This window comes from Desmodus rotundus, chromosome 13 (genome assembly GCF_022682495.2).
Source record: "Desmodus rotundus isolate HL8 chromosome 13, HLdesRot8A.1, whole genome shotgun sequence".
NCBI classification, from domain to species: domain Eukaryota; kingdom Metazoa; phylum Chordata; class Mammalia; order Chiroptera; family Phyllostomidae; genus Desmodus; species Desmodus rotundus.
The window spans coordinates 18,211,957-18,500,314 of NC_071399.1; the positions used below are offsets into that span (position 1 = coordinate 18,211,957).

At 39.4% G+C, this 288,358-nt stretch overlaps 2 protein-coding genes across 17 annotated transcripts; both read left to right on the forward strand.

Moving 5' to 3' along the window:
* The first annotated feature begins 35,400 nt into the window (after positions 1-35,400).
* NRG1 (neuregulin 1) lies at positions 35,401-230,022 on the forward strand. Of its 16 annotated transcripts, none has more exons than XM_053916489.2 (13): positions 35,436-35,999; positions 77,974-78,151; positions 86,953-87,074; positions 95,694-95,744; positions 98,032-98,082; positions 197,002-197,131; positions 208,877-208,944; positions 221,312-221,414; positions 222,956-223,082; positions 225,385-225,515; positions 226,309-226,515; positions 228,694-228,835; positions 229,216-230,022. In XM_053916489.2, the coding sequence occupies exons 1-12, from the start codon at positions 35,900-35,902 to the stop codon at positions 228,812-228,814; spliced, it is 1,389 nt and encodes a 462-aa protein (XP_053772464.1). In that variant the 5' UTR covers positions 35,436-35,899; the 3' UTR covers positions 228,815-228,835; positions 229,216-230,022. The 16 variants fall into 16 exon arrangements, with proteins under 16 accessions (XP_024418382.3, XP_053772464.1, XP_045053050.2 ...); XM_045197115.2 differs by lacking the exons at positions 208,877-208,944; positions 228,694-228,835 and adding exons at positions 209,543-209,601; positions 216,720-216,743; XM_071220187.1 differs by lacking the exon at positions 208,877-208,944 and adding an exon at positions 209,543-209,601.
* LOC128779836 (uncharacterized) lies at positions 126,980-127,168 on the forward strand. The gene has a single exon (XM_071220189.1). It carries the CDS (start codon positions 126,980-126,982, stop codon positions 127,166-127,168), a length of 189 nt encoding a protein of 62 aa, XP_071076290.1.
* Positions 230,023-288,358: the final 58,336 nt, after the last annotated feature.

The following is a 288,358-nucleotide window of genomic DNA, read 5'->3' on the forward strand; positions in this document are numbered from 1 at the left end:
GTTTGTAGCTGCGAGGTAAGAGGTCTGCCAGGGAGAGAAGAACACAGATTAGAATGAGAACTGAATAAGCTGAAAGAACAAATCTAAGCTTGTTTCTCCATAAAACAGTCTCCCGGTGCTAGAAACAGGTCAGTTTTGTCAAATCATCATGTCTCACTGCAGGAGGCAGTGCTGTAGACAGGAGTGGGGTACTGCCTGGCATTCTATGGTGTGAGCAATTGGGCATTAATACGGTTATTTCTCTAGGAACAAAAGGAAAATAAACTTTAGTGTTGGAGCAGATTATGAACCCAGTTTCTGGATGCAGAGGGCAGTCAAGAAGATTTCTAGGTGTTGGACTCGCAGTGTCTTTAGATGGTGGTGTGAGGATGGTAAAGGCAGTCTCACCTCCAGGGCTGTGTCCTGCATCTCAGAGGACCAGGTGTTGGTAAAAGCTTCTTCAGTGTCCCAGCTGTTGTGGTGATAAATCCCTTGACGTTATCAAGTCAGTCAGCTTCATCTTGCAGGACTTCAGGAAAGAGCAGTTTTAGTTCTTAGTGATGCCAAGTCAGGAGGGTGGGAAAAAAAAATTGGAAACATTAATTACAAGGTGGCAGGATCCAAAGTTTACAAAGGAGAGAAAAAATACTTTAATGACAATGAACACACCCACAAAGGTGGGTATGGCTTTTCATTGGAAAACAAAATTTCCCTCTACCATCACCCTCATTTTGATCAAAAATAATTACAGTAAGGCAATTTTTGTTTGGAAAATAAGTCTAATCTTATTAAAATTGGCCTGATTATTTACCTAAGTACAGCAAGAATACTATTTGACCACATAGGCCTTTTTTAAATTTGCTTTGCTAGAACTTTTGATGAGGAGTCTCAGATTGGACTTTTTAAAAGGTGTCTTAAGGGTAGGAAACCAAGCCAAGAAGTCACCATCAGACTTTGTTTTCAGTACCTATAGATTTGGGTGAATTCTCTCTCCTCAAATTCCCCCAAATACCTAAGTGCCTTGTGCCTCCAAGAAGGGATCTTCCCTATCTACCCATAGGCTGAGAACCCTATCACTGAGCCAGTCTTCCCAAGAGGGCTTTGTAAGCATCGGTTCTATGGAGTCAACCTTAGATCCTTAAAAACCTCTTGTCCTATCTGATTTCTATGCACACCATTGTCAAATATGACATTTCCATCAAAGCCTTGGTAGTATAGCCAATGTTTCCGATTGTATCCTGTTACAAGGAGAACAGGTTCTTATTGAACTTATGTGAATAACTACATTACTATAAAAATAAGGATACTCAATAAGTGCTTTTTAAGTTTTTAGGGATCACCTAGGGAGAAAAGATAAATGTTTCATCTTTGTTTACAAAGGTATAATTAGCTAAACTGTTGTGTTATAAGTAGACAAAAAAAGATTCTTATGTCTGTAAAATAAAACATTAAAGACTCAGAGTGGTTTCAAACAAAAAGGCTATACAATTTGTAATCACTTTTTTAAACAGTTCATTCAGTCCCATGCAATTAATTCTTGTTCTGTCTGCTCTTGGGTTGGTGCTTTTTATGAACTCCTTGGCTTCTCCATTAGCTCTAGAAATTCCGACTCAGCCCAGTGGTATAGTCCTGAAGTTATTTAAGTGATGTCATTGGAAGCATGTGCTCCAGTGGCCATCATATTCCTTTCCACCAGTTTCTAAAGCAGTCATTTGTCGAAGATGATTGCAGAAGCTTTCGGGAAAGCATCGGGGTAAAACAGGAACTGTGAGTGACAAAAGACTTAAAATGGTTGTGGTTAAACATGTGATGAGAGGTCATAGTAATGCAGTTGACAAAGAAACTGGGTTGTTTCTGTGGCATACATACATTTTTAGTTGATCATTGGAATTATTACTGATAACATTGTTCAGAAATACTATGGACAGTAAGAACATTGACAAATTAGTAGTGGTTATATACCGTATCTGAAACAATACCATTTTCCCCCATACAAATAGAACTAGGGAAGATTAAGTTTTATTGTTGACACTATTACAGATGTCCCCATTTCCCCTCCTTTGCACACCTCTGCCCCACTCAAATATCACCTGTTTGACAATAGTTCCCATGCAATTTAACATATCAAATAAACCTAACTAGCTTAACATCGTCTTTTTACAAACTGAGAGAACAAATCCTTTGAGATTTTCCAGGTACCCTCTAGGAAATACCAAGGTCACTTCAAAGTCAAGAAGACTTTTTTAGAATTTTATTTCAGGAAGTTATTTAAAATGTCAAAACATTTGAACATTTTATTAAATTGGATCACACATCACTATTAAATAATGCCTAGTTATCTATGAACAAATTGAAAATAAAAGATTTAAAGATAATATAAAAGATAATAGTATAGTAAAAAAAATCTTAACTTTTTAATATTGAGAAGACTTGGTCTTCTTAAATAATCAAAAAAATGATAAATACTACATGAAGCACACCGAATTTTTGTTTTCTAGGCAGATTACTCAAGAGGTAAAGAAAACTTTTCACAATCTTTCATGAAGAATAGACCAACAATACAAAACAACTTTGTCCTTTTAACAGAGAAGGAAGACCAAACTCTACTTTTGTAGTTTTACAGGGGTGCTTTCTTCGAGTGCAAGGAATGTGGACATGAGAATACATGGATGTATTCTTTCAATAGTATTTTGGGTTTCTTTAGATATATACCCAGAAGTAGAATTGCTGGGTCATAAGGTACTTTTATTTCTAACTTTTGGGGGAACTTCCACATTGTTTTCCATAGTGGCTGTACCAGTCTGTACTCCCACCAACAGTGCACTAGGGTTCCCTTTTCTCCACATCCTCACCAACACCAACTTGGATTTATATACAAGTTGTTCGTTGATATATTGATGAGAGCCATTCTGGTAGCACCACTTCATAATTTCTAAAGGCATATATTTCCTCATAGTACAATTTTTCAGTGTGGCAAAATAATATATTTACCAACATACCCAAATACCTTTATTCTCTCTATAAAAATTAAAAGCTAAAGGTCAATAAACTTAAACTTGTGCTTAGTAATTAATGTTTCAGTATTTTTTCTGATTTAATAATAATCTAGATATTCAGTGAATATTTATTATTTAACTTGACTTAGTATAACTTCAAGGTTTTGAGTTACCAAAAACATTTAGGAAACTATTTTAAAATTGACATACTATAAAACACACTGTTGAAATAAAATTTGTCATACCAATGGCTCAATTACCCTAAAATCAAATATATAAGTTTTATAATCTTCAATATCTACTGGTCATAATATTAGCTTATTTGACTAGTAAACCCGAGTAGAATAAAATATATATGTGTATTATATTTAATTTTGACAACCTTGAAGACGTATTTGTTTTATTATATCAATACAATTAAACTAGTTTTACTTACCAAAGATTATCCCAGATCAAATGAACTTGAAAAGCCTTTGGGTTAGTTCCTATATTTCTGAGAGTTTTAGGCATACTTAAAAGTGTTTGGGTTTTTTTCAAAGTCAATTTAGAATAGAGCTCCTTTATTAATTTGGCAATACTGTCCAGAGGTAAAAAAAAATCACACCTATATATCATGCATACATATATAAACATATAAGCAGATACAAGTAAAGACTTAATGGTTTTTATTTTAAGATTTTAGCCATAGTCAGGTATAAATGTAGAATCACAAAATTTGCTAATTTATATACAAGTTGGTTTCCATTTTTGCCTTTCTTTTTATCCTAATTATATTTCTGGTCAATGAAGCAAGTCAGAGTTACCGGCTCAGTGTGAAGGCTGAAAGTTTTCTACCACTATATATGGGGGAGACTTTTAAGATGTTTTTCCTGACATATAATCTTACAGAGGCTGGGGCTTGGATGCTTTAGTCTAGTGAGAAGTTAAGGCAAGGTGCTGTTGGGGCTGAGAGCCAAAGTGATTTCCGTGAAGGTTTCCATTTCCAGGAAATGTCTCTCATGTCCTTGAGAATATAGCTGTGGATGTAGATTTACATCTAAAGAGGAACAGAAAGGATACAAGTGTTCAAGAAGCGCTTCTAAGAAGTTTCAGGGAATATTTACCTATTTTCAGGTTTGTTTGTTTCTGAAATAAGCAGTAAATTCTCCTGACAGTGTTAAGCTTTCCCAAGGAGGAATTTTGATAAAGGAGGAGTCATGGTTTCTGGTGGGTGCCGATCTTAATTTTAGTCTAAGCCCGATTTCTGCTAATTGAGTTTGAAAAGGAACTTTTTTAGACTAGTCATAATAGTGGTTGTTTTTTCTTCTTTCTATCTGATCCCCTTATAGGTACCAATAGAACATTTAGGGTGAGAGTGCTCTAAAAATTCTTTTAAATGTAAAACCTTTTCCAAATCCAAGGATTATCATTTGGCCACTGATGATTTAGGGTCTCCAAAGGCATACCTGCTCCAAAGGGTGACTCAAAACTGAGAAGTCTTTTTATGGCTTAACAATGGACACAAGACATGTCCCCAAAGAGGGTGTAGGAGATGCAGCCCCTGTGATCCGAAGTTACTCCTAAACATAACGATGAGAGACAAAGACACCTGTTGCCACCAGGGGAAAAACTGTATTTGTAAAAGCTCATGTCTCCAATGTCCCTCAAAAGTGAGACGTCAGGAACTGTGGACTTGCTCATCTCTGACACTGGACAGTTCATACTGGGACGGGACTTTCCCAGTCCTAACAAGGCAAGAAGGAAAGAGACGACTTGAGCCCCTTATGAGCTAAGATCCTTTATTTAGACAAAATCCCCTGAGAGCTGAACCAGGCAAATGAAAGCGTTGCATGTACACCTTGTGCCTCCAGGTGCAGGCGCAGCACCTGCACGGAAAACCAGAGAGAGAATGTTCTCATTGGATGTAAGCCCAGCTCTAGGACACAAAATCAGACAGAAGGAGAACTTTTTTTTTAAATTGGTAATCTATAGCAAAGTTTGTCCAAATGGATGCTGGTCCAGTAAGAACTGTGAACACACTGGTCTGTTCTGCGAGCTCACACAACAGGCATATAGAACCTATGCCAGTGTTCTGTACCATGATTCTTGTCCTTAGAACAATCAACACAAAGACAGAGACGAAGGGAAAACCATGGCTCTCTCCGAGGGAATATCCTCTGATCGACAACTAAAGCATGCAAACCCCAAGTCCTAAGAGTGGCAATAACCAAAGTACTCATTCTTACCTATGTTTCCTCCTGCCGGTCTGTGTTTGGAAAGAAAGAGAAAGGAGAGGCTGTGATTACTCTCACTCCCCTGTCTCTGAGCAAACATCTGGGAGGCTGACTTCGTAAGAATTCTTTCCTTTGCTGGCTCGGTCAGAGGTCGAGGGATCTCAGCTATAGGCTTCTGAGCAAGCAGGGAGTCTCCACCCATCCCATCTTTATCTCACAACTATGGGGAAATGAAGGTTTTCCTCTATGCTCTTTGGCCTCTGGATTAGATTAACAAAAGACAGGTTAACAGTAGAACCAAACAACAGGCTCATATTGTTCCCTGAAGCATTAAGGGCCACCACACCCTAAGGGCCACGCAGGCTCTGTGAGGCCTCTCAGAACTCCTTGGTGAGGGGCGACTCCAGGACCAAAGGCTAGCCTGGCTCTCCTCAGCTCTGCTTTTGTCTCATCCTTCAGTATGCTTGGGGAAATAAATCTCCGGGGAGAGAATTCTAAAAAAAAAAAGGAGGTTAATTTTCTCACAGGCCCCAAAGATTAAGGATTTAAAATTAACTTTGAGAAAATGAGGGTATTTTTTTAAAAAAATATTTGAATTATGGACTGAGATTTTTACCTACTAGACCAGATAAAATGGGAACCGTTCCAATTCACAGAGCAAGCAGACATACATGTTCAAACAATTACGGAAAACACACAACAGATTTTTATCAGCAAATACATCAGTAAGCAAACTTTTGTGACCCTGCCATCCTTGTTTCTTATCAGTACACACAAATATGCACACGCATGCACGCACACACGCACGGATGCATGTAATTCTTTGGATTATAGCGACTCCTAGAAACATGTATATTCTGCGTGGGTAAAAGCTGCTTATTGCCCTGAGGTTCCACAGAAAATGTCTTCTTTCCTTAATATTACGAAATATTTTTTCTCATACTGTCACTGATCATCACAGACACTGATCAGTTTCATAACCCTGATTATGCACAGGTGTTCCATACTTACAGTAAAAGAAGCAACAGTATTTAGATTATTTGAAGCATCTTAGATTAGTAGCCTGTGAAGTCTCGGTCAATTATTATGTGTAATAGTTTATTTTAGGTAATTCTTCATAGTGCTTGGTTTGCTGAACCTGCTCATATGTATTTATATATAAGATGCCTGTTTAAATCACTTCAGTAGTTCCTTTTTATTTGTGTTCCCCAACGTGTTTAAGCAAGTGATATCTTCCCATATAAGGGGCAGAAGAATTTGGGGCTGTGAGACAGGCTGACAAAGAGGAAATATATCCTGTCTGAGCAAGCAAGAAAAAGGGAAAGGAGAGTAGCGACTCTTGCAACAGTCAGATCTTCAGAACAAAAAAGTAACCATCATTTCTCCAATAGTAGTTGATTCGTCACTTTAAACAAAAAGCCTAGAAATGTAGTTATTATGGAAGTGTCTCCCTGGGGCTCAGCCTCTATCTATCAAATGGGGTAATGGGTCACTGGAATCCATTAGGTGATCTATAGACTCCCTTCCAGTTCTAACATCCTCTGAATCTCTAGGTCTGGTTTGTGGATACACAGGTCCAGCCAGAAGGATCATTGAATACAAAAAAGCTTCTATCATTTTTCAGGCTAAAAGCAAACCACTTTTTCATACGTATCAATGAAAATCTGGGTCAGAAAACACAACTTTGTGATGAGGAAATAGTCTAGTTGATCAGCAAAAAGTGGTGTTCCAAATTACATTATATATTCACAGGGACTAGAGAACTATCGCATAGAGAAATAGCATAGACAACTATGCTATTTTACTACTTCAAGTCAATATTTCCACGTAGAAATGAGACCCTCTGAATGGGAAGGGAGGGGCAAATCTCTAACAGTGTGTTGCTGTCCTGATTAGGAAAACTAATTGAAAAGTTCTCTAATGAATCCATAACCTATGGACATTTTCCAGCTGCGTACTATAGCTCTCGGGGATTGGCAAGGCTGAATCAGAATATTTCTCTGCCAAGACTTGTCTGCAAATTCTTAACCTTTTTTTGTTTGCCAAGAACAAAGAAAAATTGTTGTAAACTTAGCTGCTGTTGTAACATATGAACAGTCCTTTCTGAAAATGCAAATTAGACAAACAAGAATCATTACATCATTTGCAGTGTGCACTTCCATTTGGTTTCAGCTATTGTATGTATATATTGCTTTCATGCCTTCCTTGATATATTTTATAGTGCGTCACCACTTTCAAAGCACTTGAACATCTGAATATCATTTGATCTTTTCGGAGATCCAATGTTTCTAATAGAGTTCATGTTTAAAAACATTTGATGCTAAAATCTATGTGGTGCATGCATCGTACAACAATTGTTTTGATTGTCATTGTATGGAAAATGTTTATTATATCCCCAAATGTAGGTTACACATATTTGGCAATGTAAGCCACTGTCAATTTTTATTGCCACACAAACTGGATTTAAAATCCTATCAGGTGAATCTGGGCATTTTTTTTAAGTCTAAAAGCATCATTTACCAGATGGTTGTTCAAGCCAGTATGTGGGAAATAACCCAGTATTTTCCATCACGTGGATTACTCTTGAAGCTTTGATTTGATACACTGAAAAGTTCATTGTTAACATATAGGGGACTAATAAACCCATTGTTTCACATAAAACTGAATGTTAATGGCTCAGGTTGTATTATTGTTTTATGAGGTAAGAGCGATCAGTTATCATTAGAGATTTATCTAGAAGAGCAATACATGATTTTCCTGAGTAACTACTGCACTCCAAATGATGGGCAGTGCAGTCTCTAGATGACTGAAAAGAGACTTCAGGGGAAGGAGGAGAAGATATCGAAGATCCGTAGTAATAGGAATGTATTTGAGTAATTCTATAAGTAACAGTGGGTAATGTTAGGTCAGAATAAGATCGCAAAATCTGGCCGAAACCTGAATTCTTCCCCTAAGTTGCCTGCCTCCCCCATTTGAGGCGAGGCATGGTCTGTGCAGTCACCCAGAGCAGCAAGGCGGCTGGAGTCTCATGTAAATCCATTGTTCTCCAGCCACATTGCCTTCTCTTTTCCTTGAATGCACCAAACCCCTTGCAGGTTTCTCTGCCTGCAGGAATTTCCCCCCATACTCTTTACTTAGTAAGGTACTACCTGTCTTTAAGGTCTCCATTTAAGTTCATTTCCTTGAAAAACTCTTCCTTTGTAGTAAAGACTAAGTTTATTTCTCTTGCTAAACACTTTTATGGCATCCAGGATATAACTTCCAAATGTGGGGTGAGGCTGGAAGAGGGAGCGTTTGATTTAGATGCCACAATTGCAAGAAAGGGGGACTAAGTGTAAGAAGCATCATCAAAAGAAAAAGAGGAATATGTTTATATTTTTCTCAAAGGCCTTTATTTTATTTTAATTTTTTGGTCAAAATTGTGTTGGCTGGTTTTGTGCTCCTAATGTGTGTATATTAACATACCTAGTCCTGTGAATTGTACAAGATTAAAGCTATGGCCTTTGTAGAGCTGGAAATTTATTTGGGGAGATAACTACAGAAAGATGTTCTATCTAGACACATATCGGTATAATATAATGAAATGTCAGATCATATGACGTACATAGGTGTGGCCCACAGGCTCACTGGAGAGCTAAGGTAGCATTTCTTTAACTTGTCCTACTGTTCCCACAGTATTCGTTTGGGTTAATACATTAAACTTACAAAAGTGTTCATAAGGTGAACATAAGCTAAAGCAGACATATTAACACACTGCCATGTAAACTCAAGTTAGTTTACATGTTCTCTAGCAAAGATCAAATCCAGGACAGAGAAATAAAAGAAGAAAACAGGAAATCCCTGGAAATGGGACTCAGGGCCCGGGAATAGTGTATAGTAGAAAGGGCCTTGATGGTAAGACACAGGGCAAGACGGAAAGGGAATAGAAGGAGGCAGCCAGCGCAACATTCAAATACATATTTTCATATTTTACAACTTTGTCTTGGGTCAGTGCTAGGTGACAGATTTTCAGATTTTTTTTTTCAGACCTATTCTTCCCATCCTCTTCATGCTCATTATTTTGATCATTTCATCCTTCCTCACTATTCAAAGACCACACAGAGGCAGAGTGAAATGACCGTAATGCCACCCGTTGCCAGGATGCTAGACACCTCCACCCTGAAACCTGAGCCCCAGAGACCTGGAGCACCATGCCCCTAAATGTCCAGTGCCTGGACGAGCTAGAGGAGGAAATTCTGTTCTTAAGTCCATAAAGAATCTCACAACATCTAGCCCCAATTGTGTAGTGACAAATTGATCTGTGGAAAACTTAGGAGTGTGACTAGGATGTAGGTTCAGAATTTCCCATTCGTGCCATGTAAACTCCCACGGAAATGTAATTTGCACAAAGAGTGACAACGTTTGAAGCTGTGAGGTAGGAGACTAGAGAAGTCCCCTACTGAGCTGCACAAGAAAGAAGGCATTTCATAACCATCAAACTGTGCTAAAGACTGAGATGCTGGTGGCTGTTACTGTAAAGGTGCAGAGAGAAAAAAATCTGTATGCATAAAGTTTCCTTGGCAAGCCAGTGGGGGCAGCCAAAGGAGGTGGGGGGCAGGGGAAAGTGCCTTTTAGAACACAGCATCTTATTTGGTGTGTAAGAAAATTTTTGCACAATAAGGAAATTTTTAAAAAAACAGAAGAAAAGTAGATTCTAAAAATATGGTTGACTTCACTGAGAGTTTAGTTATTTTCAAGAGTACTAACTAGTAGACTACTGAATGCAATGTTCCTTATTAAGTAAGTCATAAATAAGCTTCTCATATGAGCTGTTTTAATAGTATGGCATTGTAGCTGGTGAATAGCATCATAAAATTATTATATAATAGCAATGCATTGTTTTCCCTTGATGAGATTCTTTTAGACTTTGACATTTTTTTCCCCAGATATGAGACAGACCTACACTTAAAGACACTTGAATGTTGCCAGATAATGTGGCTGTTATTTTAGAGTTAATTTAGGTTTGAGAATTACTAAGCTCCTTGAGATAATTGCGGCACATGGAATCTTGTAAAGGAAAGCAGGAGCTGATTGTTTTAAGAACTTGGTGTAGCTTTGTAATTAGGGCTAGTTTGCTTAAAAGACGCTTTTACCTAAAAACTCACTTTTAAAATGTACACATCCGATGGATAGCACTTGCCACAAATGAGAAGTTGATATTCCATTAAGTTAAATACATCACTTATAAATGACTTTTTTTTGAAGAGGGAATCATTACCTTGTAGAAGCAAATGGCTTCATATAATATCTATGAAAATCATCATAACAGACTTCATGTGAGATTTGAAACATTTTCAGACTTGGATAGAGGTTTACACAAACCAGATTTCCGCTGGGGGATCCTAAGATAATTTTACAATAATGCCACACACATGTTGAGTTATTTTATTTACTAAATTTTAAATTAAAATATTTGATCTGATGATATAAAGGACACCTAGAATATTCTGTCAGATACCACAGGAGACTTCCCAGGTTGAATGAAAAACAAACCAAGCAGAATAGTTCCTCTCAAAGAGATGTGAAATCTGTGATAGATAAGCTTGAATTGTTTGTGATCTTATTTGCTCAGAGTCACTTTGTTAGAAGTTCCTCCAAATCTATATTTTTCTCTTTATGCTACGAAGATTTCTAGTTTGTTGAAGATATGTAAGCAAAATACAAACAGGGTAGATTATCACCTATATTTCTCACAGTTTCATAAGAATTCCGTTCCTCTCGTTCATTGTTTTTGTGCATACCTGTACACCACACGAGCACACAACCGTTCAATCATCAGCAGTTCTAGTCTAAAGAGTAAAAACAGAAGTGACGTAACAGGGTCCATAATAGAGGGAGCGGAGCCCTCTTTACCACCAGTGCTGTTGTGAACTTGGACAACTTAGCTCCAGTTCTGCACCTGTAAAATGGGGAGGGTTGTTGTGAAATTAAAAAGGATTAATATACAAGTAAAGCTCTGAGCACAGTGCTAACAATATAGTAAGGAGCAACAAATAGCATTTATTCTTATTACTCGTCTTACATAATATTAAGGCATATGGAAATACAGTGAAAATATTATTATAGGGTACACCTATATGACAATAAATGCATATGGACATAGGATATCTTTTTGAGTTATTTGTTTTGTGTATATAACCCTAATTTTTTCAAAATAGGAAAATCCAAATTATTGATTTTGGATATATTTTGGATTGATTGTAGATAGATTTATTGCACTCTATTTTTTTTACTGCTAATTTCCTGATATTTAATTTTGTAAGTGCAGAAGTTACAATATTGAAATTGGAAATACTTATTCATGGTCATGGAACAAGCCCTTGATGGAACAACACTAGAATGAATGAATATTTCAATCAACAAATATTTCTGTATTGTCCCCATGGAAAACAATTAAGGCAGACAGTAAATTAAGCATCTACCTAAGAAAATAAATTGGGAAAATAAAAACCAAAGATAGGAAAGATATACTAATATTCATTTTCATGAGAGTAATAATCAAATCTTATTGTTTAAAAAATTTTAATATTATAAAGTAATGGCCCCAAAATCAAGTATTAAAAAGAAAGATGAAAAAAAGAACGATGATAGATTCAACGATTTAAATTGAGTGGGAACATTTTAGGAGGAAGATCGTTTTGGCTGGTCTTAAAGAAAAAGGAAAATAAGTGGATTCCAGTATAGTTTCTAAAGAAGGTATGGACTGGCTCCTTTAACCCCTCTCGATTAAAACTGATACTGGATGTGCCTAACTAATTAGGAAAAATTCTCCTATTTTCCTCCTAATTTTACTTGCTTTTCTGTGTAAATATAGAGAGCTGTTAATAAATACAGGACAGTTGGAAAGAGATTTCTTGAAATAAGTACCAGATGAGTGTAGTGTTTGCTTGAATTATGTTCAGAAGATCCACTTTTTAGTGACAGATCTGGAGGTTCATCTCCCTCGTGAATATTTCCCATGCCACACGAGCTTACTCCGTTTCGGAGAAAGAATCAGTCCCTTGTGAGTCTGTGAGGTCACCCCGATGCAGCAGAAGTGTGTCCTGCTTTGCCAGACCTCAGCCCCTCATACAGACCACCAGAGAGCCATGCTATTTTGCCCAGTGCCCTCCACTTACAACCCTTCTTTAATGCCCTTTCATTTATTTATTTAAAAAGAACATCTCCTGGGTCCCCATCATGGGCTAAGCTCTGTGCTGTGAGTCTCCACATACTCTGCTCCTTTAATCATGATGTTAATTGGTCTCTTTGTAACTCCCCACAGCCCTGTTTCCTCAAGTCTCCAACGTTTTGCTCCTATGTTACTCACTTTCAGCAAATGACTCCATCTCATTCTCCACTGAAAAGGCTGAGGGTGCCTCACCTTCCCTCGTCTTGTCCTCACTGCCTTGGATTTTCTCTGCTGAATTAGTGATCCTCGTTTATGCTCCTGTGTCATGAGGAAACGGTAGCATTCTCTTCCTACCCTGCTCTCCACCCTGTCACTGCTGCCTTCTGTCGGGACCTTGATTCAACTTGTATCTCTTCTGCATCCTCGATTTCTCCGTTTCTTGTTCCCTTACCTTCCATTGGACTCACACATCCTTAGGGTTTCCTAATTCTTAAAAGCAAACAAACAAACTCCGAGTCCTTTCCCCAAACCTAATATGTCCTTGAATTGCCACCCAACTTGTGTGTGTTTGTTGTTAAACTTCTCAGAGAAGTACCCTCTATCAGAATTTTCAACGCACACATTGAAAATTTGAGGATCTTCAGTTGTGAGACTCTTCAGAAAGTCCCTTTTGCAACTACCCATCTGCTTGATGCTAGATTTTCCACATAGTCTGCAACCGAAACAACATTTTCCAACAGATTGAATGCAGAAGCAGATAGAGAGGGTCTGGCTGTCTTCTATTAAGCCAGACATTAGAAGAGATTTACAAAAATGTAAACCAGTGCTCTCTTCTCACGAAAATCATTTTTGTTTGGGAAAATAGAGCTATTTGTCATAAAACTGTGTTATTTATGTTAACATATCATGGACTTAGTATTGTTATTTTAAAATGAATTAGTAAATTTAAAAATGTCGTACTTGCTTAGGTTTAATTTCTAGTAGGCAAAATAGTGGTAAAGATGGCCCACAAAATCAAGAGCTGCCTGGGCTTCCTGAGTAGTTTTAACAATAAAAAGGAAATTTGAGATTAAAAGGGTTGAGAAGAGTTAGGTCTACATTCGTGATTCCTTTTCCTCTGATTGTAGAATTGGCCCCATCAACGCCCTACATCAGATTTCGCAAAGATTTCTGTGTTAAATACCTTTCCCTGGGCTTTTTATTCTCCCTGGTTTCTCAGTAATGGTTAGCAGTGTTTAATTCCCTTTGCTTCATAATTTTTTTCCTTCGGCAACAGCAAACAACTCCCTACCTTCCTGATCACCCTCTTTCTCTTTCTTCATTCCTATTCCCTGACAGGAACATTTTTCTTCTCAGTTGTTTCTACATGCTTATCCTTAAAGATATTTTTTTTCCTATCTCTCTTCCTAACTTTTTTCTAGGTCTGGAAATCTTTCTCAGGGTGTCAAACAAAATGCATGGCCATTGCCAGCTGAATATTCTGTCCCCGTGTCAATGGGTTCACAGCTAAATTTAATACCTTTCCCTCCAATAGTTGTTCCGATTAACTTCATGACTACTTCTATTGTAGAAGCTCCATTCTCTTAGCCAATGTTAAAACTCCCGAGTAGTTTTTTTTTTTTTTTAACTTTTCCCACCACACCACGTGCATGTGTCCTATTTTTCTTCTGTGTTTCTCTCATCCATTCCCTGACAATGACTGCTTAGAAGCTTATCGTCACAAATGCAGGCTATTCCAATAGTCACTTACTCACTGTCTTCCTCTTCCACCCCCATAGACTTTGACTTCCCCAAATTACCCTACATTGCCCATCAGATTTACCATTGAAGTCATTGGTTCTCATCTTTTATTTTTAACCATGAAAAGCTTTTTCCACCGCAGAAATTTAACCCTAACATTTAGCTAGCTGGGCTGTGCAGGTGGATTTACCACTGAAAACTTGAGTAAAGAAATGTTTCAAGCTTCTTCTAGGCTCTTGTTGTCTCTATACAAAGAAAGAGAATCATGGAGATGGGCAGGGGAGAGACTCTTTTCCTGCCTGCCTTTTCCTCCCCCCAGGCTTTTACCATCGGCCAGTCAGTTTTTCTAGACAGGAGTACTTTTAGCTTAAGCATGGGTAGTGTTTGTGTGTGTGTGAGAGAGAGAGAGAGGGAGATTGCCAGCTTTCTAAGAACTGAGAAGAGATAGGAAGATAGAAGTCACATAGAAGTCATTATCATTCAAATTAGATTTCACTTAATTTTCCTATTTTCAGTCTGAGAACACACATTTACACTCACTCATCTTGCCTCAAAATCTCTGTGCTTTAAATTCTTCGGAGAATAAGACTCCTGTCCCCTGAAGGGAAGGTTTAGTCATCTGCTTTTGATGTGTTGGAGTGGATCCTTGTATCTGTGTCTTACTCATGCTTTCATGCATTCAATCCTCGTTTTCAGCTCCGCCTCCTCTTTCTCTGTAGCTTTCTGTGCACCTGGTGCTTCCAAATCTTGAGCTTTCTAAAGTTCTTTAACCAGAATCAACATTCTACTTGTCAGTCTCCTTATTTGTAGGAACATAGGTTTCAGCTTTTACAAGTTTACTAAGTTAGTTATTACAAATCCTCACCTCCCCATCTCAAAAAATTTGAATATATCTTATCTACTGTTTATTATTTGTTGGGGGGTTCTTATCTTTTGGGTTACTACCCATTTTTTCCTTTCTTAACCTCATTTTAGTGGTATTTTCAAGAGATGTAATAGTTATCTATTACTGTTACACATTACCACAGGTTCAGCAGATTAAAACAACATGTATTAATTATCTCAGAATTACTGGGGGTCAGGAATGTGGGCGTGGCTTGGTGGAGGCTGGCCTTCAGGGCCTCCCATAAGGCTCTCGCCAGGGCGGGGGTCTCATATGAAGGCTCCAAGGAAGAAGCACCCACGTCCATGCCCGTGTAGTAATTGGAAGCTTCAGTTCCTTATGAGCTGTTGGACTGAGAACCTCTGTTCCTTAGTGACTGTTGGCCAGAAGTCACTCTCAGTCCTTTGCCACATGGTCCTTTCCATATGGCAGCATGTTTCTTCAAAGCCAGCAATGGAGAGAGTCAGCTAGGGAGATGGAAGTGACTATTTTATGTAACCTAATCACAGAAGTGACATCACTTTTGCCACATCATATTGGTTAGAAGCAAAACACTCAAGGGCAATACAAAAGTGTAAATACAAGGAGGTAGATTTGGGGCTGTCTTTGAGTCTTAAAGTCTGCCTGGAACAGAGTTGTAATAATCATGTGTTCAACTGGAAATCCCCATTCTCTCTCACTTCCCTCAAACTTACACCCCCTTCAGGCCAAGAAAACTGCTCTTATCAAGGTCAACAGTGACTTCCATCTTGCAAAATCCAATGAACTATCCCAGGACTTCATTATACTTTAATAATCAGCAGCAATTGATTTACTCTTTCTTAAAACATTTGCTTCCTTTGGATTGTGGGTATCTCTCCTCCTATTTTTTCCCCTCCCTTGCCTCTGTGTCTCAGATTCATTTGCTGTTGTGTCTTCTTTTCTTCCTGAGCTCTACATGTTGGAGAGCTGATGGGCTCCATTTTAGCCCTCTACTCTTTCATAATCACATATTTTACTTAGTCTTATAATTTTAAATTCCATCCATGTATCTCAAAATTATATCACTAGCTTCAACCTTTCTCCTGAGCTCCAGAGAGAAGCCAGTTGGCATCTGCACTCAGACTCATAGACATCTCAAACTTAACAACTTCATGCAAAATCCTTGAGTTCCTCATCTCCCCCTGCCACCCACCGCCACTCTGCCCCAAATGCTTCCCATTTCCATAAATGGGAACTAGTTGTTATCCATTTATTGCTCAGGTGAAAATCTAACAGTTTTTCTTTACTTCTTTTCTTTACACTATGCATGCAATTCTCACTCAGAATATACTGCCAACTCTGCCGTTAGAATATATTCATAATATAATCCCATTTGCTCAGTTCTGTTATCATTCAGTCTTGGTCACCACTGTCTCTCCAGTGGGTCATTGTAATTCACTTTTAACTAGTCTTCCTACTTTACCCTTTCTTTCTACAATCTATTCTCCATATAGTAGAGTAGTCTTTAAAAAAAAATCCAATCATGTCACTCTCCTTCATAAAACGCTCTGATAACTTCACACACACACTTCTTTGATTCAAACTTCTTACCACGGCCTTCAAGATCCATAAGATCTGACTCTGCTTTTCTCTCTTTTCTGTCTTCTTCTACGCTCATCCCTTTGCTCATGCTGCTCTAGCCTCATTGGCACATATCCTCTTTCAAAGCAAGCTTGTTCCTGCCTCAAGACATTTAGATCTTCTGTACTTTCGACTTGTGTTGCTTAGCCTTCCAGTCTCAGTATGACACCCCTTCAGGGAAGCCTTCCTGACCATTCTGTGTAAAATGGCCAACCCTCCGTTATTCGACATTCTCATTGTTTTATTTTTCACTTATGACCACTTGGAAGTATTGTCAATGGTTGTACTTTTCGTTTAGTTTTTATTGCCTGAGTAAAAGCTTTATGAGTGTAATGCTTTGTTTCATTTATCAATGTGTCTCTGTAATCCAGAACAAAGCACGGTACACAGTAGGCATGCAGTTAAATGCTGAGTATGTAAACAAATCATTAGAGAGGATTGACTTATGAGATCAGCTTTCTCAAGCAACCTTGAAGGCAGGGCAGAAATCCAGTGTATTCTATAGTGTGACTGTATGTATGTATGTATGTATATTTGTATATATGTATGATAGAAGTTGATTTTTTTCTGTTTTTATTGTTGTTCAAGTATAGTTGTCTCCATTAAAAGTTGACTTTAAAATATATATGTGTATGTATAATATATGTGTCGGGAGGACAAGCATATGTGTGTATATGTATATGTACAATATAGAAGCTGGTTTTTATTAAAAACCAGAATTAGAAACTCTACTCATGGTTGTCATGTAGTTTGTCTTTTCTGTCCTTGCTCCTTTTTTCAGAGTAATTCTCCCTCCCCCTGCCAGTGAATAGATGATCGAGGAGCTGTAACAATCTCATAGCTCCAATTCACCACACGACTGGTCCCTGTATAGTATTCACTGAAATCTTTATTGTGGAGAATTGAGTGGCTCACTCCAATCCTGGCCTCAATTTATAATTTGAATAAAAACATGGAGGCAAACTAGTCCACTAAATAATTGACTGATGCTCGTGTGACAGCTGTAGCTTTATAGCACAGTCCTGAGCATATATCTCCAGACACCATTTTCAGGGATAAATTACGATGTTTAATTTTAGACTGAAAATGACTTTGATAATCACGTAGTTGGATTTAAGTATGTTTTTAGGTCTCTACATTAAAATGGATTTACATTCCCGTTCCTCTTTTCTCTTTCCCCATAGTTCCATCCTTATTCTTCATATGAAGTTTTATGGTAACCAGGTCCGCCAATAGTTCTTTTCTAAAGTCGTTTGAGTACAAGTTAAGCATTTTATCCTAGTGAGTAATGTTTTTCATATCCCCCCCAAACTATCCATTAGTAGCAACTGGGTTTTAGGGGCTTAAAAGCTGTGTTTGAGAGATGCTGTCTGTGATTTAGTGGAAATGAGAAAACCAGTAAAGTACTTACCATGAAATTCTATTAAAAATTCTGAAAAGCAAATCTAGGAAAAGGGAGAAAAAAGAAAGAAACAAATGGAGAATGCCCTATAATCTACTGAAAGATTAAGAGGGATAAAACCCCAGTCACTTATAAGTGCTTCCAAGGAAACCACTCCTTTCTGCCCATTTATATGTTTCTACTATTTTTTCCTAAAAAGGAATTAAATATTAATTACTTTTAGAGGAGAGATTGCTCTGGTAATATAGTCAAGAAAAGCAAAGTTCTTTACTATTTTATTGGCAAAGATTTTCAGCCAAAGTTACAAAGGAGGAATCTATAAAAGGGAAACGATGCAAGTTGAATGAAAAATACATTTTCAAAGGTTACTGGGGCAGTATAAAATGATACTGTGTTCTCAAATACCTACAAACTTCTGAAACATTCTAATGGTTTTAATACAATTTAGGGTGTTGTATAGAGACAGTCTTAGGTAATGTTTTAAGGTATACAACTTTTAAACTGTCATAATAAAGTAAAAAAATAATACTGACTTCATAGAATTATTGTGAAGGTCAAATGATAGAATGACACTTAGCTAAATGCCTGGCATACAAGTTGATGTTAACTAAGCCAAAAACAAAGAAAATTCCCAAAAGAAAAATATAACTGCAGTGATAATAAATTATAGACCAATATAAACAAGTTTGAGAGTGAACAAAGGTGCTACTAGTAATTATACCTGGACCATAGGTATACACCAGAATGGTCCAGGGCATTCTAGAATGTGTGGTTTCTCTATCAATAATCAATTATCATAGCAAGCAATAAACATTCTCTTTTTTGGAGATCACATATGCCCAAGAAAGCAGAGCCTTGATTCAATAGTGTACCGGTAACTCACCCAAATATTCAAGTTATATTTATTAGGATTATAGTATAGGAGGTCTGTCCAGAAAGGTATCCAACCAAGTAATGTGAAAATTAGAGACATTTATTGAAGAAGATACAAGATACACGAAACATCGAACATAAGACAATGACGCCTCAGTCCCCTTTGAAGTAGGCACCTTGGGACCTCACACAGTTCTCCCAATTGCCATCAGCTGCCCTATCATATTTTCCTGAATCTCACCAACAATCTGAAATCTCTTCCCTTTCAAAGGTGATTTTAGTTTTGGGAAAAGCCAGAAGTCGCAGGGCACCAAATCTGGGCTGTAGTGGGGCTGAGGCACCTGGGTGATTTGATGTTTCTCCAAAAATCTCTGCAGGAGATGTAATGAATGAGCAGGCATATTGTTGTGATGAAGCTTCCACTCACCAGTTGCCCATAGCTGTGGCCTTCTGAATCATCTGAATAGTGTCCGCAGAGAAACTTTCAAGCTGAATGCAAAAGTTGATGCAGATTCGTTGCTCTACTCACTCAGTCATTTTGAATGTGACATCCAAAGAGTACACATGCTCACTCAATGGCATCTACCACCCCTACTGACAAGGACAGTGTAATTGTCATTGTTCACGCATGTACATTCCAGTCCACTCTTCTTGGCTGCCAGGTTATATCGATGCAAACTGTTCTCGTTACAGTAAAAATGGCTGTACTTTTTCTGGACAAGCCTTGAGTCGGAGCTTATGTTTACCAAAGTAAAGATAACCAAAGATTCTTCACATTTGTCTACAAACGAACTTGGCTTATATCTACTTTTCTTTTAAATCAGAAATTTTCCCAAATTTTTACTCTTGCTTTATTGAAGCTAATATGAGTTTCACCTTTTTTAAGTTTGTTTTTTCCTTCAAAAATATCCTTGCAGTTAATGGGCTGTTCTTTCAAAGTGACTATGACTTCTTATCAGAAATTAAAATGATGCTTAACGAGAACAAAAGAGGTTTTCATTGCAAATGCAATCAAAACAACTTGGAGAAATAGGGTTTTTCTAATTAAAGTGAAAACAGCTATGTTTATCAAACTCCTAATGGTATTAGAATTTCTCTTATAGAAACATTTGTTTTAAGATATATTGTTTCTAAATTATAATTGACATTGTAGATAATGCTATTTTTATTACAACTTCTTTCAATCAGTTATTTCTTTACAGAACCCTTATAACTCACTTGGTCATTATTAATAGAAATTTTATGGAGAATTATTTTAAAGACTTATGTGTGGAAGGTTTTCCCCCAAATTTCATTTCATAATTCAATATGATTTTTCATAATTATGCTAATTTTTTAAATGTCTCAAGAAGGAAATAATTTCGATATAAATTTAATTTTTTTACTAAAAGGCAAAAATTGTAGGTAATTTCCATAGTCTAGAAAAAATATTTCTGTAAGTTACTAGTTTTTTTTCCATTTCATTTGTATGTTTTGGCATAAGATACATATACCTAATGTCTTGGTTTACTACATGTTGACATGAGTAGATGATGTTTTTCTAAAGCCTTAAAAAACAGTTAAAAGACTGCTTCCACTTCCACACTTAATACTTTTCTTGATCTTCCATAGTTTCAGTCCATAATACTGGGAGAAATAACAAATGTTTTCTTGCATATTTATAAATGCATATATACAAACAGAAGAAATATGCAATTTCCTATGGTAATAGCATTTGAAGATGTCATTACCACTGGCAACAACAACAGAACATATTACCACTCTTAAGAGCTTGACCTTGAATGTATAATACTAGACTCTTCAGTTTGGAAACAGCATGCAAACATGTAATATATGAAACTCTAGAAATTTACTTGGTTATAAAAGTGATCTGAATTAGTTATGTAGCTATAAGGGACCTCTGTATCTTAATTTTAGGCTAGGTCTGCATTGTGAACTGGTTAAACATTTTGACTAGATTAATTGATTTTAGTCAGTTTAACTTGAATAATTAAGTGAACTGTGTTATTTTCCTCCCCTGGAATAATCATAGAATATTTTAGAATCATCTAAAAGCTGATACAATCTCTTTTAAATTAATAATGTTGTATTACTATTAAAATTTTATGTAATTCTACCCTAAAATAACTGTTTTAAAAATCATTATGTTTAGCAATTTTAAAGAGAAAATATTAGGATGTGTCAAAATTGAACACTGGTAATTAACTAAATTTCTTAGAAAATAAACACATTTATTATCAAATATTTTCAACAAACCTAACACGGGAAAAGCACCCTATTCAGTACTATGAAAGATATATAATTCCAATAACACAGAATCCACCTTCAAATAACTTAGCACCTACTTATGTATAAATAAATACGCATTCATCACCAGGAAGGTGGAGCTTTGATCAGTGACACAGGAGCAGTGTAATGAGGCATGGTCCCTATTTTCCAGGATATGCAGTGTAGGGAAGAAAGATTAGGCCAAAGAGTAATATTAAAAATATTATTTTTTTTTACTCTGGACCATTTTAAAGAAATGTATACAAATAAATCTTAATTTTCGGCAGTGCTAGTCATGGCGTTAATGAGCAAACACATGGGATACTCCTGACCACAGAAAGAGGAAATTGTCTTTACCAGCATGTGCCCTTTACCCAGAAGCTCTTGGAGGAGCTTTGTAAGCCTGTGTGCTCAAAGCTCAGTGAGGCAGGGGGGTGGGGGCATGGAAGGTGGTCAGTCATTCAGGGTTGCCCACGTGACCACCAAGACTTGAAAAGTTAAAAAAATAGTCACCCACTTAGTTGAATGTCAATGTAGCAAATCCTGTTAAATGTGTCTGCATTTTACTATATTCCTCAAAATATATTTATAGTCTCCTTCAAACAGAAGTGATTTCGGTGTGTTTTATCAAAAACAGAAAATTACTAAAGAAAAATTAGTTACTGGCCTTGGAAGGGATTCCTGCCAGTGTAGAGCTCTGAAAATTACTGATTTCACCATAATTTCACAAAACAGGGCCAATGTGATTGAAGACGTATAAATATAATTAAAAATTAGCTCCATCAACACAGCATGCTGGCGCTAAAACATTTAGGATGATGGTTCATGAGGGCATTTATGAACAATCTGAGGCTCTGTCTACAGAAACATCAATGTCTGATTGTACAAACAATTTCATCCACATACTTGTACAGACCAGTGTGGACAGTTCAGACCTCATGTTCCGATATTTCCTTCAGAACCGGTGCTCAGTTTGTCCAATCAGGCTCACTATATTCTTTTATTATCCATTTTACTTTGCTTATGTAGATAGTCTCTAGGCTGAGTTAAAGCATATTATATTGCTGAACATTCTGAGATTGTTCTAGGATTCAAAAATTAGATTATTTTGGTTTCTTGGAATCAATTAATGCATATCACCACTTCCTTTGAAAAAATATATATTTGAGCCGATGTGACTCTAGGTGTTTCGTGTTTTAATGAGTTTGGGGAAAAGAAATAAATTCATCTGGTCACAGAAAGAACTTTTCTAAACAGCACAGCTATAATTTCATTCCAGTTGATTCTGTGGACTCGAAATATTTTACTCTGCTTTTCTGTTTCCTAAAGAAGTTTCCATTTGGGTTATTTGTACAAATCAGCAAATAAATACTTAGGTAGTAGAGCAAAACAACACAAACACATCTTTTATCCATGTCAAAATTTTTGCTGCCTCAGGGACCATGGACCTTCCTTTGGAACATGTACACGGTTCCCGAAGGAATCCTTGGACTGATACACGGGGGGGGGGGGGGGGGGGGGGCGGAAGGTAGGTTTACAGTTGTTTGCATGGAGAATAATACAATAATTAATACATGATAATATAAGAATAAACTCTGTTTCATGTATTTACAACTATAAACCTACTTTTGCCCCACCCTGTATTTTTTAGTTAAATTGTTATTATTTATTTTAAAAGTTCTTTATGTCTACCATGAATGCACATCAGGGTGGCTATAGCATTCATCCCCATGGTGGGTACTTTATCTTACTGGTTATTTGGGCAGGAAACAGTATACCCAAATACCTCTGTGAAAAATGAAAACAAACTTCTACCCTCCAAAAATAGAAAAAAGTCACAACTGTTCAGGTTCCCCTTGGAACTGTGGGCAAGGCTCATAAACCACCTTGCAGCCCATTTGATGCTGTGAGTCTGGGGCTCAGAGAAAGGGCTGGAGACAGGTGGAAACAGGAAGAGGTGAACTTTGAGATGATTCTGGAAGGAAGAGTAGAAGTTGACGAGGTAGAAAAGGGAAGAGTATTCTAGTATTGGGGAAAAACAGAGTCAAAGGCATAGAAGTAAGAAAAAGATATACTTAGTGTGATCAGAGGACACTGCACAGAAGAAGATGGAAAAGAGGTTGGATAGAAGAGCTAGAATTTCTGAGTTGGATTTGATCTTCTACTGTCTGTGAAATTTTCCTAATTACCTCCCCAAGGGCCTTGTTTTATCCTTTCAAAACAGTGAATTTTATAATCTAATGATGTAAGATATAAAGAGGATGTTTAGAGCCTGAAAAGTGCCTTGGAGGCTTCTTGTCCTTTATCTTTTTCATTTTACAGATGAGAAAAGTAAAAGCTGGAAAGTTCAATGACTCCCCTTGTCCACAGAGCTAGGAAATGGCAGAGCTGGGAGTCACTGCAGGTCCCAAAATTTCTATTTATCATTTCCATTCCACCTGTCTGAAGCACTGTATATATTAAAATTCTTTGTAAATGCATTAGTTTACCACTGCTGTGTAACAAGTTATCCCAATTTTAGCATCCCAAAATAACATTTATTTATTAGCTCCCAGTTCTGTCAGTAGAAGTCTGGGCCTGGGCCTAATGGGGTCCTCTGCTTAAGGTCTTACAAGACTGGAATCAAATGGTTGAACGGGCGGTGTTCTAATGCAAAGTGCAGGTCTTCTTCCAGGCTTGTTCAGGTCTTTGGCAGGATTCAGTTCCTTGTGGTTGTAGGACAGATGTCCCCTGTTCTCTTGCCAGAGGATGCCCTTTGTCCTTAGGCATGTAACCCTCTCACTACACGACAGCTGCTTCTTCAAAGCAAACAGGATGATTTTTCACTTTAGGAAAAACCCAGGCCCTTTAAAAGGACTCCCCTCTTTTGGTCCAGATTTACCCAATATAATCTCCCCCTGAATTATCATAAAGTCAACTGATTGACAGCATAATCACAGAAGTGGCATTCCATTATATACATGGGTCCCACCTGTACTCAGGTGGAAGGGATCATAGTCATGTACCAGAAACAGAAGTCTTATCATTAGAATTAGAATTCTGTTTACCAAATTGGTAATTTTCTAGCCATTCAAGTACTAGTTTTCTTTTTTACCTCCTTTTCCCTCTGCTGCTTCCCCATCAGGGCAGTTTACTCACCTGTACTACAGAAAACCCGGAAAGGGATGAAGAGAGGAGGTGAATTAGGAGCAGTGTGGTGAAAGCTTCAACTCCATGGAAAACGTGATGTTTATGGTTTTATTTATTCTTTATATCCACAAGTGTCAATGGCCTGGAATAATGCAGTATTACCTATTCAGGAATTACTGAATATATTAAAATTTTCCTATTTTTTTTGGCATAAAGCTCCCCTTAGTAAAGTTGGCTTGAAATTAGAGATTTTGGGGAAACCTAGGCTGGGTTAGTTAGGAGCAGCAACGGCTAGAAGTCTGGGGACGGTGGCAATCAAAAGAGGTGCCATTTTTCCTAGTGTGCACTGTGAGCTGGACAGTTCACTCACATGGGCTCATTTCATCCTCACAACAGCGATGTTACCGTAGGTATTATAATCTTTACTTTACTTTTTAATCCTCATCCTTACCTGATGACATGCTCATTGATTTTAGAAAGAGGGTCAGGGAGGAAGAGAGAAGAAAACAACAATGTGAGAAAGAAACATCAACCTGTTGCCTCTCCAATGTGCCCGGCACCCCATGTGCCCTGATCTCCCCCCATACCCCCCCCACCAGCTCCCCACACTCCCCAATCAGGGACTTAACCTGCAACCTAGGCATGTGCCCTGACTGGGAATCGAATCCGAAATGTTTGGTTTATGAGTTGATGCTGTACCCAACTGAGCCACACCCACAGGGGCAAGGACAGCCTCTGTTTATCGAGCTTCCATCCAGACCCAAGGCAGACACTGGCCCTCGAAGAGTCTCAGGACAGAGTGATTGGGGAATGGCAGATGGGGCTGCAGAGTGACAGCACCCTCGGAGAGGAAGGCCATTTTAAGTCATTAAAAAATATCAACTATGTAAAGGAACTCAATTTCTCCCTTCCAGAGTTACAATTAAATATTTCAGAAGTCAATGTGAAAGCTATACATAATAAAGTCATTTCTCTTTCATAGAGAAATTTACAAATAAGGGATTAGTTGAATTTTCAATTACCTCATTATGATGATGAATGAGTAAAAGTGTTGATATTATTTTTTTAACATGGGGAAATAAGACACAGAGTAGGTAAACAAGGGCTAAAGCAGATTTACATACATAAAAATGTAGTGACAGAAATCAAGGAGCTTTGTTCTTGAATCCTGCTCACTGTAACTTTGGTTGAACAAATCAATTAAGATACAGCTCACACAGCTGCAGAGCTTGGAAAAGTTGCAGTTACTTCATGGAAGTCCAGTTTGCGTTGGAGTAAAAAGTTAAATTTGGAGAGATTTCAAAACCCTTCAACGGCTGCTCAATCACTGTGAAGCTGAATTAACTGTAAATTGTGAATTCTTTGAATACATTTACAGTCTCTTTGTTTGAATATACATAAGCTGAGTCTGTACTTTAAAGTGATCTAGGGATGATTCCGGAGGCAACATCCCTGCTTAGCAGAGAGACAAACGCTAAAAGAAATAATGAAAATAATGTAGGTGCTCAAAGGAAGACACATACAAGGAAGGCGCATGTGCAGCAGCAGCTGGTTCTGTTGAAGAGCATCTGGAAAAACAGAAGAGGTGAATTTTGAGATGAGTCTGGAAGGAAGAGTAGAAGTTGACAAGGTAGAAACAGGGAAGGGTATTCTAGGAATGGGGGGAACACAGAGTCAAAGGCACAGAAGTAAGAAAAGATATACTTTAAGCGTGACCAGAACTCACTGACCGCGCAGGAGAAGATAGAAAAGAGGTTGAATATTTCTGCAGCACTTAGATTGGGGAAGACCTGGCTACCCTCTAAAGAGAAGTTTCAACTTTATAGCAACAGGAATCCGCTAGAGATATTAAGCCAAGAAAGAGAAGATAATAGCTATATTACTTAAGGTGAACTCTGGTAGCAGGAAGGAGGATGGCTAGGTGTGAGGAGTGAAGTGAAGTGGTGAGAAAGGACTTACAAAAGGCCAAAGAATGACAGAGGACCCAGACTGGGGACAAGCGAAGGAGGTGGGAGGTGAGTTTAAAAGCTGCTTCAGAAAGAAGGAGCTTATACCCTTTGTGACAGCATGGATGGAACTGGAGAGCATTATGCTAAGTGAAATAAGCCAGGTGGTGAGGGACAAGTACCATATGATCTCACCTTTAACTGGAACAGAATCAACAGAAGAAAAAAGCAAACAAAATATAACCAGAGACATTGAAGTTAAGAACAATGTAACAATAGCCAGAGGAGAGTGGGGAGCAGATACTGGGGAGAAGGGTTTTCAGGAACTACTATAAAGGACACATGGACAAAACCAAGGGGGAGAGTGGAAGCAGGGGAGGGAGGTGGGTTTGGCTGGGGTGGGGTAGAGGGGTGGGGAGAAAATGCAGACAACTGTAATTGAACAACAATAAAATAATTTAAAAATTGAAAAATAAAATAAAATAAAATAAAAGCTGCTTCAGAGGGGAATGTGCCGGAATTGAGGGCACCAAATGTCTGGCATCAGGGAGGAGAGGAAGGTGTGTGGAGAAAAATAAGGGATGATGCCTACTCTCTGATCGTGAGCTACGGTATTTATTATGTATGTATGTATGTATGTATGTATGCATGCATGCATGTATGCATGTATGTATGTGTGTATTTTGCAGGGAAGGAAAGATGGAAATTAATAAACTATCTTTTGAACATGTTCCATTTGAAGTAGTTGGAAACAGAGGCTTATAGTTCAGAAAACTATTATACACACACATTGGTGAGTTATCAACATTTGAGGTAGTGGCAGTGAATGACATTTTTATAGGATTATCATGTAGTTAAGAAGAAAACAGTGTGAAATATTGGGCCATGAGATGGCATTGAAGAAACAGGTAGGAGAAAACGAATTAGGAGAAACAGAGAAAATTCTGCCACTGAGTTGATACTATGAGTTCCAGGGGAAGGTTTCAGGACAATGGGTGTGTCAGTGTGCTCTGGGCGCAAGGGACAAACAGCACACACTTCATCTCACAACTGGGGAGGCATGGGTGAGTTCTGAGAGGTTTCGTTAGGTTTGTGGTGAGTAGGGGAGGGAGAGGGACTCCTTGAGCTGATGAACAAAAAGAACTGAGAGTGTTTGTTTGTAAAAGGAAAGGGGGGTCAAAAGAAAGGTTTCTGTTATGGTTTCTTTGTCGGAAAGGGGAAAGATAATGTTCATGGAGAAAACTGGGTAATTGGGGTGACCTGCCGTTAGGGATTGGCAGGGCAGATACAGAAGTAGGAGGGAAAGAATTGGTAATAGTTCAATGAAAGTGATTGTAGGTAAGAGGGAGAAAAGCAAATTTTAAGAGAAAAAATGAGCTGAGAACGTTTGTATAAAGTTCTGTACACTCCCCTTCTGAGACAGAACGATACAGCTTCAGTATCCAAAGTAAACACATACTGATACAAATCCTAGCACATTGCTAGCTCTCAGGGGTTTACTTATTATCCTGAGAGTAGAAGTGATAGTGGATTTCTACCTCATTCTGTTACACTCGCTCGTGCAAAGAACAACAACAGAAAAAGAGACCCTGCAATTCCAAAGCAAGATAAATGACACCTAAGTAAAAACGACTTTCTTTTTCTACTTACAAAATCAGGGCTGGTTTTAGTCTCAAAGACAGGAGTCTCAACAGGAGTAACAGACTTTTTGGTCCCTGACTATGTCTGCTTTACGGTATCCCACAGATTGCAGTCCATTCAAGGACCGAACAGCGATCACTCACAAATGCTAACCCAGGTGTCCTTTAGGCATTCAGGTAGCTATCGGGGTCCAGGATCACCCCTCAGAACTTCTCTAGGCCCCAAAGAATCCTACAGGAATGGGACCCTAGACAAGACCAGAGCTCCCTGCACCGTTTGAATTAGGTGGTTTCCACATTGCACCCATGGGAAAGAGTGGGAACAAATCCAATCTGTATGATTAAGCAGAAAGGACAACATTTTCCATAAGAATGTAATAGTCTGCATGGTTGCTCACCAGTTATTTTTTGGACGCTCATTTGGTTTCTGTCAAGTTAGCTAATTGTTCTGCTAAATTATCTTTAAAAGATGACTTGCCTTCTTGAGTTGTTAATACATGTGAAATTCTTTTCCCAAATGAACAAGAACTGAAAGATATATATATATTTAATGTACACATACACAAAATTCCCAAACATATATATAGGGTGTTGAAATTTGGTCTGTTGTGAAGGAACTTAAATTCTAGGCCCAGGTCCAGGGGCGGAGATGGTTGTAACATTCCACTGAGAACTTCACTCTTGGCTCTCAACTTAAAACTAAAAATCCCTCTTCAAGTCAGATATATGAAGTATTAGGCTCTAACATGAGGAGGAACTGAATAAAAGAGGGGTGTATTCGTAAAGATTCAGTAAGGAAGTTCAAAGGAATGGTGTGGGAAGGAAGAAAAAAGAATAATTGTGGTGTTCTTACATGCCTGGGCCAGGTACAGAATGTCATGGGTTAGTGTTTCATTCCATCCAGCCTAGTTATCTCGATGACATTATGAAGTAATTTCCTATATAGTATAATCTGGAAATGCTTTCTACCAGGTGTCTCTTATGAGACACACAAAAGAAAAGAGTTAATATGTTAAATTACCCTTACTGTTCAAATATTTGAAGTACTAATTCATCACTCATGATGTTAAATTTGTATTTTAACATTGTTATAAATTTAAGAGATGTGAATCTTTTCACGATAATGAATAAAGTGCCTCTTGAAAGGGAAGATGTTAACCTTGGAGCAGATCTTGTGGGATGATGCTTAACAGTCAAGGAAGCATCATCTGAAACTCTTGGCTGTATATTAGACGTTCATGGAATCCAAACCCCAACTACGTACGGAGAAATCCCTTTGTCTTTGCTGTACGGATAGGGATGATGGGAAGGGCTCAAAATGCTAGAGGAATTAAAGCTGAACTCAAAGCGTGTTTGAAGGTGGTTACTAGGTGCAGTTTGCTGAAATGACTGCCGTGGACCTACCACTAGTCTGTAAAGAGATAAATAATTGTATGGGGAGAGGAACCTTATATTGTGCCCACGCTGGAAAGGGGTTTTGAACAGCGGTATGTTTGCAAGTTTCCTGTCCTTACAATTTTGTTAGAACATCCATGAAAAACCCAGCTGTTTTATGGATCTTTTTGCCACGTCACAGGAACCCAAGAGAAGAAATGGGGCCAAAAAATGTAATCTACAGGCGCAACTTGCAGAGGCAATTTAGGAAAAAAGTAATTATCCTTCTTGACATTTTACCATTTCATGAAAGTTATCACCTCACCTCTTGAAGTTTTGAAAGATTATCCTGATTAGTCAAGGTTTTTTTCAATTATGCTTCTCCTTAGAAAGGCCATTTCCACAGAAGTTAGTCCAAGGTGTTGCCCCCCGTATCATAATCATTCTCACTTTAAAAATGTGACCAAACAAACATAAGCACACACACATATATGTGTATGTAGTCTTACAGACCTCTGAAAGGAATTCTATTCATCCTCCTTTATTCACCAATTAACAAAATGCATGTGACTGGCTATCATGGGACAGGCACGGTGCTAGAGATACAGCAAAGAACATGAAATAGTCACAGTCTCGGCCCTCAAAGAGATTACTGCCCAGCAGGGACAGCTCATTGTACAAAACACATAATTATACCATAACAAAACAGGAAAAAGATGTTAGGAAGAAGATGCGAAAGTGTGATGGGAGATTAAAACAGTTCTCAAAGGTAATAGAAAGCTTTTCTGAGTAGCTCAAATCTAGTTGCAGCTTGAGAAGTCAGTGGAATTAGGCAAGTACAGTTATGCAAAGCATAGCTATGGAAAGACTCAGAGGAAACAGCAAGCACAGGGCCCTGAGGCGGGAAAGCACAGCGAGCTTCAGAGGCACATTGCAAAGAGGCCTCCGAGAAGGAAGCACAGAGAGCGAGGGGCGAAGCATGGTGAGAGAGGCTGCAGTTAGACACAGCCTGACCCTTCAAGAGCACTGGATGATGGTTCCGGGAAGCAAAGGGGAACGGGTTAGATTTATACTTCAAAAGGCTCCCCTCACTGCTGTGCGGGGCAAAATAATTGGAGAGAGCAAGAATCCAGGTAGAAGCCTTCACTATGGTCAAAGCAAAGAAAGGGTAAACCATTTGGATTTGGGTGGCAGTGATTAGGGGTAAAAAGAGACTGACATCAAATGACAGGACTTGGAGATGGATTGGATATAGAAACGGTGTCAAAGATTATGCTCAGAATAGGTAATAAGTGATTGATTGATAGACAATGGTAGTATTAGAACCAGGCTTTTCATATTTATCCTATTTCATTTAAATTCACTCTATGTAAAACTATTTAGTGCTTTCTGGACGCAGAGTGTGGTGCTGGGAATGCTAATGGCTACTAGCAGTGTGAAAGAGGTGGATAACAGGATAATTGCGGCCTTTTGGAGGCTCATATTCAAATGCAATGTTTCCATTTCCAATAGAGGAAAGAGAAACAGTAATTATATGCCCACACACATATATGTCCACTCACATACAAATAAGTATAGTTGTACACACACATGCATGTCTGTATATGTGTATGTATATTATACATGTGTATTTAAATTTGAGGTATTTGCATCAAATGCACATCTCAAATTAAGTGCATGTTGCAAGAAGGTTGAGGAAGACAAAAATAAATAATTACTGTGAAGGTGAAGGAGTGAAATCGAAAAGTTGGATGAGACTATTTTCTTCTTTAAGTAAATTAAAATGTTTCAAAAACTATTAAGTCTAATATTTTCACCTTATTACAGAAGATATTTATGATACTGACTCTATTTATCAAATAGAGTTAATAAAAAGAAATTAGGCACTAGCCTTCAGCTATATAATCTTATTTAATCTATGTTGAATAATCTTGAGATTACAATCTTATTAGTAATAATAATGATAAATAATAATCGGTATATAGTAATTTTTAGAAATCACACAAGCAGAAAAACAAACAGATTTCATTTTAGTGTTGTTCGCGCATTGCCTTTTTTTAGTATTTATCTTTGGATTCTAACGTCACAATTTTGTTCTCAAACTGACTCACTATTCACAGCAGACAGAATATGGTTAATTAGTAATTCTGTTAAATATTTGCCGAATGTAATGGAAGATACCATTTCCAGTTTTGCCAGGGCCTATCACTGGCCAGAAGCTCTTTGTTGAACGAATTCAACTTGCATGTTCTAAGAGTCTAAACATACAGGATAATTGTTAATCTGAATTCTGAAGGCTCCTTTCATCTCACTTTCCTCGCATGATAGTCTTTGCTTGTTTCAGTTTTGTGAGTATTTCTTCTGATTGCTTGTTAATGTCTCCTATTTATAGTGATAGTATTATCTAATCTCTCAGATAGTACAGAATTGCCCTTGACCATTACTACAATCCTACAGATGGTGGAATGTCTTTGGAACCACTAGAGGTGAATTTACCGTGAAGCTAATGAAGCTTACTCTTCAGGCCCTCTTACATCCAATGGTCCCTTTCATGTTCTTGGACTTAAATTTGCAGTTTAATTTTGTATTCTTTTCCTTTAAAACCATCTCCCAATTTTTATGTACTTCAGGCCCTAGAAAACTTATCTGGCCTTGCTTTTCCTTTGTATCATAATAATTCACTTGTTTTTATACCTTTCTCACAAAACAGCTTCATGAGAATAGGGATGATTTTTGTTTCTCTGCCATCTAGCATTTATTTCAGTACATGCTTGGTAAATGAAGGAATAAGCCATATGCACATTCGATGCTCGTTTGGGAGTGGCTCTGGTGTGTGAGACTGTCTCTTGCATTCATGCATCTTTATGAATGCCAACTTTGTTGCAAAGTTTTTAAAAATGTGACCTTTATGTAAATTACCTTAAGTTACTTCATTTAAATATCTATTTGCAGAATTGTAGATTAAATTCTCATTTTTGTTAATATGCACAGTAGTTTGCAACAATGAATCTATCTTCAGGTGTTAATGTTCTTTCATTTTGTGTATTTTTTTCTTTTAAAAATTTTCTTGGGGTATTTTCAAATGAGAATTAGTGAGAGAAATGGCCAGCTTTGTAGGTTCTAAGGATGTTTCTAAAAATTAAGCCTTGACAAAAAAAGAATGTTATGGCACATGATTGCATTTATTTTAAGCTGTCATTTAATACAAAATATCCATTTTGCCTTATTTCTCAAGTTAAGTATTTATAAATCTCCACTCTGTTCCTCAGGAGTTGACGTTGCTGACAGCTTGTCATATGTTACCTGAGAGCCAATGTCCCCTCTCTGATACCGGCTCTGAAACTTAAACAATACACAACAAATTGATAAATTATTCCATGAAGACATGTCATCCTTCCTCAATGAGACAAGTGAGGTTAATATTTTTATTTTCAAAAAAGTAAAAATATTTTCCTCCATCTCGTTGTAATCATCTACAAGTTTGTTTTCTTTTTTTAAATTCATTTGCCACTTCCTGACCACAGAGATGAATAATTTAAAGACAATCTCAAATTCTTGATAAATCACAAATATTTAATTATCAACGAAATGGACTTTTGTTTGGTCAATCTTTTAGCTAGTCACAAATAACGTAACAAGCCTCTGAAAAAGTAACATGAGGTAACATAAAAGATAAAGACATAAAAAATGTGCAAGTAGAAATAATTTTTGGACTTCGCCATGAATTCCTGACACAGTCAGTGGCAACTAACAATTAAAACCTGAGTCCAGAATCTGAACAAAGTCCCAGGGAGCAACCTTGTCCTACGACTGCTGTCTCATCATCTTTCCTTAATGTTCTTTCAACATTTACCATGGTGCTTTTTGTCCTCTTCCCCCCCCCCATCTCATCAAAGCAAGGAAAAACAGTTATTGAATGCTTATTTATATCCCCCGTCCTCCCTTTCTATCCAGTCATCCCCAGGCCTGAGCATTTCCATAGCCCTGACGTCACTTAGAGGCTGCCATGTTTTATGGTAAAGGCACTGCATACCGGCAAGCTTTTCGGTCCATCATTCGTGCTTGGTTTGGAAAAACTGTCTACTACTACAGATTGGTACTAATGGAAAACTATCACAACATTGAGGGATCTCCCATTATCCTCACTGCAAAATGACAGCAATGAGGAATTAATAAAATGTTTCGAGAAGTAAAACATCTAGATCCAAAATAAAAGTGATGAATTATACTAGAATTACAGTATTTCCACAGCTAGGGGTTTTACTACTGGCTTCCTGGTTTGTTTGTGTTTTTTGTGTTAAGGTCTGAAGCTTTTTTTAAATTCCAAAATATGTTTTCCTTTATGCCCTTCAATTTTAAAATAATGATATATTTGATGACATGTAGCTATTTTATAGTAAGCCCTCCTACGGTCTCCTATCCTGGAGATAAAGTGCCCTTTTTGAAAGGACTCCCCTTTTCTGAATTTGGCTGTTTCCTGCTTATTGAGAGCGTCCCCTCCTGGGAAAGCAGGGTTATTTCAGCCAGCGCTGGGACTGCGTTTTACATTGGACTCTATGGAATATTATAGTGCTATTTAGACATATTCATAATCTTTTCCTTCATGTTTCTGTTTTTCTGGCCCAGTAAAATTTACATTTATGTTTGTCAAAAGGTTATCAGAAGATATTTGAACATCAAACTGTTTCAAAATAATGATGTCGATACTGCTCACATGTCTTTTAACAATTAAAGCCACCGAACAGAGTTTGTTTCTTATTACCATGCACATTAAATGAGAATAAAATTATTCTTATTTTAGGACAGTTTCAAAATGAATGTTTTGCCTCTCTCCCTTCCTACATTCAAGGAGGCGCCCCAGATTTCATCTTCATTCATATCGTGGCAATTCGAAAATATACCCAGAAGGCAATATGTAGGTAACGGTTCAGTTCCCATTAACCCCACACAATGGAAAATCAGGAGCACGTCACTTTTGAAGTGGAATGTTATTTTCACACATGGATCGTTCACACTCACCTCTTTCTGACCACAACACAAATCAATCACCGTAAGTTCATCTTTGAAGGTAGCCTCAGCTGTGATGTAACTACGGGAATGTTTTCTTGACATGACTCTGGATCATTCTGCGCTCTGGCCTTTTAACTTTTGTCCTTCGCAGCTGGCTGCTAACATTTTGTGAATCTCATTGCTGTTTGGAATTCTCCGCCAGAGGGAGGACAAGGGACGGGGAAGCAGGCTTCGCCCGCAGTTCCGAGGAAAGTTTGAATCCCAGAAAGCTAGCATGAACGAATTAAAAGACCTCTAGCCCTGGCTCTCCACTCTACCTGCTCGTTTTTTCACTCCGCAGAACTGAGCGACGCCCAGCTATTGCAGTAATTTTGTTGATCGCCTTTGACAGTTCATTTGAAACTAAGTTGTAGCGAGAGATAGTTGAGGACAGACACCCCCTTTGAAGAGATCAGGTTATTATCATTTATTTTAGGAAAAGCTGAAGATGAGGTTTAACAGGCACGTTGTTAAGCCCACGGAGACGGAGACACTCACACTCACACATTCAAGAGCAGATCCACGAAGGTGGTGCGATCTGACCACCTTTAAGGTTCACCGAGCCCTTGCTGTGTACGCAGGACTGTCTTACTTGCAAACGCCCTTCCACCCTTTGCCCTACGTGTGTACAACTCACTAAAGTAAGAAAGGAATGAACCGAAACGCTCCTGGGGAAACAGCAAACATCCCTCTCCTTCCCAAGGGTTCCAGAGCTTTAATTTTGAGGGGCAGGTGTCAGAATTCCAAACTTCTGTCTCCAACATTTCTCTGCATTAAAGAGAATGGGCCAACGTTTCGGGGCGCTGCCTGGCTCGGAAAAGCAAAGACGAAGAGTCCCTGGGTCCCCTGCTCAGTCCTTGAATCTCCCTGGGGCCGCTCGTTTCGGTTCCGGTGGCAGCCTCGGCTGCAGAGTTTCCGCGCAGGTTCCAGCGACCCCTGTCGGGGGTTCCCTGCAGCCGCTGGGCGCACCGCCGCCCCCCGCCCGCCAGGCCGGGCTCGGGGAGAGAAAGGGGCTGCGCCCAGGAGCGCACGGCCCAGGCTCCTCCCGGTGGCGTGTCCGCGCCTCGGGGTGGGGGTGTGGTAGGGAAGAGGGAGGGGGCGAGGGAGGGGAGGGTGAGAAGGAGGCGCCAGCCTCTAACCTGCGGGCGGGAGGTGGGTGGTTGTGGGGCAATTGAAAAAGAGCCGGCGAGGAGTTCCCCAAAACTTGTCCAAACTCCGGGCTAGTGCGGAGGACAGGAGCGGAGCGGCAGAAGCTGCCTGGGCGATGGGAGCGCGGGCAGGACAGTGAATTCCTCTCCCTCTTCGGGCTGCAAGCGCGCGGGACAGAGGCCAGGACAGGAGCCGATAGCGGCAGGACCCAGTGAGGCGGGAACCACAGCGGACTTCCCAGGGCGACAAGAACAGCCCCAAGAGCCAGGGCGACCGTCTGACGGAGCGCCCACTAGTCCCAGGTGGCCTAGACCGCACGCCGCGTCGGCACCGCTCCCCAAAGGCAACAGGAGACACCCCCTGCGCAGCACGAGCGCCGCAGCCCGGTCGTTCTCCCCATCGAGGGACAAACTTTTCCCAAATCCGATCCAAGCCCTCGGACCAAACTTGTCGCGCGTCGTCTGCCCCTGTAGCCCTCCGCGTAGAGTGTGCACTTCTCCAGCGAGATGTCCGAGCGCAAGGAAGGCAGAGGCAAGGGAAAGGGCAAGAAGAAGGACCGCGGCTCCGGCAAGAAGCCCGCGCCCGCGCCCGACGTCCAGAGCCCAGGTGAGTGCGCGGCGCTAGGGCTCCGCTGTCCTCCTGCTCGCGTGCGTCGCTTCTCCTTCGCCCGCCCGCGCCCTGCGCTCGGGATGCCCGGCCCTGCTCCCGGGCGTCTGCGGGGTCGGACGGTTCTCGCCCTCCGTGGGGACGCCCTTTACCTGGGAGCCCAGCCTCACCCAGGCGCCCGCACTCCGCGCGCAGTGCACGGGGCCGTAGCCCCGGCCCGCACTCTCCGAGGGTACGGGACGAGCAGAGCTCGAAGGTATGGCTTTTTACGAGCACGTCAGCCGAGCGCCCGGGAGCAGAACGCTGAGTAGTGCGCTGGAGTCCCGAGCCAGGAGGGCTTTGCACGGGTCCCGTCTGCCCTCTAGCGAGAGAAGCGGGAACGGGCCTCCCATCGGTGTGCGGGGCTCGGAAAAACCGGGTGGTCGAGAGAGAGGAGGCGGTTTCAGTGGTTGCGCGTCGGGGTTTTGGGCGGAGAGGCGGGAGGTATAGGGTCGCGGTCTGTGCCTACCTTTCCCCGCCCCCGATTCATTCCTGCGGCATTAGAACTTAATCAGCGGAGAGGGATTCCTAGAGGTCAGCGAAACAGATGAAATCTAGTCCAGTGCCAGGAATCAGGTCTGTTCCAAGTAAGTTCTCAAAACTTTCGGTTTGGCAGTTCTAGTTTTGAGGAAAACTCCTTGATAATACACGGTCCATTTATGTTCCCGAGAGGTGCCCCAAAGCAAAAGTTTATCTGAATTTTTGAACGCAGCTGTTTACTGGTTATGTAATAAAATGAAATGGCCGTTGAGGCTTTCTAGAGACAAGTCTTGTATTTGAGATTCAACACGGACGTGGATGACAGTTTGACCTTCAATGTCCCTGAGAGGAGCTGATGCTTTAGACATTGTCTTGGACAGAGGAGGCATCCCAAATAAACAGTTGTTTATGAGTGATTGAGTGAAAAAGATGCTGCAAAAAAGAGAGGAAGGGGAAGTTATAAGGGCTTTTTTTTTTCTGCCGTAAGTCACTTAGAGCACCCCCAACACTTGTTACGCAGCACTTCTGCAGAATTCATTGAGTAGCACTTGGTAGTACTGTGGCTGAAGAAAATAAGCCGGAGTGTTTGCCGTCCCTCGCAGTAGGAAAACAAATTTCGCCCAGTCTTCTTATTGGCATCACCGATAGCATTTCAGAACCTGGCTTGCTGGCAAAGACTGTAACCAGGTTTTGAGCAAAACAAAAATTGAACAGAGAGTCATTGTTTGGTCACTGACCATTCCTGTGCATGCTTCTAGAATAAGATACTGCTGATCAGATTCACCTTGATTACCTTCATTAGTCTTAATGAGGGTGTGCTGAAATTTTCCTTACTTTAACAAACCCTATGTCTTGGAAATACTATGTAGCATTTCATTGAACAAGGCATGAAATGTGGAGCTGGTGAGCAACCTCTCTAAGTGACTTTCTCTGCTGTCTTTTCAGAAGTCATCATAGTAAATTAAAGAGACCTCAGACCTAACCAAAACTGCTGTCAAGAATTAATGGGAGGGCCTTTGAGGTGTTCTCTGTTCTGCCTGGGAATATTCTGCCTTCAGAAGTTCCTATGATCCTCTGCAGGCAGGCGGTCTGAAGAATTAAGGAGGAGCAATGTTTTAAAGTAACATCCCTTTGAAGGAACGGGTTTGCATTGTGTCAAGGGTCCATAGCTGCATTGCCTTAGCACAGACATTGCAGATAAGCGGCAGGCAGTCCCACGGGGGAGAGACAAATCAGGAGCAAGCAGGCATTCCTGTGCCCCGCAGGTCTCATCTGCTGGGTGGGTAACTGTGGCGTGACTACCTGATGTTCTCTCTGGACACGGGTTCGAGAGCTTCCTTGGTGGCTCTCGTTCTGTTTTCCATTCCTGCAGCTGTGATTCCCTCTAAACCAGAGAGATTGGCATTCTCTCTCACTGACATTCTCTCTACTATCTTACTGAGAAACTCAGAGTGAACTCGTTTCTAGGTTAGTTTTTAGTATATTGTCTCTCTTTTCTATCAGGCAGTAAGTAGTCTTCTACGGGGAGGGAACTTTTACCCCCTCCAGGCACCTTGTGCTTGTGAAGCTGGATAAACCATACGAATAAACCATTTATTCTTCGTTTGATGGGAAAAGAAATCTCTATTTGAAACCAGCTTTATATAAAACCACAGGGCATTAAATAGTATTGCTTTGAAATCAGTGTTTCTCTCCTTCTTGTTATTTTCCTTATAATGGTAAGTACCAGTATCCTTTTCCTCATCTTAGGAGAATGGATAACTGATAACCATAATGGTGTGCAGAGGAAGCCCACATCTCTTTTTCAACCTTTTTTGCACTTTTTATCTCGGGCATCCCCCAAAGAAGGACCTCTAGGTGCCAAAACTATAGTATTGCCACTTGCCAACCCAAATTAGGACTTGGGAGGACCCCCATCTCTTGAGTGGCTCCTGTATGAGGGTTCTTCAATCCCAAATTTCACCCCTTTCTTAAGACAACCACTGAAATTTTTGTGTTAGATGATACACGTGCAACAGCTAGGCCTTCCTTCGGGTGTTATAACGGTACTTCACGTACTGCACGACGGCCGGGGGAGACCCAGTGGTGAGAGAACTCAGCCTCTCGGCCCTGCTGTGTGCTGTGTTACCTGCGGAGACATAAACACATCTGTTGGAGGGAAATTTTCAGGGGGAAAAGGCTTCTTTAACTTTCATGTGCCATGTGTGACTGATATGTGATACATACATGGCTATGTTTCATAGCATCTGCATTTTTGTGCAATTAACTGAATATTAAATTGCACACTATTAGGGCTGCAGATGTTCAACAGGATTATCTATTCCCTAATAGTGGTTCTTAGGGGTCCCAAGCCCTTGGAGTCATTAATTCTCTTCTTTTCTCAAAATGAGCAACCTCAGTATAATTCTGGGCTTTGTAATGGGGATCCGTGTACACAGGGCCCTGTAAGAGCCAGGGCCTCCTAGATGTCAGACCTCCCATATCCCACTCTCTTCTTATTGATTCACTTTACCACACTTTCCCTACTGATGCCTGAATTACAAAACCGTAAGTTTTGTTTTTTTCTCTTTCTGCTATTTGGCTCTTAGTTTCCCTTTTGAATCTGTTTGCTGATACGTTTTTCTTTCATTAAAACACTGCAAAGGATTCTTTTTTATTCTCTTAAACCACCTGCAACAAACTGATTATCAAGCCTAGCCCAGTTCTAGAAGTCCTGGGTCTCCCTTCACTTCTGGCAGAAGAGGCATTTGTGAGCACAAGTGGTGGAAAAATCGAGAAACCTGGTCTCCTGAATGGGTAGAAGCAGGGCCCTGTGCTATCCCGACGACATCACTCACCTGTTTCCTTAACGACGCGGCTCCCCAGGGTGAGGTGCTTGCAAACATTCCTGGGTGTGAAGTGTCCCGCCAGTAACCGGGCAGCGCGTGTTTACAGAACGGGAGGAATGGCCAGTGAGTGATCTGTTTCAACTTGGTGACTTGTAACCACTTACCTCATGTAATTATTCAAAACATGTAGTCGTATTTACAGAATGCAATAGGATTTATTTTGAAGAATTTTTGAAACAGAAAGTGGGAGAAGCTTGAAATGTTCCTCTCATACTTGCAGAATGAGAAAATGACATTGATGGGAGAATGGGAAGGAAAATATACCTATAAAATCAGAAAATACCGAAACAGCCTAAGAACCTGTGTGCCAGGCACTCTGCTGGACACTTTTATAGTTATGGACAAGGGGCCACAAATATCTGTCTAATATCTTAGCCTGTTCTAAGCAGTGTCACAGGTGCTTTATGTGTTTTATCACCTGTTCTTTAGGAAGGAAAATGCCTCCCCATTCGGCATTCAGAGGAGGATGCCTAGAACTTAGCTCTGCAGCCAGATTGCCTGGGTTTGAGTCCTAGTTGTGTTGCCCCTTATCGGGATAGCCATGGGAAAGTCACCTAATCTGTCCATGCCTGAGTCTCCTTATATGCAAAATTGAGGATATTATTATTATTATTATCACAAAGTTATTATGAGACTTGAGCAAGATAATCCATAGAAGCATTCTGAACATTGCCTGTCATGTAGTAAGTGCCCAATAAATCTTAGCTCTGTTTATAAAATTACTTTAGAAACAAATTGTCTGTGTCTTTGCAAAGATATTTGATATAATTTTCAAAATGTACCTTTTATGGTCAAAAATAATCCAAAGCTGGCCTTAGATTAGAGCAAGTATAAATATTAATATCTACTACCTGTAAATATAGAGAAAAGTGGATAACTATGTCAAATACCATAACCGCCTATGTGTATAATGAAAACAGTCCCGAATTCAGTGTAAATATTGAAAGTAGAGTGAGGTGCAACATAATTTTATCCCTGGCAGAAAAATGTTGAGATTTCAAGCTATGAGAAGATTTTGAAACAAGACTCCTTTTCTGGCCACACTGAGGAGCTGATGCTTAAACCTCACTTTGTTACTTAGAATGCATAATCTCTTTTGGGACTAGTACAAATTGCAGCAATTGAAAAGGAAAGTGTGTATTAACATGTTCTTTGTTATCTTTTTATCAAGTGTAACTGTATCTTGCCAGTGAGGTTCATAGAATTGAGTGCAGGTGTTTTTAAATATAAACAAAATAATGAAGATAATAAATCCATATTTCCTCCCATTTTCTTTCCTCCCTCTCCTCACTAGAGAAGTTCTTACGTAGTGTTTAAAGTTCTGGGAGTGTGATTCCTACCAGATCAGTGTTTTATTAGCATTCTGTAAGTAGCGTGTTAAATTTCACTTTTCTAACAGTACTGAGAGTTTATCATGTTCTGTTACGATAGAAGAAAACAAACCAAGTGTCAATATTTTGGGTGAGTGATTTTTATTTGCTCAAAGAAGCAAATAAATGGGCACTAGATTTATTGGAGGGATCGCCTCATGGTTTATACAAATGTCTACCACTATGCTTCACACTGAAACGAATATAAAATAATATTGAATGTCAGCTTTAATTGAAAAAGAAAAAAATGCTCCTATAAAAAAGAAGCAAATAATGAACTTCTAACATTTTAGTTAATCCTAGAGCTCTTGTCTTGACAAGCAGAAAATACAAAAGATTAAATTAGATATTATTAGTTTTTAAAAAAGATTTATCTTAACCAGGGAAAAATGATATCTATTAAATATACTATTAGCTACATTAAATGAAATTCCCTCATAGAAATACTTGATGTTTTGAATTCATCCTCATCCTATGCATGTCTGCACCCATGTGTGTCCTTGAATGAGTTTTAATCAATTAAAAAAAAAGCTGCCAAAATGCCAATAGATGTCAGTGTTTGTTGCTTTAGAATAAGTAAGGTTTAGAAGAAATGAGGCAGCTTAATTTATTGTCAGTTTTAATAAACGTAAAGCTGGCTACTTAAAAAATTTGACAATGATACCTTATATAGCTTTGCTTACTTATATGTTGTTAATGAAAATATTATGTTTCACACCCGAGTCTTTTAAATACTTAAAGATGCCTCTGCAATAAATTCCTCCCAAAATTCAGAATGTAGGCTGAAAATAACACTAATCAGTTGACAGTTCTTTCTTCTTTTTTGTAAATTTAGAAACTATTGTTTGAGAATTTTGTTACACTTTGGATTGAATTTGCATTTAAACTATAAATTAATTATGCAAGTCTCTAATGTCACCTCGATGAAGATTGAACAAGTGCATTTTCAAGTCCCACTCAAGTGAGGTCTGTGGATGCAGCCTGTAGAAGGCCCAAGATGATCAGATTTCTCTTTTCTTGCTTTCCCAGCGTCACCTTTCTCTGGCCTCCAGAGGGTGCTCCAAGAGCATCACATTGCTATTCCCCAAAGAATGACTCCCCTCCCCCCACCGCCATAATCAAATTTATGATTCCAGTGGCACTAATACAGCTGGAGGTGGGCATGGTGACAGTGCACAAGATTTCCTGCCTTCTAGCTTCTGTCCAAACAGAAATGTCTACCTGCTTGCTCCTTTTTTCTATTCTTCAATTACTTTGGCATTCTGGGCAACCTTTGGGCAGGAAGAGGGTGCGGATTTCTTGAGTTAGCTTCAGCAGGAGTTTGTTTTCCAGCTTGACCAAATAGCCCAAATTCATGAAGAATTCTGAATCAGAACATTCTGAAACGTCATCCCCATGACGATGATTCAGGCGTGAACTCGCAAGGGGATATCTGTGAGATTAATTTTATCCATCACCTTTTCCCCAGAGAACCCAGCATCTTAGAAGCACCTTTCGGTTGCCTCCTACTCCTTTTGGATGCGTTCAGGCAGCACCCACAGAGAGATGGAGTCACATTTAAGGTTCACTATGGCATTGCCAGGTTATACGGGAAAGCATGAAACTTGAACAAAGGATCTTTACTGACACATTAGTTTTCAGGTCTTCACACTCCATCCGCAACCCCTGGCTAACACATTTAAATGGGAGTTACACATTTCTGAAAGTGGGTTTGAATGACCGATTCTGTCGGATCGTGGGCTAAGATGTGACACTGTCGCGTCGTCCCTGTTACTTGCTCGTGATTCGTTCCCCCATGCACTTGTCGTCTTCGTCGTGAATTACGCCCATTCTATCACTCCCTTGCTCTTTTCAGAGTGCAATGTGGTTCACATTGTTTTGGTCCGAGAAAGGTATTATTGATGGGAGGTAGGTAGCCTTTGCTCCGCCACAGTGTCCCAAACCCTTCATTTCACAGCTTCAGGGCGCAGGCAGCTGACTCCTCTGGGCAGCTGCTGAGTGTCAGTTTCAGTGATGTGAGAGTCAGGGAATGTTTTATTAGGTTGAACCATATGGAATTGTCAAATTTTTAGGTCATACATGACTGAATAGTGTCAGTGTCATAGAGTTTAATCTGATATTTGAACTCTTTATGCTTTATGTGTTATTTTAAATAATATGGTCATGGCAACTTTGAAAAAGTTCTTATAAGCTTTGGTAATTAAATGAGGTTAAAGTAATATATAAAAGGAATGGGAGCTAGGAAATCATTGAGCTGGTGGTATTTTCTCCAATAAATAGGTCAGGTCATATGATATCCATACAAAATGAATTCAGCATAAGGTTAGAGAGCCAGGGGAAGGAGCATTTTCCCTTGGAGAGAAAAGTTGTACATTTATACCACAACCTGTTCTTTTCTTTTTATTGGACATGTTAGCAAGCTGTCATCGAGCTTTATCTTACCCACCGTATTTCTACAGAGATTACAGAGATTTGAGTAGGAAGTATTGGTGATTGGTGAGTAATCCTAGCTTTACTTTATGGGATAGTATTTAGAAAGTTTTTTCTTAGTTTCACGATACTATATCAACTCAGTTTCTCTAGTAGTTTCAGTACGTGTGAATTTCATTGTCAAGTGAAATTGCATCTCAGTTTGAATGGTCCAAGTTACTTTATAAATAAGGTTAAATATAGGTAAAGCCAGTTTTTTAAAGTGTATATAGGTTTGTGGCTGTGATTGTAACTCATCTGTTTCTTGTACATAATCTCACAATTGTAGGGACAAATGGTATTTTTCAAGAAGCTATCACAGTATTCTTAGATGTTCCATAATGAATCTAAAACAAATCTTTAAAAGGAAATGTCTAAATTCCAATTTGGAATGATTTTTTTTAGAACAAAACATTTATAAATACAGCGACATGTTTTGAATGCTGAATGTTTTATATTTAAATACTCCAAAATTGAAAGTTGAAATTTCTACATATTTATGGTTTTTTTTCAAAAAAATATTATTCAACCTTATGCAAGGCAAAATTTGAATTTTAATGGTGCATAGAAAACTTTCTCTATTAAAGTCCTAAAGTTTTACAGCTTAGAGTTTTGGATCTTAACTGTTTAGGATGCCATTTATTAGGAATTTTCATTTATATATAATAATAAGAAATCACATGTGAGCTCATATTTGCGCATCTTGTGCCTACAGTGTAAACAATTTGAATTGTTAGTATATGAAAAAAATTAACAGGTTAGTACAGGAAAAAATATTTTTTGGTGGACCTTCCCTTTGTCTTCTGTCCTTCCCCCTGCCCCAACCTTGGAAAGTTTACTTTCTTCTTGTGAGTTTATACTATTTTAAGGGTTAGAGATGTTTAAATGAAAGGGTTGTTTTGTGTTTGTTTTATATATTCATATAATATGTGAGTATATAGTAGGAGGATGTTTTTGAAAGGCGACCGCAGTCACATCCATTGGTGACCTCAGTTAAGGTTGGTCTGAGACTGTAGTCAGCAGTTCAGTGACACCCAATGGACCTGTGAAATCATCGTTCTGACGATTCTAAGTTAGAATAATGTTTATTCTAAAGAGCATATTTTTACTTCTCTCCAAACCCACTGGAGTGAAGGAAGTACAAAGTGTGAGTGACATTTCGAATCCACATCTCCCTACTTTACAGGGGGCAGGATGAAACAGGATTCTCCAGAAAGGCCGCACTTGGGCTCCAAGCTCTCCTGAGTGTGGTCCAACACAACCCCTTTGCCCAGTCTTCTCCACCAGCAGTAGTCTGACTTCGGCAGCATTCTAGAATGGAACAGCGCTTTACCTTAAAAATAAAAGTTCCTTTTCTAAAGTCACTAAAAAAGAAAACTCAGCTGTGTTCTCTCTGAACTAGCAGGCCAAATCAGACTTCTTGCATTTGAATATCGTGCAGTTCTGCACCTAACAGCACGACGAGTTGACTTTGGGCAGCACCACCGTGAGGTTGTGGGGACGCCCGAAAGGCAGCGTCCAGCTTAGCGAGACTGCGGTGTTTGTTAGTTCCCAGGCAGGGAGGTGTGGGCTTCCGTAGATCACAGCGGAGGTTGGGAGGCCAGGCTCTGGCTCTGCTCTCAGAGGGGAGCCCTGGCCGCACCACCCCCCACCTCTGGTGGCGACTAAAACTTTTCAAGCCTCAGTTGCCACATGTATACATTGTGGAAAATAATGGTATGTCATTTACGTGGTTGTTATGAGGATTAGTATTTTCTGTCGTGCCCAGGAGAGAGTTAGAAATAAATGACCAAATTTATTGGGTTTGAATATCAATAATAAATTAGCATTTTTCAGTGTTCGTTCATCTAATGGTATGTTCTTGCTGCATCTATGTCAGTGACATCTGAATTTTAGTCTTTCAGAAGATAACTTGATAAATATTGTGCCTCTTTCATGAGGTCCTATACACAGAGGTTCTTTGTACATAATTATCATGTTGTTGAGAATACATACCAAATATTTATGTGGAGTAGATTCTGTAGCTTTGAGTCATTGGTGAGATGTGTACGCCAAATATGTAACACATTCATAAAGAGATCAGCTGGACATTTTAAATCTGAGGTTTAGCTTGAACTTTGACCTAAAGATACACGAATTGTTGGAGACTGGAGAAACACTTGTGATGATGTGTTAACAGGTTGGCACAATAACGGGTTATGCGCACTTTTATTTTAAATAACACTTACACATACATCCGTGCCCTTAATCATTTAAAATATATGCCAATTAGTTCTTTAGATATAACTTTCCCATTCCTTATCTCCGTGTCTTAATAGTCAAGGGTATATGGCACATAATGCCTAGTAGAGAACTTTGCATATGGATATTTATAGAGTACATGAGTGAGAATCATTTTTCGATATATATTTATTGACTATTTTGTTTCCTGAGCTACAAACTGTAGTTTATGAATTGATTTAGTTGGAGCGTGCTTTGATTGTGGTGGGAGACATAGTAATTTTATTACCTGATGATTTTTCATTTATATATTAAGGAGATACTATTTCGTGCATATGTATCAAATCCGCTTGTATATTCTTTTTGTATGTTCTCTCTTCTCTGCCAGCAGAGTGACAGTATAAGCACACTATTTGACTATTTAAAATTTTAGTATTCCTTACATTCTGTACTTAAATTGTTTTCAAATAAATAATAAAGGGGAGATTTCCTTGAAGCCCACAAAATGATAGATTTTTGTAAACATTTGCAATAGCAGTGATATTGACAATAATTGGCATCTATTTCTGAGAAAAAAAATTAAAGGCCTCTGTATTGCCCAGAGGAATTAGTTCAAATACAGAAAGTAGATTGTAATTATAATTTGTTTTAGTGAGGTTACCTTGCTATATATTTGGAATCTTCCCTGGGGTGGGGGGTGCTGGGGAGGAAACGGGCCATGCAGTATCCATTTTGGGAAAGAGTTATACATACAGGAATTACAGAAATCAGCTGGTGGGTTTGTTGACAGAAAACCAATTGTTTGAATACTGAGTTGATTAGAAATAGAAATACATATTTTTCCATATATTAAATTGCATAGAAATGGGGACTTATGTCTTAAGGGTTGTTTTTTGTTTTTTATTTTTCTCATGTTGATTATATTCTGTGTTCCCAGTTGCCCTTAACCTCACAGGAAAGAAAATGTCAATGGAAATACTTACTTTACATATTTGATATTTGGAAAGCAACATTAGAGTTTTAAATAACATTTAAAACTCTTATGTACATTATTTACATCCCCTGAAACAGGACTGTGTGATACACGTCAGAAAGGCAGGTAAGACAGGCCATTTATCATGTATTCCCGGGAGTTAACAGAAACTAAAGGGACAGAATAGAGAGTATAGATCCCAAGACTTCTGCAGATTCATTGTCCTCTCAGATCAAATCTACATGAGACTCCTTCTACCAAGCAGTGCCTCTCCATTGGACCACGCACAGGGAGAAACTGTCACCACTTACAATATGCTACGGATTCCAGCATAGATATTCACAAAACGTAAGGAGCTCCGTGAAAGCCCCTCATCTGAATTTGGTGACTGGTCACACTCTCCAAGGTCAGGGCATGTTTTGGTGCTTCCCTGGCCCTTCCACTAAAGGGGGCTTATTTCATTCTCCCTCTTGAGATCGTGATGAGAAGGCAGGACACAGCCAGCTCCCTGCTTTGCAGAACCAGTATGGAACTAAACTCTGGGCAGCCAGAAGCGTGGCGGCAACTGTCTTCTGGGACATGCACCAAGTCGTACCCCTTTGGGAAAATGTCACAGCTCCTACACCTCGGACACCACAGGATTCCGAGAGGCAGCTGTAAAAGATGAGTGGACATTTTGTCACTTTAGATACATGGTTTTATAAAGTTAATGTGATCTTAACACTGATGCCCTTCTGGGATTCGTTTCTGTGAAACTCCTCGGCAGCTGGATGGTATAGCCCCTAAGTGATGCTAAGTGATCTCGCTGCTGTCCGAGAGCGAGATAAGTCACAACTGCACCCAGAGAACAATTTATTCATCCCTGAGTGGTCTTACAAGTCTCACATTAACTCACAGAGAGAAATGACCCTTCAGAAGATCCACAGCGTTTTGCTAGTATTAGTATGTCACCTCACTAGAAAAAATAAAAAATGGTCCCTACTTGGGACTTTTAAGAACCTAGTTTTTGATTATGAATATAGCAGTGCTTTATTGAAAACTCCCCTGACAAATTAAGCAAATAATGGACATCTTTGGAATTGTCATGTTTTATGGTACATTTGTAACTAAAAGCCTCTTCTTTAAGTGATGACTGATGGATTCATGGAAGAAGTTACCCTATATCTGGCCACTCAAGGAAATAAGAAACGGGAAATGATATACATGTGTAGGATTCTAAGTACCCAACTTACACATTGCCTGACTATGTTATTTCACACCTTTACACTGTAAGTCCCACAAGGTCTTGGTCTGTCTTGTGCATGATCGTATCGGGTGGGCCAGCACAGGGCTAGAGGCATAGTTGCTGCTCTTAAGAACTTGCTTCAGGATTGAATGAATGAGGGAGTATGGTAATTTCCTCAGAACAATAAGTTGTGGGGGTTTATGGGTGACAGTTTAGTTATATTACTATCAGTTACTATTTAGTTATTATATTACTATCATAATTGCAATATGCATGCAAATCACCACTACCAGTGATTCATGGATTTGTTCCTAAATTGAATTCATTATTTTTCTGGTTTAAATGTGCCCAGTTTATCTTACAGTTCTCAGTAAGTAATAATCTGCTTCATTATTCAGGCTAATGAGTAGGAATTAGGGGGTTGCTTAATCTGCAATTCTTGCTAACCGTAAAATGTTTTTGTTGCATTTTCTCTTAAGTACATAGAGGCAGTTAAGAAACTAATCATGCTGATGCTGTTTACGGAGCCTGGAACATAATGTTTACCATGTTAAGATTTTATTACATAAATACATAGCAGGTCCTGGCCAGGTAGGTCAGTTGGATGGAGAACCATCCCTGTATGCCAAGGTTACAGGTTTGATTCCTGGTCAGGGCACATACAAGAGTCAACCAAGAAATGCATAAGTAAGTGGAACAACACATCGACATTTCTCTCTCTTTCTCTCTTCTTCCTGCTCTCTAAAATCAACAGATAAAAATTTAAAATCAATTAATAAATAAATAGTAACTATTCCTGATAAGTAATGAAAATAATCTTAATATTAGTTCTGCCTACAAAGTTCACTCTTAACTATAACGACATTAGTCTTGGGGAAAATGATAAAATGTTAGAACTGAAAAGGTCATCTGCGAGGCCCTGTGCTCAAAGCACATCTCTTTAGATGCAGAAAACCGCAAGGTCCAACCGGAGCGTCAGTCCCAGCACGAGGGCCCCGGCACCCGGGCTTCCGGGCAGGGATTGTAACCGCTGTGAAGCTACAGAGTTCCCGTGTAAGACTGCCGCTGCAGGCGAATGCGGCGCTCACAGTGCTTCGGGGTCACGTATTTCTGTTCCATCAAGTCGTAGCTTGGCGTACGTCAGTGATTTGATTTTAATAATTTTGAGGGTTGCAGCACATTTAAATCAGCCAAACCTTTATATTTATTTGTTTGCTTGTTGCGGTATCTGTACCAAAGTGGGTTCAATGAATATTGACTGACAAGATGACCATTCATGTAAGTAGTTCTAATGTCATAATGTGGAAGAGGAGGGTAGTGTGTGTGTGTGTGTGTGTGTGTGTGTGTGTGTGAGAGAGAGAGAGAGAGAGAGAGAGAGAGGAATTGAGAAAAAGAATTCATGTATGGTACGGTCTGAGCTGTCTCTGACATGTTATTAGCACCAACACCTTAATGTAAGAGGCACTAACAAGAAGAAGAATCTCCGTGGGCTCTCTGGATGTGCTTTGTAGAAATACAACGTGCTTGCAAAAGGGTTGTGAACACCTGTGGCTTGACAGCTCCTCTGAGACCACCAAGTCACTCCTTGCATCTGTGAGCCACTGAGCAGTCACTGAGCACAGTGACATTTTATCACTAACAACCTGAATTATCTTTGACCCAGAGACCTAGGGGTCAAAGGCCTCTCGTCCGTTATTACATTTCTAGAATGGTAGTTCAATTTGCATTAGGAGATTTATATATATTTAGTTAGTTTTTTGGAGGGGAAGGGAGGGAAGTAGGAGAAATTAGAGACATAGTTATTTCCCCCACCCCCTTATAGGATTGTTATTTAGTTCAGACCTTGGTTTGTAGGCTTTAGCTAGCATACTAGAAAAAAAGGAAGCCTCAAGACTGTACACATTGCGGTTTTTGTCTGGGCCTCATGTGCGGTATAGTGCAGGTCACGTGGAGACTTTGCACCAGAGCTTCACAGAAGAATGACGCTACAGGAAGGAGCTTGGCCTTAAATAAAATGCGGATCCTTTGAAGGTGGTAGAAACTCATAAGATTTGCTGATTCATATTTAACTGCCCCGATTCATGAGAGCTTAAACAGTGACCAGAACAGGACCGAAGAGTTCATCTGGAGCCCATCCAAGGAGGACAACAGACGACCACTGATTCCCAGCCAGTCACAGATCAGAAGGCTCTTCAGGGTTGGAACCAGGCAGCACTCCTGGGCCAGAGTTGGGAGGGCTGCACAGTGAAAATCCAACGTGTGTATTTGTGTGTGTGTCTGTGTCTGAGCCTGTGAAAGTGTAGGACAAGCAGTCGCCTGCTGGCAGGAAGAGAGGAGGCAGGAGCCAAGATGAAGGACCACTGGTGTGCTCGTGTGGCAAGGGCGCTGACCAGTCCAGACAGAGGGGAGCACCATATTCCTACGGTTACGGCCATCATTTAGGCCATCTGGGCTTCATTTCCTTGTCCAGTAATTAAGAAGACTGATTTCGATGAGGTATGACATTTTCAGATGTGAAATAAAACTATGACTAAAAGTCTGCATCTTATTGGTCAGTGGTCTCCACAAGGCCCTCCTGCAAAATTTGTGCGATGCCTTCAAAGTATGTTTTCACTCAGAGGCTTTTGGCGTGAATGCCTTTTCAGAAATCCTAAGGTAGTTGAAAAATAGTAGTCATGGAAGGTTCAGGCAAATAACGAATTGGTTTTCTGTAGGAAACAGTTATCTTCTAAAGAGTAGTTTTTGATGGGTGAACTAATCATGTGACTACTTTATCTTGGCCAACACCTAGAAGATTTGTTTAGGAATATGAGTTATTTAGTGAACATGTAGGACATGATGATAAATATATTTCTAAATCACTAGTAGGAAAGTGTTTTATGCGAAATTCCCAGTAGAAGTGGGATGCTGCCTGTGAGTTGTGAGCTCTCAGATACCCTGAATTTTGATGTTTCTTAAAAGCATATGACACAGTTAGGGCCATGGGGTTTCGCCTCTACTGAGGACCAGAAGTGTGTGGAACAGTAAAACAGACACCAGACTGTGCCTTTGAGAAATTCTTACCATACATGCTTTAAAAAATTAAAATCGTATCATTTCTTCTCAGTGGTATATGTTCTCTAGATTTAATTTTGGTCCTTCTCTATTCTTAATTTCCCTATAACATAGTTCCATTTTTTAAAAAATGCAAGCTCTGTTTATTTTCAAGAGGCTATCTCCTACACTAAAATTCTCAGCAAGTTTTTTTAACCTTGTGGAGCATCTTAATGGAAAGATCATAATATTAATTTATGATAGCGTATTTTTTTTCTCTCTAGTAACTCGGAGTTTTCATCAAGCCGTTCATTGAAAGGATACCTCTTAAACTTTCCATTACTAAGATCCCCAAATTTATTTATTCTCCTGTTGATAAAGCCAGTATTTTATTAGGAATGCAGCAGGCGGCTTTTTAGGTGGAGTGGATTGAGCGGCTGTGATTGTCCTGAGCGTGTATGATAAATTACTTGGATTGCTTTCTTTAACATCAGAATCACTGAGACACCCACATGGAAACATAAAACCCTTTTTTGCATTTCACAACTGTGATTAAAGATTTATTGATAAAGCTATAATGATAAGCTATCTTTGGTACAAACCAAAGATCTGAGAAATGTATGAAAGGAAAACTTTATTTCTCAAAAACTTAACCTGAAAGGGGAAAAAAAAAAGAGCAAGCATCAGGTGCTTCATCAGTGGCCTAGAGATGTATTTAAGTGTATCATCTAGAGGCCCATTTATTACCAGGAAAGAATCAATTCCACTTATTCTCCTCTTTCTCTGTGGCACAGCTCCAGGAAGGTATTTTAATTGATTGGTGGGACGATTTTAACTCAGACAAAACTTATAAGCCAAGCACCATTATTTCTAGTACAGTGGCTTTATCACGTTATTGGGTAATAACACTAAAAGCTGCCAAATGTTTCAGAATTATTCTCAGAAATTTACATCCTCTTTGTTCCCATTACCATGAGAAAGAGTTCAGAGAAAGGGCTTAATCAGCATGGCAATTATAGTATTAGATAAAATATACGGTTGGGTCTAAACCCAAGATGCAGCTCCTTGCCAGCATGCTTGGACCAGTCCAGAGCTGTTGAGAAGTTCGTTGTCATTCTGATACTCTTTTGAAGGTAATCTGCCTTTCTTCTCTGATGCTTTTAAGATTTTGTCTTTTGTTTTCTTTCTTTCTTTATATTAATCCTACAAAGGATTCATTGCGCTTCTTGAACCTATACATTTGGTTTATTCTGGGAAATTCTCACCCATATCTCTTGTATCGCATTTCCTCTGTCCCATTCTCTGTCCTCTTTCTGGGACTTTAACTAGAGGTATGTTGGACCTTCTCGCTCTCATCGCCAGTTCTCTTTGCCTCCCTTTCAGAGTTCCCTCATTTGTGTCACTCTCCTGCTACACGTTTTCTGATCTGCCTTCCACTTCACTCATTGTCTCTTCCGCTGTGCACAGTCTGCTGCTAAGACCACCCATTAACTTCTTTCAGGTCATTCTTGGGGTTTTTTTTCATTTATAGAAGGTCTATTTGGTCTCTTTCCAAATCTTCTTGGTTGCCTTTTATACTTTCCTGGTCCCTAGAGATATCTTTAACTTCGTTATTCATTTCTTTAGCAGAGTACGCATACTTCTTTTGTAATTTGTGTATGATGATTTTAGTATGTGCTGGTTCTGCTGACTCAGTGCCTGGTGTCTCTTTATCCTTGGTTGTCGCTGACTCTCTGCTGGTTCTTGCTCAGGAAAAATAATCTGTGATATTTTTCAAGGCATAGGATAAAAGTGCACACCTGCTTACCAAGGAGGCTAGTGTTTGATCCTGCTGGCTAGTTTGGACCCTACCAAGTTCATGGCCTGAAGTTCAGAGGCCTATAACATTTCTTACCTGGGCTTCAAGAGCCTGTTTTTAGCCTCAATCTTTCCCTTCGTGCTTCACTCAGCATCAAGACATTGTCCCTAGTTTTCTGGGGTTGGAAGAGTGTTGGTTTTGTTTTGGTTATCTGTGGGTGTAGCTTTTGGGGGTGTTCTCTATAAGTATAGCCCTTTGGAGTCCCAGCTTAATGTGGAAAGGATTTGGTATAAGAGCCCCCACTTCAGGCAGCCCTGGGTCGGGACTTCTGCTTCCTCCCCCAAGATGTGCAGATGCCTTCAAGAAAATGTGGTCATGCTGTTCAGGTATTCGCTTATATTTCTGGGTTCAAGTTTCCCGTTTTGCCAAATCCTTTCAAACAACAAAGGTGATGTTTATTTAACTCAGCATTTTTAGTTGTTTGCAGGAGAAGGTTATTGTGAAAAAGTTACCCTCCAATACTGGATGAGAACGTCATTAATTAATGAGAAACAAAAATTTATGGCAATGCTACTAATACCTCAGAAGAGATTTATTGACCTGAAAGTACTCAAGTTAGGGATTTCAGAAGGTAACATTTTGATGGCTAATTGACTGGTTTTATGGACCTTCAGGGTCTAAGCAAGCTTATATCTGGTCAATTTTGAGGACATCTCTAAGAAATACCTCAAGTAGAGGCAGGGGTGGACTCTAAATTCTTTACCAAAGGACCCAGGGGTCAATCCTGAAAATCTCAATGAAATGAGAAAATATGGCTCAAGGTGTAAATCTCACTGAATGTAACTACTGTGGTTACTACCAAGTTTATAAGAGACAAGACAGACTTTGCTAATCAATGACTTAGATTTTTAAAAAATTCTTCCAGTTATAGTCCAATGCTTAGTGTTCAGGAGAAAAACAGTGAAAGGCTGGGTGGTGACTTGACCAAGGTCCCACAGCAGGGCCAGCCTGGTAGTCCGTCCCCGGCTGCCGCTGGCTGTCTGCTTGGGTGGGACTGGAGTGTCACTTCTTGCCTTACCTGGGACTTAAAAGCATCTCATGTCCTCACTTGTATTTGACAAACTGTTGTGTTTTTTGCTGTAGGTCTCTGAAGTGTCTACTATTTCGCTCCAGCGGGGACTGCTTCAGGCCGTCACCAATGAAGCGCCCTGTAAAGTTCTTGAGCCACTTGTGTTGCGTAGACAAATAGTCAACAGGAAGAAACACAGGCGTCTTTGCTTTTGAGTTTCAATGGAAGAAATCGTTGCTCCAACTTGAATTGGCCACATGTGCTCTCGAGTTCTGGGCAGAGAAGTAGCCGTGACGTTTGGGAAGAGGGAACGGGGGGTGGAGAACAGCAGCTGCGGGATGTGAGGGAGTGACTGGACTCTGGTAATCATGTTTGGCAGGTCAAGGGTGAGATTTAGCCTGACAAGATTTGGCCTATACCCTGGGCTCGCAAAGCAGTGTTAAAATCAACTCCAGGTGTTTCCGTTATTCCTAATGCCTAAGTATTATTAAAGCAAAAAATAATGTGCTTTAGGCTCTGAAGGGGAGGGAATAGCTTGCTAACTGCTCGGGAATCACTTAATATTTGTAATAGAGCCCGTTCTCTCTTGACAGTTGCTCCTGCGTGTCCAGAATACACCATAAATCTCCAAGTGCTTGTTCAATAGTAACATTTCCTCCAAGTGAGCTGTTATCGCTTTTGTCTTCAAGACAGTGCTGTCTCCGTGAACCTCTCTGAGCCTTTTCTGCTTTGGGCTGCGGAATTTGGACATTGCATCGACATAGCCACAAGTTCCTACGTTAAATTTGAAATGAAGAAATTTTAAATCATTGGGCTTTTTTAAAAAAAAAATATCAAGTATTACCAAATGATGGATGATAGAAATATGCTTTAGAAATATTCCCCAGTACTAAATGATAGAAGTCAGAGCACCATGAGACATTTTCTAAGAGGTGCTTCTGATGGTCAGCATGATGGTTTGGAACTTTGTAAGTCAGAGTCGAAAAAGATGAAGGGTAATTGGTAGTGGCATTTAATACAAGGTTTTCCTTATGCCTTCTGCTTATTTTATCTTAATCTAGTGCTGTAGAATTTGCTCGGGTTATTTCTTCTTCTCCTCCCCTTTCTCCTCCCACTTCTGCTCCCCCTCTTTCTCCTTCTGTTCCTCCTCCTCCTTCTCCTCCTCCTCCTCACCCTTCTCCTTCCCCTCTTCCTCTTTTTCTTCCTCCTCCTCCTTCTTACCTTCAGTGCTTGTCAGTGTTGATAGAAGTTCAATCTAGGTATGAATTTGGATGTGTGTAGGAGGAAGCCATTCTTAACCCATATTGTAGCTAAGAAACATTCTTTCCCTTAGTATTGGAGGATAGGTTATGGCTTTCTTTGACATAGAACTTGCATTTCAGAGGACCCCAAAATGTCCCTGACTGTGCCATCTGTGTCTGTCCCCTCCTGTCCTCCTTCACCTCCTTTCACCTTACCCATACCAAGCACAAAATCAAGGGGTACTCCCTTTGTGATCATCTCAGGAGAATGTCATTCTGGGGCAGCCTGCAGTCTTTTAGAGAATTTTTTCTGGAAATAAGTTTCTCTCTGGGCAAAAGCATGGCTACAAGTTAAAGTGAAATTGGACTACATCACGATGGCAGACAGTATTACAGAGCAATACTTAATTAAAACTGTGCCTCACATAGAGTTAGAGCTTGGTAAATATCAAACATAAAACAGGTTGGCAAATCGAATAGGCTAAATGAGTAAATTTAGATGTTAAGAGAAGTGAGTGCCAACTCTGCGGCAGGTCCCACTCCTGACGGTGGTCCTCTGCACAGTACCTCAGTGACGCCTCCCAAGGAAGACCGCTGTCCTCTACCCGCACCACCTCTCCCTAGCTCTCGCTTTGCTCATTAAAAATTGGCTAATTGCCTCCCGCATTTCCCTGTACCCAGCTCCCTTCCTTTTCGTTCTCAATGCTGCTGAGGGAGTTACTACAAATGCAAATAGGACAATGACAGCTCTTTCCATGAAAAGCATTCCTAACTCCCTTCACCTACAGGTTGGGTTGTACATGCCTGAAGGTGGTATGATGCCAGGGTCCCTCAAACCGTGACTTGACCCCGGGCATTGTCAGGCTTTTTCTCTCTCACTCTCTCCAACTGCACACCTGTGCTTCAGCAAGAGCCCACTGTACCCTGAACAGCTATTTGGGCTCATAGTTTTGTGCCTGTGATCACGGGTTGCCGTCCCGTGGTTTGTCCCTCTCTCGCTCCCTAACTGTCCAGTTCTTACTTGTCCCTCCTCTACAGAGCTGTTCTAGCCTTTTGCACAATTACTTCTTCTCCATGTCTCCATGGTGCCATCTCTTCTCTACCTCTATTGCAATGTGGGGTTTTTTTTTGATTCTTATACATTTTTAAGAATCTTGTAAAAAATGTTTCACCCCTCTTCTGACAAGGAGATCTTTCTATCCTAACACAGTATTGGCATGCAGAGGCTCCCCATAAATGTTGAAAGAAGGAAAGTATTTAAGTGGTGGTCACTTTGTGGAACTCACAGCCTCTTCCCTAGAAGTTAACCTCGACAATTAATTATTCATGCAGTCCACTGTATTGCCATTGAATACTTTTCATATTCCAGTAATATATTCAAGGGTATACCCACATAAAGGTCATCTGAAAAGCCCCTCTCATTCTTTCTTCAAAATACAAGCATTCTCCTGGTAAGAAAATATATGTGAAATAGAATTTTGGGTTTGGCTGTTTGTGTCCAAGGTTTGGTTAAAGAAATAGCCTTCATGTCTTTAGGCATCAACTCCAATCCTCTGTTCTGTTGTTTTAGGAAATGAAGAGTAGCTGCCATTCTTCTGTTAGTAGTTACACATATCTTTAGTGCTGGTGATTTTTCACAGGTTGTCATCAGTTCTATGTTACCTGTGTTATTCCTATTCCTCTGAGTGTGTCAAGCACAGTGTGGCCTCAGGACCTACACACCTTGGCACCTTGTTGGCAACACAGGTCCTGGGGACTCTCCCCAGACCCCCTGAGTTGGAAACTCTAGGATAAGGCCTAGCAGTCTGTGTTTTATCAAGCCGTTCGGGTGATTCTGATGCTCACAAAAGTTTGAGGGTCGTGCTCGTGAAGGACCCTGTTCAATGTGAACGTCCGCATGTCTGAATAAGTCAAAAGTGTTGACTTGTTTTTTAAAAGTAATATCCATGTCTGAGAGACTTCCATGACTGTATAGTTGCAGCAGACGGGTGCAAACAAATTGTCGTACACAGGCAACATCTTGTTAGTAGAGGGAGTTTAAAAAGAAAGCAAAAGATGATAAATATGCACATGAGTAATCCATGCAAGAGCCATGTGACACAGAAATGGGGCTGAGAATCCTTAACAAGAAAAACAGCCTTTCACTGTACCCTGTGGAAGTAGTACAGTCACATGTAAAGACCACGATGGGCGAAGACGTGCCTTGAGCGTGTGCACGCACATGTGCATGTGGGTTTGTTTTTCACGGCTCGCTTACTTGAGCAATACTCCGTAGTTAAAGGAATAGCATGTGCATCCAGATCAAGATTGCCTCAGGAGAAAACAAGAACCTCATTATGTATTTATTTCTATTTTGCCCTTTAAAAAAATTTTACGGAGGACTCATCATGTTTGATAGCTGTCAGAAGATTCATATGAGAACTGTTACCCTTCCTTTTCTTATTTGCTGTTTTTCTATGCTTTGATATTTCAGTTCTCAGGTTCATTTTCTTATCACTTTCATAATTCATCGGGAAGACAAACTTGTGTTGAATCACTGATTTATTACAGGATGTTTGTGCATTCATTTATTCAGCAAATAATTATTAAGCATCAAATATATTTATATTGTGCTAGGTACTGGAAATAAACAATGAGTATAATCAACATGATTCTTACCCTTGAGAAGTAATTAATTTATATAATGATGTGGAATACTTTTGAACAGAACTCTTAGTTATATACATAAACTTTAAGAAGACTAGGTCTTACCTTTAGATATTTTATGTTACCCACTACTTGAACTTCATTCAGCTCATATGAAAACAACTTAAATGGGAATTTCTAAATAAGTACTTTGCTCCCCTCCATTATTAAGCTTTTTAAGGTGAATAAATCTCAACCAGAGTTTTTTTTTAATATCATATCATTGCTAATTAAATTTCTCAGCTAACTTAAGAAAGCCTTGGGTGTCAACACTTGTTTTGAAAGAAACCTTTCTTTAAGAGAAAATATCACAAATATAACTGAAGCATCGATGATTTGGTTCTTTCAGTAATCAATGATAAGGTGCTTATGCTAATATGAATTATTATTATAGGGTATTGGAAAAGTACAGGAGTGTAGGTGATTGATATCAACATTAACTGAGCTCATCAGATTCGGAAAGTTAGTCTTTGAACCAAATCGCTAGGAAGTACTTTTGTATTGCTTATCACATCTGAGAAAAGAGTATGGTTTGTAAGGGAGGGTGTGGGCAGTACATGTACAGATGTCTGGTTGGCTCTGCCTTGTTAGGTCTGGGAAAACCGGTGCTGGGAAAGTTGGGTCAAAAGGATTGAAGGTAGGAGTGAACTTGTCATAGCCTTTGTATATATATTTATAGGCAATAAACTAAAACAATAAAGCCGGTGTTCCTATTTAAAGATACAACAATGACATCGGCATGTGTAACTAGCGATAATGGATGCTGGGCTCTTGTTATTAATGTCTGTTTAGCATTCTTAACTCATTAGAAATATTTTAGGATCTTGGCTCCTTTGCATTTTCAAATGCCTATACATTTATATTTTGCTCTGTTGTAAATAATGTGCAGTCGAAGGGATTTCAGCGCCATCCCCGTCACTTAAAATGATCTGGCCCTATGTTCAAGTAGCCAATACATCGGGATTTGACATCACGGCGGAGCAGGTGTTGACTTTCAGGTTTTATCGCTGATGTTTTGGCTACGTTGTCTTCCTTCTTGGGTCCTGTCTCAGTGTCTCCTACCTGCTCAGTTGAGCATTCATACACAAGTCTTAGATTCCTTTGCCTTCACACAAACCAGCATGGTTCCATAAAAGGAATAGAGAGAAAGGAATTCCATGGTAATACAGCTCACAGTTAGTAAATAATTCCATATAAGCAATAACTATATAAGTATATTTTTGAAACTATCAATATACACTTGACCCTGAAAAAGAATACTGAGCTGGAATTCATTCTCTGAACCATCTGATTCCAAAACCCATGTAATTTTTATATACAGTTCATTGCTATCCCTTCTTTCTTTTTTCTTTTCTATCTTTTCTATATTCTTACGTTGTCTGCATTTAAAAATTTGTCCCTTCTGACTGCTTACATACAGTATTTCATCCCAATCCCCTTTTATAATTCTCATTTCCCTGTTCAAAAGAAACAATTGCAACACATTTTAGAAATACTTACAACATGTAACACACTTCCCGAGTCTTTGTAAAATCTTTTTTCCTCAACTTCCCACTTTTTGGTTTTGAAGTCACTTTTGTGTGATGATCCCCTTTATAAAAACTGAGCATAATTTTGTAAACAATATAAGTGATTTTAGAACTTTCCATGAACAAACTGGACAAAATGCCATCTACGCAGTGTCGGCAAGGTACAGAATGAAGTCTCTAAGATGCAGTTTAAAGAGTCTCCTGATATTGTTACCATCCAGATTTGATTCATCAAGACAAAGACTCATATTTTTGTAAAATAATAATCCATCATCACAGTTAAATCCTGGAATAGTTCCTGCTGAACTTTAATATGTTATTCTAACTTGCGTTTACATCTCACCGCTGTTATCTTAACTACAGGTGAAAACCATTGACTGCCATTAGGGGCATAATGCCCTAACCTCTCCAATTTAAACAGGATAGGTTTACAAATTACTCGAGTCATATCAGAATCTTCCTCTTGGGTAGATACCGTTCAGATCCCAGTGGGTGACACATTTCAGCAGGACGCCTCTCACTGTATATTCCACAGGCCTCGTTTCCTCTCTCCGATCGCTCTACTCACCCAGGGTTTCCTAGCAGTCAGGATTTGGGTGAATCAGCCTTTCTCTTTCTCTAGGTAGCAGGCCATCATCAAATAAAATTATATACACCACGTAAATATGTATCAAATGAAGTGTTAATTCACACATTCGTACATATTTATTTTCTTGCTTTGAGGTTGATCCCCCCCATCCCTTTCTAATCCATACATCCCACCCGTACTCGCGAGCAATTTTTTGTCCAAAGTAGATAAGACCAGCATTCACCATGAGTGTTATCATAGCCCTCCCTGCTGATGCGGATGAGGAGCTAGTTCCTTTCACATTCGCGGATACTATTTTGGACATTTCACTCTGTATGCTCTGTAAAGAGCCAACTTTGCAGTTCAGCATGAAAGCAGCCACAGACCATTTATGAACAAATGAATGTGACTGGGCTCCAGTAAAACTGTGTTTATAAAAACAGATGCTGGGCGGGGTTTGGCCTGAGGGCCATATTTTGCCTATGTCTGCCATATACTATCCCTTGAGGAGTTATCATCTCAATATTTTGCCGCATAACATACGTCCTTGCTGTTGGCTCTAGCAGCCCTTACTCTGATTTTCTTCACCAGGCGTTGATTATGGTCTCCAGCCAGGTCTGTCGTTTTCCTAGGATTCTGGCTTCTCGTAGCATTTTTGTTGGGCCTGCAAAGGCCTTTGATGAATTTACTGAATATGGTTTGAAGAGATCTCAAATTTAGTAGTCGAATAGATCCCCGAGTATTCTTTATTTTAGGCGGTTTTATGCTACATGTCTACCGTCCCTCTCTCCCACATTTGTATGCAGAACTGCTGAACCTTTGATTCTGTTCAGAATGCCAAGTTGTTATAAGAGAACCAGTTATGCCTCAACCTTAAAGGCATTGGAGTTCTCTGCAATGAGGAAAAATCAGATAGCTCAGGAACCGAAGTGAACCTACAAATCCAAAGCCGAATATAGAATAAAGCTAAATAGCAAATTATAAATCCTTTTTCTTACTCCTCATTTAGGAGCACTTTTTCTGCCAAGTTCAGCCTCTAATTCTCATCCAGGTGCCACCGTTGGTCTTGGTCTTACTGTCTGTGCTGGTTGGATCTGCCTCTCTGGCATGGATATCCGTGGTGGGCATTGCCGTCCTTCGTGAGGACGGGCCTTTTCTGGTTACTTCTCCCTTCCCTAGGATGCATGTTTTAGTTCAGTTGGTGTTTAATTGCCCTTGTGGTTGGCCCACTTCTTCTTTTTTCGTTTCCTACTTTTGCGATTGCTTTAAAGTTGACTAATTTCTAGTTCATTGGCTCTGCTCATTGCTTAATTTCTACTTCAGAATTTCCCTTCCAGGAATGGTTGGGGATGGGGGTGGGGAATGCTATGAGTAGAGGAGAAAAGAAAATTTTTAGTTTACTCAACTGAGTGGATGCTTGTGTCACTTTTTTTTGAGACCAAGAATAGTAACAAAGATCTAGATCTGAAAGGAGAGATCTAGGCTGCAGACACTAAAATTCACGTAGGTGGTAATGCTCGTGTTCGCCTAGGCAAGAAGTAGAAAGTGAGAAGACTTAGTGGTAGCACTCTGGCAAAGACTGAGTGGCTGGGCTAAGGAAGGGCTGGGACGTTCTAATGAAGGTTAAACTAGGGTCTGAGAGTGAGAACCTCTTACACTGTTGATAGGCCTTCGCTGCCCTTTCTAGATGGTCATTCAAATCCTAGGACAGGCATGTACTCATCTGAGAGAAAGCACACATGTAAAGTTGTTTGTTTCTTTCTTTTACACGGTTTTAAACATTAGGGAAAAGTATTTTTAAGCAATCTCCCTATGAACTATCCAAAATGTGTTCCTGTTTAACAAAATATACTTTAAATCAGTTTTTTTTTAATATTATGGAATTACTGTTCCCTTACCTAGAGAATAGTCTACCTGTTGTAACACAGAAAGATGCCTTCGGGTGTCTAGTTCAGAAGACATGTATTTGAATATTTGTTTGTCTTTCTCTCCTTTCTTTCCTCTTTCATTAAAAAATTGTTTACAAACTCTGCCCCGACTCTTCGTTAACCATTCTTTGGGATACGAAGTGTTAGAACTCGAGTCTTGGAGGGAGCTAAGCAGATGATACGCCTTATAGCACATAAGGATGTAAAAATTCTCATAAATTACATGTCTCTGTCTACTAAGATTCTGAATTTCTCCAGAAGAGAAATTAAGTCTTCTTGCTGTTAATTTACCTCAGACAATAAAGTTGATACATTCAAAAAATTATCTTTACTGGAAAGACTTATGTGCTCAGTAACTCTTTTGTAAACGGTGAGCCACTTTCGGAGAGAACTGCCCCTCCACCCCCACAGCGTTATATTTCTAAAAACCTTGTGCCTAAGACCGTCTGTATTAGAGTCATCTGGGATGCTTTTTGAAAGAGCCCCCTATTAGGCTTTTCTACAACTCTAGTGAATCAGAGTCTTTGGACAGGGTCTATGAATATTACATATTCTTTTTGGTAAACATGCGCAGGTGACTTACACGTACACAAGGTTTGATAACCTCTGGCCCACAAGGGGAGGGGGTTTGCAGGACCACTGGCAGATCCCTGTCCTATTTACATATATTTCTGGTGTAAGTCTATGTTTGCATTCCTGGAAAAAAATTAATTTTGCAAAACCACACACTAAAAATAATGGGTCTTCTGGGAGAAATAGGGTTAGGTAAAGAGAACTCGAAACTTAGGAGACTATAACTGGAGCACCAGCAAGAATAGTAATGATCTTGATAAGAAACTGTAGCACAGCCTTGACCAGAATGGCTCACTTGGTTGGGTGTTCTTCCGCAAAGCGAAAGGCTGCCGGTTCGATTCCTGATCAGGGCACATGCCTGGGATACGGGTTTGGTCCCCAGTTGGGGTGTGTATGAGAGGCAACCTGTGGATGTTTGTCTTCCTCTCTTTCTCCCTCCCTTACCCTTCCTCTAAAAATAAATAAATGAAATCTTAAAAAAAATAAGGAAAAAAAAACCATAATGCAGTTACAGCTCCAATAATATTTGTTCTTAACAAGTTGACTCTTTATACCCTTAAAGCTTGAGACAGGTATCTATTTTACAGGCCGGGGTCTCTGAGGGCATTCTCTTCCAGCTTAACTTTGTTGCCAGTTTTTTAGAAGACTGATACAATTCTTCATTATAGTACTTCTTACAAAAATAGGGAAATATCCTTGCAGCTTTTTCAGCTACACCACAGCTTCTCCAGACAGCTTAGCACAGTGAAAATGTAAGTATTCTCGAAGTCACTAACTCAGCCGTGACTCGGAATGCCCATCTGTAGGATGTCAGCTTGTTTTTTCTATAAGATCTTCAGGTATTGCTAATGCTATCTCTGTATCAGAAGAAAGTTTGTTCCTTAGTGATTTAAATCATTAGTGGGCTGATATCACACCCTTCCTTAGGACCTTATTACATTAACACCTGCTGTGGCTGACACTATAGAAATTTTGCTGCTGCTTTTTTTTTTTTTTTTGGTCACTATCACGGTAAAATTCTTAAAGTTCGAGTTCTCACAGGAACGTTCTAATGGTTAAATCAAAGAGGCCACTGCATTGCAGATGGATTTTCTCCAGAGAGCGGTGACTCTGCAGTTGTTTACAGTGGCCTCAGGACCTGTCTCTTCGGCTTGATCTAAGCTTGGCTTTTAAGTGTCGTATTTCTATGCCTTTTAACTTATTTCAGATGATTTTTCCCCCCCTCTTACAGATAAATCCTTGTTCAACAGATTCACGGCACGCTTTTGGTCCTATTTCACAATGAATGTTCCCTTGTGTTATGTAAGATATTTGAGGTATACCAAAGTTATGCAAGAAATAGTTTTCTGCTTTTAAAATTAAATCTATTGGGGTGACATTGGTTAATAACAGTATGCAGGTTTCAAGTGTACAGGTCCATAACACATGATCTGTGTACCGCATCGTGTGCCCTCCACCCAGTCTAGTCTCCCCCCTTCCCGTCTGGACACCACTCTGCCGTTGTCTGTGTGTATGGGTGTGTTTAGTTGCTTTTGCAACAACGTGGATGGATCTTAAGAGTACCATGCAAAGCAAAATAAGTCAGATGGAAAAGGACAAGAACCATATGATTTTACTCGTATGTGGGATATAAAAAGAAAAGGAAAAGGAGAAAAGAAATATCTGGTTTTCTTTAGTAACAGAAACGAGGTCACAGCTGTGGGATTCCCAGGTGATGTATTTTTTCAGACATTAACCCAGAAGTGAATGTAACGTTAACCTGTAAGGTCTCCTTTTGAGGATTTTGTTTAAATTTTTATTTGTTAAAATTTCTAAGTGGCTATATTTTCTAAAAATCAAGAAAAAGTGCTGTTACTTAAATAGTAATGTCACTAGAAAAATAATTCACTTTGTTTTGTTACCTTAACTGTCACTTTCAGGAAATTTCTACCAATATTTAGGTTAGGGTTCTTGAAAATTTTGGGAAATTTTGTAAAAGTCCTTTCTCTCTTTCTCTCGTTCTTTTGTATACTATTGCCATTGGGATTCTAGAATTCATAAATTATGTTTAAATATAGAAATTAGGTCAGTGACTCTCTGCTCACAAATTCCTGAAACGCAATGTACAAAAAGGAGAAAAGATCTCTCTGACTCACTTTGGAGCTCGCCAACTCTGGAAGGCGACCCCACCTCTTCAATTTATGAACAGGAAATTGAGGCGAGAGAGACAGAATGGCTGTCTGGGTCAGAGCTGCTTGGGGTCAGTCCTTGGGGTTAAACTTCAGTTTCTAAACTCCTAATGGTTTCCAACCTCTGTTCCTTTGGGGGGGGGGGGCTGTCTATAATTCCTTTGGTTGGAGGGGGTCGCTCTTGGACCCTGAATAGGAGGATATGAAGGGTGAAGTGATATATAGCTTATGGTTCTCCTCCCCTGGTTTATCTATTTTTATACAACAAGGTCCTATAAACCATTTCATGGGATAGAGTTCCACGGTTTTTAATATCAGAAAATCAACACAACTGAACTCTCTTTGGGAATTGTATTAGTTTTCTGTTTCTGCTGTAACTAATTACCACAAACTTAGAGTCTTAAATCAACACACATTTATCATCTTAGATTTCTATAGGTTAGAATTCTAGATGGGTCTCTCCCGGCTAAAATCACAATGTTGGCAGGGCTGGGTTTCCTTCTGGAGGTGCTAGGAGGGAATCCATTTTCTAGGCCTTTCCGGCTTCTGGAGGCTGCCCGTATCCCTTGGCTCTGAGGGGCCCTCTTCCCCGGACTTCAAAGCCAGCGACACTATATCGCTGACCATTCTTTGACTGACCGAACCAAAAAACAGATTGTCTACCTCTAAGGATTCACAGGACTAGATTGGTACACTGGATAATGCAACATAATCCCTACTTGAAGGTCCTTACCTTAATCCCATTTGCAAAGTTTCTTTTGACTTGCGAGCCAACATATTTACAGGTTCTAGAGATTAGGATTTAGACGCCTTTGGGAGTCAGTTGTTATTCTGCCCACCACAAGAACGAACGTGCTCTCTCTGGTCTCAGTTCTAAGTGGGCAGTCACTTTTGAAACTTTATAGTAATTTAAGAAGAAAGCTTTGTAAACTGCTCAAATTTACCAAGCACTTAAGTAATGAAAAAATAAGCATAGCCACCAACATTTATTGCTTGCTGGCAATTTGACACACACTGACTGCTAAGTGCTCTAAATGTAAAATATTTACTCCGTATGCATTCCTGTTAAAATCTAGGCAGGTTTGAGTATAATCTCATTGTACATTTTAGGAAACTGAGGCCTAGAGAATTTTAATAACTGCCCCAAGGTTGCAACACTACTATATGGCAGAATACAACTGGAATTTTAGTCTGTCTGACTCAGGCTTTTAACCAATCCACTTCCCTACTTACATTTAGTCCCAGAGTGGTAAAAGTGTATAACGTAGTATAATGAAGTATTGAGAATATAATTTGTGAAGAGAAACCTAACTAATGGACTGTTGCTTTTAATAAGAAAAATAATATGTTACCATGAGTAAAAGCTTTTAAAATGCCTCTTCAATTGAGCAATATTTAACTGATTAGTATTAGTTGGTTATGTAAAGTTTTGTGATCAACTCTTAGTGTCTTGATTTAAATAGGAAAGAAGGCTGTGTTGCATGACTAATTAGAAAGGATATAGCTACCTCAACAATTTTAATGTTCTTAGATGGTAAAAATAAAGAAGTTATTTCATAAATCATATTATAGTTTAATCAATTAATAGATGATTCCTCTACTCCCTGCTTCACCCCAGGAGGTAAGCTCCAGGAGAGTAGAGGATCGGGTTTTTCTTACTCATGTCTGTACCCTGAGTACTTAAAACAGAGGTATTTATTTAATAGACACAATAATAATGGTAGGAAGAATGGAAATCAAGAAAGAGCTAAGAGAATAAAACTGGTTGTCTATATGAATGAAAAAGGACCTGGAAACTCACTGGACTCCAGATGTTTTTATCAATATAGAATATTTTAGAGTGTTTGCCAAAGAAAAGACCATATAATAAGTTAATTTTATATGAGTAAGAAAGGTAGTGATAACCCTGATAAAGCCAATGTGTGTGTGTGTGTACAGAAATCTTGTGCATTAGAGAGAAACTAGTGGCTCATTTGATCTGGAGTATTTGAATCACAGATTGACTTTATTTCTTTATTCATTCAGCAAATACGATTGAGCTCTATGCTAGTTACTAGGATAAAAGATGAATTAAAAGAAGAAAGCTCCTGACTTACAGGAGCCTTCTGTCTCCTCAGTGAAACAAACACCTTTAAGGATAAAATGCATTGTATTAAATGGAATATTAATGGCATTATGGGAGAACAAGAGGGGTGCTTAGCTTACCATTCAACAAAGGTATAAATTGAGCTGTTCATCTTGAGTATTTTGGGGGTGGGGGGCAATAAGTTAGTTTTATGGAGGAGTTGCAGACAAGGACTGAGTTCCCATATGCCCTTCACCCGGCTCTGCATTTCCTTGGTGTAATGATCGAAACTAGAAATTATCATTGGTGCAGTACTATCACCTACACTACAGACCTTAGTCAGGTTTCACTGTCCTGACTACGCCTTTTAGTGGTGAAACGGCGTCAATTATGACAGTGCTTTGTGAACAGTAGGCTCAGTCCTAGTGGTCTAAAAAATGCCATTGGAGTTGGCCTAGTGCCGGTCACAGAGGGCGAAAGTTGCATTCTCGGACGGCGGCTTTGGTAATCTAACTGTGAGCTCTCTAGAGTTTAGCTTCCTTGAGTAGCCTGTGCAGTTCCATCCTTGAATGTGATTAATTCCTTATGAATCTCCATTGTGTAAAAAAGAAGCTCTTATTGATGATGTGTTCGTTGTGGGCCTTGACGGTGACCTGTTCGGAGAACATGATGTAGTACCTTGACGCTCTCACTGTGTCCTGTGTAATAAAGTAAACCCACCTTGCAGACGACAGGCCAAGGCTCACATAAGACAAAAGATTGAGTTAAACTGGAGTCGGAAACTGGGCCTGCCTGACTCCAAAGTCCATCTCTTCCTCCAATATGCCGCTTCCTGAGGCATTTTCCTGTATGGCCTCCCAGAATAAGCATTTTCCAAATTATTCTTCTTACCATGCAAAACTTCATTTCCTTTTTTTTTTCCCTAAAATGACTTGCTTCATGCTTCAAGGCTTTTCTACACATTGTATTTAGTATTTTATGAATCTAAAATTTTTATGACTTTAAAGACACATCGCTTTACTTTCTTGGCCTTCCTAGTATCAGTCTTTATGATTCTATAATGTTTAGTCTATTCCTCTACACTGGCAGCCCTTCCCTTTGAACATTTTAGGGACCTTTCTCGATAGCTTCCAGCTGCTTTTGTGTGTGTGTGTATGTGTGTGTGTCTTGAGGAATGACCAAAGCTGTATGCAAGTGTTAATTTTGTGATTTTGTGCTCGATTTATATGATCCAATATTTTCTGACTTTTCAGATGCTTTATAGATGGTGGCAGTCAAGTCAGCACCAAATAATAATGATAACTAACTTTTTAAAGATGTAAAATGTTTTCACTTTTATTTTTAAATTGTATTTTCACAACTGTGTAAAATAGGTAAGGCAGGGGCTACCCCCCCCTTTCTTTTACCCACAAGATTATGGAGGTTCTGAGTACTTACGTGACTCCCTACTTCCACTTAGAAACCAGATTTGCTGACTTCTCACTCCTATTGTTACCAGAAACTATCAAAAGCGAGAGGCAGAAATTCAGGATGTTATGTATAGTTTAGTCATTTAAATTCCTGGACTAGAAACTATTAACCAAGAATCTAATTAAACTTCTTTCTGCACAAGAACAAATAAAACAAAGATATCGCTAGGAGCATGCCAGCGTCTCTGTGGAGGAAATGAAAGCTACATGTTGACATGCTAAGTAAACTTCATTTAGCTTTCTTTTGTGTGATGTTTGTGAATCTTTGTGCTGAGAAAATTTTATTGCAATTTAGGAACCGTTGTGTTATCTCAGAATGTGGGAGAAGCAGGCCCACTTTTACTTTAGAAAGATGCTTTAATGAATTTATTTTGATCTAAAATAAGGGAAACAATGAATTCTAAGTCTTACCGTGATTTCTTCTTGTGTTTTATCTGAAACCAGACTGCCTTGGCTCTAATCTTACAGTCTGACTTCCGAGGACTGTACAGAAAAGCACCATAGCCTTGTCGCTCTGGCAGGTCTCCAAACTAGATTGCTTTGTTGTTTTAATAGTTTTTTAAAGTCGAATGTATTGGTTAATGGAATTATATAGGTTTCAGGTGTGCAATTCTATAATCCATCATCTGTGTATTGTATTGTGTGTTCACCACCCTGAGTCAAGTCTCCTTCCATCACCATTTATTCAAACTAGATTCTTTAGATGAGCAATGATGGAGCGTAGTCTGCCCGACCATGAACTATGTGTTTAGTTTGACTCTGGTCATTTTCCGCCTCTTCAATAAGTTCATGACACCGGGAACCTCAACAAGAAACTTGTCTTCCTTGTGTGGTAGTGGTAAAATAAGGATTCCGTTTTAGATTGTCTGTGGGCCTACTTAAAAATGCAAAGGGCGACACAAGCTTTAAAGAGCCTCAGAAAGTCAAACTTGGGCCCTACTTAATAAGAAGGGGTTTAGGGTCGGTTTTTTACAACTGTAGCAGACAGAGCAGAGGGCAATAGAACTGACCAGGTGGGCCCCAGTGAGTCGGTCAGTGCTGGGATGTGCCTTACAGCGTCCTTTGGTTTAATAAGTTATCTGTGAATAAAAAAGAAAAACCAGAAAACTATGGTATAGGAAAGTTGACCTGTCTAAATAACAAAGAAACTGATTTTAGAGGGCTGGGCGGGACACATTTCTTTTATGATTAGCTCTGCTCACATTTTTTGTTCTTCACAGAAGGAATAAGTTTTAAATGGCCCTGTGAAAAATAGATCATGGAGAACCAAGCTTGGTAGGTTATTCAGAGGTTTTATTGATTTATGTGCAATGCTTAAAAGTTTTTATGTAGTTGTTGTTGTTTAAAACGAATTATAGCCATGTGCTAACTCATCTTACCTGGGTATTTTATCCAGTTCAGCACATCTAAGTAAAGTCCTCTCAAATGAAAAAAGAGAATTTTAGTGACTGTCTGTTCATTATATAATTGTCATTCAACTCGAACAAAGAAATAATGGGTGCGAAGACAAATATTAACACACCAAGGCCGTGCTAATGTCTTAGCTTCCCTTAAGCAATAATGCATTGCAAGAGAAAAAAATCCATTGCAGTAAGAAAATGAATAAATATGATATCAAATTTTTAGTGACTATATAACTCCATTTCTCTGGGTAAGTGAGATATTGGAGATGAATATAGCAGGTGTGTATAATAATTTTTTAAAACCTGATTTTTTACAAAAGAAAAGACCAAGTGTATATACACTTTTATGTCAGATGAAATTGCTATATTATTAGTTAGGTCAAAGTGAAATGGATCCATTTTTAATTCCGGGTATGGATGACCTTCACTGAAGGGAGTGAAGTCCGTGAGTCCGTGAACAGGACGCTCCTCTGGCTGGGGCCCACTATGGGAGCGTTAATCAGGCGGGCCTGTGGAACACTCACGTGAAAGCTCGGGTAACCGCTCTGTGATCCGTCCAGCATCTGTTATCTCCCGGACTGTTGCCTTTACATCTTAAAAGAACAACGTTAATCTGTTAAGACCCTCTCATTGCTATATGTCCCCCACGTGGGGCTGTCGCGTTTCAGTGAGCCCAGGAGTGAGGTATGACACGGTTCATCCTTGTGCCATTTTGTAGGTGACAGACCACCTATCGCACAGTTCCAAATATATATATTTTTGTCTAACACTAATTTCAGGTATTCTGTCTTGTTTTCTTTCCCCATAAATCATCGAAGTAGCTCAGGAAATTCAGCAACTTTTATATTTACTTTCTCTTCCAGTCTATCTTTTTGTACTTGGAATATGTGTAGATATGATCTGTTATTGGGTGTAGCCCATGTTTTATCAGGAAAATATATTAACTAGTGATATATCAATATATTAAACCTTATACTTGAACTATAAACACTCCAACACAGCAGAGAACTGAGCTTGCTGCCTCACAGTCAAGAGCGTGAGGGTCCAGAGAATGGCACCCCGCATGCCAGCTGTGTGGCCGTCCTAGGTTGCTTTACCTCTCTGTGTCTGTCTCATCATTTGTAAATTGGGAACGATGATAGCAACCTCTGTCTCCTGGAATTGTTATAAATCTTAAAATAGTTAATGGACATGAAGTTCTCAGAAGAACCCCTGACACAAAACAGATACTCACCAAGTGTCCGCTATTATTATTCTGAAGGAGTTTTCTGTTGAAAGCGCTAAGGAAGAGGACCTCGTTTTAACTTGACCTCCTAGGCCTTGGAAACACTCTTATGGTAGTTATATAATTTTGTCTTTAGCCCTCCGCTTATGAAATACTGGGCAAGGAGCTACAGAACTATGTAGAAGAGGAGGATTGCTAATGTCAACACACATAATATCAATTTTCAGGCTGAAAAATTCTCGTACCTAATAAATCTGCACTTATTTTCCCTTGTAGAATTTCACAGCATTGTAACTTTCTTACAGACATATGTGGAGAGGTGATCTGGTGAATACAGCTTATTATAAGAAATGAAAGATGACCACAGTGACTAAGAAATGGAGTAATCTTTTCTAGATTTTGTAGCCTACTCTTCTCCCCGCTTTCCTCTGCCTTCACCTCACATTGCCCGCAGGCATCCTCCTGGAGAGAAAGGTCCCCGGGGAAGCCCTAGTGTGCAGCTTGTTAGCCTCGAGACGTTGGGCGAGTTCTGGTATCACCTGTAAAGCGGAAATAATATTTATCCTCCTTGCATGAAATACACATAAGAACTGTCACAGGGAAAGTGGAATTTGACACAAACAGTACATTTGTGGATGTGTGTTGACCATAAATGACACGTACACTTGAGGGAACAGACTTGGACCTTGCAGTCTGGGGTCAGTCAGTGAAGACGATCAACTTTGATTTGAAGGCAGAGGAGATACTATTGTGTGTGTGAGCATCTCGCTGAAATGGCAGAAGAGCCTGGCCTCTGTGGGGAAACTGAGGAAAGGTGCACTAAGTCAGATAGGACGGAACGTGATCCCACAGCCTGGGCCTTTGGCTCAGGTGGGGTTCCAGTCGGCGACACTCTGGCAGCTATGACCAGATTAGAGAAACATAGATGAACACGAAGATTTCAAAGTACAGGCAGTACTACTTATTTGACAGTTTTCCAGTTAGAGGTACATTTCGTTAGTGTCCTATGACAGAGTGGATAAGAATTCTAATCCGGTGAAGTGTACAGAAACAAAAAATAATGTCACAGGGCCCTTCTAACTCAAATAGAGAAGTCTTTTGAGAAGGTAGGAGGGGCCTCTGCAATAATTTTTGGACCTGAGTCTCCTCTTGTCTTGGCCATTATCTTGGTACTCCCTCTTATTCTTTCAGCAAACACTTGAGATCCCACTTTGTGCTGGGTTCCTGGGATCCTATATGTCTTCCATCTAATACATTGGATGTACAATACATTTTGGACATTTTGTCCAAAATACATTGGATATTTGAATATAGTGGCACTCAAAATGGACACCCACCACCATCACCACCACCACCACCAGCCTCAGCTTCCAAATAGGGACCCTGACTCACAGCGGCTCCCATCCCTCCTTTTGTTTGGTGGGGATAAGTTCCTTAAATGGCCCTCTTTTTGCACGTGTGCTTTCTCACTGCAGTGTGTTGGGTACGGTATTCACACGTAGAATGTGATTAGTCATTTTCCGTGGCCTTAGAATTAGCATAGTTTTAAGTATAGTTTTGAGCACAGTTGCACTCAGGGTTGATTGCACCTCATACCCTGAAACAGAGCAGTTAAAAGAATCACACTGTTTCAGTCAACTAGTAGCAGTTAACTGTGAGAAGCGAAACTTTGAGCATGTCTAAGTGTAAAACTCCCCACCAGTGGAAACCGATATGTTTGGGGAATCCAAGTTAACACTGGTAAGAAGCCCGTTTTGGCTGTGGAGGCACACACATTGCGCATATTAGAAGTCAAATGCTGAGATATTGCTCCCCATTTTATTGTTTTGTGTTCTGTAATGCCGTGTTCTACGCACGTACTGTGAGTCCCGTCCAGCATACGCGTAAAGGGATTGTTCAGTAGTGCGTGTATACATCCTCGCACTAGCTAGGGAGTTGCACGTGGGTCTGCTGAAATGGTTTTCTGGAGCCTGGCTGTCTTAACCATACTCTGAAGCACATTCTCAGTGTCTTTACTGGTTGGGCTTAGTTTTCTGCCAGTGATATGGAATCAGCTTGAGAATATTTTATAATACCTTACATTTTATAGTGACTTTCAAATGAAGGCACCCACGTGTTTTCTGTCATTCTCCAGATGTGCTTGCTGAATATGCGGGGACAAAGAGCAGGCCCGTTTTTGCTCCTGGGGACCGGTCTGGTGATTCAGCTGGCGCGCGGGGCACTTTGAGCACTATGTCGCCACATGTGGCAACAAACCGTGACCTTGTTGGATGGTACTCAGTGTAACTCAAGATTGCTCAGGGCAGCAGTGGTTTTAAAGCTAGGTGCCACTGGTATCTCTGCCGTTTACACAGCTATACTTACAAATTTCAGTCTGATAAGATAAATTTTCCCTTTTATAGTCACATTTGTGAGTGTAGCTCAGCAGAGAAGACCAGATGGCAAAGCATAAACTTAATCCACGCTGCGTGTGACCATAATCTTCTTCATAAAATAGAGCAGCGGAGGAGAAATGGGATCAGTCAAGGAGTTTTACAGACTTTTCTCAGCAATTTATTTACCTCTAACATGACTATAAAAAAAGGACATCCTTCTGCCTAGAGGACTGATTAATGATGTCCTTGTGGCTTTCATTAACTAACACAATTGTCAATCACCCATTTTCACCACGAGAGCTGCACGTGTGTGATGTCAGGCTTTGGAAAGGCTTTATGCAGGGAAGACTTCACTGGGATCCCAGCTGAAAGCTCACTGCTCTTTGATAATATTTTGCAGGTTTCCTGTTTAATTTGTTCAAAGTGTTGAGGCTCCTCAGATTAGCGGCACAGTCAAACACGAAGAGTAATGATATGAGCTGACTTTGCCTTGTCAGGTCCCGTAAAGAACAGAAGCCGTGACTTATCTAGCGTCGCATGCTATCAGCCTGTCTTGGCAGCGCACACACGCGAAAATTTGTTTCCTGTGCTTAACGGTATAGCATAATATTTGATATAGCCACGCTGCCTATATTTAAAAATAAGTGTACAGAGGGTGATCAAATCAAGAGGATTGCTTAGATGGATGATTCTTTTTACAAAAGTATTTCACTTTTGTGATCAATATTTATTTGCGCATTAACATATTGGAATAAATGAACATATTGCCTTACATTTTTATGTGGTAGGAATGTAAAATATTTTTGTGTTACAGCCAATGATTTTGTTTCTACATTGTGTGACATATCAAATAAGAGAGGTAGAAGTGGAAAAAAGAAACCAGACTTTTAAAGTATACCCAGTATACCTACTTGCATTGAGTCAGAGTCCGAAGAGCGTGTTTGTGATCTTTTAAAAGCCTTTAAGACACTTACAGCCTGCAAAGCGTGTGGCATTCCTCTCAGGGCTTTTGCGTTTCTATTTTAAAAGGCTGCTTTTCTTTGCACTTAACTGTCTGTCTCTGTTGATGCATTTCTGAGGGTGTGAATACGTTCATATTAATGTCAAGCAAGTTTGAAATAGATTTAGGCAAAGACCGCTTATAACTTGCTCCAGCATTCCATTTTTTCAGGGTGTGGAGCTACTGCCTCTCCAGAAATGCACTGAAGCAAAATTGTAAACTGTGGTAGACCAAATGAAGTGAAATCACGCCGGAGATTCTCAGAACACTGAGAGCATTTGAGCCTTAACTTTGCCTTGTGTTTGCCTTCAGCTGATTTTTAATTAACAAACCACTTATTCTTAGACAAGAATTGCAAGGCAAGTAAAAAGTTTTTACAGTTTTAAAATCCAAGTACTCCGTTAAACAAAAATGAGCCCAAGTTTAGGAACTACACTGGCCAAGTAATCTCTAATACCCAGTACTCTCTAATACTGTAGTACTGTAATACCCAGTATTAGAGAGTACTTGGTAGAGTAGTTAGATTTTTTTTCATGGAAGAAATGAGATTATTTCATGTGAGTAAACCATGTAACTGAGAAACACATATACTCTTAAAATATGTTAAATATGTAGTTATCATTTCATAACCTAATGAAAGAAAATGGACTCTTGAAAATTGTCTGGTGGGTAGATGAGAAAAACACTGTATAAACCATGTATGCTCAATATTGGCTTGCATTTTTGTCAAGAATCTGAGAAATGGGGATGGGTATTCTCTCAGGGCGGTTCTGTGAGAAGACAAAGAAAAGTTCATGTTATTGCCAGGCCTCCAGCGTCCTTGAATTTGTTCCCCGCCAGGACTGCGTGAGAGCCTTTGTACGGTACCTCCCTAGAAGGCACCCCTGACAGCGGAACACCCGCGGACTAAGGATACAGTTGGGTTTGTTTCTGCATGTCTGCCATGGGAGACCTTGAGTTAGCTCCTTCGCAGAGCTGTTCTCTGAAAAGCTGGATGTCCTCGTGTGGTAGATGGTTTCCCCTGAAGGACACGGCAGGGACATTATTACAGGTGGACTTCTAGGGATGCAAAGTCAGAGTAGCCGGGAGCTTCTGCATTTTGACAGACTTGAAACTATGTACAAGAGAGAGAAACTTAGGCTTGTCAGTAGAGGTACACCACAACCCCAAACATTAAGAAATGTTTATACATTAGGGTCAGCTTAAAGACTGGATATTTTAGTTAGGAAGGACATTTTACGTAAAGGTATCTGCCTCTTTACATCACAGACCCTGTCTAAGGACAAAGGACGTACCAGTCTTTGCACATGAACCTGAGAGGAAAGGGTGAACGTTGACCTGCCAGATTAGCGATTGCTACCCTCCCACCTAGGAGGACTGGAGCACCAAAGTCATGGCTATGAGGTTGAACCAGGTAAAGGTTTCTGTGCCATGCCACTCACAGATTTTACATGAAGATATTGCATTCTCAAGAGCTACATTTGTAAATCATAACACACATATTTCCAAGAACCTTCTTAATGACTAAAAACGTAAACAAGACTTTAAAAGTACTTAATGTAAGACGGAGCCTTTTATTCAAAGGCAGCAAGACCAGATATAAAAGGCAGGGGGAAAAAAGAGAAACCCAGACTCCTTTTTTTGCTTTCTCTGTGTGTAGTTTCTTGTTTGCTGAATCATTTGGTATTTAGTTGCAGACATCATGACATGGAAATAGTTCAGCAGATACCATAGCCTAAAAACAGAACGCTCTTCTGCGTAACCATAGCGAGTATGGTGATCACACTAGAGGAATGTAATTTTGATACAATAGCTACATTCATTTTTTCCCAATGGTCCCAACACTGCCCATAATTACTTTTGTTTTCCCATGAAGCAAGATCCATTTATTGGTCATGTCTCTTTAATATCCTCGAATCTAGATGAGTTTCACAGTCTCCTTCTGTCATTTAGGACATTGACATTTTGAAAGTCCAGACCAGTTGTTTTGTAGAATACGTGTCCATTTGAATTTGTCCAATTGTTTCCTTGTGACTGAAATCAAGATCCTTAATGAGAAAATAAGAAATAAATGAAGACAGGAGGGTGAGGGTGGGGGATAAGCAAAAGAAAGGAAAAAGAGGTGCAAGTGGCATGAAAATTATTTATTCAAACTAAAGAAACCAGCCTAGTCAATTTTTGTTTAGACTGTATTGATAAGTACATGTATGTATGGAGTAGGCAAAGGAATAAACCTTGAGAGTTTTGCTCTGATGTGCAAAAAAATAATAACAAAAACAACCTCCCCCCCAAATCAAGCTAGTTCTTTTACTCCATGATTAAATAATGAGGACATTTTTTTTCTTAATATATGGAAGCTGGTTTACTTGGTGCCATTTAGTTCCCCCAAATTTATTTCTTTAAAACCCTTCACCAGGCTTAAAAAATTGAAAATGATCTTAAAGAGTTTATAGGAGTGGACAGACACTATTCCAGATGGATGAGAATTTAGTTTGTTTTTAAAAACCTCCCAAACAGAGATTCGTGAACCACATCTTGAAACAAAGACTCCTATGAAATCTGTTCAGGAAGTAAATCTTATTTTCAAGCTGTCAGACAAAACTGTCAGGTATCAAGGGCTGAGAACAGCTGAAATAAGTTTCCTAACTTGCCTGCTTCTCCACCTCATCTCCCAGCCTCCAAATAAGTAAAAGGGGAACATGTCATTGTAGGAACACTGATGAGAAATCACAACATTCAGATGGTTTTTGCTGTAATTTATTGGAACCTCTATATTCTCGTTCCTCACTTTTTAAAAAAATTTTCTTGGTGAGTGAAGAGTTGTAGAAAAACAAGCATACCCTGAGTAGGAACGATCCCCCGTTTCCTGTTCGTGTCTAGCGTAGCTCTGATTGCTGTCCTTGGAGTCTCGGTCGCCTTGCCCAGTGAGTGATTATGCACTACATCAGGGAGCTGCTCTCTCGTTTTTCTGCGTTTTGTTTTTCTGGGACTTGCTGTTGATTCCTGAACTTGAGCCGAAATAGATTTGTAGTTGGCTTTGCTAAGACTCAGTGGACACAGAGTTGCTGAGACCTCCATTTCTGTGATGGTGATTATTAAATGAGATATTATGTGCAGAGGAAAGTCCATTCATTATTCTTTTATTTTTAAACTGTTTTGTTAGGAACAAGTTGGAATGCTGTATAGAATCGTATAGCAAACCACCACGTATACGTGGTGGCTTCCACAGTGGTCAACTTCTTGGGAAATTTGTTTCATTTTTAGGCCTGTTCATTCCTTACCACCATTTTATTTTGAAGCCAATCTCCTATTATTACAGTTTGCCCAGTACTATTTCAGTAGAGAATAGAGACGTTTTCAGGCAGTCTTACTTAAAATAAGAATGGTATATAGGTGTTTGGTGTAAGGTATTCTACAAGTCAATGCACAATTTGAGCACTCCCAGTCTCTGTGGAGAAGATTGAGAAGAGCTCAATCCAGCCAAAATGATCATTTGACGTGAGTGTGGAGGTCATCTGGAATAGTCATACATTGTCTCATGGGACAGCGACTGTAGGTCCAATTAAAGAGTGATGTCACCAAAGAATTACTGTCTTGGGGGAAAGGAGGGTTGTTAAGATTTATGAGTTCTGTTTGTTCTTCCCCTTGATGATAGGATCATCTAACCCTGACTCTCCAGAAAATTGTAACCGTGGAGAAGTCAGTTACTTACCTGTCTCTGAAATTACACTTCTCCACTTAAAAAATGGATGGGATGCCTGTTGTGCAGGACCTGTGTGCAGAACTGCGATGCAGATCAGTTGTGGCCTGGGATGCAAACTTCCCCAGTTACGCATTCTTCTTCAGCACAGGTTTTGGTTCTTTGAAATGACCCACTGTTCAGGACTTTTAATGGTACCAGAGAATGTAAAGACTGAAGAAATAAGTATCTAGAACATTAGTAAAGAATTTTACAATCTAGGCTGTCTTTTTACCCACCCCCCCCCAAGGTATATTTTGTTTTGGCATTTTAATCTTTAAGTTGAGATACATTTTGGCTGGTGTGCCCCCCACCCCATTTCTATCTCTTTCTCAGATGGTAAAATCTTTGGGAATGGTGTCTTGATCAGATTCACCCAAAAGTGATACTTCTCTTCAAAAGATTACCAGGTTATCAGAACGTTTTTTCTTTCTCTTTTCAGCCTTGCCTCTCCGATTGAAAGAGATGAAAAGCCAGGAGTCCGCGGCAGGCTCTAAACTAGTGCTTCGGTGCGAGACCATTTCTGAATATTCCTCTCTCAGATTCAAATGGTTCAAGAATGGGAATGAATTAAACCGAAAGAACAAACCACAGAACATCAAGATACAAAAAAGGCCAGGGTAAGTTATTGCATATAACAGCAGAGGCAAATACTTACAGCTTAATAAATACACACAGATTTATCAAAAACATGCTGTACAATAAATGAAAAGATTTTCATTGTATAGTGACCAGAAATTGTGTCTTATACAGGAAAGATTTTGAAGTTTCTGACTCTTAGAACTTCTAGACGAGGATAGAAAAGGATGGACGTGGAAAAACCGCAGGGTGGGGGTTGATAGAAGGGACGACAAAAGATGGGGTTAATGGTAGCTGCTGTAATAGTAATTGGTTAGAACCCAAAGTTCAATTTCAAAATAAGACAGATGCTGTTTAGAGTACCAAGGCCTCACACAAACAAAATCCCATTTTTATTATTTATTAACAACAAAAGAATCTCCCTCCGTACTTTGATTTCATAGGACAGTAACCAAAAGGTTGTCACACACTCATGAGCAAGAGAAAGCAGGGTGATTATAATGGAAATTTCATTTCATTTTGCCAAAATGTTTAATTGCTATAATAACCATAATTAGGGATTCCCCCCTGGTTTCCATGGTTTTATTAACTATTCTGTTTATACTTGTTACTGATTGTGTAAATAACAAGACATAAGCAGTAACAAGAATGATTTGGAAGTATAATAAAGTGTGGGGGAAAGAATGGGTATCACTCTCTACAGCAGGGTGGTACTTCAGAGATTACAAAAAACAGTACTGTAAAGTGTCATGCTGTTATTATGCATAATATTTTTTATGACATTTCCATAGGCAGTAAGGGCAGTTGAACTGGGGCGTGGTATCCAATCTTGCGACTAAGAAATCAAGGGTTAAAAAGCGTTATGCCTCGCCTTGAATCACACAACTAGTAAGACTAAGCTGAAATACAAATCTGTTTCTTGGATTTCTTAATGCTTCCTTCCCTCTTTGGAAGAGCACGCATGGTGTTTAATAGCATGTGCATGTGGGGAGGGGAAGAGAGAGAATATATTGAAAAAATAGTTATGATATTTATGGAGGAGTTAAAAAATACTTTTAGCTAGATTTTGGTATATCTGGTTTGTTTTTCATCAAATTGACAAGTTAGTAGGAATTAAGTTTTCTTCACAGGCAGCGTAATGTCCCCTTCATTTCTATGTAGCTGTCAGATGATACCGATGATATTTAAGTGCCCGTGAAAGGGTTTATGCCGGAACCGTGGAGACATGGAGGCACCATAGGTTGAAATCTTTACCCCTAGGGCTCATCAGACTGTATAGAGATTACCTAGTTCAGACTTCCACGAAACGTAGGAGTCCCACTGATACTGTGATAAAACACGGTTGGCCTGGGGAGCTTTAGGATTCTTAAGCAGCCCATCAGTTTAACAAATAGTGGTCTTTTAGAAAATGATGAGTTATATTGAGGTAAATTCTACTCTATCATAAGTCAGGATTGAATTAGGGACATGAAATGTCTAGCACATCCTATCAGACAATAAAACTAAGTGCTATGTTAGTTGTAGGCCACTCACATGAAGTGCCGTAGGCGTTGAGAAGCGGGGGAGACCCTGAGAGCTTCAGCAGTAGCTGTGAGAGGGCAGATTTGACTCTGCTGCAGGGAGAGGGTCCCCCTGGAGGGGTGGGTGAGGTGGGTGGGCAGTTGCAGAGAAGAGCAGGAATCACAGTCAGAAGCAGGCCCCGTCCAGAGGCCAGGCTGAGTGGAACAGTGAGTAGATGGGAATTTTACACTTTATCGGACAAGTTGCTTTGTGTCAGACCCTGGGCTAGATGCCGGGGTACACAGAGGTGAACAAGACCTGCTCGTCCTTAAGAGGCTTGGTCTAGAGGGGAGAGAAATGTAAACAGTTCCAGTAGTCAGTTTTAAGTTGCACAATAGTAACAATGGTGAGATGCTGTAGAAAGAGGCTAATACAGAAGAGGGAGGGGCCCCAGCCAGGGACAGTGGTGGCTTCCTAGATATTCTAGAAGGGGAGGGGGAAGGGAGGGAGGAGAGGTTTATCCAGGCTGTAGGAACAGAACAAAGCGTCTGCAGACTGCAAGCATCAGTATGGGGAGGCCCAGAGAGAGATAAATGAGGTTGGGTAGATACTGTGAAAATAAGGAACAAAAAACAAACAAAAAAAAGTGAGCTGCTTAAAATACAGACAGTTTCGAAAGAGTACTCTTCTTTTGCATTAAAGAGGCAATTTGCTACATGGCTTGGATGGCATGTGGAAGTGTCATTAGTATTCAGAAAAGCATGTTCATAGTGGCTCCGTAGGTCCAGACAGCTAAGAGCACTGGCTACATGTTAATAAAATCCCATTATACCAGATAGGCCAACGTTCAGGAACGGCTTCTTTTAAACAATAGCTTTGCTGGAAAGATTTACATGGGAAAGAAAAGACGTTTTATTTAAGATATGTAACTATATATTACTCTCAGAAGAACATTTGACATGTTTGATCGAAAAATAAGACTTCTTGTGTAAAGTGGGCAGCTATTTGATAAGTGATCATCTTATCAGACTTCAGAACTGGGCAATCAGTCATTTCTGAAGTTTTGTCTTTTTAAAAAAATTAGACTTGTCCCTTTTTCTTAAGTTTAAAGGAACAAACTGAATCTAAATTTAATTAACACTTACAAGGTGCTCTATTATCTCAAGGTGTCTTTATATAAGAGGATGAATACTGTTATTGTTATACTCACTTAAAATTAAGATGCTGAGAAGGAAGGGTGTTTCTCCCTGGACATCGCATGTCAATGAGTGGTAGAACTTCGGTGTGAAATTGGACTGACTCCCTGTCCCATGTTCTTCAACAAATACTTGTGATTTTGCTATCTACAATAACGTCACAACACAGGGCTAGGAACGTGTCTAGAGTGGAGCCTTGGATGAAAACATTTTTATTTTTCAGTTTTACCTTCATATATATAATTTTTCATTTCCAAGATGTTTGAAATGTTAATGGTCTACAGTGGTTACTGAACTTGGTTGCTTGACTTACGCTTCATCTTCCTACACTTGACCTTAGCAAAGAGTCCAAGAAGCAGTGAACTTTACCTCTAGATGGTGATCACCCAGCAGAGGGGAATTTTAGTGTGAGGTTTAGGGTTTCTTTGGCATTCTCTTTATTTAAGTAAAACATTGACTGTTTTCCAGTCTTTAGTCTAAGGGTTCTTTTTCACATTTTATAATCTACATTGTTCACAGCAGCCAGAATTTCCTTTCAGCCCCTTAGTGTTATGAAAAGCTTTCAAACCAATGTGCAACTTTTATTATTTTGTAATATAAAGTCTTATCTCCCTTCTGCCCCTGCTCCTACTAATAAACTGCATTCCTACATGCTCTTCCTATGATTCTGAGTTCACATCTGAGTCTTTGTTTGTTTTATTTGGCCAAGCAAAGTGTGGGACCAATTAAAAGAAATGGGAACTGCCCCAGTGGTATGTGTCTGCTTCTTCCTTTGTTCTTGTTTCCTTTGCCTGGTGAATGATTTTGATGAAGAAAACTGGTTAAAGAGCTTAGTGTGTGGAGATTCGTATTTGGGGCTGTTGATTGGCCTCATTTAAATATCTGCTCTCTATTAGCTGCATTGAGAACTGACTTCCCGTTGCCTGTGCATGGCACACACTTTTGGGTGCCCTTAATTTTGTCTCAGCTCTTCGTTTCTGCTCTTACATTTTTAATTTTGTTTAAAATTGGCTCTACTCATTTGATCAAATTTAGCATTTAAAAAATTTATTTCTCCTGTTGTTAATTGTTGCAGGCTTTTTCTCTATAACAGAAAAAGTTAATACATAATCCCTTCTCTTTAGCTTAGCAGCTCCGGGAGGTCATTTTAACTTTATATGTAAGAAAATCTCAAATTCTTTCATATAAAATGGGGATACCAAGTGCCTATTTCATATGGTGCATGCGAGGCATTTCGTGCAGTGCTGGGTTCTATATAGTGTAATAATTACTGGCAGTTCTACAGTATGTGAAGCTGTATTGACATGCACACACATACATGTGCACACACGGAGCTCATACATGATTCTTTAGAGATCAGAACAATAACATGGATTACATAAACTGACCCCTCTATACATTTAAGTTGTCTTGGCATGGAAACTAGAGTGGCAGAATCTAGCAAATAAAAACAATGAGATAGTAAGTATTGGAACCATGAGTCCGTCTTGTTAGTGAGCACTTGTTGAAGGAACATGGTTTGCATTTCCATACAAAAGAAGAAAAAGAAATTAATATTTAGAACTTATTTACAAGTCAGTTTGCATTAATTAGTTTTACATTGTGTTATATTTTTGATCTCCAAGGTAGTGTATGCTTATTGTAAAAAATCTAAACATTGCAGAAGTGTAGAATGTAATTATGATAACAGCTAACATTTATGGGGAGCTTACCATATTTTTGGAGACAACTGTACTTGAACAACAATAAAAAGTAATTTAAAAATGGTAAAAAGACAGAAACTAAAAATAAGGAGCTTACCATATTTTAAGCATTGTTTTAAACACTTTACATAAAGTAACTCTTTTAATACTTTTAGAAAACAAAAATCCACCAAAACATCAAACCCTCCCAGATTCCCAGATAACTCATCAATTAAAGAGCAAAAAGTTAGTTTTATTATTGGAAGGGAATTTCACTAATTTTGTACAAGTTAATATCCTTCCTACAGACTCGATATGGGAACCTGTTGAGAATAAAGCAGAACTGTTGTATCCGTACTTATCAAAGCCCGAAATTGTTGCATTACATGATTTTCAAGAGAGGTTTCTCTATTTCCACGCTCTTGCTACAGTACTTCCCATTCCTTCTCTTAAGACACAAGGCTTGAAGAATCTTGTAGTTACATATACAATGAACATTCGAAGAGGCCCTAATCACGAGCACCTAGATCAGTGATTTTCCCTTGGTTCCCTGGAGAATCTTAAGTTTCCACTGGACGGAAAGAAGGGTTGCCAACCACCTTGGCCCCAACACTTTTCTCTTTAACGCATATTTAAATATGAGGCTCTGATTTAAGCTTTCATTTTAAAATACGATTTTTTTCTCCAAAAGTGGTTGAAACTACTGATCTAATTTAATCTTTCTCTGCATAGAGGGATTCTTGTTAAGAGTATGCCTGACAGGTGGTTATCCAGCCTTCAGTCTTTTGGAAGAAGAAAACCGAACTCTTTCACAAGCTCCCCATTCACTTAAAATATGCCTTCTCTTTTTCCTCTAAGATACAATTCTCCTTCAAGAACTTCCCCAAATAATTTCCTTTTCTAGATGACAGTGATGAAATGCGTTAAAGTAGCCACCCCTTTCTTGTTCGTAACTGCCTGCCAGCGGGACCTTTGTTTCTTTAACAGAATCTTCTCTGTGTCCTATTCAATTCTGACCACCCTCTTTTAAAGTCCTCTAGTTATTGATATTTTTCATCAAATGCCACTTCAAAACATAACTCAATATTCTAGATGAGATCTAGCCTGTGAGCAGTGTATTGAGACTTTTATCCAATTTGATTTATGTTGTTTTTATATTGATTTGACCAAGCAATGCATTTCTTTCTTTTTCAGTTTTATTTTATTACATGTTTAAAATGGAGTAATGTTAAACACACGACTAATTGAAATCCTTTTTTTCCTGTATATATTGTTCTTAAGGCATGTCTCTTTCAACCTGTATTTCTGCTACTAATTTTTGAACCTGAATGTATGTGTTAGGCTTATGGTGATTGAATTGAATCTTGGTCTTGGCCCATTGCTGTTCAGTGGGAGAATCCCCAAGAGTGATCTCGATAGAAAGGATTCCTTACCACGTGTCACGCCTGTCTTAGAAACTCACAGCACATATTTGTATAGAAACAACTACGAGGTACTGTTGTAAAGAAATATATTTAATTTTGTTTAATGCAATGGCTATCTGAGCATAGAAAATTTTTCTTTTTTGTGTGTGTTCTTTCTCTCTTTTTAAAGCATAACACTTATTTACATTACTTGGCATACTATTCCAGAAAACAATGCCCATGTCTATTGGGAGAATTTTGATTTTAAGAACCATCCCTTTAAGATGATGTTCTGTAAGTTTGATTACCATGTTTCTTATGGTTTGACTCAGTTCTGTAGTTAAAATAATAATGGCACAGGGTCAAGAAAGAATCTTTACATTTCATAAAGGACTCTTCCTAGATTTAGATAGATAAGAAAAAAGGAGTATTCTTGGAATTGCAATAATCTTGGGGTGTTGTACATTCTTAGAATGTTGGTTTAATGATCCCATTTCAGAGTTTTGGGGCTTAACCCCAAAATTGCTGTTATCTTATTTTAGGAATTCACTTTTTATTCTGTGTTGAAAACCAGGGTATTCCAATCCTGACATTCTTTGTAATTTATCTGTCAGTTATTGTTAGTGGTTCCATGGTTATAAATGAAAATTCTTTCAGCTAAGTACGCTACTTTGGAAGGGCAAGCTTGTTGTAGTATTTGTTACGTTGTTTCTCATTTTCCTTCGTAGGTGTCGTGAGGGAAACTTGTCATGTATGAACAACGTGTACAAATAGCTGATAATATATTTAAAAAACACTAGATTTGAATACCCCAAACCAGGCTTAAATCTTAACAGAACTTGAGAAGGAGTAAATATCCTAATATTGTTTATTTTGATAATTTTAAGAGCTGTTCCATTTTATTATTAAATCTTAATATCTGCTTGCCAAGGTACTTGCCATCAAAATGATCTATTTTGGCTTATAGGGATATACTTCAGGGAAACTTTTCTGTGAATAACCTCTCTGATTAATATGTGAATATCCCTGTTTAAATGGCCCTTGGGTCTTCCCTTTTTACATAGATAAACTAGGTCCTCGATATATCAGGCCCACTTCTTATCAACTTTGTTCTGTAGACCATTATTTTTGGAAAACATTAACAGATAAACTATGTGAATGACAAGGACTCCATGGTCAAATAAGTTTGAGAGAAACCAAATGAATATATTTCCCTCTTGGAGAGTCCAAATACATTCGCATATTAAAGACTGAGGAATCACGTAGGATTTAAAAAGCGACAACAAAAATAGAAGCCTGACTTTGCTGAACCTGATGTCTTTTAAACTTATTTCAGCAAACTACACTTTTTTGTTTTTGTTTTGTTTTCTGAAGTTTATCTGTTGACATCGTTCTGAGTCACAGCTCTTGGAGTTAGTTTTCAGTCCACATGTTGGCTTGGCCCCTGCTGCCCTTGCTCTGGACCGCCTCCTTCTGTCTCCGCCCTCTTCACGTTGTGCCCTCCTTGCCTACAGCCGAAGGGAGGAACGGTGTGTCTGGCAGAGAGCTTAAGTGGGGACATCCAGATATTTTCTTCGTGTATTCACACATTTTTCTCATAATGTTTGAGGGTGCACCAAGGACAAAGCAGTGATATCGAGATGGCACACTTGGGGCTACCGAGAAGTTTAAATTATGGACTCCCCCTTTAAAGTGTGTGTGCCCCAACTTGAGAGATAGGACGCACAGCAGGCACTATGGGGTCATGAGGGGGGTACGCAAAGCTGTCAGAATTCAGGCCAAGGAGAGAGTGGCTCCGGCTGCATGGTTGTGGGCGTCTTTTGAAGGAATTGACATGCAAGATGGTTTTTCTGTGATCATGTCAGCTAATATCTTGATAGTTAGGGTTGGGGGCCCCCAGTCGAGGCCAGAGCACCGGGATGGAAGATCACAAGGCGTACATGTGGGATGGGGTGTGTGGTTCAGTTTGCCAGAATGGAGGAGAAGAGTAGAAATTAAATCTGGCATAATTGTTCTAATTTAATTATACTATTATATGGCAAATGACCAGAATAGTCACTAAAAAACTAGGCAGGTGTAATTTATGGGAGGTTTGCATATAATTCTGAATTATCTTTGCTTCCTGCCCTCTTTACTTACTGTTGTTTCCTCTCAGGAGCCCAGGCAGTTGGTACCAGGCTTGAGTATACAAGGATGCTTTAAAAGGCTTCATATTGTAACAGTAACCTCATCCTATTAAAAATAGTTACAGAAACAAAAAAATAAAGAGAATAAAAGGTTTTAGTAAACGCTGAGCCCATCCCGGTATTTCTGAGGTTTTAAATCGCACAGACTGCATAAATGATAGGCAATGTGCAACAGAGACCCAGAGACAAATGCAATCGCAATGCTGCCCGTGTTCACAGAGAGTCCTGGGTATTGATTTATTGTGCAGAGTGTTACAGAAGTGTGTGCTATTGTGGCATGAGTATTTATTCCATCGCTAAGAACAGTCTGTGAGGTACTAAGCTCCTAGCAATGAGAGTCTTAAAGAAAAAGACAGATTCCCTTTCTTTTGGAAGTGATAAATCCTTTTCATTCAGAATTAACATAGTTCCTGATATTACTCTACTGAGAAAAGAGGTGCAGAGCATTTTAATCTATTCTGGCCTTAAGTGTCTTGTCCTCACCAGGTTTGTAAGAAAGGATTTTACACTTTTTTTCCTTTCCTAAATGGCAGGTGACATTTAGAAATAGAGAGGAAAGAAAATTTACCAGTGGAGTTGAGAGAAAAATCTGAGGCACGATGGCGGTGGTAAAGGAATGAAAAGAAAAATTAAACTTCTTTTAATTTCCCGATCTGAGTGATACAATGAAGACTATACCCATGGTTTAACTTCGATGCTTTGTGTCTAACTTTTACTCTTGGTAAAATACCTCTCTGTACTGGGAAGCTGTGTTTATTATGGTGCACGTAGTGGGGAGGGGGAGTTTGAGGACTCTGAAACTGCAGAGAAATATATTTTATGATCGTTGTATTTCTGTGAAATACACTTACACCGCTTTGGTTCTGATCTTACAGGAAGTCAGAACTTCGCATTAACAAAGCATCACTGGCTGATTCTGGAGAATATATGTGCCAAGTGATCAGCAAGTTAGGAAACGACAGTGCCTCTGCCAATATCACCATTGTGGATTCAAATGGTAAGAGATGCCCTACTACATCCTATTTCTCAGTCTGTCACAGGAGTAGTCGAGATACGTGGTAAGTCTTGTAATAAACTGCTGTGTTAAGTAGCATCGAGAACAGATAAAGCCATATGCTTTAAGTATTTTGTGTGTTCTCCAGAAAGCGCTACTCCCTGAGCTTATATAGACCTGAAATATGCACAGATTTTTTTTAAAGGATTTGATGAAGCTGTGAATGACTGAGGATAGGCCTGGCCACTCAAAGGAAGGATCCATACCTCCTATTAAATTAGTTGGGGAGGGCATTCAAGTCTTTGGCTCTATCAGCAACAGAATATGTATGTATGTGTGTGCATTTATTACAGAATGCATATGTGTATACAGAATTTATGTATACTTTATATATTTGCCTACATCTATTATAGGTAAACACATGTACACTGTGTGTGAACAATACAGTGTTCACTTAGTCTTGGCAATTCTTATGTGCTTAGATGTATTTCTAGTGCATCTGACTCAAGGTAGTAGAAAGTTAAGCCTAGTAGTTTTTTCTTTTTTTTTCTTTTTAGGCTTATTAATTCTGAAATTAGGGGAGTCTAGGCAAAGCATTTCTTTACTGAGTATAGTCTTGAGCTTCTGCTTCCCAGAGAACAGTGCCTGGGGACATTTGCTCAACAAGTGACTTGGGGGTACCCGTTGCTGCCTACCCTCTGACAACGTCTCTGTGTTATCTGAGGAAAGTGAAAGACCCACTGCTGGTGGCTGTCTGTCTGTGACACCCCAACACTCCATCGTTGGATGGAGTCACCCACAGAGGCTGTCAGTGCGCTGGCAGTGAGTGTCTCAATCTCTTGAAATAATAGCTGCTGCTTTTTCTTTATGAAAATGGCACTTCATTGCCACCTTCACCAGCCCTGCCGTCCATGACAAAATCAGGCCTGTGGAACTGCTTCTAGGTAATAGATAGATGACACAGTGCATCCCCTGCAAAGGCCTGATCTCGTAAGGTGATGATGTAAAAATGCTAGTCCCGCAATGGAAGAGTAAAAATAACTTTCAGGGAGAACTCCAATAGGAGACCGGTATACAGAGTTTGTGCCAGTTGACTTGATAGGATAGATAGAAAGGAGTGAGATAAGAATATGGAAGGAAAGGTTGTCAAAGAACATGTATAAAGGACCCACAGACAAAGCCAAATGGGGCAGGATTGAGGGTGGGAGGTGGGGGAGGGTGGGATGAGGGGAAGTGGTGGTGGGAAAATGGGGACAACGGTCTTTGAACATCAGTAAAAAAAATTTATAAGAAAAAATAATTAAAATATTGGGGAAAAATATGGAAGGGCTGGGAAAATACAGGTTTTAATTCCTACTCTTCTCAAGATTTCCCAACAAACTGCTCTATTGCAGTGTAATCATAGTTCATTGCTTTCATTTTTTAATACCTCCCTCCCCGGAGAGTGAAGGACGACAGTGAAAAGTAGTTTCCATCACCATTTCTAGAAGCTGTGTTTATAGTTTAAAAATGTGAAAGTCATTTAAAATTTATATGAGTAAATATAACATCACTTTGCTTCTTAGTCAGCACAGGTTAAGTAATAGATTTTCGCCACTATTTTTCATCCACGTAGAATTTTATAGGATGCTACTTGAAACACAAATTTATAAATTAATATTAGCAGCTTATTTTTTTCCTATTAAAACACGTTTAGTAGCTTGCTTTCAGTTTGTCCCTGGTTTGCTTGATTCAGTGTGTCTCCTTGTGGTAAATGCTATTGAATTATGACTTTGACACCTGGATTGGATAGTGAAACTATGCATACCGTAAAGTCCCAGGAAAATAAAACTAGAGTAAGTATCATGGTCTCACCGAGTGCTTACAGTGGTAATAATTACTCGATGTTTTCTCTTTTACTGGGTTAAGCAGTGAATTATTTAACACTCTGTGATTTCTGGAAAAAACTCATAGGCTTCCTTTTCCATTACTTTCCAAAAGTTGGAAAATATGGCTTTTTACATCTCTCTTGTAGAAGAAACATCATTTTTGCGTATGCATTCAAGAATTGGTTTCAATATTGTATACTTCTTATTGACCAACTATAGTGTAGAGAAATGAAAGTAGGGAAGTTTTTGATAATAAATAATAAATACCTGACAAGAATAAAGAGAACTTCATGGAACATTGTAAGAAGGCCATTCTTGAACAACCAACTAAAATTGTTCAGGGAGTGGGCTTTTATTGGCCATTTCAAAGCATCTGAGGGAGAACAAAGTATCTCATTTACAAAGGAGGGGGTCTTGTCTTTATTTTCTTCTTAGAACATTAGGATGAGTTCCCCCTTATCCAGCCCTCTCATTGTATTTAAGAAGAAATGGAGACTTAGACTGTGTCTTAAACAGACACATTCAGCATCGGAAGATATTTAGTAGCAAAAGGGGACATGAACCCAGATTCCTTTAATTCCTGGTCCAGCGTAGCTCACTCTATACCTGAGGGTGTGTTTGCCAGTGTTTCAGGTTGATTCTTTGGTTTGTAAAAAGTAAAAACTGAAGGGATGGTGCGAGGCATGAGGAGAAAGAGATTCCATGGGAAGAAGTAGACCTTCGTTGGAACTGGGCCTCACGGAGATTGAACTGAACCCGGGGCACCTCTGAGAATGTAAACACGGGGAGTCTGTGGCTCTTCTCTGTTGCTGCCTTTCATGTGCCTCAGATACTTCTGGACTCCTCTTGCTCTTTCTTGATCTTCTCACCTTGCGTGCTTTCAACGACGCTTCTTCATAATCCCACACTTGGACCTGATATGACCCCACTGGGCCATCTTCTTCTTCATGGCTCTTTTTAAGCCGTTCTGTCAGTTTTAACTCCTTCTCTATGATTGTTTCCTTCGTTCCCAAATCAAATTCCCCTAGAGAGAATCTAATGTGTAGAGCTTACTGTGCCAGTCCACATGGGAAGACCTAGAGAGCTTACAAATCATTTGCCTTCCCATCAGGTGCCCACTGTGGGCCCAGCCCAGGAGAGGGCAGCCAGGAGCTAGGCTGCCTGGAATCACCCGTGTCCTCAGTGGCAGGGGTGGGCAGAGCCGCTCATCAGAGCTCACTCACGGCAGGCGCCGTGACCGTGACCAAGAAGGCCTGTGCTTTGTGTGTGCTGGGAGCCTCTTCTCACTGCCCCACAGGGGCTCGGTCGTAGTGCACCCGGAAGGAAAACATGTAACGTTCTGGTCCTTCACCCTCTTCCACTGCCCCCATGAAGTGGCTATATCCAGATCAAGCTCGATTATCATAGAAGCCAGCGTGCGTCTGAGCGCTGTGGGACTCCGAGGCACTACTTCGTGTTGTCACATCCCTGTCTCCCTGGGAATCTGGGCAAAGGTCGCACGGAAACACTCTCTCAGAGAGAGAAAGAACACTCAACCCTGATGGTAAACTGCCACAGGGCTCAGCCCTGTCTTCCTAACGTGTATTTACTATTGACTTGGGCTGAGAGTGGGATTCTCAAGAATTTCTTTTTCTCTGGGGGTCCTAGAAAAAAAGGCTTAGAGGTATGAAATGTTATCCAAATATTACATAGAACTCCCTTGAGGTTTTAATTTATGTTTCTATAAAATATCGGTAATTTTGTTTATTTTATGTTGTCTTAGGCACTTTGCCATATTTTTCTAGTAAGTACACAACTATGGTTTGAGAATTTCTTTATAGGTAGCCTCGATGAAAAATCCTGGTATGTAGCTGGAGCCAATTACCCTAATTCCATCCTATGCAAAATATTCCTTATGATTTTCTTAAATTCTCACACAGATGCTTTCTTTGAGCCAGTATCTTTAGAATATATTTTTATATAAGATTGTAGGAGGCATGGCAGGGGTCACGAGAAGACATGTAAGGGGGAGTATGTTCTTTTCTTCCCAGAAAAAGTAGAAAAAATGTAGCAAGGTGACCTTGCTGTGTGATACTATGTTTAGTCCCTTTAAGACAGCTCTATAACTATTAGAATAAAATTAGCATATCATAAAAGTCTCCCTTTCAATATTCAGAACTTTCTGCCATGCAACTCATTATTTAAATCTACTTCGATTAGCAACTAGATATATATGAAATGATTTAAGAAAAACTATGAAATTTCCCTGCGATCATTTTATGCTTGAGGGAAACTGACTATATTTCCATTATTTTCAGTCGCTTAGAAAATAATATACACATAGCCAATCAGTTTGTTAAGCCAGTTTTTAGAAATTTATGTTTTCTGATTTTCCAATACCTTTTAATCCCTACCTTATTTGAAAAAAAGGAATTTGTCCTACAGTAGACAGGTTTAAATCTATGCGAACTGCTAACTGCTTCTGGGATTGTGTACACCTAACAAAGTCCAGTTGAGTTTTCATATAAAGAAGGGTCTCTTGCTTATGTTCCAGTTAAAGGTGAGATCATATGGTATTTGTCCCTCACCATCTGGCTTATATCACTTAGCATATAATGCTCTCCAGTTCCATCCATGCTGTTGCAAAGGGTATAAGCTCCTTCTTTCTCTCTTCTGCATAGAATTCCACTGTGTAAAAATACCATAGTTTTTTGATCCACTCATTTGCTGATGGGCCAGAGACATTGAAGTTAAGAACAATCTAACAATAGCCGGGGGGGAGTGGGGAGGGGACAGTGAGGAGAGGAGATTACAGGAACTACTATAAAGGACACATGGACAAAATCAAGGGGGAGGGTGGAAGTAGGGGAGGGAGGGGGGTTCAGCTGGGGTGGGGTGGAGGGATGGGGAGAAAAGGCATACAACTGTAATTGAATAACAATAAAAATTAAAAAAAAAGAGAAGGGTCTCACAAAGGGAGTACTCATTACATGATGGATACCAGGGATTCCTTTTATGAATTCAAGTATGGCAGTTTAAAAGGCCACATACATTATGCTTCCAAAGCTCATACACTATATGTTTATTTCTATTTAGCTTGGTTTGTGTACAGGAAACCGTAATTTAGCAATTAATTCTTATCTAAGAAGCTCCATGAAAACTCCTGGGCACTGGACAAGGGAAGAGAATAATAGACCTAGCTGGTTTTCAAATTAATTAAATACTGCTGCCTTTTAAAAGATGAATGCAGGAGAACATACAACTAGTCAGTCATATCTTCTACTATATTTTCTTTTTTTTTAATCAGGAGAAAAATTATTTGAGTGAGATTTAAGATCCCATAAGAGCAATTGGACTCATAACCATAAAATAGCTGTTTTGGTTGTGATGAGCAGAAAAACATTTTTATGAAATTTGATTAATATATCAATTGGTCCTTTAAAAGACTGTCTCATGTGTGTAACAGGCTTATCCTCATTCTTTCTCCCAGTTGACACTGTTGTTACAAATGCCATGGAATTGGTGCACAGCCTGGAGCTACACAGAGAAGCAGACAAAATCGGGTCAATAATTTGTATGGTAGACTCCACGTATGACCTATTGTGTAGGAATCCCAAGAATGCTAATATGAGTGGAATAGAATTGTCTCTTTTTTAAAGGTTTTATTTATTTTTAGACAGAGGAGAAGGGAGAGAGAGATAGGGAGAGGAACATCAATGTGTGGTTGCCTTTTAACGCACCCCGCACTGGGGACCTGGCCTGGAGTCCAGGCATGTGCCCTGACTGGGAATTGAACCTGCCACCCCTTGGTTCACAGGCTAGTGCTCAGTCCACTGAGTCATGCCAGCCATGGCTAGAGGTGTCTTTTTAATGCATAGTATCTATCCTGTCTCTACACCATCTAAAATTTCCCAGCTGCTTTAAGGTAACCACTCATATGAGCAAGAATTCTGACACTCAAAGATGTCCCTGAAGTCATCTTTACCAGTGAGGATACATAAGTGTGCCCATCTTAAATCTTTAAAAAAGATACTTGATCAAATGTTTTGTATGCACAATGGCCTGAAATTTTAGAATAACAGAGTCATATGATTTGATGTTTAAATGCACACAGAAACATCATATGTATGTTTGTACATAGTATATACACGTGTATTTTTCTAAATAGCTGTATTTATTGTGTTATACTCTTGGTGAAGTCTCAAACAAGTCATGTGCATATAATGATTAGAAAAATTGCTTTCCAGAAGATGTATTTTCAGACACTGCAACTTTTTTTTTGAAACCAGATCCAATTCATTAAAAAAACATTCAAACATTACAAATATACTAATGTTCATTATGTTTACTTGCCTACTCGGCATAAATTGCTCAGCTGTCTGTTGTGTTCAGTTTCTGATGATTTTAAGTCCTCATTATTTTGCACTAATGAAGGGCATGTCCTTTATAAATTAACAAATTTAACTTTCCAAATTGCTACAGGAAAATACGATTCTTAAACATCAAGGAGATTGTGGGACTTAATATTTTCTAAATCTATAATTTCAGATAAAGTTACTTCTAATCACACTTATAACAATAGGTTGTTTTCTAAATCTATGAATTCTACCAAAAATACACATAACAATGCTTTCTAAGAGGTTTTAATGAAAAGATTAACTTTTCATATTATCAAGACTCTTTTAGTATAGAAGGATATAACTTCTGAACTTGGATTTCCACTAAGATAATTCAGAAGGTTTTTATTAGAACTATAATCATTACAGATATTTTTAAAGGTCTCCAAGATAAATATCTAATTATAGGAATGGAGGCTATTTTAAGTTGTCTCTGTACAGATACATCTTTGTAGTAACCTCCTGTTCTGGTATTTTAATGTAACATTTGGTTAAGAGAGGAAACGTTATGGTTAACCTTTCCTCTAACGTGAGATATTTTATGCAGAAGATAAAACAGCTCTGATTTTTTTTTTCTTGGAAGGTCATGGTGACCAACTACTTAGTTTGTCAAAAATAAATGTGAAGAGTCTTGATTCATGCTGGGATTGGGACGCTTGCCCAGGTGTGGTGACCCTGAGCTCACTTCTTCACTGGCTGTCAGTCATTGATGCTCCTGAAGGACAGAATGGGGAGGCATCGTGCCTCCTGTGGCCACTTTGCTTGGGAATGTGGATCTTTTTCTAGGTATTCATAAAGATAGACCAGTGCTGTAAATCTTTCATAAAAATGTTTCTTGTAGATTAAATTTTCCCCAGAGTAGAGCAATTTCATTTTCTACTGCCCAAATCAAGAAAGCGAGTTGTAGCCACTTCAGGAACAGATGTTGCCCTATTACCAGCTCAGAATATCCTCTTTAATCCCTGCTGCTTGAGAAAGTCCAAAGGATATAATACTCCCTCACACACGTGTTTCTTTCACTTTGTCCCATTTTGGGTGGGCGTAAGAACCCAGGTAGGCAACTTTAGTGGCTTGGTAATGGTCGCACACCTTGAATGGTTTGTCCTCCTAATGCGCGATTAGAGAGGACCATCCATACTTAATTTGTATGCGAAAGACACATTTGGTCTTACTTAAGGTCTATTTCTGATCTTCATATATTCGTATTTAACCTGACAGTTACTCGTCAGCCTTCCTGCTGAATCTCACATGCCATTTTTCCTTCCAGTTTCACAAAACCTTTTATCTCTGGAGAAGCCTCTCAGGCTGAAGAAATATTGCCACTTAGATTAATTTTTCTTACCTATTACACTAATCCTGTCATGGAAATCCTAAATGGTCATATCTATGTTTAAAGATGATTATATTGATCATGAACATTTCTAACTCCATGATTAACAGGCTATATAATTGATAGCATAATTGACCTGCTTAGGATTTTAGTAGAATCTGGAAACTTTTATAGTGTATATATAATAAATCATAACAGATTCAACTTCCTGTTTTGTCCTGGTTAGTAAATAGTAAGATACTATTCAGTTAATCAGTCATAACAATAATTATACACACAGTGAATGTTGAATATACCCATCATTGCATATCTACCCCTTGCCATGAAGGCTTTATAAAACAATACCTTGCTGAAAAAATTACATCTTAACAACAGAATGAGTTAGTGGAATCATTTTCTTTCATCACAAAGGTGGTAAGAACGCAAGTCTGAGTTTGAACAAGACTCTCACCATCCCCACGACGCTAGTGTTCACTTCATTTCCCTCTGGTGGGAGATGCCCCCTTATGCCCTCCCCTCAGTAGCTGAAACATCTATCATATGATAAGGTGCCCAATCTTGATTATTATTATTGTCAGTTTTATGTAGAGTGCAATGTCAGAACTTGATGTGTTCCACCAATCCCAAGTAGAAACATTGACTGCTTCTGTTTTGGAACAAAAATGGAATTCTCCAAAGATCAGTAATTTAATAATTCTTTGATTTTTCTCAGCTCTGCTATTGCTGCCTTCCTTTCTCAGGAGGAGCCCTCAACCTCTTTGCCAGATACTGTCCTTCCCTGACCCCAGTGGGGGCAGGGAATTCTTCCTAATTATTCTAGCGCCATTCATCTCATGCTCTTTGCTCAAGAAAGGAGAACTGCGTGTCTGGACGGTCTCTTTTTTTTTTTGCCTTTTCCACTCTCTGTATGGATAGAGCCTGCTTTCATCACTCCCTTGCAATACTTCCTTCCTTTTTACTCAGTTTTAGGTTGAAGGCAGGCTGTGGCACTGGTTCCCGGCCTCCTGATTATACATCATAATATCCTATCACCTTTTCTTTTTTGCAGAGATCACCACTGGCATGCCAGCCTCAACCGAAAGGGCATATGTGTCTTCAGGTAAGGCAAATCAGCTCGACCAATGGTACTAACCAGGATGGCAGACATCGCTGCTGGCTGCTCCTTCTACTAATCAGAACCCCTTCTACATCCAAATTTAAGCCTGCTTGTTTTCTGCCCCAATATTTTCCTCCAGCTCATTCTGCCTTTTTGGATTTTCCTTAATGGAGTCTGACCTTGGGCCGAAAGGCATGCATGAGGAAGAGAAATCCGTGTCTAGGTACAGTTTAGTGACATTAGTGCAGTAAAGGAGACATCGGGTTATCAATTCAGGTTTTATATCTTCATAGGTGCTCTTCTGAGCCTATAACCTCTGCTCTCTCTCATCCATCCTACTTTACTCCTGGACGATGGGTCAGTGTCTGATATCTGACCTTCGGGCATCTAATGATCGGGTGTGGGTCACTAACGTTGAAAAACAAACCACTGACTTCATCGCTGTTGTTTCTTGTTTGTTCCTCACTTGCCTGTAATAATTGCCGAGAGCAACTGTAGTCTGAGCAGGTTCTCAGTACTTACGACTCAAATGTACTAGTGCATGTATCCTCACAGGTCATCCATTTCTCCACTACTTGTGTATGTAATTAATCTGCTCTGATTTTTTTTACTTTTTCTTTTCCTCTGTAATTCTGTAGTAAACAGAACTTTAAAGTATTTAAAACTTTGTATTCAATTGGAAGCAAGGTTTTGCAGACCTAGATACAAAACCAAAACCAACTTCGAAGGTATAATAACTCCCTTTTTTCCTGATAAGATTTTTGCATCTCATTCAGTAATGACAACAGATTCGTGAAACCAGACATTATTTTTCTTCATTATACAAATGAGAAAACGTTTTCTTTATGATACAAATGACCATTAGGAATGTTAAGTCATATAGCTCAGTAGGTTCAGAAAAGCAGATACTTCCTGCTCAGTGCTCTTGCCATTACCTCGTATTTAAAGTTTTGGCTTCATTGAATGAATATATATATATGAATATATATATATTCATATATATTATGGCCTGTACCTTGTTGAACCTACAGGAGGCCATATAATCTGGCACGACACAATCTAACTTTTTTTTTAAATCTTCCCTTCACCAGTTTTAATCTTCCCTTCAAAGCCATTGTTAAAATCATAACAGCTAAATTTTTCTATATCCTAGACAAGTTTTGCCATATTTAGGGCATATTCATGGGTAATTACTTAGGTATAAGTATCTGTGTTGTAGGGTGGGATGATCCTGAGCTCTAAGAGGATCTTTAGAATGAGAGAGAGAGAGAGAGAGAGGTGGGAGGCAGAGGGAGGAAGAAAGAAAGGGAGGGAGAGAAAGAGAGATCAAAAGAAAAGAATTGTTGAGTTATTTGAATTTCTTCACATTTCATTCAGGGATTTTTTTTTTTAGTGTAGGGACTTAATCGTCCAACTCCAGTAGATGTTGTTATAAACCTGAGCTTTTAAATTTATGTGGTGCTTATCTTGGGAATATAGACAGTAACTGTTATTTTCTGACATATTACTTGAATCTTTATAACTCTCTGGATGCTGAATTTCAATCTTTCTTTGATACTAAGCTGTTCTTATTTCTTACTAATAAAGACCCTTAGGTCCCATGCCTTCTTTGCTGCATGAGTTATGTTTTATGCAGGTCTGTACTTACATACAGATAAGGGAGGGGGTTTCCCTCCCTTATCCTTGCGACCTAAGAGAATCCTTCTACTGCACATCCCAGTGATTGTATTATGTGCTTGTTTAGCATGTTTTGTTTGAATCCTAATGTAATTCTTCTAGTGGTTCTTCAGCACCGTGTTTGCTCAGGATGTTTATGCAAAGTTGCCTGAAAACATTCTCGTTCTTTTTCTTTTGTTTTTAATTTTTTCTATGCATGAAAAACTTGACTTTCATTCTCACTCAATATGGGGATTATTTTCTTTGGTCTCACATTTCTTAAGGTCAAGATCACCCACGTCAGAAAAGGAATCATCTATCTCACCAGTAGTGTGGATTTGTTTCAAGTATTTCTAGCAAGTGCATACAGCGTTTGGTGTGGGCTATCTTTGCAGATGGACCTGCTCCCTTTTCTCCTCTTTTAAAAGTCCCTGGATCTGGACTACAGAAATACTCGTTTGTGGTCTTGGAATATTGCATATATTTTCCTTTGACTTTGAAACGCTTCGGCTTTTCAGTTGCACTGTTTTCTAGTCCTCTTCTTCTAGATGGTACCCAAGCCAGGCCACTTCCTAATGGAAGAATCTAAGCGGCATGACTCAATAAAGCATCATTCCACTTTTGTGTTTTATAGAGTCTCCCATTAGAATATCAGTAACAACCGAAGGAGCAAACACCTCTTCATGTAAGTACATTTAAATATTCTCTTTGCTAGTTTTTAACCCAATACAGCATCTGATTCTGAAGGTTGTGTTCACTGCTTCCCTCTGCAGTTCCTGAGGAACCATGTGTGAAGTTGGGATGCAGGATGGTGGGTGCTGTTTGGAGTAGGAAGGGCCCCCTAAGATACATCTGGATATTAAGAGATACCACACACGTGGTAGTTTTAGGATAATGTACTGCCTTTAAATGTTGGAAAATAACTGAATAGCCTCTGAGGCCTAGTTCTGAGTGAGCAATAGAGAACATTGTGTGTGTGTGTGTGTTTTTAAAGTGTGTCTTGATGCCTTCAGCAACAGCCTGAGGCATGATACCCAGCCGTCTGGGGCCTCTCTTCAAAAGCTCCTCAGTTCTCATATAGAGTCTGCTGTGAGGGAGTAAGGAAACTATATATAGATGCCCTTAATTCAAATTTGATAGCAAGTGACTAATTATGAAAATGTTTGAGAGCAAGTCCCTAGGTAAGATCTCAGATTAGTTTTCATCTACTTAATGTTAAACGCGCTTTGTGCTTGTGGAGTTCTACAACTGTTAGACTGATTGGTGCCTTGTGCTACATCAGGGGAACTGAAGGCATTATTAGCGAGGACTAGTAAAAATAGTTTTCATACTTATAAATTGTGAATAGCATAGCATGAAATTTTGATACCCAACAGGGGAATTTATTAGACCTTGAAAAATAAAACATAACTACAGTCTTTCTCTCCCTTATTTTAGCTCTTTATTTAAAGCTCTTTCTCGGTTTGCTCAGCTCTTCAACAAATATATGTTCCCAGTTATTCAGCTCCAACCTGGAGGGTGTTTAAGGAACAGTTTCCTTTGGCTCGTGGCATGGTAGGAAGCCCTTGAAAAAGAGGAAGGTCTGTACTTTTGGCAACCTGAGTTGTTTTGTCAATCTGTTGCAGTAGATCCAGTTTGACCTGGAGTCTTTCTCTTTAGGTTGGTGGTACCAGAATTGTAATGGTAGGATGTAAGCATGCTTTTTTAGTGCATGAAGGATAATGTTGTGGCTATATCTTAGCTAGATAAAGCACCATTCAACTGGACTGATGATAACAATCCAGTAAGGTCAGACAGGAAATGCAGCGCTAGGAAGGACTCAATTGGCTTCCTCTGAATTCTGAGAAAGCTCATCGTTCCAAAATGATAATCCCTCTGGGGAGTTCGGGATATTTGCTATTTAATTCTACTTGTAGAAAGATTAGTATAATTTTATATATTTTAACTAACTAGCATTAAGGAATCATGTTGTACTTTGCTTTATATATTTGAGTGTTTTTTATACAAGAGCAAATATAGGCTTTTCTTTTTGGTGTTTTTTTTTCCGGGAATAATTTCTCTCCTGTATGATTCATTGAATAAAATTATTGAAGCTCTTGTAATTGGAACCCTTCATGCTCTCATAAATGGGGTGATGGATGCTATCCTTAAGCATAGCCGAGTAATTATGGAATGGAAGAAATATTTCTTTTGGTTTTCCAGAGCTTTAGGGATCTGAGACGAATCTCTCCGTTTACATTTCTATTCGTTGCAATACTGTTGAGAGAGAAAATAATTTTGAAATCTGAGGCTGATCTCTAAACCCTCGGCAGAATTAGTCCCTGATATTTTTGGTAAAGGATTAAGACAGAGGAAGAAGGCTTCGTGTACCATTATGTTCAAATAGTTCAGTGTGCCGTTTGGTGCACCACCCTCCGTTTGGGGTGGGCTCTCAGTAGATAGGGTTGAATGGATTCATTAATACAGTTTTTAATATCATGAAAATATGCCCTGTAGTTGGAAAATACAAACCAATAGTGGCGGGATGCCAAGACCAGGCTCGGTGGGAGCGATGAAAGCGTGGTGAGACTCTCATTCACTTAGAGGCAGCGTGCTGCAGAGCGCTGGACTGCAGACGAGCCCTCACGCAAATGCGTCTCGGTTTAGTAAAGGCCGAAGGTGAAACTGGAAGAATCAGCAATAAGCTGGACTTAAAGAGTCAAAACACATCAGAGTCAAAGGCCTTGGAAGAGTTCGCATGGGTCAGAAGTAAGCAGCCCCGAAGAGCAGGGTTTTATTCCCTTAATTTCAGCCCGAAAGGCTTTATTTATGCTGTTACAGTGCAGTCATGTCTGTGTGGGCTACATTCTTCGAACTGTTAACATTGGTGTTTTTTAAAGCAAATCTTGAAAAGCTGCGCTGAAGTAGTGTGGGTTCAGTAAACCTGTTAGGTGTTGCAATGATTCCGGTTACTTTTTGGGTCAGTGTGACAGAGGCGCTGCGCTTTTTGACTTTGCACTTCTTGAGGTTCCAATGTGCACACCCTCGTGGGGAAATGTCCCCCTCCTGCCAGTCCTGTTTTGAGAGGCCGTCCCTGCGGGGTCACCTTTGAGAGGGTTCGGGGGTGGGGATTTAGATCCATGGCCCTGGTCAGTGCCCTGCCTGGGATGCCAGGTCCATCTTCTCTTCTGGCACCCTATTTCTCCCCAAAGCTTTTCCTGCCCTCCAGCCCCCAAAGTTCTTCTCTCCTCCTGTTGGAATAGAAAAAGCAAAGAGAAAAAAAATTGCCCACCTACCCATTCAAACTAATATTGCTAATATTTTAGTATGTTTTCTTCTAATCAGTGTTCTTCATTCTGCCTTTCTACTTACCCATGCTCCCTCTACTGAATATTTCATAAGCATTTTTCCCATGTCACTGAATACTAATTAGACATTTAAAAATATTTTTTAATCTAAAATCTTTAAATAATTTTTTAGTCACTGTAACAATAAAGAAATCATTCTTGACTAGAAGTTTTTAAAGGATTTGTTTTTCATTTTCAAGCACTTTATCATTTCTGTCCCCTTTGTGTTTATTTGTCCTAGGATTTTATATGTATTGGCAGAATATCAAAGTTAATAGTCCTTTCTTTTTTTGAGGTAAATTTTAACTACTTTTTTGAAATAGGGAACTTGCATTCTATATTCACTATTTTTAGAATTTTTCATTACAATTTTTAAAGTTTCTTATAATAATAATATTCTGGTAAAGAAGAACATTCTTTTTCTTCATTTTATTTTATTCTTTTGTAAATGAGGCCATCTGTAATTTAAAATGTATAAATAATTTGCTAAATGAGTGTCCTATTACACATAAGTGACAGGTTTTAGAAGAAGAACTTGACCCTTACAAAACAGTCAGCAGGACTCTCTTGTTCCTGCTTTATGTAAGATCAGCAAAAAAGTAAATGGATTGTTTAGAACAAACCTTAATTACTTCTCCCTGAAGTGCCAGCTGCCGGTGACCCCATTTTGCAGACAATTTTGTCGAATGCTATAAAGAATACGATTGTTATACCAACCACTTTACTGAATTAAGCACCACCCATTCCAATATAATATATGAGGAAAACAAAAAGGAAAAGCCTAACAAATAGAAATAGGAAAAAATAAAGTTTTTACAAAACAATCTTTTTTTACTCCAAATTTTTACTCCAAATGATGCTGCTGAAAGTTCTGTGCCAAGAAATCACTGTCTCTGCAAAATATTATATACTCTCAGCTAAGGCAACATTTCAGAGGAACTTATCCAGGAAGTCCTCTTTGAAATCTCTGAATATTAGTAATAATAATAATGATGATGGCAGACGTTAACTGAAGGCTTCCTGTGTGCCAGGCACTGTGATAGGCTATTTATAGGAATGATGGCTCACGGTTCTCGCAAAACCTCATTCTGTTTCTCAGATGATGAAACTGATGGGTCTCGTCTAAAGTCACACAAGCAGGATTCTGACCTCGTCCATACAATGATGTGTGAGGTTTAGTAGCCTCAAAGGGAAAAAAAAAAACTTTAATATTAACAGAAATGAGATTCCGTGAATAGACTGCAAAATAGTCTTCGATTCAGAGTGGATTGGGAGCGCGTTTGGCAGATGAAGGCAAATGCATGGCCGGGAACCAGCTGAGCCCTGTCATCTTTATGTTACGCATCAGAGCATGCCGGGTGGTAAGGTGAAATGGAAAGAACGCAGACTTTGGAGGGACTCAGGTTCTGAAGTCTCAGTACTGCTACTGTTAATCGTTGTGTCATCTTAAGCAAGTTATTTAACATCCCTGGGACTCAGTTTCTACATATATCTGTATAATCTTGTGCATCTCAAACCCACACTGGGAAGCCTAACATGGGGAAACAAATGTGATTCATTTAGCATGGCTTTACGGTTCGGTGGTCTCCCCTCTATACGGAACAGAGGGAACACCTAGAAGCGTGATGTGGCCCTGAAGAGAGAATGAAAATCAGGGAGTCCTTGTATCTTACTTGAACACTGTAGGGCAATATCCTTATTGTTGGAGGAGGAAAGAAATTAATGATTTTTACTCCAAATGATGCTGCTGAAAGTTCTGTGCCAAGAAATCACTGTCTCTGCAAAATATTATATACTCTCAGCTAAGGCAGCATTTCAGAGGAACTTATCCAGGAAGTCCTCTTTGAAATCTCTGAATGAAATGAACAATTCAATCTTCAATTTGGCACCTAAAGAGCTGGCTGAAGGGGGAAAAATGTCTTTTGTCTGCAGAGACATTTCAGTTATAATGAGACACAGTAATATGTATTGATTAGATTAGATTAGAGAGGTCCATTGGTGTAATTTGGAGCTATGATTCTTAGAGTCCACTCTCAGCTGTAACTGACTTACCTGCTTTAATTGTAGAAAAAACTTCTTGGACCTTTGCTAGATGATTTTCAGCTGGAAAAAGTTGCATTTCAATCTTTATTGGTGGCAAAACATGAATGTGGCCTGTCTCTGCTGGAGAGCTTCTTCTAACTGAATGCAAATTGTATTTCCAGATTTTTATAAACATGGTCTTTTCAAGGGTGTGGTGGCTTAGTCTATTGTGGACAAATAAATTACCATGGATCATATAGTGATAAAAGAATACTTTGAAAAGGAAATTGCCCAACTGGGTATATTTTTGTCTTTCTGATTGCCTAGAGTTATTTACAGAGATTTAGGACAATACAGTGACTTGGAGCAAGAGAAGGCACTTGTACAATATGTCACAGCCATTCATATGCTCTGGCAACTGATTGCCGTCATGTTCAGTTCATTCATTTTGTGAGTGAATATATCTTACTTTTTTTTCTTAGTACTACCTGCAAGTATAAATTAAGTCTTCAGTTCTGCCTTTGCCCTTTCTGAAGTCATTCAGTGCCTCTCATTGCATTCCACTGCTGGACAAGATAACCTCAAAACTTTTGGGGTTTAGTTGAAATTAGCCTTCTACAAAATTATTCTTTTGAACCATACAACTATATGTGTGTGTACTATATATGTATAAATAACCAATATTTGTATCACACTGCATATCTTCTAAGGCATATTTGTATTTATTGAATCATTTATTCACACAATAATTCTGTCACCTAGATTTCATCTCATTTATCAGATGAGAGAGACTTGAGACTCAGAAATTTTGACGTGACCAAATTCAAAAACTAAGTAGGTAGTAGAGTAGAAATTTAAACCTCAATCTTCTGAATTCAAGTCTTATTGTCTTTTAGTACAAAGTCTTATGGGATCTGTACAGCTAGGTCATGGTTAGGCTTTCTTTATAAAAAAAAAAGACATCAAAATGAAGTTTTTATAAAGATTCTAGGAATACAATCACATTTATCCTAGTAATCCCAAAGCCAGCTGTTACTGAAATAGTACACGCTTCACAATATACAAGGTCAATGAAATGGACAGGAGGGTCCTTAGTCAAAGGCAGCACAGTCCCAGGGGTTAGTGCTATTAGAGGGGACAGAAACATTGGTCTAAAACGGCGATTTTCAGCCAGTGTGCTGCACGACTTTTTAAACCACGCAATACCTGACTATTTAGTTAGCGGCACTGTCCTCTTTTCCTGTAGATTGCCAAATTAAAACATGACAACAGCTAACACAACAGCCCTCCTGTGTGAATGAATCAAAAGTGTGCCCATATTATTTGTCAGATCAGCAAAAGATACACTTCTGGTGTGCCACAGAATTTTAGTAACTAGTTTATATATGCTCTGAGATAAAATGGTTAACAGTGACTGGTCTCGAATAATTTTAATTACTTACCCTTTGGCTTTGTTATTTTGAGAATGATGCAGTCTTTTTTTCAAAACACGCTATTTTCAGAGATGGGAATAATCCTAGAGCCATTATTAATGGGAATCTGATCTTCATCAAAGAGGGAAATTTTTCCTCATTGGTAGTTTATGTTTGGGATAGATGCATTGCCTTATTCCAGGCTACCATTTAAATCATTATATAATATTATAAGTACTGGGAATTATTTGTATGATAGCTAAATTTGTTAGAAAACTATACCTGGAGCAATTATTTCTCTGTATTTTATTTTTGGGGACTTTTTTTTTTTTACTGCAATAGTCTCTTTACATTTAAAAGTATCTTCCATTTTTTATATCATCTATGAGTGGGAAGGATATTTTTATGTTTCCCGTTTTAAGAGAAGTATTAAAACTATAGTGTTTTTAATCATATGGACAGAGTAGTGAAGCAGATTATATACAAAATATATTTAATTTTTTTAATGGTGAAGCGGAGATAAGAGAATAGAGACAGAGGAGGATATATATTTGTATATGTAAGGAAAGCATCTAGAAGGGCAAAACTAGCAAGATTTTGATAAATTTTGCTGAACTTTGTGGCTTTCTTAATTCTTTATTTTTTCAAGTTATCCTAGGGATCTGAGAAATAGAAAAATGAGATTAGAGGCCTTTAAATTAAAAGACCCTGAATACTATAAGAAACAGCCCCCCCTAAAATTTTTTTAAATTTATTTTAAAAATAAATAAGATAGAGAAAGGAGTGAGGAACGGCATGATAAAGCAGCAAAAAATCTGAACGGTGATTTAGTTTGCAGGCTTTCAGTTGCAAGTGATAGAAATCAACCCCATGAGTTTAAATGTAAAGCTGTCCCACCTTGATTCAGAGGCTCAAATGATATAATAGGACCATTTCTTAGTTTTATGCTTTTGATTCTCTGCAAATGTTAGCGTCATTCTCGGTGGCTTTTCTCTGCCCGACAGGGAGAGAGCTGCCACCTGGATCTAAGCCTCCATCCCCTCAGCAAATTTGAAGGTGGAACCTGATTGGCTCTGCTTGCATCAAATGCCTACTTCTAAAATAATTACTGTGTCCGGGGCGATTAATGACTCTGATTGGGCCAGGGCAGGGTCAGATATCCAGGCCTGCGTGTGTTTGGGTTAGTGAGGCAGATGGACCGGCCCCCTGGGAACCGCATGCGGTGGGTTTCATTACAGAGAGCAGGGTTCTGTCCTGACAGGAGGGGGAAGTGGTTCCACAGGCAAAACCAACAAGGCCGGTTGCAGCTAACTTTAGAAAAATCAGAACATAGACATCGGTCACAGAGCACTTTAAAAGAAGGTTAAACACAAGTGTTACTGAAAATCAGTTGGGCAGACAATATTAAAGCAGGGTCACCATTTTAAATAATGAGGTAGAAAACTGAAGACAATTGAACAATCATTTTTAAAAGACTCTTTATTAGTACCAGTGAGCTTACAATAATCATTCTTAGGAATGCCTTCTTTTTTAATCCCCAAACTTGTGCTTTTGTGAAGTAGAGTAAAAAAAATAATGAGTTACAGTTTTCAAATTAGAATGCATGGGAAGCATTTTGAAATGTGTAAAATGTTCTTTCAACTTAAAAGTCAAAAAGTACTTGATCCGGGTTTTTTTTAAGGAGATTTTGAAAAACAACTAGTTTCTTTCACCAGAGGAATTGAATGTTGATGAGGGTGTTTATCTTTTCCTTTTCTTTTTTATCTCTTCATAAGAAAAGAAAAAGCATGCTTAGCCCACTTCATTTATTATTGCATAGACAACTCAGCAGGTCTTAAGTGTGAGATGGCACTGGCCCAGGCTTTCTCAGCCTCGTCCAGGGTGCCCCTGAAGCCTGGAGAAGGTAGTGAGTCTTGTAGTTCGTCTGTGGTCATCTCCCCGCTTCCCCGCCCTCCTCTCGTTATAATGCCTCCAGCGTTATTCATTTCTTTAATAAAAGCGCTCTGCATCCACAGTTTAACTAATCATCAAAGATCAGCTGGAATGGCACTTTTCATTTTATCTTTCAGTCTACCAGAGGTCAGCTAAATCTTAATAACTATTATTAAGTTATAACAATTATATGGGCCCATTTGGGTTACAGCCTAAAGCTGTGATCATCTTCATTCAAGTCCATAACTATCTCTCGCACAAGGTCCAGCAGAAGCGATGTCTGCATGAGTGTGGTTGGTAGGGTAATAAAATGCGAGTAATAATTTGTAGTTTTAATTGCAACATTGCACCTAAAATGGCATATGGTGTGCTTGAGTGTCATATTGTTATGTTACAGAATTGCATGCTTATGATTTTGTAAGAAAAGATTTTGTAATAAAAAATTGGGCATTATTTATGCCAGGCCCTGCATGTAGAAGATTTTGTGTTTCGGTTGACTTGTTCATCATCTTTGCTCAGAAATTTCAGAGCCTTTTTTTTCAGTGAATATCAAGATTTTTTTAGAAACCTGACAAGGGGAGAGAGGGACTGAGATTCTCTTTCTAAATATTGCAAGAACTTTTACTTGTAATGGTAAATTTTACCAATCTTTTCATTATTAAAAAGAATTTTGGGCTATTGTCCATTTCAATAGCAGAAAAGTCAAATATAAATAGGGAGAGGCTAGGGAACAAGTAAGGTCAAACAGAAAGTCAGTGGTAAATTTAGGACTGCAGCTGGATGGCCCTGTTTCTGCTACTGATTCTTAATCACTGAGAACTTCCCTCTTTTTTAACAAAATGAATAAATAGTTAATAATCCAGTCCCTACTATGTTCCAGTGTGATGCTAGGAACTGTGATGTGTGTTTCTTGGAGGGGGGAGAATGGTTGGGGAGATATGAATAGAAAATAGGGCTGGAGCTGAAGGAGTTTGCAGTAAAGTAGAAAGGCGAATTGTGGTTAATTGTGCTAATTGTATGTAATGACACATAGTCACAATACAAAGGAGGATATGGGAGGCAGTGTTTAAAATTAAGTGTTTTTTTAAAAAATAATATTACTTAAGATAGAATACATGCATTCATTTTCGTGGTATGTAATTTAAAAGGCAATATTATTGAGGTAATTATTTATTTTTACTGTTGTCTTTTTTTAAGTGGTCACTTACTGCTTCTGTTTCATAGTTAAAGCTCAATGATTTTACCAACAAATCATCTCCCTGAGACTGATCCCATTTAAAAAGATGATAAACTTCTGTAATTTTGCCCTAAATGTAAAATACAACTGAAGATTAAAAGGTATCAAAAATTAATTTACACAAAGTAGAGTTTTGAAAGTTTGAGGAATTTTTAAAGGATTTAGACATTTAACTGGAAACATTTAGAGGAACATACGGTAAATGGAATTGCTGTTTATCACAGACTTACCCTTGATACGCAGGTGGACTTACAAAGGTATATTACATAACTGAGTAGCTATTTTTGATATGGGTACCTGTAAATATACATGGAAAAGTTGCAATTTCTTGTGCAATTTCATTTTCCTTAGGTAAGATTTTTTTTTCTTCCTTTTCTAAAGCCATTCAGTTGACCTGAAAGTGGGGGAGGTGGTGAGTTTGAGATATATTGTCCAGTCATATTGTCCCTGAATGATGCACAGAGTAAACAGTACAGCAAATGAATCATTTACATTTTTTTAAATACCAAAAAGCAAAATTTTTCTTTACAATGATTCTGCTCTTGATTTTCTTGAAATACATTTATTGAGAGCAGCGATTAATTGACAAGAAGTATCCCTGTCATTTGATCAAGTTTTCAACTACAAATTTCCTGTATGGGAAGGAAGATATAGTAAGGGAAAAAAATCTGCAAAATTAAAAACTATTTCCAATGTTACTATTCTGTATAACACCCTACACTTTAACCCAGAGATCTAGGTATTTAATCAACCTGTAAAGATCCATGTCCATCCTAAATAATGTAACTTTGAGCACTGATCATGGTTTTTTATAATTCTTAGTCTGTAAGGCCCTAAGAAGGAAGTTGCTGCATTTTTTCCCCAAAAAACAAGCAAACAAAAAAGCTGCAAAATTGAACATCTTCCATCTCTGATGGAATGTTCTAGGACAAACCTACCTTGATGTGGCCGTAATAGATTTTTTACACATTTTGTGCATTTCCCTTTAGTTGATCCAGATGGATTTTTTTTCTCTGCTCTCCTCATTGCAGCTTCTTAATTTCATGTGCCTAATGCTCCAAAGCAGAAATGCATCTTTGTCCAGATTTTCCTCAAGTTATCTGTACAAAAATAAACCATACACAGAGTCCTTGGGTATGTTTTAGGATAAATAGATTGTGGGGGCAAGAGAATTACCTTGTATGTGCAAATGAGACTGTGTGGGAAAGCAAGATAAGCTTTAGGAAGGAAATAGGTGACTCAGGGGCACATACGGCATTTATTCGAACCTTTAAAAACCTTTTTACAGTGCGGGTAATGGGGACTGAGATTTAAAACTGTTCCGTCTAGTGAAAAGATAAAGAAAAATGAAACATAACATCCACTACATGTATGCACATGGAAACAAGTATTAGAGTAAAACTTTCTGCTTCTTTTTTTAAAGGACTAGAACATTGGCTGCCACCTTTTAAGTAAAAGGGCACTGAGGAGTGATTCTAATAGATGGAAGCTTCTGGCGGAGAGAGTCTTCATGAATAGGGTCAGCAGTAATGGTACTAGGTTTCAAAATGCCATAGTTCCTTCCCTCCTTTTTAAAGCAAAGTGCAGACCCAGGTGTATTTTATTTGAGGATGCACTAAAATTATTTAAAAAAATACTTTTGTCCAGTCAAGGAGTGAAACAAGCTCTTTGTTATTTCATTGTTATATTGAGACGTTAGCTTATCTTCCACTCTCTCGGTGCTCCCGTAGCTCTGCTTCAAATAACAAGCCTGCCATTTATTATGGACACAGGTGTGCACATCAGTCCCCAAACCAGGACATAAGGTCTCGGAAGAAGGAATTTTGCTTTACCTGTGTCTCTATTCCCCTAACATCACTCTACTGGTTTCTAGAAAGTATTTATTCAATAGATATTAACAGTGAGGTGATTTTTAAAATTAGATTATCACCATTTTTTAAAGTTGTACCTGTATCTCCTTGTAGGGAAACCACCTAAACCTTAAATCATGAAAACATATTAAAATATTTTCAAGTTAAAAAATAACCTTGACTGAAATACTTATGAGAGAATTTTTAGCATTTTGAGAAGTATTTCATGTACTATATGCTTCAGTGTTAATTTTTTCTAGCTTTTCTAGCTGCAAGTTTTCTTCATCTTATGATAAATTCTTCTTTAGGTGGTGATTTATAAGACTCTGTTTCACTTTAGATGGGATTATTACACAATATCTGAAAATCTTTCTATTTGCTGGCTGGTCGCTGTTCCTCCTTGTGGTGCTGAAGAGTTGAAGAGTCAGTCACTTGTTTGGGAATAAGGGAATGCCACCATAACATTCATCAGGTTGAGTTCTCTTTTATTATTATTATTAAAATAATAGAGTAAGTTTATTAATAAAGTGAATAATATTTTAATGAGCACCTTCCTGTGTCAGGTACTTTCAAATGAGAATAGATGAAATCGAAGAGAATAGTCCCATTACACAGATGAGGAAACTGAGGGGATCACGCAATTTCAAATGTGTCAGGGTTATATAGTGGGTGTAGGCATAAGCAGGGTTTCATTCCAGCATCTCTAACTCCATGTCCTGGCTTCTTTCCACCCACAGACAGTAGAAGTAGTGGGTGAAAGAAAGACCCTCAGAGGGCTCCTCTTGTGACCTCAGTTAGGCTACTCTCTGTAAAGGGCACATGGTCATTGCAGCTTCTTTTCTAAATGGTCTTTTTCCACCCTGGCCAGGTAGCTCAGGTGGTTATAGCATCATTCTGATATGCCTAGGTTGCTGGTTCAGTCCCTGGTTAGGGCCCCTATGAGAATCAACCAATAAATGCATAAATAAGTAGGACATGAAAGCAATGTTTCTCTCTTTCCCTCTCTCCCTCCTTTCCTCTCTCTTTCTAAAATCAATACATTTTTTAAAAAATGGTCCTTTTCCCTAATGAGATTACTTAGACCAAATCAGTTTTATGAATCAATATTCCTGAGCAAGGTAGAAATATATACACACATTTACTATGATAAAAAGCATTAAAGCTAGAAAGTTTACATATTCATATGGGTAAATTGTCTGCTTGGTACTTGGATAATTTAGAAGGAGCACCACGAACCTCTCCCCCTTCACCTTCCAGGGCACACACACTTGGGATGGAGGGAGAATGCTGAGCATCTTGTGATAGATAAAAGGTGTACACGTTAAATATCTGAAACTCAGGCTATTCAGAGAAAAGAGTAAACATAATTTGTGATAAGTAGCCCCAACTACTTCCTCTGGGTTTTTAATGGTAATTTTGAGATCAATTTTGAGATGGAGAATAAAAACCATAGCTTTTTGTCCACTGTGTGCCAAACTTATCAATAAACCTGATGTTTTTATTTTTTTTACAAAACATAGCTTTTTGTGTAAGTTCCAGATTGATATGGAAGGTTATTTGGTTTTAATAATTTCTACAGCAAGTTTTCTTTTTTGTGTTTGGATTGACTTCTTTTGTCAGTTTTTAGTGTATTTTTCCAGTGAAGATGGCATTTCCCCCCCCCCCTGCTGCTGTTAGCGGTTCAAGCATGCAGCTTTTGTTGCGCTGCCGTGTAAATTCCAAGTGACTGACAGCGAATAAACACAAGATGAAACTTGAATGGCACTATTTCAGAAATCGACTTAAGCCATACAGATATCTGTCCGCAGCAATATATCCATTTTGAACACATGAAGAATAGGAAATTGTGGCTGTGTGTGTGTGTGTGTCTGTGGACATCTTTCTTTTTCTTCGAAATCCAAGGGGAAAACTACCAATTTGTCCTGGATCACCAAAACAGTGATACGGATTTCTAAACAGAGTAAACAATACAAATACATAATTAATTATACCTGAATTTGAAATCTGATAGTTTGCATCATGCCTATTTTATACCTGTTATAATTTTCTCATTTGCATACAGATACTATAGTAACATAAAAAAAAAGAATGCATAGCTGTAATTAAAAAGCCAGTGCTCAGGAAGGATAAGACACAGAGAATTAATTGGGATTACACCTCGTTTTGCATTGATGCGAAGCTTGGTGATCTGAATTGTCTTTAGCAGTGAGCTCAGGACTCCCTCCAACCCCCAAGGCTCCTTAACATTTGTTATTACTTAGCTATTTTATTTGGCAGGCGTCCCTTCCATCTCATCTTCTAATGCACTGGCAAAGCTCCTATTGCCAATAGCTGAGAGTCTACCACTGCTAGGGTAAGCTGCATAGCCGAACTTTCTAGCCTCTGCATCCTTATAAATAATGCATCTGGTTTCCTGTAACTACATGCACCCTCAGACTTTGGTAGACGTGTCTTTGTTAGTCAGGGTAAAAGAGCTGGTAGATGAATGGTTGGGGAAATAGTTGTAGGCAGTTATTATCGCTGATTAGAACCTGACTCCATCATATATGCATTAATCACTGGGTTAATGCTAATGGAATGCTTATGATATTTATAGTAGACATAAACAAGATATATGAAAACAATGTCTTTACTGACTAAACTGTATGCTTAATTCAACATGGAAAATGCTCGTAATGTTAACCTACGACCTTTAGAAACTCTATTGCCCATAATTAGATCTACTTTAGTCTTTGGTTTTTTTACACAGAATTCATTGACTTTTTGGGTGGGTGTACACTTGTCCTTAGAACAATAACAGGATATTGGTTAAAGATAACACCTAATGCCCCAGGTAGATTGATGGCATAACACATTATTAGATTTGAAATAAGAAGGAAATTGCCACATTAGCAAGTGAAAATTGTTTTAGCAGTGTCCTTTAAAATGGCCTTTCAGCCAATGTTAATATAAAATAGGAAAATTCCACCCTGTACACATCCTTTTCTTTCTGAACATGCCATTGTTGGTCAGTCACAGTGACAGTGTGACGGTGTTCGCACTGACATTCTGTTGTAAGGGTAAAAAACTCAAATGGATTTAGATGTTGAATAAGAAAGCAGGTTAATCTAGAGCCTTGTGTACTTTCATCAAATTTAATTGAAAGAAGGAAAAATCTCATTTCTAACGAGGTAAATGGTGTTAATCCTGATCACTTGATTATGGATTTCTTTAATCACTGTCAGTTATCATCTGAACAGCTTATATATTTATGAAGATAAGGCATGTGCCTTTAATTGTAAAGCTATAATTGGTCATCTTTCGCTTTGCCGTGTCAATGATTCTGCAGAACCAAGTAGTTACCAGAACTGCCAAATGGTTAACACTTATTTCTTTGAATCATGTTGAACTCCTTCATTGATTAAACTAGTTTATATTATAAGCAACCGATTTCTAAGTCCAATCATCAGATCTATATCTGATCGTATGGAATATAATTTTTTCTCTTTGAATTTGACTACAATATTTCTTCAACTTAAAAAGTCAGAATTTCTATGAAATTAAAACATTTCCTTAACAATTCAGGAAATTTGGCTAATTTACTTTAAAACTGTGCATTGGCATCACTGATAAATAAGTCTTCAATTCACCTAAAAGGTAATACTGAAATGCATTAGTATTTTACTTGACTCATTTATTTTAATCCTCCCATCAAAAATAATCAAGCCAATAGCTTTTTAAGACAATAAACCCACCACCAAATTACTGTTCTAGCCTGGGCTGTTTTGGTGAGTTTTGTTTTGATGGTTACTGGGGATGGAAATAGGTGGAATTTGTTTTTATACCTCTAATTGTTCAATAGTTTCCAGAGATCTCTTGACTAGGCATGGTCCCTCTGGAACTGAATCTCTGCATTCTTCTCCTCCTGCAGTCAAAACAAAACACTATCAGAAGAAAACCTTTTCATAAGGGGGTCCTGAGTGCAGGAAAATCTCAGAAACTTAGACGTGCATAGATATAAACGGTATTTCCTGACAGGCTCATTTGCTTTAAAATCACTCCACAGTATGTCTACCACACAAATAAAATTCGTTGTAAGACTGTGGACTCTCACTTCTAAAGTACTGATGTTTATGCCAGACCGACATTAGGAAAACTAAGTTCTCCATCAGAATGTGTGACCACGGAAGCAGGGACTCATTATAGTAGCATCTTTCCCTCCTTTTCTCTGCCTCATATAGGGCCTGGACCTTCCTGAATAATTATTCAATGAGCGAATGCGTGAGTGAATGAAGTTACTGAAGGCAACAGGGACAAGATTAAACCAGAATGTACCTGGGCAAATGGAAAAGCCACAAGTTTTAAAAACTATATGGGAAAATCTTATTAATTAGTTAATTAATGCAGAGAGGCATTAATTAACTAATGGCCAAACCTTTTCACTTTACTGTGCATAATTTTTATGTGCTGTAACTGTACAATGTTTTCAAATATTGATTTAACTTATTTACAAAAAAATTGAAGAAGAGCCCTGGCTGGTGCGACTCCATCGGTTGGTGTGGCATCCCATAGCCAAAGGATTGCGGGTTTGATTCCTGTCAGGGCGCATACCTAGGTTGCAGGTTCGATCCCCTGTCGGGGCACATATGATCCCTGGTCCAGGTGCATGTGGGAGGCAACCAGTTGATGTTTCTTTCTCGCATTAATGCTTCTCTCTTTCCCTTCCTCTCTCTCTAAGCGCAATGAAAAAAAAGTCCTCAGGTGAGGAATGAAAATAATTTGGAGAGATTAAATTCTCCCACTCAACTCTGGGTTTGTGGCATGTCTTTTTCCTTCATCTTGTTCATATTGGAAGAAATAGGCAGCAGAAGGGCATCATACTATGTAGTAAATTAAAGCTTTGATCCATGTACTCGCTGTCAACATCAGTTGAATGGGTTGGTTTTTATCGTGGGCAGAGGTAAGCCACGCAGCATGATGAAGTAAACCACGTGGCGCTGCGGACTAAATTCTGGTGTCGCAGGAAGGTGCGCTGATAGGAGAAGTATGTGTTCCCAAGATGGAAATAGTGTTATGTATGTGAACATATGCATTATCATAATTGTAACTGTTCTTGTCCTCTTCCTCCTCTCTTCCCCTACTGGTCTTGCTTGGGTCCAAGTACTGGAGAGCTCAAAAGAAAAATTCTTTCTTTTTTTTTTTTTTACTTTTTATTGATTTTATTGGGATGACATTGTTTAATAAAATTATATAAGTTTCCATAACATATCATCTGTATATTGTGTGTTTGCCCCCCCCCCCAGAAACAAGTCTCCCTTCTATCACCATTTATCACCCCTTACCCTCCTCAACCCTATCTCTTAGGTTACTGAGGACCGTTTTTCTTTTTAAAGACTTCCATTGATGCACTTTCAAAATATAACTTCCAAGAGGAGAAACAAGGATCCTGACAGTGAGGATTATAGAGAAGGAAGGACTGATAGAGATATTCTACTTCCCATATTGTCTGGCTGCTCAGATTTTCACAGTCAGCCCTCTCTTCCACTTTCCAAGGTGACTCAGACCTTGCCACTCTCAAAACTTGAGTCATGCCTTTACTCTCAGCAGATCACCTCACTTGCCGTGTCAGAGAAAAAAAGAGACTATAGGATGGAACTTCTTTTACCTTCCTGCTACCAGATCTATTAATATAAGCCCCAGCACAATGGGGCTTATAGTCACTTAGTAAACATTTTTTGGATGCATGGTGGATGGAGTGCTAGATAAGTTAACACATATCTTCAGTGTTTAGAAATGGTAGCTATTTTATTGTATACAATACAGTGACCTTAAATACGAAATCTACCACTTTTGAGAAGCAGATCATCGTTAGCTTTTCCATTCTTTCCCTGCTAGAATGTGAGATGAAGTTAGTTTAAGTGCTGAGCAGCAAATTTCCAAATCAGTTGCTGTATGTTGGCTGAATTTCAGTAATGTCATTTCATTTGGAATCGGGCAACTTAAGCATTTAGTCCTGATTTTTTGCACAACTTACTTATCACTAAAAATGATCATTTTGTATCTATTCAGCAGACATAGGTTATTTTAAAACCACCTGACCCCAGGGTTACAGCTAGCTCTGAGCCTGAGATGCCTAAAATTGTGTTATCTTCTCATTGTACTTTTGTATCTTTTTAAAAATTATTTAAATTTATTTTTATATTGAATTTATTGGGGTGACATGGTTAATAAATTATATAGATTTCAGGTATATAGTTCTATAGTACATCATCTGCATATTGTGCTCTGTGTTCACCACCCCAAGTCAAGTCTCCTTCCATCACCTTTTATTCCCCCTTTACCCTCTTCTCCCTCCCCCACCCCTTTTCCCTCTGGTAATTACCATACTGTTGTCTGTGTCCATGAGATTTTTTCCTTTGCTTAATCCCTTCACATTTTCACCCAGCCATCAACCCCCTCCCCCTCTGACAGTTGTCAGTCTGTTCTCCATAACTATGAGTCTCTTTCCATTTTGTTAGTTTATTTTGTTCATTAGTTTTAACATATAACGGAAATCACATGGTACTTGTCTTTTTCTGACTGGCTTACTTCACTTAGCATAATAGCTGTCCAGGTCCATCCATGCCGTCACAAAAGAGAAGATTTCCTTTTTTTTAATGGCCAAGTAGTATTCCACAGTGTAAATGTACCACAGCTTTTTTATCCATTCAGATGGGCATTTGGGCTGTTTCCCAATCTTGACTGTTACAAATAATGCTGTAATGAACATAGGGGTGCATATATTCTTTCTGATTAGTGTTTCAGATTTCTTTGGATAAATTCCCAGAAGTGGAATCACTGGGTCATAAGGCAGTTCCATTTTTAATTTTTTGAGGTATCTCCATACTGCTTTCCACAGTGGTTGCATCAGTCTGCATTCCCACCAACAGTGCACAAGGGTTCCCTTTTTTCCACATTCTCTCCAAATTTCAGAGATATTTCTCTGCTACTGTTTTGCATCACCAAATGCTTTGGTACCTTGGAAAACTGCTGAAGTAGTAATATTGATTTCAGTAGATTCTTTGGCTCTAAGGGTGTGAATGCTGAACAATAATTTAACTTTTGATATGCCCATTTAAAACTTTTTCCTTGGAATCTCTTTGTGGGTGAAAGAGAAGAATGAGGGCATCCTTTTGGCTGACTTTGGTATCAGTCAGTGCAGACCACAGTCATAAACATTTGGAAGGTCTAGAAGGAAAGGTTGGGCTGAATTCAGGTCTTTAATCTGGGGTTAAGGGGGCTTAACCTGAAAATGGGGTCTGACCTCTAGTGACAGAGTCATGGCAAAGCCTCAAGGACGAAGTTTTGAGAAACATGTCAGGAGATTTACTTTCATTGGAGAAGCCTGTCTAAAAAGCCTCTTGAACCATCATGAATCCTTTCCTGCTTATGAGAGGTGTGTGGGGCAGCAAGAAGCATATGGTTGAAACCCTCTGCACTGCAGTGATATGTAAAAGAAGTACTTCTCCTGCTAGGTTAAATTGCTCTGCATGCCTCTTGCTGTCAGTGACATGATTTAGTTAAATACAGATGCTTTTAGAGGGGCTTTGTACTGCCTCATAAATATTTAATAGTTTTATGAGATATCTGTATGCATAGCGGGGTGGGAAAAACAGCAGTGGAGAAGCTCAACCTCTACAACATCAGAGCCTTCAGCCTTACAGGGTCCACTGACCAGCTGACCCTTGGAAAAGATATGTTCAGGATGGGAATGTCCTTCACAGTAAAAGAAGTCTATTTTTTCCCACCAGAATGAAGCTTACAGCTTAACCCTTCTGATTTTGCCAGTAGTGTGAACTTTACAATTTCCCTATTCCCATCATTCATAGGTGTTCCAGTTCCTGAATGATTAAAGTAGGGCATTACAAAAAGATCCCTTCTCAATAAATAAATGGTATAGGGGGAGGGTTCAGGGAAAGTTCTTAGGTTTTCTGCAGCAATGAATGGTTTGCCATGTAAAGATACTTCCTTGTCATTAGATAATGGTTCAAATTACGTGAATCTTATATCCTTGATATAATTTTGAAATTCATCTTAAAAGTCAATTTCTTAAAGTAAGAGTGGTAGAAGAAGGTGCGTAGGGAGGGGGGTATGTAGTGGAGGAAGACAAGTAACCAAGTGCAGGTTACTGAATGTGCAGTTGACAGATGATGATGATGATGATGATGATGATTTTTGCATTTGCTGAAGAGTTTTTATGATAAAACTTACTGCAGAAGATTAGATGGGTTCTCTATCCTATATGGTGGCCAGAAATAGCCATGAAAAAATCTTTTCAAAAGGTTTTGCAGCATTTATTATCACAGAATTTTCAAACATGCAGAAAAGTTATGTGAATTTTATAGTCAACAACTTAAGCCCACCTTCTAGATTTTATAGTTGACATTTTGCTCTTTTGCTTTATCAACTATCTATCCATTTATCTATCCATCTACTCCTTTTATGTTTGACACAATTTCAAGTCAGTTGCATACATGAGTGCACTTTACCCCCAAATATCCCAGTATGCATGATATATATGTTTTATCACAATCTTTAAAAATATATACAGGTGATGGATTAAGCCAACAGATAGAATATAGGTTTCTCTGGAGTGAGTCATCGTTTTTGCACCTGGAACTTTCTACTCATCATATTTCAGAGTAGAACTCAGCCATCAACAGCCTTCTTTTTTCTGTTCCTGACAATCTCTCCTTTCCCTGTACCCATCTTCTCATTCTTCAAATTAAAAGAAGACATGACCTTGGCTCACCAGATCTCAGATATTAGCAATTCTGGATGTCTGTGTTTGAACCATTGCAATAATGTAAGGCTGGTCCCTAATTGGAGGTGACTTTCCTGAAGATGAGCTCCCTTCCATCCCCTAGAGCCCCTATTCTGTACCTCCCCATGTGAGCATCAAGCCCATGGTAATGTTTCAATTGTTTAATTTCTGATCTCCAGCCTCTTCAAAGTAAAAGCTGTTGGGCTTTACATCCCACACTCTGTGTGTCCCCTCAGGGTGGTGAAATGCTGTTGAGTAGGTAAGTTCAAATATGAATATTGGTCTCTGAATAACTTCTGGAAAGAGGGCCTGAAAGTTCAGGAGAGCTGTGACCAGATGTAGTCATGGCAACATTGAGTAGAGGAAACTTCCCAGTGACACAGTCTCAGTGAAAGGTGAAAGTGAGGTATTTCTACAGAGATAATCCCTAGTATTAATGACAAAATCCCAATTGTCTACTCTATTGACAGAGAGTAACCAAAGAGCTTAGGGGAGGAGCAACAGACCTGAATTATCGTCGTGACTCTGAAATTCATTTTGCTGTGACTCTAGGCAGATTGTTTTTACCTTCTGGGACCTTTTTTTTTCTTGCATAAATAAATTTTGGCTAAGGACTGTGCTAGCTCCAACATTCAGCCAATGAGAAATTTAAATATAATTATTTTTGAGATTATAATTTATCTTTGTGTTAACCCTAAATCCTTTCACTCCAAATAATTTCTGAACTAGAAAGGAAAGGAAAGACACAGTCATTCTTAAACAAACATGATCAGAAGTTTTGAATTGGAGGTCACATTATAAGATATTTTTATCTTTTGACTTTCAAATTTGTGTTTTTAAAGTAATAAATAGGGTAACAATGTAGAAGTTTCCACCCCTTGGACTGAGAAGCAGCAGAAAAATACGGGGCTGGCATTCTCTGAGCATCATAAGGCTGGTTAGGTGGTTCACTCAGAATGTTAAATCAGTGCTGAAAACTCCACATATATTTATTTATTTCTCCATTTTTTCCTTTGGTGCAACTTTATACTTTTCTTTTGATCAGCCAAAAATAGAATTGTGTAGACTCTAAGGCAAATATATATTGTAAGATATTTCCTCTGGCTGAAATCTTCTCAGATTTACACATTTGGATGCTATTTAAAAGTAGAACACTTTAGATAATTCCTTTTCCCAAGCTTCCCTTATTCTGGGTACATTGGGAGGGTTTGTTTTATACATAGCTCTGTATCATGTTTCAGAGTCCTGAGTAGGTGGTACTCTTTTATAAGTAATTCATAACCATCTTCACATGTCGATCTTCTCATGCTGAACAGTTTCTATCAGAACGGAAAATTTTAAAGTCTAACAAACTTCTAGAGCATTTGTAAAAGTCATGTGCTGTGCTCTCTACTGCGTTTTTGGATCGATTTGGGGACCAGTTTATACTCAGCTGGAAAGCAGCTGAACTATAAACAAATGGCTAGTACCTAAGTATATAAATCAAGTTCAATTATTTTCATTTTAAAAATTTTACAGATTTTGTATTATAAACTAGCATTGATTATCAGAGGCATTTTTCCTATGTTTAATTTCTTTTTCTGCATCAGAGCACAGTGTATATTATTATTTTTTTATTTTTAATTGTTATTGTTATTCAATTACAGTTGTATGCCTTTTCTCCCCCTCCCTCCACCCCACCCCAGCCTAACCCACCTCCCTCCCCCACCTCCACCCTCCCCCTTGATTTTGTCCATGTGTCCTTTATAGTGGTTCCTGTAATCCCCTCTCCTCACTGTCCCCTCACCATTCCTCCCTGGCTATTGTTAGATTGTTCTTAACTTCAATGTCTCTGGTTATATTTTGTTTGCTTTTTTCTTCTGTTGATAAGTGCCCATCAGCAAATGAGTGGGTCCAAAAACTATTGTATATTTACACAATGGAATTCTATGCAGCAGAGAGAAAGAAGGAGCTTATGCCCTTTGCAACAGCATGGATGGAACTAGAGAGCATTGTGCTAAGTGAAATAAGCCAGACGGTGAGGGACAAATACCATATGATCTCACCTTTAACTGGAACACAGTGTATATTATTTTTAAAAATGAGATTATACCTATAATGCACATAAAAGTACAGATCACCCCTTGCATTTTTGTTACATCTGCCCTGAGACTTGTAAAACAAACAAACAGAAATTCTGTCTAAGCTGTGCTGCCCTGTGCTGTGAACTGAACTTAGAGTAGTGAATATTAATGAAACAAAGCAAAGGTATTTGCTCAAAGTAACTAAAACAGCATAGATTTCTCTAGTAAACATTATGAATGACCATCCATTTATATAACATTGGGATAGTCATAATAAAGGTAATTTTCCTTTCGATTTTTCTCCTTTCTGTTATACATACACACATACAATAATTTAACATTACTTGCATTTATTCACACAAGTAAAACTCTGTCTAGAGTGCCCATGTCTTTAAGACATTTTTCCCATCGTTTCCTCATCTCCCTTTAGTAGAGTTTCCATATCGATACATTCATTCAGCAGCACTTACTGAATGACTTTTGTGCCAGTCATGGTCTCGGTCATAGAGGTACAGTGATGAAAGCAGACAAGTTCTTGCCCTTCTGGGACTTGCATCCTGGTGGTGAGTTTATCACACATTTCATAGCAAAGCATACTGTGTAGAAAACTCTGATAATTCGGAAGTACTGCCACTTCATCCTCTTGCTCATATTTCTAGCATATTCTAAATAGACAATGGGTGGAGTTGAACAATGAGAAATAATACTTTAAGTATATAAAATGAGATTGTTATAAACCTTTCTTGCTTTTTCATAAAACTTCTTTTGAATGTAAACCCTCAAGGACATATCAGTTTATTATATCTTTATTTGTGCTTTATAGCTTTTGGGGATGCAGTATTGCATCATCAGCATCAACCACTTCAGAGTTCATAATTAATTAAGAATTGTCAGAGATGTAATGCCACATGACCTACTGGGATTTTGTAGAAGAAAGGGCACCCTACACATTAAAAAAAAAAGTCTCATTATTTTAGGGCAGTCCACTAGTAAAACTAGTCATATAGAACATGTTCTCCTTTTAAAATTAAATGTTGGAGAAGCTGAAGTTATTATGCATGTCCAGCATAATTTTTTATGGAGTTGGAATTCACTTCGCATAAAATTAACTATTTTAATATGAATAATTTATTGGCACGCATCAAAATGTTGTACCATCACTATCTCCATCTAGTTCCAAATCATGGCCAGTGTCGCTGTAAAAGGAAAGTGACTTGTAAAATTAAAAATAAACAGTGTCTGCATGTAACCAATTTGTATCTCTACTTATGGGGAGAGAGGAATGAATAGGTTCCCTCAAAGTAGACTCATTATAACTATCACATTTGATAAAAATATCATCCTATATAAAATTCTCACTCTTTGAGATCACTTACTGAATCTTGAGCTAGAAGGGATCTGAACTCACACAGGACAAAATGTGCCAGTGTAAATTGATCATCTTAGGACAAAATGAGGACTCAGACACACCGTCAATGTCGAACATGTAATGCGGCATCTCACAAAATAATTGTTAAAAGTAAGCCAAATCGTCTTCTCTGGATAAATTTTCACCGGGAAAGAATAAAGTATAGTCAGTCTCGACTGACCCTCCCAGTGGGGAGAAAGCACCTGCCAGGTCAGGTGAAATGAGTTCCATCTCGGGCATTTAGCATCATGAATAATGCAGAAGGGCATCAGAGACTATGTGAATTTGGTTTGTCCTCAGAGAACTTTTCTGTTTGGCTGATGAGATAAAAATTACAGGAAAAACAGTCAAATTTTGGTTTATTTCCAATTTTCCATCCACTGAAAGGATCTGTGGTGCCTACGAGTTAAGAAGCATAGTTGGGATAACCGAGTTTCACTAGAACAAGATAAACTCATGAAAGGCGTATTTGGGAACAATCAGAAAAAAATTGAAGAGGATGTGTCTGAACTGGACATTTAAAGATCCGAAAAAAAACCGAAGCCGATTATAGAACGTATTTTGAATAGATAGATGGTATGAAAAGAAGTCTGCCAGTTTATTAGAAGTGGCATAATCTGTGTAAATCAATCACAGTGAAAAATAAAACCAAGCAAAGTATGGTTTGAAGAGTAGCATAGCTCTAGGTTTGGGACAACTAGATATTCTTGAAAGAACTGTGTTCTTCAGTCTGATACACAAGACATAATTACATAATAACACCAACTGTGGAGATATGCCCCGATAATGGTACAGTTAAGGTGTGCTGCGTCTGTGACTTGGAAGCAAGAAGGGGCTCCACGGAGGAGCTGAGACTTGAGCTGGAGGTTCATTTTCAGATGGGTGGGAAGAAGCTAACATCCATTTGAGTAGTTTGTCCTCTCTCCTAGGAAGCAGCAACTTTTTAAGGTTATCTTTAGGCCCTGAAGGTTTCTTGTGAAATCATGATTTCAAAATTCATTAGAAAATAAATTGTTATAAGTTATACGTAGTCAGCTCCAAAGAGTGTCATCCCCAAATGAAGCCACTGCTGCCATCGTGATATTAGATACCATGAAGTCAATTCTACTATTTAGGAGCAAGGATCAACTTCTTGAAAGATAAAAATTTCTGGAGTGAAATAGCCAAAATACAGGGAGAAAATAAGAAAGAGAAAATAAGTTTAGGTGACACGATCAAAAGCAAAATGGCATCTACTATCCTCTTTCATCTGCTGAAGCTTTGCTAAATATTTCTGAAATTAGAATACATACAATTAATGCAAACCCAAAGAGCCTAGCTTGAATTGAGGTGGCAGAGGAATCTGAGAATTTTTTGTCTGATGATATAATAGAATATTTTCTTCATTGAAGTTGGCTTAGAAGGAAGCTGGAACATTTTGAAAGTGGATCAGAAATAGTATATTTTTGAGAAGTCAAATCCCTGTCTATATTACTGTGTCTCCCCTTGACCTGGATTGTCTTGCTAATATTTACTTCCTTGCCTTCTCGGGTGGATTAATTGTGGCTGCAAATTCTTTGTTTCCACGTCCATCAAGATTTGTTTGTCCCGTCCTTGCATCTCAGATGGCATCCTGACTGCATGACCAGTAGGATGCGGTGGAAGTAAGTTTTGCCACTTCCAGCTCCAGACTTTAGGAGGCTTAGCAGCTGGCACTTCCTCCCTCTCAGAACCCAGCTGTGATGCTGTGAGGAACCCAAGCCACTTAGAGAGGCCACATGTTGGTGCGCCATCCGCCAGTCCCAGCCGGGCTCTCACTGACGTCTGGCATCAGCTGCATCAGTCGTATGTGTGAGCCATCTTCGGTGTTTCAGCCCAATTGCATCTTTAGCTCTTGCAGCCCCAGCTGCCAACAAATGGAGCAGAAGAACCGCTCAGCTGAACCTAGTAAACCTGCAGACCAGTGAGATAATATGCAATGGTTATTTTTAGCTCTCTCAGGGCAGTTTGTTTCATAGCAACAAACAACTACAATAGCTTTAAAAAGAAAATCCTTGAACTGAGACTATGAAAGAGTTCATTCCATTTAAACTATAAATAGTTATTATTTAAATGGCCTGTGTTTAATCCTTATAATGTCTGAAAATCAGTAGGCAAAACTTTAGAAGGCATTTATTTTGGAAACTAGGTGCCTATAAGTTTGTTTACTAATTAAATGAAGGTAATGACTAGGTTCACTGTTCTGTTTTCTGGTTTGCTTACTCTCCCGTGGAAGTGATAGGTAAGCAATACATAATCAGATGCATTCTTTGGACTAAAAAAGGGAAATAGTAGGAGTCAGACCTTCGCACACATCTTAGTCCATAGCTTAATAGCTGCATGTCCATGGCCATGTTACCTAAGCTGCCTGAATCTGTTTCTTTATTTTCAAGGTAATATGTACTATACAGGATTTGTGTAGATAAAAAAATAGTGTATGTTAAGAACCTAGCAGTGTTCCTGGCACAAAGGCGGAGCTAAATAAATGTACTTTTTGTTGTCATGAAGGAGGTGGTAATGTGGTTTTAAAAGGTAGTAAAAATTTGTCTCTTGTTCATTTTTTTAAGGAGACATTGAAATATGGATGTTCCTGGGCTTTAACGGGGTGAAGCCTAAAGAGTTAAAGTGATATATCGTTGCAGTTCTTCCCTCAAATAGGCATGTTTCACTTGAAGGACATTCTGATCCCTAATCCCATATACACGACCCTTCCTCACTTAGTTATTACTACAAAGGATTTGATAAAGGGTTAAAGGCAACCTCTGTCTCCTTGTCTCAAGGATAGAACTTCTGGAGAATTCCTTTCATTCCGTATGTCCTATTCTACTCCCTTTCCTCATTGACGTGCACCTTCCAATTTGGCGGGAAGCAGCTTTATAGGATGCTGGCTCTCTGCAAGCTGACCTTAGCTGCAAGGTACAAGTTCTGCTCTGTCTCCAGGGGGGACACACACATGCCACAGACTGATTTGTGTAGTCAGGAGAAAGAATAGCTGTGTCAGCCCACAGGTCTGTCTCTGTTTTGTCCTTAGCCTTTACATAGCATGCTGTTTTCCTTTATAAGTGTGGGGTGTCGTTGGAGGACAGCTAGTGCCTAGCAATTTGTCTGCTGAATATGTTTGCTCTCAATGATTAAGGTGAGGTGAATAGTTGTTATTGGTGCAATTTAAGGACCATTTTTCCTAACTGCCAATTATTGTTCTTGGTATCTCTCTTCCCTGCCTGACTTGGGCTACCTGAACCCCATTTTAGTCTTTGAGATTTAGATGACTTTGGCTGCCGATGAAATGCCAATGTATTATACTTAAGTGTGATATTGGAGGAGTGAAGTACCATGCATTTAAACTGGGTGATCTCTAAAGGAATTATGAATTACCCTCATTTAGCATAAGCGTTTACTTGCTTATGTCGTTTTGAATATTTACATAAATATTGATAATTAAAATCTTAATACCTCTCAGTTTGAATACTGTTAGTGCTTCAATATGGATTTTCTGTCATATGAAATTTTATGTGCATTGCTAGAATCTTTAAGAAAATTCTCACTACTTTAAAATCAAATAGTTCAATTAATTAATTAGTTAGTTAACTAGTTAAAGCTAGAAATTGGTCACAGAAATTATTTTAAAATACTAGTTGCTGGGATATAAGTGCATATCATGTAGAGGTGAACTTTAGGATAATTAATTTTGCTCATAAGCTGTCGTAGTCATGATAACACTTATTCAGATCGATTCAGGCTTTTGTCGTTGTTAGCTCTAGTACTGCAAACACACTTTAAGATAATATCCTTTTAATTATTTACAATTATGGACTAATTTCATTTCAAAAGAAATTATAATACTCAAATCCCATGTCCATTTAAAGCTTAAAAATAATTCAAAGCAATGAAGATTGCACTATATGAAATAGAGTGTGCTTAAAGCAGATATTCTCAGGACTTGGGCTCTAAGTTTTATTGTTTCTGGGACTCATATGATGGTTATGTAAAACAGATTTAGAGAGAGTTTTTAAGACTCCTCTTGACATAGGTGAGCGGAATGGTTCCTTGGAAACCGTCCAAGTGTGCAGTCACGGTGAAGTGCGGATGGAAGGTGCAGGTGCACGCAGCTCACGCACACACAGCAAACGGGATGTTCAGAGGACCCTGTCTCTCCATGAAGGACAGAGAATTTCTTTTAACGACTGCTATTTTAGAAAGGGGGAAAAAAATCAGCATTGAAACTATCTGTAAGGTAGAACTACCGAAACCTAACCCTAAAAGGCATGCTTTTACAGAAAACTGTTCTTAATTCTTGCAGTGCGGTGATAGTGAGGACATGTGTTACACATTACAGCAGCCAGGGAACTCAAACCTCCGCAGTGTGGAGTCACAGTGAAGGCTAATTTCAAAAGGAAGTGGCAGCCCTCTGTTACTTACCAGTGTTTTTTATTAGCTGGACATTAGTCGAGGGCTGCTGTGGGTGGGACAGGGAAATGGACATTTAAAGGGGACCAGAGTGAGGATATCTGAACCCCTCACTCCCCTGCCCAGCAGCCCGCTGCTCCAGCACACACTCAGCACTTCGCACTGGGCATTACAGAGTCTAACACAATCTGTCTGCAAAGGGCTGAAGGCAGAGCTGTCCATGGTTAGAAAAAATGTCCCGACTGTTGGTTGAGAATCAGGTAATAACAGTCCTCTAGGTGAACAAAACTTATTAGAGGGCTGGGGCAGGAATGCTAGCTCTCAGCAGCAGGCAGGGAGAAATTGCTGTTGCAACGCTTACCTCTCTAGGGAGGAATCAGATATCAGACTTTGCCAAGCCTGAGGTCCAACCCCTGAGGTCCCACCTACATCCCCGCCCCATCCCAGCTTTGTTAGATTGCTAGCATTGATCGCTGGCTTTTCTCTGACCCAACAGTGGGTGAGGGAAAGAGCCAGCAAGACTGAAAGCAAACAAGGTGGGGGTGGAAGGACTGGAGCCGCTTTTGCGGAGAGCAAAAGAAAAAAGAAAGAAAAGGGGTGGGGGCCATGGGGACTCAGCTAAACTGGTGCCTGCCTGTTTCTCTTTGATTTGATGGCCTTTATTCCTTCTAATTGGATAAAATAGGAAGTCACTGGCTGTCCTGTGTTGCCGGGTATACTGATTTTACTCAGAGCGGCCAGCAGCTCTAGACTGTGGAGAGTGGGTGGGGGTTGGGATAGGAGGGAGGAAAAAGAGACCGAGAGAGAGAGAGAGAGAGAGAGAGAGAGAGAGAGAGAGAGAGAGAACGTCTTTGAAAGAGGAAGGGAAAGAAAGAGCAAGAGACTGTGAAGAAAGGGAGAGCCGCAGAGGAAGAAAGTGAATGAGCGCTCAGGAGCACAAAGAGGAGTGGTTGGGGGTGGGGGTGGGGGGAAGGCAGGGCGGGGAGCGGAGTTACCGCCCCTCCTGGCGCACTCTTCCCCTCGGGTCCCTCCGCGAGGATGCTGCGTGCAGAGATGCTCAGAGGGCAGGCACCTGCTGCTCTGTAATGATTCAGCCTCGTTCCGCCGTCGCGTTAACACAACAGGATGCTGTTGCTACTGTCACTGCTGCCCCTCCTGCCGCCGCCGCTGCTGCCGCCGCCGCCGCCAGCGCTGGTCCTGCTTTTGCTCTTACTTCTCCTGCATGACAGTTGTTTTCTCCATCTAAGCAGACAGCAGCTTCAGATGCCCGAGGTGAGAAACATGCCTTTCAGTTTGGGCTACTGGTTTACTTAATCCGCCCACCGACAGCTCGGTTTCTGTTTTGGCCCCTGTCCTCTGGACCAGCCTGGATGGTTTGGAGAAGCATTTAAAAGAACTGCAAAAGTGGCCCCAAAACAGCGGTAAAGAATTACAATATACTTTTATTTGGTAGTTGCTAGAGGCTTTTTCTTTTTCTTCCTTCCTTCTGAACTCCTCTTGCTTTTGATAATGGCCTTGGACTTGGACGACTTATCGATTCCCCCCTGTAAGATGCTGTCTCATTTGGCTGGGGGGGGCTCTGCATGGTAATGGACCGCGAGAGAGGCCAGGCCTTCTGGAGGTGAGCCGATGGAGATCTATTCCCCAGACATGTCTGAGGGAGCTGCTGAGAGGTCCTCCAGCCCCTCCACTCAGCTGAGTGCAGACCCGTCTCTTGATGGGCTTCCAGCAGCAGAAGACATGCCAGAGACCCAGACTGAAGATGGAAGGACCCCCGGACTCGTGGGCCTGGCAGTTCCCTGCTGCGTCTGCCTGGAAGCCGAGCGCCTGAGAGGTTGCCTCAACTCAGAGAAAATCTGCATTGTCCCCATTCTGGCTTGCCTAGTCAGCCTCTGCCTCTGCATTGCCGGCCTCAAGTGGGTATTTGTGGACAAGATATTTGAGTATGACTCTCCTACTCACCTTGACCCTGGGGGGTTAGGCCAGGACCCTGTTATTTCTCTGGATCCAACTGCTGCCTCAGCTGTGTGGGTGTCATCTGAGGCATATACTTCACCTGTCTCTAGGGCTCAGTCTGAAACTGAGGCTCAAGTTACAGTACAAATTGATGACAATACTGTCGTGTCCTCTGAACCTTCAGCAGTACCCACCCCGAAGAATCGCGCTTTCGCTTTTTCTTTCCTGCCACCCACTGCACCGTCCTTCCCTTCACCCACTCGGAACCCTGAGGTGAGAACACCCAAGTCAGCAACTCAGCCACAAACAACAGAAACTAATCTCCAAACTGCTCCTAAACTTTGTAAGTAGAGAGAAAAGAGAGATGATGATGAGTAAAACACAGGGGTGGGCTTGAGGTCCTAAAAGTTGTTCTCCAGAGCAATGTAGCCCTTTTCTCTTCTTCTTGTGTATCAGTTACATGGTTTGGTTAAGCATATCACGTGACTGGGATGCTTGGGGTGGCAATGAAGAGATGAGGAAAAAGCTCTGGCAAACTGCTTGTATGTTTTAATGTTCTGACTGCAACTCCTTTTGGCTAGATTGCTAAACCCGGGCAGGACCCAAAACTTCAGTGTCTTTGAGTCATGCTTGAATTTAAGTTAAATTCAATTTATTTCCAACACTTTTCGAAATTAAAATATCAGATCATCATTATTTTTTATGTTCAGTGTGACTTCCACATAGCAGTGAGTATGATTTTGTCTTTCTTTTCCCCACATAGTCTTCCGGGTACCTCTCTGCACCTTTCAGTTTGCCTCTGCCTCCCAGTAATCCCCATCTGCCTGTGATCTTTCTCCATCTCTTCTCCCTGTGCCCTCAACCACTTCTCCCCACGTGTGCATTTGAAGTGGTTCTTCCTGACACTGCGCCAAGTCTTTAGACACTGGCAGAGCTCGCGTCTCCCCGCGTCAGATGAGCAGTGTCCTGCCCAGGTTGTAGTTTCAGTTACCAGGCACTTATTAGGGGCAGGCTTATTTTATTCAAGTCCCTGTACAATTCTTCATGAAAGGATTTTCCTAGATCAGTCTTGTTTTCTGTAATCAAATGTTTAAGTAGCTTGCTTGGTGTTCATTAAAAAGTACCAGATACATTAGTAAGGTACATTGGGTTTGGGGTTTTTTTTAGGCATGGGTCATTGGCCCGTCGGATTGCAGCAGCTCAGCTTAACAACCTGTGAGGGAAGAGCCCACGTTTTTAAACCAATACAGAACAGTGTGCTGCTGTTTGTACTGCGTCGTTGCAATGCTTTATAATGGAAAGTTGACAAGGATGAAACCATGACTAGTCAGAATATTCTAAGCGTCAGTATAGAAGGGAGGAGCTTATAGCTTTTTTTTTTTTTGAGCTTATAGCTTTTTAAAAGAATGTTTATAATTAACTTTTGTTTCTCTATCTCCTATCACTATCTACCATCGATGAGTTTTTCCTTAGCAGAAAAAATGTGAAAGATCAGAGAAGCTGTTGCTTAGTAATGTATGTAAAATCTCTTAGAGTTAAAGGTGACTTGAGGGTAAAGATCCAGTGATGAAATACTCACTCCTTCTGCTTTCCCTCCAGAGGGTAATGAAGAGTAAAGAATATCTCTTCCAGACATTATGTTCAGGATGAAGCAGAGCCATGTGCTGTAGAAACACAGGAAAACTTGATTTCTGCTTGTGATTCAAGATGGTTTCATACGCACCAGTTTTAGTGGTAAGGATTTCAGAAAAAAAATGAGGCTTGTTTTTCAGGTGTAATTAGGGAAGAAGCTCCCTTCTTCAGACACTGCTCTGGAGCTTTATCAAATCCCTGAAGCATCATTAAAGGTCTGACAGACATCACTGCATTCGCCGCCTCTTCCCACCTGGCAAAGTGACCGGGAAATAATACCCAGATGAAATGACAGGCTATAAAAAGCAAGTACAGATCCTGCAAGGAGAAGCAAAATTTACTGTGAAGACAAGGTTATTTCTTTGTCTTTAGTGTTTTAAACTTGTCTTTACTAAAAATGTGGCTGAATAGGTTTACTTGTCCAGAAAAGAAACAGGACTCTTTGTAAAACCTTGTCAGCTAAATTCTATAATTTTCTCATCTAAGGAAAATAAACAAATAGAGAAACATCCAGCACATTTTCCTGTGCTAGGACCATATCAAAAAGTATAGGTTGATGTTTTGAGGAATTATCTTCTAAGGAAAATTCTTCTACTAAGTGTTTTAATAGATTATACTGTCCATATAGTTTCTTTTAAAAAAATTTTTTTTTCCCAAGCCACGGCATTGATTGTCTAGCATTTGCACTGAGTGGAAAAGATTTACTGCTGCCTAAAAGCATCACAGTGACCAGCGCTGGCCCAATGCAGAGCAGCAGCCTTCGGAAGCGCACTGGAAATAAGCGTGGAAAAGCAGTCTGGGAAATAGTTTTCTCCTGAAAAGTTAAGGCTGGACAGTTGGTTAACACTGTGCAGCCTGTAGCGTGTTCTGTGTGGGGAAACTGTTAATTTTTTTTTGGAATAGTGCCTAAAAATAACAAATTACTAGTATCCAAAATATTGTCTTTTTTCTTTGAAAAGATGAGTAGTCCTTGGAGCTTTGTTTGTAGACACTCGTAAGTGGTTGCTTTTATTGTTTAAAAAGCTTGTAACCATTAACTAAAGGGAAGGAAAAAAGGGATTGGAACTGAATTTTGTCATTTTGTAATCTCTGTCACTTTTTTTCTTTTCAACGAAGGAAGTATTGCTTAGTCACAGAAAGTACTGGAGCTTTTCTTTCATCATGCGTGTTTTTGACGTGAACTAACCACCCTTAAAAGGACATTATCACATCCGAAACATGCTCTTCATTGGCTTCAGGACTTTAGTCTCCCTTTTCTACCTGTCTCAGCATATTCAGCATATTATGCACAGAGCTGTAACCTTCAAGGTCATAGTCTGTTGAGGGCTAATTGATTCTTCTTTATCCTGGAGCCTGAGAGAGTGGAGGAGAGGCAATCCTAGTAATTGTGTCTGCTGTGTTATTTCCCAAACCAATCTACCTATTAGTGTTAGGGTTTGATTCTATAAATCCTAGAACTACTCCCTTTGTCACTGATTTCCTTAAAATTAAACCGTCCTTTGTCTTTGTTATAATAAAAGGCAAAATACAGCATTTTAAATCACCTATAGACATGGTGGCTGTGGCAGATTTTCTAAAGTGGGTATTCTTTCACAGGGTAATGGAATTTCATGTTTTCCTGATATGAATCTATGCATACACATAGATCTTCGGAAATCTAATACAGGGCTGGAATATATATATATATACATATATAATTCTGAAGTTTTTCTCTGTGTGATCAGTGGTTTTTCACTACGGCACTCATTATATCATCATGAGAATAGTTAAGTTTTCATTTTTCAACAAGTCACATAACACTTGAACCATTAATTTGTACAATTATTTTTCTGTTTTTTTTTTAATGTTTCTTATTCTCTATTTGTGTGGAAAGAACAGCTTTGGGAAACTGCAGACTTAGATTCCTATAAAAAGAACTGATTAATGAAATTGTAGCCAGGACGCTGCGGTGCCATCTTGAAGGAAATTTATTTCTGTATGGTACAGCCTGCTTGACAACAGGCTCTTGGGTGCAAGAATGTATTAGTGTTTCCATCGTAGGCCACATTTGTTTGCTTTGTCTTAAATCTTTGTATTGGGTTGCATGGCAAACCATTGTCACTACCATTTGCAAAGCTCAACATGATTCATTTAATTTACCGAAGGATTCCTTCCCTTCCATTTAAAACGGCATTCATTTTTAGCACGATCAAGACTTCTAGATCCTTGTAACTGTATGTGTAGGTATTTCAGAATGGTGTTTTCAAACAACTTCGCTCTACCTGGACCGTACTTATTTAAAGCCTAAGACATTATGAACGGGAAGAAGCTGAACAATCCCCAATTTGAACCAAATTATTTTATGGATTTCCTGATGAGTCGGCCCAGACTCTGAAAGAGTTAGTGAAATTCTTTTACTAAAATTCACAGACTCTGAAAGGTGTGGTGAAATCCAAGAAGCAGAAGACAGAGCAGCTGCCCCGTCTCCTGTCCTCTTTGCCCTGTTCTGAGTTAGAGCTGGAGACCAGCTCTGCTGGCTGAGGGGGCATCTGACCAACAGTTAGGGAAGCGCTGCCAGTGGGACCACTGGTCAGACGTGTACCGTCAAGTTTTCTTTTCACCTCCTTGCTTTGTGTTTATAACATTTTCAACAGCGGTGGTCTTTCTCCCTTTCTCTTTGACCATCTCTACAATGTGTAGCTTGCTTTAGAAAACAGGCTGGGTTTCCTAGGGTGAGCTGTTTTCTGCCATGCAGCTGATGGCTCTGTGGCTCACCTCTTTCCTGCACATCCCTCTTTGATTGGTCTGCCTTGTTCCTTTATGATCCCAGGTCAGTTTTCTCCTTCTTCTCCCCTCCCACCCTCTCAGTTCTAACTTGAATCTTTGTCATTTTTCTAGCTTGGCCATTTTGGCTTTATGCATCATTATTTCATTACATTCTACGATATCAAAGCCTCTTCACCTGTCTTTTCTTTCACATAACTTTACTGCATTTTGAATGATATTTATACATATGGCAAAGATACATGCAAAATAAATGTCTCCAGTCAGTGAATGGTATGCTAGTTAGTTACTGGCACAATAAATTCAAATTGTTGTTCCTCTTCTTTATCTGGCCCTCTTCTTTGTCTTAGTAGGCTTCATGCTAGTTCCTCAGCTGACTCCTTTACGTGTTTGTACAAATCAGCATTTCTGCATTTCCAGAAAATCTTTATGCCCCAAATCATACGTCTTTGTTCTTCCTTGCTTCCCATTTTCCTTTTGACAATACCTCACAATATCAGGAAGAGATAATTTGTAAATTGAGAAACAAAGGCATAAAAAGTTATGACTTGTATAAAGTTAAGCTAGAAGCCCCTAAGAATTAAGAAGATAACTCTTGCCCACTGAATCTATTGGACTTTCTGTTAAACCGTAAACTATGCCACGTCTACTTTTATGCTCGGTTTCCACTTCTATTGTGTTTTTCATATGTCAGTGACTCTCTTCTATTGTCTCCTCTTTTTCGTCATTTAATGAATATGTGTTTATTACCTTTCATGTGCCGCGCCCAGGTCGAGATTGGTTTATAACAGTGAAAACAGTGGAAGTCCTTGCCCTCATGGAGCTTATGTTCTACAGGATTTTAAGAACCTAGTTGCACAACTCACTTTGAGTTATTTCTTTATTTTCCTGAACATATGTTCTCGAATCCAACATTTCTTCTTTCTACCATCATCTCTTTCACATTTTGGCTGCCACCCCATGCCTCCCCTGGTGTCTCCTCTTCTAGTATTGCTGAACACCGAAGACTTGCCAGCGATGTCCCACGTCTTTAAATGACATGCATCCCAACTCTGCTCCCAAGAAGCTGGGTAACTTTGGGTGATTTGTGTTGGACTATATGGCACTACTGAAATGAACCACTGGAGTGGTTGGAAAAGTAATATCTGTCTGGCTCTTTAAGCACACTCTCTTAAGTGGAAAATATATGCATACTTCTATTAGCATGTAAAGATTCTAAGATTACTTTCAGATTCTAGAAAGCCGAGAGCTGTAAATATTTTTGTTTTTATTTTTGCTCATGTTTTCTACTTATTCTTTTGGCTTACAGAACAGGAATATTAAAATATTCCCAAGGAGTTTTAGTTCACTGTCCAGAGAAAGACTCAATTCTGCCATTAAGTTATTTAGTTCTGAAACTGAGTAAATTCACATAACATTCACATGAGAAGTGATTGAGTAGAAATGAAGTTAATCCTCAAAATCTTAATTTTGTTGCAGCCTTTTACTGCAGTGAATTTAATCACTTGTGTGTGTGAGTATTCAAAGGTTATTTCTGAGTAATATAATATTGACATTCTATAATCATGGAGATTTTCTGAGTGACTTTCAAAGGGAGGAAATTCACATCTGGGAAAGTGAAGTGACTTACGCAAGGTCATTACAGCTAGTTAGTGTCAGTTCTGCTACCCAGACCAAAATAATCCCGTCCTTTGCTACAAATTTTTCTTTTCCAGACTGTCTCTAACATTTATATTCATACAGTACAGTAGGCCCCCTTATCTGCCATTTGGCGTTTCATGGTTTCAGTTACTTATGGTCACCTGTGCTCTAAAAATATGAAGTGGAAAATTCCAGAAATAAACAATTCATAAGTTTTAAATTTTGTGCCATTCCGAATAGCATGATCAAGTCCCACCCTGGGACATGAATCATCCCTTTGTCCACTGTATCCACACTGTATACGCTCCCCTCCCGCTAGTCACTTAGTAGCTGATACAGTTATTGGATTGGTCATCAAAGAGAGAGACCATATTCACGTAACTTATGATAGTATATAGTTATAATTGTTCTACTTTATTATTGGTTATTGGTGTTAATCTTTTCCTGTGCCTACTTTGTAAATTAAACTTTATCATAGATATAGATGTACAGAAAAAAGTGAGTGTGTGTGTGTGTGTGTCCCATTCTTCATGGTCTTGAGCAAGTTGTATCATCGCTCTGAATCTGTTTTCTCACTTATATACAAGAATAGTAGTATGCATTTATTGGGGCCGTTTGGGGAAATAAATGAGATATTGAAAAATGCCAAGTCTAGAACTAAAACGTAGCACATATGAAACTAGTACCAGTTTTCTCCCTCATTCTGTAACTCCCTTCTTCACTTTATTCTTCCCTTTCTTTGACCTTGACAAAGCGGTTTGTATCAAAATTTGGAGAGTTAGGTTTGGGAGTCTGGGAAAGCTTATGAAAAACTTAGAAGTAAGGTCAGAATTGAAGAGATACCATGATGAAGTGGAAATTGTACTGGCACCTTGACATCAAATCTCAACGCTACCATGTATAGGTTGTACGATCTTGGGCAAATCGCTTCACCACCTGAGATTTAGTTTTTAACATCCAAATAGATAGGGCTGTTAATACCTAAAACTTTCATGAGATTGTATTAAGAACTAAGTAAGTTACTATAGTGAGAAAAATACTGGATCATAGGGCAAATACTAACCCTCTTTTCCTTCCTTTCTTATGAGGGTTCATATATACCAGTACTCACAAATGCTGACATTGCTAAGAATAAATTTTAGGCAGTCTAAATGGCTGGATTAACATATAATTTCTTAGAATAATGTAGAACTTTACAAATTTCTTAAACCCTAGTGCCATAAAAGAGTTACTTACCCCATAAAAATGGCTAAATACATAGATTATTACTCTGGGTAATGCCCAGAAGTCGTGGTGTAAGGGTCTTTCTTACCGGCAGAATGATAAGGAGATAACCTGCAGGAGAGGAAAAGACAGGTGGTGACTGAAACTGTGTTGGCCAAGGAAGTACATTCTATGGCAAGATTGGGACAATGTAAAGGAATTTATACGGTTCAGATGTAGCCCATGGGAAGAGTTGGGCTGGAAAGATCATTTATCCTTCTTGATATGAATGAAAATTACATTCACCCAACACTTGCCATTGTTTCCAACTGGGATTTCCAGATCCAAAAGATAGGAATTAAGCTCTTTTCAGCATTTCACAGAACCCATGGAAATAGCAATTTACACAGAATAATTTATGTGTGCCAAATTAAACATAGAAGTTATTTTAATTTTGTTAAAAATACTGCATATACCTATGTCATATAAATAATAGCCTAAATAAAAGGGGAAATGATGATTAATTAATAAATTGAGTAAATAAAATTAAAGTGTAGAGGAAAAGGTTGTTTATCAATAAGTTTAAAAACAACTCTCGCCTCATATCTAATTGTTAGAGGCTTATAAAAAGTACAAGAGAAAAAAATTGCTACATAAAGTAGAGAATGATCATACCTTAAATATATACTTTGATATTCAGTACATTGTAACTGAAGATGCAGTTACAATGAACTTAAAGTATTATTAGTTGAGTTATTGGTCACAATTCTACAAAAAGGAGAAAAGCAGTGCTATTCTGAATATAGGCACTTCTAAAGGCCTTGGTATTTTTGTTGGATACCGAATGATTTTCTTGCATAGGGATGTAGTTTGTTAGAGCTTGTCATTTTCAAAAATGTATAGCAATCAGCATAATGTATGTTTTTATTTATTCTTTAACATAGAACTAGAATTTGTGAAAACCTTTGCTCTGAGTATCTTGATTCTTACTAATTCAGGTGTAACGGATTTACTGCAGAGACCGCACTCTGCATCGTCATTGGAGCACGAGGCAGCCACGGCTAAGGGGAAAGTAGTTGATGGCGCTCTAGGGAAGATTTTACCTGGGTAGAGAATTTCCTGACTGTGTAGTGGCAATAAGCTGCTAGACCCAATAAAACTTGATGAACTGTAATGGAAGTCTTCCTAAGGTGAAGCATTTTTTGAAATTTTTCATCAAAAATACGGTATGACAAGGTGAGACTTGATTTACTATAATTTTCAGTGTGATTCACTTGAGTGTTGGAACTGCCTTCCTCAAGGTGCCGTCATCCCAGCTAGAGGGGAAATTTATGAACTCTATTTTTAGCGAAAGGTAGTACAGAATTACATACTCATGTAATCCTCTAATAAAAAGTCTCCTCTATAGCTCATTTTATTTTAAAGACTCATAATTAAAAATTAAACGGAGTATTTGCATATGTATGTGCCTTAGGAAGGAAGAAGGTTGCAACACTGAAGAGAATTAAAAAGGAAACTTAATTTATAGGCCAACAAATGACATTACAACTCTTAGGTCTTAACTTTGGTACCTGCATTGGTGGCAGATACTGATGTAATTTTATCTATCCAGTTTTCCTCCCTTCACCCTCCCTATCTTTCTTACTTGCGATGCCACAGTTACTCTTCTCCATTAGCCTATTTCATACCCACTATTACTTCTCCATTGATGTCACAGCGTGCTCCTCTTCGGTTCTCCCACCCTGGTCTGAAGCCAGTGTCCAGGAGCATCAAAGGTCATGGAGTGGATGGATGGCCCAGACCTGTGGTTTCTCACCAGATGGGTTGGGGGGAGAGTGAGTGAGACCTTAACCGCAGACTTGACCACGATCAGCCTGATGACTTTCAATGTTGCCTCTTCCTTTGCTAAGTAACAGGAAGTATTTGTTTTATAAAGTATGTTTGTGTCATGCGATAAAAGCTCCATAAATAAATGGAATGATCTAAGGACAGTGGAATTGAGCTCTTGTTAGCATTTGTTTGTACTCCCTTGGTGGAGCTTCCTGGGTCATAATTGCTTGCTCTTCTGGGAGCAAAAGGGATCAGTAGCCATTGATTTTTACATGATGCTAAGTATTGCCTACAAAGCAAATCTGAAGAGTGATTAGTGGCAGCGTTCAGTGTTACAACTCTGATCTCTTTTTGCTTTAGTCCTTAACGCAAACTGGATTTTTACAATTGTTTTCCCATCGCACAACTGGAAGACAGGAGGACCAATATCATGTAATCTGTGAAAACTTCAGTTTACATAGAAAACAAAACTGTTATATAAAATAATTACTTTAATCCTTTTATCTTTCTACTTCAGTGGCAACAGGGAGATATTTAAAGTAACCCCTGACCAAGCAGTTCAGTTTCACATGACTGTGATTTTTGCTGATCTGCCCTCTGGAAACTGAAGTACATGTAGCTAATAACCTGTACATCCTCCACCTACTCAGTAAACTATACATAAATACATTGGAATCAATATAGTAAGTCTTGGGCTTCTCAAAATCCTTGGGAAATTAGTTGTTCTAAATGGTTTCTGTGATTTGAAGCCATATCTTAAATTTCTGGAATTTTAATTTGGAGGAATTCAATGTATAGTTCAGCTATTACAAACTTTATTGAGACAGAACTGATTTTCTGCCCTTTAATACATGATTTGCGAAGCCTGCATAATGTAGAGTTATATAGATAGACAGATATATCTCCATATATATATATATGGAATATATATATATATATATATTCCATATATTTTTTTCAGGACTATATATATATATAGTCCTGAAAAATTCACATCATGGTGTATAAGAGACTTTGGGCTACGAGGACTTTTATTTTATGAGAGCGTAGTGATTAAGAGCATACACTTTGGAACTAGAGCAAGTGGATTCAAATCCAGGCTGTCTCTGGCTGTGTGATATTGCAAGTTATATAAACTACCTATGCCCTAATTTTCTTGTCTGTGAAATGGTGGCAGTAACTGCCTCCTCAGCAGGTCACAATGAGGACCAGATGAGCAAATGTATCTAAAGCGCTGGCACATAAGCGCTGTGCAAGCATGAGCTACCATTATTACGCAGTTTTAAAATTAAATTGCCTTTCCTTGAATTCCAAATGGATATGTTACTATTGCTATAACAGGCTTAAAGAAAGGGATGGGATTCCAGTGGACACATTGACAAATTATATGGATATTCAACCATTTTGGTTTGGTTTGTTCGTGTGGTTCATCCCTCTATATGATTTGTACTCCCGTCATATCTGCATTGTTGTCAGGAATTAGGAGAGTTGAGAATTGCAACCATCGGTCCACCTGTCCACCAGAAACAGCGACATGGTGAGGTGGTTTGGGAGAGAATGCCGTCCTCACCTTCACCAGCCTCATGCCGTCTATGGGTATTGCTGTGGACAGTCCTATGCATGCGTGTTTGGGGTCATTGCTGTGACTTTTTACTCTGTCATTAAATGCTGTGCAGGTCCACAAGGAGACAATGAACTTCCCCTAGCTGTTGAAAAACTATTGCGGAAGCTTTGGATTCTGTAATGCCATCGTTTTTTGCAAAGCAAAAATCAGCTTGTTATCCAGATGTAGTGATAATTAATTTAAAGTGATGATTGGTGCTGTCCACGATGAGATAGCAGTGATTTGGAAGTATCTAAATTTTATTAAACAGGATCACAGCACAGCCATCGACATTTTAAAGATTTAGGAGTTCTTATAGATACACTGCTCAAAATATTTTTCTTTACTCCTGAGGAAATCAAGATACAGAAATGTGAAATAATTGGGTCTTATGTATTTTCATAGTTAGTAAGAAACAGAGACTAGTCCAAAAAATGGGGATGCCGCCTCGGTTTGTACTTTTTTCAGTATTCCAACCTACTTTACATAAATGAAATAATTTTTTAGAGCTGGAAGAACTTCATTTTTTTTCTCTTTCTGTATTCTTTATTGAGTGCCTGTTCAGTAGGCTTTGTCTAGGAGAAATCAGGGGAGAAAACTGAACAAAAGAATAATGAGTAAGTAAATCATGCACTGTTTTAGCAGGTGGTAAGTTTTATAAATGAAATAGCCAGTGTAAGATGGTCAAAGTGCTGAGGGGGAGAAGTGTGGTGATTTTAAATAGATTGGCCGGCATAGGCTGCATCAAGAAGGTAACAGTTAGTGAAGACTTGAAAGATGGTACTAAGTTCATTTTAGGGATGAAGAAAACAAGGTGGCATTGAAAGATACATATGACCCTGATGGGTGCAGGTAGTTCAGGTGAAAGGGAAGGCATCACTAGAGCCAAGAGTGAAACAGGCATGTTAGGCACAAAGGGAGTGGCCCAGTTTGATTGGTCTGAAGGAATTTACTGATGACATGCATTTATTAAGCATGCATTGTGTGCTCAATGTATCGGATGTGTTATTCAACCTTTGAACGTGCACATAAAAAACATGAGCTGGATGCTATTATTGTCCCTCACTTAAAACAAATGAATGGAGCAGAAGAAACTGATGGTTCAGACATTAAAATAATAATCAGAATGGTGATGATGTGATGATCATAATCTGAATGGGCAAGAGAATGGGAAGAAACCCACAGGTATAAGAGAGACAATAAAGAAAAAGAATCCACAGAACTAATTGAATGTGGGAAGGGAAGGAAGGAAATGATTTTGCACACATTAGTCATTTAATGGTTGTTAAGTTAATGAATTTCTGCATGACAAGATCATACATTTATTCAATGTGTATTTACTGTGTCCTACTAAGTCTCTGTATACTTCATAATGTAAAAATCAGTAGATTTATGACAGGAAGTGGCTTGTGCTCCAATTTCCAGGAAGCAGTCATTGCTTGTTCTTGATGGTCTTTCTTAATTAAATAAGATTCATTGTTCTTACCCTGGTATTGTGTAAAATTAAAATTGATAGAATACAGAATATAAAGGCATTTTTACTTTACTTTTTATTGACATTATTCATGGTTGATGAATCAAATCCTTTGGTGATGTATATCTTCTTAAATAAGCACAAGTAACTTATGTACTGAGATTTATTTTGATATGGCAATTAAATACAGAACTACATATTGAATTTGTAGTGAGTCCCTTTCAGTACACAGTGTAGGTGTAGTGTATCCAAAGCATCCTACTTCACTTTCTCAAATTCTTTGATGTTTGCGATGTTATGTGTGAATTCTTAGCTTGTAATTGTACAATTATTACCAGAAGCATGTAGAAAATACTGTTTTTACAAAATCATTGTTAACTTTCTTTTTACGGAATATTTACTTATTTATTTAAATTTTTATTGTTATTCAATTACAGTTGTATGACTTTTTTCCCCATCCCTCCACCCCATATTTAAACAAAGCTATATATTTATTAAATTCCTCAAGTTAGTTCATTCAACTGGTTCAAAATATGAACTCTGATATACTGCGGCAGATGTAAGATTTTGGCATATTATTAATAATAACATTCTCAATTCGTAGCTCTTTCATCCATGTGATTTTAGTGATAGATGTGCTATGTTCTAGGGAAAGGAACTTTTCAAGATTAAAGAGGCAGTCAATATGTTGGTACATTTATTCAGCTTTTCAGAGCTGGTAAATGGAAACGGGCATTATAATTCCTACTCACCCTTTTCACAAACAAGCCACTGATACTGGAGGTATATTAAATATAGCATGGTTGCAGGTCTAAGTGATTAATGCTACAAACATTTCCTTATTTTGTTGTTTATGTAAAGCAGTGATTCTTAATACAATTAAACAAATTATTATTTTTAGAATCAGAGTAGAAAGAAGTATAATAAAAATACTTTCAGTGATTAAAACATTGTATAAAAAGAAAAGGCTTGACTAAGAAGTTGAGTATACTATTTTAATGTGATTAGAATATTAAATGCTGTCTATTCAAAGATGCATTCCCATTTGAATTAGAATTTATTCAGTGAAGAAAAAATTCCAGTTTCTGCTCCTTCTCGCCTACTGTCTGATCCTGAGCGTGTATTTATTGAAAGGAAACTTTCTTTGTAAACAGTTGTTTTTACTTTTGCACCAAAATTCCTTAGTGACCAAAGCAGTCGTGTAAAGAAGAAGCTGAATTTCAACATTTTAGCTTAGAAATTAGGATTTATTTCTACTTACTTCCCCTTTATGCACATTGACTATGTGAACTTTTGTGAACCTATGGGTCCTCCTTTCCAGAGAGACTTAAAATACAGGTGAGATCAGAAACCACCTCTTGTCATAAATTTGAATTTAGTCAAATTTGTGAAAAATAGAGTTTCCTAAGGAAACATACCGAGAAATAAATTTCCTTATTATATATTAAAACAGTCCCTCCTTCCAATAGTCCTGTGGATCTACGAAGATGCAGTAAGTGCTTAGCTACAAAGATGCTTTTAACTAAAACAAGAAAGAATGCACTTGTTTCTTCTTCTTTTTTAACCTGTTTGATCACTTCTAAGATTTCCTCTCATCCTTAATCATTGAAGCTAGCTGACTGACTTTGAAGACTGACATGTTAGGCTATGTCAAGCAGGTTATCAGTTCCAAGTGCATTTGCTTCTGAATTTTTTTTACAAAAAGAGTCTCATGACGTGTTCCCACAGATGATGATGATGCTGAAAAGGGAGTAGGGACGTCTGTGCTGCTGCTTAAAAATTCAGGCTCTTGGATGAGGACCACATTCCCCTTCCTCAACTATTTAATCCCTGGGAAGAGTCCCAGCCAGGACTTCCTGTTAAGACTTATTGTGCTTTGTGTTGTCAACAGTGTTTTCTCCATCTGTGCTTGTGTATATAATCCAGTTTATATCTCTGATGGGTCTCAATCAGAAAAATGAGTGTAGGTGATGGACGTGTCAGGGATGTGTTGACCTCCCTGGCCATGTGCCAGCTGGAACTGAACTAGTGGACTGAGTCAGCCCTTGTCAGAGAGACTCCGGGATCACCAGCTTCACCACCCAGCTGTCTCACCTGGCCTATGGGGACTGTTTCTTGCTTTATGCATGCCAGAGACACAGTGAAATCCCAGATCATTATTTGGCATAGTTAATTATACCAAGCATTATTCTCGTATTTTGTTTATTTTTTTAGTTTCCAGAGTAAAACATTAGTTTTCTGTTTAATTTCTGTACTATAACATTCCTGTAGCCCTGGCCAGATGGCTCAGTTGTTTGAAGTGTTGTGCCATACACCGAAAGGTTGTGGGTTCAATCCCTGGTCAGGGCACATACCTAGGTTGTGGGTTTGATGCCCGGTTGGGGTGCCAACAGGAGGCAACCGATGGATGTTTCTCTCTCATGTCAATGTTTTATTTTCTCTCTCTATTCCATGCTCTCTCTCAAAAAAAAAAATCAATAACATATCTCAGGCAAGGATTTAAAAAAAGAAATCCCTGTTGTTTTGAGGAAATAGGAGGTATCTGCTTCTCTGTCGCTAGCAAAAATACAACTTTAGTTGAGAAATAGAAAAAGGAGAAGCCATGTTGTTGTCAATAGCCCGTTATAATCAGTGTGACTCCAACGTCTGCTATCAGCGCTAATGTCCTCTCTCTCCCCTCTCATTTAATAACAGTTTTCTTTGGGTTATGTAGAATAGAGTTCTTTCCTTAATATTCCTTGATAAAGAATATTATTTAAAGATATTTATAAGGAAATAAAGTATGACAGGCTTGCACAGCAGAGCGTACCACTGATGGATACAGAAACTCAAGTGAGATTTTGACAACTGAATCCTTTCTGGGACATTACTCGCTTAAGCTTCAAAATATCCCTGCCATCATACTGCTTAATTTACATTGCTCTAGATGTCCATTATCCATTTCTCATTCATGATGAGGATGAGATTGATAAGGGTACGATGTAAAAAGTATAGGGAGAAAAGGCAGAAAGCAAAAGATAGGATAAGGCATTTATGTAGCACATGAAGTTTTTACTGCTTATCTTGACTTGGACTCATTCGTAACGTCTGAGAGGTGTTAAATCTCTTTGACAAACATCTTTTTGTCTTTCCTCCTTGCTGAAGACCACTTCAACCCTCTCATCCTTTCTCCGGGAAACCCAGAAGGAAATAATGAAAGATTTCTATAGCTTAGTAAATTCCACATTCTATAAATATAGACCACCTTTCATGTGGACCCCAGAAAAAGAAAATAACCAAGAGTGCTGAAAGCTACATTTATTTTGAATTGTTCTGGATGTTTAAGGCCCAGTGGCTGTGTCTAGGAAGAATTAGATCAGATGAGCAAAGTCAGATTGGGGTCTGGCATCCGGACGTAAGCAGCTTTTCTCTGCTGTGGACTGGCGTTTGAGTTAACAGAGAAGTTTCTAATGGATTTCTTTAAAATATTGCAGTTCACCTGAAATTTGGTTAAAAAATATTTAATTACTCTGTAGAAATGAGGTTGGTCTTATTGGGTCAGGGTTTTCAAAATCCATAGTTTTGCCCCATGGCTTGTGCTAAAATAGTGATTTTCCTAGCCAGGTTGAGCCTGAAGCCGACCATTTAGAAATACTGTTGATTGTTTTTGTCATTCTTATATTCATGAGAGAGGGTTGGAAAAGGACACATAATATAGTCCAATGTCTCTTATTCCTATCCCATGGAGTTATATGTAAATATTTACCAAAATGATATCCAGATATATTCAATTTCATAACTTTAAAACATTTAATAGTATGAGTATTTTTGTGTCAAGTTTCAAACACCTGAACTTGTAATGTTGATTAACTATGTTACCCAGTACTCCCGCGAATTTTGAAGGATTTCCCTTTGTAATTAAGCATGTTCCTAGCTCCTTCTTGTCCTCCTTGCTGCACTAATCAAGCCGCAGGACTCCAGCACAAACTTGAACTGCTTCGACCATTTGATCAAGTGCAGGTGTATTAGGGTTTGAGGCCAGAGTATTTTGAGATTGAGATGTGATCCAGTTCGAGGGCCAAGAAGAGAGGAAGGGTTGGAAGCTGTATAGTCATTTCATTCTGGAACAACAGTTTGGAAGGCCAACAAAAGGGCCTTCCAAAACACAATCCAGAATTTCCCCTTAGTCTTCTTTAGCGAGCTCCTCAGGATTCTCCTGCCCCTCTATGTATTCCTCTAAGAAGGGCTGTAAGCACAGTTAGGGATATTTCTGGAATTATTTCATTCATACCCACTACCCCACCTCCACTTCCTCCCACTCCCATCAAAACTTGGCATCTCTGGAGACAGGAAAACATATCCAAGTATTAAAAGTTGTAAATGGTATGTACACAGAAAGGGAAAAATCAATTTCAAAAGGTGGAAATTATTTATGGATAGCTTCTTAAAAACATTGAAGTACTTTGGCATAAATGTCTTCATAGCACACCGAGAGGACTCAGAGCGTTTGCAGAGGGAGTGAACCCTGCCCAAAGCTCTCTCACCCATGAGAGAGTAGAGGCCCAGGGAGGTCTGTGGTTTGCTTACCGTCAGACACCCCTTTGCCAGGAGAGGAGGGCAGCCCAGGCCCAGGCCTTCTGTGTTACTCCTCAGACCTGGGACAGCTATGGGAGACTTGAAAGGACCATAGACATGGAAAGCTTTTGTATTTAATTATCATTCCTTCTCTCATGACCACTGTATGCATTTGGGTTTATTTTTATGCTACTTTAAATTAAAAAAAAACATCAATCTTGAATGGTTTTAGTTAACTTTTTGACTAGAGGTTGTTGGAAGGGAGCTCAATGACAAAGACCAGGGATTATTTTGCTTCCCGGTGCCTCTTCCTTTGTTCATCCTCATCATGTTACAGTGAATTCTGTTTTAGGGCCCCTTCTGCTTTTTAACGGGACTGACCTGTGGGGCCTTATCCAGAAATGCAGAGGCTGATTGGATTAGGGGCTTCTTTGTTCCAGGTATCTTCCATCAGAGAGCCTTTGTAACAAATGAGAGGGTCAGATTAGGAGCTTCCTAGGGATGATTTTTGGTTTATACTACAGGGAAAATCTTGTCTTAATTAATTAAAGCTCAAATGGAGTATATGGAATCTAGTCACCTTCATAATGAGCCCATTGATTTTCATCTTCAAATGCTCTGAAAACGGTAAGCAGCACACACGGATGTGTACACACATTACCCGTTCCTTGATATCTTTTGCTTGTTTCGATTAAATGTCAAAAAAAATCCTAAAAGCAGAGACTTATAGTGGCAAAATTTTATGTATTTCTAAAGAATGAATATGTGAAGATGGACTCCCTGAAATCTTTCTATAAGTTCAAAGAGCTTTTATTCAAATAACAATTTGGTTAGTTGCTTGAGTAGAAAGAAACTGATGTGACATAAACATATTTATGAGATTAGGAAGCTATTATATATACTTGAGGTGAAAAATATATTTTTTCATATATATATATATATATATATATATATATATATATATATATATATATTGATTTCCACATTACTTTTCCAGACTCCCTTTTCACCCCAAACTGTAGTTGACTGAAGTGTCTTGTCATTTTTTTCCCCTGAATTAACTCCTCCTTCACTTGCCTTGTAGCTGGAACCATCCTTTCTAACCCCTACTCCATTATCTAATTTTCATCTACGTCTTTGTTTTCAAGCATATTTTAATATTGATCTCTCATCATTCTGCCGGCCTTTCCCTATTCCTTCATTGCGAGAATATCCTACATGAAAAAACAGGAGACACTCGAACCCCAAATTCTAGTTTTAAAAAGAAATTATCCACATTTATGTTACTGTTTATAACAGCAATACTCTATAGGTAAATCTGAATGACCACCATTTATTAGTTACATAAGTTGTGACATATTATAGAATGGATATTTATGCAGACAAAAAAGTTATTTGTGTATGTCATAGGTATATAATGGATGATTAATGTATTTTTAATTTAAAAAATATGTTTCTTTCACTTACAGTGTCTTTTATCATAAGATCAAAGAATCCTCTTGCAATATTGACCTTCACAGTAGCACTCCTCTGTTATACTCCCTAAAATAATAACCATAACAGTAACAGCTATTACTACAATTTTGATTATTCTGCTCTCTGAGGTTGTCCGCCCAATGAAGCTGGCACACAGGGCTTGTACAATTCCCAAGTACTTCTGATACCCATCTCTCCCCTTCTTCATAGGTTGTGGACAGAAAGAACTCTTTTTCCTTTTTTAACTAGCCAAAAATGATAAAGCAGTTCTTTGTTTTATAAAACAAGACTGTGAAAGTTATTATCTCACTGATCTTAAAAGCAAGGATTCAGTTGTGTTTAAGAATAAGCATTCAGTATGACCACAGTATTTATTCATGTAATTAATTCAAACAACAGACCAAAAACACATCTTGTACATGGTTTAGTGTCAGACAGACCACAACACAGATTATTTTAAAGCAGCCAGATGATCTCAGCAACTACTCAGATGCCTCTTTTCTAAACTATATAAAGTAAAATCTCTTTCAAAGCTAAGTTTTCAATTAAATTAATTATTTTAATAATAGCTGTGACACTATGCAAAGAGAGCGTAGATACAGATTTTATCAGTTTATCAGGTAAGACATCTCTAAGTTCAGTTATAATAGAATCTGGAGCCTTATCATTCATCTATACTTGAAGAGATCAAATGATATTTGTGCGGTGAATGATAGCACATAACAAGTAATTAAACAATGGTTACATCTTACAAATCACTGTCATTACTGTCACACTTCCTGCATTTCCTTTTGGAAGGTTAGAAGAAGGAAATAGCAAGTTGTTATCTTAAATTATGGCTCTCTGACAATGGATTAAAAAAAAAAAAGAACACTCTTTAGTCTGTATTTTCTCCCGTGTGGACCATTTCCACACTGAGACGCGAAGTCAGACATCTGCAGGCAAGAGTCTACTCTCCGCCTACCGCTGCAGCGTGTTTGTGGGCGTCTGCACTGTGAGCGCCCTTCGCGCCGCTCCACGCCGTTTCAGAGGGCCCGGGACTTATGAAGTGTCTGCCTCAAAATTATTTGCCACCGCCCCAGAATGACACTTGAGCTGCATGCTCTTTGTCCACTGTCATAAGGGTACAGATGAAACTTTTTACTTAAAAATGTTAGGTTTTTTATGTGGTTGGAAAATAATGCTGAAACATGCCTTTTAGAGCCTACCAAAAAGTTGTATTACTTGTAACAAAAGGTATTTCTATGGGAACGTCTGTTATTTGCCTCTCCTTCTAAACCTGTACGAGTATCTTTGAAAAACTAAATACAATTTTATGTGTGTGTTTGTCTTATCAATACAGTTTAGTTTTATGTTTTAAATGAGAAATTACTGTTTTGGCATGTAAGGGGTTACCAGTGCTGTCAAATTTTATTTTATGAAACAAACCTGAAATTATTCAAGGTTTAAGACAACTTTTTAAGTTTAAGAAAGTAATGTTTAATACATCTAAGAAAACATAGTTGAAGCTTATCAGTCGTGCTAGAAAGTTCATGAAGCTTCTCACCTGAATCGCTCCTCTCCATGCGCATAGACTTCCTTTCAATTTGTACCCATTTTTAGAGAAATTTTGAGGAAATTGACAGGCAAAGAGTGACAGATAGTAAATGTGTTGTTTTAAAGACTTCAATAAATTGGCAAATCACTGAAAAAAATTTAGGGGCATTTTCATTTAGACCACAGGAAACTTCTGGAAGGAGTTCTATGATGCTCCTTCTAGAGCAGCTGATACCAAAGCAAAGTATTCAGTGTCTGAGAGGCCCAGGCAAGGCAAAGTTCCTGAATGCAGTACTGGATACTGCCTTTCTTATATATGTAACAAATGTAATTTTTAAGTACTGATGATTTTCCTTCTGTTTCTCAGAATTACAGAAATTACAAATGGTATCATTTAGTATAAGCCGTTCTCTGCCCATTCCCCCTGTGAGGAAACTAAGACTCAGAGATGGGAGGGACTTGCCCTGATTCCTCTAAGACATATTTTCATTGAGCCCAAGTCTGCTCCACGATCTAGCGCTGGATCTGCTACACTAAGCTACTCCTCAGTCATTTATGTGGGCCAAACATGGAGAACAGCTGGGTTTTGTATTATATGAGAGGTCACTGCAAAAAAGTAAGCAGCACAGTTTCACCTTAGGGGGGCATTCCATGCTTTGCACTCACAAAAAATGCAATGAAGAGAGAATGGCTTTTTTCGTACCGAATTGGACACTGTTCAACAGCATGGTGTTATTCCTATTACCAGCTATAAACAGAGCAAGACCATATCCACGTATGTTCTGGTGAAAATTACTCTCTGGTGTTCCACTCACCCACCCAAACCAAGCTATGTTTTTTTCTTGAGAATTTTCAATTTTGGTATTTCTTGTTTTGTATATACTAACAAAGAACATTTCGTCCATAGTATATATCTAGTTATTTGCACATTATTTTTTTTAAAGACGAGTGAATGTTAAGACCCCTCACACACTAATTAAGAGAATAACTTGTGTGGACGCTCTCGAACCTTGTTTAGCCGTTGTCAGTCTGATCTTTCATGAGGATTTTTTTTTCCCCTAGGAAATACCAGATTTAAATGAGAGTAGTTTACCTGTCTACAGGTAAAATATCTTGGTTGTATTCAAAAAGTAAAATGCTTAATTCAAATTCGGACTGAGTTTTATTATTTCTGCTTAGCTATAACATATTAATTTAATATTTTATTGAGCAACGACTATATTCCAGAACTATTTTAAGTACTTCAAAAGTGAGAATAGAGAGAATGGTCTGCCTGCTTATGTGGACATGTGGAAGAAAAATACTACAATTAAGGCAATTACAGTGAAGCTTTTAATGAAGGCAAATACATGATACCAACATATGGTAGTTTATTATTTGATTAAAATTAAACAAGTACTCCTTTGTAAAATCCTCAAGTTACTTTTTTATGTTAATATGGACTTTATTGGTCTTACTAGGTGAAAAGAAATGTCTAGTCCGTCTCTACCCGTTTGACCATTAGAATCAGAAATATTTGCATACTTTGCTAATAACTCTTTTCACTAACTTGTTTGGGTAATATACCTGAGACTATGACAATGATACTAATTAATAAATTAATGATAAATATCATAACAGGAGCAATTATTAGAGTAGTCATAATAGATATGTCAATGTTGCGACACAGGCAAGCCCATCTGTCTCGTTCTGGTGGTTTGAATGACTCCCCATCTGGTATTATCTGGTCATACAGCAGCTGGTGACTCTTGCTTTTTCAATGCTTTTTCTGTGGGTAAGCGCAAAGGGAAGACACCTGGAAACTTGCCGTGTCAGTCATCAGGAACCACAACACGGGCGTGTGTTCCCTTGGCCACTTCACTAGGTGGGGTTGTGCAATGTTTTGCTCTCTGCCTGCCCCCTTCTGTGGCAAACTTACTGCCATGTAGCTTGTCTTTTTTTGTAATAATGCTGTAAGTTGATCAATATGAAGAAGTTCGCCAATGTAGAATTTAGTTCCATCTCTCCCATTTACTAACTATGTGGCAGTCTACTTAAATGTTAGCATTTTTTGTCACCTATAAATCGACGTACTTCTTTTAGGAGAGTGAAACGAGGTGGTGTATGTGAATAGGATTGTGTAAACTTTAACAGTGGCTCACATTTAATCAATCTTACTATGGTTTTATCGCGTGCGCCTCTACTGAGTTACGCCGTCTTCTTGGCTTGTGCCCTGGGCCTGCAGAGTGTCTCCTTTCAGTTGGCAGTACAACCATCCCAGCTCCTGTAATACGGTCTCGCCGGGAAGAAGAGCAGCACTGAACATTTAACTTTGTTCCAACTGGTTTGCCCCGCCCCCCGCCCAACTTACCACTGAAGAGAAACAGACTGTAAATACGGGGTTTAGGACTTTGTTGGCGTCAGTCTATCCAAGTAAGGATGGTCAAGTCCGGTACATTCTAGTAATGACACTAATATTGTTTCCGTGACTCTGCTGAAGTTCTGTAAAATACAGGGACTTAGTCTTACTTACACTCTCAGCATCTGCGCAGTGCTCTGCAGGTGACAGATTCTCGGGAAGCACATTTTTAATAGGAGGCTTTTGTGTTAGCCAGAAGAAGGTCAAGGGACACTAAATCATATCTGAAATATATGACAGTCCTTAAATTTGCAGTTTATTGATTATGTCATCTTCTCACAGGTGAATAATTTTGAAACTTACTGGCAAACACTTAGTTGACTCCCAAATATTTTCTAGCTTCTTTTTGTTATATAATTAAATTAGATAATTTGAGGAATATGTATAATCTGGCCATCTCTCTGTAGTGTGAACATTATAGGTGATTATTAAAATAAGTCATGATTCCTTCAGAATCTTAATATAGTCTAAGAATGTTATTCAGTCATTTATATTCTCTGGAATTTCTTCCAGATACTTTAAAAGTACTTCTTCAAGCAGTTTCCACTTGCCTCATAGGCTGTTGAGATTGTGTAACTAAAAGCAGAATTTATCAGCTTCTTCCCCCCACTCACAGCCCCCCACAGTTACTCTTATGAAATAAAAAGTGAAGCACATTTCTCCCCAAAACTCTCTTCCAATGATAAAATATTCCCCTGTGCTGAGTATAGTCACACCTGTCATTAAGAAATACAGACTTCCCTCTCTTCTGCTATGTCACCTCATCTATTCAATTTGCATTCTTTTTACAAAAATCTTCCAAACTCATGACCTTTTCCACATTGGCCACGTTATATTATACACAAATACTACCCTACCTCCTGAAGAGGTAAACCATGAATATTAATTGTTTATTGAGATGAGACTCATAAAAATTCATTTGATACATTTCATTATATTTACATTTTTTTCAAGTCAAGCGAAGCACAAACCCACACTTTCCAGCAGTGCGTCCTGGACGTCTCACTGCAGTCTTGTTCAGCGAATGCTCTCAGTCACCTACCGAAAGGGGCTGCTTCACAGGCAGAGAGCAGGCCATCCCGAGGAAACAGACCCACAGGTCTGAGAGCGCTGTCCCCATATCACCCAGTTTTGTTTGGCCATTGGGTCTATAGCCTCCATTCGGTAGACTTTTTTTCTATTAGCTTGAAATGACTCCTGCAGACTGTCTCACTCTGAGTCCAATTAAAGGTTCTTTAAAGTGCTCGTCCCTAGCATTATATGGTGGTCAACTCTAATGAGTGCTCAGAAATTCTCTCATTATACACAAGGCTTTTGAAATGGGCTTCTGTCTCAATCAATTGCTTAACCTTCTTCAAAGCAATTAACATAAGAACAAAGGACATTAAATTAAACTTCTGGGCTTTGGTGAGATTAATTAATATCACTTCACCAGAAGAGACAAGAAGTAGATAACCATTTTTATTAATTTATTTCAAAGATATGATCACATGCACAGCAAAAAGAGTCATGCAAAGCTAACCTCTGCTGCAAATGGTGAGTTTTAAATGCGTTGCAGGAGATGTTTGCATAATACTAATTGCTCAAAATTGAAATTTTTCAATTCACTGGAGAATTGAGCTGGGTAAAGCTGTTAAATTCAGACAACTGCTTGAGTAGGATGAGAATCAAAAATTATTATTTAAAAAATGGCATAGAAAAGGCAAAAGTAAATATTTACAGTTAGATAATCAGCTATTAGTCCTAGACAAATGATGACTGATTTATATTTTCATGTTTTTTCTTGTAAAGAAAAAGTTGAAATGTCTTCAGCATCATAGTTTTCGGAATTCTGGAGCTATAAATGCCAACAGTTTAAATGCATTGATTAGGTTAGTAGATTCTTAACAATATATAAATACAGGTCTATTTTCTAACAGTTCTAATGTTATAAATAAAATGTAACTTTTCACAGTTGAAAATAGGTTACACCCTCCTTTTTGGCTTAGCATGATAACTTTAGTTGCCTTTCTTGAAAGTATTAAACATTTTGCTCTGAAAAACACTGTCACTTAAATTTTTACCTTAATATGCTGACAAACTGAATGGATTTCTCTCCCTTTCCTGCCACTATAATACAATATATCAAAAATATCACGCTACTATTTTGGGCTTAATTTGACTATTTGGGCATTTGTTACCACAATGATCTAATACTTATCTATTGTTTTTTAAAGTTGACTACTCGAGTCCGTTAAACTGGTCTTAAATCAACACAGAGTGCGTAATGACTGAATCGCCATCCAGTCTACTTCTCGGACCTCACATAGGCACTTCCTTGATTGCAAAATAATAGGTCCCAATGTTCTTGAGTAAAAACACACTCATTTTGATTAGAATGAAGGGAATTTGTGCTAATGAATTTCTAAGTATATCTACTCATATGAGCTAAGTATCCCCACTCCTGAAAGCTATTACTGTACTTCTTTCTCATCTCTTAAAGATTAAGAAAATTTGATTGTTTTCAAAGAAAATGTTATATTATTTTGGACATTGAGGATGTCATTTTGTAAATTAACCTGGGCCATTTTACCTTTTTAACATTTGACTTCAGTTCCATTTAACTATCAATTAGAGGAAAGTAATGAGTTGATTATACTTAACTCTGAATTAAAGTAATGAGTTGAATTGGGTATAGTGTCTAACATAATTACCATATCCTTAGTAGAAAGTTATTGTTAATAGGTCTGAGGGTCGGTTGACTAGAAATTCTCTCCAGTTTCCCGTCTTCAGAATGAATGCACTGTGAGTGGAATGGCAACCTCACCGATTTAAGCCCGATGGCATAGGTCCCCACGATAAAGGTGACAGCAACGGGAGCCATTATTGAATCCCTGGACTGGATCTTTTGGAGATTTGGCCAGAGATAATTTTTTCTGAAATTTTTCTTGATGCCCTCTCCCCAGGCCCAAACTGCTTTTTTCCTCCAGTACCGATGTGCCCTGTACCAAAGTTTATTATGGTATTGGTAAATTTCACTATTTATTTGTCTCCCTCTAATAGACTGTAATCTGATAGAAGCCTTAGATTTACCTTGTACTCACTCCCAAGTACCTAGTGTGTTTAGGGAGCGAATGAATGAATGAATGACCTATATATTTTTCTGTTCTTCAAAATAATACAATGAAATACATGGCATGTATTATCTCTATTTTACTGATGAGGAACTCAAAGATCCAAGATGTTATGTAACAAGAATAAGAACACAAAGTTAATAAATGGTAAAGCCAAAGGTGGAAGATCAGATCTGCCTGGTTGCACAGCCCAGTGTCTTTCCGTTACTCTGTTAAATCACCCTGGCCGATGTTGGTACTTGGAAGGACCCCTCCTCTCAGGGAGGGGAATAGAATCACCATACAAATGAAGACCGTGTTAGTCTGGTCATGGATCCTGATCAGACTTTTCCAATAACCCGCATAATAGATTTTATAGATAAAAGAAGTAACGAAATGTATGAATATAATCAATGCTGGTATGTTTAGACGAAGATACCAGAAGGCATGCTATACTCAGGCAAATAAAGCACAAGTTCTATATCTGTTCTCTTGTGTCACCAGTAAACCTTTGTTTCAGACACAATGAAGAAGCTCTCCCTAAGAAATCTTTAATTAACCCTAACTCTCTTTCTTCTTCTGCCTATTACCTGGGAACCAAGGATAATAAAGTGTGTCAATACCATAAAGCATAGGAAGACAGCATAGGCCTACATAAAGAATTTATTTATACTAGCACCTTTTTTTTTTACAAAGTGATGCACTAATAATTAAGCAAAACAAAAAAGAAGAGTTTCCCAGCTGCTTGAAAAACATTTGTACACAAAGTCTTACAATAATGTGCCCTTGATATATTGTCACCATAGAATGCTGTGGTTTAGGCAAATTCAGGATGTAATTAGGACACTAATCACCTGCAAATAAAATGCATAGGACTTCAGTTTATAGGACATGAAAGCATACAGTGATACATTTACTATGGTTTATGTTGCAGATGTGATAGGACATTAAAGACATCACGAATTATTTGCCAGGAATTAAATGTTTAATATTTCAAATCCTCAGTACAAAATGAAATGGAACATATACCCATGTACACAGAGTAAACACATTCTTTGATTATCTAGACAGTCAGGACCTACTGTGTGCAGGTCCCTGGTGGAATAGAAAAACCACCCCATGGTTCAGAGGTAGAAAGTCTGCAGTCCATTTCTCACATAGCTGGCACACAAGTAATTTCAAGCAACGAACACGTGTGGGATAGAGGGGAAGGTAAGATTTGAATCATAATGAGCGCTTGACCGCAAAGTTCCTGAAATGCTAGGATGAAGAATCGGAACTTAATTGGATAAATATTGGAGACACTGTGATGATGTGTTTAGCAGTGGAGCCTGGAGCAGTTAGCTTTTGAAGATTAACTGACATAGTGTAGAAGAATTACATATTAGACGGTATAAATGTAAATAGTTTCCCCAAAGGAAACATTTAACCTAAAATCTGAGTAGTGTACTTCATTCTACCATGTAGAAGAACTGTATATTTCACTTACTCTCATTCAGTTGGACAGTTTTCTGTCCTTTTTATTTTCTAATAACTCTTCATGTGCTTGCAAATGGTTATTCTCCCCATTTACTATCTCTTTTCATGGAAAAATGCATTGCATTAACATGCACAAGAACTTATTGTCTATCTTTTAAATTATTTATTTGCAAGCATCTATGTTTTTTCCTCCCGAATCATCCTAAGTAGAGAACTGTACCCTAAAGGTAGAATGCAGGACATTCATGTGAACTGAATTCATTAAGCCCCAGCCAGTGACTGGAAGCATTTGATAACGTGCCACGATGAACTTGGGTTCTTCTCTCCTCCCTTTACCCCCTGTAGTGTTGACACAGCAGAGGGAAACTCAGGGTAGGGCGAGGTATGGTCAGCTGGCTCTTCTGAAACGGTCAGTAGTAGGCAGACGCCCATATTTATGAGTGTCCTGCCATTTCTGACCAGTTCACAAATGTGTTCCTTAAAATAGGGAACAGCATGTTAACCGATCATGCCAGTGCAATGAAAATACATGTTACTCCCGTGCCTGGACAGGCCACGCCCTGGTCGCTGTGTTGAGACCAGCAGCAGACACACTGCTCTTACTTTCAGTAACAGCAGCAGCACCTAACTGAAGCCCGCTCACGCGGCACACGTGTGTCTCAGTGGTGGGACCGTCATTTTCTTGTCTCCACTTTCTTTGTCTTTCCAAGAGTAACCTTTTTGGTTGTCAGTCAATTTTCAATTCATTTGATCAGATCACATCCATTCCTTTGTTGAACATTGAATCCTTTGAGTTTGTTATGGCCGTTGCTTGTTTACTTTGTAGCTAGAATCATACGCAGGCGTCCTGACCCCGCTAAATCAAATGAATGAGAGGCTGGGTCATTTATAACAATTAATTGACTTTGTTCTTTTTCTTTCATTTTTTTGTACTTTTCAGTGAGTTATTCTCTACTCTGTAACTAATAGTATCACACTGTGAGTGATTGTTCTCCCCTATATACAAGGATATTTTCAGCCCAAGGGAGTAGACTAGAACATAGTCTAGTGTACTTGAGAAAAGAATTAATTTGTTGTGAAAATATACCGCTTTCGGTATATTGACCCTATTGAGCATTATGCATTTTAGAAACAAAATGTAATCCTGTGCAACTGATATTATTGAGGATTATACTGATCAAATAATCTTGGTCTCAGAAGACATAAGAAATGTAAGTTTTGCACTAAGCACTAGTCAAGAATTGGTTTGTTATAAAAAAATACTACCTGTGGAAATTATTTATTCTGGAACTGAATTATCATATATTGCCTGTTAACACCTATAGGTGGCATTTTTATCGCTGGCAGAGAAATCTAACTCTAGCTTTAGATACTTTGGAAATGCGATCAGTCTATACCCACTGATTAATGAACTGCCAGGCCTTGACTGGATAAATAAATAGCTCCCTGGGAACATCCATACCGTTTTTGCTAGACAAGGGTCACACGGGAAGAGCCACAGAGATTTTTAGCCAAACCTCCGTGTATTTGATGAGAAAACGGCTGCCTGTAGGAGTTAAAAGGCCTCCTCAAAGCCACAGAGCTTGTTAGTGGCAGAACTCACATCAGACTCGGCGCTTCTGTCTCCCAAGCTTCGTGTCGTTTTCATTTCAGATCTCATGGTCTCTAGCACTCCTTGAGTCCTGAGTAGTAAATATTTAATGCAAAACCCTAATCTGAGGAATCAAATTAAAAACTACAAGCAAATGCAGAATATTCGCATTAGTTAGGTAGCAATTTTGTGGTTTAGCAAGTTCAAAAAAATGAATTCAGTGGAACACATGCTAATAGGAACACTACAGAAAAAAATATTAAAAGGGGGGATTGTTTCATTGGCAAAGTTTGGAAATTATTTTCCATTCTTGGAGATTTACAAAGCACTTAAGCATATATAAAAGTGAGAAGTCCTGAATGAAAGTAACCTCCTTTTTAAAGTCCAGTGTTTCTCAGAAGGTTTGCCCGTGGTGTTATTTTTTTTTTTTCTTCTCTCTGAACACTTACTTTTGGAGATAGAGTTTTGATCAAAATATTAAACACTAATGAGTAAACCGAAAGGAGAATTCCAAAGAGAAGTACTGTAAACTTACTTTGGCTTCCGTATTTCTGGTGATGTAATTGCAGCAATACTACCTTGATTGTGTTAAAAAAAAATGACAGTAATTGGATAATTATTTCCCTTCAGAATAAGGTATTGTGTTTTCAGCAAAGTAGAAGTTGTAGTCATATTAAAATTTTGTTTTTCATTATATAGTTTTGTGAAACTTGTGGTTTTCCGATATGATATGACTAAAAAGAGATTTTCTGATATGGAGAAGATGTAGGAAGTTTATTGAAAGTCAATCATGAGTGCTAATAATCTTGTAACCTGTCGTTAGTTGTATGATACCTGCATCTGATGTCTGATGAGACCTTTTACTTCTCAGAAAAGATTGGTTCCTTTCTCGGAGTCACATCTCGTATTCCACAGAGCGATATGGGAGATTGTTTTGCCCCTTGGAGTGTTTCTTCTAATCATGGGGAAGGCAGCAGGTGCTATTTCCCCAGAGTTTACCGTTTTGTTCCCATGTACCAAATATTAGAATAAGAAATAGTTGCGGTAAGGCTTATGGAAATGAAAACATTTGTAAATCTGTAATTCATATAAAATCTATGTAGGAAAACTTCTTGCTCTCCTTTAAGCAAAGCTACTTTGTCATAACTTACTTTAGAATAAAAATATGTGCCTTATCTCAACTGATTTATAGAGCACATATTTTGACAAATATTTAAGGGACTTCATAAACTTTGGAACCAAAAAAAAAAAGCTTAATAGCTATGTCAACTATACTTTTAGTATAATTTACACAACCTTTTATCTTTATGATAATAAATATCACAGCTAGTTTGAGCTGGCAGCTTTAATTTACCTCTGTTGGTTAAAGGTTTCAGCTATTGTCTATACATCAAGAATTCTGACTTTGTTAAAAATTAGCCTTAAATTTTTGGATCAGCTCCATAAAGAAACATGTCTTTGTTAACTGCACACTTAGGAGACAACCTCGCCGTGTCTGCATTTATGACCAGAAGCCCACAGAGTCTATTCCCGAGTTTATTTACCGTGTGTTGTAGTGTGTTTTGTCAGTTGACAGTGTTCAGGGCTTGTGCTGATGTAAATTGTCATAAAGCAAGGAAACGCAGGCTATAGAACTGTCAGGGAGGCTCAGCTCTGCAGAACAGCACAATTTAAGAACAGTGGTTGCAGAAAGGTTGAGTGTCAGTCTTCGGAAATTGACTGTAAATGCAAACGGGCCTCAACTTCACAGTCTGAACAAGAGATGGAAAGTGAAGAACCATGGGCCAAGCTGAATGCACTTTTTAGGCAAAGCGGCTTTCATGAGACAAAAATAGGATCCCATTTGTTCATTCACAATAGATACTCAGACTCCACGTCCTGCCATCCGTGTGGTTTATTGGAGCCTGCCTTGCTCCCAAGAGAAGGGTTGCCTCATTCTAATTTATCTTGATGTTTCCCCTCCTTCCTACGCAGGGAAGTCTCCCAACCCTCCCCACTCTGTAGGATTAGAAGGAAAGACTTACTCTGAGGCCAGTCTCTTCTGTGCCCTTTGTACCTTTATGCTGATGAAATGCTCTTGTAGTTTTATATTTACATTTGGATATTGCTTGTGTCTCCTGATGACTCATCATGCGCTGTAGCCAGGAACCTGGTCTAAATTCCTGTTAAAAAAACATGGACGCTTATAATCTGCTTCTTGAATAAAAATGCTTACCAGTATCCCTAGGTCAGAGGGACAAGAGGAAGAAACCAGGAAGCACATAACATTTTTAAAAAATTTGTTATCATGATTATACTCAGACCTCCGTAACATCACTCACATTTAAAGAATTATTTTACTTAAGAGAATATTCGATGGCTGCAATTTTTGCTTTTAATCTGTCTCATCAAAGTAGGATGGTTTTCTTTTACTGTGTCAAGAGCAATTCCACTGTTAAACAGAATGGTAGGAGAGAGTCAGTGTAGCAGAGGTTTACTTTTTCATTTGTACTGTTGAGTTACTTATATTGATAAGTGGCTTACATTTGAATGGAACTGAGGTGTCCTCATCTTCTGTGTATCTTTTTATCCTTTCTCCATATATTTTTCTGTGAGTAAAAATATCAGTAAGAGCTATTATTTGAGGAAATAAATCTAAAACACCATATTTATAATAAAAATGTCTACAAATATACATAGGGAGAACTTTACTGACTAGTTCTCAGATTTGAACAACTCTAGTCAATGTTTAATATTAATTTTTGACAGCTCTTAACAACTGTCCACTTTGTTGTGAGATACCTAGTAAATTAATGATGGCAGCAGAGAGGCAATTTGGTGGGTGGTATAAAGTTTTCACAGTTTTGACACTACTGACCTTTTCGGGGGCGGGGGGAAGAAAACACATGCATCCCCCAGTTCAAGGTGAATCCAGTTGCTAATTAAATATATTTTTTGGTAAAGTTAATTTTTGAATTTGAGATACCTTAGTCCCCCTACAGCTGTAAGAAGTGACGCCGAGAGAGCCCATGAACCCTTTTCCATGTCCCCCAGTGGTGACATCCTATAGAACCACAGACTGTTTCAGGCAGGCACTGACCTTGATTCAGTCCAGATATGGAAAATTTCCACCACCACAAGGAATGTGGCCATAAAAGAGCAATTTAATAGACTTTGAGGAATTTCCCATCTTTAAATTTTTTACCACTAAATATTCTTCTATCTGGATAAACTAACAACAGGGTTTATAGGAAAAATGATTTGACTAGGGGTCAATAAGCCTGAATTCAGTTCTCAGCTCTGCAACCACTAACTGGTTTAATCACATTTTGGGAGCCACGACCTCATTGCACTTTCTTTTATTCTTCTGTCAGTACTTGCTCTAAATCAGTGACTCTCAACTAGAATGATAGTGAGGCATGTCTCCTTCTCTTATGAAGACTTGTGAGAGTCTTGTGTTGTAGGGTTTTTTCAGTCACAGCCAAACACCTTTTCCTCCATACCTCCGCCTCCGCCTCCGCCTCCACCACGCGCAGATCCTGATTTTTTGCCCTTAGCCTTCTAGGATTTTAACTCCTTCATCCTCTATTGAGAGTTGCTTATGAGAACAGCTAACTGTGCTACTGGTGGACTATCAATATACTAGTTTAACAACTAGTCAGTCTCAAGTATCTGTAAGCTCCTTTTCAACTTTCAGATAATAAGAAAAAAAAGTATCTAAAAACATTAAACTTAGAAATCTTCCTGCTTCCTAATTTCAAGCAGATGACTCATCAGAGTATAGGAAAAAGTGCTCAGTCTATTGGCCGGGTTCAGGGTGGTGTATGAGGCAGGTCTCCTAGGAGGGGTGTTAGAGGAAGGGGGGCTGAGGAAGTGCTCTTTCACGAGGGAATGATTCTGCGGGAACTGAATCACCCAGATCGAGAACCTGAAGAAAATGAGTCACTCCGCAAAAGGATTGACCCTGTTTGTTTTTCATGTTAGAAATAGGTTGTTTTCTCTGTAACTTTGATGTCCTGTCTCCAAAACAGATTTATTGTAAATTCGTTTTCATAAAAAGAAAGACACAGTATGTTTTTATCATTATAATTGTTGCCTTAAATATTTCTTTCCATTGTCTAGTCTAGGTTATTCAACAGCCTTATTTTTATTCTTCTGATTAGTACAACCTCCTTGACTGTGGCAGATTCAAGTTACCAATATCACTCCTTTCTATTGCTTTCCTTAATGAGCTGAAACATGTGGCAGGGGGGGGAAGATTACAAACTACATATCTAATTCCTACTGGAATGTTGAAAAACAAGAAACGAGTCTGAACTGAGAACCAAACAAAGAAGCAGGAAAAAGAAAAGGGAATAAAGTTTTTCTATATCCCATTAGGGGTGATACATGAAAGAAAAATTGAAGAAAGCCAGGAAAAATAATATACTCTCCAAAATGACAGCTAAATGAGATTTTTGGACCCACACCGGACTGAGCCAACTCAGAGAGGTAGAGCAGAGAGTGATGGGGAGAGAAAAGTATTGGTCCATGTGTCAGCCTCCAGGTTTAGAATAACTCAGAAGCTATCCAGATCCCGTACTCAGATACAGGATTATTTGCACACTTGATTGCAATTTAAGAGATATCAAGAGCTAAGGGAGGGAGATGTGAACCTGGATGCCTGATTTCCAGAAAGAGCCTCTAATTCTCTAAGGCGAGTGACACAGCTGTCCTAGGAGATGAATTGCCAGCTCTGCAGTAATGCACCAAGTGAGGTCTCCGTGGGAGAGCCCCAGAGACTATGAGGGCAGACCAGCTCTGTGCTTGAGAGCATCCGTAATGACTCACAGGACGTGGGGGGAAATGTGCTCAATTTATAGGCAGGTTCAGACTGGTACATGAGACAAGTCATTTGGTATTATGGATACACTGATACCACAGGGGACAGAAGGTATAGCCAGTTACCACTGAAGTAAAAAACTGATTTGCATTAACCCAGGGTCTGAATCTGAATGCGAGAGCCTGGGTGGTACCAGCTGCTCCAATCTTTATAATCTTGGTTCTGAATGAGTACCAGGTTCGGGAGACTGGGATTATTGATGCCTCTTATTAAAAAAAATCCTCATTTCTATAAAGATATACCAACCAGATACAACCATCTTCAGCATACCACTCTACATTAATTAAATATCAAAGATAATGTGGATCGCTGGCAGAGAAGAGAAGCTACAAAGACTTGGTAAAATATATTATCATCACCAACATTTCAGTAAAGGGTGAAACAAAATTGTTTTGGTATCATCTGTGTCGAATTTTAGACAAGCTATTTCCGAAGGAAAGGGGTCAGATAAATGATGGATGGACGGATGGATGGATGCTACAGTGGACATGTGCATTGAAAGACGAAATAGGGCACTATCATCTAAGGTCACTTGAATCTCTTCTAAGTAGAAAAAGAACAAAGGACAACCGGAAACCACAGAGGGGATCAGCAAAGCTGAGCGTGAGCCTGAGCTCGCTGTGAGGAGGAAGAGCCATTAAGGAGGTTGTCAGCCTAGACAGATGATCCATTACCAGTGGAAACCAAGAAGCTCAAAACCATTAGCCGAGACTGCAATCCTCTCAGGCAGGCAGGGGCCCGGCTGAGTGCTGGGAGAGGCGATCAGAATCCGTCTAGGAATGGTACTGCTTCTTACATGACCATCCTGAGAACGTCACTAGGACCCAACCACAAACCGGGTTGTGAAAGACGGAGCAATTTGTTAAATTTAAGATGCCCCTACCCGTGGCCAGCCTGCAGCTCAGGGTACTTACCAGGACATACCCACTTTAGCATGCTCCTAAATCCTTTCTACAACAGCGCTAATTGTGCTGGACTTTTATTTCCAAAATGTGTCAAGGAAAGACTTGATGTTTAAAAGAATGCATTATAAGTGTTTAGAGGAGGAAGAGAGGTGGTAATCGTTGCTTTTAGAAATGTTTCCTTTGCATGTTTTATGTCATCACTGTCCCCGACTGTCCATCTATCAGAGACAGTCCTGAAGTGTCGAAGAGCACAGACTGAACACAGCTGCCTTGGTGTATTGTTGCCTCCACCTCCTCATGAGCTAAGCAGCCCTAGACAATTTACTTAACGCTGTGGGGCCTCAGCGTGCTCATCCATAAAATGGGGATTAAAATAGCACTTAAATCAGAGCCATGATGTGTAGATATGATAATATATGCAAAGCACTTTGACAAGGCCTGGCACATAGCGACCATCACCACCCAAAGCATTATTTTCCTGTCTCCATCACTTCCTTCTATCATCCCCGCAGCTACGCATGGGTATGCGTGTGCAGGAGCCTCTATCCACAGGCCTCCGGGCAAGGAGCGATGTCGGATGGGCACATAGCTGCCGAAGAAGAGGAGAAATGGGCTTCCCCAATATCCTGGCTAGTTCTTTCCAAAAAAGAAAAAAAAAAAGGAATTACCTTTGATGGTGTATAGGAAGAAAAACCATGAGAAGCCAGGGCAAGGCATAAAGCTGTAGATATTTTTAATGAAAGAAACAAAGAAAGAATTCTATAACACTTAGAAAATTTACAGCCACTAAGAGCTAAGTTTCCTGGTCCTTCAGTGCCCATTGTAATTGTCTTTCCCACCTGTTCCACTCACCCCACCTGGAATGCTTTTTGCCCCATCACCAGTTACCATTAATTAACAGTATACCCATCTTTCAAAGCATGCAACAAAACACGGCCTTTATTCCCAGCTATAAGGATTTGCTGAAAGCTGCTTTCCATAAAGATCATTTTTGAACATGCCTTACTTTTCTTGTTATATTGTAAACTCTTGTAAGACAAAAATCCTGTTAGTATTAGTACTTATTATTTTTAATATTCACTTGTCTCTCCCTCCCTCACACCCAATTCCGACCCCCCCGTTGTATTATGTGCCCAAAACATATTCATTGAGTTATGATTGAATCCCAAATCTGCATCAGCAAGAAGTTTCACTCCCTGGGAAAACCCTTAGAAAATCTTTTTCCAGGCCCCATAGACCCAGTGCAATAATAGTGACAGCTTTTCAACAATTGCTTAAATACTACATTAAGTTATTAGAATAATTGCCACTTTAGGTGGTCGATAAAAATAAATAAATAGTCTCTTCTCTGCTGGCTCAGTTCAGTTCTCAGTGAATTCTGTTCCTGTTTTTATTGTACTCTTAAAGCCACAGCTTGCTGCTCGTCCATCTATTAGGCATTTGAAATGTTGAATTACTCTGCTTCGTATTTGGTCTTGTATTGTCTAGGCTCTAGGCAGCCTCTTAGGGTCGTCACACCATAATCTTAAACACAACATGTGCTTGTGGCCCAGATGTTTTCCAAGAGGGAGTGCTGCAGCCAAGAAAAGCAAGATAGTATCTGGAATACCCGCAGGGACTGATAGGACTAAAAAAGCAACCATACAGCCAACTGAATAGCTGTCCAAGAAAAAGTGAGCCTATTATTTGTATAGTTGGAGTTTTTGTGATCAAATAGTAGAATTCGAAAAAATTTTTATGATAAGACCTTTTGCTTCACAGAGTCTCATAATATCTGCTTTTCTAGTGCAGACTCGGGCATTTGGCAGTTTGGAGATAAACTGGGATTATAGCAGCAGCAAGGGAAAAAGAGGAAGAGTTCACGGACTGTGTATTGTTTCTCTGTCAATGGGATACGATAAAAAATTACCTTTCTCTCCTCATATTTGCAAGTAACACAAAGAATGAACAAAAATTGCTTCTAGAACTATACTTAGACTGCAGTAACTATGAATAAACTGCTCTTGTGGTCTCTATTTTTGCCTTTTGTATTTTTGCACTGAGCAAAAATACAAAAGTACCTGAAATTGTTTTTTTTCCCCAAAGTAGCTAAAGTATGTATATTTTTTGCAGTAAGAGCTCTTTTTGGCCTCCATTCCAATTAACAAAGAAACACTGTGGCAACATTGCATTTATATTTTCGTTTCGCTATCTTATTAGCTGCTTCACATCTTTTTTTATAACTAGTAATAGAGCTCACGGCCATGAGTGTCAAACCCAAAAGAACTGGAGAAATTCATTTCCATGTCATGACAATGCCTTAGTCAAGTTTTTCCTACCACTTGCCCCTGAAAATGTTTTAGCTTCTGTTCTAATCTTAGTAGCTTGAATTATAACATTGTCTGGCCTGGTATAGAATAGAGGAACCAACAGGAAGCTGATTTTGTTCTCGCTTCTTTCTGAGATGGTAGGTCAGGTGGTCTGTGATGTCCACACCCTTCCTGCGCCTAACTTTGATACACCCTCAACTTCCAGACCCTGGACACAGCATTACGTTGCATGAGTCAGGCTCCAGCATCGCCAGCTATCAATGCTGGTGTAGATCTCGGCTCTCTTCAATTTTTTAAAAACATTGGAAATTTTGTTTATCTCAAATTAAATTCCGTTGTTTTGTTTAAAACAATAAAATAGATTTCCTCTTGTCGCAGTGATTATGGGAGCCCAGGAACCCATAATTCCATTGGCCCCGTGTTCTATTTAACGCCCTGCAGCACCCCCTGAGGCAGCTCTAATGACGCCTCAACTCCTTTCCACAGCACCGTGTGAAAACCTATGCTCATGTCCAGCCAGACGGGACCCACTGCATGGACCCGTTTAACAGGGCTGAACCACGCTGGCCCTGTGTGCAGTGGGGACAGCAGGGAGCCATCGCTGTTTGCCCAGTGCCTCCTACTGCATTACCAGGAGGATCTGCTGTATTACCGCAGGACACTTACCCCAGTCTTTTCGGCCCTGTTTGATTTTCTTTGGGCTCTAAAGCTCCTAGACAGTAATAGCCTGTAAAGACCCAGGGTTCCAAAGGATTAAAATCACCAACATAGACCTCCTGCGGAAGATGAACTCCGTGGGCGTGTAAAGAAAGGCAGGAAGATACATACAAGGACCTTTCTTTTTTTACCTTTTGAATGTCAATAATGGCCTTGAGCAGAATGACTGGATACTTAGCTGGGTGGGTAGCCATCACAAAAGAAAGAATTAGGAATTTAAGGTGACTTTTATTTTATCTCATTCCCAGTAGGACTGTCTCACAATTTATTATATGACGGATATCCTTCTGAAATTTACAGGGTAATCTAGTGAATTTGTTGTTTGCTGTCTCTATCTGTGTGTGTGTGTGTGCTAGCCCTTTATCGAGCATAAATTCCTGTATCCCCACAAAAAAAAAGCAGTCTATAAACTTCATTGTCACGCAGGTTAGGAAAAGGGGAAATGCAGATTCTCTGCATGATTCCACAGAGCCTCGTGCTCCACGCCACTGTCCCCTATCTTGCCTAGGACTTTATTTCCTCAAATTGCACTAGACATGCTGGTAAGAAACACAGACCCTGAAAATAGTCTCTCTGAAAAGAGAATTTCAATTGCAATCACCAATTTTTTTAATATACCAGTAAATAGATAATTTTTGTGACATGGTGCTCAATTCTTAAAAAGTGTTTATGTGCTCTTCTTTGATTATAACCTAGAAAAAAGGAGGCTTTGTAAGTAGTAAGATTATGCATAAGTTAAGTATAGTAATAATAGCAAAGAAGTCGTGGGAATTGTTAGTGTGACTTATTTGCAAATTGGTATTTTTCCCCACTAATTGGGGAGCCAGTTGCATTGTGTTAAGGAGACACTTGAGTGACATCCTTCTTTTAGCTTTTTACATAAATGGTTGGGCTGCTTTCCGTAAAACCGCTTGAAAATTACAAGCAGTTTATATGTATCCAGTTTTCCATGAAGAAAAAAATGATACTGATTTTATAACATCATCATCATCTTCACAGCTAGCAGCAACATACGTTTATGGAGGATCACTGTACACGTAGCACTGTGCTAATCTCAGACAAGCAGGTAAATAAACTTTTGAGATCTACTTCCTATTCTTCCTCCTGTAGTTCCATAACTTAATTAGCCTCCCAAACCCAATTCTAATATGCATAATGACTAAGTATATTCCAAATTCAAGTGTTCTCAGGGCAGGGTAACACACCTATCACATACACACACTATGAGAATTTAGCACAGTTGGCTGCTGGCAACAGACCCAGAGATTTATTCTGCGTAGTTATTTTCTGGCCTGTTGGATGCCAGCCAGGTGCCTAATGGATCATGAGTGAGTCAGTTTCATTCAGACTCTGAGCAAAGTCAATTTGTCCAGCAGCACACGATTTTCTGTCACGCAGGGTCTTTGCCTGGCACCTGCAGCGACAGGCTCAGCCTAACTGTTTCTGCATCTCTAGATTCCAGCTGGACTTTGGCCCCATACGACTGGTCTAGAGGGAATCAAAGTCCCCTCTTAAGAGGAAGAATGGTGAAATGAAAGATCCCTAGAAAAATCAGTCGGACTCCGCACGCCCCCTATATTTAAAAGTGGGCCACAAAGCTAACCATGTATTAAGTTGGCATAATATTTCTGTATGCAGTGAGCAGCAGCATCCGTGTTTTGATTACTCTAGGCCCAACTGCCCCTTCTATTTTAAGTTGCAGAAACATAATGAAAGCGGGTACTCCTAAAAGGGACTGAATGGCATCTGCTAATAAACCTGAGTCCCACCCCAGTGTTGAAAGCCAGTGTGGCTCCTTTTAAGGAAATCGGCCCAGTGTACATGCGACAAGGGACCAAGTCTTGGCAGGAGGGGAGATGAGTGCTCCTATACACTACCCCCCTCCCCCCTCCAAGGTTGCCATACCTGTGATTTCTCTGTCGGGGCCATTGGATCGACATGTCCAAGTCCAGGTAGGTACTTGGAAGTGAGACATACATGTCAGAGATTTAAAATTCAAGCAAATTATCATGGTCCTTGTGGAGGAGAGCCCTATCGCCACATGCTTTTTGCTGGTAGCTGTCTTGATTGGTTGTGAACAACTAAGAAGTCGTTTTTTCTAAAAGAAGATGATGAAGTAAGGGCTGCTGTTTGTATATACACATAATCTTGAAACAGATCACATTATGCAAAAACAGATACATTATGCAGAAAGGTTATTGTTTTAGCCAAAGGCTCCTGGAAAACCTCATTTTTCTTCTCTATAGGTCACTCATGTTTAAGTGAATTCTTTAGTTTTCAAAGAGTTCACATTCTCGAAGGCCCTGGAGTTGGGAATAGAAGGCAGAGGCAGCGTGCTTCCTTTTTAGCCAGCAGTCTCTATTTCAGAAAGCATTACATGCAAGGTGCCAGGCCCACAAAAACTGCAAAATTTTGATTTCCCTTGGAGAAACTGTGGTTTAACATATATATCACTTTTGTTCATTTTATTCTATTTGATACTGTAAAATCAAAATCTTGTGAACCACTGTGGGCTAGGAAGAGATGCTCCCATGGATAAGAAAAGTGTTTGTTTCATTATTCATACATTTTATTTGTTAAAAGGAAGCAAAAGAAACCTTAACGGCATAGACTCTACTTTCTTTTTGGATTCATTTTTGAAAGACTGCGCATAAAGGTGTGTACGTACCTCATGCGTGTCGCTTTCCCTCTCACCTTTTGTTTCTTCCTGCCTAGCCTCGGGAGCAGGTTTTTGGCAAGGGTTCAGCTGTGCTTTCTTAACTGCTATGCGTCCAGCACTTTCTACCAGGAAGAGGCTAGTATGTTCTTTTCACTGAGGTTAGAGAGTCGTAACTTAATCTTCTGTTCTACCTTTCACCCCTAGAATCTGTCTGGTTAAAACTCACATTTTAAATATATATGTCCTAAATTATACCCAACCCTTGCTAGTATCAATTATTGTCATAATTTTAAATCCTAGATTGCAGATGTTCATCCTTAGACTTTGCCAATATTCTCGTATCTTTTTTCCCCTAGATGAGTGTTCCAATTTAAGTATTTTCTTTTCAAGAGTTTTCAATATATAACTGTTCTGACATTTCAGGGGTTGTAGTTTTCCTATTATTTGGTCTCATGAGGTGCTTCACTTTTTAACGGGCTCTTTTCATTGTGTTTTTTCCTTGCTGATCCATCATTCCACTAGATCAGTTTCTTATTTTTCCTTTGAGCACGACTAATAATAATAAAGTCGGAGTTCCGGCCTCATATTCCATATTTTAATTGTATAAAGCAACTATGAAGACCCACACTGACGAGATCCTGAGCCTAAATGAAATTAGGTCATGTCTCAAATCATCCGTGAATCAAGCTAAATGCGTGGGTGTGTGCACATCCAAAACAGAGAGACTGTATTTCCTCTGGCAGCTCCTACACAGTGTCCTTGTGGCAAAATGAAGGGAGCTTTGGAGTGTATCTAGGATTCACGTAACAGAATAGGACCGGACAGCCTAGAAAGAACATGTTATTTGCCTGAAATCCCGCAGAGCTCAGCTTAACTGGACTAGGACCCAGGTCTCCTACTGTGCCCCCAGTCCAGCCGTCTTTCCTTTAAGCCAACTCTGAGCAACCTGCAACTCTGCCTGGCAATCAAGTGCGGATAATACAAAAGGAGAGAGCAGGGGAAGTCTACCAATCAGGCTTGAGATTCTAAAATTGCCAGCAAGATTGTGAACTCAAGGGTTGCTAAGGGTAGGGGATGGAGGGATCGAGCAAAAAGGACAAAGAACCCGTGGGCATGGACAACAGTGTGGAGATTATTGGGGAAGGAGAGTATAAAGGGGTTAAATGGTAATGGAAAAAATACAATAAAAATTTTTTAAATATAGTAACTAAAATGAAAAAAACACTTTGAAATCTGTTAGGAGTTTTAAAAAGAGTTGCTAAACAAAACTGAACAATGTCTGTGTATCATTATCACAGTTTTATGGGGAAGTGCAGAAATTTATAAAAAGCAAATAATGACACCTTCTATACCTAGTAAATGGAGACACTGCAGACTAGCTGGGGAAGAATTAGTTACAGGCAGAATGTTCCCTGTGGGATTCAAAGACAGAATCATGAAAATCACAAATTGTTTAAGACCCAGTTTAAAGCTGGGTGACTAGACATGCACTGTGGGCTTGGGAGGTGGCCCTCGGCAGGGCGTTGTGGGTCTCCGGAGTCATAGAATGCCACGTGATCAGGAGAAGTACCACTCTTTTTCTGGTCATATTACTAAGCACCATCTCCTAAAAATCAGATGCTTAGAAATGCGACTCTCTAGATATCGGAGGAAGCAATGTCCAGATGAGGATATGATCGAACAAGGCAGACAGCCCAGGAGTGAAGCAAAGGAATGTCCACAGTACTTTAAGCCAGTGTCTGGACGGTAAAAATCAGACTGACTAGTCAATGAAAGTGACCACAAAATTAGATGATTTTGACCCAAAAGAATGCATTAGCTTCCTTTCCAACAGTGTTTGCCAGTTTTCCGTTTCTGTGTTTCTCCTCTGCACCCCCAGTCCCAGGTGGAAATTAGGATGGTTTTCCATTTGTTTAGTTTTGAAGAGAGAGCTTTATGTCACTGAACTATAATGTGAAGGAGACTGTTCCCATCAGAACCAAGACTCTCAGGAAGACAGGGAAAAGGAAAAAAAAAACAACTCGTGTCTTAGAAAAGCTTTCCCAAGAGTTGGATCATGTTGGATAATGTCATGATCCTCTTCACTTTCAAAGTTCCTTAATTACCTGAGAGGGGGGGAAAAGATACAAGTGGTGGAAATCTGCATTTCTTTTTTCTTAGTGAAAAAAAGAGCATAGCACTTGTCAGTGGAAAGCCCTCTTGAATTTCTCAAGCTGCGTTTCCTTGACATTTAACTCCTCTGTCAACAGAAACCTCCTGCTGTTCCACATGTTGAAGAACACAAGAGCCTTGAAAATTAACACTGTTCCAGAAAGTTTGATTATATTAAGCAGCCTCAAAACTTCTCCTGCTGTTTTATCCATAGCTGTCTTTAGGTTTTTTCCCACAAGTTTCATTGAGGATGAGAGGTAGTAAAGGCTCATGATTCTTTTCCAAGAACCTTAAAAATGCAAGGTAATCAATCTTTAAAGAATGTTTCAGATGTCTGATGTGTGCACTTGATGTGGGTAAATAGAATCAAAATTCTGTAAACTGTAGGATTGGATGGGTGTGGCCGGCAGTTCCATTCGTGGTACCGACTTTCTCGTCTCATTAAATATGAGAGCTAAGTTGTCCATCAAAGTGGATTGAGATAACTTGGAGCAGAATCACGTCGGCCAAGCCTGAGTCAGCCTCTTCTGTTGAAGAATTAGTGTGGCACACCAGGAGACAGAGCCCTGGGCTAGTCATCTCCCTGAGAGTTGCATGCCTGTAGTTTTTGTCATGGATAATTCAGAGAAACTCTAGATTTAATTATTAAATGTTTCCTTCATGTCCAAAGTAAACCATTCATTTTTGGCTTGAGCAAATCAGAGGATGACCTTGTGCCAAATTCTTATCTCTCTGTTCTGTAGGTAAGAACTTTTAAAAACTTTCTAATTGATTAATGTGATGGTGTTGAACTACCCCCAGGTGTCAGCACGCTTTCCTGGCGCTGATGTCGTCCTCCAGAATAGACGCACACTGTAGTCAACTTTCAACTCATGTCGTTCTAAGAAAGAGAGCTGATTAAATCTAGAGCTGAAACAAGGCCTACATCCAACCTATATATATATGAGCTGGAACTGGTTAATACAGAGCATAGAAGACCAATCAAAAGACATGGCAATCAGTTAGAAAAAAACTGTATTACAAAAATAAATTGCAAATGCAGATATGATTTTCATAAATCAGGGAAGTATGGCTCTGTTGCTTTTTGTAGCGTCTGAATTATGGCTTAGGCTTATTAAGAATTAGAAAAGCACATTTTAGTGCTGTCGATGATACCCCGTATAATATGGAACAATCTGTTAGACATTAATGCGCTGAAAAGATAACAGGAATTTTCAACAAGTAAACACATAGGTAAAGCACATGGAATAAAATTGCTTTTTTATATAGCACTCAAGGAACAGCTGGAAAAGGGAGGAAGCATAAAGGAGTGAAACATCAAGAAATGCACATCAGTGATTCAACTATAGGCAAAGTTCATTACAAGAGAGTTATTAGGGCAGATAGGATCTTTTAGCTCTCAAGTAGCTCTATGGTAATGTGCCCATAATCCAGCTAGTAAGACAAGAGTACAGCATTAAGGTGTTAGAGTAGCAGCCATACCTGCCTCTGATTGCACTGGAGAGAAAGCCCAGATGGTAGAAGGTCTTAGGAAGTAAGGGGCTTATAAAAGAGCCTGAGTATCTGTAACTGAGGATAATGACAAAATAAAGGCCTACGAGGAGGTCAACTAGAGACCTGGGTAAAGAAGCAAAGGCCCCCACTTCAGTTTAATTCAGGATGGCTTTTGTAAGGGCAATGGCTCGCATCCTCTCTGACTTTCTCTACCTAACAAAGGGAATTCAGAGAATTTCTAGCCTGTCTTTTTAGGACCAAATTTACCAAGGAGGTGAGATGATAAAACTACTCTGCATACAGCTTTTCCTCAGGTTTGACTTTTCGTATAATATTAAAATCTTAGGGCTGGGAGTGATGTCCTGAAGGCATTGCGTCTAACCAGGACCTTCAGTTAGGACTCCACCTAGCTAGACCAAGGAAATACGTTACCTACCCTCTCCATTCACAGAGAAGCCATAAAGCTTGCTGGACAAAATTCCTCAATTACTGTTATAAATGCTTCCAGTGATGAAGACCCTAAAGCCAACCCATGGTTATTTTTCCAAGTATATTTAAATGTGTTATCGTAAATCAATGATACCTCTTCTCTGTCCTTCATCGCTGCACATTTGTATTTGGGTTCCCTCTTCACAAGAGTGTGTTTGCCCCATGGTCAGTTAGTGAGAAACTATGTCTGAGTTATTTTGTGTGGATGAAACTGCTGTGCAAGTGTAAGGAACTCTGCCTTTAAGTAAGTAATTATTACAAATGGAACTTGTCTATTTCCTCCCATTCTGCCCTTGACAGTGATTGAGGGGCTCGGTGTGCCCACGGTGGCACAGAAATAGAATCAGTAAATGAGAGCAGTTGTCAGACGCAGACTGATTAGTTAAACAGCTTGCCTGGGTTAGTGATGAATGCAGTTGTAAGGAATGAAATCTGCTTTGCTACGGAAGTCACGAGAGAATAGAGTTATATGGCAGTTGTCCCACTGTGTGAACCACCTTTGAGTGTAGTCAAATGTAGATGTAACTTAATATTGGGACTTGAAAAAAGAATGGAAAGATGACTTCCAATGTGAGAGAACAAGATTTTTTGGTCTCTTTCTTTATTTTTTGCTTTATGCCGTTACATGAATGTGATTAGTGCAGCTTTTGAGATGATACTTTTAGAATTTCTTGCCTTCTGCTATCTTTTCTCTGGAAACATGTTCATATTACTAATGCTCTCATGTCAATATGTATGTTCTTAATTGGTAACACAGGGGTTTGGGTATTGATAGGACCGAGAAATATGTAGGAAAATATTCCAATGCATGTGTCTCCTCTTTTAAGGATTTAATAGGTTAAGGTATTGAGACACAACTTTTTACTGACAACTTTATTGTGATGTAAGTAACATACCATAAGATTCATCCTTCCAAAGTGTGCAATTCATTCTTTTAATGTTTTCCAAAATTGTGCAACCCACATCACTGTTTAATCCCAGAACCTGTTCATCGTCCCCAAAACAAACCTCGTTCCCGTTACATGTCACTTCCCACTTCCTCTTTCTCTCTCCCCCATTCCAGAAGAAAGTGTTCTGATTAGAACTCTACATCTGTGTTCTGTGTTTATAGCTAGCAAAATTTTTATTCATTTAAAACAGTTGTTTCCACATATATAGTATCATATGTAGTTTACTAGACTGTTTTTGTTTCATTTTAATGAATACTTAAATATGTACAACTGATTAAATAACTTTAGCAATATTGTGAATGAAATGCGAGAGCAAAAATGAATGCTTTTCTCTGACTCAAAATTGACATAAACAGAAACTTGAATTATCTAGGTATATGAGATAAATTCTCTTAAAGAAGCAAATTCATTCCTTTAATACACAAATATAAATCGTGTAACCATATAAATAGAACTCAGATGAGAATTATTTTTTAAAAATCTATATCCCTTTTTGTTTATTCAAAAAATACTTCCTTTCACCACAAATACAGTAAATCCTTATTCTGTTCACCCCTCCTAATGGGTACCTTGGGTTTACCCTGCATGTCAGCTAAAATAATTGAGTTAAAGTTTATCTCTATGGACAGAAGAGCTCGATAAGTTATTTGATGAGGTGTAAATGGAATATGGCAATTTATGTAAGTAAATATACTGCCCACGTTTTAAAATAACAGTCACCATTAGTACCGTGAGAGTTATTCTCTGTGTTTAAATCAAAAGGCAAAAATGCCAAAAAGGGTCACTTCTCAGAATTGGTCAGTTTTCACTGTTAAATAAACCAGCGTCTTTCTCTCAAAAGAATGACAGTTCAGTGATAGAGGGGCATAACAACCAAAGGGTCAGCATGTGGGACAGTGGTTTTTAAATATTGATTGCTGTGCCCTGTCCCTGAAATAATTCTGACTTTTGGAATCTCATTAGACGCCTGATTTGTCAACTTACTGAAACCTATTTTGAAATAGGCAAAACTGTCAACTAAAGACAGTGTGCTCAACTCAAAGATGATTGCTTTGCAAAACTTGACAGAAATCATAGATTATTTATCAATTGTCACTTTCGGAATTAGTTATCTATTTTTACCCTGCTTCCTCCCGTGAAGGGTTTAAGGTATTCTAAGTGCCCAGCATGCATTTGCTTGAACAAAAAAAACCGTGAATGGTGCACTTTGGTGGAGGAGGGAGCACCTGAATAGGAACTCTTCAGCTGAATTTGAAAGTCCATAAACTGACAGGTCATACCAGGATCATGGGATTACAAAAATGACATAGCCCTGAGATTTCATCGTAAAATTATGATTTACTTCATCATGAAGTAAGTCAAGTGCTAGGGATTGGATTTTTCTCTGTCCCCAGAAATGAAGCGTGCTTCTAAGGGTAGCTTTTTTCCTAAGACTAACAACTCCTCATCGAGACTTGGCCTGCACACCTCATGTCAATTATGGAAAATATAAGAAAAAGAAAAGGGTATTTCGGAAAAACATGTCCCAAGTGCTGTCTTTAAGGCATTGGCGAGACACTGCCTGCATCTAAAAAATGACTCCACTATGTCACTTCTAGAAAGCGCGTGGCAAAACGTGTGTGCTTCTAAAAAGCACGTGAGGCCAAGTTCAAATGTGCCTAGTGGGCAGAGATGAAATCAAGTGAACCTGCTGAAGCCAACGGCAGCCTGGGTTTTGGGTGTGTGTGTTGATTTTCGAAGGAGAATGGATTCATGGATGTTATGAATGTTAGTAATATTTTCAGTATTATTGTGAATTTTACTTGCAACATTATGAGTCAGCTCTTGGAACTTGAAGAAGAGAGGCTTCAAAGCATGGAGGTGAATTATTTGCTTAGACTATTTTAATATCTTACAGTCCTATTTTTGTCTTTTTATTCTTTCTTTTCTCTAATGGATGGATTTTTCAACAAAAATATAAGCAAGCATAAAAGTACTAAATGTACCTAAAAGTGCAAATTTGTTTGAGTTTGTACTAAAATGAATCAATAATTTTACAGGGTAGCATTTCACTATATTTTTTATTTGTTTACAGAGATATTTTTTATATTTGGAATTCCTAAGTAATGCTGCTTATCTTGGCTAATGGATGGGAGGGGTTCAGAGAAAACACGGGAAGACTAGAGGCATTCCCTACCTCTGTGTCCTTATTGTCTGGCCCTGACACCGTAGAGGACTTTGAGCCAATTAGAACCTGAACACAAACAGTATTGCCCGGGGGAGGCGTGGGGTGGCGGGGACAGGATGCTGCAGTGACCCGTTGGTGTCTTCAGATTTTCTCTTCTCGGTTGTCCTGTAGTGGGGCAAATAATCTCATCAATACTATTCGTTCTGAAACATCCTTTTATCTCTTCAATTTCCCAGTTGATATGAGAAATGCTTTGATGATTTTCATCTCATGATATTATAGAACTGTCCTGTTGATGGTCTTAAAAATACTTGCTTTTTCACAAATATTTTACTTAGGCTATAATGCCATATTTATAACTTTCCTATGTGCAAAGCAATACAAATTATTCTAATTCCTAGGCTTTTCTAGTGAGATCTAAGAGATCAGTTTGGAAGTAAAAAAAAAACAATTATAAGAACAAATACAATTAATCTCCCCACTCCGATAACACAGGTCATAAAAATGTGCTGCTCGTGAAGGTCCATGCAGAGTGCACTCCTTGGTTTCGTGTTCTTCGTTGTGCATCTGATACCAGGCTCAAAAAAAGTGGGAGGAGGCCTGGGACTGAAGAATCAACTTTTCATCAGCCACATATCAGTTGTATATCTTTGAAGCAGCAATATTATTTGGAAGAAGAAAAAGAATTTTCCTACCACGTAAACACATGTAAATGAATCTTATGTAGAAATACTGTGTTTTATTACTTTCCCTTTAACGTCTACATATCTTTCTGCTAAAATAGTTTCTTTGGGGACTTTGGGGATTGATAGGGACTGGTTTAAAAGGCAGTTCTAATTCATTTATTAAGTAATAGTCATTGATAAAATTGTCTTTTTGATAAATTGGTGGGTAATGAAACTATATTTTCTTCTGGTCAGCCTAATCATGGGAAGGAAAATGTAGAAATGAAAATCTGTTATATTCTTACTTATAAACAGTGTATACTTTAAAAAAAATAATAGCAATAAAGCAAGCTGTTTTTAAAATTTGTCATTAATGCAGGAAAATTCGGTCAAGTATTTGAAATAAAACTTTTCACACAAGTTAAAGTTAATGCTCTAGTTTTTAATTTGGGGGCTTTGAAAACAATTAGTGGCTAAATACCTATTGTTTTCACTGAGATAGTGTTACAACACATTCAGTCTGAAAAAGCAGCATGTTCTATAGGGAAATGCAGATGGTCTTCACTCTGGTGTCTCTCTGACTCGTTTGCACATGTAACTCCAGATACCATCAGCAGAAATGGACTGTGCTGAGCAAGCACTCGTAACTAATGGCTCTGTATGACACAGAGCTATGGCCGTCCGGTAACAAGGAAGGATACAGAGGAAATGGTTAATTTAACAAATTGCCAGTCGCCCACCAGCCACTAAGCAGAACAATGATATATGTGAGGTGTGCTAAAAAGAATGTTTTTTTAATGTTTTTATTCCTTCTTCTCCATCTTCCCAATACCGTCTGGGGAGGCAGTAAAAGTGGGGGCAGGAGGACAAGTTAAATAAAAAGTGTGGCAAATTGGTGAATTTTAAACAGTGATTTGTTGAGCCAGATTAAATGAATTTAGAGTTGAATCTTGAAAATGATTTCTTTTTTTCAAGGGTTTATTTGTAATTTAGATGTTTTCATTTGAGGAAAGGTGATTGTATCAGGCTTAAATCTAAAATTTACTAAATTGTGGAAGATGCTTTGCGTTATAACACAATGAAAGACCTTTTGTGTAATAAACTGGAAGGTTAATCTGCATGACATTCGAAGTTAGAAACATATATTATATATATTATGATGTGACAAGAGCAAAGGAAAAACAAACAAAAAAATTAAAAGGCAAGATCTGATTTCCCAAGGCTCAAACCAGTTTGTAATTTGAGAAAAATGCATAGATATTGCCTGCATTTTCTGTACTGTAAATTTGATTATTTCATGCTTTATTTTGCCTCTACTATCATGAAATTAATGGAACTTTTGTATTTTTTCTGGGAAAACATCACTATAATACAGTGTTCTAAAGTCATAGCACAGACAGCTCATATTTATCACCTACAGGCAGGTTTTATTGGTCCTGATGCATTTACTCACTTCCACCCCCATTCATCTGCTGATGGCCAATAAAAGCTATAGGAAGTCTCATCAATGAAATTAGTAATCTGTGGGGACAGAGATGCAGTGAATGCCTGTCATTCTAGATTTGTGATCATGGGTTATGCTTCTTACAGCCATTGAAAGTATTAGCCTCTTCCTATTGTTAAGTATATTTTAAAATTCTGAACCCCCAAATATTTTTACATAGCCAAAATAAATTCTTAAAAATATCTGATAAATTAGAGCTTTTAGGAATAGCAATCAGCATGTGATTTGTGAGCACATATTTTAACTGGCTTCTGCTGTATTTGACAGAAAGTGCTGAAAGAGCAAAATTTTTGCTTTGGACATTTACAGAAGTAGAAAACTTGTGAGGGGCATCGGGTCTTTTTCCACTTTGAGAGGGGTCTCTTCTTGATCTGCCGCTCTTTATTCCGCGCCAATGCGCGCCAGATACAGATTGACGAATTAGAATCAGGTGCTTGAAATTAAGATTAAGACGTAGCATTTTTGTGCTCTGTAAAAATCATGTCAGATCTTGCTTCAATATGAAAATTGTTGCGTTTAGTCCAAACCACCAGCATCACTGATAAATCATTTAATCCTCTCGTTAAAACCATAGAACTTCAAATTCGGAAGAACCCTGGAACCGTTTGAGGCCTAACCCTATCCCTCATTGCCATGGGTCCCACCAACAAAAAACTGTCAACTGGTCTACGCTTTCTTTTGTTAAAAGGAAATGCCCAACCTCCCAAAGCTTACCCATTTTGTCTTTGTTTAGCTGTACAAATTTATTCACATATTCAACTGAAAATTTGTGTTCCTGTAGCTTCCATTAATTCAACCCAGTTTCTCCCCCTTATATGCAGGGTGGGGCAAAAGTAGGCTTACAGTTTTTTTGTGTGGAAAATAAGATAATAGTTAATAAATGATAATACAAGAATAAACTCTGTGTTTTGCATACTCACAACTGTAAACCTCCCTTTGCCCACCCGTGTGGTTAAATGTTTCATATGTCCAGCTCTGATATATTTGAAGACCAGTTCCATTCCTCTAGACTCTCAGGCAGCAAACACCAATTTCACCTACATTCTTTATATGGTAACACCGGAGCTTCTTAACCTAACAGACCTCTGTCCTCTACGTTACATTTCGCCAGTGTTCCCTCTTCTTTTTTCTGAAGTCTGTTTTCTATAATGATGGAGCCAGTGACATTCATGGGAGCCAGGTGAAATGTGGATATGGTGACCAAACTTTTCCCCCTCTTCTTCTGGGCCTCCACTTCAGGGCAGCTGCTAGCCGTATTAGCAGCACATAGCTGGAGAAGTTGCCCCTGCACCCTTCCCCTTGCTTCAGCCAACAGCCCTCGGGAGTTCCTTCTCCTCTGTGCTACTTGTGCTGAAGGCCCAGCAGTTCTACTGCAAATTCAGCCTAACTTGGGGACTCCAAATGTGCTTGTACCGCCACGGTGTGGTGAGACCAATAGACCTGGAATACCGATGAAAGCCTGGCTCTAGAATTGGTGCACTCCCTGGCCCTGGACTGCTTGGAGCCCAAATGCAAGTCTTCCCATTGACAGACAGGAGTTATTGACTCCTGTTATTAGTGCCTTGGACTTGAATCCTGAGACTATCGGAGCACCAAGAAAGAGGCAGCAGAGTGTGAGTGTGTATGTGTGGAGGTTTATTTTGTTAGCTTGAAGTGAGTTTTCATTGGAAAGCCTCCCCCACTGTCTTTGGTTCAATCACAACAGAAATGGAGTAGAAATCCCGGAGGGACAGCAGCAATATAGCAGTGTAATTCTAACCTTTTTGATAAAAACCAGTCTCAGGACGGGATGAAAAAAATAAAGCTTCATGGTGTGTTTTTATGGCTCTCTGTGTGTGTGTGTGTGTGTGTGTGTGTGTGGTGAGGGAGTTGGAATTGTACATCCACTTAGCAAAGGAAACACTTAAGATGTCATATACTGTTAGAGTTAAGTGATAAATTACAAACTCCTATTGTAAAATCAGTTTATTTCTTTTTATTCCAATATTATCTGAATAGTCTAGAAAAATGAAAAGCAATCCATACATGGAAAGCAGTACATTTCAAACTAAAGTGCATTCTGTGTTGGATGCCATGTTCATTCATTACTTGATAAATGATACTTTAATTCAGTTAATTAGAACAATTCATAACCGATTATTAGACACAGCAGAATTGCTTTTCTTTTTCTATAAAATAAACATGAATTGTTATATTTCTACTGACTAGTAGTAGTAATAAAATGTTGCCTAAAATCAGTAATAGTGATGTTCTAGGGTGAAAAAATTGTTCAGAATAAGAGCTAGGTTCTCCTCCTAATCTTCTGTCATACTCTTGAGAAGGACAGGAGGAACAAATGTCACTATGGCACACTTCTTCCTCTAAATTGCTTTCAGAGCAATTCAGAAGGAAAAAACTAGTCAAGAGATTGTTTTAATGAAGTTGAACGTGAAATAAAGGCTTACGTTGACCGTTCAAGCCATTGCACACATTTATGTTTTGTGGCCAACAATATTTAGAATTATATGAATGGATTTCCATACTAAATGTTAACATATTTCAACTTAGAATTTTCTTTTAAAAGTATTTTTTTAAAGATATAAGTGGAACCCTCTGGTTTGAAGCTATGCACGTCAGAACAGCAACCACATGCATAAATAAAAATATGTCTAGAAGGTTCATGGTATTTGTACTTTGTTTCTTTTAGGAGGAATGTGATTTTTATTTTTTATTTTTATTTTTTTGATTTTTATTAAATGAAGTTGTTGCCACAGGTCTCTTTCAGAGAATTGAGTTTCTATCTTAAATAATGCGAGTCCAAGCTTAAAATTAAGAATATCTAAGACTCTTGAGTAGCTAGAGACCCTCTTCCTTTTTGCCCCACCCCCAGTAGTTTCTGAAATTCTAAGTACAAAGGATTTGGTGTTTTTAAGGTATGGGGGCCCCTTTTAAGTAAAATGTTCTTTTATTATCCTAGCTAATCTGTAAACCATAGTGACATTATTTATAATAAACTGCTAAAGGTTAAATCACCCTTATTATACTTACGTAAAAAAACAAACTCCTCCATAAGCTTTCATTTCCTAATTTATGTTGTTTTATCTTATCGTGACCTGCAATAATTTTGCAGATGTTCTTAAATGTTTTTATATTTGTCCCTAATATAGTTAACACAGATTATTAAGAAAGGCCTCTGAAATAAAGCAAGTAAAAGTAATGAACAGAGGGAAATAGCTTTTTCTCTTGTCTCATGGAATCATGATAGTGAGGACTCTGAATTACAGAAGTCAGAGGTCTTTCAGGCTCCGACCTCACATGGAGAGTTTTTAACTGTAAATCCATGGAATAACTATGGATTGGCTTCAGAGAAGGGGGGAGTCCATGAAATCCCAAAATTGTAGGCTAGGGTTTTACTTGCCTGTGTAAACAAAAAGCTATAGCATTGCCCGGATTCCGAAAGAAGTGTATGGCCCTCGAAAGTAGTAAGAAGCACCATTTAAAATTCTTCAGTGGTGTCTTGGAAAGCGCAAAGACTTTGTAATCAGATTTAGAATCTTAACTGAAATTTCTCATCTGTAGGACTCTGGCAGACTCTTTAGTCTCTTTGAAATATTGTTTACTATCTGCTTATCAGAAAGTCAGAGAAATAATACAGAATTTACAGGGTATTGTGGGAACTTTATGAGGTCATGTATACTTTTTCCCTGGTACATTGAGATCACTCCACAATTATTTCCTTCTCTCGCTGTCTTTGCTCAGAGATGCTAGAAATAGCTAAAACCACTAGGTGTTAACAGGAGGCTTTCTTCTTTGTTGCTTATCCCACTTGGGCATACCCAACACTACAGATCCGGTCAGCTCACCACGGCAGCTTCCCCTGTGGCTTTTGTCATGGGAGGCAACCGCGTCAGCTGCATTATGGCCCAGCGTGACACTTGACATTTATATGGTTACTTTTTAATAAAGTAATTTAAATCATGCCTTTTCTTTTTATTATGGGGGAAAAAAAACCTAAAGAATGTTAACTGGTCACTGTGCAGAAGCTTCCCTTTCTGCCCTCAGAGCTTTTCTCAAGGACGTGAAACACTCTTCCTAATTACTTTTTATTGATTTCCTGACATTTCTGCTCAACATTGACTGCTTACTTTTAGGAAACAAAGGATGCTAAACTAAAATGTTAATGGTGCATTTGAAAGTACAAAGTTCAATATTTTAGTCATGTCTCTTACCTGCATTTAAAGAGTTTGAAAAACTGTATAACCATTTTTATGTGCCTCAGTTGTCTTCTCTTACTGCAAAAATAAATGTAAAATTCTAGGATCCTCAGATTTCTTCCATATCTTTAACTTATTTTGAACAAATCAGTGACTTACACTACAATATTTCATACTTTAAGTAAGTGAAGACTTGGTATAGTCAAGTGAATAAAAAATTAGTGAAAATCTACTGAATAGAGCAGTGGATGAAAATTAAGCAATTCAACTCTATATTATAAATCCTCCTAGTTTTTTAGTCATTTGTCACTAGTAAACACTTTATTTATATCTGCCACTCTGTTTATAGCACTAGTATTTTTAGGGATGAATATGTAAGGCAAGTCTGGTTAGGTGATCCCTCCATGTAACTTAACCAAAAGAAAGCAGTGTTACATTAGCTATTTAGAATAGTCCATTTTTGTAAGGGTTGCTCATTTCAATGACCTAGTTGGCAGGATTTAACTTTCAATTAGAGGTGCTACCCCAAGACCCATTTTTAAAACCTTCCTGTGGATAATTTATATGTTATATGAAAATGAGGTTAAAGAAAATTACCAGCCAACAAAATGAGCCTCGTGTCACATGTCACTGGTATAGTCAAGAAACTTTTAATTTTATATAATGTGTGTGTGTTACTGATAAATATACATTTTTCTTTCCTTCCCCCTAACTCTTTGCTGATTGCAATTAGTTTCTAAAGGAACTAGTGGTATTAATATTGCACTGAGGTGGATCAGCGATCTGATGCAAATATTAAATATTGTGCCGGCATCATCATAACTAAAGTTAGCATTTCATTTGGAATAGTCCTTGCTGTCACAACCCCTCAAAGCTGTCTGTACCTCAGTGCATTTCTGTTTGTATATGCATTTATATGCACATGCATAATTTCTCTTACTTTCGCTTTATAAAGAAATGAGGTCATTTTTAAAAATAAAACTTCGAGATTATTGATAAAGGAAAATTAAATTACTTTCCTAAAAATGATTGAAAAAGAAAAATGAGGCTAATTTAAATGGAAGTTAAATAGCTTCCATCACAACCCTGCGGCTTTGGGTGGTCACATCATCAAATTTCTGACAGCTTTCCTAATTTAAACTAAACTGCTCACGATCAGTTGAGTTTTCTCATTCACAGGAAGGCTAACTGAAATGATAACCATTTTGTTCTGAAACAAGACAATAGAACGCTAGATAACTTGGACTCAGCATTTTCCCTGAGTTAAGACAAAAAAAAATAGCATCACTGCAACCAACATCAGCCTCCCGTCTTCTGCTAAGAAAGCAAAATCTAAAAGTAATATGGTAAGAGTCATTCCCTGAAATACAGTTTACAAACATGGGCAAATACTCAGAAAGTGACACTTTCTGGAAAGTGAAAGAATATGGCTTCTCTAATAGCCTGTGGAAATAAATTTAATCTCTCTTCTGTGTTTATTTTTAACTTCAAGATCAGATATGTAGTTCTGAAGTGAGAGAATCACGAGATAGAATGCTTTAGTGGATATATTGTTAGTCTTGCCATCAATCTGCCTTGGAATTCCTCTCCACGTTATTTATTACACTGAGAACAAATGCACGCTATGTTTAACCTCTTTCAACCTCAGTTTCTGCATCTGTGAAAAGGCTACATTGTTACCTATTTCTTAGGCTTGTGGCGAGGACTACAGGGCTAGGATATGTGGCGCGCTGTATTTAGTGGGTTTCAGTCTTCTTGTTCTTTGCTAAGAATCGTATTGCCTTCACCATGTAGGTAACTTTTGAGGTTTCTTCAGCATTTATTTCTCCTCCAAAAAAAGGGATCAGGAAGAGTAGAAGCAAAAGACATACCTTTACAATTTATGATGAGCACTATTAATGCCAGATACCTATTATCCTAGGTGAATATGATTTCAACTTCAAAAGATTACTGGAGGAAATGATAGTTTTTATCACATAAAGAGGAAGGTGCTTAAGAAGAAAATATAGTATGCTGAGAACTGCTCCGTCTTTGCCATCATGAAATGAAGTCTTCTCTCTCTGCTTCTCGTTTCTCTTGTGTTTTCCCCTTGACCCGCCCTGAAGACCACCAGAACGCCGGAACATAGTAGATGGCGTGCTCAGTGGAAATGGCCATTGTGAGAAACTTTCCTCTTATTCTAAAGTATACCTGGGAACTGGATATTTGGAATCAGAACAGGTCTAAGGCATCCTCACTGAAATGATTCCTTCTTCTCTAACTTGGAACATATCAGTGTTTACCTCCTTAAGTCATCCAGTTTAGCTGCGCATGGAGGGCATGCTGTCTTTGTTATTTTCATTAGAAAATGTCAATGTCCCTCATCATTTTAGGGTAGCTCTGGATAAGACTTCAGTGCCTTCCCGCCCCCCCCACTCCACCCCGACCCCAGAGTTCTTGTAATCACTAACGCTCGTGATGGATTCCATCTGTCTCAACCTCTGCTCCTCTGGTTCAGGGATGGAAGGACAGCTGGACCTTTTTCTGACCTCATGCTACGTGTAGCCTTAGAGTTTCTTGTGAAACAGAGCAAAAGTTTTGGTAACTTAGACATGTTTCTTCCCTCCAGAGTTGTATCGTTCATGACTTCTTTCGCAGGGCTGCTAAAATGGTCAGCAGTGTCGTCCTTAGGCTGAAGCGCTAGTCCCACGAGTTAGAGGACACACCTCACTGTCTACTCAGCCATCTCTCTGTCCACCCTCGTAGGGTTCCCCTGCCTCAGCCGTAGACTGTGATTCCAGGAGCACAGATTACACTTCATGAGACCTTTTCAATTTCTGCAACTTCCCTTTTGCCATGTCACTATTTTCGTAGTTCTGCATGAGCAACTCCAACTTCACGTCAGGATTTGAAGCTAGACTTTACCGTAAATCGCAGGTTTTCAACCCAAGGACTATGGTGCATTCAGCAGGAAGTAGCAAACTGAGGGGAAGTAACCACCTTATAGGTGAGCACAGGAAGTCCTTCCAGAGGCTGGAAAACCTGAGTGCTTGTCTAAATGTATTCCCTGAGGGATATTACAGCCTTATTTACATGGCAGAACTGTCATCCCGGACCTTCCTAGCTGAGTTGAACTTCAGAAGCAGGGTTGGATCCCGAGAAGAGCTCCATACTCACAGGGCCAACAGGCTTTCTGGTCTCTCCTTCTCTCCCACACGTCCATCAGCACACACCTTTTTTGTTGTTGCTTACTTCCTCTCTGACATTCTGGGTAAGTTCTTTATATTGTTTAAGGACGTGCAGCCAGCGTTTTCTGTAGATATTACTATGGATTTGCCAATGCCTCATTCTGACTTCAGAAGAAATATTTTGACACTCTGCATTCATTTATAATTTCCATCTGTTCGTCCATGTGTTCTGCTTGTTCACCTTTGGACAACTAAAATGTGCCATTTACAACTAAAATAATTCACAGATGATACGGTCATCACATCTTCAAAGCAAACAAACATAGCAAGCAAAAAATGAAAACAGACAAACAGAATTACCAAGTGTATATTTGGAGGGTTGAATTTGTCAAAGGATAAAATGGAATTTAAAAAATGTAAAGAATAATCATGCATTCTAGTGGTAGTATTGTTATCTAACAAGTGTGCTTATATTCATTCCACTTAAAATTATATTAGATTTTATGATGAGCTAATATCAATTGGTGAGACTAAAACAAGCAAGAAGTCTAGAAAACAAAAATGGTGGTGGGGGCTGGGCTCCTGGGATATCGTGGTCACTTTCCGGCTCTAGGAAAAGAGCTCTGATTACAGAAGTGATGAGACTCCGTTAAGGACACCATAGCCTACATTCCTTATTCACCAATGAACCCTTCAGTTCCTGTCATTTCATTTACAAAAACAAAGAATTTAAAGCAGCCTCTCAGTCAATGGGTGACTGAGCGCAGCTTGATTTTCCAGAGTAAGGAAAGCCACAGTCTCACACACACCCAGGCATGTGCACACGCGTACACACACAGAATGGTCTGGCAGGTGTGGGGTAGGCTCCCCAAGCATGAACCTCAGGCACAATCCAGTGGCCATGATGGATCCATGTAGCCATTTGACAGATTCTGATAAACTTTTAATGGAGAACAAGAAGTGTGAGGGGCAAGGAAGGATTGCTGAATTCTTGCAACACCTGTCTGGTAGTTAAGATCCCTTTTTTATTATCACCATTTAATTCCAGGGTCTTGTGTGGTTTCTCTAGAGCAATGTCTCACTTCCCTGAGTTCTCCAGACTTTGAGAAAAATGCAGGTGTTGGAGGTTTTAGTTTATAACACTGGACATTGAAGTGCAAGGCACAGGGGGCCTCTGCACTGGGAGGGTCTTCCACCTGTGACTAATCGATGTGAGGAGACAGTTATGTCTCCGTGATTGTGTCCAGCACTCCAAAAGTGTGTAATCAAGAGAAATCTCTGACTCTTTCCACAAAAGTGTTCTATATTTCAAAATTCTTCAGAAGTGAGGATTTCTTAAGGGGAAAGCCACAAAGAAACCAGGCCTTTTCAAAGGAGAGGGTCAGAGGTCCGGTTTCTTCTTATTAACAAGAACTCTTACCTAGGAAGACCTTGTTTTCTGCTTAGCAACATAACAAGAATGTGCCTGTCATCTGTGAACTCCCCCTTGGTGGAGTACGGACACTAATTAACTCTGCGTGTGTCTCTCCATCATACTGGTCACTGGATTCCGTAGTTTCTGAACTGGAAAATTCTCACTAGATGTCTAATTTTGTTAGACATGCTATTTGGTCCCGAAACATATTTGACTTCTTGAAAGCTTTTTAATACATGACAAATCTCAATTGAAGACAGTTGTCTCTTACATGGGAAGTTGAGGAGTTAAATTGGCAGAGTGGATGTGGCCTCGGTTTTAGTTCTGTGTGAGTTGAGTTTTAGGTGGCTTTGTAGAGCCATGGGTCCCTTTCAGCTGGTGTGCTGAACAGCCAAGCTTCTGGCTTTAAGTTGTTTTCTTGATTAGTGTTGGGGTTAGAAGCACCTTAGTGATGGATGGAAAGAATGAATATTTGTATTAAACACATACTTTCAGTGTCTACAAGAATGGTTTATGTTTTAAAAGGGGAAGACCTCAGCCATGGTGAATTATTATAGCTCCAGGAGATGGAAGTGTTTTATTAGTCCATCTTCACAGATAGATATATCACCACCAGGAAAGAAACTCATAAATTATAACTAAGATCTCACGGGTGGACCTTCTTAAGAGTCCCTGCTTTGGGCAGTGAGCTTAGATAAGACTCTGGCCTCTACTCATCTTGAATGATGTGATTCAACATGTCCGTTTTCAGTTTTAAGTACAAGCAAGATGATTTCTATTGAGTTCTTCCAACAACCGAGCGAGGTACAGATCGAAAACAGCCAGGCCAGAGGATGAGAGTAAGACACTGAACACATGGCCCCAGTTTTTGTAAAATACCGTGCACTTTGGCAACAGAGTTCAAAGTGTGCACCTGCCTGTTTGCATTGAACAGTGAGTTTTAATGGCAACAGTAGAAACACAGGTGCCTGTTAGGTCGGAACATAGAGGCCCAGAAATTAAAAACAAAAATAACAGCTAAAAACAAAGGCTTAAGGGAAGCTTTATACATAATGTCAAAAAGGCAAATTTATCATTTTGGCCCGGTTCCTATAAAGGACCAGGATTTGCCTGGAATATTACCTCCCCCAATGTCCCCATCTCTAAAAAGTATATGTTCTTTAGAGAAACAAAACCTGTTGTGAACTAAACATTATGAGACCAGCATAGTCCTCTGGGGGCAGGGCAAATGTTTTCTTGAGGTGAAGCATTTAAAATTATGTGTTTTTCTGAAGACCTGTTTTACCCCTGTTCGGTTTGGTCATGTGTAAATGACAGTAACCATACTGAAAAAAGTTAGATTTCCATGTTTCCTTGGTTACTAGCATTTGTGCTGGGAACCCAAGAACTGCAGATACACACTTAGTAACAGGAGGGGTGTTTCGCTCTTCCGATCACAAACCTGGGAACAGGGAACTCCTGGGACTTCTGGGAAAATATGTGGACTGGATTAGCCAAGTGTTGCAGAGTGAGATTCGTATGTTCGAACGTGCTTTTACTACTTCATTCCTCTATGTGCAGCGACCTTTCACCCCCGTGAGGAAAATGTGGTGCTTATGGAAACAGAATCTGGCTATTTATGTTCACAACCCCCCACACACCCAGAATTGCTGCAGTTTGGCTAAATGGTACGTGGCAATGAGCAATCTGGTGTTTCACAGCCACGAAGGTCACATTCTGAAAAGTGTCATTCAGGCTCCTGTGTTAGAGAGCCACTGATCTGGGACCCGGCCCAGACCTGACGCACGTGGAAGGTTGTGCTTTATTGCCTAGTGCCCATTTCTCTACACTTTTATGAAGGCTCCTTTATGAGAAAAACATTGAAAGTTTAATTGTTTGTCTGAAATCCTTTTCTATCATGGAGATGCTCCAAGGACTTTTAGGTGCATTGCCCCCTTGGTCATCGGTGTAACTTAAGCCAACTGTCTCTCCTTAGTGGGTCCCTTTCTAGTGACAGACGCGCTGTAGTCACAAGAGAAAGCCATCCTGTGACTTGGTGGTGACTGAGACACTTTCCCCTCATTAGTCGAGTATTGAATATTGAGAGTGGGCCTCAGTCCTGTTGTCTTCCACGAGTATCTCCTAGATTGTGTGAAGAGTGAGAAGAAAGTGTATGGTAAGCAGTTTGAAGGCCTTAGGAAGAGGTAGGTGCGATGCAAAGTGTGGAAAACAGATGAGCGCCCGCTTGTGGTTCCTGCCTAATTGGAATGTATCTAAACGCAAAGTTGTGTTACTTCTTGAATAGGCTCCTATTCTTTTTCCATCACTAGTGTGCTAATTTAAGCAATCTTCCTCTCCCTCCTAGGCCTTTGTGATAGCTCCTTTACTGCTCTCCTCATCTTCAATTCCTCCCCTTTCAAAGGTTATAGAATAGACCCTTAATTCCATTAATTATGGGCCTACTCAAATGCTTAACTCTTTCCATAGTAAACATTAATTCCAGCATGCATAATACACATTAATTCCAGCCAGGTTATCAAGGGCTTCTCTGATATGGATACGTTATTATTACATAGCTTCATTAACTTTACCTTTCTATTTATAATCCATCTCCCAGTCAGACTGAATTGCTGCCTTTCACTGAATATGACATTCATTTTTCTACCTGCACAGACTCATTGGCTTTTCCTTTAATGGAATGCTTGCTTCTCCCCCAAGCACAGACCCACTTCCCCTTCTTAATATATTACCCTTTTAAGATATTTCCTATTTTGCATATTTATTGTTAGATTCGTACCTGGCCAATCTAACTGATTGATTTTTCCTGTTGCTATTGTGAATATGATCCCTGTATCTCATTGGGTTTTCTTGCTAGTTAATACTGGTATCCAATAATGTCATCCTCTGTAATGATTATTTTATCTTCTCATTTCCTAGAGTTTTACTGGTTTTTTATTCCTGCTTTATTGCATTGGTTAAAGCAGTGTTAAATAATAGCTTTAGGAGTCAACATCCTTGGCTTGTTGACATTAATAGAAATCCCTTCTAGAGTTTCCATGTTAAGTACGATTTAGGTTGTTGGCTAAAATTCAATATATTTACAGATGATATAGAGTGTTATTCTAATTTTACATTAAACAACATGTTTGAAAAGGCTAAATTTGACAGTTTTGCATTTTATTTTAAACATATAAATATATATTTAAACATGTTAATGTATAATACACATTTAAACATGCCTATCAAATATATGAAAGTACAAAGAATAGTACAGGATGGGCCAGAACTAGATTACAGTTGTGAGTGCAACAAACAAAAAGTTAATAAAGCTGTTGTGATGATCACCACCTCCATGTCTTTCCCCATATGAGCAACTGTAAACCCCCTCCTGCCACACCCTGCACAGTGGGGCTCCACATAGCCATCATCCAAGCCAGCAATGGTCCCCCTCGCCTACCTTCCCTCTTACTATTTTGAAGCAAATCCCAGACATCTTATCATTTAACGTATAAATATTTCAGTACATAGCTCGTAAGAATAAGAACTATTTTCAAACACAAGCATGATATATTTGACACCAAGCAAATTAATGATAACCCGTTAGTAATATGAATTATCTAATCAGTGATCATATTTTAGTCTCATATTAAATAGCATACGTTTATAGCTATTTAAATCAGGTTCTAAGTAAGTTTCACAAATTGTTACTGATTTATATGTCTCCTAATTCTCTTTTAAATGTCTATATTTTGGATTTTTCTTTTATTTCACCCTCTTGGTATTTCTCTAGCTCTCTCTCCCTTTGCCTCTTTATGTATAGAGAGAGAGGCAAAGGGAGGTAGATGTATATTTGTAAGTAACTAGGTTATTTGCCCTGGAGAGTTCTTCCTAGTCTGGGATTTGCCAGTTGCATCCCAAGGTGTCTTTTAATATGTTTCTCTGACCTCGTACTTCCTGTAAATTAGTAATTTTGTCTGGATGCTTGATTAAATTCAGGTTTGATTTTAGGGATAAGAATATTTGACAGGCGGTTTTATAGAAATTGATTTTTTAATCTCATCAAGTGTTGATTCAGTACCCATTAAAATGACATACGGCTGTTATTTTTTGCTGTGCCACAATTTTTAAAAGTTTGTTGAATATGAGTTTGCCTTGGAGTTTCTCTATTTCGACCTTTCCTCTCCTTTCATTCTAGACGTATTTTCGTTGATGAATAAAGTAACCTGTGTCATTACCTGTCACATGGTAATTTTAGCAGCTCGCTGAATAACTGAATCTTCGATCAGTCCACTTCGATTTGGTTTGTTGGGTCTCAAAACATTGGACAGATTTGGAAAGTGACAGTTGGACATTTTCTATTTTGACATGACCTTCTGCCAGTCAAACTGATGCTGGTAGAAAATGCAGAGTACAGTAAAGAATGTGTGCCTTCCACTTTTAACCTTGGGAGACCTATAAATATGTCAACTTCAGCCAGTCAGATGGACGGCTCATGTTTGCTTTGAAGGCTAAGTGGATTTCAATCTTTTAGAATAGGTATTGGTGGGAAGAGATTCAAGGGACAGCTTGAAAATTTGTCAACTCCCAGCTGTGGAAATTTTAGATTCATATAAAACTGTCAGTAATTAGTAGAAAATATATGGCAGGACTATATTTCTGGAGTTTTTGCCTTTTAGAGTATTGGCTTTGTCAGGAAGAAAATGTAGCTTTCTTGTAACTTCACCCAGCCAACGACCCACTGTGAGAAGACTCTCCCTGGTCTTCAGAAACGCCGTGACAGCCTCCAAGGCATTCAGGGCACCGAGATGTTGCTGTAAGAAGTAGTAGACTACGATGCTTACCGCGGGTCCTGAGTGAAATACGCTGTCAGAAAACAAAAGAAAACGAATAGCAACTTCTATGTTTGAAAAATCACCTTTCTTGACAGTTTTATTTTTCTAAGGATAATACTGTCTAATGACACCATATCATTTGCTCAACAACTGCTGGGGACTGAGACTCTGCTTTCTGTTCAGCTACAAATGAGATCAGTGTTACAACAAAAATTATAATCTTGTTTTATGAGGAGAAACACCCGAAGGTCACTTTTCATTCTCCTGAAGAAGGGAGAAATAATGTTAGGGTCTGTCCAGAGAGCCTATGGGAGAGAGAGGGACCTACAGGCAATCTTATTAACCTGTTCCAGCCCCAATATACATTTCACAAAACAGAAAACAAGCATTTCCTAATTCTCTTGTGTGATCTTGGGCAGCCTTTCCCTGTGTGCTTTCGTGAAACCTTAGCTAGAGGGATTTTATTAAAGACCACAGAATTATTGTTTTGAGACAGTTTGAATCCTCTTTTTAAATATGGGCTAAACCATAAACTATATTAAAGTTCTTTCTGGTCCACCAATCTGTGTGTGCTTAAATGATTCCAAAACCCAAGTTCATTGTTTAAACCAGTTAATCTTCATGGGCTTTTGGTGTCAGTTTATTCTTCGTACAGACTCCCACCTTGTACATAGCCTACAAACTTCTAAGAACTTCCACCTTAGTTCCATGAAGTGAGATGTCCCAATTCTACTTTGGAAAGTTCTGTCTGGTTCCAGTTATGGTCTCATGATGGCTCAATCGCTGGCTTCCCTTTTTGTGTCGTTAGCAGGGTGCAGTAGAAGAAAGGCAAAGAAATAGTATGCTCCTTTAAATCACAATATTGGCTCTGGGAACCTTCGAGTCAGCATAGGTTTCTTTTATCTCCTCCAGTCGGTTTTTCCTTTTCAAGTACCTATATGCTACTCAGCATAAGATTGAATTACTCCTCAGGAAGAAAAAAAAATGCCAACCTCGAATGACCACGCTTCAGTCATTCTGAGTCTGGCTCTGAACTTCTCCTTGGAAAACCAATGTCATTCCCTTGGCACCTGCAGAAGCATTTCTGCTCAGCTTCTGCTCCAGAACCTCATCTTCAGGAGCCACATAAGCACTTTTTTCCCAGTAGGAGTTCAGAGCTTCTAGTAAGTCACTGCGGAGGAGCTGTATTCTGAGCAAGAATAATTTCAGGTTTCAGATTTCTTTTAACTGGGAGACCAAAGAGCAAGAAAGCATGCAGATTTCTAAATCCATAGCCACTGAAGATATCTCAGGTAAGGCTTAAAAAAAAAAAACCTGTAATGTTGTTGTGATTGGCAGTTTCATATTGGACCATAAAAATTGTTAAAATTTGTATAGTTGAGAAAACTGCGAAGTTATTTAGTTTAATTTTCTTCAAATAGATCATTAAGAGTTGGCCTAAAAACTGCTAGTAAAGACTCCTTTACTCAGGGAAGACCGGATCTAATGATTGCTCCTGGGGTTAAACACCGTACACTCCTGCTAATTCCTGCTAATTGTCAAAGAAGAATAGAGTGGCTTCTTATCAGCAATTTGCATTTGTGTAAGGGCCCTGGTCTGTTGCTGCTGTCTACTCCGCTGATAAGGAAAACACCACTTAAAACAAGCAGGAAAGTAAGCCATCCTTTCCAGCATTTTTTTTTTTTTTTCAGCCTTCCTTGAGCAGAAAAAGCCTGGCATTCTACAGGAAATATTGTGTGATTCCTTGGGAAAATATTTAGCAATAGAACAGAGAACACTTAATTAACTCCTCAAATTTTTATTTCATCTATCTTTAAAGTGTGCAATAGTATATGATTTCCATAGTGTTAAGTAATTCTGTGGAGGTCACAGCCTTTTAAAAAATATTTTAAGAGCTTGTAAACTGTTAAAATGACACACTGTGTTATAAGTAAACTTAATTCATGTAACTGGGAAGTTCGGTCAGAAATATTGAAGAATTGTGTGGGCCTTGAAAGTTGAAACTAATTACACTTTTAGGATGTTAGGTTTTTTCCTTTTAACACACATTGTTCTTCAGTTTATTTTATAGGCAATTTTAGTGGCTATAAATTATTGACAAGCAGATGTGATAAAGTTAAAATAGAGCAGATTATTGATATTTCCTTACTGTCTTACAATCATTCAGTGGTTAACCTTCTAGATTAGACCATCTCTCTTTGTATTTCATAGAATAATAACTTACTAAGAAACAACATTTGAGGCTTGATTATAGACAATTCCAGAGCCTGCACAGAAATGTTTTTGTTTCTCTTTGTTCCATGTTTACACCATTAGTAATAGTAACAGCATTATATATTTGTGTGCAGTGTTGCCACTGAAAAAGTATTTTGTCACACTTCACAACAGCCCTGGGGTAGCTCATTCCTACCGCTGAGATTACTGAGGCGGGTTAGCGGGACAGGACTCACACAAGGAATGCTTGCTAAAATGGCGCCTTGGCCCTGATGCTCCTCCGCCACCTCCAGGGTTCATTTCACTACATTTTATCTATAAAGGTCTCCTTTTAGAGATAATTGTTCACAGTCTTACAATTTTTAACCCCAGTAATTCTAGTTGTTGTCATTATGCCTTGCATAGGCAATTATTAAAGGACTGTTGGAGGGTGGGAGGGAGGGAGGGAGGGAGGAAGGAAAGAAGGAAGGAAAGCAGGCAGGTTAGAAAGGAAGAAGGGGTCCCTACTGTGTGGTGAGGAAGTTTAGGAGTCCAGAAATGGTGATCTTGATCTCCAAAGCATTAGTCCTGACCTAAATTGCCAAGAGAGACCAAGTCAAGAATGAAACACCCGAAGTACATTCTCTGATAACAAGTAACTGCTTTATTTACACTTTCTTCCTTATAACAGAGATGTGAACACGTAAGGAAAGTGTGTTTATATAAGTGGCAAACATAAGAGGAATGAAGTCATATTTTGCAGTGTTCCTAATTACTGTTTATTTAGCTCTTACTAGAAGGTGACAGACTCCCAAATTAGGACAAACTAGTCACAAAGTGGAGGGAGGCAGGCTTTATTAAGTACTGAACGATGAGCGAAATCTACTCCACTTTACTTCCAAGAACAGCCATGAGGGTCATCTTTTATACATTGAGGCACATTCTATCTGCAAAACCTTTAGCTTCAGCTCTGATAAACTCCTCCCAAAGCTCCCAGGAAGAATGGTGCTTCCACAGTTTGGTTTAAGAAGCTGCTTTGTCCGTTTCATGAATTTCTGGCAGAATTACCACACGCACGGCGACTTCACAATACAGGGTGTGTAAGCCAAAGAGAAAAGATATCACTGCAAAACCGATAGGCCTGTTTAGGATTAAGTGTGCATAGTGGTCAGCTAAGGAGAATAAAAGAAGCCTGGCACAGATCTGACAGGTGCGCATTCACCATCTCCATCCAGGTCCTTCTGAAAACTACAGCTGATTTCTGTGTTTGGATGTTGGTTGAGAACAGCTGTACCCAGTTAGTCACCCTTTACACCACCTGGGAGTTTGTTGCTGCTTTACAATTCCGTGATCATTTTTGTTCTCACTGCTGCTAACAGATAAAAGGGCCAAGTACGATAGTCCATGACCATATGAGATCGTTCCCATTTCACTGTCTTAAGAACTATTTTACCATCCAAGAGCCCATTGCTAGTTCCATGTGATGATCTAAGAATTTGTTCAAATGAGTGTCGTAACTTGGAGCTGCAGGATGGCCTTAAAAGGATAATTATTTTAGGGGGAAATATTTTTAAAGGACTAAAGCCCAGGAATTATTTCCGGTATTAACACATTCATTAAGCTTGCTTACGTGATAACACAAGATCAGAAAATCCAAGAAATAGGTATGATGCATCTGTCTCTTGCTTATATTACTGCTAATCCTCATTGTTAGTTTACAATGTATATGGAGTGTCTGCTTTGGGGAGGATGTTGGTTTTATTATTTTAAACAAAAGCCTTGGGATTTGTTCTGAAAGAGCCTGCTGCAGTGTTGGCTGTGCAGTGTGGGGGAGGGGTGACCCTTAGCAACATGTCGGGGATTCAGAGACCACTGGGGTGCACTTGGGGCTCAGAGCTCCTCTGCAGGGACGCAAGTGGTGACAGCACACCACAGGTGGTCCATACTGCCCTGTCACCTGGGACGGCAAGGATACCCTGCCCAATTTGTCATCCCACAGAACCCTGTCAGCAGTTGCAAGCCTTAAGCGTGAAAACTTTAACATTGAAGGCAAACTTCCTCCTAATATTTTTTTAAAAACAATTGCCATAAATGAAAATATTACAGCCAGAACCAAAGTAAACAGTTTTGTGACATATAGAAATGTTGTCTTAAATGTTCAATAATGTTATGTGATATACGGAAATGTCTATAATTTTACAGACCGAGTGTTGCTAATGACACTCCCCTCTTCCTGGTAAAGGTGGTAAAATACAGCCGATAATGGAGGGTAAAGCCACCTCTCTCCGCACTCTCCCTGGTACCTTTTGTTTGGTTTGTAGACCTGTGAAGAATACCTTAAAACGCATCTTGAAAAGGACTTTTTGTTGCAGTAATAATAAAAATGAGCCATTTATTTTCTTAATCTTAATTTTTATTATTTATTGGGGTGACAAATTGGTTGATGAAATTATAGATTTCAGGTGTATAATTCTATAATCCATCATCTCATCTTATATTGCGTGTTCACCACCTCAAGTCAAGTTGAACAATTCCTTAATTATCCACAGTAATAACTCAAATCTTTGAAATCCCCAAATTTCCATGATCAAGCTTTTATTTGATTAATGAATACTGCCCCTATTTGCCCAGTAATAATACCCACTATTATTCACTGACTGCCAGTTTTGTGCCAATTCTTTTGCCCAGATTATTTTTAATCTCTACAAAGCCCCCGTAAGAGTGCTATTTTCCTAAATTGGAAAATTGAGCATCTGGGTGGCTAAGTGACTTGCTCAAGGATGCAAAGCTAGTAGGAGACGGGATCTGAGCCAGATCTCTCTCCAAAATGCAAGTCATTTTGACTGTCCTTTGCTGTTTCTCCTGAAAGCCACACTAAGAACAGTGAAATGGTCCAAAAACATGCCTGATTTGAAGAGGCAAGAAAGGTCTTGAGTGATTCAGAAACTGAATAATTAGATGGTGAGTGTTTCTATCAAGTAGAGTAAAAATCAAGCAGCGATAGAGGAGAAAATGGGCTAAAAGTCAAAACAAAATGTGGATTAGTGAAGGGAATGCAACAGAAAGGCAAAAGAAAATGGGAAAATAATACATGAGAAGTTAAAGAAAATGGGCATCTGAATATCATATGCAAATACAGAATAAAAATAAGGAAGAAAAGGATTAAAAATCATAAGTAATGATCAGGAAACAAGAAAAAATAATTTGTCTAGAGATGGATTTTTTTTCCTGAAAGAGGAGAGTCCTCATTGGCTTGACATACTGGGTTTGTTTTTTGTCCTGATAATGTGAGTGATAAACATTATGTGAACTGAGCTACTTTGGGCCGAGAATGAGCATCACCTGTGATGTTCCCGGTGCCAAGAGCAGAAGTGCTGGTAGTAGATGTCCTTAGAGCCTCAGGACTGAGAGCCTGGGCTTCATTCAGTCGCCACGCCTCCTGGTGCAGGCTTCATTTTCAGATGATTGTGGAGTTGGATAAGTGAGTATCAAGCTTATTACACGAAGGAAGATGTTAGGAACCAAAACTAAGACTAATTTCTACTCTTGATTCACAATGAGTGAATATTGTGATACTCACCCATTTTGTCATTTTTAGCAATATTAGACTGTCTTTCCATTTTCTCAAAAGTGTGATGGCAATTGTATATTTCAAAAATGTTGTTCTGAGTAAAATTTAGAATAGAATGGACATTGTGAAAAGAATGGCTTCTGATCTATATGATAATATATATATATATATATTCAGTTAATATATAATTTTTCATTAGGAACAAATAAGCCTTCCTGTATTTTTTGCTATATATTATGTCTAAAAAATATGGTCAGTATACATATAAAACATATTTTCCAAAATAAGTAATTTTATCAATTAGTTGCCATTAAAAATTGATATCTCAGGTGAGTTGTACTGATGTACCTTTATATCATCGTCTTTGAGCCTTCCTGGAAAATGTATTTTACTTAATGACAATAGATCTTATCTTTTCCTACTTCCTTGGAAGACAAAATACTGCTTATAAAAAATGTTGGGCCTATATTCCTATTATCATAATTCAACTAATTATAATTACCTTTGTATAATTGTATTCTGTTTAATTACACCCAGAAAGTACTTCACTTTGTTGCTGTTGTTCATTAAGCCTGAAAGTTTAGTGGAGGCTGTCATTCCTTCTATGAACTATTCCCCGTAAGAGAATTTAAGATGAAAGGCTGCGTGGAAAGCAGACAGATAGATCTAACCCTTTGCCCTTCTTTATCCTCCATCCAGCTACGTCCACATCTACAACCGGGACGAGTCATCTTGTAAAATGTGCAGAGAAGGAGAAAACTTTCTGTGTGAATGGAGGCGAGTGCTTCATGGTGAAAGACCTTTCAAACCCCTCAAGATACTTGTGCAAGTAAGAACAGAAACCCTCTGTGTGGCTTATGTCCATACCTGCTTCTTCCAGATGATTCCGTGTCTCATGATGTGCTGTTGCTTCTTTTTCCAATTTCGTTGCATCCTGTTGAATAACGCTTTTTATTTGTAGAGTGTTTTTCCATTTGCAAAAAGTTCACACCATTTGTCATCTCTGTTATATTCAGAATTGGGTTTTTTTTTTTTTTTTGCTTTTTACAATTGTTTTCCTTTTTTGTGTGCATATTTATAAAGTTGCTTTCCTTACGGTTTTGATCATTGTTACCTAGAAGAGATGTGCAAATAGCATAGAGGTCTCTATCAATACCTACTGCTCCATCCAATGCGTGGATTAAGCTGTAATATAACACTCCTTTTCACCCCAGTGATCACCCGCAAAACGAATGGGCTGACTAAGAGATAGAGAAGTACAGAAGATTCTTTACAGACACCACGGTTGCACTTGACATTAACTTATTGTTTCATAACTATTTTTAAAAATGAAGTTTAGGTTGATCTCACTAATTATCAAAAAAGCAAACTGCAGGTGTTTGGAAATGGATTTAGTGGGTGTGGCAGCATGGCGTATGGAAGGCAGAACGTCCTTTTCTGCACTGCTGCTGTTTGTAGATATGTTTAGAATGGCGCTCTGCCCTATGACCTGAAGGGGTTGATGCACCATTCATAAGTATCACAGTTACTCTTTCTCAACAGGCAGAATAAAACAATAATATCAGTCCATTAAATAATTGAACCTTGTAGTTACAATTGGTAGGTCTCATTAAGAAGCACGTGTTTACTGTTTCATACATTTTAATCCTACTCTTGATATGTAGGCTAAGTGTGGTACAGGGACTCCTATAATTTGATGGGGTAAAGATATTTAATGTCTCACTGAAATGATTACAAATACACATTTATTTTGCAGTTGACCGAGAGCTGAGTCCCACTCTTCTAAAGTAGCACTGCTTGTCCTACGTGAGGGAAAAAACACGCCCTCCTAAAAATTGTCTTCTGCTTTAGAATATTAGCTTGTGACTCGTATGTTGACAAGGAAGAGCAAGTTTATTAGAGAGCTAATAAAGCAATTAGCAAAATGAAAAAAAGCGCAAGAACTAAGAAGGCCATTTCCATTTTGCATCATGTAAATAGTATATGAATATTTATGTGCCAGTTCCAAAAACAAACAAACAAACCTTAATTGTTTGTGAGTAATAAAGTACATCTTAAAAGACACTTCTAAAAATCATAACACACGAACAAAATGCCATTTTGTAAGGCATGTTTCGCTGCCCCCTGTATTCAGAAGACAGGGTCATCTGCACAGTACTCAGGGACCTCCTGAACAAGTACCTCCCAGAACTGCTTGTGGCCTCAAAAGCTTTTCTTTTAAAAGAGTAGAAGCGATCCCAGGAGAAGACAAGGGTTGGTGGTGGTATAGCTGATTTTGTCAATCAGACAACGTATAAAAGTCAACATAGTCTATTGGAGTGAATAAAAATCTAGGAATCACAAGAGCGCTTCAGTTACTATACGTCTCTTTGATAGAGGTAGGGTAATAGTTATAAGCCACAATAAAATTAATAGGTAAAAGTCTTTAAAAATTTAAAACAAGATAAAAATGAAAGAGTATGTAGAAACAAATTATTTCTTTCAGGTTTGAATTATTTCACATGGCTATCAGTATTTGGTGTTTTAAAATCAATCTTGGAGATTCACTTTTTGACCACCTGTATATTCAAATCTATATACTTAGAGCAAAGAATTAAAATTGGTCACTTTTATTCTCTGCTTCTGATAATTTGTTGCCACTACAACGCAAACATGGCACCCCCAGACTTATCATGGTGAGGCAAGATGAACCAAGTTTTATAGTTTTCTGCAAGGTTTTCTCAGATTTAAATAGAAAACATCAGAAGCTGAGACTTATAATCTGTAAAATATGAGCTTCATTTGTTATTTGAGGAAATCTTGTTACTCTGTCCTAATCTCAGGCATACAGTCCAATTACATTTTAATAAATCTCTTTGAAAAACAATTGAAATGATGGTTCCTTATAAATTCTTCTCCTTTTTAAACAAAGTCCCCATACTATCTATGTCTCATATTTTTACTTCTTTAGAAAAACATCTGAGACCACTATATTTTAATTATAATAATGAAACATGATCATTTTTCATCATCGCCTTTGCAGAGATTTACAAGCTGAGTGAGTACATGTGATCGTTTCCAAATACCTCTGAGGGACCAGCGCAGCTATTTTCCACATATTAGTTTCAGCCATTCGGTGGCCCTCCCACGTCCTACACAAAACACGCAATCACAGAAGTGTTGTTCATTTGTTCCATCTTGGTGGTGTGCCAACAACTGCGATTTTTTTTCCACCCACAGTTTTTCATTAAATTTGAAGCCCAATCCAGAAAAAAACAATACTTGCTATATTTTTAAAAAATCTTATAGTGAAATGCTTGTTATTTCTCTAATAACTACGAAAGCAGCTCACCATGAAGGAGCACTCTGTGTCCCCCACACTCATGGTCTAGTGGGTTCTGTTGGGTTGTAGTTCTCAGCAAATTGGCATCAGAGTCTTACTTTTATGTTTTGTAATTAGAATCTTTCAGAAAAGTGTGAAAGCTTATTATTAGATCTTATTGGGGGAAAATTTGATATTTATGATTTTGATAAGCCCCCCCCCCCCCTTTTTAGACCATGTCTTTATTGATGCATGAAAGCAAGCCAGTACCTTAAGGAAAGAATTGGAATATACTTATAACACCCAAAATATTTCCAACCTTTTTGGTGAACTAAAAGTGTGCTTTAAAAAGTAATTCCTATATTGAAAGCATTTATAGCATTGAAAACCATCAGAACTCAGAACTGAAACAAAGGCACGTCTGAGGATAATGTATTGTTCACTAGACCACTTGAATAGAAGCAGAAACATGAAAATGTTGCCTTGGCTCCTCACAGTCCTGTACTCGAAGCCAGTTCATAGTTTCCATATGGGCCATCTGTCTAGAGCAAAACATTGCTGAAGCATGAGTTACATCATTCAAAATCAGCTTTATCCCTGACGGAAGACATGACTCAGAAACACCACAAGAATGCACGTTTCCAAGTAGTCTCTTTGGTCGCCTAATCCACGTTGTCTTCTTGGGATTTGAAGCTGAAGACTTGACAGCAAATCTCTTTTGTCTCTCCATTTAGCACCGGGCGTCCCCGGTGGATTAACCATAAAGCAGTGAAACACTTCTCTGCGGAGAGGCTTGCCGCTCTCTTGGACGTCCCCCTGGGGACCGTGTGGGAATTTCAGTGGTAGTTCCCATCTTTTATATTTCTCTTCCCTCTCTCGTAATCTAGAATTTATCCCGAGGAACAACACAGCTGTTATTCCAGATTACGTAAAGACGAGAAAAGAAACATTTCATCTTTTACTCCCTGTGTAGTCACGTGGTTGAAAGGAGTAAGTCAGTGGGAACATGACGCTGTCCAAACTCTCCTCCGCTTCCCCTCTTTCCTGTGTACCTGTTCTTCTGGACAGCTTTAGTGGAATAGGTTTATGTGATTTTAAAAATCTAACAGTGATTTTATACCAGACCATATTTATAAAGCCATTGTGTCGTCCCATGGACAGATGTGGCTGCCCCGTGAGGGTACTAGAGTTTGTACCACCAATTTTGGTGAACAGTCGTGAGCCCTTCCATGTCAACTCTCTGGACGGTATCTTAATTCACAACATAGAGTTCCTATGTTCTCCAAATTTCTTCCTAGGAAGTTAGTGAAATTAAATGAATTCATTTCTGCTAAAGTACTTCTAACTCTGGCAAAGAAAGATTTTTTTTTCCTTATAATAAAAAATAAATGGTAGTATTACGTACTCTCTGTAGACATTGGAAAAATACATACACCTGTCTTAACAGACGGTGTTACCATGTTTAATCCCCCAATTCCTCATCTTCCTTAACACCAGCAGCTCTTACTTGGTTTGGTGGGGCCTCCAGCTAGCTTTATAACTTTGCGTTTGACAGGTCCTTTAATAGCTGTCATCATTATATACCTTATATGCAAAAAAACAAAAAAATGATAAATCTTGCGAAGATGGAAGGTGCCTTCAAGCATGAGCTTATGATTTTTATAATTCATATGAAACTGTGTAGTACATATAAGGACCTATATTGTATTACTATTGGAGACAATTATGAAAAATGTATAGCAGTACATTAGGTCACAACAAATATTATAATAAATTAAACTCAATAAATGAAATATTAACTAACATGTGTTTTTAGAACAGCTACATCTTTGCCGGACAATTTTGAAAACACAGAGAAAATGTAATACATGGTATCTGTCCCTGTTTAGGAAAATTAAGTAGCTAAAAGAGTAAATTAATTAGAGTGACTATATTCCAAATGGTGCAACAGCGATTATTATGGTAATGAGAATTTAAAGATGGAAAAGAGGGGAATACATTGTAGAAGACTTTATAAACAGTTGCAGGGCCTTTTTCATATAGCAGACAGGCACTGAGGTGGCAGTGACAGTTTCTGTGAGACACGGTGACATGCATATCTAAACCAGCAGCTCCATTCTGAGAAGTAAACAAACAAAAAACTAAGTTAGACACTGAGCCAGTTTATGAGCTCTGGAGGCCAGGCAGAGGACACTGAACAGTCTGATAGCTAATAGGGAGTCATATTAACTTCTGGAGCAGGAGGGGGATACCAAAAACATAGCAGATATTTAGGGAAGAGAGATTTCTGTACAGGCTAGAGAAATTTGGGGACTAGGTAAGATGGAAAGTCAAAGACACTAGCTAAGGTTAAAGTTTTACAAAATCTTGACATAATATACAAAATATCAATGGTGATGATAATATGTATAATACTTACTAGCAGCTAGATTAACATAATGGAAAGGAGCGTGATGATTCAAGTTCATAGTTGTGTCCTTCAGCCTCATCATCTTGGCTATAGAAAGAGAAATTTGGAATAGATAAAAGAGCTATATGTTGAGTTAGAACTTAGGCTTCATAAGAGCAGACCACTAATTGTACTCCAGCTCCAGCCCTGGAAGAGTCCATTCTGCAGGATGAGTGCGACACTTACCTATCACCCTTCTCTGTTTTTTAAATACTGTAACGTTTAACCAACACAGAAGCATTTGTGAGAGAGAGAGTGGGTGGGACTTGCGGCTTAGGTCAAGATCATCAGCTCTTCAGGGGATCTTGTCTTCTTTCCCTGTGGGAGCCTCATGCAGCTGGAATCCTGATGTGTGCTTCTAGGTACATATTAACCCATTTTGTCTCTCACTCACCAATTGATTGGAGGGAATCCTTTTGTTTTTATAGGAACTGATTTAGGTGCAGTGTTGCCTAAAATCAGGAGCACTGACTAAGTAGTCTTCATAGCTTTGCTTCCTTTGTTTGAAAATCAGCTACAGAGCCATTGAACTTGCTGAGCTCCTTCTGTGAAGCGGGCTCCGTGCTGGCCTCTGCCCCCATGGAGCCTCCGGGCTCTTGTGAGTAATAAATGTATTTCAAGTAATTCATTTAATTATAGTTATAGATGTGCCAAGTGCTTTGAAGGGTATTTAGGGAGGGACCTCAACTAGTCAGAGATACTGAAAAAAGTGTCTGCAGCCCTCACTTTGGGAGGCATACAGTCTATTTAACGATAAAACACAATTTTTAAAAAATTTGTATTGAATGATGTAAGGAATATGTGAATATTTAGGTGTATCATCAAAAACCGTGGCTGGGGGAGTAGGCCAAATTGCCAGTTCTGAACTTACAGGACTTTGTTCGATGAGACAGGAAGGGGCGTTGTCTGCAGGGGAGGCCCAACGGCAGGTCACAGCCAATGCGTCAGTGTCACACTCCATATGGAGATGTATGGGATGTGGACTGACCCCACATCCGGCTGAAGTGCTTGACCCCCACTCACAGATTCATCATGTAGAATAAACAGCGGCATTTCAGGTCAAATTGTGCAAACAGGGCTTTGGGAAGGGCACCGAGGCTGAAACAAGACAGGTTAGTTCCCAAACACCACTGTCCTCATTTTGGGGCGTCTGTGTCTTAGGCACTGAAAACCACCACTGGAGAGCCAGGACAGCTGAGATGTCCTCCCCTCAGTGCTTGCCCGTGAGTCCAGTGTTACCACCGTGTATTTCCCATTGAGAGTTAGTCTCCAGATCGTAATTGAAAAAAAAAAAAAGAAAAGGGATGATACCTATTAGCTGAACAGTGATAGGGAGGGATAGAGCTGGACCTGAAGGAAATGTTATTGGAACATTTTATAGTTAGTATTTTCTTTAATGATGTTGAAGAAGGCATTCCCTGAGGAAATAAATGTCTTTTGCAGATGATGTCACAAAAATCGCTAAAACACAAATTAGAAAAGCATATCCAAACCTCTAGAAATTTCACTTAAGGGTAGATAACAGAATGAGGGTCATCTTGGAAAAATGCAGACTAATAGTAACAGTACCTTTGGGAAAGAATAATCTACAACCCAGATACTCAGCCAGCGAGTAGGTGAGGTCTCGCCAGAATGCTGAACAGGCGAAGCGGAGAGGAAAGGCCGTGTTTGCAATATAATACTGCAGACAGGCCAGAGCTCTGTGAGCTCACGTACACAGCCTGAACATCTAATACTTAAACCCACTGATACTCCTCAATAGCTATTCGTTGGCATTTCTATTATTTGATATTTATAAATATGGACACCAAAGAAATTGTTTCAGACGTTTTACGATATGAAGGTAATGCCAACACTAATATTGAGGTTGAGCAAAAAGACAATAGGGACGCATCTCTTTTAGACAAGATATTTAAAACTGTCCAAATATTTTTTTTGTAGAGTGATGACTAGAGAGAGGAAATATCAGAGGTGAACCTAGTTTCCCTCTCCTGCCTCATCAAGGGAAGAACCTGATGAAAATTAATAAAACTAAAAAATAAAGAAGAGAAAGGATGTCTAAGGATGGCTTATAACTTGACCATATATTTATAAAACCATAAACCATTCATAATGATCCATAAAATTAGCAAACCCTAAATAACCAGAAATTGTTTGGGGGGGGGTCTGCAAATATCTTTGAATATATTTAGGATCCCCACCAAGAATATGGGAAATAATTTATTCAATTAGAACATAAGAAATACACTGAGCACTAAACTGATTTTCAAAATACAGGACTTTATGGTCAGTTACATAGTAAACATACCAGGATATTCACAGTGTATCAGGTTATTATAAAGGACAGTTTTTATTTTACTGATGCTATGTGGAAGTCTTGGTTACTAGAGTATATTGCCTTATTGAATGCCAGGTAAACTGTTTTTTCAGTAACAGGATTTAAATTTGAGATAATAGACTTGCAGTTAAAGAGTTACAGTCTTTTCAAATTTCAAACACAATGGTAAAGGTTTCTATTTAGGGGAGAGAGTCTGTGAAGAGGGTGCTGGGGGTTCCTATAAAAAAGTTATTTAGGAGTCTACAGAAGAGAATCCGTCATAAACAATAAAAATAAGAGCCGCAAGTTCAATACTGACCTGCACTTGGCAAACTGATCGACTATATGAAAGTCTCTTTGATGCAGTTCTTTATTGGCCACTGCAGTCCTATCCTGTCTTAGGCTCAGTTTAACGGATATTTTATGAGAGACCTTTCCGAGTCGGGCACTGTGCTAAACATTAGGATACAAAGTGATCAAAATGTCACTGTCCTCACAAAAAGATAATCACAACACAGGTAGATAAGGGGCGACAAAGAGATTGGGACAGGAAATGGGGAGATGGGGAGGCACAGGTCAGTGTTAGTTGGAAGAAGTACTACCTAAGGATAGAACAAAGGATGTTTATCACATTATTAGCATATACTAAAATTCAAAAATTATTTCCATCTTCTAACCTAATCAGTGGAACAAATGGTATATATATTTTTGAAGCTACAGCGGGGGCTTGATGGTTATTCAGCCAGGTTCTTCTAAGAAATAAAATTTTTGGAATTTGCTCAGACTCATGCCAAAGCATGTTGTTCAAAGTCAGATTAAATTTACCATACTCTTATCTCCAAGCAAAGTGATAGATTGGATGCTTAACGTATAATGCTAATGTAGAAATAAGTCAGAAGCCAGACAGTCTCCCTGTTCTTTTAGAAGGAATTCCATAGAGTTTAATCAGGGCTTGTAGAGCAGATGAGTTTGCACTTGCACCTGCTTTTTCTACACAATCAGTGGAGTCTGCGGTCAGCTTATGCGGAAACTGTCTTCAGTTTCCACTTCCGTCCATTGGACTTGGCAACAGTGCTCGACATCCACAGAAGTTACGTGATGACCGTTGTTGCTGAACTCTTGAATTGCTGCGGGATAGGGTTTACAATTTGTTTTACCTCCATGTTTGTCTTAGAAATTCATTCTATCAAAAATGTCTTTTAGAAGACCTTGAGCCCTCCCTGACTGGTAATGCCTTCAGAAGAAATGAGGTAGGGATTTTTCACACAGTGATTCCATGTGTTAGGATGAACTTCGATTCCCAGAACCTCTGTCGTAAAAGAAACCTTTGATAATCACTTAGTTAAATCCTTTAATCTTTAAAAAAATTATTTATTTTTATTTTTTATTGAATTTACTGGGGTGCTACTGGTTAATAAAATTATATGGGTTTCAGGTGTACAATTCTATAACACATCATCTGTACATGGTACTGTGTGTTCACCACCCCAAGTCAAGTCTCCTTCCATTACCCTCTACCCCCCTTTACCTTCCCCTGCCATCTCCTACCCCTGTTTCCCTCTGGTAGTGACCATACTGTTATCTGTCTATGAGGGTTTTTTTAATCTCTTAATCTTATCATTGAGAAAATCCGAGGCCCAATGAAGCCCAGTGGGCCGCTCACATCCAAGCAAGATACTGCAGTGCCAGGACAGAGGGCCTTAGTCTTCATCTTCCAAGGTCAGGGCCCCTGACACCTTACACTTTAATGTACATACAGATACCTTGGGAAATCTTGTTAAAATGCAGATTCTTATTCACTAGTTCTGGGCCTGGGATTCTGCATTTCTACTAACAAAAACCCAGAAGATGCTGGTGCTCTTGGTCCATGGACCACCCTGGGAAAAATAAGGCTTTACACTAAGAAAATGTATCTGAGTGACGACCAGCATTTGTGGAAGGGTAGCTCTGGTTCAGACATAGCTGAAAATTCCAAAACAAACTGGCATACCTTAAGATCTTGTGTTATTGCACCAAATATTCCTTATCATCTTTTGATGGAAATAAACCAAACCATCATAATGCTAGTTTCCTAAGAAATACCATTTTGGAATTTCATACTAATTAGAAAATTCATTGGATAAGATTTTTCATCCCTTTCGCCTAGTTGTTCTGTGCCCTCTGATCTTAAAACTGTCATTTAAGATGCATAAATGACAACTTTCTTTTTTTTTAAGATTTTATTTATTTTTAGAAAGGGGAAGGGAGAGAGAAAGAGAGGGAGAGAAACATCAGTGTGTGGTTGCCCCACTCATGCCCCCTACTGGGACCTGGCCTGCAACCCAGGCATGTGCCCTGACTGGGAATTGAACTGGCGACCCTTTGGTTTGCAGCCTGGCACTCATTCCACTGGGCAACACCAGCCAAACCAATGACAATTTTCTAATAAAATGCATATTCCTTCTCTTAATTTGTTAATTTCATGATTTTTAAATAATACACTCCTGACCTCAAATGCTTCTCTCTCTCTCCCCCCCACCCATACACAGACACATAAACCCACAGCATTCACGTGTCTTATACCATATTCTTTGTGTGAAAACATGAATTATTGTGTGATCAGTATGAGGATTTTATTTTTTTTTTCAAGGAGGCAAACAGGTAAGATAAAATAATCATTATGGAATATATCTTTAATTCTGAAATTACCTGCCTAATTATAGGGTATGTCTATATGGATTTATAGTCCTGGTTCAGAAATAAATACACAAATAAAGACCCCAAATGCTTCAGAAATTATTGTCAAATAACAAATAAGTTACACAGAAAGCAAGTTTCCATGTATTTTTCTTATGTATCTGTGAAAATGTTCTTATCGAAGCATGTGCAATGTCATCTTTATGAAAAATGACCCAGCCTCGAAGGTCATAGTTCTTATTTCTGTATTTCTCTGGGTAGATCTTCCTCTTTTTACTACAACAAAATTATTCTAACCAAAAATAACCAGTTCATTTATATAAAAGTGTTTTGAAGAGTTCAAAGGCGCTATGTCAATCAATATAAGACGTTTGTTGTTAAGCTCATCGATATTATTGTTAACAATCATTTATACTTTAAGTTGAAACAAGTATGTGTGGGGCTGAAAATTTGCAACTGCCAGTATTTTATCTTCCAGGCCTTTCCTCATGAAACAGGAGAATTATATGTACCAAATCAAGTGATAACATTTTTTTGGCATTGAATTTGGCTTTAAGGGAAAATTTTTTAAATCACCCATAAAAAAGAATAGTTTTACTTACATTTCTTCGAGCCCAAATGATAGTATTTATTCTTATTTACTCTGGAGAAGAAAAGGTTGTACGTAAATCATAAGCTATGTGCGATCAGAACTCTATTATATTAGGCACTTCGCGTGACTCGTATGGTGTAAATCAACTATTACTAATAATTATGGCTCTGGGTGTTGAGCATCTGTAAGTGTATTTGCCTCCTAGAATCTTTCGATGGTCCCACTTACAAGAGTATGATATGTGGGTAAAATGAATCCAATCTGAAACACTTTAGTTACTGGAGAAGCAACACAAAAAGAGCAGTTAGGTGTAAAAGACTTCCATATTTAGGCACAATAGCCCCTTGAAAACAGAAGTATACCAATTGTAGAATTTTGATAGGTGAATATACATTCACGTGAGTGAGTGAAATGTAAATTTTATACAATTTCCAAATACTTTTACCGTAAAAGCAAAATGAAATCAAGTATTATTGTAGAAGTTTTAATGTTTAAGTGTTAAAAGTGTATTTGCCTTTGATTTGGGATAATTGAATGAAGTGAAATCTGTTCTAATAAAAATATGCTTCTTTCTGTCTTTCAACATTAAAAGTAAAACCTGACTTGTAGTATCTTTAAAAAACAGGGAATGTAGTTTTTCTTGTCAGTAATCATTAGGGTGTGAAAGTGCTTCACTTCTAGTGTAGTTTGATGACTTAAGTTATAAAAAATACCTAGGAAATAAGTACAAGATGGAGTGTCTGTAAAAGTAAAAGCTCAGAATCATTTAAATAACAGAAGAGTATGCATGGAACCATGTAAGCTCTTCCCCAAGCCAGTGTTTTTATTAAAATTATTTTTCAACTTCAGTTGACGTGTACTATTACATTAATTTCAGGTGTAAAAACAGTGATTAGACGTTGATCTGCCTTTGAGTGTGATCACCCCATTAACATAGGAAGAGCGGATGATCAGTGGCAGATAAGGAGATGCCCGAGGAAAAATGACTTAGCTGCCCACCCTATTCAACTTTTCAACCTCACTCGGTTAACTGATGGAGACTGAAGCAAACAACCACCACCACACTGTATACCCCACAGTTTTCATGGGACACGGTTTTCTAAATGTTTTCTCTTTTCTTTGTGTTGTTCAGTCACCAGGTCATTTGTAGGAATCTCCGTATTCCATAGGAGGAAAATTGCCAGTCTGAAAGTTCAATGTCTTTAGCATTCTATTGCTTATGACATTTTTACCCTCTAGGTGCCAACCTGGATTCACTGGAGCGAGATGTACTGAGAATGTGCCAATGAAAGTCCAAAACCAAGAAAGTATGTTAAAATAATCTGAAATTTGCTTTCTCTCCAAACTACAGCAACAATCACTACCACTTGGTGTTTTTACAGCTCAGTTGTAACTGATTCCTTTTGTTCTAATTATGGTTTGACCACTCAGGGCACAAACCATTCAGTCTGACCTTGTTCACCTGTCTCTTAAAATGGGCCCTAAAGGCCATAAATTTAAAAGAATGACCCACCAGGATGGCCCGTGATGCCAGCAGCCATGCTGACAGGCCAACCAAAAGCAAAATTTCCTCCCAACATTTTTAACTAAAGTTATCAAATGGAAAACTGAGATGAAGAGAATGTCAGATTTAATTTTAAGTGGCTCCTTCTGAAAGAAAGCAGTCATTTAAAACGCTGGGATCTTTCTGTCATACAAACCCAAGGACTACATTTGGTCCAAATTTTTAACCATCCGGGGGCGATGCCGGAGCCCGAAAGCCATGATGAGTACAAAGACTCAGTTCCTGGGGGTGAACTCACCAAGTTCAGTCAAATGACACTGAAGGAGCTTCTTTCTAGCATATATTCACCTCTTCTCTTTTTCTCTGTTTTTTCTACCATTGTTTTTTGTTTCTTCTCTCAGGTGCCCAAATGAGTTTACTGGTGATCGCTGCCAAAACTACGTAATGGCCAGCTTCTACAGTACGTCCACTCCCTTTCTGTCTCTGCCTGAATAGGAGCATGCTCAGTCGGTGCTGCTTTCTTGTTGCTGCATCTCCCCTCAGATTTCACCTAGAGCTAGATGTGTTTGAGCAGGGCTAACATTGACTGCCTCTGCCTGTCGCATGAGACCATTAACAAAAGCGATTGTATTACTTCCTCTGTTCGTGACTAGTTGGCTCTGAAAATCTAATAGGTGTGTGAGGCTCCCGATGTTTCTGAAATTGATACTGAATAATGTGATACAAAATGATAGTCAATATCAAGCAGTGCAATTATAATAAAGGCATTTAAAAGTCTCACTTTTATTGATAAAATAAAATCATTCCACTGAACAGTCCACCTTCTTTTAAAGTGACAACATCCTGAAAAAGATGTTGATAAGTTGTAACCAATATGCACTTGAAATGATGGTAAGTTCATTTCGGTTTCAGAATGTATTTATTACGAATAAACATAATAAAAAGAGTTCAGACGTTTTTCTTCATTAACCAGCAGTTTGCATTTAGGTATTTAAAAAAAAACCACTGAGTAGGAAAATTAAAAACAAACATTTCACAGCAAATGAGATAGCCTGGCTTCTGTTTGTAATGCTTAGGAAACAAGTGATTCAGAACCAGCTTAAATAATTATTTATTTATGTTAGCACTTCTTTATTGTTAGTTTCAATTATAATTTTAGGAGAAAATAGGCTTTTTAAATTATTTATTTTGAAATTTAACAGTTCACTGCTAGATATATATATTTTTTTTTTTAAATGAAGAGCTGAGAAATTTTGATGGGTTTCTATGGCTTTGTGAAGTTTTGAATATCACTCCCAAACAATCTAATTCATATTGTATGTAATTGCATGGATAACTAAACTGTGTATTTGTCCTTCTATTGTGAATTGGGAGTATAGCTTTTCATTCTGGAGCTTCCAAAGCACTGTATTTAAAATGGATTCCATAAAACTATCCATTTAGATCAAAGGTTGACTTTTTTTTTCCTGCAAGGAATCAGACAGTAAATACTTTTGGGTTTGTAAATGATTTCATCACTATCAACCACTTAACTCTGTCACTGTAGCAAATAATAAAAGCAGCCATAGACAAGGCATAAACTGATGAGCATGGCTGTGTGCTCTCAAAAGCTGATTTACAAGAGCAGGCGGGGGGCTGGATTTGTCCACCGCTGATTTAGACAGTCAGTTGCTCGCCCTCAGTAAATCTACACATAGCCCATTGCAGCGTAAGTTTATGGAACACAAGATACAGTGATAAAAGATGGTCATTTGGGATCCCTAAAAGAAGGGATTTACCCTGAATCATATGCATACAAAGAATACAATTCTGCTCCTCATGTTAATAATCATAGAATAATAAACTCCATGGAAAAATAAATTCCATGTGCATTCGGGGGAAATTAGACTCATAATATTTAATCATTTATTTAGTGAAGTGGTACTTATTATATATTTACATAGACTACATGTCAAAGATTATGTTTTGGCCATTTGACCATTTTCGGTTGGGAAAAAAACTGGTAAATTCATTACTAAATTTTCAAATACAGTCTTCACTTTATTGAAAAATCTTTTAATTTTTTTTTTATTTATTGATTTGAGAGAGACAGAGAAAAAAGGAGGGAGGGACACACACAGAGAGAGAGAGAGAGAGAGAGAGAGAGAGAGAGAGAGAGAAAGGGAAACATTGATTTGTTGTTTCATTTGTTTATTCATTCATTAGTTTCTTCTTATATGTGCCCTGACCAGGAATCAAACCCACAACCTTGGTTTATCAGGACGATGCTCTAACCAACTGAGCTACCTGGCCGGGGCTGTCACATCTTAAAATAATATGAATTTAGCAAGCAGAAGTTTTCTCCGTAGCTATAGATTGATCTTTTTTAAAGTAGATAATACAGAAAGTAAAAATAGAAGGGAAATAATAGAATTTTACTTACTATATTAAAGCCATTCCTTTTAGAAATGTATTTGTATTTAAAAATATAGATTTATCAAATCCCTGACACCATATAAATAAAATGAAATTATATTTTATAATTTAATGAAAATTCTGAATATTCGCATTATACTTAAATTTTTGGTGTTACACAGTTTCGTTGTGCACTGAAGGTGATATGGGGGCACTATGGAGAGAAAAGCATTAAAAATTAAGCTATTTCTAAAAATAATAATGCCATTGGATCTGAGAGTTGTAATCAGAGAAAATATTCTCAACTTCTCTTTTAGACCATGTTTTCATAAGATATTATTTTTAAAAAGCCACACTATGTATATTTTTAATAATTTTTAAATTGATTTTAGACAGAGAGGAAGGGAGGTGTGGGGGAGAAGGCGAGAGAGAAACATTAATTGGTTGCCTCCTGTACACACCCTGACCGGGGATCGAACCTGCAACCTAGGTATGTTCCCAGACCAAAGATCGAACCCGCAACCTTTCAGTTCACAGGATGACACCCCAACTGAGCCGCCAGATCAAGGCTGAGCCATACTGTGTAATTAATCAGAATGGGATTCCTTAAATAAATTCTTTAGTAAGCTTTCAGGGGCACTTCTGGAATACATCCAGGAAAGCAGCATTCATATTTAACCTGATTTAACAAAGATTGATCAGAGGAACACTTATGAAAAAAATCGGTAATGGTGGTGCATAGGTGCTGCCTGCCTCCTTCCCAGAAAAGCAAGAAACTTCCAGTCAGAAACTGCTTTCCAAAGCTGTCCAGCCCAGAGTTAATTTTCTCACCTCCATGTCTTAAATTCTCAATTTTTATTTCTGCAAAGTCCCCCAGAAAAAACAGGAAAATAAATTTTTGCTGTTCTAAGAACTTTATGTTCAAGTAGCAATGAGGGCTGCATAAAGAGTAAAAAACATTCCCACAGTGGTAATGTTTAAAATTTAATTGTTAGTGTTCCTAAAGTTTGAAACACATCCATAAATTTTAAAATAAAAGATATTCCCCAGCTTTAAGAGAAGTATGTTCTAACTTGCAAAACCACATTTGCCGTTGAAAAATATGGTTCTAAAGGAATGTACAATTTTTACAATGCTTATTAGCACATAAATTACATTTTCAGAATTTGATGCAACTTTTTTGACTTTTTTGGTCAGAGTGTCCTATGAGACATTTTATTGACTTAGAAAAACTGATTTAAAGTATGAGAGAAAGGAACAAATGTTTATTTTATGTGTTTCTGGGAGAGAGTCATGGGCCTTGAAATAAAACATTTATAGTACTTTCTAGGACAATATTGCCAAGGCTAGTCAGCTTCAAATTTGACCTATTGAAACAGAATTTCTGCCCTGGCTGGTGTGGCTCAGTGGATTGAGCACCAGCCTACAAACCAGAGGGTCACCATTCCCAGTCAGGGCACATGCCTGGGTTGCGGGCCAGGTCCCTGGTAGGGGGCGCTTGAGAAGCAACCACGTGTTGATGTTTCACTCCCTCTCTTTCTCCCTCCCTTCCCCTCTATCTAAAAATAAATAAATAAAATCTTTAAAAAAAAAAAAGAAACAGAATTTCTACCTGAAAGGATCGTGTTCAATAGTGTGTGGTGTGTGTGTGTGTGTGTGTACAGGTAATCCATACTCAATGGAGACTTCATGAGAGGGGGAACATAAGCACTCACGGCTTCCACAGTTAGAGGGAGCATGGGGCAAGTGTGCGATACAGAGACATCATAGGAAGTAATTATAGAATAATCCAAAGTATAGAATATCTTTAAAAAGTACAATTTTAGAACGCATATTCTCAGAATGAGTAAAGTTAGCAGATATCCTTAAAAGTAGTTTTGAATGATAAGTTGCTACTGCATAAGTTGTTTTGATTTCTAAATGCTTTAAAAATCTGTGGAAGTTATTAATGTGTTTATCAAACATGTGTCTTGCTGACAGTAGAATAAAGGCACACGCTCAGTCTCTGACAAAATCATCACGAACGGCAGCTGAGTGCAGGGAGATTTCACGGTGTGTGTGTGTGCGCGTGCTCTTGGGCACACGGAAACGGGAGTAAGGAGAAAGTCTCCTATTACATTTCCAAGGGCTCAGTGACCACATGGATTGGTATATGTGAAAAACAAGTACCTACATTTGTAAAGGTAAGTTGAAAATTAAAAGTCAGACATTAAATTGGCCCCACTTAGAATGGGCATGGACAGACTCCTTTGGAAATCTCAGAGGTGCCGAAAGTCAGGACTACACACAGTCTTTGAGATGATTTCTATAAGGAGACCCAAGATGTTAAAAGAGTAAAATCCTGAATGCCTTCAAATTTTACCAGAAAACATAATTGCATGTACATATAATTTTGGTAAAAGAAAGTTGTCATCTTTTTTTCTCTAATGGAATTGAAAACTTAAATTAACCTACAGGTTAATCAGTTTTCTTCAAACAATTATAAAATCCTAAAGCAAAGGATTAGTGAGCCAATATTTAATAGTGTCTGCAGACTCTTAGATTTAAATTAATTTTTTATATCGCTTACTGCACAGCAGGAAATCACATGTAGAAAAGGAAACTAAATTGTTTACAGTAACCTTTGTGTTTTTGAATTATTAATTTAATTTGAAAAATGTAGTGGCTAGGCAGAAGTTCAATAGGAAGCGTGTGATGCATAATGAGCTGAAGCCGACATTAGATTAAATAGAATAGATAGAAAGTAATAACCTCTTCATAAAATGGAAAGTGTTTGTGTCTTATACTTTTCTTGACTCACAAAGAAGAAATGTAGCCACCACTAGTAAAAATAAATTAGAGTAGTGTGTGCTCCGGGTCTAGAATGACTGATGCATGTTTCCTCTGCTTGTCTCCTTGTTAGGGCTTATGGCCAGAAGAGATTCCAATTTTAAGTACCAATTTCCCTTTGAATTATTTGAAATTGGAGCTGCCTGATATGAATGACTTCCCATGAAATGAAATCAGAGTTAGGCTCACAGACTTACCTATAAAACTGTAAATGCAGTAATATGTATGCATGGGCATGCTACTAATTTTATTGAAGACCTAACCAAGCTTTCTATGCAACTAATATAGGTCATTAGCAGTGTTCACGTAGGCATGGAATAATGATTCTCTGGAAAGAGTTTCTGTAGATATCTCTTGATTTTAACCCTTAAATTGTTACTGACTGGTAGGAGGAAAAGGCAAGAGATGGAGAGGGTTCTAGAGAGAAAAATGGAGTCACAGCCTCATGCAAATGTATAAGGAAATTTGTTATTTCCTTCGAACATGAATTTTCATACCATGGTGTTCCAAAGTTAATGTGAAGGATACAAATGGAAAAAACAACGCCCATTTGTCAAATCACTGCACAGAGGCAAGAGGAATTTGTTTTCATTTCAGTAAATTGTTTTGCTACAAACATTATGCAGTCAAATTAATCCTACATCATCTGGCTTTTAATTTATGAAAAATTTAGGTTATCTGCCTCATACCCTCAGCCCAAGACAGAGGGGACTCCGTATTATGTATAATGCCTGCCTTTATCATTGTGACTCAATGTTCTATTGGATAAGTATATTTTTTTAATCTGTGAAACCTCATTTCCTTAAGAGGTGGCAAGTTTTTAAAGTCTAAATCCTTGACATATCCCAGGAGCTTCCAGAGTTTTCCTGGCCATGAGATTAGTCAAAAGTAAGCCTCCACGCAGTAACTGACCCAAGGTAAATGTCTAGACGTGTCTATTCTCCAAGCTGTTAAACCCTTCAGCTGTTGGCTGACCTATTTCACGCCTCTTTATTCCACAGGGTTGCCCGTGAGGCATGTGTTAGTATTGTAAGCATTTTGTCAATGAGAAATTAACTTGTCCAAAGTCACAGAACAGGTAAATGCCGGAGGCAGGGCCTGAAACTGGGACAATTCCAGCACCGTTAGCTCCTACTCTTTGCCCTCTGTATGAGGCACTTTGGGCCCAAACTGACAGTTTTATCAGAGAAATGCCCCACTATCACCTGTTTCCGAACTTCAGAGTCACCCTGTCATCCTTTTGGACCTCCCTGGTGTCTCCCAATCAGTAGATTCCCAGTCCTCTGGGTTCATTCTGCCCCTGCCTCCCCACTAACCACACTGGTGAAACTTGACCAGCAGTTTTTATTTCAAGAATGGAAAGTGTTACCACCAGGGTGTTTTTCCTTCTTTGCCCCGTTTTCCCCTTTACTCATTTGAGCCCGTGCAGGTCTCACTGACCCTGCAATCCTGGCGTCCCCAAGGCAGATGGGCCAGGATTGCGGGTTCATGCCTCTCACTCCCCTTCACCCGGGCATCAGCACTCAGCACCAAGGGTGATTGTCTAACTGATTCTCTGTGTCGCAAAGAATACATTAAAATTCACTAAAGATCCCTGAAATTGTATCTCCCCCTACATTTTTATTTTTTTTTATAATTTGAAAAAAACCATTGAACCTTTCCTGTGCCAGGCAGAAATGCCATGAAAAGCTGCAAGCAGGTTCTGATGCCCCAATGCCCTATCTGGCTTCTGGGGCAGAAATGCTTGTAAAATACCACATAAATGGTGGAGAGAGTAGAAGGTTAGGAGAAAGCAGACAGAGTTTAAAACATGACCAAAGCCACAAGAAATAGGAGAGCATAACTAATGAAAAATATAAATCCAGTGTGATAAAATTTTCAAATATTTACCCCCTTGGCTTCTAGTCCTTGCTCTGCCACTGTGTGTCTTTGGGGAAACAAAAATTTCAACTGTCTGGAACTTTGCTTCTGCCTTTTAAAAAAGACGGGAGTGAAATAGTACCAAATGCCTTTTCCAGTTATAAATACGATATTTCTATTCCCAAACTATGTAGGAGCAGGAGCGTAGAGGATAGTTCAGCTGTACAACTTCTCCCTCAGTAAAGTCTTTTAAGGGTTAATAAAGACACAGTGTGCTGGTATTCGCACACCTCTTAAACGAGAAGTTCCCTGTGTGGGCTGTTGGAGGCGTACCTGAGCACTGCTTCGTTAACAAACACCGTTTGTCCTGTTCAGTGTGCACGCGCAGAGAGCTGCAATAGTCATGTGTAATGTGTTTTGGAGTGCAGTGTATTGCTCTTTTCTGAAACTTTTTTCCCTTTCTCTCTTTTTTTTGTCAACTTTCTGCATTGGCAGAGCATCTTGGGATTGAATTTATGGGTATGGACCAATCATCATTCCTTTTAGCCTGCAGAATTTAGAGCCTATGAGCTGAAATCTCTTCCCCTTCCCACTCTTCCCTTTCAGTTCCTAACAAGTTTCCTTTTTCTTTAGAAGGGATCATACAGCTATAACAATGATTTCTCTGCTTTCAATCGATGATTAATTTACCGAAATGGTACTGAATGCAGCAGCGTTTAGAGTCTCAAGCTTCACTTAGAGTTTAAAACCATCTCACCTGCTGCAAATTCACGTATATCCCACGTTCCTTGACCCACTGATTGGATCTGGCCATGCTGTAATTTCAGAGCGGGGGTAAGTTGGAGCGGTACACAAGGCTGCCGGAGGAACCCAACCAGGGGCCTGAACACCAAAGAAGTTTTACATATATCACCTTAAAAAACAGCACATCTTAGGCTGATGGTAGTTTGGCATACACTATAAAAATCATATCTAACATAGCATCGAGAAAGTTCTTACATTGCAACACGATACTACAGGAACAGACGTGAATTGCTCTGATTTTCTGGAGCTCTTTGAACGTGACTCTGGTCAACTTCGTTATCTCATAAGCTAAGAAAGAGAACACAGACAGAGGTAAGCCATGTGCTATTTTAGGGGGAAAGTCTAGTGCTAATGGAATTAAACTTGAGTCACTAAGGTTATCCAGACAAATATCAAACACTGTAAACGTAAAAGATCTCCTTCGAGAATATGAAGTTGGGGCATGATCCTTTTGAAGGTCTTCATTCTAAATAGTTGGTAGAAAAGGCCAGTCTTGGGAGGAGAGGAAGCCACACTACCTTCCCAGAGGCTCCACGGCACAGGCCCCAGGCCTCCTGGATGCTGCATATGGCCCTGGACCGTGGTCGTGGGTCCACAATGTCCTGATGAACGAACGGAATGTCTGCTTCCCATTCAGCTGGTGTCAGTGACTTCGTGCAGGCAGGACATCCTACAGCTGCCATCCTCTTTTGGCTGATACCTCACAGTCGACAGCTAATGCACATTCTGTAATTTGTGGAAAATGAGGCCACTGCAGTCTCTAGCAGTTGCAGGAATAGAAACTCAATTGATTGCCTGTGCCTCCAAAAACCTTCCAAGAGAAAACTTCATCTGATGAAAAACCTCCCACATTTGTATGTGGCCCTTTGAATATCAGAGGACATCTCCCAGGAGTGAGAGGCAGGAGAGGGCTCACGGTGTCACTTGAGTGGCAGGCCATCTACTTCGGGGGAGTCATCTACATCCACCACTTCCCTCGGCATAAAAATTGACCCACTTCTACAAAGGCTTATTGGCCTTTCCTGCAGGGAGGAAAAATATTCCCCCATCACCTCCCCTCTTCTTCCTAACAGCATCTTTGCTACCTTATCCCTTTGGAGTCTGACTATAGAATTATTATCTCCATTCCCCAACAGTGAAGTAAGGTGAAGGATATTTTAGATATGCCACTTTCCCCTGAGTAAAGCCTCGGATTAATAAAGACACAGCCTGTTGATATTCACATGCCTCATGAAGGCGATCCTTCCGGAGGCTCTGCAGTCCCAAGGCTAAGGAAATTCAGACCTTAAAGGTCAATTAAAATTGAGAAAGGCAAGGCCTCTGTCGCTTGGCCTAGCCAGATCATCCTGAAAAACGTGCTTGATCGGAATGCGTCCAGCCAAACCATAAAGCCTCAGCAGCATTTCCACTCACTACGGCACATCTGCCAGCTGGACTGAGGACTTCGTTTTTCAGCACGGCCTCTAATGTACTGTTGCCCTGCTGACCCCATCACACTGAGAAAAAAATAAGGGGGGAAAGGGGGCTAGAAGAGGCCATTGTTTATGTTATTTTTAATCAAATATTTTTCTTTTAACACAATCGATATTGCCGGGGCGGTGGGACACCTGATCTAGTAAAACATTGGAAAATCAAATAGAAACAGATGAGAAACATTTAAGGCATTCAATAAATGCTGATGTGAATACAGAAGCGGAACCCCACATCCGTATTCTCTGGGCCTTTGCTTTCATCGTTTCACTTAGCACTTGTGCTTTACCCCTCGGCCTTTACTGGGCCCTTTTATTTCCATAACTGATCTCACTGGGAAATGGGTGCCTTGCTACACAACACAGGCAGGATGGGTGAGGCATCATATACCAGGTGTTCACAGACCCAGGTCGAACAATTATCATTAATAACAACAAAAAAACTGGTCAATAGAACCCCTGAGAGCACGCACGATGCTTCACCCTTCTTCAGTCCCTGGATAGGTCTTATTTTTGTAGTTTGCAGAAACAATTTCCCAGTTTTTTCCTAAAGATATGATGTTAAAAGGTCAGCGCTACCAAACCCTTATTGTTTTAAAAGAAGAAAAAATAGAGTGAGTGAAAAAAGCCACATAAGGCAGGGTCCTCATTTTCTCAACAATAATACTTTTACATTCCTATTTCTTAATCAACTCTCCATAACCAAAGGCGCCTTGCTCTGTGCCCTGGGTCCCGTGGAGAAGGACCAGCCGGTACATGCTAAGGGCTGATCTGGATGCCAGGTCAAAGAGGAGGCTCCATGGGCACCAGCTCACAGATTAACACCCCATAAAATGTAATTCCCTGTTCTGTTTCTATGGGGGAGGGCAGGCAGCAGACACAAGCCGTTAACACATAAGCATTCACATTCCACTCCTCACTTGACTTCTGCGGCACAAAAACCATGCGATAGCACTCTTACATCTCCTGGTGGTTTCACGGCCGTACACCGCTGCTTTGCTTCCTAATTGTGGCTTCCACGTGCTGGCCAGCCTAGGTTAGGAGTTATGCTGTATGGGGCAACCCTTCCAACTTTGCATCCACCTCTTTTTCCGACCTGAGCATTTCCTCCCTCTGGTTTTCTTTTCTTTCTTTCTTTTTCCTCCCTTAGTATCAGGCATGCTGTGCCAGGGACTTCAGATGACTCCTTCACTTTTAACCTTCTTTTCCCTTGTACCTGACTTCCTCCCTCTCTCAGTCATCCTGTCAGTCTGTCTGTCCCCTTGGTTTGTTTTTCCTTTTCCACTTCCAACCTTTTGGTTTGTTTTTGTCTAATCTCTGCAGCATTCTAGTCTTTTACCCACCGACTTCTGTTCTCCTCCTCCTCCTGTTAATAATCAGTGCTGTATTAATTGGATTTGACAATGTTCCTGACCTGTTAACTGGAATTTGATTACCATGGGCTTGGCTTGTAGGAAATGTTGTGTTTAATGATAAGGTCGACTGTATCATAGAAATTAAAATACACTTTTTCATTCCAAGAAAATTTCCTGTGAACTGCCCCTTGTCGTAGAGAAAAAAGGTGTGGTTACTGAGACTGAGAATGTAAACTGAAAATGTTCGTAAGGCCCCATGTTGATGTCCAGATAAAAGACATTCACTTGTATGATATTCCCAAGTTCTTGACCAGCTTATTAATTAGAAAACCAAGTACAGCTTATGCTGCTTATCATGCACTGGTTGGGTTCTCTTTCTCAGTAAATGAGACTGTCTTCTAATACGTGTAATTACAAAGGTTGGAAGCTCAGCTCCTAGGGAATTGGGTTAAGTCAGCCAATCGTTAATAACCTGACCTACAATATAATCAAATCATCCAGCAAAAAAACTGATTTGCAAATAGGAAGACTTCCATGAATAAGAGACTGGTTGCATTTGGGACACTATAGTACCTTCCGTTCAATGTTCTAAGTATCACACTCCCTTAAGAGTAATCTGCATGAACTAATTTTCCATCTCAGTCAATGCAGGAGAGTATGGTCTATTCCAAGTCACACACTGTTCATGCTAGTAGTTCCTTTATGCAGATAGATGAGGTCTGTAAGTGCAGTTGTTGACATAATAATAATTGTCCTCCAAAGAACAAAGGTTCACCTTGGCCCAGGACTGTGCTACCTGTTGTATTGGGTTTTCTCTGGGACAGCACCTTGCTGCTCCATATCATGTGGCTTACGTTCACATCCTACTGTGAAAGCATAGGGATCCTGACCCAATTTTGTTGCATCCAAGCTCTTAACTACAAGCCAAGCTCATGTTTGCAAATGTCTTTGAGTTTATTTTATTAAGTTAGAAATGGTTCTTTGTAAAGACCACTGGAATATAAAATAGCTGGGAAATCCAAAGAGCCTAGGGGTGGGGAGAGAAAGGACGACAGGAGGGTCCCGGGGTGCCAGTCCCAGCTCCTTGAATGATCTGATTCCTGTTGTCTTTGCAAGAGATTTAAAAAAAATAAAATAAAAACCACAGTTTTAACCAAAGTTATTTTATAATCAGTGTTTATGGTTTGCTAATTTAATCCGTATGTATCTATAGCTTGTAATTAAAGTAATATTATAGCATACTACTTTTTATTGTAAATGGCCTCATCTGGCTTTGATGTTTATGCTCAAAATAGTACAGAGTATGCTGTATTTGAAGTATGTCTATAAAAGTAACGAGTTGTCACGTATTTATTTTCTTGTGACCATGGGCGATGTCATGCAGCATGCAAACTGTTCAGTTGTAAGTCCTGGCAAATGTAAGGCACCTTTGCTGACATCTGCTCTCATCCCTTTCCAGAAGCGGAGGAGCTCTACCAGAAGAGGGTGCTGACCATCACCGGCATCTGCATCGCCCTGCTCGTGGTCGGCATCATGTGTGTGGTGGCCTACTGCAAAACCAAGTAAACCTTCCTCCTCCGTGCCTCCCCCCTGCGCGCACAGGCAGTGCGGCCCGCCAGGACTCTGCAGGAACCTCCGCAGCCCCGTCCTGATAAAAAGGGGGCAGAGGGGCGCCAGGGGGACCTTTCCCCTTATATTTTCTTCTGAATAATCCATTTTAAGCACCTTTCCTAATCACATAATTAGAAAGCACTGCCTATTTGTGTGAAAATGTTCAGCAGACTTCTGATAAGTGACCACAGCCCTGTGACCAGAGAAAAGGTCAGAGAGACAGGCTTGTATGGGGCCCTACAGGCATGTGTGTGTGCTTGTGTGTGTGTGCGCACACACGTGTGTGTGGATGTGGGTGCACGCACCACCTCCTGAGAGGAGAGTGGTAGGTGCCAAACACTACTGAGGGCACGTCCGGTTTACACTGACGTTTAGAAGGTAACACTTGCTGGGGTGTGAAATGGCGGTTTCTGATCGTTACACTGATTATTTTCCCATTCCATCTGAGTTTCCCGCTCAGATGCTCTCAAGTATGAGATGCACCAAAGGAATCTCATGGGAGGAAAATCAAGAAAAACTTGCTTTGAAAGAACAAAAGGGACAACATTAAAACAGATTCGTGTTCACTATCTTTGATCCTTTAAACTGGGTCTGTATTCACAAACATAATTACTTTGTGACATGAATTCCCTCCACTTTCTCTCTGACACATAACCTCCTCCTCTTCAAGTCTAAAACAATATTAGCAGTTTTGTTGCTTCATCACATAAATGCTCTTGCCAACACTAGTCATGGGGATATTATGATGATCTAAATGTTGCATTGAGGAACACGACAATATGCTTTTATACCATAAAATCAAGGGCATGGATGGGGTTTTCTTAATACCCCCAAGAGTCAGTGCCAGGACTGAGTAAGTGATAGAGAGAAGCCTCCATGGAGTCAAGTTTAAGAGTCTTTTCAGATATTTTAATACTTATTACTGAGTCCTACACAAAAGCATGACTACAGTAGGACTGTGTTACAACTGTGCCAAAACCTGCAGGCCGCACCTGCACATACCTTCCTCCATGTGCAGTACTGTACACACACACACCGTACGCATAATGTGCGGGTTCAAAACTAACCGCATTTTCTTAAAAGACAAACAGGCAAAGTTGTAAGTGAAATCAGCTTTCTCAGTTGCACAGCACAAACTATTACCTACACCATCGGTGAGACATAGGATAGGCACAGATGGACAGATTAGGGAAGCTGGGGTTTTAGCCAAATGGCAACTTGATTTCTCTTGTCTTCTTCTCTGTCTTATCTCTCAGCAGTCTGGTTTAATTGCTGTAAGAATCCCATTCGGCTTCTTAAATCTGTTTGCTGAGAACGTCTGGCTCCCCGTCTGCCCTTCACGGGCAGATTCTTAGATAAAATGGCGCATCCCTCTCCCCCTCCCTCGCCACCAGCCCACTGCCTGAGTTAGGTGTTGGTAAAATAAAGAATTGACCGTACTAAGAATGGAAATAATAGAAAAAAAAATCAACGTTCCCTCTTTCATATCCAGGAAGCAGCGGAAAAAGCTGCACGACCGGCTTCGGCAGAGTCTGCGGTCCGAGCGGAACAACATGGTGAACATGGCCAACGGGCCCCACCACCCCAATCCACCCACCGAGAACGTGCAGCTGGTGAACGTATGTTGACTCTGGCCGGTGGAAAAGCGGAGCATCTCTGCTCTGTTCAGGCACCTTGAAGTTTATTTTCCAAAGCTCTTAGGCTCTTAGCCACTGCCATTAATCTCCATGGCTTCCAGGAATCCAAGGTTTTGCCAGGAGAAAATACTGGGAACATTTTTTAAAGTGGATTTGGTTACTGTAAAACCAGCACATTTCCTGCTCTAAAGTGTTCATTAAGGGGCGGGAGTAATAACGTTGGGTTTGTTCTGCGGGGAGGCCATAACTGGAAGAAAGAAAAGAAAAACACAAAGAAAAAATGAGAAAATTAATGTTACAAGACTAAGAAGGAAATGTTTTATTTTTACAATTTGGAAATGAAGGCTACTCCAGGCAATAACTGATTAGTACTGAAAACAGAGCTAAAGGCTCGAGTGGGTTTTATCAGAGGCATTGCACCGTACTTGGTGGTTTGCTGATTGATTTACAAAGGAAGAAATTAGGGCACGGAAAGGTCGAGTGACTTATCAAACTTGCTTCTCAGCAAAACTGGAAGGACATAATGCTCTCTTATTCCCCGCCACTTTCTACATGGCGCCACGCCCTCCAGATGAAATATAGCCTTTAATCATTCAGGTATTTTGTTTAAAATGTACCAAGCACTCAGCTTTTAAATATAACTAAGTCGTAGAATATGGGATTGTCGAAAACCTTTCAATATCATCATCCAAAACTCCTTTTTTTACAGATTAGGGCCAGAGCTAGGCTCAGTTTTCCTGGCTTTTGAAGTTATTGCTCTTTCAATTCCACTATAATTTCTTCCTGTTTTCTTCATTTCCTTCTGGTGTTGGTTTTTTATAAGCAAAGCTTGAAGATGATCTTGCACTACATTTTCTGTCCTATAGAAAAAGGTATATTTTGTCTGGAGCAAATATACCATGGACCCAAGTTCAGAGTTGGAGGTTACTAAACCACCAGTAAGTCACATCAAAGGCCTTCAGGAAGTTGTTAGAGTGGTAGTGTGTTAACACATGTTGCTGCTTTCCGCCCCTGGCCAACGTTCACTCGAATGTTCTGCACAGTTGATGAATACACTCAATGCAGACACACCTGTAGGCTGTCACCAGGAATGTTACAATGTATAGGAAGCTGAATGACTGCCTGGATTCCAATTATGGCTCAAGCAGTGGTACTTCAGGCTTTAATCTTTCTAAATCCTATTTGTTCATTATGGAAACAGGCCTGAAAATAATACCTACTTCAGAAAGTGCTTGTTAGCATTAAATAGAAGAATCTATATAAAGCACTTAACCCAGTGGCATTTAATGAGTGTTGAATAATTGTTAAATATTATTTTCATTAGACTCACTGAGCTTGCATTGCCTTGCAAGGAGCAAGAGTGAAATGGTACACAGACTGGAAATGGCTCATTATGTATGACACTGCCACCTTTTCCTTAAAGCAAGCTAGCTGTTCGTACGGCCCAGAGAGATCCACATGGAATAGCTTTTTCTCTAAGAGAACCAGTTAGAATTTCAAGCACAATTCAATTGAATATTTTTTGGGTTTCCACAAATATATCAGTCTCTTTTAGCACCCATAGCCCATCAGATTATAAAGTGCCCTATTTCATCTAAGAGTATTCCTTTCCATGCCTATCCCCTTATTTAACTCCATTTGGTATAAATATGAATAGCATTTAAAAACAACTTCAGAACGTGCCTCTCTCACTGAGAGAAGGCAGTAATAGCCACCGTGTGATTTGGTGATGGAAGTGAAGTAGAATACATTTGCACTGAACACGGGCCCTCTGTGTAGTCAAGGTACATGACCTTGAGAGCCACCGTAAACCCTTCAGATCTCTCATAGCCTTGTTAGTATTACCACTGACAAGTTAGCAGTTTCAGTGGTATCACTTGGGCAACATGGGCACTAGAAATCATAAGAGAGACGTAGATCCAAAATATAGAGACTTCAAACAATATCTTCTTTTACTTGTACAACCATGACAAAACTGAACACTGAGCAACGATTTGTGTTGAATTCTAGTCATGTTATCAATGGGAAATAAAAGAGAAAAAAACAGGTCTGTTTCTGACAATATACAGTTATAATTATAAGACCTGCATTGAGGGCACCACCAAAGATTATTTATCAACTCCACTTACCGAAGCTAAAGGCCACAGTACAGGATAGGATTTACTGTCTGGGCACTGGAGGAACGAAACTTGTAATGAAGCGTGTGTACTAGATTTGTCGTGCATGGCGATGTTAGTGTTTTGATTTGCACGAATCTTCAAGTTGTGTCTCTTTGTTTATCCAGCAATATGTATCTAAAAATATCATCTCCAGTGAGCAAATCGTTGAGCGGGAAGTGGAGACATCTTTCTCCACCAGTCACTACACCTCGACAGCTCATCACTCCACCACCGTCACCCAGACGCCTAGTCACAGGTACGAGAACAAAAAACTGCATGACATCCCTCCATGTACGGACGTGTGCATATGTCCTTGTGCTATCACAGCCCGAGAAGGGACAGGGACACGTGTGACGGGCAGGGAAGTGCAGTTAAAGGTACGGTTGGGGACCAAAACAGGCTTTAGACATCAACTGGCTCTGCCATTTAATTGCTATTTAAATGTGAGCCTTAATTTTTTCATCATCACACAAGGGGAAATAATACCTCCCTCAAGGATTGGTGTTCCCCATTGTAGAGGTTGCCTTTACTCTTGCCCCACCTCTCCCTGAATTGCGATGCTGGGAGAAGTCTTAGGTGCTGCAGGATACTTAGAAGTTGTCTTTGTACAGTGACTGAATTGCCCTGGGAAATGCACCTGAGAAATGGGTTAAATTCGCAAATGCCCTGGTGACCCGTATGTGAGTGCGAGCTACCAAGGGCAGCACTAGGCTTCCAAGTGCAGCTCATTGCGTAAGTGTTTCCTTAACCTAGGCCACTCAAGAACACCTGATTATAGGAACACTTAGTACATAGTGACATTTGATAAAAAGTGTTGACTGAGTGAACAAATGAAGAACCTATATCCTTACTAAACCAGTCTAGATCAAGATCCTTTCTCCACCAAGTATCTTTGTAACAATTCTATTCTGAGACAAGCAACATCATACTAAACTACTGATGCACTGATAATTTGAAATATTGGTCAGGTCATTCTCTTTCATTTACATTGTTGCTTATAATTGTTTTTTTTTTTAATGAACTCTTTGCCTTTCACATTTCCCCTCTAGCTGGAGCAATGGACACACCGAAAGCATCATTTCAGAAAGCCACTCTGTAATCATGATGTCATCAGTAGAAAACAGTAGGCACAGCAGCCCAACTGGGGGCCCAAGAGGACGTCTTAATGGCATAGGAGGCCCTCGTGAATGTAACAGCTTCCTCAGGCATGCCAGAGAAACCCCTGACTCCTACCGAGACTCTCCTCATAGTGAAAGGTAAAACCGAAGGGCAAAGCTACTGCAGAGGAGAGAGAACCCCAGTAAGAGAATCCCCATGAGCACCTGCGGTCTCACCTAAGGAAATCTACTCTAATGAGAATAAGGGGCAGCAGTTGCCTGTTCTAGGAGTGCTGCTAGTTGATGAAGTCACCTTTTGTTTGACTGAACTCATTTCATCTGAGCTTCTCACGGCGTCCCAGTGGCTAACAGGCAACTGACTCTTAAAGAGCTGGAATGATTTGATGTGGAAGGTGCAGCAAACTTGGAGTTCCTAGCTCTGACCTTAGGCTCAGCCCCACTCGAGATCTGTTTCCTCTGTTGTAACTTTAGAGAGATGGCACCAGTGATTGATAAGGACCCTTCTATAATTCCAATTTGCCAGTTATCCAAACTCCGGTCGAACTGACCTCATGTTTCCATGTGCTAACTCTTCTTACCTTCCAGCCTCAGCTAAGTCAAGTCAAGGGCTATGTCACTGCTGACTGTCATGGGGAACAAGCGCTTGTGTTCCACCATAGAGTATCCCTTTTATGAAATTCCAAGAAGGGATGAATAAATAAATCTTTTATATGCTGCATTGGCAGTCTTCACAGGTGGTTTTTAAAGCAGATATTGCCTCCAATATGGCCCTTTATTCCTGAATGTTTTGACTCTCTTCTGGGGGTGTTGGGTTGGGGTTGGGGGGGCTACGGCAAAGGTAAAACACAGAACACAGGAGAGTAAACTGAAAGAGATGCTTAATGGGAATACTGAGTTCACAGGTTCTCTTTATCCATTTTCACCTAAATTAGGAGAGTGTTCTATCAACCACCATTGCTAGCCTATCAGTGAGCTGTCACCTGTGTGTTTTCAAATCCAGTGGGGTTTGTCTCTTTGTTTACTGTGTCCTCTCAGTCTAATCTTTGACCATTTGTTCAAAGCTTTACGGAGTGTCAAATCCATACTTATTTGGTATTTACATGGGTGGAAATAATTTTAATAGGCCTTTTCTACTCATGGACTGGGAAGTACTTAAAATGAAGGAAGGCCAGTTCTGGGCTTTCAGGTCATATAAAACCTGCTAATCACTTCCTCAAGGGCCTTTCTATGCAATACCCCAAGATGGTATTTCAGAGTGTTATGGAATTGAAGGTTGTTCTGCTCATGTATGAGAAAGTAGGTATTGATCCCAATCTGGTGTAAAATATTTGACTTAGGTTCATATAATTATATTTTTTATGTACAAAGAAAGTCTATCTGTCCTATTTTAGTCTTTTCTGAAACCTGAAAAAGAGGTTAGTGATAAATGTTTCCTTCATCACTACATGTGACACTTATCTTTAAAGGTTGACATTTCCATACTGTAGTAGGCCTCCTTGAATACCCCCGATATTCTCTAGGACTGCAAAATATGCCTGAACCTGGGGATCATGGAGAGAAAAGATAAATCGCTTTTACGTGCTGGTTGAATTTGGGTTAGCGATTCTCAGAGAACTTAATTGAAGTATCCTCGAAGCAAAGAGTCTGAAGACTTGAGCCCCAAGTATTTCAATCTCCAGACACGTTCCCATTTTAGGCACAGCTAGATCTCACATCCATACAACTCTGAACCATGGCTGAGAAGCAGGAAAGTGAATGAGTTCCTGTTAGCTAATGTTCAGATGATGATGTCCTGTGTTATCACAGGTCGTGTCAAATTAGACTCTGAGAATGCCACTGTGAAGAAGAGTCACTTAGTGCTATGCATTGGTAACATTTTTATAAAAAGCTGAGAAATGTGACTCTGAATAAGCCACATCTTCTGTGACAAGTCAGGTCTTCTTATTCTGAGGGGACAGAAAAACATGATATTGTAAAAAAAAATGATGCACTCGATGTCTTGACAAGATTCACTGAGCATTATACATAGTGTGACATAAGGTGACATGGGACATCCAACCTTGAGCAGTCACAAAGACAAGTCAAAGACTAATGCAGCTGGAAGTGCTGGAAGAAAGGTAGGCCAGAGATTGAGCATACTGTGAAGCCAATGTAAGATTCTCTCAGGCTTATCTGTGGATATCTTGGTCACTGGGATGGATAGTTGCAAACTGAATGTTAAGAAGTAGCATTTCTTGGAAAAATTTGAAGCACACAAATGTGTTACACTGTTATCAGGAATAAATCTAAGTTACTATGCTCTCTTTTTTTCATAAGACATAACCTTATAGCTGAGCTAAGGAGAAACAAGGCACACAGACCCAAATGCATGCAGATCCAGCTCTCAGCAACTCATCTTAGATCTTCTTCCATTCCCCATTTGGGCTTCATTCTCTAAGACCCCTTGGCCTTTAGGAAGGTATAGTATTTAAGTAATACTTCTTTCCTTTACAAATCCCTGAGCCTTGGTCCTTATAAACTGACAGGTTTCCAGGACCTAGTGCCCTCTTGTCCTGACTCATGTTTTTATTTAAAACCACGATGAGACTGAACATCCTAAAAGCTTTGATGGGCTAGGCAATGTAGCTGACCTGTGCATGTACTTCCTGTAAGGAGTCTCGTGGCTACATACTTTTAGATTCCAAGGGGGCTGAATGTCCTAGTGTAAAAGTCAAGAAGTATACAACAATTAGAGTCTTTGTTCTCTGAGTATAATTTCGTGAAGTCTGTCCCCTTACCCTCCCTACTCCGTGCCTCTTATTCCACCACACTTATGCGGGGTATTCTGTGCTCACACAGGTATGTGTCAGCCATGACCACCCCGGCTCGTATGTCACCTGTAGATTTCCACACGCCAAGCTCCCCCAAATCGCCCCCTTCGGAAATGTCTCCACCTGTGTCCAGCACGACAGCATCCATGCCCTCCATGGCCATCAGCCCCTTTGTGGAAGAAGAGAGACCTCTGCTTCTGGTGACACCGCCCAGGCTGCGGGAAAAGTGCGACCACCACCCTCAGCAGTTCAACTCCTTCCACCACAACCCCGCGCATGAGAGCAACAGCCTGCCCCCTAGCCCCTTGAGGATAGTGGAGGATGAGGAGTATGAAACGACCCAGGAGTACGAGCCAGCTCAAGAACCTGCTAAGAAACTCACCAACAGCCGGAGGGCCAAAAGAACCAAGCCCAATGGCCATATTGCCAACAGGTTGGAAATGGACAGCAACACAAGCGCTGAGATCAGTAACTCAGAGAGTGAAACAGAAGATGAGAGAGTAGGGGAAGCGACACCTTTCCTGGGCACACAGAACCCCCTGGCAGCCAGTCCTGAGGCAGCCCCTGCCTCCCGCCCGGCCGAGAGCAGGACTAACCCAGCAGGCCGCTTCTCTGCGCAGGGAGATTTGCAGGCCAGGCTGTCTAGTGCGATCGCTAACCAAGACCCTGTTGCTGTATAAAACCCAAATAAACACATAGATTCACCTGTAAAACTTTATTTTATATAATAAAGTATTCCACCTTAAATTAAACAATTTATTTTATTTTAGCAGTTCTGCAAATAGAAAACAGGAAAAAAAAACTTTTATAAATTAAATATATGTATGTAAAAATGTGTTATGTGCCATATGTAGCAATTTTTTACAGTATTTCAAAATGAGAAAGATATCAATGGTGCCTTTATGTTATGTTATGTCGAGAGCAAGTTTTGTACCATTACCGTGATTGCTTTTCCACAGTATTTCCGCAAAACCTCCCATATATTCAGTTTTTGCTGGCTTCTTGTGCATTGCATTATGATGTTGACCGGATGTATGATTTGCAAGACTTGCAACTGTTCCTGTGTTTGCTTCCAGTAGCCCCCCAATCAGTCAGTACGTCTTGTAATGGCACATCCATCCAAATACTCTCTCCTCTTTTGTACGAAATTTTCTTTTGCTTTCAGTATATGAAATGAGTTGTGTCTACTCTGCCAGCCAAAGGTTTGCTTCACTGGGCCCTGAGATAATAGTAGATCCAACAGCATGCTACTATTTACAGCAGGAAACTGCATTAAGTAATGTTAAATATTAGGAAGAAAGTAATATTGTGATTTTTTAAAAAACTATATTATTAATCAGAAGACAGCTTGCTCTCACTCAAAGGAGCTACCATTTACTTGATTTTGATTTATTTTTCTTGACAAGCAAGCCACAGTTGGGGGGGGTAGCAGAGAAATTGTGTTCTGGCTTGCTACCAGGGTAAGTCCAACACCTTACAAGAGGACTCGTAGTCACTTTCTCCCTGGGGGAATGACACAGCAGCTCATCTAGTTGAAGATCAAACCATGGCTGAGAAAGGTGCAATCATTCCTGACTTGTATTTTTCACCGATTTCAGAGCCAGTGATTGGTTGTGTCTTCTTGGTTCAAAACAGACATACTATGGCGCAAAACCCCCAGCTTAAACAGCACACTCAGTAGTTTGTCTGAAATACTTGTAGACTGAAATGTGCCTGCTGTTCGTAGTGGCAACCTGTCATCGTGGGGAAATAGAGTGTCCAGAAGGAGTGACTGTATGGAAGACACAGGTGGAGAGCAGCTGTGTGATGGGGTTGCAATTTCATACAGTTTTGTTGACCACTCCTTTCTCTTCATTCTTTTTCTCTTGGTTTTCAGTGTTGCCTTGATTAGGTCATAACTGTGCATGAACATTCTTGTCAGGAAGGCCAATGTGCATGTGGTTCGTGATTAGTAAGAACCTTCCGCAAGCCGTGCGTCACCGGGAAGCATCAGTGGTGTTGGAAGATGGCACATTTCCTTGCAGAAATGCTCCCTCTTGTGTCCTGACCTCTCGATGTGCAGCCTGTATCTCCCACTTCCCCCCTTTCTTACTTTGTGCTTTACTGTCACAGAACAGGACTAAGATGGGCCCAAACTTTGCAGGTTCTCTTGAGATTGTAAATCCAAGGAAGGCCTATAGGTATTGACGTTTGAAATAACTGCTAATCTAGGAAAATAAGATATTTTTTTTTAAAAATCGGAGGCTCCATTTAATGACCTGCCTGAAATCTGTCAAATTAGGTTGGAGCTTTCCTTAGGTTCCAAGAAGACTCCTAGGAACCATGTGACAAAGTGGGAAACAGGTTAGCAAGGGGATCCAAATACCGGGCATGCAGTTGATGAGAGTAACTTCTTGTTTGAAGGTGAACTGAACCTATTTCTTCACCAGATTTCTATGTTAAAGGTGAAGGGAAGAAATAGTATGCAAGTAGGTCTTAGAAGAAAGATGCAGGCTGAGCATGAGTCCTATTGTTGAGCTCCTACATGTTTCTGCCATGCACAGAGATGACCGTCCGCAGGCTCTTGATGTCACTGTGCGTGTTTGGTCTCCCAAGCTGCCCTTCGTTGTTCACATGCCACTTTCTCCGTGCCCAGCAGTGCCTGAGTCAGCTCGGTCACCTACAGGGTGGGGCCCCTCTCAGGCTGCATAAGTAGCACTGATTTTCCAGGTATGTAGAAACGAGTACACTCATGGCAGGAGCAAGGAGACAGTCAACGTAAGGAAGTTCTACAGATTATGCTAATATTGCCTTTGAAGGGCTCGAGTCAGCCGACTGTTTCAATAAAACACTTCCTATCATGAATTAAAACTAAAATTTCTATTTCAAATTCTACAGGCTTTGGAGTATTCAAATGACTCATTCTGGAGAATTCTGGGAATGAGTAAAATCTGTTGAGATCAATGGCCAACATTTTCATCAGTTTGAAAATAGCTGTAAATTTTCATATTGCAAAAATATGTGAAAATTTAGGATAAGAGGAAATTTCATTTCCAACCTGATTCTGGTCACTCGCAGAGGTGGCATTAGTCGGGACAGCATTACCATCTGTGGAATAAGAGCTTCCCTTGATAAGAAAGGCCAGCTGACTCCTCAGGGTTATCTGCTGCAGCTGCCAACGTTGTGTTCACAGGGGCATCTCTATGATGTTTAATTGCCACGTGGCTCTCAACCAACCCTGTTTATAAACACAGGCAGTGCTATGGCAATTCAAAGGAGTGTGAACTTATGTTCCCAGCCTACGAAAAGCTTTCGTGGGTTTTCGGGCAATGGAAATTGCCCAGAAGTTCAACAGCAACTTTCTTCCCCTGGGTCTGAAATCATATCCCACTGAGGGATATGCAATGGAACATAGTATATGCAAAACTCCTTCTTCTCACTCAAGATTCCTTTTCTGTCCTCCTCTTCCTTTCTGCCCGGTATGACTTTTCTTCAAGAGTACCTGGACAATCTCATGCTTTCTACAAAATAGCACTCGACCTGGGTGAATGTGTTTCAAACACCAACATGCTGTATCTTCTTTGTTTAAGTGTGACCGTCCTGATATAAGTGGAGTTTATCCAGGGTAACTTGCTCAGTAATTATTCTTTCTTTTTTTTTCTTTTTTTTTTTTTGGTCTGGGGTTGAAAGGTGCCTGGTTCACACTGGTGAAAATAAGAAAGGCCTGGTTTTTTCATTCAGTACGGACTGCATCCCACCAGCCACAGAGATTTCTGTCTACAAAGACCCATGAAACACGGCAGAGACACGCAGACAAAAGGAAGTGGCCACACATCACAAGTTCTATTATATATTCTTTTGTAAATACATATTGTACATTACTGGGATGTTTTCCTAAATCATTTACTGTCATTATGAGTTAATGTCAGATTTTTACTCTCTCAACTTACTGTGTAACATTGTAAATAACATAATGTCTTTTATTATTTATATTTAAGCATCTAACATAGAGTTGTTTTCATATAAGTTTAAGATAAATGTCAAAAATATATGTTTTTTTGTTTTCCTTTGCTTTAAAATTATGTATCTTTTTTTTCTTTTTTTAAATAATTTATTGTTCAGGAGAAAGAATGTATATGTAATTGAAACTATTTGAAGAATGCACATTTGAAGGCGTGGGGTACTGATAAACTAAAGAATTTATTATCCAAAATATTAAGCAATAAGTAATTGTGATTTATTTAAAGTTTTGTTCATTTTCCATGAAAGACATACTGCAATAAAAATGCTACTCTGTGGAGACCTGGCAGTGTTGCTCAGCAGACTAATGTTTCAGTCTGTTCGACCAGCACCTTGCCTCTTCCTGCAACAGTTGTGTTAATTAAGGAGTGTGTTCGGTGGACCCCACCATCCTCTTGTCTGTCCGTTGCTTATGCCACACGACCTATTCTTCAATCCTCTTCTGCCTGTTGATTCTGCTTGCCGCTGTAATCCTTGTTGAAGGGGCCACGACCAAGCAATATGATACCCTCCCCCGCTCCCCCCATACGCACAATAACATCAGAGAGGACATTTTAGGGCAAGATTGCCTAAGTCCTGGTTGTTAACATGTTCAGTAGTGATAGCAAGAAGCATCTTCAGGCTAATGGAAATGTCAACATGGCCACCTGCCACAGTCATGAAAAGACAACTTGTCACCATGACCCAAATGGTCGTGGCCACCATACCTGAAGGCAACCGTCAGAACTGGGCCATGCTGAGCTTTCCTAAAGCTTCAGTCAATTTGTTTTCCATCAGGCTCTCAGTTTATCAGTTCACAGTTTTAAGAAGAGATAAGGCTAAATTGGGCTCCTTCCCCTCATTCCATCAAATTAAACTCAATGTCCATCTTACCACTCAGGAAAGGGCCTATGCATGAGAAATTTCCCACATCCTTAGACTTACTCATAGAAATGAGGATATTACTTTTCTTACTGAAATTAGCCTAAACAAAAGCCATATTTTAACAAATAGCTTTTTGCATGGGTGGTACTTTCTATATATTTCAAGCATTTTACTCATTATTCCAAACAGGGTAAGGGCTTCTGAAGTATGTGAAGGAGAGGCCAGTCATGCTTTGGGGTACACAGCGGCCCCCTTTGAAGTCTGTGGGCACCATGAGGCCTCCCATCAACATCATTCATTCCATATATGTTTGTGATTCCTGTGACCTACTAACAGCTCCTCTAGTGTCCTCTCCAAAACAGCCTGGGTCTCTAGGACATTCAAAGAGTGACTTTTGTGCTAGTTTTTACTATTTATATTACTAAATTTTCAAAACTATTCAGAAACCTCATATTTGTGTCAACTGTGATTCATACACACACACACACACAAATTCTGAACACACACTAACCTGAAGCCACCACATTCTTTCACTTATTCAATTCAGAAAATCAAGGATTACACAGACTATTTAAAAGTTAAAGACACATACATTTTCCTATGTCTTCAAGTTTAAGCTGAGGCTTTTTCTGTCTCCCCAATGGAAGACTACAGATAGCTTTCTTAGGAATTCAGGTTAAAATTGGGTACCTAGGATATCTGAGGCAGAAGCATGTGTGGTGGAGGGTGGTAGAGAGAGAGTAAAGATGCACATATATCCAAATTAAATATCTGGATAATTATTACTATTCTCCGTTCATTTCAACCATGTAGACTCTTGAAGGTCAAACCCAGGCCAGCTCTCCAAACTAGCAAACAATCTGTCTTTGCAACCTAGTTGTCTTCCTCATCATCAGATTCCTATGCTCTCTGTCTTGGTGATGACTTACAAAAAGACTTGATGTCAAGGATTGGGGGTGAAGTGAAGCAACCCTGAAATCTAGAGATTTAGGATGCCGGAAGGAGTGGGAATTGTTGATGGTCTCACATGCATCCCTTTGTGCTCTCCCTCGGGCTTGCCCTCTCGGAAATGGGTAGCATAAAATAAATTTATGGAAACTATTACTCCAAAGAGTAATGTGGAAGGAAATACACATGCTTTCAGTTTATGACAGACAGAACCACCCTGCTGCTACAAGCAGCAACAATATTCCTAATCTTTCAGGCTGTTGTTGGACAAAGTAGTTCGGCCCAATCCCGCATGTACCCTTGGGCTCCTGTGGACGTTCTGAGTTTGCAGTCGTTGGCCCTTTCTAGTGAGCTGTTGGTTTTGAACTTCAGCAAGCTCTGAAATATCACCCATCAGGAGAACAGGAAAGGATTTTGTTACCTAGAGGGAAACTATCATGATCTGCCTGATCCTGTTGGAAACAGAGGAGGAGAAGGAGACCAGCCATTCCTAAAGAGGAGGCAAATAGGCTAATGGCTCCACACAGCATCTTTTTCTGACTCTTCCCCATGAAGCTGACTTATCCAGGCAGAACCTGATGGAGGAATCAACACCCCTTCCCAGCCCACAGTGTGCTGAAGAGGTTAGAGAATTATTTGTAGATGTCAACATCTTTAATAACTTATGGATAGGTTTGCTCATATACAGGGAAATAACCTGTTAAATATAGATAACATTTTATAATGCTCTATAGCTTAAAAAAGTCCTTTATCTCTTTTTTATTCTCTTAACCCCATGGAATGTTGATATGATAAATGCTGAGGAAAATTTAGGCTCGGGAGGTAAAAGATATTTGCTGAAGCTACACATCTCTAGTGAGTTGCAGAGAGAATACTGATATCCAGGTTTTCTGACTACAACTCATCCTTCTATTGACCACACTCCTCCCATCTGCTCGCCCAAGCACACACAAGTCTTTCATTTTCGGCCTCTCATTGCATGGACTGTGCAAGTCACAACCAAACCAAGTTTCTGTTTGAAAGACAGTGAGCCCCTCTGGCTTTGGTTTAGAGTTACTCTGAAGTCCGATTTGTTCAGCTTAGTGACTGTATGCACCTTTCTCTAAATGCTGCTTTCTAAGAAAATGAAATGTAGCCATGGGAATGGAGCCACAGTTTCAAGAAGCAGGTCGCATCCTTCAGTGAAAAGCACAGGCTTCACAGTCAGAGCCCTGTCCCCAGCACTTAGCAACTGTGTGGAGTTGGATAATTTCCCTCTCCCAGTTTATCTTCTGATCTCTAACACGGCAATTCAACTGGCTTTCCAAGGCTGTGGTGTGGTGAGAATGGAGTTGCGCACAGATAAGGAAGCCAGAAAATGTCCACCCTCTAGTGATTTTCAAATACCATGTTCCGTATGCTTTTTCCTTGCCAGGTTCTTAAGTTGGGGCACCTAAGTTTTTCACTTCCAAATGAAACACTCTACACTGCACCCATTGATCAAAACTGATCAAATAAACATATTTTATCATTTTTCCAATCTGGTAAGCAAATATTTGCAACAAGAAAATTCCTCTTTAATAACAACTATACGTTGTGCAGCATAATCATTAAATAACATTAAAGTTGTAGGCCAAATAACTTTGTGTATTTTGTAAGTTTGTTTCTTGTGTAACCACACCATTTTACATAAACTCTCTACTTACTAATGTCTTATTCTACTAACGTTTCATTATAATTTCACAGAAATGTATGGAAACGTAACTCTTTGTAGAGTTTTCATAATTATACCTTCAGACTTCATTGCAAATACCTAGTAAAAACGAACAAACAAAAAGATCCTAAATTGATAGGATACCTGTGCACACCGTTTGCCTTAGTTTGCACCAGGATGTTCCTACATATTCCATATTCTTAAAAAACAAAACAAGACGAAACAAAAACTATAATCCAAAGGTCCAGGCAAAGGTCTGCAGAGCAACAAAGCTAGAGGAGTCAGGTCTCAGATTAACTCCTGAATGTAAGAAGCCACGTTGCTTAGGGGCGTTTTTCAGCCACTCCCATGACCTAACCTAACATTGTTAAGGTTCTAACTCATTCTTCATTCTATGCATAAAACAGTGCTCTCATCCTGGGTATGAAGCAATTAATGATTTATAGATTTAAGCGTTTTGGATTTAATCCTTTAAAATGTCATCTTCCAGCAAGGGTGGTGGGCGACTGGCTCTTATGCTATCCATCACCAGGCTTGTGGTATAGACATTGTTAATAGTAAGTGATTCGAATATAATTGTCCATACAGTATCATTCATTTAAATAAAAATGTATTGGATTGACATAAAGTCTTCTTTGCTTTTTAAAAAATGAGGAAGTTTTCTTATTTCCTAAAACATAATCTACATGTAATCTTTATAGTTTTTAATTATGAATTGTCATCATGAGTGAAGCCAACACTTGTCTTCTACTCTGTGACTTTCACTAGGCGATTCCTTCTCCCCTAACCTGAGCCCTTCTCTTGAAGTGAGATGCTTAGAGAGGCTTCCGGGGAGGGTAGTTTGCAGAGCCCTTCTGGTTTTGCACAGGCGAGCCTAACAGGAACTTCCCATCTTCGTTCGGCATTGCTGTGTACTTTAGTAATTAATAAGGTAACAAAACAGATCATTTCCTTTTGGATCCTAGAGTCTCACCATGGAGAACAAACAAGACAGGAAATAATCACGTCCGAGAGTCACTTCTCTGAGCCCCTCAATTCCCAGCAGCCAGGTTCCTGCCAATGACGAGATGATTTTGATTCCGTCCTCATGGAAGAACCTCCCCACAAAGATCTCATCCTCCCTTTAGATTTTTTTTTCAAAGCAAAGACTTCCCGTAGTAACTCCTTAGTTTATAGCCCTTCTTTGATCCCTTTGATTTCAAAGTATCTGAAGTCACAGTGCCATGTAACTTCATACTTCGAACAGAAATTTAGTCAGAAATCATGGGGTTTAGGATTTAAAGGAACTTTATGAAACTGGAAGTTTTCTTTGATTTGTTGTAGTCCCCTTAGAAAATTGGAGGGCAAGCCATGGGCCATTGCATCCTTTCCATTATTTGCTTGACCAAACACTTCTCTTTCATAATGTGGAAAGATGCTAACTACCACACATTCTAAGTTCCCCTGTGTTTGGGGAATTAGATTTCTAGGCAGGAGTGTGAGGGAAGGACCTTGGATCCTTCCTATTAAGCTGTTAATAACAAGCTGTTGAGATTTAGAGCTCCACTTTGGGTCAAAATCATGTCAATTATCAAGCAAATGAGCAAGTAAGAGTAAATATCCCCTCATCTGATTAAGATAGCCACATGCCTGTCACCCATTGACCATGCCATGATCTGAGCAATATTTCAGATTTCTCCTTCCACATCCAATTGGTGGCAATGGTGACTGTACCACTGGCATGTGAAACAAGTCCCTCCCTTCTGTCAGAGCCCCGCTTCTCTCACACCCTTGGTCATCCTTTCTCACGGGGCCCCAACAGCCTCCTAACTGGTCTGCTTCCTTCAGCTCCTCTGGGATACCCTTTCCATTCTGCTAGAAGGTTCTCTCTCACTTGCAAACTTCACTGTGCCGCTCTCCTTGTTATAATCCTCCTCATGAAGCTCAGCTCCTCGGCCTGACCTGGGATGCTCTACACAGAACGGCTTCTGTAAACCCTTGAAGTTTGCCTCCCGTTCTCTCTCTCTCCATTCCACCTTATGAGTTCCTGTTTCCCAAATATGCTACCCCAGTGTTTATCAGCCTTGGTCACCGGCAGGCCACCTTCACACTTATTACCATGTTCATGTACCACCTGTATTATTTTTTGCATATTGTTTTTTAATTGACCTCATTTTTAACTAAAATAAAGTTATTTCAAATAAAACTTTGTTATCATGCTCTGACTGGAAAACTGAAATCATTTGCCACTATAAAAATGAAGCGGTGAAAATTTACATAATAAAGTTGAAGCAATATAATTAAGTTCTAAGAAGATAATGTTGCCCGCTAAAGTATCTGAGCCAAATCCTGCTCTCTGACAAACGGGGGGGGGGGGGCAGCAAGTGTTCGAGGGATGGGAAATACACTAGGGAAACACAGGGAGATTGGTTTGCTCAGCCAGTCAGGATTGAGAGGGGGTGACTTCTGTTTTATTCAATATTACCTAGTGCTATATCTTAAAATCATTTGGGATGCAACATTCAGCCAACCATATACCTTCGACAACCACACATTGCTCCCTTCTCCACTTACCTTCCCTACAAACCTCTTTTACCTTTTTCCTGGGTGAAGAATGTTCTTGTTTGGGAATCCTTCCACGACACACTTCTACCTTTTCTAGATGTTAAGTGTCCCTCCTTTGCTGTCTCCTAGCACACCACGCATTCTTCTACATTGTATTGTTCATGTTGTTCAGACTTTCTGGTTAACTGAAATTCCTCCCAATGCCTTTGGGGGCAGAGACATTGCTCCCTGTGTGTATGTCCAGGGCCCAGCCAAGCACCTGAAACATGACAGATGCTGAATGTCTGGAGGACAAGTCACTGGCAACTAGAGACTTGAGATATTTACACAGATTGACAAGCATGTGAGCAATAGAGGTGATCGTAGGCATTTTTAAAAGCCAAGATCAAGAAAGCAGTAGCCTGTAAGTCATCAAAACAAAATGAGAAGTCTACGAGAGTGGAACGAAGTTTGCAAAGGCATAGTCAAAACCACCAGAGGTCAGAGTCTAGGGGACAGAAGCCCCACACTTTGGACCAGATTTTATAGTGAATACATGACGACCTCATATACCTTTCGCATTTGGTTTTCACCTCTTCTCTATGGCTTAAAATTAACCCTTATGTCTAGTTTCCCTTCTTCCCTCAATGTCTTGGGAAGATCTTAAAAATAGAGCCTTTTAATTAGGTAGTACTCAACTGGGTCAGTTTTCTAAAGAGATTTTCCACATTGACCACTACGTTAAAACCAACCTAAGCCCCTAATCCTTTGAAAAGGTACAAAGAAACCCTTGCACAAAAGAAGCTTTTAAAAAGGGTTTTTTAAATCCTCACCCAAGGACACATGATTTTTAGAGAGAGGGGAAGGAAGAGAGAGAGAGAAGAAGAGAAATGCCAATGTAAGAGCGAAATGTCAGTTAGTTGCCTCTCATATATACCCTGACCAGGGACAGAACCCACAGCTGAGGCCTGTGCCCTGACTGGGACTCACACACATGGCCTTCCAGTTAATGGAATGACACTACAACCCACTGAGAATACTGGCTAGGACAAAAAAGGGGTTTGTGTGTGTGTGTATTGTTTGAGTAAAACATTCAACAACATGCTATATAAATCAGTAGAATATATAACTTATCATTCTAGATAGAATGGTAACTTGCAAGACTGAGTGTTCAATGATATTTCTGGATGATTGTATTTCACAGGTTAGTATAATGTAACTAGTTGCAGCGGAGAGGAAAAGAATCAACTTTTGACCACACAAGATCTCTTTTCCCAATAGTTTACCTAGTCTAGGAGTACAGTTTTCCGTATTATTAAAAAGAGATCTGTCAGATGGTCTATTTAAAAGTAAAGCTTTTGTTGGTGGTGGTTAGCTTGGTGCATCTAAGACTGATTCCAAATTTAGTTACCCAAAGATTAAAAGAATATAACCCTGTAGTTGTGTAAGCTTTACTGGTTAACATACACGTTCAGTAATAGGATGACCTGCTGGTCAATGGAAATTTATGCAAGTTTAAACTTCAGAGGAAAGATCGTTGGATCAGAAACACTTACAGAAACTTTTAAAATTTCAGTGCAACGGAGTATCACTGGCATTGAGCTTACCACAGCTGCAACCCCTGCCGAAAGCCATGCTTGTCAGATTCAGAACTAATCTCCTTTGCTGCCTAGTCTGTGATGTCTGAAGGGGCCAGCACTGTGCACAGCATCAGGTAGCAGATACCACACTGCTCCTGACATCATTGATTCCCCACCCGGTTCACTAGAAGATATTGAACTATGAATATGTCAGGAGCTTGCACATGGTTAAATTTGTAAGGTCAGAATATCCTAGCTCAAAGACAAGGTTACTGGTTTACTTTCCTTTTAAAATCAAGGTCCAAGAGATTCTGAATAAGCCATTTAGATGATAACTCTTCCCTTTGAATTCACATCTTAAATATGTAAAATTCTTGGGCTTGCTCACAATCACCCAGCCAATAACATGAAGACTTAAAAAGAGCACTTGGCAACTCTTTGGCTGCCATTTGGCCATGCCGCCACTCAGACTTAAAGCCCTTAAGAAAATAGGAAGAGTAGCCCTGGCTGGTGTGGCTCAGTGGATTGAGTGCCGGGCTGTGAATCAAAGGATCTCCTGTTTGTTTCCCAGTCAGGCCACATGCCTGGGTTGTGGGCCAGGTCCCTGGTGGGGGGGCGTGTGAGAGGCAGCCACACATTGATGTTTCTCTCCCTCTCTTTCTCCTTCCCTTCCCCTCTCTCTAAAAGTATATAAATAAAATCTTTTTAAAATTTTTGAAAAAGAAAATATGAAAAGTAGAAACCTTTTCCTTTTTCTTGCCCATATTCATATATTCGCATTCCATTTTGAAAGCTGAAAAATATTGTGTAGCTTTCCTTAGACCCTGCCTACATTATGGTAAAAAAGAATAATATGGTATAAGGAACATGAATTCTAAAACCAGTGAGGTCTAGGTTTGAGTCCTTCCTCTTATACTTGGGTGATTTGGGCAACTTAACATCACTGAGCCTTGAATTCATTGTGTGGATTCAGTGAGGCAATTCTTGTGTGTGCAAGCTTGAGCAGGGTGCTTTGCCACATGGTAAGTGCTCAATAAATATTACACCTTTGATGGTGGTAAATTTCTTGTGTAGGAAAGCTAGCCTGTGTGGGAGGGAGAAGGGGATAGCCAGTCCCCAAGCTTAGCAACCTGGCTAGCTTTGGCTTGTTCTGGCCTGCCTGGGGACAACCCCCCTGGGAAAGCTAGTTGAGGATGGGTGTCGTCAGAAAGCTGGGTTCCAGGTTCTGCCACCAAGATGGAGTCCCCTTTTGCTCACCTCGCTACACCAGAACACAGGAAGGCAAACTTACTCAGAACGGAGAGAGCCCAGCAGAGCAGATGTTTCTTTTTCCCAAAGAAGAAAACAATTTCATAAATTCAGAAATGGAAAGGATAGTTTACTCCATCCAATTAGCAGGAGCTAATTTAGATTTCAAGGTCATTGTGTACAGTGTACTCCTCATCACATGCCCAGTGCTTTGGCTCCACTCCCTCTCCGGTTTTATGGCTCAGCATCCCCGCGCACATTGTAAACAATCACAATTTCCATGTTAGGATTTCATCTCCCAGCGATGTGCTAAAGTCCCCATCTTTAGGACGCTTGGCAAACGTTGAAAGGTTTCACAGATTATGAAGGTCATGGCACAGTTTTCTCCTGCTTTATGGCTTAATTTAATTAGATCTCCTGTAATAGCTCAGCAACAGAATTATGCTACAGAGGGGCTCCAATTTGCCCATAGGCAACCTCAAAAGCAGAGCTAATATGAGATGTGCTGGATGACTCATCAGCTGATGGAAAAGCAATGAAACTCTTTTTTGTTGTTGTTTTTCAACGGGATCAGGCAAGGTGCCTAAGAGTGCTTCCCTGGGAACAGACACCTAGACACCTGGTAGCTCGGCACCCACAAGATCATCTAAAAATATGCATACAGTGAAGTAATTAGCAAAACCACTGTCTGACCTTGAAATTACTCTGGACCTTGAAGACCCTGATGAAGGTAGCAAATCCAGCCATCTGGGACTTTGATCAACTATGTCTGCCCCCAAGACAGCAGCCGGCCCTCAGTTAGCAGGAAGCTTCTCTAGGGCATGAGGCCCAAGCAGGCAAGTCAGGGGACCAAAATGGTCTTACTTATTCTGACAGATGCTGAGTTACCTCATACTTTTGCAAGATTTCAGATGTGCACAAATTCTGATATTGATTATCCTTGTTGGGGACGCTTGCTTCACAGATGTTGTTTTTCAAACATGAAGCAAGCCGAGGCCCTGAAGTCACAGGATGTTTTGGCAGCTCTGTTCAGGCTGGATCGAAAGGCATCCCTGTGGGGACAAAGCTTTTCTCCAGTTCCATTTCACTTGCTAGCGTCAGAGAGAGAAGATGGAGAGATAACCGTTGGCTGAGTGCCATGTTATGGAGATTGTTTTTAAGATGAAAATGAGGAAAGCTTTAGATAAATGACAAATGACTTCCCAACTACATGTCTCTACTACATGTGACCAGTCATTCCATTTATGAATAGGGTCGCAAGCTAAGTCACAATGCCAGAGATTGCCTAGGAGACAAGGCTCAGTGATGTGGTCAGTTGGTCGAGCCACACCTGCCTGGCAGGGCTGGAAAGGGAGCCACACTGTTCCCGCTCATAGACTCAGCACTCTGCCTGCCCATTAGATGTTCGAGAATCCATCCCCAGCACTTTCCTGTAGCCCCTTCCAGAATCGACCCTCGCAACAGAGGCATTTGAACCTCATTTGTATATACAAAGCTCATTCTTCTATTGAACAAACACTGACTGAATATCTGTAATATGCATAGTCCCAGGGTACGAGTTGGCAATACAAAGAAGAATAAATACCTCTGACTTGAATATACCTAATTTTTCAGAGAGAGCACATTCTGGTTCTGGAGACTAATACATAAACAATGGCAATGTGACTGCTTGGGAAGGTCCTGATTCTGTCACAAGAGAGGATTTGGAATCTCCCATCATATGTTTGCTGCCAAATCTGCCACATAGGTGCTATGTGAACTCTGGCATATTGCAAGCCTCCTGGAGCCTAGTTTATTTATCTGTAGGAATTGAATACCCTTAAAAGGATATCGTTGGTGTAACTAATATATGTATAATAGCATCCAAATATGCAGCTGGCACAGAGCAGCAGCTCAGCCGTAGCTTTAATGGGAATTCAAGGGTGCCATGATAATGATGTCACAAAGTGCTATGAGAGCACAGAAAAGAGAGCTGCTCTCTGGGCGTTATAATTTAGCGAGGTTTGTGTTGGCCAAAAATCCACTTCGTTTTTTCCATACGATGGCTCTAATAGCACTTAGTTGTCTTTAAAAAATTATTTGAAATAATCATTTCATTTGATTTAAATCATTTGAAATAATTTCATTAGATTGTATTGTAACAGTTGTCATATCAGTGGGCATTTAAAAAAAACTTATCAAAATTGGTGAATTTGGGGGTAGCCATTTTAATATTGAAGATGGAAGAAAATACACATTTTTGATATGTTATAGTTTATTATTTCAAGAAAGGTAAAAGTGCAACTGAAATTCAAAAAAGGATTTTTATAGTGTGTGGAGAAGGTGCTGTGACTGAACTTTTCAAAAGCACTTTGCAAAGTTTTGTGCTGGAGATTTCTTGCTGGACAATGCTTCATGGTTGGGTAGACCAGTTGAAGATGATAGCAATCAAATCGAGACATTGAGAAAAAGCAGCATTCTACTATGTGGGACATAGTTGACATATTCAAAATATCCAAATAACTTTATTTGGATATTCAAAAATATCCAAATAAAGTTATTGGTGAAAATGGAAGACATGTCTTTTATTTTACAGAAAAAAAATGCAAACTTTTTGGCCAACCCAATAGAGGAGTTGTTGCCCACCCAACAGAGAGCTGGGTAAAGACTGCTGCAAATTAGCCACTGTGGAAAACAGTATGGAATTTCCTCAGAAGACTAAAAATGGAACTGCCTTTTGACCCGGTAATTCCACTGCTGGGATTATACCCTAAGGACACTGAAACAGCAATTTAAAAGAACCTATGTACCCCAATGTTTATAGCAGCACAATTTACAATAGCCAAGTACTGGAAGTAACCTAAGTGCCCATCAGTAAATGAATGGATCAAAAAGCTATGGCACATTTACATGATGAAATACTACACAGCAGAGAGAAAGAAGGAGCTCCTACCCTTTGTGACAGCATGGATGGAACTGGAGAGCATTATGCTAAGTGAAGTAAGCCAGGTGGTGAAAGACAAATACCATATGATCGCACCTATTAGTGGAACCTAATAAACAAAACAAGCAAGCAAAATATGGACATTGAAATTAAGAACAAACTGAAAGTAACCAGGGGGGAGGTGGGAGGAGATAATGGGGGGACAAGGGGGAAGGTCTTTCAGGAACATGTATAAAGGACACATGGACAAAACCAAATGCAGGTAGGATCAAGGGTGGGAAGTGGGGATGCCTGAGGTGGGGGAGAGTTGTGGGGGGACGGGGAATGGGAAAATTCTTGAATGACAATTAAAAAACTGTGAAAAAAAGACGCTGCAAATTAAATTTCAGGAGAAAATGCCCAGGGAAGTAAATGAGAAGGATCTTTTCAAGTTCATGTGGAGGATGAAAATGATAGGAGTTAGAGGTGGATTCAAATGGATTCACATATAGCTGGGACTAAATTTTGGAATTGTGCAAGCACTAGGGGCAATTAAGGAGGTGATCAGTTAGTTCAGAAACAGGATTTATAAAATTAATTCTGGAGACCAGGCACTAGGCACTAGGACAGCGGAGAGGAGAGAGGGACGGAGAGAGAGAGAGCATTTAGGACATGAAGGCGATGTTGCAGGTGAGTGATGCGATGCAGACCTAACCTGATTAGTGGCAGGGAAGATGGAGACTAGGAGACGGAGTGGAGTGGACGGGAATTTATGAGGTGGAAGGAAAAAGACTTGATGACCAAACAGACGTGGGGTGGGAGGTGGGAGTGAATCCAAGGATGTCAGTGAGCTTGGGCTTTGGAAAGGTTGCCAGCATCTGTTCTGAGCAGTCTGATGAAGCACTCTTCATACACTAATAGGAGTCCAAGAGGCAGGGCCCGAGACCAGTGCAGCACTCTATTCATCATTGTAGTCATATCCGATTGTAGCTGTGAGCCGTGAGTGCTGTGCTGTGCTAGCATTTGTGGGGATATCCTCACTTAATCTTCCCAATAATATTAGGAGGCGTGTATTATCATTCTCATGCTACAGATGAGAAAACAGAAGCTCAGCTATGTTAAGAAGCATGTGTAAGTTCATACAACCAGCAAATTCTGGAGCTGGTAGTCAACCAGGATTTGCCTCATGCCAAAGCCCCCGCTCTTAACTGCTTCCCTCTATCTGCTCCTCTTACAGAGATACCTACCTCTAGAATTTATACTGGAAAGCCACTTCAGAGTGTCACCCTCCTTAAAATAAGGCAATCTCCACACTAACAGATTATTTTCCTTGGTTTAACATGTAAGAGGAAATTCTAACTAAAGCCAGGCTGTCTTTCCCTTTCAATTTATTTATTAAAGTAGCAACATTTGGCTAAGCCAGGCATGAAACTATCACCCTCCCCATATCTATTTATATTCCTTCATTCATTCATTCACTCATTCACTCATCACTCACTCACTTACCCACCACCTATTGGTAGCAACCTACCAATACTCTTTGTCCTCCAGTCCTGTGTCAATTGTTTAAAAGTGTCTGGGATACTTTTGGAAACATCTCCAGCTGCTATTCTTCATCTTACTACCTTCCATGAAAACAAGAGTTACCCTTTTGACATTCTGACAGCTCACAGAGGATCAAATGCATCTCTCTCATTTCCGGAATTCCTGAAAATGCTGCAGATCATTTTTAACTTAGCACTTGAGGACCTACATTGGGATCTGCCTCAACAGTCTTTCAGAAAACTAAGGTTTTAGTCTCAATTTTAGTTTAGATTCATTTTGTTTGGTTTAGTTCAGTTTAGGTAAAGCTTCCATATCAGGGAGGGCTAGGCTGGCCTACCAGTAGGTCCATATGCCTCAGGTGTGACTGTTTCATTTGGAACATGGTGGTTCACAGAATGAGTGCCACTGGACCGTTCTGGACACCCAGATATTCTTGCCTGCTCTAAAAATGAGACATTCGTGCTTGTTCTGAAGATGAGGAGATCTGATCTCAATGAGAGCATCGTATGGGAAGTAGACTGTGGCTTTCAAAATATAGACACTAGTACAAGTAACAGGGTGAGTCTAATGACTGTGAATGAAAATCCCAGACCTCAAGGTTGAGGATCAGAGAGGCAACTTGATATTCCTCCTCCACAAACAGTACACCTTCTTTCTAGAAGGACTGGATCACCGCCTTCGCTCTGGTTTTCCGATGATCAACTACAGCATGAACCGCATTATATTAGACTTACATTCATGGCTGGCTTCGAATGAGTTTTGAGCTTTTAGGAATTAAGCTGGATTCACCTTTATCCCAAATGCTCAGCACCTTGAACTGAGAAGGTCTTTGAAATTGTTCAGAGTTACTGCTTTAGCATAACTGTAGACAGGAAAATTTTCTTAACAGAAGAAAGTAATTCACTCAAATTCTTCTCTGCACTTGTCTTGCCCAAGATGAATGGCCAAACAAACAAACAAAAATGTTGGTTAGGGGAGGGCAGGAGAATGAATGGTTTTATAAATGAAGAAGGATTCTAATATTATAACGTTCATTTACTGTGTGTAGTTACTTGCCACTGAGTCAGTTCTGACTCTGGGGACCCTATGGTATTCACAATGGCCTGCCTTCACCAGCCCTGCTCAGCGCCTGTAGACTCCTATTCTATTGTTCTTTTATTATGTCTCTAATATATGATAAACGAAACAAAATTCTCAATGGAGAAAAAATAGAATGAAGAATCTGTGGTACCTTCTATTTATGTAATGGGTATCTCAATTTAGCTATAAGAGAGAGTCATGCCTGGGCCTGTCTATTGAATTGAGAGGCGCAGCTGCCAGAAGCTTGTTTGCATATGGATTGAGAGTCCTCTTGGGAGAGTTCTCATTCAGAAGAAAGAAGTTGCCTGGCAACAATAGTTTGACCCATGGAGACAGCATTACCCAACAGAGGAGCAAGGAATCCTGAGTACAGTGTGGTATCTGTCCTCTAGCTCTTCCTCCCGGCTGGATGACATGAATATATGCCTAAGTGCCATGGAGAGTGGGGAGTCTAAATGTACAAAGGTGGAGAAAAATGAACCAATTTTATTAATATCTTTTTAAAACATTGGAGTAAAATTCAGAGCTTCAGGATCTACCTGATTGACTAAAACGTAAATGGAATAGAAGCAATTTCCTCTTTCTTATTTGAAATATGGTTTGGTATGGGGATGCCACCAACACACTCATTACAGTGCACAGCAGAGCAGCAACAGTACCAGGGGAAAATTAGTGTCCAGCGAAGCACTAAGAATCAATGCCGGGAGGACATGGTGATGATACTCGCTGAGATATGTCTGCACCTGAAATGCAGCAGCCGAGGCACAAAGTCGTCTTCCACAGAGGGCTGATGGGAAATTGCTGCATCCAATCTGCTCGTGGTACCAGGGGTAAATGTTGGTGCCGCGAGGGCGCTATCAAAGGATTCTAGAACACCAGTACAAGCACAATTGAAAGAACACTCGCCACTGAACATAACAAGATCATGAATCCCTAGCCCAGGTTGTTAGGGAGCGCACATCCCATGGCTGTACTTAGAAAAATCACTGGTGGTTGGCTTTTCTTTCCTAAATTGAATTTGAATTCAATGTGATGCTCTCTTTAAATAAATCCTTTCACAAACGGAAGAATCCTGAATTCAAATATTTTATATTTTAAATTCTTTCTTAATTTAGTCCCACAGGAATTAAGTTAGGTTATAAGAATGCGAACTGCAGCAAGATGAAACAAAGTAACAATAAGTGAAAAAGGAAAACCTTTACTCCTCCTCTATTTAAATGTTAAGTTGGGGTTTCCACTGTAGCCATAGTGTAGATTCATGGGCATTTTTGTTTCCGTAGCGTCCAAGCCCTTTTGTTTTTCAGGTAGTGTTTACCTCCTCACCCCCGCTCTCCAGAGAGAAAAGCATCAGTGACCTGAATTTAGGGGACAGATGTGCCAACAACGCTCCAATTACTTCTCTAAGTTGTACCAAGAATCATTTCTTATCCTAATTTATGTTTTTTTCTCCCTCCTTTTACCTGATCAAATAACATTGGTTCTGTGGAGCAAACTGAAGTGCATCTCTGATACCCAAGGTGACCAATAAGTGCACAGCATACCCTACAGAACCAACAAATCCCCGCCAGGGCCAGGACAGGCCCTGACGAACGCCCAAAGCAAGTATCGGCACGTGGCTACGATGACTGTAGAAGCTTATCAAGTAAGGAGAAATTAATAATAGTAATAAGTCAGCAAAAGTATTATTTACAGCTGATTTACATTTTATATTTTAAAATATTTTTTCAAAATTTATAATGGGAAACATTTTTTAAACAAGAAAACCATTCTAGTTATGAGGAAGTTCTGGAGAGCTAATGCACAGCATGTTAATTATAGTTAACATAAGTGCATTAAATATTTGAAAGTTGCTGAGAAAATAAACCTTAAATGTTCTCACCACACAAATGGTAACACGTGAGGTGATGGGTGTATTCACTAACCTTATTGTGGTAATCATTTCACAACGTGAGTATCAACTCATCCCGCTGTATACTTTAAGCTTATACAATATTTTATGTCACTTACATTTCAAATAAACCTGAGGGGAAAACAAACCTGACCATCAGATCGCGGCTTCAAAATTTTGCTTAGAAAGTATGCTGACAATACATATGTGACCGTCCTAGAATTTTCCTGTGATACCAACTCAGAAATGGAGGTAGACAAAAGAAAACAATAAGTAGCTCTCAGGTAAAGCTTCGACACATGGAAAATTTAATTGAAGACCTCCACATCCCTTTTCTTCCTCCTCTCCCCAACATGATGCACCCTTCCCGCCTGAGAACTCCTGTTCCTGGTGACTCCACGTCTGTTGCGGCTCTGCGGCTCTGCTCCAGGCAGTTTCAGCTGGCTTCCTTTCAGGGTTGTTGTTGTTTTTTTTTTTTTTTTTCTCTTCTTTTTTTTAAAGAGGAGAGCGTGTTCTATCATAAGATTTTCAGCAGCGAGGCCAGGAATTCCTCACAGCAGCAAGGAATATGTGGGAGTGTGAGCCCCTCAGGTCACACCAACTTCTAGGTGTCTATCTTACTTATCTTTTTTCTATTTTTTCAAATATAGTTTATTGATTGTGCTATTACAGTTGTCCCATTTCCCCCCTTTATTCCCTTCTGCCCTGCACCCCCTCTCCCACCCACATTCCCCCCTTTTTAGCTCATGTCCATGGGTCTTACATATAAATTCTTTGGTTTCTACATTTCTTATACTATTCTTAATCTCTCCCTGTCTATCTTCTACCTACTATTTACGCTACTTATTCCCTGTACCTTTTCCCCCATGCTCCCCTTCTCCCTCCCTGCTGAAAACTCTCCATGTGATCTCCATTTCTGTGATTATGTTCCAGTTCTAGTTGTTCACTTATTTGTTTTTGTTCTTGTTATTTTAGGTTCAGTTGTTGATAGTTGTGAGTTTGTTGTCATTTTACTGTTCATACTTCTGATCTTTTTCTTCGATAAGTCCCTTTAACATTTCATATAATAAGGGCTGGGTGACTATGAACTCCTTTAACTTGACCTTATCTGGGAAGCACTTTATCTACCCTTCCATTCTAAATGATAGCTTTGCTGGATAGAGTAATCTTGGATGTAGATCCTTGCCTTTCATGACTTGGAATACATCTTTCCAGCCCCTTCTTACCTGTAAGGTTTCTTTTGAGAAATCAGTAGATAGTCTAATGGGAACTCCCTTGTAGATAACTCTTTCTTTTCCTCTTGCTGTTTTTAAGAGTTTCTCCTTATCTTTAATTTTGGGCAATGTAATTATAGTGTGTCTTGGTGTGTGCTTCCTTGGGCCCAACCTCTTTGGGACTCTCTGAGCTTCCTGGACTTCCTGGAAGTCTATTTCCTTTGCCAGATTGGGGAAGTTCTCCTTCATTATTTTTTCAAATAAGTCTTCAATTTCTTGGTCTTCTTCTGCTTCTGGCACCCTTATGATTCCGATGTTGGAATGTTTAATGTTGTCCTGGAGGCTCCTAAGCCTCTCCTCATTTTTTTTAATTGTTTCTTCATTCTGTTCTGGTTGAGTGTTTATTTCTTCCTTCTGGTCTACACTATTGATTTGAGTCTCATTTCCTTCCCTTCACTGTTGGTTCCCTGTACATTTTCCTTTATTTCACTTTTCATAGCCTTCACTTTTTCCTCTATTTTGCAACCGTGATTAACCATTTCTGTGAGCATCCTGATTGCCAGTGTTTTGAACTATGCATCTGATAGGTTGTCTATCTCTTCGTCGCTTAGTTGTATTTTTTCTGGAGCTTTGATCTGTTCTTTCATTTGGGCCATTTTTTTCTGTTTTGGTGCACCTGTTACATAGTAAGGGGTGGAGCCTTAGGTGTTCACCAAAGCAGGGCAACCCACTTGGCTGCGTGTTGATGCTATCTGTGGGGGAGTAGTTCAAGAGGGAACAGTGTTGCTTGCTCTGCTCTCTGCCTGTTTTCAGTCACTTCCCCCACTACCCACAAGCAAATTGGGCCCAAATTGGTGCTGATTCCCAGGTGGGTGAGTTTGTGTACATTCTAGGACCCTGTGGATCTCTCCAATGGACTCTCCTGTGAGGCTGGGAGTTTCTCCCACTGCCATAATCCCCACTGGCTTTTTCAGTCAGAGGTTTTGAGGCTTTATTTCTCCACACTGGAACCCTGGGTAGTGAAGTCTGTCTCATTCCCCAGTTGTTCCTCCCAGTTTATCTGCACGTGAATGTGGGACCGCCCTGTCTGCCAGCCACCACCTTGCCCACCCCAGTCCTTCAGCCGCTGCCTTGATGCGAGTCCTCTGCCCAGCTGCCCATCTCTGCCCCTCCTACTGGTCTGGATGAATGTTTCTTGTTTAACTCCTTGGTTATTGGACTTCCATACAGTTCGGTTGTCTGGCAGTTCTGGTTTTTTGTTTTTAAATTTGTTATCTTTCTTTTGGTTTTTCGAGGAGGCACAGTGTGTCTACCTACACTTCCATCTTCCATCTTACTTATCTTTAAAGAAGGTCATGGGAAATGTTAGTCTGATTCAGGTGACTTCATGTTAGCCAAGGAACTCAGCAGCACTGTCACAGGACCCCTTCAGAAGAGACGGCCTCAGGACTCATTTACTGTGACTGACGGTGCAACCAGTGTGCCTCCAGGGTCTTTGCCTGTGTCCATTACATAGTGCCCTGGTGGCTTATGGGAATGCACCCAGGGCCACCTGGATGGCTGATATGACAAATGGAAAGAATGTTCACAGTATGTCCCCTTGCCCCACAGTTACAAGAATCTTCTCATGGGCTTTCCTTCTCTACTGTGACATCAAGAGCATTCTGTTTTGCCTCATTAGTTCTGCAATCTTGACAATACACCTGAGGACTATAGGTGAGGGAAGAACTTGGGTAGCTGGAGAAGCTGGCTGAAGGCAAAGAGCTAATGGACAAAGAAAGAGAACAGGTATAGGAAGAGGAGAGGATGAGAGACAAAAGAGAGCCTTCCAGGTCTAAGTTTGTAAAACAAGGCTTTTTTTGAGTTTGTGAAGAAGAAGTAAGAATTGGTGTCCCAACCACAAGTATGAAAGAAGAAAAGTGAACAAAATGAAAAAAAAGACTTGTAAGATTTGTGTATACATGCATTCTTAACTATAATAGCTTTTTGATATAACACACAATAAAGGTTTTATTTGCTTTTCTATTGTTAGTATCAGAATAATGTTTCTTTGAATGCAATTGAGGTTTTATGGAGTGGTAGCTCAAGTTGATAGGGCCTATTCTTGAAGCTATAATAGGAGTATTTAATAGAGGTAGTTTAAAGTTATAAGTGGTACAGTTTTTAAAAAGATGTCCTGCAATCCAGCATGCTTGTAATGACATAGATCAATCTGAGTCACCAGGTAATGAGAGAAATCTCTAGAGCACGTGGAGAGGATTGGGGTCCCCGTCAGTTAGCTATCTGGTCCTGTAGAAGGAGCTGAGTCAGGGGAGAGAGCACAGGCTGATTCTGAGTGAACCTCCTCTGCCAGCAGAGAACAGAATGCGGGCAGTAGCAGTCTCTGGTTTAGAATGTAGGTGAGACACTCTAGGTTTTTGCCCAAATCCCCTGCCATCTCTTTTTCCAGCTCTGTATGCTCCTGCCCCAGCCTCAGTTGGTAATGGCTAATGTTCTCTACTCACAAACTTCAGATTGTTCTGTGACTTTGCGGGGGGGGGGGGGGTTGGTATTTACAGCTGCCCACTGCATTGGTCCAAAGCCAATGACTGGATGGCATGGAGTACAAGACCCCAGCTTCCTTAAGTCAAGGTGGAACAGCAATCTCCAGGGTCATTTACACTGGAGTTCTCTGTGAGAGCCATTGAGGCTGGGACTTCAAGATCACACCTCACTTGCTTCTTTCTTCCTTATTCTACTTCTCTTGCTTCCTTACTAATTTCTTCTGGGAGCTCCACCTTAGTAAATCACTGCTCCTAAATCTTTGGCTCAGTGTCTCCTTCCGGAACAACACAACTATAACCAAATGATTGATAACTTGGAGGCACTGCAAAGAGGCAGCAGAAGACATTCCCTGCTTATTGTTCCTATTCCTGTACTGGTGTCTCGTGGCCAGAACACATGTGAGTGAGTGAGGCCATCTAGAGGGGTGGCTCTTCAAAGTTTCTGTGGGTGCTCTGCCCAAGAGAAATGCCAAACAATCCCCAATTAGTCTGGCCCTGACACGTAAGCATGGACTTTATCTAACATAGTGATGTCCACTGTTTAAATTTTTGAAAGCAAAAATTATGCATCAGATGATTTGAGGAAACTGGCTTTATTTGAGACTGAGCTAAAATGAGACAATTTATTATATCTTATGGTTACAAAGAAAGACACAATGCCAAAGATTTTAGAAAACTTCAAGAGTTACTCTCTTTTTTTATTTTTATTTTTTTAATTTTTAATTTATTTTATTGCATTTTTTTCATTACATTCATGCCTCTTATCCCCTCTTCCTCCTCCATCCACTCTGCTCCCCCAGCAATCACCACACTGCTGACCATGCCCATGAGTCCTTTTTCTTTTTTGCTCCATCTGTCCACCCCTACGGATAAAGCATGTAATGTGTATACCTCCTGTATCCTGAGAAATTGAAATTAGTATACTTCTCTCCCTGTCCTAGACAATAGTGGTTAGAATAAGGTAATGTGGGGACAAGTCCCCTCTACCCTTTGTAAAACTAATAAAACTTGTGGTTAAAAGGGGTCAAAGGAAAAAATAAAAATAATAAATATGGTGCATTACTGAGCAACACCAGAAAACAGCTAATTATCTTGTACTTTGTAATTTAAACAAAACTTGAAGGAATAGCTATTTAATGATGATCTCTCTTTCTTAGGATACAATCAGATTCAGATTCACAAGCACATTAATTTATTGACTTTTTTTCTGATGACTTCAGGGAAAATGACTAGAAGTATTTGATTGTTAAGGAGGGTCATCCAGAGCAATAGTTTTACCACTAAAACCCTTTGTTGATATAAGTTCACTAACAATATTTTTATTCCTTATTAAAGTAAGACAAATTTGAAAGAATCCTTGTTTATATCCAAATTATCTTAATTGTTTTTTGAAAAGCAAATACAGGTTTCCTTATTGTTCAATCTAGCAAACTTAACCACCTTCCTGCCTGTGGTAATAAATTCATCTTTGACTAGGAATCAATGAAGAGACAATTTCTGCTTGAAAGAATGACTGATTCATCATACACATCGGAAAATATAGGCAGGGAGCTTAAAGATGTTTAGTTTAATTTTGAGACCCTAACTGCATGGCAGGTAATAAATCAAAAAGTGATTCAGTTCTATTAAAATATAATTTCTCTTGTTAAAATATTTTCTTTATGTTGAGCAACTGAAGAATGATACTAAGAAATATTTTAAAGTTGTTAACCTACACATTTGCCAAGAATTTTAATGAAGTGGGAAAATGTTTAAAGTATATTAAGATTTTAATATCTAATATTTAAATACTGAAAAATGCATATGTTACATATTCATATATATTCATATATATATATGAATGATACTTCAGAACAAGCATAATGGGTATCCTTAGTAGAATTATAGGTAATATTTCTTTTCTTTATCATGCCTTTATGTATTTTTCAAATTTTTTACAATGAAAGGCACTCACTTATAATTATAAAAATAAATATTGTTGTGGAAAACACCCCCAGTCCTGTCAGAACATGTCTAGTTTGGTTTGGGCCTTGAGTGGAATTTGGGCAAGACTGTTTCTCCTCCCACTTGGTAATTTTGTGCCTTCTCTGGCGGCCTAAGCTCCATGAGGGCAGAGGCTCACTTGTTCTTCGTGTTCATCACTGCACAAAGCACAGAGATTGGCATACAGCAGGGTGTCGGTGTTACAAGAATGAAAGAATAAATAAGGGTAATGATGAGGAGCAAGGGCAGGCTCCCAAGCTGAAGAAGCAACGTGAACAGATAAATGAGATCGGTGAGGATCGGTGTTGAACTGCAGACCAGCAGGTAACTTCGCGACTGAGATGCAGGGACTCAAGGGGAGCGGTGGGAACCAGGAGGTCTAACACCCAGCGAAACTCTACGGGGGCCAAATGCTGCCCGAGCTTCTGTATCCGCAGCGTCTCGTTCTCTTGAGCACAGCCTGTGAGACTCTTATTATTTTTTCCATTTGTTCATATGAGACTCTGAAGCTCCCTCAGCTTAAGTGAGTTGCTCAGAATTGCTATGTTGTAAGAGGAGTCCAGATCTGAAGCCGGGCTATCCGGACCCCAAGGAGCCTTCTTGATCGCGTGCAACAGAAGTGGCGGCCTTGGAAGCCTGTGTAAGCAGACGGACAATCTCGTAAAGGCAGCAGAATGCCACTGGGCTTTGAGAAGAGAATTGACTTGACCTTCAGGGCATCAAGCTGGAGGAAAACAGCAAATAACTCTTCTCATCCCTGCCTCTCATCTCTCTTAATGTCACCTTTATAATACTTGGAATGCCCACATCCCTCACACCTCTGGGTTAATGTACAGAATAGTGTTGGTAAAATGTCCATAGTTACCAGGGAAGGATGACCCAAAGCATGAATAATTTTTCGGTATGAATTAACAGAGGGCAAACTCCTGAAAGAATCAGGTTTCTATTTTTGAGACCTACTAAGTGCCGGTCACTGTGTAGGCATTCAATATGCACCGTGAACAAGACAGATACCATCCCTGCCTTCTTAGAATTACAGCCTGGGAAACAGAAGTGGTCATCTCTGTTGCATGTGGGAAAAAGTAGTCAAAAAGATTGAAAAAGCGGACAAAGGGAATGTGATGAAGCAGAGTCCAGAGAATGAAGAAAAAGCCACAATCGGAGCCAAAGCATTTAGGATGTATCATGGAGTGGCTCAAGAGGGAGGAGGAACCAGGAGAGGAAAGGTTCGGGTTTTGCAGTGACGTGGCCTCCCATTCCTAAGGCAGCCCGACAACATCACGTTTTCGTTCTACGTACTTGCCATCTTGGAAAGGAATTAATACAGTAAAACTGTAGCATGAATCTTGCTCGTGTGAGAAAAATGAATCATTAACAAGGCAAATGATGCTACATACTAATGATACCATTTCCTGGTCCTGGGCTTTTTACATTAATGCATCCCATGGTGTGGATTGAATGGTGTAAAAATGATTACATGCTTTGGAGATATTTCAGGGTTTGATTGTTTCATGCCATGCACTACTTGTTTAGATTATGAATGAACTAATAAGACTGTGTTGGTTCCTAAGTGTTAGGATTGACAGCCCTCCTCCTTTCTCTGATACCAAGTTAAGGTAGTGACCTCTAATGACAGCAAATGAGGACTCAACCATGGCTATTATTGTGACTGACTCCACACACCTGGTTCCCAAACCTCCCATTCATCTTTGCTAGACAGTGAGGGGTTATGCCTTTAGTCGTATGAATAATTTCTCCTCAAAACATCGTCATTTATTTTGGCTTGTAACACCCAGAATTATGAACTTTAGAGGCAATAAATACTTATTTTAACTTAAACAGTTATTCATATAGTTTTGTGCACATGTTGGATTCTATCCTAACAAAATAATTCTACATATGACAAAATCCAAAATTATGCCCAAAACTAAATTGATAGAATTCTATATGGTGTATAAGAAATTATTAAAATAAGTATAGGCCCTTTCAGATGATGAAATACTGTATAACAATAGCAAGGAACTGTGTTAATGCCAAAGTATTATGTGAAAAACCATGGACACACTGTGTAAATATTACTACAATGATGTAAAATCAATATAGAAAAAAGTCCAGGAAAAAACACCATAAAATAAAAACAGTAGTTTTCTTTGGGTAATGATACTGTTAGTGTTACTTTTTCTTTATTTATTTAAAATGTTATTTTTTAACTTGAAAAAATGCTTTAAAGAAAGTATTTTCTTGATTTAGCCAATAATCAATCACAGGCTTATGTGAAGAAGAATTGCAAAGTCCTCTGAAAGGCCCTTGTTGTTTCTGTGAAGCCTGAACACCTGGTAGAATTCCCGGGGATGACAGCTGCCTACTAATTCTTTCCCAGCCTAGAAAATATCCAAAAACACGGGCCACTCTTTTCCAAGATAAGCAAAAACAAATATTATTTGAAGTGTCAAGGACAGATTGTATCAGTAATAAGCCATTGCAATAGGGAAGATTCCAGCATGAATTGAACTCAATTTTTACTTTTGCAGAGGTAAAGGGAGAATGAAGGAACCGGGAGCAAGGGAGGGAGGGGTTCTGTTGATTCAGGTGAAAAATTACAAAAAGTGGAGAGGGTGGGCTTGCTCTATGTGAAACCCGTCTGGGTGTGCTAACTGTACTTCTTGAAGTTAAGCTCCTGTCCTTCCACGAAGGCAGGGAGACAGAGGCCCTATCTTCAAGTGTTGGCTAGAAGAGTAGGTTCTTTTGTCAGTCTTGAGTTTTCTTGGGCAGGCACTTTAAGTTGGGTAAGGGTCATCTTAGGGACACACCTTTGAGCTGTTAGAAACTGCACTAGTCTTTGTTCAAGTCTTTATAGGCCAAGGTTAAGGCCTAGTTGAGAAGGGGGCTCAGGGAGACCTGTTTAGAGTCGGGTTAAGGAGAAAACTTTGTCTTTCTATAGGACACTAAAAATTCCCACACTGCCCCGATGGGCTGACTATTGATCCTTGATGGCACCTCTAAGTGGGTTCGGGAGGAGGGGAACTGCTTATGTAGACATCCAATCCAAAGTACCCTATTTCCCTAGAGAAACTCTTACATTATATTGAGCATGTGATCCTGATATTCTCAGACAACTGGTTGGTGGAAGAATAAAGCCCCCTTCCCTCGCCAAATTCAGTTCTCTTTCCAAAACATTACACTGAACAATATGAAACTGGCTTTTTTTATAGGTCAAAAATGGGTCAGTATTATTCATTTCATTTGATTCAACCTAATAATCCTGCCCACCTTAGTGAGACTTTAAAATCTCTTGGAAAAGGCTACCTATCAAAAGCAATACAAATCTATATTCTTACTGGTGCCTGAATTCCTTTAAAAGAAAAACTTCTCTTCATAATCAAAGTTCTGATTCAAAGCTCAGATCTGTGGTTTAAAAAGAGAATGTCCCAAGTAAAAGTGAAATATCTGTTTATACTTTCTATATCAATTAATGTAGACACTTTCCTAGATGCCAGGTTTAGATAGGAGAGCATTACTTGCTGATACTGAGCACATTGTTTTTGGAATCGCTATCATTTTTAATCCCCCAATATCATTATGAACTAGATATCATAAGCTTTTCTCTGATTGGTAAACTAAGATAGAGAGATGTTCATTTAATTGTCCAAAGTGACACTGAGGTAGCCAAGATTTAGTCTGAATCCTGATCAGCCTAACGCTCACATCATAATTTTTACATTATACCTTGATGTAGCTCCAAGAATTACTGCACAGGTTTGTCTTATTTCTAATTTAGAGATAAATTTACCCATCTGATTCTTGGAAGCTGGTTGATTCAACATTTGAGAGTAGTAAAAGATACCTTGTTTGAAGGCTTGTCAAATCTCGGGAAGTCAGTCACATTCTAACAAGCAATAAGATTGTCTCTGGTTTTCTTATTTCTTACTTCCAATTTTAGCCTCTCTAACACTAACCTGACTTTCACATTTTAAAACTATAATCAGGAGGAAGAGTCATTTCTGGTATGATGTAGTGAAAGTCGATAAATTCTTTCCCCCCAAAGCAGTATGAAACTGGATAAAACTGTCAAAAACAGCCATTTGAGCACTCCAGAAATTGACTGAAGGCTTGCAAAAAACTGAGAAACATTTTTCATGAAAGTTACTGAACAGCACGAGTCACTGATGTTCTTATCTAGGTGGTTTCCATCTCTCCTTCCCCAGCCCCCAGATCTACGGGCTCAGTAGATAATCCAGCACATGGCAGGCCATAAACACCAGCAATTTTGCTTCCAGTACCAAAGAAGTTTCACTTTATTTGAGTGTCTAAGAGTAGTGTTCTTAGTGGCAAGAGAATGGGAAGAACAAGTCACTCCAACAGCTTGAAATTGTGGATCTGTCTGTGGGAAGTAACAAAATAGTACACTAACTAGTGATGTGCGGGGAATTCCAGAAGGCGAGAGAGCTGTAAGTGGCTTGATACGCTCTGCTCATATTGCAAACTGACCATAGGCTAGGCACACGCACAGCAGAGACCGGGATGGCCCAAGCCTCCGTGCATCCCTGGCAGGTAAGGCCTATGCACACATGCAGAAGAGATGCAAGAACACCTGAGAGGGGTCAGTGGAAAATTAATAACATGGCAAACCTGAAAATGGACTGAACTTTGAGTGCAATCTTCAGTCCACACAGAGACCCATCAGCAGAGAGTGGAAACCTTACTGGCACAAGATTGAAAAACCTCAGACCAGTCTTTTGCTGAGTACCAACCTGTGCAGATCAAGTTGGCAGCCAGACTTAGAAATAAAAATATATACACTGAGCAGACATCAGCAGCTATATAGTGCGGGGGGAGAGAGACTTCACAGATTTAATCTAGGTATTAAACAAACTAACAAATCAACAAAAAATCCCCAGGGAAGGAAATCATAATCCATCACTAACTACTACAATATGTTATCTAAAATGTCCAGTATTCAACATAATATACGCAGCATACAATGAAACAAACAAACAAACGTGTGACCTATATCAAGGAAAATAATGTCAGTCAATAAATACTGTCTCTGAATTTCTCAAGACTTGAAAGCATTTTTTAGAAATATATCCAAACAACAAAAGGAAACCATGTTTAAAGAATTAAAGGAAAGTATAATGACAATGACTCAGAGAGAATCTCAATAAAGTAAAAAAAAGTGGAAATTCTGGACTTGAATGGACATTTCCAATGTCCAACTGGAGCCAATTTAGCCACACCAGTCAGGGCTGACCTTTGATTTTTGACAGCTGATTTCTGGAGGAGAGTGAGGCACTGACAGGCATGAAAAGCAGTGTGGGAACGTTACCATCAAGAGTGGGGCGGTGAGGGAAAGTGCACAGAGGCAGCACGCACAGTGTGCATAGAAGCTGAAAGGAAAAGATGAGAGGTGACAGGTAAAGAAGATACTAGAGGTGGCAACGAGAGGCTGGCAGGTGACGTGCATCATCACATGGAGGAAGTTTCAAAGAAATGGGGAGTGTTTTCCTTCCATAAGACTGTGAAATATCACTGCTGCTTGAAAGGCTGCCTGGGATACATTCCAGGTCATTATCATTATTGTCACCTGCCATGTAAATGGCTGAGGGTCATTAGTGCACGCACATGTTGTCATTTTACGCTCTTGCTGTAGAGAAGAAACATTCATAGGGAAATCCATCTGAAAGGCAAAGAGATGGGAGAAATTCCAAATCATTTCCAGCAATAGTTTCTACCAAGATATTTCCTGAACTACCACAGGCTCCGTATTGCCCAATCTCTGCTTGGATAAAGTATATTTTCATAATAGAGGCAATAAATGTTTATTTTGGAAAGTGTATAAAAATAGCAAAGTAGAAGGGAATAGTTACACATAATCCTACCACTGAGTAGCCATTAACATTTTTATGCTGTTTCTTACTTTTTTATTTATGCACATACCCTGAGTTGTGGAGTTGTGATTATTCTCTACACGGTGTTTCATTGTCCTCTCTTACTCATATGCATTTTCCATGGTACTGTAAATGCTTGGTAAACATCATTTTTCATAGTTGGCTGATGAAAATATTTTTGTTTCCAGTTTTCTGGCTATCAAAAACGATATTCTAATGCACATTTTGTGCATAAATATTTTTTCTACACATTTCAGATTATTTACATAGGATAGATGCCCAGGAGTAGAATTAAAGTGTTAAAGTGGCTTAAAGTGGAGAAATATTCATTTTTAAGACTCCCGATTTGTTTTGGTTTTTTTCCTAAATAGTTGCATGCCCACCAGCAACACAGGTGCCCTTTTCACTTGGCCCTTATGGGCACTGTATATTATTGTTGTAGAAGTTATTTGCTCATTTTGCATTCTCTAATCTAGTTTAAAGATATTAAAGATAAAACAAAAAAACTAAAAATAATAAAATGGTAAAACTTAACCTTCCTTGAGCACTTACTATGGGACTAACTGCTTTATGTGGACTAACTCTTTATTCCTCTCACCTGTCAGGTGGTGTTGTTATGCCGAGTTAACAAATGAGTAAATAGAGGCACCTAGGGGTTAAGTAACTAGCTCAAGTGTACATGGCTGCAATGCATACTTCTTATTTGTTTACTATCCCATCCATCTCTACTCATCCTATTTAAAATCAAGGTATTTGTACTTTCTCTGCTAACTTCAGCCCTTTCCAGCTTTCGTGCATCACTCTGTGCTGCCCTTTCCTCTTTGGTCTGATACAGTGAGCTCCTACTCATGCTTTAGGGTTGAAGCATCACTTCTCTGTGAGGCTTTCTCTGAACCTTTCTCTTCCTTAAGTAATTCCCTCACCTGGGCAGTTCTATAGCCCCGTCGCAGTTAATGTAACTGCTTTGGGTGTACGTATCTTTCCCACTAAAATATGGGTGCAGACAGAGAAAATAGGCCATTCACTATCTGACTTAAGCCCATTCCAAATTTTGTCTAATTTTTTGTGCCTGCCTTCCCCTCTTTTCCTGCTCTTGTGGAGTCCATGGTAAGGCCTGCTTTCTGCCTGGGTTACCTGGATGGATGTGCACCAGCACAGGAATGCTCGTTGCTAGGTGTGGTTCCCTTTGGGTCACAACTGTGTCTCCCCCAGACCTGCCTTGGCTTCATGGACAATGGCCAACACCATTTCTGCTACTGAAAGTACTTGAATTAAAAAATTAAAATGAAAGATTTGTTTCCTGAAAGTTTGGGCCACAAACGTGGGTGTGCATTATACATGGCAAAATATGGTATATGAAATACAGGAGCAATGGAACTATACATTGAAAGATACTTTCATATGCAACCAGATAAGTACTATTCATTTTGAGGGGCAAAGCCTATCTTAAGAGTTTTCTTTTTTAACAAGAAAGATTCAAGTAAATAATCACAACACTTACTATTCCTTTTGAGAAGGTAAATTAAATGAAATGAGGTACCTTTGGATACATTATTCAGGCTGTAACTTTCATATCCTTCTAATGGAATGAAATAGAAAGGAAGTATTGTGTGGGCCAATAGCTAAAATCTAATTATGACACTATAAGATTACATTTTTTTTCCTTCTTCCTTACTTATGTGACAGGTCATTTCCTTACAGAAGTCACTTAAGTGGGCCTGTCACTTAGAAAACCAGGGTTATCCGCCACATTGTTCTTTGAAGTGATTACAAATTGTTGGATAAATTTTGCTGGTAAATTGCAGGTCTAAAAGGTAAAACAACTAATCTATAGTTATTAGGATTTTCCTGCAATTTCAAGTCTAAAAGCATCCTAAGAGGGTATCCATCCATATACATTTATATTAATGTGTATGCATTTATTTGAATGTATATATATACGTAAAAGATACTATATCATCCATATTTCATTCATTCTTGGACTGATTCTCTCCCATGAAATTGTATTAACATATAGTACTTCTAATTATATTACAATTATCTTAAGAACACTAATAAAGTGTCAGGTACAGATAATTTCATTAATTTCAGTCAATGTGCAAAAATAATTAATTTAACATTTATATACTTGAATAACTGAAATAACCCCTTTTTCTATACTCTCCAAAATATTTTATGCTACTCCAATTTTTTCTATCTTATCATTGCTATCAATACTATTCTCTTTTGCTCTTCTGTGATGACCTTTTATTAAAAAATTTTTCCTTCATCTTTAGGGTATTATGTTAATACTTATCTTTCAAGATTCTGGGTTTCACTTCAGTTGAGAGAACATAATTTTCCTGGTTCTTGTCTTGTACTTTACTGATTATTTTTTCTGAATGTTCATATCTTTTACCTTGTATTACAGTTGTGTGTGAGTGCCTGTGTGCGAGCGTGTACATAGTGTGTTTTATCTCTACTCTTAAAGTGTGAGCTCCTAAGAGGAGATTCCATGTTTGCCTTACTTGGTATTCTCCTTGGCATATTTAATATAGACCTCTGCACATATACTTTTCAGTACTTTGCATATATTAGCTATTAAATAAACATGCTAAATGAAGATACAAGTGGTACCTTTTATCTTTTGCCAACAATTTTCCTACTCTCATTTTTACTTTCCCCGACATGCCTGCAGATAGCATGCCTAATTTAAGCACCTTGTGGAGGACGTACTTTTTATAGGGTCTGACCACTCAGACCAAAAGGGTAGCAAACATTAGTCCTCGATGAAAAGTAAGTTGTGATTTTTTTAAGTTAAACTTTGGACCGTGTAAAATCTACACAGGGATATGCAAATAATTACAACTACTTCCCTAAACAATAGATTTACACTTCTCTCTCCAGCCCCAACTACCACTTCGGTTTGGATTTTGCACGTTCTTCCCATAGTTCAATATTTATCAGTGATTTCTTTAGAAAGGCTTAGCCAGGAGAGTGATTTCTCTAGCCATATGATATCTTCCTTGCCTGCACACGTGTCAAGCAGCATGAGCTGGAGGCAGAAATTCAGCAGCAAATATGGCCTTGAATAGAAAAAAATGGACCAGTCCAGAAAAGATGTAAAATCCAATTTCGTACCATGATTGTAGCGTCCACGTGTCCATAGGGGCTGAGCATTTGTGTCATGGGCACTCACTGGTGTGGGCTGTAATGTTAATGCCGAAGAGTATGACTCTCACCCACATTAGTCATGTTTGGACAAGACCTGTCCAAGTTTCCTGCCTGTGAAGCGATGGCAGTGGGAACTGGTTTTAACTCTTCACATGCTGCTCTGTTCTAAGGCTCTGGGAGATTTATCACAATCACTGATTAACGTATAGTTGTAACTAAATTGAGACTCTGATATTCTGATGTTAACTCCAGTATTTAATTGCTAGGAAATATTATTACAACCTTATTCAGCAAGACAGACTATTCTGAGACAGACTTGTAACTTCCCTAACCATGAATCTACCATTTTGTAACTTCATTAATTCCTCCTGCAGAATTTCTCTGCTCAGATTCTTCTAACATTTGTCTCTCAAAAAAACCCAAGTCCAGGTCCCTGGGAATTCTCTATTTTTTTCTTTTCCATTAAGGCAGCACGGGTAGAGAAGGAATTATGGATTACTTTATTGAATCTGTCAAGATTTATGTGCGATTCATCTGTATCATTCTGTCTCTTTGTCTTTTTTGTTGGTAATTCAAACTGATTTCCAATTCTCTGTTGAACTATACGTTATTCAGCTCTCTGTACAAAGTGGAATTTATGTACTTCTATGTACTTGAAGTTTATTCAGTGGATGAGTATGACTTATCTTGTGCTTACAGAACACACGAAGAACATTTAACTACTCACTGGGCTCTTCCAATATTAGGAAAGATCACTTTCCCTGAGCTCCTTTGAAAGAGGAAATACTCTAACACACATCTCATCCTCTGTGGCAGGTTCTATTACTGTTTAGCAAATATTCTCCCCCTCCTCCTGCTGTGAGAGAAGTATGCTGATGACACCGGGCATGGACACGTGACTGCGCTAATGAAACATGGGCCCACGCAGCAGCACGCCTTTCCCCTAGCCACTCACACTCCTGCTCGGCACAAGGAAACACTGAGCCCTGGGCAGTATCCGCTCTCTCGTCCTGGGGCTTCGAGCACGAAGACATTTGGGGCAGTTCTGAGGCTGACTTGTTACCTGGAGAAAGTTAACGTAGCTGACTGCAGACCGGGTCAGCTTGTACGGAAACACCTTTGTGCGTTTGTGAGATACAAATGCTTCAGGTTGTAAGCCTCTGTCTGAGATTTGGAGTTGTTCTTATGAAGCACTGTCATCAGGGACATTGGTTCAGCAGGAATTCAGAATTGTTAAGGGCCAGTGACTTGCGATGTGCTTCCCATTTTTCACATTTCCAAATAAGATTGTTTATTGCTGTCATCCTGGTCTTGTTCCACCTTTGCGTGTGTGTGTGTGTGTGTGTGTATTCAAAAGAGAATACACATAACTTTCCTTAATAGCCCATAGGTGTCTGGATCAAGAGGAGCCATATCAGGACGTGCTGTAGATGCTGGTACAAGATCCTGGACTTTATCAGATCTGACATCTTCTGTGCTGTTCTTCTCAAGAAGGCTATGAGTTTATTCTGAATGCAGAGGGAAGGTGCATCGATAATTGAGACCAAGAGGGTAGACTGTGGTAGATTATATTATTATTCAGCCAGTATTTACTCTCTCCTCCTCCTGCAATTAAGCCCCATCAATGTCAGTTTCGCCATTTGTCCACATGACTTCCTATGGAGAGTGGAATGTGGGAGGAAGGGACAGAGTGCGGGGTGCAAAGGAAGGCTCTAAGAGGCATTGGAAGTTTCTACCAGGCATCACACTCCAGCTGTTGGCATAGTAATAGCACATCTGGGTAGAAGCCACGCCTTCAGCTTTGGTGTTAGGATGAGAAGACACACAAAGCAGATCCATGCCAGCAGAACAGCCATAGCCAACTCACAGAACCGTGAGTGAAGTTTTTAAAAAATATCTGTTGTTGCAATCAACTGGGATTTAGGAGATACTTTTCTATGCAGCACTACTACAGCAAAAGCTGCCTGGCTGAACTTTTGATAAGAGAGAGGATAATGTCTGTGTGTAGTTAGCATTGGAGCCAAACAAATTTCTGTTCAGTCAGCTACATGTAGAAAATATCAAACTCAAAGAATGATTATTCTGGAAAATTTAAGTAACGTAGAAACAAAGAGTCTCGTTCTGAACAAATTCTGCTATCTACCTTGCATGGGGCATGTTTGCCAAAATTCTGATGAAGGTTCACTGGCATATTTTTTGCCTGTACCTGTACGATGGAATACAGTTGGCCTGACTTGTAGGGCAATGGGCCTAGTGAAGGGAGAGGTAACCCACACTTCCAGCATATTTCAGAAAGCAGGTCCAAAGCATTAATAACTTATGGCCTGGTAAGCATAATCCTGTTGGGATAATGCACCAGAACGTTGTATGAACAATGACCAAAACCTTCTTCTCTGGGATGTTTACCTCTTGGCTCAACCTTGTTCCTCCACTCTAATCACCTACACCGCAACACACAAAATCTACCCGATCGCGTGTCTTATTGACATAATTCACTACGAACTAAATATGTACAAAATGCCTCTTGTTTGTCCTAAATTTCATATTGTTGCCTTTGGTACTATTGTTGAACTATACAATCAATGCCTAGAAAAGTTTAAAAGAAGCAAAGCAATGCACAAATTCTAAATATTATAAATTAACATATATATTTACATGCAAACTTATAACTTTTTTGAAAACATATGAAGAATATACAAATTTCAATGATATGGGGTTAAACACAGATTGTTGTTTAACAATCTATGATGGAAATCAGAGATGGAAAATACTGAAAAGAAATTGGGGGGGGTAAAAAGAAACAAACTTGGCTCCTTATCTCACATAAGCAAGGAATCGAGTATCATATTTTTCTGAAATTTGGTGACTATTAAACAGAGGTTCAAGTATGCGCAGTGGGGTACACTGAACTCCCCACCCTATCTTACCCCTGTGCACAAAAGAGGCAATGTGGTGTAGTGGAATAAATACCAGCATTGGACTGAATATTCCTAGTTCTGATCCTAACTGTGGCACTTTCTGTGTGATAGTTGAGAAGTCAAAATCTCTTAGAAGATAATTTCTTTCCTCTATAAAGTCGCCATCGTAACTTGCTGTGAACAATTGCTGGAGAAACTGGAAATAATATATGTAAAATGCCTAGCTCAGTGCCTGGAACATACTATGTGCCCAACAAAAGTGGGACCATTTGTTTGTGATGTTGGCCTCTTGTTAAGGTTTTGATGACTCTTCTCCTCCAAACACAAGATAATATCAGTGTCTTCAATATGCTCTGGAAGATAACTCAGCATCTGTTCAAGTGCTAGGTATTCAGTAAATATGGCATTTAAGACGTACCCCACGATGTAGACTTCCTTTGCAGAACTGTTAACTACTTCTATTGTGCCAGTGGCTACGAGAAAATAAAACGGGCAAGTTTTCCAACAGGAGGGATAGAGCACTCTTCAAAGATCATTATTAGTCTGCCACAATGGTTGGTGTGGCCCATCCTGCTGGGTACAAATCTCATACAGACCCAGTGTCTCAGGAAAAAATAAACAGGTTAGGATGGAAGAGAGGTACATCAGGAAAGCCTCTATTGATACACGCTGTGCCCCTGAGTGCTGATGGGGTGACTGGGGAGTTTGTGGGCAGGCTGAACAGGATAAATGGTAGCAAGTCCATACATACAGGCTTCTCACCTACCTGATTGATAATGAGGTAAGGCGTGTGCCGTGGGAGGAACTAAGGGAGGAGGCCTTGGGCACCTGTGCTCACTCACCTGTGTCTTTTGAGCCTCTGCTTCCTTATTGGTTGTTTTGTATTAAAATGAAGACTATGCCAGGATTTCTCCACTCTACAAAATGTAGTTCAACCACATAGTTACCTGTTAAGAAAAAAACTGTCAAAGTGTCAATAATTTCTAGCCCCCCGCCAAAAAAATACTAATAAGAAGACAAAGAGCAAGGTAGTACCATTAGCTCTTAAGATACTGAAGATAATAAAAAATTATCTTAATAATTCACTCACTCGGAAAGATCATGTTTTAACTGATTGGGCATGGTAGCCATAATATTTTTTTAGACATCTATAAGGAACTCTGAGGACATCTTTCTAAATAGCTTCTTACTAAGAATATTAAAAGATTCAAAACAAACAAAAGAAGGATTCATGAAATCTGAGCTGGAGACTTAATTTTATCACAATTTTGGAGAGTGACACGGCCACCTCAGTCTGGGACAGCATTCAGAAAGCTGGTAGGAGGAGCCTCTCAAAGCCCCGCCCCTCAAGACCCAGCATCCGGAGTCCGCTGTTCACACTGGGGCCCTTGGCAGCACTGATGATCTAGAAGGCAATCAGGAAAAGTGGCTATTCAAAGTTCACAGGTTTGCGAGAGGGAGAAAAATGACTTTTGCTAAAAGCTAAATCTTTTAAAGCCCCGAAGCTATTTCTCTCTTGACCTGAATGTATGCTGCCTGTAAGCGTATTCACACTTTTCCCCTGATTTTTGGTTTTGGTAATAATCTTTACACACACTTAAATTTAACACTTGATGAGCACTTAAATGGCTGAATTGAACAAGAAGTCACTTGAGCAATTTTGGCTCCTTGCCATTCCTTGGGATTTCATCAGTGGCAGAATAACTTGCAGGACAGAAGCCAACCTCTAATTGTTTCATTTAATTAGACCTTTTAGGAAGCTGAGCCAGCTTGAAGACCCTGCTTCTCTGCTTCCCCTCACCTGGATAGGATGGCTTGTGTTGGCTCCGATTTCTCTAGAACTTCTGTACTTTTGGACGATGGAATTAGTATGAGGTTAGCTAAGGTCTTCACACCATTTGCTTTTATTTCGGCATTTTCAGGAATATTTCTCAGGTAGGTCCTCATTTTCTCTTTGGCTCTGCTCCATGTTAGCTGAAAATCAACCTTTTCCTCTCTGTAGCCAAGTACAAAGTTATAAGTCACTATGAATCTGTAAAAAGCTTGTGGCCTTTAGTGGTAGTGCATTCGTAGATATTTTCTGAGAGTTAAGGTGTTATTGATGAATTGTCTCTGCCACCTGAAAGACAGGAAAGTGTTCAGCTGTCAATTTATCATAAACTTGAAGTGACAACGGAAAACAGCATTTTGGTGGCACGTTGAAATCCCACAGGGCATTGCTCTGATGGACTGAATCGCCTGGAAGCCATTGGGGAGTAACGGCCCGCGTGCCCAGGGTCAGCACTGTTTTCCTGGCTTTGATGTCAGGGATTACTTTACCAGGGCCAAGCGAGCCCGTGGCTCCTCCAAGCACCAACAAGAAGCGAACATGAACAGTTGGAATACTTGCAACTTGGCTTAGCCAAATGGAATGAGTCCTTGTTATCACCATTCTAAAATAGCTTCTTAATATTCGACCAAATGTAACCTAATTACATTTAAATACCGGGAAGGGAGCAATGGGTCAATGAGGCCAAATGCCTCGGCAGGTTGCTAGCAGGATTAGAGAGTCCAAGATCCCTGATAAACTCTCTCCTGACTTCTCGGCAGTGGAAACACAGATTTGAATCGCAGGCCAGGTGAGGTTGGGAAGTTGTGTGAGGGAGACTTCCTCTACAGGTCTGCATCACCATTTCCGCAGGAACTGAAATTTTACCTTCTAATTTGAGTGTATGCACCCTGGGTGCACTGGGTCAGGAGACCTGGACCTTGAGTCTTATCTTCATTAAGTGTAAAAATACATTTACCAAATTCTGGCCCCTACTTCTGCATCTTGGAGAAGTTACAAGACCGGCCCCCAGGCGTACAGCATAGAGGGTGGCAGCAGGGGCAAGGCGGTGGGGCAGGTGTGTCACCTGCCAACCTGGTGTCATGTTCCTTTTGTTCTGTTGTCCCCTTTCCCACCCCCACCATAAACCTAACTCCGACTATCAGTTACTACTGTGATTTTGCACAAGCCAAGAGTGAAGTGTGTGTGAACCTCTGTGGGGGGGAGCCTCATCTCTGCATTCACTTGCATAGGTCCTGCAAGCAGCGACCCAACGCCACAACAAACATCCTCCAGAGTAGCCAACTTCAGTGACTGTTTTGCTAGCCAACCTCATTACATATTTACATGGGGAGCTGACTTCCCGTGGCTCATATATTATGTTTCTTTCTTTTAATTCTGGATGGTTTACTACTATGGTGGCCAGGTGTAAGGGATTCCCCCAGAGGGCAGGCAACAGAGAGAACACAACTACTCCTTCATCAGGGAAGAGATATGAAGCTTAACTCTCAGCAAAGATGGGTAAGTGGGACCGTCGTCATGGCAGCCAATCATTAACCCAGTTCCTTTCCTGCCAGAAAACAGGGCAACACTGGCATCAGTTTGGGTTCAATGCCCTAAGATAAAAAACAGCAGGGCGATAGCTTGTGTTTAAAACATAAAGAAGCCAGGTATTGTGCTAAACATTTAAAATACATAAGTATATTTTTAAATCTTCACTGTAGCCAAAGGGATGGGTATTATTACAGTCACTATTTTACAGTTTAGAAAAATGAAGTTCAAAAAGTTGATTTTCTTGGTTAAGGTCTCTCAGAAACAGAAGAGCTGGCATTCAACTTGAATTATTTGACCTCAAATCCTAGCTTTATGACCATCGCACCCTGACCTGAGGAACTGCAGCTCCAGGCATCTAATTTCACAATTAAAGACATGCAAGATCTTGCAGGGAAGATGGCGTCACAAAAGACAGCTGGTACCAACCTGCAGATGGAGTGACCTGCCTTCCCGTCCTGTGTTGCCCCACACTGGCTGTCAGTCTTGGGGAGTCACCTGTTCCCTGTGGCTTCCTCATTCTCATCTGCAAAACAAAGGTGTTGGATCATTGGATTTCTATGATTCCTTCCAATTCTAACTTTCTGGAGTTACTGTCTAGCTGACCCAAGAACAGCAGATAGTTCATGAGACTTCGAGTTCAATGTGGCTGTCACGCCATGAGACTGACTGATTACACAGAACACTTTACAAGAGACAGATCCTAAACGGTACCATGAAAAGCCTTTTAGAGACTTTACCTAAATTTTCAAATTATTTTTTCTTATTAGACAGTGCCTGTTGAATAAAAAGATACTCAAAAATTAAAAAAATAAACATGAATCACCCATAATTTTATCACATTTCAAATATATCACACTTAATAGTTTGGTGAATAGTTTTCCAGGCCACACTCCCCCTCTCTTTTTTGGCACTCATGTATGCAGGGTTTTTAATAAGAGCGTGGTATCATGTAACATGCTTTACATTCCTAATACACAGTGCAGGTTAATATCCTAAAACATAAAATACAGCCATAATAGTTGTATAGCACCTCATTCAATGAATGCAAAATAATTGATGTGATGTCTGTGTTGTTGCTTCCATTTTATAAAATTGTTGTTATTTCATTTTTTTACTTTTATGAGTAACTTGACAGATATTCTCAGAGCTAATTATTTATACATACACACAGCCTTCATGGAATAAAAGGACATGAAATAAATGCTATATTAAAGACTATGTACTTTTTTAAAGATTTAAAATACATATTTTAAAAACCTCTGCAGAAAGATTTGTTTCCATTTTTATCAACAGTATAGGACAGTGTCTCATCTCCCGAACCCTTATCAACACTAAGTCCTTATTATTTTAACAAGTCCTACCAAGTCGCTGTTGACTTCTCAGTGTGCCGTCAGGGTAGGAATGCAGGAGGGTTGGAGCACAGCCAGACTTCCTGGGTGGAACTGGGGCTCTGCTACTTACTACTTTGTGACCTCTGGCTATTAACTTAACCTCTTTGTGCCAATACAGTGGACCCCAAAACAGGACCAACCCTGTCGGGTTGCATATTAAATGAGGTGACCATGTAATGGAAGTAGAACAATGCCTGAATATAGTTAAGAAAAATTTTAATTGTTAGTTATTGTCATTATTCTTTATTACAAATATATTGGAGCACTTAAAAAGCCTGTTACCCTTTTGCTTCTTCTTTCCTCAACTACTAGTTCCAATGTTTAGCCCATTTTTATAGTCAATGATTCTTCTTTTCCTTTTTTTATTTTATAAGAATTTACTACAGGTTAGGAAAATTACTCCTTTGCCTCTCACATATGGCAAATAACCATCATATTTCCACATGAAAACACAGAGGCCCAGACGGACTGAATATCTTGTCTTCTTAGGCCCCATCTAGGGCTTTTTCATTCATTCTAACATTTTTCATTCATTCATTCTAACAAAGTTTTTGGTTTTTTCTTTGTTTTGGTTTTTTCTTTGTTTTGTTTTTTTCTTCAAATTTTATTGTTTTGTACTCTTGATAAATTTTCCATTTCGTTCCTTTTTTTTATGTTCACTCCACGTCTGACTTAAATAAATAAAGTTTCACCCTGGGAACACAGGCCTTTTATTAAAAAAAATAATTTTAAGAAAATAATAAAATTAACTAATCACAGATGTTTGTCTCTTATGATTCAGTTTACATCTTTTGAAACCTGTTCTATCAGTACCACTCCGCTCTCCGCTTGAGGGAAGCAGAACTCTAAGGTGGGTCCCCCGGTTTTTGTCCCTCTGAAATACACACCATGTGTAACCCTTCCCCTTGCGTGTGGTGAACTTCTGAGTGGGGTGGGTTTTACTCCTGTGATTAGTTTACATAACTGGGCAACCATAAAGAGATTGTGCAGATGTAATTAAGGTCCCCAATCAGATAATTTAGAATTAATCAAAAGGGAGATTTTCCAAGGTGGGCCTGGGTAGGAAAGCTCTTTAAAAAAAGGGGCCGGGCCATCCTGAAGAGAGTGATTCCCCTGCTGAATCTGAAGAAGGAAATTGCCATTCCGTGAGAGGGCCATGTGGCCAGGAGCTGAGCTGGCTTCCGGGAGCTCAGACCAGCCCCCAGTGAGTGACAGCCAGCAAGAAAGCAAAGACCAGTCCTGCAACTATGAAGAATGGAAGTCTGCCGCCAGCCAAGCAAGCTTGGAAGAGAGCACTGAGATTTAGAAAGGCACAAAGCTTGACCAACACCTTGACCCCATCCCTGTGAGGCCCTGTGCTAAGGACCCCTCAGAGACACGCGGGAACTCCTGACCCATGCAAATAATAAATGTATGTCTTCTAAGCCCCTAAATTTGAGGTAATGTGTTGTATAGCAATGGAAATGAATATATTTCCCCACCTTACGACTTCCTCCACATGAACCCCTTGTTTCTCCTCTGTGTTCTTATCTGTCTCAAGCATACTTTAATAATGCATTTCCATTGAAATTGTCTTTTGTATGTTGGTGCCCTCAGCAAACTGTGGGTTCTGTGAGAATTAAAGGCCACTTTTCTTTCCATTCTGTCCTTGGAGCCCAGGAGGCATTTGGAGAATATTGAATCAAATACCAAATGTTGGGATATGAATTAAGACAATTACTTGTCTGTAAGCTGGCTGAGGGGCTCTGGCCAGCAGCATCTTCATATAAAGTTATAAAAGCTGTTAAGCATCCACACAACTCTAAACTTAGCAGTGCAACAGTAGAGATGTTTTATTTTTCAAGCATACAGAAAGCATCTGACTTTTGGTGTTTTCTAGTAACTCACTGTGTGATCTTGGGCCAGTCACTTGACCTCTCTGAGCCATTCTTTCTTTATCTGTAAATGAAATATTTGGACTCACTCGACGATCACTAAGGCCATTTAAGATCCAGCATTTTATACATCTCTGAGGTTTCAAAGTGGGGAACATATATATTTGAAAGAGACAAGGGAAAAGTAGTTAAGGGGTTAAACCATACTCGCTAGATTTAACAGTCGATGCCATATACTTAAAGTAGTTTCTTTTTCAATAAAAAAGAAAAAAACAATTATGAAAATAATATCAAAATGGCCTTCATCCAGTAGGACTGCATTCATAAGAGTGTCTTAATTGTTTTTATTAATGGGGTTAAAACATTCTTTACTCTGATCATCTAATATCTGGTTTTTCAGATGTAGCAAAAAACTGCAGGAATTCTGAGTTTTAAAGGAAAGGATATGAAATCAGTAGAGCGGGGCCAGGGGTGGGAGGGTACAGCCGCAGAAGTGATGGCTCTGTTGTGTTTATTCAGAGCCAGAGTCCGTCCCATTTAGCTCATTTGTGTGTGAAAATGAAAGTCATCAGCCTCCGAGCATGAAACCATTAGCTACTGCTCCAAAGTGCTGCATTTCAGAAAGGTCAGAGAGCCAGCCCAGCAGCAGCAAGAATTTTGCAAGTGATGTGTGTCACATTTGCATATGATAATTAGTTTCTCTATAAATACAATTTGTTCTGCAGATTAACATTTTGTGTCCTCATTAGATAGCAAACGTTTCCATATCTAACCCACAAAGCTGCCAGAGCTGGCTCTGCTTGCATCGCATGATAGCATTAATGCCTCTGTTTATACTGAAGCCAATTAGCAGTGCTAAGTCTTGGAAGAATAAGGGAGATCACTAATGTTATTAATATAAATAGTAATAATAATGCTGAGAAGCTTTTGCAAACCTTGTTAACTTCGAAGATCATTAGCAGTAAAGTACCCCCAGGTTGTAAAGGGCTGCGTTCTTGGGCACGTAAAGTATCAGCGTGTCTAGAACACTTTGCTCTCTACGCGAGAGTCTGCTCCTGGTTTACAAGTGAATCTTGAAAGATCTGCTGTAAAGAGGAGCATGCAATTAAAATTGTTTTCTTTTGCTAAATGTCTTTTGTCCAATAAGGAAGTCGAAGGTGCTCTAGCTAGGAGCAAAAATTTGCTCAACTTGTTCAGCTCAGTGCAAACAGTTTGCTCTCATTCTTGAGGCCAACTTCTCTAGGGTGGTGAGATGGGATATTTTATGGTCCCATAAAAGGGCTTTATGGAGCAGGATGCCCCAGGATTACTCATGAGATGATTTGGATTTCACTGGAACAGAGCGAACAGTTCTCTGCTGCGGGGAGCGTCGAGGGACACAGACGATGCTGATGGACACGTACAATATGGGAGAGTGTGCTTCATTGTCCCCGTTATTGTTGACTTGACACGGAGAGGGGGAGGCTGCTTCGGAGACACCACGTGTTGTGAAGGGTTAGCTCTTCAGCCGAAAGGACTGATGTGATGTGAGGACTAATGGCCACTTACCCTTAGCTCAGTGACAGTGGAAGGATGACCCTCTCTGTTCACACGATGAAAACAGTTTCTGCAGAAATCAACTGGCTTCACTTCCCTGCATGCTTTTTTGTTTGATGTGCTATATACACTAAGATTCGGCATTAAAAACAAACAAAAAAAGCATTGATTAAGGCCCCAAACCTATTTAACTCAAAAGTAAATACTGTACTATGTAAGTGTGGGCTGTGATATGAGGAAATGATACTGAAATGTAGAATTTTGTATCATTTCAGATGCCAGGCTTAGAAGTTGGATAAAAGTAGCCTTGTTTCACAGCTCTGCCATTTACTAGAGGTGAAATTTGGGGTGAGAAGATTTCTCTAAGTCTTAATTTTCTCATCTGTAAAATAAGAATAAAGATCGTATCAATTTCACAGGATGATTATGAAGATTAAATGGCTTACCCTGCTGTTAACACCTGATATGGCCCATACAACAGACTCAAAAGATAGAAATAATGGTCACCATTATTACTTATAATCACATTTCCTGATGCCGGGACAACAACAGTAACAAAACAGCACCTCCCTGCCAGGATGTACAAGAACTGCAGTCCTCCTCCATTCCTACCCAGAGACACCTCCCTCCTGCCAGATGCGGAACCCTCTCCTCGGCTGCTGCCCGAGCACTCCAGTGCTCTCTCAACATCACCTGCCCCTCTGCTTGTGTTTTCTCCACCAGGTCTCCATCCTCGCTCCTGCCTTGCTGCAGAGCTGATGTTGTCTTGTCTAGTCTAGTATGATGTGCTACATTCTCCCCCCGCACTTCGCCATCCATGTGGTATACAACGCCACCCAGATGTGAAAACAATGTCACTCTGTATTTACTGTTGACCAAAGATTTCTCATGGCCTTGGCCTTTGACTCTCAGTATCTTTTTCTCCAAGTTGGCACCGGTTCCTGGGGGTAGAAAGCTGGAACCAGAAATCAGCTGAGCCCTTGCCCCTAACTTTTCCTCCTTTCTCATGCTGTCTCCTGGCTCTCACAGGATGACTTGAAGCTGGTTAGGTAGTTACTTATTGGTTCCCCTGTGAAGCTCTTTAGTCTTTCCCATAAATAGACGCACCACTGGTCCATTCCTGCTGTTCACATTTGAATTCTCAAGGTGAACACGTGCAAAATTCCTAAGCTGGAATTTCTGCTATGTTTGTAGGTGTAGAAAGGAACTGGGGACATTTAAAATACTGAATAGAATGTTTAGAAGGGACGTGTTAATGTCTCAAAATACCTAAAGGATTGCCCAGTAGAAAGAAAGATTAATTTGTTTCTGACAACCAAGGCAATGAATGGAGGCTATAGGGAAAAAGAGATATTAGCTGAATTCAAGCAAGAGCATTCTAATACTCATAGCTGCACAAGGGCATGAGCTCTCTGTTTCTAGCGGTGCTCGAGCAGAGGCTGAATGGTAAATGACGGGATGGCCAATAAAGGGAATTTGTGCATTAGTTGGACTAAATGACCTTGAGCAATGGGGGCTCTAAATTTCTCTGCGAGATGTTTGGTCCCCAATCTAATTTGGGACACATACTGGAGAGTAAGGGAGCCTTTAAAAATTGTCTTGAAGCTGTTTGACATAATGCTTTGCATAAAATTAAGAAGTATCAATTATCCTTACTAAAACATGAAGTGATAGGCGGAAGGTGACCATTCACTCAATCTCCGAACACTTCTTGAGCCCTTATTCTGTGGTGTCTTTTTAGATTTGGGGACAGACTGACGAGAGAGACAAAGTTTCTCTTGAGCTTGGATTCTAGAGACGAAGAAAAGTAGATACCACAAAAGGTGGATGTATGATAAGAAACTCCATCAACTTCTCTTTATATCACTTCCTTTAGGGTTTTTTTTTCCCCATGAGTGTCTCTGAGACACTATCTCTGTCATCACTAAAACCTGATTAAAGGGGAAACAGCTGATAGATGGCAGATCGGTCTCTGAATTCTAAGAGACGTGGCAAGTGGATTTCTCCTGCTAGTGTTTCCCTCCCTACACTCAACATGGAAAGAGTATCCACTCACATTCACATAGTAGCTTTTCAATAAATAAATACATAGATATACTAGAAAAGAATGTGGACTCTGTTACCAAGAGTCATCATAGAAGTCCTTTTCTGTTTTACTTAAGGGAAAAAGGATATAAAAAGTCTTTCAGGGTCAGATATACAGACAAGGGGGCCCCTGTGAATGTCTGTGACTTTCCAAGGGCCAAACCTTGCATTTCCCTTGGAGTCTCTCATGGCATCAGATCTTCTAAACCCCCACTGTTTCCATCCTAGAATGGATTTTTGGAAGTAAAACAGGCCTGTTCAAAAACTCTTTTTTTAATGCAATGAAGGATGTAAGGAAACTGGAGGAAGTTCAAAGAAGAATAACAAGAATGATTAAGGGGCTGAGAGCATGATTTATGTTGAATGATTAAAAGGATTAAACATGCAGAACTTGGCCAACGCTACATACTCAGCTATAAAAAAAAAATAAAATCAAAATTAAGTGCCAAAGCTCTCGGCTCCCATGAAAAATACAAATTTGCATATAATTTGGCACGTATTTCTACAGGAAGTTCAGCAAAGCTTTACTAAGGCAGTGCTCACACAATGCCGAAACTACTCATCTGGTCAGTTTAAAACTCAGCCTGGTCATGTCAGTTAAAACTTGCTATCTGACCTAATTGAGTAGACAATTGAATCAAAATATGCCAGGGCCACATCCAGCTGTGATGCATCCATAAAGTGTATAAAATTCTGTAACACATAATCATTCACCCAAGGGCCACAGACTGAAGTCTCTACTTCGGGCAAACAGGTGGCCAAATGATAGAAGTGGCTAAGCTTTGAGAGTGCACAGCCCATTGAAAGGGAGCAGCCACTAGGGGCACCAGCTCATTGTTGCTATGAGGGATTTTGACTAAGGGTGACCAGATCTTCTTGTCAGTCAAATGAAGTCAGGGGTTTGGGGTGCTTTCAGCAGCAAGTAAGGAAAACCCAGCTCAGAGAGGAGGAGCTGGTGGGTACAGCACCCCAGTTATACACCCTCAGGGTAGAAGGCAAGAGCTGCACACAAGAATTTGGAGGAGGAGGAGGAATGGCTGTGGGGAGGCAACCAAGTCACATTCATTCAAGTTTAAAAATCCAGATTATTACATTAAAACATCCACTGACTTTTTAAAAAAGTAAATGCTGCTGGAAAAGTCATTTTGTAGATACCAGTTTGCCACCTCTTCTCTGGATAATTTCTTTGTTTCAGAGTTAGAAAAACTGAGGTGCAGAGAAAGGGACATAGTAAGTGAATTATCAAAACAAGAACTGAGTGGGAACTCTGGCTTGCAAGGGGATTTCTGGGTTCTTTTCTGATTTTGTTGTCAGGGAAAGTTACCTCTAGGCTCATAACTTTTCACTTTTCCAGCTCTGTCTAACTGTTAAAGAAAGAGGCTGGAAAACATGAGTTTATGATTTTCTCATGGCTCTCAGCCTGCACTCTATTAGGATCCACATGAGGAAAATACCTAAGAATTTTATAATTATAATCCCAACATGTATAGGCACACATGTACATCAACATACATTCACATGCAAGGTAAATTGAGCATTACCTTCCCTCATGACTATGAGGGAAAGGTATTTTGTATAGGGCTATGTGGTTTACTGAGGTCTGCAGTGTGGAAGCTCCAATGTGTAGTGCACACTCCATATGTAGCACTGAAAGAAGGTATCAGCTTGGCACTGTGAACCCTGAACAATGAGAGCAGTTCTGGGGTGATCATTCTGAGACAGCACAGCTCAAATGAGTTAAAACTCCATTGGCCAAATTGCCAAGATTTCTGGTCCATGCTCCCTACCCCATCTGCAGGTACAATGGCTTCTGGAGAGAGAGAGAGAGAGAGAGAGAGAGAGAGAGAGAGAGAGAGAATATGAATTCGAGTTCTTGTGAAAAATAAAAAATAGTTACCGCTTCAAAAGAGTGAAGTGTTCATTCTAGCAGGTGGACACAACTTTGAGTAAAGGAAAGCCATTGTCATTTTCAGACAAGGAACACTTGGACTAGACACCCTGAAAAATTATGACAGCAAGAGTTAGGAAGGTGACAGCAAGGTGGAAAGGCCATCCCTGGAGCCATTTGAAAGTCAACAGGATCAGGAACTAGAAGACCTATTCCAGGAAAGAATCTTCCACTGATCCCTCTGGGCCCGTGGGATGATGTCATGGGTCTCCTCTATCTCTAACTGTCATCGTTCTTAGATTTCATGTATTTTCCAGGGCTTTCTAATGTTGCCATTAGGCCTGCCCTGCACTTCTCCAAGCAGTGGGGAGGAAACAACCTTCAAGACACCATAAACTAGTTGCTCCAAGAAGCACAAAGATTTGCCCAAATGGAAACTGTGTGTTGTAAAATTCTCCAGTGTGAATTTTATTATTCCCTGAAGGTAGTCTACCAAGCTGAGAGACCTTATCATCATTTCCCTTCATTTCTCTGGTTTTCTCTTTCTGGTTCGTTTGCATTTCAGGGGAGAAAAAACAATGGGTCTGCAAATTCTCATAGCACCGGCTGAAAAGGATTTGCATGTTTTTTCTCCTTCTGTTCACTGATATTCCATCAAGAAGCCTGGCTCTCTCAGCGATAAATCAGTAAGAGGAGTTACTACACACCCAAGGGGAAACAGAGACCTCCGCATCTGCCACCTGCCTGCAGGAATATGATTTCCCCGAGGCTCAAGAACTGAAGAAATTGTTGGGTTCTCTCAATAGAGTGAGTCTGGGGGGGGTGGGATGTGAATGAGTATTGGTTGCATATGGAGGCTTTGGTGATTGTGGTTTTCATCGTCTTCATATTGATTATTGTGTTACTTGTTTTTGGCTTTGGACTCAGAGATGGCAGAAATCTGAGTTGGACCCAGGGAATTTGGAGGCTCCCTCTTTATTCCATACAAAGTCTGAGAAATACCACAATGGTCAGAGGCCCAGTCTCTACAACCGAGTTTCCTCTGTGTGGCTGCAGCCCCAAGGATCAATTAGTACCATAAACCAGAACCATGTCTAACACGTGAAGAGAGAAACAAGCATTTTTATGAAATCTGGATGCAACATTGCCTTCTGGTTAACAAAGGGTGGGGGAAGGGAAACCTGGTCTCATTCTTCTCAGTCTTGACTGTGTTGTGGGAAAGGGTCCACAGCACAGCAACCCTTTGGGGGTTACCACACAGGCCTAATTTTAGCTACATATAAAAAACTATAATTAGAAACCAATAATTTACCAACTCTTTTCTTACAATTTCTCCATATGAATAGTAATTTATAAATTCTTGAATTTTTTTCCTACTAAAATTCCTTTAGGGATTTCCAACTTTTACTTCCAAATGAAGGGAAAACTTCGTTCACTTTGATGAGGGCCACAGAGCGCCCCTAGTGGCCAGAAATTCCACAATGAAAGCATTACTGCTCCCAACTCCAGGGCCAGTGAATCCAGACTAATGGTGGAGGGGAAGGACTCATCGGGATAGAAGCAAATTCGATTTGGTTATGTATGATATTTTACTGCTACACCTCTCCTTCGTTGCTTCCTTAAAATCTGAGCTAGTGAACATCAGAAACTTTCCTGTTTATCTTGTTATTTAAAATGGAAAAAAATTACCACAAAGCACTGGCATTGGACTGGGATTTTTTAAATTGTATGATTGTAACTCAGTGTTGCCTTATCTTCAATCCTCCTTGCCCTCCCCACCTCTGCTCCCCTTCGGAAATGTCTGAATCTTGTTTTTCTTCAGTGTAATTTCTCCAGGCGACTTTGGAGCTTTTCCTTTCCAATCTCCAGTCCTTCCTCCACTGCCTCCATCAATAAACATAGTCCTTTGCCTGTAGTCTAGGGCCAAAGGCTGTGTGTTAAAGCGATGGTGTCACAAAATGCCTGGTGATGTCATAAAGCACTGGGAGATCTGGCAAAAGCAGTGATTCTCATTTTTATGTCCTGGGAAGTTATTGGTACCCGAAGGGCCATCACATTTTCTGTATATGCACCAGTGGTTGTAGGAATAGTGAAGTCCTAGTTCACTTTGGGCATTTACATGTTTGGCCAATTTCTATAAAGTGCTATGTAGAATATAGATTTAAGGAACCGAAGTTATTAAAATGGGGTGGGGGGAGAGAAAACACGCCAATAAAAACAGACAACGTGATTTTTTAATCCTTCGCACAGGAATTCAGGCAAAAGGGGAATAAAATAATTCTACAGGGTCACTTGTAATTCAGCTTAAACTAAGCTCAGGAAACTGAATAATATTTCTCAGAAGGCTGATTTATGTACTTAAAGTAACTAGGTCCCAGGTGTCATAGGAAGTAATGCAACTTCTAGCAATGGCCTAGCTTGCATGCTCAAACTAACTGCCTAAATCAATTTCTAACTTCTCTTTAAAACATATCAGAGTCGGTTCTACTGGGACTGTTCAAGCCCTAGATTCTCTGTTAGCAGAGGCTGCTGCAGGAAGCGAAGTCCAGGGACCTAGCAAGGCTCCACATTATAAACAAATTGCGTTCCAAAGTTTCTGTGAATCACTTCTTTGGAAACCTAAACATATTTTCTGTAAAGAAACAGAGATAGACACAGTCAGACTCCCTGGCTCTCGCAACCCTCTGAAGTCCATTTAAACCATATGCAGGTCAAATCCCCTCTCCTGCATAAAAACTAGAGAACAGTCACATAATCATACAAAACTGTGGGGGAGGGGAGAGAATCAGATTTAATACATTTTTTAAAAATGTATCCCCTTTCCCCCCACCCTCAGAAGAAGACAAGAGGAGATGGAAATTTGGTGGACACCCTGGTGAGGCATCTCAACATTTTTTGAGAATTGTAGAGACCAATGGAACAGTTTATTTATTAACTAATTTTGCTTCACTCTGAAAGCTTCATCTTTTCTGACAAAGAAAATAGCAAGAAAATGGCTCAGCAGAGAAAGAAAAAGGAAATTATGGGAAGGAGGCCCTTCCCGGGTAGCTATTATTGTTGCTTAATCAGGAGATCTTGGAACTAAGTGTTTCAAAGTCGAACATACTTGGAACCATCAAGCTTCATTGTGCTCCTTGGTTCCAAAGACCTCACTCACCCATCTCTTTATTAGGCATGCTAATAAAAAGTAAAATAAAAACATTTCTGGCAACCTATGACTCTTTCCTCTCAAAGTGCCCTGAAAATGGGGGTACAGAGTGGAACTAATGCATCCCAAATGTAGGTAGTCAGAGAGAGAGGAAGAGAAACAAAGGGCCTAGAGACTTTGCGTGCTGGATAAGAAGACCTTGATAACTGAGTTGACTGTATTTGGAATTTTCCTGTTTCTTCTGAAAGGAGACAGAGAGCTGAATGAAGTGCTTATCTAAGAAGTGTCAGAATCCTTTAACAATGTTATTACAAGGAAGTTGGTAAAGCGGAGTGAAGATTTTGGCAGGTACAGATGGGATTATATTTGCCTGAATGTATTTTCTTGCTACGTGTTAATCTCTGCTTTCCTGGTATCGAGCTCTTAAGGAGCTCAGATAAAGGCCTATCAGAAACACTCTGGTCACACTCTCTTTAGTGTACATTAGGAGGAATTCGGCATCCCAGCTGGGATATGGATGGAAAGAAATGATTTCGTTTGAATGTTTGGGACAAACCACTCTAAAGCAGGAATCATAGCAGGAGAAGTGTGGCTAAGAAGGAAATCTCTGGAATATTCCATGTGGGGCTGAGGAAGGGGATGATGGATCGTTTCTAACAGGTTACACCCAACTTCAAGTGCAAATCATTTTGAAGAGTCCCAGCTGGGCTTCACAAGCCCCTAATGAGAGAGAATAATGAAGCCAGAGGTACATGCACATGAAAGTTTGATTCGGAGGGAGGGACTAAGAGGTCTAGATAAAGCAGTTTAGAGTTTCAGAGAAACAAATAACATTTCCACGAGGTCTTAAATCTTGGCCCACTCAAAATGCTAAAAATCTCCTCTTTCCCCATTTAAGCCAGAGCAACTGTCTATAAATAAATAATTTAAACAGAAAAGATGAAAAGAAAACCCTTACATAAGAGTTACTAAAATGGTAATAAAAGAGAAGCAATTTTCTCCATGGTAATAACGTCTGTGTAGCAGGTCACACCGCACCCGAAAGCATGTCACAATGTACTTGGCACCCAGGAGGTCTCGGAAGAAGTCAGATTTTTATAGGATGCAGATCAAAGGCGGAAGAAGAGCACATGGTCAAGAATGAATATAAAGAAATGACACAGAACTGGGTAAGAACAGAATGAGAAGGATAACCCAGAAGGAGGGAAACGTTACTGGAAAACGTGACAGCCAGGAATTAGTGGTGAACAGATGAAGTGAACAAGGGTCGGGTAGGCATGGTACACTGAGAGGGGATAGCAGACTGAGCTCTTCTACTTCCACAGGGTTTACTCCTCCATTATACAGTTGTCTTCAAGCTAGAAAGCATTAAAAACAAGCATGGTAAAAACAAAACTAAAGCCAAAGATAGGCAAGCTACTTCAAAAGGCATTTGACTTTTAAGGTACTTCTAAATCTTTAGATCCAGATACATTAAATTCTAGGATACTGAGAGAACGTTGCAGATGGGACTTCTTTAAAAATATTTTTCTTTGAAACAATGGTAAATTCACAGAAAGGCACAAATGTGCTGGGAGGTCCTGATAACAATTCAGCCTCTCCTAGTGTTTGCAGATAGGATTTTAAAACCACTGAGCACATTTTTTTGAGAATTCATGGGGAATAGGAAGAATGGTACCGGAAGACTGACAGACAGAAAAATAATTTTAGAATTGTCAAAAGTGATGGGAAGGCAATTTTTTATATTTATTGTTTGGTGAGCTGGTAAAAGACCTCTTGCTAAATTCTAAGAATGGTCGACCATGGTCTTGAGTATTCATGAAGCAGTGTTACTGGAATAAAACTAGGCACAAGCTGAGCCATTTCTTTTTTTTAGAGAGAATTTCTTGACTGATAAACCAAGAGAGTTTTTGCCTCCAGTATATCTGTTTTAGCTCCAGCTATTTGAAAAATTCTTTCATTATGTGTCTGTCGACAAATTGGTTTTGTGTAATATATAGTTGGAGGAGTTCATTGCTAGTACTGAGAGATCAATGAATCAGTATCAAAGAGAAGGTACTTCCAATGCTTGTCACAGGGCTTTGGCACTAACTTGGATGACTGAATAACAACTCAAAAATGACTTTGGCTGTTGAGACTAAGTTGAAATTACCAAGATAGATTCTGATACTTTTTAAAGAATCATGCTATAGAAATATAGGACGTGAGAAGTATGTTTTAATAGCAATAACTGTGAAAAGATTTTGGAGTTTTAGTTGACATCTTAGTATGAATGACAAATGGGAAAAACGAGAGTAATTTGAAGACATGTGTCCAACACAAGAGACGACGGAGTCACAGCGCACTTTACACTGTCAAAACTACCTGGAATATTGTGATCAGTTGTGGGTCCTCATTTTCAGAGGGACACTGACAAGTCATTGCTCATTCAGAGAAATACAAGGATTCTGGGGATACTCATCTTAAGAAGAGAGACTGAAGCAGTTGGGTTTGTCATAGCTGTCTTCTTACATAAGGGAAATGCTCTCACGTGGCAGAAGGATTAAATTAAATCTTTGTGGCCTCAGGTATAGAAACAGTGCTAAGATATGGAAGATGCCATGAATAATTTTAAATTAATAAAGGAAAATCTTTTACTAATTAGAAACCAGGGTTAAACACCATATTTCTGTAGGGCAATTGATTTGAGTGTTTGAAACACAAGAGAGAGATCTGGAAGAAGACATAGGTTTGGCAATCAACAGCCTGTAGTTTGAATAAGATAACTAGGAAGAGGGTCAGAGCAAATATTTATTTCCTGGAATGCATTTCATTGTAGAGTTTTTTTTTTCCTGACTTTAGGGAAGCCAAATTTTGTTTCTATGTGCAGTTCTCTAGATGGTCTGTAATAGTCCAGAGATTCCCAAAGCTATCACAGCCTTAAAATGTAAATTTTCCTTACAATCAGAAAATAATTTAAACTAATAAGAGGACACTTGAGGAGTGTGACCTTTTTAGTGTATAGGTGGAGGAATGAAAAGAAAAGTCACAGAGGGGAAAGGACAACTGGGCAAGTAACAGAAACCAATGGAAGGACATGGTGGGAGTCAGCTGCAGGTCCGATGGTTTGGAAAGGTTCGATAAGACAAAAATTATAACACGCCCAGAAGAGGTGCAACATATACATAAAACAAGGTAGATGATGTGCAAAGCAGCGATTCAGCTGCCGTCAGGAAGCCAAGTGGCACGTTAATTTCAGATACATGATGCAGAGAGGGGCTATGAAATGAAGAATACTTTTCATGGATGGAGCTGGAGGTTTAAGAAAAACCCTGTGGACAATGCAGGACGTAAGCTAGATCTACGGTCAAGACACACTGTCTTTTATTCCAACCAAAGACATTCTTAGAGTTATTTAAATTTTCTCCTTATTATCTCTTCTGAGCAAACATATCCTTCACATAAGAAGTATCTCAGGGTTTAAAGATGATGATAAAATCACCCCTTAACCTTGTTGCCTCTACCTTCAAGATTTCCCAGTCCTTGAGGAGGAGACCATCTCTAGTGAAGAGCCTCACAGAATCTGATTAGGACTCAGCATTTGATATTAAGAAATAAAGAGCCTCTTCCAGTTTCTGAGTAAGGGTTGTATCATATGAAAAAAATAAGTTTAAAGGAGAGCATTTTGAGTCGCAACATTGCATGTGAAGAGATTGGGCAAAGGCCAAGTACAAGTTTTTTATGACCAGTCTCAGGGAAGAGCAGTGGAAATTGGAAGGTGGGGGTGGACAGAGAAACAATGCGAAGGAAGGACTGCAGAGCTCGGTCATGTGCAGGGTGTGTGATGAATGAGACATCAGAGATTGAACTCTCCTTGACTTCATAATATACTTAGCAGCCTCTGCCCTCAGACAGACGCAACCTGGAGAAAAGACCCGCATTCAATGGTCACACCTCTTTATTTCATGAAAAGCACAGATGTGAGAGAGCCATGGAGGGGAATGTGAAAACCAAGGGTGCACTCTTCACAGAGTACAGAGCACGGAGGGCCAAAGGAACCCCCTGACTGGATTTTGTGGTCTGCAATGAAAGAGGAAATGTCCAAAAGGGATCGAAGTCACTGTTACAAGTTAGATTTAGGAAGTTCTCTGAGCAGAGGAAGCCTAAGGCACAGTACGGCAGTCCTCTCCTCTGTCTGTGCTCTCTATGAGGCAGGGAATATACAGAATAGGGAACAAGGGAATGCTCCATCCCTGTAAAAATGGACTACGTACCTGATGCAGGTAACCTAAATAAAATTAACGTTTGCTGAGCCTCTACAAAGTGTCAGGCACTTTATATACCTTCATTGTTTAATGAAGAAGGAAGAGTGAGAGATGAGGGAAGTACAGGAGGATAAAGTGAGCGCCCTGAGAGAAATAGGCAGCCTCCCTGTGTAGGAAGCATGTGCCTTCTCTGAGATGAGGAGGAGAGAGCTGTGCAAAACCTTGTTAAGATTAGACTCGACAATCAAAGAATATTTGATCATGAGTGGGTAGTACCAGAATTCCTGTGTCTCCTTCCTCTATGAAGGTAAAGTAGTATTATCATTAAACCCCCTTTCACCAGGCATCCAGGCCCAGGTGGAAGGAGATCTTGAACTGAGGCGGTGCCTTGCTCCAGGTCCCTTGATCCTGTGGGTCTCTGCCGAAGTCTGTGAACCATGGACTGTGGGTGTAGTTCTCACTCTGATGTCTACATCTTGCAGGAATGCTGGGTTGATTCCTATTGGAAACACACAAGTTACCAACTTGCAGGCACTGATTTACCAGGCCTCCATTTCTTTCACCTTTCCCATCCCAGGCAAGGAGGCAGGGCAGCCATAGCCCAAACCCTCTCAGAACCCAGAGAGAAGATTCAGATAATGGCTGGGACTGGGTAAGCCACCTTCTCCTAGGGATGAAGCAATGGAAAGGGAAGAGGTTGCTTGCTTCCAGAGCTTGCTAGAAAATAAATGTAGCTAAATCCTTTTATGCTGAGTGGATTTAGCTGCATTCCCCAGGAAACTAATATCTCTTCTCAGGGTTCTTTTCTTGAAATCCTTGTGAATGTTTGAGGACAGATCCCTGCAGCAGAAACTACCTCAGCCACAGGCACAGCAGCCTCTGAATTATGTTGCAATTTCCAGTGTGAATGCTATGTTAATGCAGTATGCTGGGTGACAATGAAAATGCAACCTAGTCAGGAAGTTCGAATTTATGACTTCAGCAACAGTCTTAACTTCTCCCACTCTGGTGTGCTCCGTGTTTTATGGTATTGTACTTCGAGTGAAATTTATGCCTTCATGTGCATTGCGAGTGAGTTATGATTGCTCTGGGAACCTTAATTTTGCATTTCCTGACTTCTGTGTGTTCAAAGGGACAAGCTTTCAAAACTCATCTACAAAAAACACACCAGACTGGCCGATGTGTAATTCCCTGCGCCTGTGGAATGGGAGTGGGGAGTTTCCATGGCTGGGCTTCTTGGAGTCTTCTGGGTCTACATTTTACAGAAAGAGAGGGAGATGTTCTGGGTTGGAGTGGGGATTGTGCAGAGTCAGGCAGATGCTCAGTCCAGGTACCAAGTACGAGGTAATGGAAAAGGAAAGGAATGGGGAGTACTTGTGATGTGACAGCTGTCGTTTATTGAGCAACTACTACATGCCAGGAATCGTTGTGTTTCCCTGATGTTTTTCATGTCAGCTTTACCTCAGTCCTTTGAAGTAGGTTTTGTCATCCCAACCATGCACATCAGGACACTGGGTGAAGAAGAAAATGCATAGATTGGCCAAGGTCACCTGAGCAGCAGAGCCAGAATTCAGATCTAGTTCTGTTAACCTCAGAATTCATGTTCTAGCCTTGGTCACCCCTTCCATCAGTAAGTCCTGAGACATCATTCCAGCACAGTCCCACTAACTGTGTA

What these genes read in the sequence shown, in the direction of transcription:
- LOC128779836 (XM_071220189.1), top strand. Translation starts at nt 126,980, where the DNA reads ATGCTGTTGCTACTGTCACTGCTGCCCCTCCTGCCGCCGCCGCTGCTG.
- NRG1 (XM_024562611.4), top strand. Translation starts at nt 127,484, where the DNA reads ATGGAGATCTATTCCCCAGACATGTCTGAGGGAGCTGCTGAGAGGTCC. An exon ending in AGAACGTGCAGCTGGTGAAC is followed by an intron (nt 223,083 to 225,384) that starts GTATGTTGACTC and finishes TTGTTTATCCAG; the next exon opens with CAATATGTATCTAAAAATAT. An exon ending in GACTCTCCTCATAGTGAAAG is followed by an intron (nt 226,516 to 229,215) that starts GTAAAACCGAAG and finishes GTGCTCACACAG; the next exon opens with GTATGTGTCAGCCATGACCA.